This window comes from Oncorhynchus masou, chromosome 16 (genome assembly GCF_036934945.1).
Source record: "Oncorhynchus masou masou isolate Uvic2021 chromosome 16, UVic_Omas_1.1, whole genome shotgun sequence".
Lineage (NCBI taxonomy): Eukaryota > Metazoa > Chordata > Actinopteri > Salmoniformes > Salmonidae > Oncorhynchus > Oncorhynchus masou.
Window position 1 is genome coordinate 47,854,659 of NC_088227.1, and position 269,937 is coordinate 48,124,595.

Genomic DNA, 269,937 nt, shown 5'->3' on the forward strand with positions numbered 1-269,937 from the left:
CTGAGGGGGTCCAGAGAGAGACGCAGCCTCTTCATCGTTCATATTTTCTCCTTCCCTGTCTGTCTCTCCCAGCCTGTACAGGAGTGTTTTCTAATAAAATGCCTGTAAACAAATGCCTATCAGTTTGGTGATTGACTGAAAAACCTTGTTGGCATTTCTACTAACATTAAGTGAACACACATTACAGTACTGCAATACGTGCACTCCGGATGGAATTCATGGGTTTTTGCCAGCCGGGCTTCTAGACTGCAATTCCTACTAGCCTGGGTCAAAAATCGGTGCCATGGGATATTCGGGATGACAAAAAATGTATCCCGGTCTGGAAAGAGCCAGCCCCGGTCTGGAAAGAGCCAGCCCCGGTCTGGAAAGAGCCAGCCCCGGTCTGGAAAGAGCCAGCCCCGGTCTGGAAAGAGCCAGCCCCGGTCTGGAAAGAGCCAGCCCCGGGCTCTTAAATTCCATTCCATCCCTGTGTACACTATGCACACACACACACAGCTTTCTGCAAACATTCAGTAACTGATCTACTATTGAAGTCCTTCTATACAATTATTTTATGTCAGATAGCACGATGGCCATCTGTAATAATTGTTTTATGTCAGATAGCACGATGGCCATCTGTAATAATTGTTTTATGTCAGATAGCACGATGGCCATCTGTAATAATTGTTTTAGGCCAGATAGCACGATGGCCATCTGTAATAATTGTTTTATGTCAGATAGCACGATGGCCATCTGTAATAATTGTTTTATGTCAGATAGCACGATGGCCATCTGTAATAATTGTTTTAGGCCAGATAGCACGATGGCCATCTGTAATAATTGTTTTATGTCAGATAGCACGATGGCCATCTGTAATAATTGTTTTAGGCCAGATAGCACGATGGCCATCTGTAATAATTGTTGTTTAAGGGGGTAGATCAACTTTAATATTGCAGATACAGGGCATTCGGAAAGTATTCAGACCTGTTGACGTTTTCCACATTTTGTTACATTACCACCTTATTCTAAAATTAAATATCCTCGATCTACATACAATACCCCATAATGAGAAAGCAAAAACAAGTTTTCCAAATGTATTATATATATTTTTTTTTAAACATACCTTTTTATTTGCATAAGTATTCAGACCCTTTGCTATGAGACTCAAAATTGATCTCAGGTGCATCCTGTTTCCATTGATCATCCTTGATGTTTCTACAACTTGGAGTCCGCCTGTGGTAAATTCAATTGATTGTACAGGATTTGGAATACACACACCTGTCTATATAATGTCCCACAGTTGACAGCGCATGTCAGAGCAAAAACCAAGCCATGAGGTCGAAGGAATTGTCCGTCGAGCTCAGAGACAGGATTGGGTCGAGGCACAGATCTGGGGAAGGGTTCCAAAACATTTATGCAGAATTGAAGATCCCCAAGACCACAGTGGCCTCCATCATTCTTAAATGGAAGAAGTTTGGAACCATGAAGACTTCCTAGAGCTGTCCGCCCCTCCAAACTGAGCAATCGAGGGTGAAAGGCCTTGGTCAGGGAGGTGACTCTGACAGCGCTCCAGAGTTCCTCTGTGGAGATGAGAGAAACATCCAGAAGGACAACCATCTCTGCAGCACTCCGCCAATCAGGCCTTTATGGTAGAGTGGGCAGACGGAAGCCACTCCTCAGTAAAAAGGCACATGAAAGCCCGCTTGGAATTTGCCAAAAGGCACCTAAAGACTCTCAGACCATGAGAAATAAGATTCTCTGGTCTGATGAAACCAAGGTTGAACTCTGGCCTGAATGCCAAGCGTCACGTGTGGAGGAAACCTGGCACCATCCCTACGGTGAAGCATGTTGGTGGCAGCATCATGCTGTGAGGACGTTTTTCAGCATCGGACTGGGAGACTTGTCAAGGGAAATAAAAATATATATGTATTAGTCACATGTGCCGAATACAACAGGTGTAGTAGACCTCACAGTGAAATGATGAATACAACAGGTGTAGCAGACCTCACAGTGAAATTATGAATACAACAGGTGTAGTAGACCTCACAGTGAAATGCTGAATACAACCGGTCTTACATCACCTGCGGACAGCGTGATCACACAGTCTTCCGGTACAGCTGGTGCTCTCATGCATGTTTCAGTGATATTTGCCTCAAAGCGAGCATATAAGTAGTTTATCTCATCTGGTAGGCTTGTGTCACTGGGCAGCTCTCAGCTGTGCTTCCCTTCATAGTCTGTAATGGTTTGCAAGCCCTGCCACATCTGACAAGCGTCAGACCCGGTGTAGTGCAATGCGATCTGAGTCCTGTATTGACACTTTTCCTGTTTGATGGTTCGTCAAAGGGCATAGCAGGATTTCTTATAAGCTTCCGTTCCTTGAAAGCGACAGCTCCCTTCAGCTCAATGCGAATGCTGCCTGTAATCCATGTCTTCTGGTTGGGGTATGTACGTGGGGACGACGTCATCGATGCACTTATTGATTTTTACCTTTATTTTACCAGGTAGTCAAGTTGAGAACAAGTTCTCATTTACAACTGCGACCTGGCCAAGTTAAAGCAAAGCAGTGCGACAAAAACAACAACACAGAGTTTCACATGGAACAAACAAGCGTAAAGTCAATTTATTTTATTTTTGTACCTTTATTTAACCAGGCAAGTCAGTTAAGAACAAATTCTTATATAACACAAAATAAAACTGTATATACAGTGAGTGCAAATGTAGTAAGATTAGGGATGTAAGGCAATAAATAGGCCATAGAGGTGAAATAATTACAATTCAGCATTAACACTGGAGTGATAGATGTGCAGAAGATGAATGTGCAAGTAGAGATACCGGGTGCAAAATAGCAAAAATAAATAATATGGGGATGAGGTAGTTGGTTGGGCTATTTACAGATGGGCTGTGTACAGGTGCAGTGATCCGTAAGCTTCTCTAACAGCTGATGATTAAAGTTAGTAAGGGAGATTTAAGTCTCCAGCTTCAGTGATTTTAGAGAACTGGAAGGAAAGGCGGCTAAAGAGGAGTTGGCTCTGGGGATGACCAGTGAAATATACCTGCTGGAGCGTGTGCTACGGGTGGGTGTTGCTATAGTGACCAGTGAGCTGAGATAAGGCGGGGCTTTACCCGAGCAAAGACATATAGGTGACCTTGAACCAGTGGGTTTGGCGATTAATATGAAGCGAGGGCCAGCCAATGAGAGCATACAGGTCACAGTGGTGGGTAATATATGGGGCTTTGGTGACAAAACGGATGGCACTGTGATAGACTGCATCCAATTTGCTGAGTAGAGTGTTGGAGGCTAGGATCGGTAGGATAGTCAGTTTTACAAGGGTATGTTTAGTAGCATGCGTGAAGGAGGCTTTTTTGTGAAATATGAAGCCGATTCTAGGTTTAATTTTGATTGGAGATGCTTAATGTGAGTCTGGAAGGAGAGTTTACAGTCTAACCAGACACCTAGGTATTTGTAGTTGTCCACGTATTCTAAGTCAGAGCCGTCCAGAGTAGTGATGCTGGATGGGCGGGCAGGGGCGGGCAGGGATCGGTTGAAGATCATGCATTTAGTTTTACTAGCATGTAAGAGCAGTTGGAGGCCATGGAAGGAGAGTTGTATGGCATTGAAGCTTGTCTGGAGGTTAGTTAACGCAGTGTCCAAAGAAGGGCCAGATGTATACAGAAGTATAGAATGACAGATGTGCTGTACTCCTCAATGCCATTGGAGGAATCCCAGGCCATATTCCAGTCTGTGCTGCAAATCAGTCCTGTAGCTTAGCATCTGCTTCATCTGACCACTTTTTTACTGATCTAGTCACTGGTGCTTCCTGATTTAATTTGTGCTTGTAAGCAGGAATCAGGACAATGGAATTATGGTCAAATGGAGGGAGAGGGAGAGCTTGATATGCTTCTCTGTGTGTGGAGTACAGGTGGTCCAGATTTATTTTCCCTCTGGTTGCACATTTAACATGCTGATGGAAATGTGGTAAAATGAATTTTAAGTTTCCCTGCATTAAAGTCCCAGGCTACCAGGAGCGCCACCTCTGGGTGTTTGCTTATGGCGGAATACAGTTCATTCAATGCTGTCTTAGTGCCAGCCTCTGACTGTGGTGTTATGTAAACAGCTACGAAGAATACAGATACAGAGCTGCTTCCTGTGCTTGGCCCTCTATGTTGAACATAATAAACGGCTCTCTATCCACCGGATGTGTACCAAACTCACTAAAAGTGGCAGTAATAAAGCTTCTAAATAAAGCCAAACATTTGACTCAGCAAATATAAAAACTATCAGCCTATATCGAATCTCCCATTCCTCACAAAAATGTTAGAAAAAGCTGTTGCGCAGTAACTCACTACCTCCTGAAGACAAAACAATGTATCCGAAATGCTTTAGTCTGGTTTTAGAGCCCATCATATCACTGAGACTGCACTTGTGAATGTGGTAGATGACCTTTTAATGGCATCAAACCGAGACTCTGCATCTGTCCTCGTGCTCCTCTTTATTGCTGCATTTAATAGCATCGATCACCACATTCTTTTAGAGAGATTGGAAACCCAAATTGGTCTACACGGACAAGCTCTGACCTGGTTTAGGTCTTGTCTGTCGGAAAGATATCAGTTTGTCTCTGTGCATGGTTTGTCCTCTGACAAATCAAGTGTAAGTTTCGGTGTTCCTCAAGGTTCCGTTTTAGGACCACTATGGTTTTCACTATATGTTTTACCTCTTGGTGATGTCATTCGGAAACATAATGTTAACTTTCACTGCTATGCAGAGGACACACAGCTGTATATTTCATTGAAACATGGTGAAGCCCCAAAATTGCCCTCCCTGGAAGCCTGTGTTTCAGATATAAGGAAGTGGAGAGCAGCAAATGTTCTACTGTTAAACTTGGACAAAACAGAGATGCTAGTTCTAGGTCACAAGAAACAAAGAGATCTTCTGTTGGATCTGACAATTAATCTTGATGGTACAGTCGTCTCAAATAAAACTGTGCAGGTCCTCAGTGTTACCCTGGACCCTGATCTCTCTTTTGACGAACATATCAAGACTGTTTCAAGGACAGCTATTTTCCATCTACAGTTGAAGTTGGAAATGTACATACACTTAGGTTGGAGTCATTAAAACTCGTTTTTCAATCCCCCCACACATTTCTTGTTAACAAACTATAGTTTTGGCAAGTCGGTTAGGACATCTACTTTGTGCATGACACAAGTACTTTTTCCAACAATTGTTTACATACAGATTATTTCACTTGTAATTCACTGTATCACAATTCCAGTGGGTCAGAAGTTTACATACACTAAGTTGACTGTGCCTTTAAACATTTGGAAAATTCCAGAAAATGTCATGGCTTTAGAAGCTTCTGATAGGCTTATTGACATCATTTGAGTTAATTGGAGGGGTACCTGTGGATGTATTTCAAGGCCTTCCATCAAACTCAGTGCCTCTTTGCTTGACATCATGGGAAAATCAAAAGAAATCAGCCAAGACCTCAGAAAAAATTGTATACCTCCGCAAGTCTGGTTCATCCTTGGGAGCAATTTCCAAACACCTGAAGGTACTACGTTCAACTGTACAAACAATAGTACGCAAGTATAAACACCATGGGATCACGCAGCCGTCATACCGCTCAAGGAGGAGACGTGTTCTGTCTTCTAGAGATGAACATACTTTGGTGAGAAAAGTGCAAATCAATCCCAGAACAACAGCAAAGGACCTGTGAAGATTCTGGAGTTAAAACCTGTTGGGGCTAGGGGGCAGCATTTTCACTTTTGGATGAAAGGCGTGTCCAGAGGAAACTGCCTCCTACTCTTTCCCAGATGGGAATATATGCATATTATTATTACTGGTGGATAGAAAACACTGTTTGAATTATGTCTGTGAGTATAACAGAACTCATATGCCAGGCAAAAACCCGAGAAGAAATCCAAACAGGACTAGGGCTTCCACAAGATGTCACCGTCTTTAGATTCTGGTTGTATGATTCTACTATAAAGGAGGGGCTCATAATAGCTCTTTGAGTGTGTGGTCTGGCAGAAAGCCTCGGTCTCATTGCGCGCCATACATCATACACAACAGACTATACACCATATACTACAGACTATACACCATACACTACAGACTATATAACATACACTACAGACTATATAACATACACTACAGACTATATAACATACACTAGACTATATAACATACACTACAGACTATATAACATACACTAGACTATATAACATACACTACAGACTATATAACATACACTACAGACTATACACTACAGACTATACACCATACACTACAGACTATATAACATACACTACAGACTACACACTACAGATTATACACCATACACTACAGAATATACACCATACACTACAGACTACACACCATACACTAGACTATACACCATACACTACAGACTATATAACATACACTACAGACTATATACTACAGACTATACACCATACACTACAGAATATACACCATACACTACAGACTACACACCATACACTAGACTATACACCATACACTACAGACTATATAACATACACTACAGACTATATACTACAGACTATACACCATACACTACAGACCATACACTACAGATTATACACCATACACTACAGAATATACACCATACACTACAGACCATACACTACAGATTATACACCATACACTACAGAATATACACCATACACTACAGACTATACACCATACACTACAGACTATACACCATACACTACAGACCATACACCATACACTACAGACTATACACCATACACTACAGACTATACACCATACACTAGACTATATAACATACACTACAGACTATACACCATACACTACAGACTACAGACTATATAACATACACTACAGACTATGTACTACAGGCTATATAACAGACTACAGACTATACACCATACACTACAGACTATACACTACAGACTACACACTACAGACTATACACTACAGATTATATAACACGCACACAGAGAGAGAGAGAAACACTTGTATCATTACACATCACTCTTTTTTAATCAAGCATTTTGCAACACCAGCAATAACATCTGATAAATATGTGTATGTGACCAATAAAATGTGATTTGATTTTATCTCAGCATCATTGTAGCTGTTGTACATCAGTGTGGTGGACTAATGTTCGTTCCAAATGGCAAAGTATTGACTAGATAGACACCTATGGGCCCTGCTCCAAAGTAGAGCACAACATAGGGCCCTGCTCCAAAGTAGAGCACTATATAGGGCCCTGCTCCAAAGCAGTGCACTATATAGGGCCCTGCTCCAAAGTAGAGCACAACATAGGGCCCTGCTCCAAAGTAGAGCACTATATAGGGCCCTGCTCCAAAGCAGTGCACTATATAGGGCCCTGCTCCAAAGCAGTGCACTATATAGGGCCCTACTCCAAAGTAGAGCACTATATAGGGCCCTGCTCCAAAGTAGATCACAACATAGGGCCCTGCTCCAAAGTAGAGCACTATATAGGGCCCTGCTCCAAAGCAGTGCACTATATAGGGCCCTGCTCCAAAGTAGAGCACTATATAGGGCCCTGCTCCAAAGCAGTGCACTCTATAGGGCCCTGCTCCAAAGTAGAGCACTATATAGGGCCCTGCTCCAAAGCAGAGCACTATATAGGGCCCTGCTCCAAAGTAGAGCACAACATAGGGCCCTGCTCCAAAGCAGTGCACTATATAGGGCCCTACTCCAAAGTAGAGTACTATATAGGGCCCTGCTCCAAAGTAGAGTACTATATAGGGCCCTGCTTCAAATTAGAGCACTATATAGGGCCCTGCTCCAAAGTAGAGCACAACATAGGGCCCTGCTCCAAAGCAGAGCACTATATAGGGCCCTGCTCCAAAGTAGAGCACAACATAGGGCCCTGCTCCAAAGCAGTGCACTATATAGGGCCCTACTCCAAAGTAGAGTACTATATAGGGCCCTGCTCCAAAGTAGAGTACTATATAGGGCCCTGCTTCAAAGTAGAGCACTATATAGGGCCCTGCTCCAAAGTAGAGCACAATATACGGGAGCCTTTATAGGAATGCTGTGAGAGAGGGGAAGGCTTTCAATCATTAAATACATGATATATTCAGATTATTATACCTACATGTCATTATATACATGATATATTCAGATTAATATACCTACAGGTCATTAAATACATTATATATTCAGATCATTATACCTTACAGTTCACGCAGAGGAATTTACAACAGCTAACACACAAGAAGCTTTACATTACACAATATACACTGCAGTATTTCAACACACACAGACACACGTATAAGAATCACACAGTGAAAAATATTTAATAAAATAGTTCTGTCTAAAAGGTGTTGTGGTGCTAACAGGTGCCTGGTCTCTCAGAGGGAAGTGTGTGTCAGTCTGGATCCAGTCCCCACTGTCCTGGTTGGGAATGTGTAGTTATCATGCCTCTCCACACAGGGGTGCTGTTTCACACACAGACACTGCCTCAGCCTCGAACCCGGTCTTCTCCTCACAAACCTACAAAGACAGGACACACTGCTCGGTGGTGTATGTTTCGGGTGTGTTTAGTTGTGGTGAGTCTGTGGTGTGAGTCTGTAGTGTGAGTCTGTGGGGTGAGTCTGTGGTGTGAGTCTGTAGTGAGTCTGTGTAGTGAGTCTGTAGTGAGTCTATGGTATGAGTCTGTGGTGTGAGTCTGTGGTGAGTCTATGGTATGAGTCTGTGGTGTGAGTCTGTGGTGAGTCTGTGGTGTGAGTCTGTGTGTGAGTCTGTGTGTGAGTCTGTGGTGTGAGTCTGTAGTGAGTCTGTGGTGTGAGTCTGTGTGTGGTGGTTACTTGTGGCTCTGTGGTGTGAGTCTGTAGTGGTGAGTCTGTGGTGTGAGTCTGTAGTGAGTCTGTGGTGTGAGTCTGTAGTGAGTCTGTGGTGTGAGTCTGTGGTGTGAGTCTGTAGTGAGTCTGTGGTGTGAGTCTGTGTGTGGTGGTTACTTGTGGCTCTGTGGTGTCTTCAGTACTAGAATGTGTGTAGAGGGAACTCCTGTCCGTGTTCTTCAGCAGGGCTCTGGAAACAAGACGCAACGAAGGAACCTCCTTCTCCGACACACCTACACAAACACACAATATATAATCATGTATCTACAGAGAGAGAGAGGGTGTGTGTGTGTGTGTGTGTGTGTGTGTGTGTGTGTGTGTGTGTGTGTGTGTGTGTGTGTGTGTGTGTGTGTGTACCTAGGTGTCTGCGGAGGCCAGGTTTCAGGAGTCTCCAGACCCTCATGGTAGTTGACTCCTCCCAGCTGCCAGAGGCGGCGGTGTTAAGGCCAGCAGTGGGAGTGTCTGTGGTTGACTCCGCCCTCCTAATGGGAATACGGCTGGCCCTAGGCTGCAGCTCACACCTGGACAGACAGGTAGATTGACAGATGTTAGACAGGTAAGAGACAGATGGATAAGAGACAGACAAATAGACAGATGTTAGACAGGTAAGAGACAGACAGGTAAGAGACAGACAGGTAGGTAGATAAAGGTTAGACAGGTAAGAGACAGACAGGTAGGTAGATAAAGGTTAGACAGGTAAGAGACAGTCAGATAGTGTCTGTCTGTCGATCACCACATTCTTTTGGAGAGATTAGAAACCCTAATTGGTCTACACCAGGGGCATTTATTTTCCATGCAGGGCCACATTAGAATATATTTTTGCCATCGCGGACCAGAATCCTATTACAGGATTATACATCATGTGTATGACTGTGTTGACAGATACAGTGGGGCATAAAAGTATTTCGTCAGCCATCAATTGTGCAAGTTCTTCAAATATGACAGACAAAATGAGAGAAAAAATCCAGAAAATCACATTGTAGGATTTTTTATGAATTTATTTGCAACTTATGGTGGAAAATAAGTATTTGGTCACCTACAAACAAGCAAGATTTCTGGCATCCATGTCCTCCTTTTGGTAGGTATCTCAAATCAAATCAATTTTTATTTGTCACATACACATGGTTAGCAGATGTTAATGCGAGTGTAGCGAAATGCTTGTGCTTCTAGTTCCGACAATGCAGTAATAACCAACAAGTAATCTAACTAACAATTCCTAAACTACTGTCTTATACACAGTGTAAGGGGATAAAGAATATGTACATAAAGATATATGAATGAGTGACGGTACAGAGCAGCATAGGCAAGATACAGTAGATGGTATCGAGTACAGTATATACATATGAGATGAGTATGTAAACAAAGTGGCATAGTTAAAGTGGCTATGTAATGAAACCTAAGATGACCTGGGGTACTAATGTAAGAAATAACACGTAAAAAAAACAAAACACTGCATAGTTTCCTAGGAACGCGAAGCGAGGCGGCCATCTCTGTCGGCGCCGGATGTACTCACTGACAATGTCTTCATTATTAAACAATGAACTACACAGAGGGAAAAGGACACTGCGCATTCAGCACCATGGACAGAACTCTTGTTAATAACCGGTATGAACAAAAACACAAGAAAGAGGGAGAGCTCAACATTACATTTCAACAACTCAATCAGTGTGAGGAGGGAAGTCTCTGATGGGCGTTGACTAGAGCAGTGAAGTCAGGTATAGTTTCTGATGTCTTTATGCGCAAGATTGCTGTGAGGTGAGAGTCAGTAAGAGATGATCTGTGCCTTGACTTGTTATATTTCATCACTGACAATGTCTGTTCACATACATGTTTACATATATATATACATATATATGTTTGGGTTGACCCAAACAGTACACACATCTTCTGAGCATGACTCCTAATCTTTGGAAAGTTGTGTTCATTGAGAGAGCTCGTCAGTGACATTGTTTTGAATAGTTCTCCAATCACTGCATCATACTGAAGATCGATAAGCTCAAGTTGCAGGTCAGTGGGAGCGTTATCCACATTTAAGGTGAAAGGAGAGAAAACCAACAGCATGTCATTTTCCAACACTTTGAAATCCTCAAAACGATGAGAAAACTCACCGTTCAAAGCACGCAACATCGATATATACTTCTCCCGCTGGTCATCTGATAGGGAACAGACTAATAGTGTCGGAAGGAGATTGTTGACTTCTACTTGGAAGGTCAGGAGGAGTAATTTTCCCTTGAAGGCTTTGCCAAGGCTGTACATCTGATGTGCAAAAAGGTCATTCCCTTGTAGTTTTGAATTCAGTTCATTCATGAGGCCATGATGTTCACGGTGGAGGCAAAATCAGCCAACCGTTCTTTATCTTGCAGTTGAGGGAAATCCACATATTTTCCTTTCATTTGTAAAAACTCAGCAATCTCCGACTTCAGGCTTTAAAGCACCTTCCCCAAGCTCAGTCATCTCACGTTTGTGTGGCAGGGGAGATCTCCATGACCCAACGCCGTCTCTTCCAACAGTGAGACAAACTGCCTGTGGTTTAAAGATTTTGCTCTTATGAAGTTTACCAGTTTAGTGACTGTATCCAGAACATGGCTCATTTTCAGAACACATTAACAGAGCACCTCCTGATGAATAATGCAGTGCAGGAAAATAATTGTCTGATCTGGGTTCAGCTCAGCTACTTGATCTTGTATCCTTCTCAAAAGGACATCAATTTTTCCTGTCAAGTTTGGGCACCCATCAGTGGTCCAAATGCCAAACGTCCTGCACGGTGTTGGGCAGTATGCACAACCCCCACCCGTGGACGTCGGGCCCTCATACCACCCTCATGGAGTCTGTTTCTGACCGTTTGAGCAGACACATGCACATTTGTGGCCTGCTGGAGGTCATTTTGCAGGGCTCTGGCAGTGCTCCTCTTGCTCCTCCTTGCACAAAGGCAGAGGTTGCGGTCCTGCTGCTGGGTTGTTGCCCTCCTACGGCCTCCTCCACGTCTCCTGATGTACTGGCCTGTCTCATCGGTAGCGCCTCCATGCTCTGGACACTACGCTGACAGACACAGCAAACCTTCTTGCCACAGCTCGCATTGATGTGCCATCCTGGATGAGCTGCCTAGAACTAGCATCTCTGTTTTGTCTAACTTTAAAAGTTAAACATTTGCCTCCATCCACTTCCTTATATCTGAAACATAGGCTTCCAGGGTAGGCAAGCAAGTTTCATCGAAATGTACAGCTGTGTGTCGTTCACATAGCAGTGAAAGTTTACATTGTGTTTCCGAATGACATCACCAAGAGGTAGATTATACAGTATAGTGAAAGCAATAGTGGTCCTAAAACTGAACATTGAGGAACGCCAACACTTACAATTGATTTGTCAGAGGACAAACCATACACAGAAACAAACTGATATCTTTCCGACAGATAAGATCTTAACCAAGCTAGAACTTGTCCGTGTAGACCAGGACTGGGCAAAGGCCGGCCCGGGGGCCGTATGTGGCCCGCGACCTGATTCAATACGGCCTGCGGAATCATGCTCAGATCACATAAAGAATTTGCATAAAGAATTTGCGATAGTAAAGTTTTGAAAAAAGTATTTGTTTATCAAAATAAAATTCCAATGAATACTGGCCTTAGTGTAAACTCCCACCATTTATTTTGAAGGCACGTATAAATAACAACTGCAGCAGGACAGACAGTGACTGACAGGCTGACACACACGGCACAGTTACAAATAGTAGCTAGCTAGAAATTGCGCAAAAAAATGTTTTTCAAAGAAAATTAAAGTAGACAATGAATGTAGGGTGTTCCAGCAAGAGTGGACATGGAAATATGTATTTATTGAGGTATCAGGGAAAGCTGTGTGCTTAGTGTCCAAAGAGAACATCTCTGTCTTGAATATGTCTTCTGAGCAGAGGGCAAGTGCATCGAAACAGTTGCTTTCTCACTTGCAAAAGCAGCAAAGACTTTTCACAAAACTACATTCAGCATAAGACGGAATTGCGAAAGCTTGCTATGTCTCCCACCAAATCGCTAAACCTAGCAAGCCATTCGCTAAGGGCAAATGTATTAAATAATGTTTAACTGACTCTGCAGCAATACTTTGCCCCGACAAGAAAGAGCTGTTTGAAAATGTTTCCCTGTCAAGACAAACAGTGACACAGCGTGTTGAGGGCATCGCAGAGAATATGGAACAGCAGTTGAAAGACTAGGTAAAGGACCTATTTCTCCTTGGCCCTGGACGAGAGCAGTGACATGGTGCAGTGGTTGACACCAAGATCGGCAAATTCGCCACTGGTGCCCTGTGCTCTTCACAGATGAAAGCAGGTTCACACTGAGCACGTGACAGAGTCTGGAGACGCCGTGGAGAACATTCTGCTGCCTGCAACAACCTCCAGCATGACCGGTTTGGTGGTGGGTCAGTCATGGTGTGGGGTGGCATTTCTTTGGGGGGGCCGCACAGCACTCCATGTGCTCGCCAGAGGTAGCCTGACTGCCATTAGGTACCGAGATGAGATCCTCAGACCCCTTGTGACACCATATGCTGGTGCGGTTGGCCCTGGGTTCCTCCTAATGCAAGACAATGCTAGACCTCATGTGGCTAGAGTGTGTCAGCAGTTCCTGCAGGAGGAAGGCATTGATGCTATGGACTGGCCCGCCCGTTCCCCAGACCTGAATCCAATTGAGCACATCTGGGACATCATGTCTCGCTCCATCCACCAACGCCACGTTGCACCACAGACTGTCCAGGAGTTGGCAGATGCTTTAGTCCAAGTCTGGGAGGAGATCCCTCAGGAGACGATCCGCCACCTCATCAGGAGCATGCCCAGGCATTGTAGGGAGGTCATACAGGCACGTGGAGGCCACACACACTACTGACCCTCATTTTGACTTGTTTTAAGGACATTACATCAAAGTTGGATCAGCCTGTAGTGTGGTTTTCCACTTTAATTTTGAGTGACTCCAAATCCAGACCTCCATGGGTTGATAAATTTGATTTCCATTGATAATTTTTGTGTGATTTTGTTGTCAGCACATTCAACTATGTAAAGAAAAAGTATTTAATAAGAATATTTCATTCATTCAGATCTAGGATGTGTTATTTTAGTGTTCCCTTTATTTTTTTGAGTAGTGTATATATATTATTATTTATATATCTCTCTCTACCGCACCGGCTTTCTCGAAAAAAGCCAACTGACATTTACTCCTGAGGTACCGACCTGTTGCACCCTCTACAACCTCTGTAATTATTATTTGACCCTGCTGGTCATCTATGAACGTTTGAACATTTTGAAGAACAACCTGGCCTTAAATGGCCATGTACTCTTATAACCTCCACCCAGCACAGCCAGAAGAGGACTGGCCACCCCTCAGAGCCTGGTTCCTCTCCACCTGGCACAGCCAGAAGAGGACTGGCCACCCCTCAGAGCCTGGTTCCTCTCCACCCGGCACAGCCAAAAGAGGACTGGCCACCCCTCAGAGCCTGGTTCCTCTCCACCCGGCACAGCCAGAAGAGGACTGGCCACCCCTCAGAGCCTGGTTCCTCACTAGGTTTATAATCTCCACCAGGCACAGCCAGAAGAGGACTGGCCACCCCTCATAGCCTGGTTCCACTCTAGGTTTATAATCTCCACCAGGCACAGCCAAAAGAGGACTGGCCACCCCGCAGAGCCTGGTTCCTCTCTAGGTTTCTTCCTAGGTTCTGGCCTTTCGAGGGAGTTTTTCCAAGCCACTGTGCTTCGACACCTGCATTGCTTGCTGTTTGGGGTTTTAGGCTGGGTTTCTGTACAGCACTTTGAGATATCAGCTGATGTAAACAGGGCTTTATAAATACATTTGATTGCTTGATTGAGGCAAATGGACAGACAGACAGACAGACAGACAGACAGACAGACAGACAGACAGACAGACAGACAGGTAGGTAGGTAGGTAGGTACCTGACAGACAGACAGACCCATATATAATATGACAGACAGACAGGTAGGTACCTGACAGACAGACAGACCCATATATAATATGACAGACAGACAGACAGACAGACAGACAGACAGACAGACAGACAGGTACCTGGTGTACTTGATTGAGGACAGGATGTTCAGAGGTTCCTCTTTTCCAGCAGCCTGAGACACAGAAAGAGAGACAGACAGGTGAGACTACTGTTAGTGGGGTGGTGTCTGTGTGCATGAGGCATGTGTGTGTGTGTGTGTGTGGGTGTGTGTGTGTCAGTGGGGAAGTGTGTGTGTGTGTGTGTGTCAATGGGGAGGTGTGTGTGTGTGTGTGTGTGTCAGTGGGGAAGTGTGTGTGTGTTAGTGTTAGTGGGGAAGTGTGTGTGTGTGTGTGTGTGTCAGTGGGGAAGTGTGTGTGTGTGTGTGTCAGTGGGGAGGTCTGTGTGTGTCAGTGGGGAGGTGTGTGTGTGTGTATCAGTGGGGAGGTGTGTGTGTGTGTGTCAGTGGGGAGGTGTGTGTGTGTGTGTGTCAGTGGGGAGGTGTGTGTGTGTGTGTCAGTGGGGAGAGGTGTGTGTGTGTGTCAGTGGGGAAGTGTGTGAGTGTGTGTGTGTCAGTGGGGAAGTGTGTGTGTGTGTGCATGAGGCGTGTGTGTCAATGGGGAGGTGTTTGTGTGTATCAGTGGGGAGGTGTGTGTGTGTGTGTGTGTGTGTGTGTGTGTGTGTGTGTGTGTGTGTGTGTGTGTGTGTGTGTGTGTGTGTGTGTGTGTGTGTGTGTGTGTGTGTGTGTGTATCAATGGGGAGGTGTTTGTCAGTGGGGAGGTGTGTGTGTGTGTCAGTGGGGAAGTGTGTGTGTGTGTGTGTGTGTGTGTGTGTGTGTGTGTGTGTGTGTGTGTGTGTGTGTCAGTGGGGAGGTGTGTGTGTGTGTGTGTCAGTGGGGAGGTGTGTGTGTGTGTGTGTCAGTGGGGAGGTGTGTGTGTGTGTGTCAGTGGGGAGGTGTGTGTGTGTGTGTCAGTGGGGAGGTGTGTGTGTGTGTGTCAGTGGGGAGGTGTGTGTGTGTGTCAGTGGGGAAGTGTGTGTGTGTGTGTGTGTGTCAGTTGGGAAGTGTGTGTGTGTGTCAGTGGGGAAGTGTGTGTGTGTGTGTGTGTGTGTGTCAGTGGGGAGGTGTGTGTTTCAGTGGGGAAGTGTGTGTGTCAGTGGGGAGGTGTGTGTGTGTATGTCAGTGTGGAGGTGTGTGTGTGTGTGTCAGTGGGGAGGTGTGTGTGTCAATGGGGAGGTGTGTGTGTGTGTGTCAATGGGGAGGTGTGTGTGTGTTAGTGTTAGTGGGGAAGTGTGTGTGTGTGTGTGTGTGTGTGTGTGTGTGTGTGTGTGTGTGTGTGTGTGTGTGTGTCAGTGGGGAAGTGTGTGTGTGTGTGTGTGTGTGTGTGTGTCAGTGGGGAGGTCTGTGTGTGTCAGTGGGGAGGTGTGTGTGTGTGTGTCAGTGGGGAAGTGTGTGTGTGTGTGCATGAGGCGTGTGTGTCAATGGGGAGGTGTGTGTGTGTATCAGTGGGGAGGTGTGTGTGTGTGTGTGTGTGTGTGTGTGTGTGTGTGTGTCAATGGGGAGGTGTTTGTCAGTGGGGAGGTGTGTGTGTGTGTCAGTGGGGAAGTGTGTGTGTGTGTGTGTGTGTGTGTGTGTGTGTGTGTGTGTGTCAGTGGGGAGGTGTGTGTGTGTGTGTGTCAGTGGGGAGGTGTGTGTGTGTGTGTGTCAGTGGGGAGGTGTGTGTGTGTGTGTCAGTGGGGAGGTGTGTGTGTGTCAGTGGGGAGGTGTGTGTGTGTGTGTGTCAGTGGGGAAGTGTGTGTGTGTGTGTGTGTCAGTTGGGAAGTGTGTGTGTGTGTCAGTGGGGAAGTGTGTGTGTGTGTGTGTGTGTGTGTGTGTGTGTGTGTGTGTGTGTGTGTGTGTGTGTGTCAGTGGGGAGGTGTGTGTGTCAGTGGGGAAGTGTGTGTGTCAGTGGGGAGGTGTGTGTGTGTATGTCAGTGTGGAGGTGTGTGTGTGTGTGTCAGTGGGGAGGTGTGTGTGTCAATGGGGAGGTGTGTGTGTGTGTCAATGGGGAGGTGTGTGTGTGTTAGTGTTAGTGGGGAAGTGTGTGTGTGTGTGTGTGTGTGTGTGTGTGTGTGTGTGTGTGTGTGTGTGTGTGTGTGTGTGTCAGTGGGGAAGTGTGTGTGTGTGTGTGTGTGTGTGTGTCAGTGGGGAGGTCTGTGTGTGTCAGTGGGGAGGTGTGTGTGTGTGTGTCAGTGGGGAGTGGTGTGTGTGTGTGTGTGTGTCAGTGGGGAGAGGTGTGTGTGTCAGTGGGGAGGGTGTGTGTGTGTGTGTGTCAGTGGGGAGAGGTGTGTGTGTGTGTCAGTGGGGAAGTGTGTGAGTGTGTGTGTGTCAGTGGGGAAGTGTGTGTGTGTGTGCATGAGGTGTGTGTGTCAATGGGGAGGTGTGTGTGTGTGTATCAGTGGGGAGGTGTGTGTGTGTGTGTGTGTGTGTGTGTGTGTGTGTGTGTGTGTGTGTGTGTGTGTGTGTGTGTGTGTCAATGGGGAGGTGTGTGTGTGTGTCAGTGGGGAGGTGTGTGTGTGTGTGTGTGTGTGTGTGTGTGTGTGTGTGTGTGTGTGTGTGTGTGTGTGTGTGTGTGTGTGTGTGTGTGTGTGTGTGTGTGTGTGTGTCAGTGGTGAAGTGTGTGTGTATGTCGGTGGGGAGGTGTATGTGTGTGTACCTGTGTGTTTGGTCGTCCCGGCCGGATAGGGTACTCTCTCCTCCCCACCACCCCCAGCACGTCTGGACAACTGTAGCCTAGCAACCACAGGGAGGGGCTGGACGTCACACACAACCAGGAAGTGATGTATCAGGAGAATGAAGCAGGTCAATCAGCCCTTACACACACACAAATGACCATCATGCATCACTGGGCTGACTGACAGCTCTCTCACCCAATCACAGGCCGCATCCTCCCAGCCGATTGGTGAAGTCAGTTGTCCAAGATTGTCATGGCTGCAACACTGACAGTCCACTAGCTGGATTCCAGCTCGGTGTGTGTGTCTGTGTGTGTGTGTGTGTGTGTGTGTGTGTGTGTGTGTGTGTGTCTGTGTGTATTGTCAACATTTTCAGACATGTAGGTCTAAAGTTTGCACAATTCACTACACAACACATGTTATGTTCCTATCCTGTCTCCTCCTGTCTAGAGCCTAGGTTATGTTCCTATCCTGTCTCCTGTCTAGAGCCTAGGTTATGTTCCTATCCTGTCTCCTGTCTAGAGCCTAGGTTATGTTCCTATCCTGTCTCCTGTCTAGAGCCTAGGTTATGTTCCTATCCTGTCTCCTCCTGTCTAGAGCCTAGGTTATGTTCCTATCCAGTCTCCTCCTGTCTAGAGCCTAGGTTATGTTCCTATCCTGTCTCCTGTCTAGAGCCTAGGTTATGTTCCTATCCTGTCTCCTCCTGTCTAGAGCCTAGGTTATGTTCCTATCCTGTCTCCTGTCTAGAGCCTAGGTTATGTTCCTATCCTGTCTCCTGTCTAGAGCCTAGGTTATGTTCCTATCCTGTCTCCTCCTGTCTAGAGCCTAGGTTATGTTCCTATCCTGTCTCCTGTCTAGAGCCTAGGTTATGTTCCTATCCTGTCTCCTGTCTAGAGCCTAGGTTATGTTCCTATCCTGTCTCCTGTCTAGAGCCTAGGTTATGTTCCTATCCTGTCTCCTCCTGTCTAGAGCCTAGGTTATGTTCCTATCCTGTCTCCTGTCTAGAGCCTAGGTTATGTTCCTATCCTGTCTCCTCCTGTCTAGAGCCTAGGTTATGTTCCTATCCTGTCTCCTGTCTAGAGCCTAGGTTATGTTCCTATCCTGTCTCCTCCTGTCTAGAGCCTAGGTTATGTTCCTATCCTGTCTCCTGTCTAGAGCCTAGGTTATGTTCCTATCCTGTCTCCTGTCTAGAGCCTAGGTTATGTTCCTATCCTGTCTCCTCCTGTCTAGAGCCTAGGTTATGTTCCTATCCTGTCTCCTCCTGTCTAGAGCCTAGGTTATGTTCCTATCCTGTCTCCTGTCTAGAGCCTAGGTTATGTTCCTATCCTGTCTCCTCCTGTCTAGAGCCTAGGTTATGTTCCTATCCTGTCTCCTGTCTAGAGCCTAGGTTATGTTCCTATCCTGTCTCCTCCTGTCTAGAGCCTAGGTTATGTTCCTATCCTGTCTCCTGTCTAGAGCCTAGGTTATGTTCCTATCCTGTCTCCTCCTGTCTAGAGCCTAGGTTATGTTCCTATCCTGTCTCCTCCTGTCTAGAGCCTAGGTTATGTTCCTATCCTGTCTCCTCCTGTCTAGAGCCTAGGTTATGTTCCTATCCTGTCTCCTCCTGTCTAGAGCCTAGGTTATGTTCCTATCCTGTCTCCTGTCTAGAGCCTAGGTTATGTTCCTATCCTGTCTCCTGTCTAGAGCCTAGGTTATGTTCCTATCCTGTCTCCTCCTGTCTAGAGCCTAGGTTATGTTCCTATCCTGTCTCCTCCTGTCTAGAGCCTAGGTTATGTTCCTATCCTGTCTCCTGTCTAGAGCCTAGGTTATGTTCCTATCCTGTCTCCTCCTGTCTAGAGCCTAGGTTATGTTCCTATCCTGTCTCCTCCTGTCTAGAGCCTAGGTTATGTTCCTATCCTGTCTCCTGTCTAGAGCCTAGGTTATGTTCCTATCCTGTCTCCTCCTGTCTAGAGCCTAGGTTATGTTCCTATCCTGTCTCCTGTCTAGAGCCTAGGTTATGTTCCTATCCTGTCTCCTCCTGTCTAGAGCCTAGGTTATGTTCCTATCCTGTCTCCTGTCTAGAGCCTAGGTTATGTTCCTATCCTGTCTCCTGTCTAGAGCCTAGGTTATGTTCCTATCCTGTCTCCTCCTGTCTAGAGCCTAGGTTATGTTCCTATCCTGTCTCCTCCTGTCTAGAGCCTAGGTTATGTTCCTATCCTGTCTCCTGTCTAGAGCCTAGGTTATGTTCCTATCCTGTCTCCTCCTGTCTAGAGCCTAGGTTATGTTCCTATCCTGTCTCCTGTCTAGAGCCTAGGTTATGTTCCTATCCTGTCTCCTCCTGTCTAGAGCCTAGGTTATGTTCCTATCCTGTCTCCTGTCTAGAGCCTAGGTTATGTTCCTATCCTGTCTCCTCCTGTCTAGAGCCTAGGTTATGTTCCTATCCTGTCTCCTCCTGTCTAGAGCCTAGGTTATGTTCCTATCCTGTCTCCTCCTGTCTAGAGCCTAGGTTATGTTCCTATCCTGTCTCCTCCTGTCTAGAGCCTAGGTTATGTTCCTATCCTGTCTCCTCCTGTCTAGAGCCTAGGTTATGTTCCTATCCTGTCTCCTCCTGTCTAGAGCCTAGGTTATGTTCCTATCCTGTCTCCTGTCTAGAGCCTAGGTTATGTTCCTATCCTGTCTCCTCCTGTCTAGAGCCTAGGTTATGTTCCTATCCAGTCTCCTCCTGTCTAGAGCCTAGGTTATGTTCCTATCCCGTCTCCTCCTGTCTAGAGCCTAGGTTATGTTCCTATCCTGTCTCCTGTCTAGAGCCTAGGTTATGTTCCTATCCTGTCTCCTCCTGTCTAGAGCCTAGGTTATGTTCCTATCCTGTCTCCTCCTGTCTAGAGCCTAGGTTATGTTCCTATCCTGTCTCCTCCTGTCTAGAGTCTAGGTTATGTTCCTATCCTGTCTCCTGTCTAGAGCCTAGGTTATGTTCCTATCCTGTCTCCTCCTGTCTAGAGCCTAGGTTATGTTCCTATCCTGTCTCCTGTCTAGAGCCTAGGTTATGTTCCTATCCTGTCTCCTCCTGTCTAGAGCCTAGGTTATGTTCCTATCCTGTCTCCTCCTGTCTAGAGCCTAGGTTATGTTCCTATCCTGTCTCCTGTCTAGAGCCTAGGTTATGTTCCTATCCTGTCTCCTGTCTAGAGCCTAGGTTATGTTCCTATCCTGTCTCCTCCTGTCTAGAGCCTAGGTTATGTTCCTATCCTGTCTCCTCCTGTCTAGAGCCTAGGTTATGTTCCTATCCAGTCTCCTCCTGTCTAGAGCCTAGGTTATGTTCCTATCCTGTCTCCTGTCTAGAGCCTAGGTTATGTTCCTATCCTGTCTCCTCCTGTCTAGAGCCTAGGTTATGTTCCTATCCTGTCTCCTGTCTAGAGCCTAGGTTATGTTCCTATCCTGTCTCCTCCTGTCTAGAGCCTAGGTTATGTTCCTATCCTGTCTCCTCCTGTCTAGAGCCTAGGTTATGTTCCTATCCTGTCTCCTCCTGTCTAGAGCCTAGGTTATGTTCCTATCCTGTCTCCTGTCTAGAGCCTAGGTTATGTTCCTATCCTGTCTCCTCCTGTCTAGAGCCTAGGTTATGTTCCTATCCTGTCTCCTCCTGTCTAGAGCCTAGGTTATGTTCCTATCCTGTCTCCTGTCTAGAGCCTAGGTTATGTTCCTATCCTGTCTCCTCCTGTCTAGAGCCTAGGTTATGTTCCTATCCTGTCTCCTCCTGTCTAGAGCCTAGGTTATGTTCCTATCCTGTCTCCTCCTGTCTAGAGACTAGGTTATGTTCCTATCCTGTCTCCTGTCTAGAGCCTAGGTTATGTTCCTATCCTGTCTCCTCCTGTCTAGAGCCTAGGTTATGTTCCTATCCTGTCTCCTCCTGTCTAGAGCCTAGGTTATGTTCCTATCCTGTCTCCTGTCTAGAGCCTAGGTTATGTTCCTATCCTGTCTCCTGTCTAGAGCCTAGGTTATGTTCCTATCCTGTCTCCTCCTGTCTAGAGCCTAGGTTATGTTCCTATCCAGTCTCCTCCTGTCTAGAGCCTAGGTTATGTTCCTATCCTGTCTCCTCCTGTCTAGAGCCTAGGTTATGTTCCTATCCTGTCTCCTCCTGTCTAGAGCCTAGGTTATGTTCCTATCCTGTCTCCTGTCTAGAGCCTAGGTTATGTTCCTATCCAGTCTCCTGTCTAGAGCCTAGGTTATGTTCCTATCCTGTCTCCTCCTGTCTAGAGCCTAGGTTATGTTCCTATCCTGTCTCCTGTCTAGAGCCTAGGTTATGTTCCTATCCTGTCTCCTGTCTAGAGCCTAGGTTATGTTCCTATCCTGTCTCCTGTCTAGAGCCTAGGTTATGTTCCTATCCTGTCTCCTCCTGTCTAGAGCCTAGGTTATGTTCCTATCCTGTCTCCTCCTGTCTAGAGCCTAGGTTATGTTCCTATCCTGTCTCCTCCTGTCTAGAGCCTAGGTTATGTTCCTATCCTGTCTCCTCCTGTCTAGAGCCTAGGTTATGTTCCTATCCTGTCTCCTGTCTAGAGCCTAGGTTATGTTCCTATCCTGTCTCCTCCTGTCTAGAGCCTAGGTTATGTTCCTATCCTGTCTCCTCCTGTCTAGAGCCTAGGTTATGTTCCTATCCTGTCTCCTCCTGTCTAGAGCCTAGGTTATGTTCCTATCCTGTCTCCTCCTGTCTAGAGCCTAGGTTATGTTCCTATCCTGTCTCCTGTCTAGAGCCTAGGTTATGTTCCTATCCTGTCTCCTCCTGTCTAGAGCCTAGGTTATGTTCCTATCCTGTCTCCTCCTGTCTAGAGCCTAGGTTATGTTCCTATCCTGTCTCCTGTCTAGAGCCTAGGTTATGTTCCTATCCTGTCTCCTCCTGTCTAGAGCCTAGGTTATGTTCCTATCCTGTCTCCTCCTGTCTAGAGCCTAGGTTATGTTCCTATCCTGTCTCCTCCTGTCTAGAGCCTAGGTTATGTTCCTATCCTGTCTCCTCCTGTCTAGAGCCTAGGTTATGTTCCTATCCTGTCTCCTGTCTAGAGCCTAGGTTATGTTCCTATCCTGTCTCCTCCTGTCTAGAGCCTAGGTTATGTTCCTATCCTGTCTCCTCCTGTCTAGAGCCTAGGTTATGTTCCTATCCTGTCTCCTGTCTAGAGCCTAGGTTATGTTCCTATCCTGTCTCCTCCTGTCTAGAGCCTAGGCTATGTTCCTATCCAGTCTCCTCCTGTCTAGAGCCTAGGTTATGTTCCTATCCTGTCTCCTCCTGTCTAGAGCCTAGGTTATGTTCCTATCCTGTCTCCTCCTGTCTAGAGCCTAGGTTATGTTCCTATCCTGTCTCCTCCTGTCTAGAGCCTAGGTTATGTTCCTATCCTGTCTCCTCCTGTCTAGAGCCTAGGTTATGTTCCTATCCTGTCTCCTGTCTAGAGCCTAGGTTATGTTCCTATCCTGTCTCCTGTCTAGAGCCTAGGTTATGTTCCTATCCCGTCTCCTCCTGTCTAGAGCCTAGGTTATGTTCCTATCCTGTCTCCTGTCTAGAGCCTAGGTTATGTTCCTATCCTGTCTCCTCCTGTCTAGAGCCTAGGTTATGTTCCTATCCTGTCTCCTCCTGTCTAGAGCCTAGGTTATGTTCCTATCCTGTCTCCTGTCTAGAGCCTAGGTTATGTTCCTATCCTGTCTCCTGTCTAGAGCCTAGGTTATGTTCCTATCCTGTCTCCTCCTGTCTAGAGCCTAGGTTATGTTCCTATCCTGTCTCCTGTCTAGAGCCTAGGTTATGTTCCTATCCTGTCTCCTGTCTAGAGCCTAGGTTATGTTCCTATCCTGTCTCCTGTCTAGAGCCTAGGTTATGTTCCTATCCTGTCTCCTGTCTAGAGCCTAGGTTATGTTCCTATCCTGTCTCCTGTCTAGAGCCTAGGTTATGTTCCTATCCTGTCTCCTGTCTAGAGCCTAGGTTATGTTCCTATCCTGTCTCCTCCTGTCTAGAGCCTAGGTTATGTTCCTATCCTGTCTCCTGTCTAGAGCCTAGGTTATGTTCCTATCCTGTCTCCTCCTGTCTAGAGCCTAGGTTATGTTCCTATCCTGTCTCCTGTCTAGAGCCTAGGTTATGTTCCTATCCTGTCTCCTCCTGTCTAGAGCCTAGGTTATGTTCCTATCCTGTCTCCTCCTGTCTAGAGCCTAGGTTATGTTCCTATCCTGTCTCCTCCTGTCTAGAGCCTAGGTTATGTTCCTATCCTGTCTCCTCCTGTCTAGAGCCTAGGTTATGTTCCTATCCTGTCTCCTCCTGTCTAGAGCCTAGGTTATGTTCCTATCCTGTCTCCTCCTGTCTAGAGCCTAGGTTATGTTCCTATCCTGTCTCCTGTCTAGAGCCTAGGTTATGTTCCTATCCTGTCTCCTCCTGTCTAGAGCCTAGGTTATGTTCCTATCCAGTCTCCTCCTGTCTAGAGCCTAGGTTATGTTCCTATCCTGTCTCCTCCTGTCTAGAGCCTAGGTTATGTTCCTATCCTGTCTCCTCCTGTCTAGAGCCTAGGTTATGTTCCTATCCTGTCTCCTCCTGTCTAGAGCCTAGGTTATGTTCCTATCCTGTCTCCTCCTGTCTAGAGCCTAGGTTATGTTCCTATCCTGTCTCCTCCTGTCTAGAGCCTAGGTTATGTTCCTATCCTGTCTCCTGTCTAGAGCCTAGGTTATGTTCCTATCCTGTCTCCTGTCTAGAGCCTAGGTTATGTTCCTATCCTGTCTCCTGTCTAGAGCCTAGGTTATGTTCCTATCCTGTCTCCTCCTGTCTAGAGCCTAGGTTATGTTCCTATCCTGTCTCCTCCTGTCTAGAGCCTAGGTTATGTTCCTATCCTGTCTCCTCCTGTCTAGAGCCTAGGTTATGTTCCTATCCTGTCTCCTGTCTAGAGCCTAGGTTATGTTCCTATCCTGTCTCCTGTCTAGAGCCTAGGTTATGTTCCTATCCTGTCTCCTGTCTAGAGCCTAGGTTATGTTCCTATCCTGTCTCCTGTCTAGAGTCTAGGTTATGTTCCTATCCTGTCTCCTCCTGTCTAGAGCCTAGGTTATGTTCCTATCCTGTCTCCTCCTGTCTAGAGCCTAGGTTATGTTCCTATCCTGTCTCCTGTCTAGAGCCTAGGTTATGTTCCTATCCTGTCTCCTCCTGTCTAGAGCCTAGGTTATGTTCCTATCCTGTCTCCTCCTGTCTAGAGCCTAGGTTATGTTCCTATCCTGTCTCCTGTCTAGAGCCTAGGTTATGTTCCTATCCTGTCTCCTCCTGTCTAGAGCCTAGGTTATGTTCCTATCCTGTCTCCTGTCTAGAGCCTAGGTTATGTTCCTATCCTGTCTCCTCCTGTCTAGAGCCTAGGTTATGTTCCTATCCTGTCTCCTCCTGTCTAGAGCCTAGGTTATGTTCCTATCCTGTCTCCTGTCTAGAGCCTAGGTTATGTTCCTATCCTGTCTCCTCCTGTCTAGAGCCTAGGTTATGTTCCTATCCTGTCTCCTCCTGTCTAGAGCCTAGGTTATGTTCCTATCCTGTCTCCTCCTGTCTAGAGCCTAGGTTATGTTCCTATCCTGTCTCCTCCTGTCTAGAGCCTAGGTTATGTTCCTATCCTGTCTCCTGTCTAGAGCCTAGGTTATGTTCCTATCCTGTCTCCTCCTGTCTAGAGCCTAGGTTATGTTCCTATCCAGTCTCCTCCTGTCTAGAGCCTAGGTTATGTTCCTATCCTGTCTCCTCCTGTCTAGAGCCTAGGTTATGTTCCTATCCTGTCTCCTCCTGTCTAGAGCCTAGGCTATGTTCCTATCCTGTCTCCTCCTGTCTAGAGACTAGGTTATGTTCCTATCCTGTCTCCTCCTGTCTAGAGCCTAGGTTATGTTCCTATCCTGTCTCCTCCTGTCTAGAGCCTAGGTTATGTTCCTATCCTGTCTCCTCCTGTCTAGAGCCTAGGTTATGTTCCTATCCTGTCTAAACCTGTCTAGAGCCTAGGTTATGTTCCTATCCTGTCTCCTCCTGTCTAGAGCCTAGGTTATGTTCCTATCCTGTCTCCTGTCTAGAGCCTAGGTTATGTTCCTATCCTGTCTCCTGTCTAGAGCCTAGGTTATGTTCCTATCCTGTCTCCTCCTGTCTAGAGCCTAGGTTATGTTCCTATCCTGTCTCCTGTCTAGAGCCTAGGTTATGTTCCTATCCTGTCTCCTCCTGTCTAGAGCCTAGGTTATGTTCCTATCCTGTCTCCTGTCTAGAGCCTAGGTTATGTTCCTATCCTGTCTCCTCCTGTCTAGAGCCTAGGTTATGTTCCTATCCTGTCTCCTCCTGTCTAGAGCCTAGGTTATGTTCCTATCCTGTCTCCTGTCTAGAGCCTAGGTTATGTTCCTATCCTGTCTCCTCCTGTCTAGAGCCTAGGTTATGTTCCTATCCTGTCTCCTCCTGTCTAGAGCCTAGGTTATGTTCCTATCCTGTCTCCTCCTGTCTAGAGCCTAGGTTATGTTCCTATCCTGTCTCCTCCTGTCTAGAGCCTAGGTTATGTTCCTATCCTGTCTCCTGTCTAGAGCCTAGGTTATGTTCCTATCCTGTCTCCTCCTGTCTAGAGCCTAGGTTATGTTCCTATCCAGTCTCCTCCTGTCTAGAGCCTAGGTTATGTTCCTATCCTGTCTCCTCCTGTCTAGAGCCTAGGTTATGTTCCTATCCTGTCTCCTGTCTAGAGCCTAGGTTATGTTCCTATCCTGTCTCCTGTCTAGAGCCTAGGTTATGTTCCTATCCTGTCTCCTCCTGTCTAGAGCCTAGGTTATGTTCCTATCCAGTCTCTTCCTGTCTAGAGCCTAGGTTATGTTCCTATCCTGTCTCCTCCTGTCTAGAGCCTAGGTTATGTTCCTATCCTGTCTCCTGTCTAGAGCCTAGGTTATGTTCCTATCCTGTCTCCTCCTGTCTAGAGCCTAGGTTATGTTCCTATCCAGTCTCCTCCTGTCTAGAGCCTAGGTTATGTTCCTATCCTGTCTCCTGTCTAGAGCCTAGGTTGTGTTCCTATCCTGTCTCCTGTCTAGAGCCTAGGTTATGTTCCTATCCTGTCTCCTCCTGTCTAGAGCCTAGGTTATGTTCCTATCCTGTCTCCTCCTGTCTAGAGCCTAGGTTATGTTCCTATCCTGTCTCCTCCTGTCTAGAGCCTAGGTTATGTTCCTATCCAGTCTCCTCCTGTCTAGAGCCTAGGTTATGTTCCTATCCTGTCTCCTGTCTAGAGCCTAGGTTATGTTCCTATCCTGTCTCCTCCTGTCTAGAGCCTAGGTTATGTTCCTATCCAGTCTCCTCCTGTCTAGAGCCTAGGTTATGTTCCTATCCTGTCTCCTCCTGTCTAGAGCCTAGGTTATGTTTCTATCCTGTCTCCTGTCTAGAGCCTAGGTTATGTTCCTATCCTGTCTCCTCCTGTCTAGAGCCTAGGTTATGTTCCTATCCTGTCTCCTCCTGTCTAGAGCCTAGGTTATGTTCCTATCCTGTCTCCTGTCTAGAGCCTAGGTTATGTTCCTATCCTGTCTCCTCCTGTCTAGAGCCTAGGTTATGTTCCTATCCTGTCTCCTGTCTAGAGCCTAGGTTATGTTCCTATCCTGTCTCCTCCTGTCTAGAGCCTAGGTTATGTTCCTATCCTGTCTCCTGTCTAGAGCCTAGGTTATGTTCCTATCCTGTCTCCTGTCTAGAGCCTAGGTTATGTTCCTATCCTGTCTCCTGTCTAGAGCGTAGGTTATGTTCCTATCCTGTCTCCTGTCTAGAGCCTAGGTTATGTTCCTATCCTGTCTCCTCCTGTCTAGAGCCTAGGTTATGTTCCTATCCTGTCTCCTCCTGTCTAGAGCCTAGGTTATGTTCCTATCCTGTCTCCTGTCTAGAGCCTAGGTTATGTTCCTATCCTGTCTCCTCCTGTCTAGAGCCTAGGTTATGTTCCTATCCTGTCTCCTGTCTAGAGCCTAGGTTATGTTCCTATCCTGTCTCCTCCTGTCTAGAGCCTAGGTTATGTTCCTATCCTGTCTCCTGTCTAGAGCCTAGGTTATGTTCCTATCCTGTCTCCTGTCTAGAGCCTAGGTTATGTTCCTATCCTGTCTCCTGTCTAGAGCCTAGGTTATGTTCCTATCCTGTCTCCTGTCTAGAGCCTAGGTTATGTTCCTATCCTGTCTCCTGTCTAGAGCCTAGGTTATGTTCCTATCCTGTCTCCTCCTGTCTAGAGCCTAGGTTATGTTCCTATCCTGTCTCCTGTCTAGAGCCTAGGTTATGTTCCTATCCTGTCTCCTGTCTAGAGCCTAGGTTATGTTCCTATCCTGTCTCCTCCTGTCTAGAGCCTAGGTTATGTTCCTATCCTGTCTCCTGTCTAGAGCCTAGGTTATGTTCCTATCCTGTCTCCTCCTGTCTAGAGCCTAGGTTATGTTCCTATCCTGTCTCCTGTCTAGAGCCTAGGTTATGTTCCTATCCTGTCTCCTCCTGTCTAGAGCCTAGGTTATGTTCCTATCCTGTCTCCTCCTGTCTAGAGCCTAGGTTATGTTCCTATCCTGTCTCCTGTCTAGAGCCTAGGTTATGTTCCTATCCTGTCTCCTCCTGTCTAGAGCCTAGGTTATGTTCCTATCCTGTCTCCTCCTGTCTAGAGTCTAGGTTATGTTCCTATCCTGTCTCCTGTCTAGAGCCTAGGTTATGTTCCTATCCTGTCTCCTCCTGTCTAGAGCCTAGGTTATGTTCCTATCCTGTCTCCTGTCTAGAGCCTAGGTTATGTTCCTATCCTGTCTCCTCCTGTCTAGAGCCTAGGTTATGTTCCTATCCTGTCTCCTGTCTAGAGCCTAGGTTATGTTCCTATCCTGTCTCCTCCTGTCTAGAGCCTAGGTTATGTTCCTATCCTGTCTCCTCCTGTCTAGAGCCTAGGTTATGTTCCTATCCTGTCTCCTGTCTAGAGCCTAGGTTATGTTCCTATCCTGTCTCCTGTCTAGAGCCTAGGTTATGTTCCTATCCTGTCTCCTCCTGTCTAGAGCCTAGGTTATGTTCCTATCCTGTCTCCTCCTGTCTAGAGCCTAGGTTATGTTCCTATCCTGTCTCCTGTCTAGAGCCTAGGTTATGTTCCTATCCTGTCTCCTCCTGTCTAGAGCCTAGGTTATGTTCCTATCCTGTCTCCTGTCTAGAGCCTAGGTTATGTTCCTATCCTGTCTCCTGTCTAGAGCCTAGGTTATGTTCCTATCCTGTCTCCTCCTGTCTAGAGCCTAGGTTATGTTCCTATCCAGTCTCCTCCTGTCTAGAGCCTAGGTTATGTTCCTATCCTGTCTCCTCCTGTCTAGAGCCTAGGTTATGTTCCTATCCTGTCTCCTGTCTAGAGCCTAGGTTATGTTCCTATCCAGTCTCCTCCTGTCTAGAGCCTAGGTTATGTTCCTATCCTGTCTCCTCCTGTCTAGAGCCTAGGTTATGTTCCTATCCTGTCTCCTCCTGTCTAGAGCCTAGGTTATGTTCCTATCCAGTCTCCTCCTGTCTAGAGCCTAGGTTATGTTCCTATCCTGTCTCCTCCTGTCTAGAGCCTAGGTTATGTTCCTATCCTGTCTCCTCCTGTCTAGAGCCTAGGTTATGTTCCTATCCTGTCTCCTCCTGTCTAGAGCCTAGGTTATGTTCCTATCCTGTCTCCTGTCTAGAGCCTAGGTTATGTTCCTATCCTGTCTCCTCCTGTCTAGAGCCTAGGTTATGTTCCTATCCTGTCTCCTCCTGTCTAGAGCCTAGGTTATGTTCCTATCCTGTCTCCTCCTGTCTAGAGCCTAGGTTATGTTCCTATCCTGTCTCCTCCTGTCTAGAGCCTAGGTTATGTTCCTATCCTGTCTCCTGTCTAGAGCCTAGGCTATGTTCCTATCCTGTCTCCTGTCTAGAGCCTAGGTTATGTTCCTATCCTGTCTCCTGTCTAGAGACTAGGTTATGTTCCTATCCTGTCTCCTGTCTAGAGCCTAGGTTATGTTCCTATCCTGTCTCCTCCTGTCTAGAGCCTAGGTTATGTTCCTATCCAGTCTCCTCCTGTCTAGAGCCTAGGTTATGTTCCTATCCTGTCTCCTCCTGTCTAGAGCCTAGGTTATGTTCCTATCCTGTCTCCTGTCTAGAGCCTAGGTTATGTTCCTATCCTGTCTCCTGTCTAGAGCCTAGGTTATGTTCCTATCCTGTCTCCTGTCTAGAGCCTAGGTTATGTTCCTATCCTGTCTCCTCCTGTCTAGAGCCTAGGTTATGTTCCTATCCTGTCTCCTCCTGTCTAGAGCCTAGGTTATGTTCCTATCCAGTCTCCTCCTGTCTAGAGCCTAGGTTATGTTCCTATCCTGTCTCCTCCTGTCTAGAGCCTAGGTTATGTTCCTATCCTGTCTCCTGTCTAGAGCCTAGGTTATGTTCCTATCCAGTCTCCTCCTGTCTAGAGCCTAGGTTATGTTCCTATCCTGTCTCCTCCTGTCTAGAGCCTAGGTTATGTTCCTATCCTGTCTCCTCCTGTCTAGAGCCTAGGTTATGTTCCTATCCTGTCTCCTGTCTAGAGCCTAGGCTATGTTCCTATCCTGTCTCCTGTCTAGAGCCTAGGTTATGTTCCTATCCTGTCTCCTGTCTAGAGCCTAGGTTATGTTCCTATCCTGTCTCCTGTCTAGAGCCTAGGTTATGTTCCTATCCTGTCTCCTCCTGTCTTGAGCCTAGGTTATGTTCCTATCCTGTCTCCTCCTGTCTAGAGCCTAGGTTATGTTCCTATCCTGTCTCCTGTCTAGAGCCTAGGTTATGTTCCTATCCCGTCTCCTCCTGTCTAGAGCCTAGGTTATGTTCCTATCCTGTCTCCTGTCTAGAGCCTAGGTTATGTTCCTATCCTGTCTCCTGTCTAGAGCCTAGGTTATGTTCCTATCCTGTCTCCTCCTGTCTAGAGCCTAGGTTATGTTCCTATCCAGTCTCCTCCTGTCTAGAGCCTAGGTTATGTTCCTATCCAGTCTCCTCCTGTCTAGAGCCTAGGTTATGTTCCTATCCTGTCTCCTCCTGTCTAGAGCCTAGGTTATGTTCCTATCCTGTCTAAACCTGTCTAGAGCCTAGGTTATGTTCCTATCCTGTCTCCTCCTGTCTAGAGCCTAGGTTATGTTCCTATCCTGTCTCCTGTCTAGAGCCTAGGTTATGTTCCTATCCTGTCTCCTGTCTAGAGCCTAGGTTATGTTCCTATCCTGTCTCCTCCTGTCTAGAGCCTAGGTTATGTTCCTATCCTGTCTCCTGTCTAGAGCCTAGGTTATGTTCCTATCCTGTCTCCTCCTGTCTAGAGCCTAGGTTATGTTCCTATCCTGTCTCCTGTCTAGAGCCTAGGTTATGTTCCTATCCTGTCTCCTCCTGTCTAGAGCCTAGGTTATGTTCCTATCCTGTCTCCTCCTGTCTAGAGCCTAGGTTATGTTCCTATCCTGTCTCCTGTCTAGAGCCTAGGTTATGTTCCTATCCTGTCTCCTCCTGTCTAGAGCCTAGGTTATGTTCCTATCCTGTCTCCTCCTGTCTAGAGCCTAGGTTATGTTCCTATCCTGTCTCCTCCTGTCTAGAGCCTAGGTTATGTTCCTATCCTGTCTCCTCCTGTCTAGAGCCTAGGTTATGTTCCTATCCTGTCTCCTGTCTAGAGCCTAGGTTATGTTCCTATCCTGTCTCCTCCTGTCTAGAGCCTAGGTTATGTTCCTATCCAGTCTCCTCCTGTCTAGAGCCTAGGTTATGTTCCTATCCTGTCTCCTCCTGTCTAGAGCCTAGGTTATGTTCCTATCCTGTCTCCTGTCTAGAGCCTAGGTTATGTTCCTATCCTGTCTCCTGTCTAGAGCCTAGGTTATGTTCCTATCCTGTCTCCTCCTGTCTAGAGCCTAGGTTATGTTCCTATCCAGTCTCTTCCTGTCTAGAGCCTAGGTTATGTTCCTATCCTGTCTCCTCCTGTCTAGAGCCTAGGTTATGTTCCTATCCTGTCTCCTGTCTAGAGCCTAGGTTATGTTCCTATCCTGTCTCCTCCTGTCTAGAGCCTAGGTTATGTTCCTATCCAGTCTCCTCCTGTCTAGAGCCTAGGTTATGTTCCTATCCTGTCTCCTGTCTAGAGCCTAGGTTGTGTTCCTATCCTGTCTCCTGTCTAGAGCCTAGGTTATGTTCCTATCCTGTCTCCTCCTGTCTAGAGCCTAGGTTATGTTCCTATCCTGTCTCCTCCTGTCTAGAGCCTAGGTTATGTTCCTATCCTGTCTCCTCCTGTCTAGAGCCTAGGTTATGTTCCTATCCAGTCTCCTCCTGTCTAGAGCCTAGGTTATGTTCCTATCCTGTCTCCTGTCTAGAGCCTAGGTTATGTTCCTATCCTGTCTCCTCCTGTCTAGAGCCTAGGTTATGTTCCTATCCAGTCTCCTCCTGTCTAGAGCCTAGGTTATGTTCCTATCCTGTCTCCTCCTGTCTAGAGCCTAGGTTATGTTTCTATCCTGTCTCCTGTCTAGAGCCTAGGTTATGTTCCTATCCTGTCTCCTCCTGTCTAGAGCCTAGGTTATGTTCCTATCCTGTCTCCTCCTGTCTAGAGCCTAGGTTATGTTCCTATCCTGTCTCCTGTCTAGAGCCTAGGTTATGTTCCTATCCTGTCTCCTCCTGTCTAGAGCCTAGGTTATGTTCCTATCCTGTCTCCTGTCTAGAGCCTAGGTTATGTTCCTATCCTGTCTCCTCCTGTCTAGAGCCTAGGTTATGTTCCTATCCTGTCTCCTGTCTAGAGCCTAGGTTATGTTCCTATCCTGTCTCCTGTCTAGAGCCTAGGTTATGTTCCTATCCTGTCTCCTGTCTAGAGCGTAGGTTATGTTCCTATCCTGTCTCCTGTCTAGAGCCTAGGTTATGTTCCTATCCTGTCTCCTCCTGTCTAGAGCCTAGGTTATGTTCCTATCCTGTCTCCTCCTGTCTAGAGCCTAGGTTATGTTCCTATCCTGTCTCCTGTCTAGAGCCTAGGTTATGTTCCTATCCTGTCTCCTCCTGTCTAGAGCCTAGGTTATGTTCCTATCCTGTCTCCTGTCTAGAGCCTAGGTTATGTTCCTATCCTGTCTCCTCCTGTCTAGAGCCTAGGTTATGTTCCTATCCTGTCTCCTGTCTAGAGCCTAGGTTATGTTCCTATCCTGTCTCCTGTCTAGAGCCTAGGTTATGTTCCTATCCTGTCTCCTGTCTAGAGCCTAGGTTATGTTCCTATCCTGTCTCCTGTCTAGAGCCTAGGTTATGTTCCTATCCTGTCTCCTGTCTAGAGCCTAGGTTATGTTCCTATCCTGTCTCCTCCTGTCTAGAGCCTAGGTTATGTTCCTATCCTGTCTCCTGTCTAGAGCCTAGGTTATGTTCCTATCCTGTCTCCTGTCTAGAGCCTAGGTTATGTTCCTATCCTGTCTCCTCCTGTCTAGAGCCTAGGTTATGTTCCTATCCTGTCTCCTGTCTAGAGCCTAGGTTATGTTCCTATCCTGTCTCCTCCTGTCTAGAGCCTAGGTTATGTTCCTATCCTGTCTCCTGTCTAGAGCCTAGGTTATGTTCCTATCCTGTCTCCTCCTGTCTAGAGCCTAGGTTATGTTCCTATCCTGTCTCCTCCTGTCTAGAGCCTAGGTTATGTTCCTATCCTGTCTCCTGTCTAGAGCCTAGGTTATGTTCCTATCCTGTCTCCTCCTGTCTAGAGCCTAGGTTATGTTCCTATCCTGTCTCCTCCTGTCTAGAGTCTAGGTTATGTTCCTATCCTGTCTCCTGTCTAGAGCCTAGGTTATGTTCCTATCCTGTCTCCTCCTGTCTAGAGCCTAGGTTATGTTCCTATCCTGTCTCCTGTCTAGAGCCTAGGTTATGTTCCTATCCTGTCTCCTCCTGTCTAGAGCCTAGGTTATGTTCCTATCCTGTCTCCTGTCTAGAGCCTAGGTTATGTTCCTATCCTGTCTCCTCCTGTCTAGAGCCTAGGTTATGTTCCTATCCTGTCTCCTCCTGTCTAGAGCCTAGGTTATGTTCCTATCCTGTCTCCTGTCTAGAGCCTAGGTTATGTTCCTATCCTGTCTCCTGTCTAGAGCCTAGGTTATGTTCCTATCCTGTCTCCTCCTGTCTAGAGCCTAGGTTATGTTCCTATCCTGTCTCCTCCTGTCTAGAGCCTAGGTTATGTTCCTATCCTGTCTCCTGTCTAGAGCCTAGGTTATGTTCCTATCCTGTCTCCTCCTGTCTAGAGCCTAGGTTATGTTCCTATCCTGTCTCCTGTCTAGAGCCTAGGTTATGTTCCTATCCTGTCTCCTGTCTAGAGCCTAGGTTATGTTCCTATCCTGTCTCCTCCTGTCTAGAGCCTAGGTTATGTTCCTATCCAGTCTCCTCCTGTCTAGAGCCTAGGTTATGTTCCTATCCTGTCTCCTCCTGTCTAGAGCCTAGGTTATGTTCCTATCCTGTCTCCTGTCTAGAGCCTAGGTTATGTTCCTATCCAGTCTCCTCCTGTCTAGAGCCTAGGTTATGTTCCTATCCTGTCTCCTCCTGTCTAGAGCCTAGGTTATGTTCCTATCCTGTCTCCTCCTGTCTAGAGCCTAGGTTATGTTCCTATCCAGTCTCCTCCTGTCTAGAGCCTAGGTTATGTTCCTATCCTGTCTCCTCCTGTCTAGAGCCTAGGTTATGTTCCTATCCTGTCTCCTCCTGTCTAGAGCCTAGGTTATGTTCCTATCCTGTCTCCTCCTGTCTAGAGCCTAGGTTATGTTCCTATCCTGTCTCCTGTCTAGAGCCTAGGTTATGTTCCTATCCTGTCTCCTCCTGTCTAGAGCCTAGGTTATGTTCCTATCCTGTCTCCTCCTGTCTAGAGCCTAGGTTATGTTCCTATCCTGTCTCCTCCTGTCTAGAGCCTAGGTTATGTTCCTATCCTGTCTCCTCCTGTCTAGAGCCTAGGTTATGTTCCTATCCTGTCTCCTGTCTAGAGCCTAGGCTATGTTCCTATCCTGTCTCCTGTCTAGAGCCTAGGTTATGTTCCTATCCTGTCTCCTGTCTAGAGACTAGGTTATGTTCCTATCCTGTCTCCTGTCTAGAGCCTAGGTTATGTTCCTATCCTGTCTCCTCCTGTCTAGAGCCTAGGTTATGTTCCTATCCAGTCTCCTCCTGTCTAGAGCCTAGGTTATGTTCCTATCCTGTCTCCTCCTGTCTAGAGCCTAGGTTATGTTCCTATCCTGTCTCCTGTCTAGAGCCTAGGTTATGTTCCTATCCTGTCTCCTGTCTAGAGCCTAGGTTATGTTCCTATCCTGTCTCCTGTCTAGAGCCTAGGTTATGTTCCTATCCTGTCTCCTCCTGTCTAGAGCCTAGGTTATGTTCCTATCCTGTCTCCTCCTGTCTAGAGCCTAGGTTATGTTCCTATCCAGTCTCCTCCTGTCTAGAGCCTAGGTTATGTTCCTATCCTGTCTCCTCCTGTCTAGAGCCTAGGTTATGTTCCTATCCTGTCTCCTGTCTAGAGCCTAGGTTATGTTCCTATCCAGTCTCCTCCTGTCTAGAGCCTAGGTTATGTTCCTATCCTGTCTCCTCCTGTCTAGAGCCTAGGTTATGTTCCTATCCTGTCTCCTCCTGTCTAGAGCCTAGGTTATGTTCCTATCCTGTCTCCTGTCTAGAGCCTAGGCTATGTTCCTATCCTGTCTCCTGTCTAGAGCCTAGGTTATGTTCCTATCCTGTCTCCTGTCTAGAGCCTAGGTTATGTTCCTATCCTGTCTCCTGTCTAGAGCCTAGGTTATGTTCCTATCCTGTCTCCTCCTGTCTTGAGCCTAGGTTATGTTCCTATCCTGTCTCCTCCTGTCTAGAGCCTAGGTTATGTTCCTATCCTGTCTCCTGTCTAGAGCCTAGGTTATGTTCCTATCCCGTCTCCTCCTGTCTAGAGCCTAGGTTATGTTCCTATCCTGTCTCCTGTCTAGAGCCTAGGTTATGTTCCTATCCTGTCTCCTGTCTAGAGCCTAGGTTATGTTCCTATCCTGTCTCCTCCTGTCTAGAGCCTAGGTTATGTTCCTATCCAGTCTCCTCCTGTCTAGAGCCTAGGTTATGTTCCTATCCAGTCTCCTCCTGTCTAGAGCCTAGGTTATGTTCCTATCCTGTCTCCTGTCTAGAGCCTAGGTTATGTTCCTATCCAGTCTCCTCCTGTCTAGAGCCTAGGTTATGTTCCTATCCTGTCTCCTCCTGTCTAGAGCCTAGGTTATGTTCCTATCCTGTCTCCTCCTGTCTAGAGCCTAGGTTATGTTCCTATCCTGTCTCCTCCTGTCTAGAGCCTAGGTTATGTTCCTATCCTGTCTCCTGTCTAGAGCCTAGGTTATGTTCCTATCCTGTCTCCTCCTGTCTAGAGCCTAGGTTATGTTCCTATCCTGTCTCCTGTCTAGAGCCTAGGTTATGTTCCTATCCTGTCTCCTCCTGTCTAGAGCCTAGGTTATGTTCCTATCCAGTCTCCTCCTGTCTAGAGCCTAGGTTATGTTCCTATCCTGTCTCCTCCTGTCTAGAGCCTAGGTTATGTTCCTATCCTGTCTCCTCCTGTCTAGAGCCTAGGTTATGTTCCTATCCTGTCTCCTCCTGTCTAGAGCCTAGGTTATGTTCCTATCCTGTCTCCTCCTGTCTAGAGCCTAGGTTATGTTCCTATCCTGTCTCCTGTCTAGAGCCTAGGTTATGTTCCTATCCTGTCTCCTCCTGTCTAGAGCCTAGGTTATGTTCCTATCCTGTCTCCTGTCTAGAGCCTAGGTTATGTTCCTATCCTGTCTCCTCCTGTCTAGAGCCTAGGTTATGTTCCTATCCTGTCTCCTGTCTAGAGCCTAGGTTATGTTCCTATCCTGTCTCCTCCTGTCTAGAGCCTAGGTTATGTTCCTATCCTGTCTCCTCCTGTCTAGAGCCTAGGTTATGTTCCTATCCTGTCTCCTCCTGTCTAGAGCCTAGGTTATGTTCCTATCCTGTCTCCTGTCTAGAGCCTAGGTTATGTTCCTATCCTGTCTCCTGTCTAGAGCCTAGGTTATGTTCCTATCCAGTCTCCTCCTGTCTAGAGCCTAGGTTATGTTCCTATCCTGTCTCCTCTCTAGAGCCTAGGTTATGTTCCTATCCTGTATCCTCCTGTCTAGAGCCTAGGTTATGTTCCTATCCTGTCTCCTGTCTAGAGCCTAGGTTATGTTCCTATCCTGTCTCCTGTCTAGAGCCTAGGTTATGTTCCTATCCTGTCTCCTGTCTAGAGCCTAGGTTATGTTCCTATCCTGTCTCCTCCTGTCTAGAGCCTAGGTTATGTTCCTATCCTGTCTCCTGTCTAGAGCCTAGGTTATGTTCCTATCCTGTCTCCTCCTGTCTAGAGCCTAGGTTATGTTCCTATCCTGTCTCCTCCTGTCTAGAGCCTAGGTTATGTTCCTATCCTGTCTCCTCCTGTCTAGAGCCTAGGTTATGTTCCTATCCTGTCTCCTCCTGTCTAGAGCCTAGGTTATGTTCCTATCCTGTCTCCTCCTGTCTAGAGCCTAGGTTATGTTCCTATCCTGTCTCCTCCTGTCTAGAGCCTAGGTTATGTTCCTATCCTGTCTCCTGTCTAGAGCCTAGGTTATGTTCCTATCCTGTCTCCTCCTGTCTAGAGCCTAGGTTATGTTCCTATCCTGTCTCCTGTCTAGAGCCTAGGTTATGTTCCTATCCTGTCTCCTCCTGTCTAGAGCCTAGGTTATGTTCCTATCCTGTCTCCTGTCTAGAGCCTAGGTTATGTTCCTATCCTGTCTCCTCCTGTCTAGAGCCTAGGTTATGTTCCTATCCTGTCTCCTCCTGTCTAGAGCCTAGGTTATGTTCCTATCCTGTCTCCTGTCTAGAGCCTAGGTTATGTTCCTATCCTGTCTCCTGTCTAGAGCCTAGGTTATGTTCCTATCCTGTCTCCTCCTGTCTAGAGCCTAGGTTATGTTCCTATCCTGTCTCCTCCTGTCTAGAGCCTAGGTTATGTTCCTATCCTGTCTCCTGTCTAGAGCCTAGGTTATGTTCCTATCCTGTCTCCTCCTGTCTAGAGCCTAGGTTATGTTCCTATCCTGTCTCCTGTCTAGAGCCTAGGTTATGTTCCTATCCTGTCTCCTGTCTAGAGCCTAGGTTATGTTCCTATCCTGTCTCCTCCTGTCTAGAGCCTAGGTTATGTTCCTATCCTGTCTCCTCCTGTCTAGAGCCTAGGTTATGTTCCTATCCTGTCTCCTGTCTAGAGCCTAGGTTATGTTCCTATCCTGTCTCCTGTCTAGAGCCTAGGTTATGTTCCTATCCTGTCTCCTCCTGTCTAGAGCCTAGGTTATGTTCCTATCCTGTCTCCTCCTGTCTAGAGCCTAGGTTATGTTCCTATCCTGTCTCCTGTCTAGAGCCTAGGTTATGTTCCTATCCTGTCTCCTGTCTAGAGCCTAGGTTATGTTCCTATCCTGTCTCCTCCTGTCTAGAGCCTAGGTTATGTTCCTATCCTGTCTCCTCCTGTCTAGAGCCTAGGTTATGTTCCTATCCTGTCTCCTGTCTAGAGCCTAGGTTATGTTCCTATCCAGTCTCCTCCTGTCTAGAGCCTAGGTTATGTTCCTATCCTGTCTCCTCCTGTCTAGAGCCTAGGTTATGTTCCTATCCTGTCTCCTGTCTAGAGCCTAGGTTATGTTCCTATCCTGTCTCCTGTCTAGAGCCTAGGTTATGTTCCTATCCTGTCTCCTCCTGTCTAGAGCCTAGGTTATGTTCCTATCCTGTCTCCTGTCTAGAGCCTAGGTTATGTTCCTATCCTGTCTCCTGTCTAGAGCCTAGGTTATGTTCCTATCCTGTCTCCTCCTGTCTAGAGCCTAGGTTATGTTCCTATCCTGTCTCCTGTCTAGAGCCTAGGTTATGTTCCTATCCTGTCTCCTCCTGTCTAGAGACTAGGTTATGTTCCTATCCTGTCTCCTCCTGTCTAGAGCCTAGGTTATGTTCCTATCCAGTCTCCTCCTGTCTAGAGCCTAGGTTATGTTCCTATCCTGTCTCCTCCTGTCTAGAGCCTAGGTTATGTTCCTATCCTGTCTCCTCCTGTCTAGAGCCTAGGTTATGTTCCTATCCAGTCTCCTCCTGTCTAGAGCCTAGGTTATGTTCCTATCCTGTCTCCTCCTGTCTAGAGCCTAGGTTATGTTCCTATCCTGTCTCCTGTCTAGAGCCTAGGTTATGTTCCTATCCTGTCTCCTCCTGTCTAGAGCCTAGGTTATGTTCCTATCCTGTCTCCTCCTGTCTAGAGCCTAGGTTATGTTCCTATCCTGTCTCCTGTCTAGAGCCTAGGTTATGTTCCTATCCTGTCTCCTCCTGTCTAGAGCCTAGGTTATGTTCCTATCCTGTCTCCTCCTGTCTAGAGCCTAGGTTATGTTCCTATCCTGTCTCCTCCTGTCTAGAGCCTAGGTTATGTTCCTATCCTGTCTCCTCCTGTCTAGAGCCTAGGTTATGTTCCTATCCTGTCTCCTCCTGTCTAGAGCCTAGGTTATGTTCCTATCCTGTCTCCTGTCTAGAGCCTAGGTTATGTTCCTATCCTGTCTCCTGTCTAGAGCCTAGGTTATGTTCCTATCCAGTCTCCTCCTGTCTAGAGCCTAGGTTATGTTCCTATCCTGTCTCCTCCTGTCTAGAGCCTAGGTTATGTTCCTATCCTGTCTCCTCCTGTCTAGAGCCTAGGTTATGTTCCTATCCTGTCTCCTCCTGTCTAGAGCCTAGGTTATGTTCCTATCCTGTCTCCTCCTGTCTAGAGCCTAGGTTATGTTCCTATCCTGTCTCCTCCTGTCTAGAGCCTAGGTTATGTTCCTATCCTGTCTCCTCCTGTCTAGAGCCTAGGTTATGTTCCTATCCTGTCTCCTCCTGTCCATATGAGAGCTTCTCTGAGCTGTCTCCTGTTGCTGTCCATATGAGAGCTTCAGTAGAGAAAGTGTGATCAACAAACTGTTTGAGTATATATGGATATTTTCAAACAGATTTGGTCTCTGTTAAGATATTGATATTTAAACTATTTCCACATTTCATCTCCCCGTTATTCATGAGCTGATCTGCTACCTGTAAAATCAACTAATTTTGCAAAATATAGGAGATATTTTGACACTCGTTTAAGTAGGTTATTTAGCATTTATACAAATTAATGGAAAAGAGGTAGTTCTGTGCCCCCTCCCCCAAAAAGTGGCTAAATCCATTGTCATACTAAATATAAATATTTCCTGAGCTTTCTTAAATCTACTAAATACAGGACAGATACTTAAAAAACTTATTCCTCATAATTTCTTTTTTGACTATAGTAGTAAAGGTCAAAGTAAATATTTTATCAAATAATCATAGTTTTAAATATTTGTCAATACCTAAAGGAGTCCTACAACTGCAAATCAAATTTCTAAATGATCCATGGTATGACATCTTCATTTACATATTACTGTTTTGTAACTTCTTCTTTGTCAACTTGGTTGTTGATCATTGCTCGACAGCCATATCAATAATAATAATAATAATAATAATAATATCAAATCTTGCCATATATTTTCAGGACAATTTAAGTCACTGTAACGAGGCCACTCAGGAACATTCAGCGTCGTCTTGATAAGTAACTTCAGTTTATATTTGGCCTCGTGTTTCAGGTTGAACCAGGTTTTCCCGTAGGATTTTGCCTGTGCTTTGCTCTATTACGTTTCTTTGTGTGCTAAAACACTCCCTCGTCCTTGCTGATGACAAGCATACCCATAACATGATGCAGCTACCAGGTTGTGTTTTCAGAGCATGTGCATAACAGCTGGCAAGCATATTCCCAACAATTTCCAACCTTTCCTTGTCCCAGTCTGTAATGACAGGCACATCCATGGTAATGTTCAACCTCTCCTCATCCCAGTCTGTAATGACAGGCATATTCATGGTAATGTTCAACCTCTCCTCATCCCAGTCTGTAATGTACAACCTCTCCTTGTCCCAGTCTGTAATGTTCAACCTCTCCTTGTCCCAGTCTGTAATGTTCAACCTCTCCTTGTCCCAGTCTGTAATGTTCAACCTCTCCTTGTCCCAGTCTGTAATGTTCAACCTCTCCTTGTCCCAGTCTGTAATGTTCAACCTCTCCTTGTCCCAGTCTGTAATGTTCAACCTCTCCTTGTCCCAGTCTGTAATGTTCAACCTCTCCTTGTCCCAGTCTGTAATGTTCAACCTCTCCTTGTCCCAGTCTGTAATGTTCAACCTCTCCTTGTCCCAGTCTGTAATGTTCAACCTCTCCTTGTCCCAGTCTGTAATGTTCAACCTCTCCTTGTCCCAGTCTGTAATGTACAACCTCTCCTTGTCCCAGTCTGTAATGTTCAACCTCTCCTTGTCCCAGTCTGTAATGTACAACCTCTCCTTGTCCCAGTCTGTAATGTTCAACCTCTCCTTGTCCCAGTCTGTAATGTACAACCTCTCCTTGTCCCAGTCTGTAATGTTCAACCTCTCCTTGTCCCAGTCTGTAATGTTCAACCTCTCCTTGTCCCAGTCTGTAATGTTCAACCTCTCCTTGTCCCAGTCTGTAATGTACAACCTCTCCTTGTCCCAGTCTGTAATGTTCAACCTCTCCTTGTCCCAGTCTGTAATGTTCAACCTCTCCTTGTCCCAGTCTGTAATGTTCAACCTCTCCTTATCCCAGTCTGTAATGTTCAACCTCTCCTTGTCCCAGTCTGTAATGTTCAACCTCTCCTTGTCCCAGTCTGTAATGTTCAACCTCTCCTTGTCCCAGTCTGTAATGTACAACCTCTCCTTGTCCCAGTCTGTAATGTACAACCTCTCCTTGTCCCAGTCTGTAATGTACAACCTCTCCTTGTCCCAGTCTGTAATGTTCAACCTCTCCTTGTCCCAGTCTGTAATGTTCAACCTCTCCTTGTCCCAGTCTGTAATGTTCAACCTCTCCTTGTCCCAGTCTGTAATGGCAGGCATATTCATGATAATGTTCAACCTCTCCTTGTCCCAGTCTGTAATGGCAGGCATATTCATGGTAATGTTCAACCTCTCCTTGTCCCAGTCTGTAATGGCAGGCATATCCATGGTAATGTTCAACCTCTCCTTGTCCCAGTCTGTAATGACAGGCATATTCATGGTAATGTTCAACCTCTCCTTGTCCCAGTCTGTAATGGCAGGCATATCCATGGTAATGTTCAACCTCTCCTTGTCCCAGTCTGTAATGGCAGGCATATCCATGGTAATGTTCAACCTCTCCTTGTCCCAGTCTGTAATGTTCAACCTCTCCTTATCCCAGTCTGTAATGTTCAACCTCTCCTTGTCCCAGTCTGTAATGTTCAACCTCTCCTTGTCCCAGTCTGTAATGGCAGGCATATTCATGGTAATGTTCAACCTCTCCTTGTCCCAGTCTGTAATGGCAGGCATATTCATGGTAATGTTCAACCTCTCCTTGTCCCAGTCTGTAATGGCAGGCATATTCATGGTCATGTTCAACCTCTCCTTATCCCAGTCTGTAATGTACAACCTCTCCTTGTCCCAGTCTGCAATGTACAACCTCTCCTTGTCCCAGTCTGTAATGTTCAACCTCTCCTTGTCCCAGTCTGTAATGTACAACCTCTCCTTGTCCCAGTCTGTAATGTTCAACCTCTCCTTGTCCCAGTCTGTAATGTTCAACCTCTCCTTGTCCCAGTCTAATGTTCAACCTCTCCTTGTCCCAGTCTGTAATGTTCAACCTCTCCTTGTCCCAGTCTGTAATGTTCAACCTCTCCTTGTCCCAGTCTGTAATGTACAACCTCTCCTTGTCCCAGTCTGTAATGTTCAACCTCTCCTTGTCCCAGTCTGTAATGTTCAACCTCTCCTTGTCCCAGTCTGTAATGTTCATCCTCTCCTTGTCCCAGTCTGTAATGTACAACCTCTCCTTGTCCCAGTCTAATGTACAACCTCTCCTTGTCCCAGTCTGTAATGTACAACCTCTCCTTGTCCCAGTCTGTAATGTTCAACCTCTCCTTGTCCCAGTCTGTAATGTTCAACCTCTCCTTGTCCCAGTCTGTAATGTACAACCTCTCCTTGTCCCAGTCTGTAATGTACAACCTCTCCTTGTCCCAGTCTGTAATGTTCAACCTCTCCTTGTCCCAGTCTGTAATGTTCAACCTCTCCTTGTCCCAGTCTGTAATGTTCAACCTCTCCTTGTCCCAGTCTGTAATGTTCAACCTCTCCTTGTCCCAGTCTGTAATGTTCAACCTCTCCTTATCCCAGTCTGTAATGTTCAACCTCTCCTTGTCCCAGTCTGTAATGTTCAACCTCTCCTTGTCCCAGTCTGTAATGTTCAACCTCTCCTTGTCCCAGTCTGTAATGTTCAACCTCTCCTTGTCCCAGTCTGTAATGTTCAACCTCTCCTTGTCCCAGTCTGTAATGTTCAACCTCTCCTTATCCCAGTCTGTAATGTTCAACCTCTCCTTGTCCCAGTCTGTAATGTACAACCTCTCCTTGTCCCAGTCTGTAATGTACAACCTCTCCTTGTCCCAGTCTGTAATGTACAACCTCTCCTTGTCCCAGTCTGTAATGTTCAACCTCTCCTTGTCCCAGTCTGTAATGTACAACCTCTCCTTGTCCCAGTCTGTAATGGCAGGCATATTCATGGTAATGTTCAACCTCTCCTTGTCCCAGTCTGTAATGTTCAACCTCTCCTTGTCCCAGTCTGTAATGGCAGGCATATTCATGGTAATGTTCAACCTCTCCTTGTCCCAGTCTGTAATGTTCAACCTCTCCTTGTCCCAGTCTGTAATGACAGGCATATTCATGGTAATGTTCAACCTCTCCTTGTCCCAGTCTGTAATGTACAACCTCTCCTTGTCCCAGTCTGTAATGTACAACCTCTCCTTGTCCCAGTCTGTAATGTTCAACCTCTCCTTGTCCCAGTCTGTAATGTACAACCTCTCCTTGTCCCAGTCTGTAATGTTCAACCTCTCCTTGTCCCAGTCTGTAATGTACAACCTCTCCTTGTCCCAGTCTGTAATGTTCAACCTCTCCTTGTCCCAGTCTGTAATGTACAACCTCTCCTTGTCCCAGTCTGTAATGTTCAACCTCTCCTTATCCCAGTCTGTAATGTTCAACCTCTCCTTGTCCCAGTCTGTAATGTACAACCTCTCCTTGTCCCAGTCTGTAATGTTCAACCTCTCCTTGTCCCAGTCTGTAATGTACAACCTCTCCTTGTCCCAGTCTGTAATGTACAACCTCTCCTTGTCCCAGTCTGTAATGTTCAACCTCTCCTTGTCCCAGTCTGTAATGTACAACCTCTCCTTGTCCCAGTCTGTAATGTACAACCTCTCCTTGTCCCAGTCTGTAATGTTCAACCTCTCCTTGTCCCAGTCTGTAATGTTCATCCTCTCCTTATCCCAGTCTGTAATGGCAGGCATATTCATGGTCATGTTCAACCTCTCCTTATCCCAGTCTGTAATGTTCAACCTCCTTGTCCCAGTCTGTAATGACAGGCATATTCATGGTAATGTTCAACCTCTCCTTGTCCCAGTCTGTAATGTTCAACCTCTCCTTATCCCAGTCTGTAATGGCAGGCATATTCATGGTAATGTTCAACCTCTCCTTATCCCAGTCTGTAATGGCAGGCATATTCATGGTAATGTTCAACCTCTCCTTATCCCAGTCTGTAATGGCAGGCATATTCATGGTAATGTTCAACCTCTCCTTGTCCCAGTCTGTAATGACAGGCATATTCATGGTAATGTTCAACCTCTCCTTGTCCCAGTCTGTAATGGCAGGCATATTCATGGTAATGTTCAACCTCTCCTTGTCCCAGTCTAATGTTCAACCTCTCCTTGTCCCAGTCTGTAATGTTCAACCTCTCCTTGTCCCAGTCTGTAATGACAGGCATATTCATGGTAATGTTCAACCTCTCCTTGTCCCAGTCTGTAATGACAGGCATATTCATGGTAATGTTCAACCTCTCCTTGTCCCAGTCTGTAATGTACAACCTCTCCTTGTCCCAGTCTGTAATGTACAACCTCTCCTTGTCCCAGTCTGTAATGTACAACCTCTCCTTGTCCCAGTCTGTAATGTTCAACCTCTCCTTGTCCCAGTCTGTAATGTTCAACCTCTCCTTGTCCCAGTCTGTAATGTTCAACCTCTCCTTGTCCCAGTCTGTAATGACAGGCATATTCATGGTAATGTTCAACCTCTCCTTATCCCAGTCTGTAATGACAGGCATATTCATGGTCATGTTCAACCTCTCCTTATCCCAGTCTGTAATGGCAGGCATATTCATGGTAATGTTCAACCTCTCCTTGTCCCAGTCTGTAATGTTCAACCTCTCCTTGTCCCAGTCTGTAATGTTCAACCTCTCCTTGTCCCAGTCTGTAATGTACAACCTCTCCTTGTCCCAGTCTGTAATGTTCAACCTCTCCTTGTCCCAGTCTGTAATGTTCAACCTCTCCTTGTCCCAGTCTGTAATGTTCAACCTCTCCTTGTCCCAGTCTGTAATGTTCATCCTCTCCTTGTCCCAGTCTGTAATGTTCAACCTCTCCTTGTCCCAGTCTGTAATGTTCAACCTCTCCTTATCCCAGTCTGTAATGTTCAACCTCTCCTTGTCCCAGTCTGTAATGGCAGGCATATTCATGGTAATGTTCAACCTCTCCTTGTCCCAGTCTGTAATGTACAACCTCTCCTTGTCCCAGTCTGTAATGTACAACCTCTCCTTGTCCCAGTCTGTAATGTACAACCTCTCCTTGTCCCAGTCTGTAATGTACAACCTCTCCTTGTCCCAGTCTGTAATGTACAACCTCTCCTTGTCCCAGTCTGTAATGTTCAACCTCTCCTTATCCCAGTCTGTAATGTACAACCTCTCCTTATCCCAGTCTGTAATGTTCAACCTCTCCTTGTCCCAGTCTGTAATGTACAACCTCTCCTTGTCCCAGTCTGTAATGTACAACCTCTCCTTGTCCCAGTCTGTAATGTTCAACCTCTCCTTATCCCAGTCTGTAATGTACAACCTCTCCTTGTCCCAGTCTGTAATGTTCAACCTCTCCTTGTCCCAGTCTGTAATGTTCAACCTCTCCTTGTCCCAGTCTGTAATGTACAACCTCTCCTTGTCCCAGTCTGTAATGTACAACCTCTCCTTGTCCCAGTCTGTAATGTTCAACCTCTCCTTGTCCCAGTCTGTAATGTTCAACCTCTCCTTGTCCCAGTCTGTAATGTTCAACCTCTCCTTATCCCAGTCTGTAATGTTCAACCTCTCCTTGTCCCAGTCTGTAATGGCAGGCATATTCATGGTAATGTTCAACCTCTCCTTGTCCCAGTCTGTAATGTACAACCTCTCCTTGTCCCAGTCTGTAATGTTCATCCTCTCCTTGTCCCAGTCTGTAATGTTCAACCTCTCCTTGTCCCAGTCTGTAATGTACAACCTCTCCTTGTCCCAGTCTGTAATGTTCAACCTCTCCTTGTCCCAGTCTGTAATGTTCAACCTCTCCTTGTCCCAGTCTGTAATGTTCAACCTCTCCTTATCCCAGTCTGTAATGTTCAACCTCTCCTTGTCCCAGTCTGTAATGGCAGGCATATTCATGGTAATGTTCAACCTCTCCTTGTCCCAGTCTGTAATGTACAACCTCTCCTTGTCCCAGTCTGTAATGTACAACCTCTCCTTGTCCCAGTCTGTAATGTTCAACCTCTCCTTGTCCCAGTCTGTAATGTACAACCTCTCCTTGTCCCAGTCTGTAATGTACAACCTCTCCTTGTCCCAGTCTGTAATGTACAACCTCTCCTTGTCCCAGTCTGTAATGTTCAACCTCTCCTTGTCCCAGTCTGTAATGTTCAACCTCTCCTTGTCCCAGTCTGTAATGTTCAACCTCTCCTTGTCCCAGTCTGTAATGTTCAACCTCTCCTTGTCCCAGTCTGTAATGTTCAACCTCTCCTTGTCCCAGTCTGTAATGTTCAACCTCTCCTTGTCCCAGTCTGTAATGTTCAACCTCTCCTTGTCCCAGTCTGTAATGTTCAACCTCTCCTTGTCCCAGTCTGTAATGTTCAACCTCTCCTTGTCCCAGTCTGTAATGTTCAACCTCTCCTTATCCCAGTCTGTAATGTTCAACCTCTCCTTGTCCCAGTCTGTAATGTACAACCTCTCCTTGTCCCAGTCTGTAATGTACAACCTCTCCTTGTCCCAGTCTGTAATGTTCAACCTCTCCTTGTCCCAGTCTGTAATGTTCAACCTCTCCTTGTCCCAGTCTGTAATGTTCAACCTCTCCTTGTCCCAGTCTGTAATGTTCAACCTCTCCTTGTCCCAGTCTGTAATGTTCAACCTCTCCTTGTCCCAGTATGTAATGTACAACCTCTCCTTGTCCCAGTCTGTAATGTTCAACCTCTCCTTGTCCCAGTCTGTAATGTTCAACCTCTCCTTGTCCCAGTCTGTAATGTTCAACCTCTCCTTGTCCCAGTCTGTAATGACAGGCATATTCATGGTCATGTTCAACCTCTCCTTATCCCAGTCTGTAATGACAGGCATATTCATGGTAATGTTCAACCTCTCCTTGTCCCAGTCTGTAATGACAGGCATATTCATGGTAATGTTCAACCTCTCCTTGTCCCAGTCTGTAATGACAGGCATATTCATGGTAATGTTCAACCTCTCCTTGTCCCAGTCTGTAATGTTCAACCTCTCCTTATCCCAGTCTGTAATGGCAGGCATATTCATGATAATGTTCAACCTCTCCTTGTCCCAGTCTGTAATGTTCAACCTCTCCTTGTCCCAGTCTGTAATGTTCAACCTCTCCTTGTCCCAGTCTGTAATGTTCAACCTCTCCTTGTCCCAGTCTGTAATGTACAACCTCTCCTTGTCCCAGTCTGTAATGTTCAACCTCTCCTTGTCCCAGTCTGTAATGTTCAACCTCTCCTTGTCCCAGTCTGTAATGTACAACCTCTCCTTGTCCCAGTCTGTAATGTTCAACCTCTCCTTGTCCCAGTCTGTAATGTTCAACCTCTCCTTGTCCCAGTCTGTAATGTTCAACCTCTCCTTGTCCCAGTCTGTAATGTTCAACCTCTCCTTGTCCCAGTCTGTAATGTTCAACCTCTCCTTGTCCCAGTCTGTAATGTTCAACCTCTCCTTGTCCCAGTCTGTAATGTTCAACCTCTCCTTGTCCCAGTCTGTAATGTACAACCTCTCCTTGTCCCAGTCTGTAATGTTCAACCTCTCCTTGTCCCAGTCTGTAATGTTCAACCTCTCCTTGTCCCAGTCTGTAATGTACAACCTCTCCTTGTCCCAGTCTGTAATGTACAACCTCTCCTTGTCCCAGTCTGTAATGTACAACCTCTCCTTGTCCCAGTCTGTAATGTTCAACCTCTCCTTGTCCCAGTCTGTAATGTACATCCTCTCCTTGTCCCAGTCTGTAATGTTCAACCTCTCCTTGTCCCAGTCTGTAATGTTCAACCTCTCCTTGTCCCAGTCTGTAATGTTCAACCTCTCCTTGTCCCAGTCTGTAATGTACAACCTCTCCTTGTCCCAGTCTGTAATGTTCAACCTCTCCTTGTCCCAGTCTGTAATGTTCAACCTCTCCTTATCCCAGTCTGTAATGGCAGGCATATTCATGGTCATGTTCAACCTCTCCTTGTCCCAGTCTGTAATGGCAGGCATATTCATGGTAATGTTCAACCTCTCCTTGTCCCAGTCTGTAATGACAGGCATATTCATGGTAATGTTCAACCTCTCCTTGTCCCAGTCTGTAATGACAGGCATATTCATGGTAATGTTCATCCTCTCCTTATCCCAGTCTGTAATGTTCATCCTCTCCTTGTCCCAGTCTGTAATGTACAACCTCTCCTTGTCCCAGTCTGTAATGTTCAACCTCTCCTTGTCCCAGTCTGTAATGACAGGCATATTCATGGTAATGTTCAACCTCTCCTTGTCCCAGTCTGTAATGACAGGCATATTCATGGTAATGTTCAACCTCTCCTTGTCCCAGTCTGTAATGTTCAACCTCTCCTTGTCCCAGTCTGTAATGTTCAACCTCTCCTTGTCCCAGTCTGTAATGTTCAACCTCTCCTTGTCCCAGTCTGTAATGTACAACCTCTCCTTGTCCCAGTCTGTAATGTTCAACCTCTCCTTGTCCCAGTCTGTAATGACAGGCATATTCATGGTAATGTTCAACCTCTCCTTGTCCCAGTCTGTAATGACAGGCATATTCATGGTAATGTTCATCCTCTCCTTGTCCCAGTCTGTAATGACAGGCATATCCATGGTAATGTTCATCCTCTCCTTGTCCCAGTCTGTAATGTTCAACCTCTCCTTGTCCCAGTCTGTAATGTTCAACCTCTCCTTGTCCCAGTCTGTAATGACAGGCATATTCATGGTAATGTTCAACCTCTCCTTGTCCCAGTCTGTAATGTTCAACCTCTCCTTGTCCCAGTCTGTAATGTTCAACCTCTCCTTGTCCCAGTCTGTAATGTTCAACCTCTCCTTGTCCCAGTCTGTAATGTACAACCTCTCCTTATCCCAGTCTGTAATGTTCAACCTCTCCTTGTCCCAGTCTGTAATGACAGGCATATTCATGGTAATGTTCAACCTCTCCTTGTCCCAGTCTGTAATGTACAACCTCTCCTTGTCCCAGTCTGTAATGTTCAACCTCTCCTTGTCCCAGTCTGTAATGGCAGGCATATTCATGGTAATGTTCAACCTCTCCTTGTCCCAGTCTGTAATGGCAGGCATATTCATGGTAATGTTCAACCTCTCCTTATCCCAGTCTGTAATGACAGGCATATCCATGGTAATGTTCAACCTCTCCTTGTCCCAGTCTGTAATGTACAACCTCTCCTTGTCCCAGTCTGTAATGTACAACCTCTCCTTGTCCCAGTCTGTAATGTTCAACCTCTCCTTGTCCCAGTCTGTAATGTTCAACCTCTCCTTGTCCCAGTCTGTAATGTTCAACCTCTCCTTGTCCCAGTCTGTAATGTTCAACCTCTCCTTGTCCCAGTCTGTAATGTTCAACCTCTCCTTGTCCCAGTCTGTAATGTTCAACCTCTCCTTGTCCCAGTCTGTAATGTTCAACCTCTCCTTGTCCCAGTCTGTAATGTACAACCTCTCCTTGTCCCAGTCTGTAATGTTCAACCTCTCCTTGTCCCAGTCTGTAATGTACAACCTCTCCTTGTCCCAGTCTGTAATGTTCAACCTCTCCTTGTCCCAGTCTGTAATGTTCAACCTCTCCTTGTCCCAGTCTGTAATGTACAACCTCTCCCAGTCTGTAATGTTCAACCTCTCCTTGTCCCAGTCTGTAATGTACAACCTCTCCCAGTCTGTAATGTCCAACCTCTCCTTGTCCCAGTCTGTAATGTACAACCTCTCCTTGTCCCAGTCTGTAATGTACAACCTCTCCTTGTCCCAGTCTGTAATGTTCAACCTCTCCTTGTCCCAGTCTGTAATGTTCAACCTCTCCTTGTCCCAGTCTGTAATGTTCAACCTCTCCTTGTCCCAGTCTGTAATGTTCAACCTCTCCTTGTCCCAGTCTGTAATGTACAACCTCTCCTTGTCCCAGTCTGTAATGTACAACCTCTCCTTGTCCCAGTCTGTAATGTACAACCTCTCCTTGTCCCAGTCTGTAATGTACAACCTCTCCTTGTCCCAGTCTAATGTACAACCTCTCCTTGTCCCAGTCTAATGTACAACCTCTCCTTGTCCCAGTCTGTAATGTTCAACCTCTCCTTGTCCCAGTCTGTAATGTACAACCTCTCCTTGTCCCAGTCTAATGTACAACCTCTCCTTGTCCCAGTCTGTAATGTTCAACCTCTCCTTGTCCCAGTCTGTAATGTACAACCTCTCCTTGTCCCAGTCTGTAATGTACAACCTCTCCTTGTCCCAGTCTGTAATGTACAACCTCTCCTTGTCCCAGTCTGTAATGTACAACCTCTCCTTGTCCCAGTCTGTAATGTTCAACCTCTCCTTGTCCCAGTCTGTAATGTTCAACCTCTCCTTGTCCCAGTCTGTAATGTTCAACCTCTCCTTGTCCCAGTCTGTAATGTTCAACCTCTCCTTGTCCCAGTCTGTAATGTACAACCTCTCCTTGTCCCAGTCTGTAATGTACAACCTCTCCTTGTCCCAGTCTGTAATGTACAACCTCTCCTTGTCCCAGTCTGTAATGTTCAACCTCTCCTTGTCCCAGTCTGTAATGTTCAACCTCTCCTTGTCCCAGTCTGTAATGTACAACCTCTCCTTGTCCCAGTCTGTAATGTACAACCTCTCCTTGTCCCAGTCTGTAATGTTCAACCTCTCCTTGTCCCAGTCTGTAATGGCAGGCATATTCATGGTAATGTTCAACCTCTCCTTATCCCAGTCTGTAATGACAGGCATATCCATGGTAATGTTCAACCTCTCCTTATCCCAGTCTGTAATGACAGGCATATTCATGGTAATGTTCAACCTCTCCTTATCCCAGTCTGTAATGGCAGGCATATTCATGGTAATGTACAACCTCTCCTTGTCCCAGTCTGTAATGTTCAACCTCTCCTTGTCCCAGTATGTAATGTTCAACCTCTCCTTGTCCCAGTCTAATGTTCAACCTCTCCTTGTCCCAGTCTGTAATGTACAACCTCTCCTTGTCCCAGTCTGTAATGTTCAACCTCTCCTTGTCCCAGTCTGTAATGTTCAACCTCTCCTTGTCCCAGTCTGTAATGTTCAACCTCTCCTTGTCCCAGTCTGTAATGTTCAACCTCTCCTTGTCCCAGTCTGTAATGTTCAACCTCTCCTTGTCCCAGTCTGTAATGTACAACCTCTCCTTGTCCCAGTCTGTAATGTTCAACCTCTCCTTGTTCCAGTCTGTAATGTACAACCTCTCCTTGTCCCAGTCTGTAATGTTCAACCTCGCCTTGTCCCAGTCTAATGTACAACCTCTCCTTGTCCCAGTCTGTAATGTTCAACCTCTCCTTGTTCCAGGGTTAGGGTCCCAGTCTGTAATGTTCAACCTCTCCTTGTCCCAGGGTTAGGGTCCCAGTCTGTAATGATCAACCTCTCCTTGTTCCAGGGTTAGGGTCCCAGTCTGTAATGATCAACCTCTCCTTATCCCAGGGTTAGGGTCCCAGTCTGTAATGTACAACCTCTCCTTGTCCCAGTCTGTAATGTTCAACCTCTCCTTGTCCCAGTCTGTAATGTTCAACCTCTCCTTGTCCCAGTCTGTAATGTACAACCTCTCCTTGTCCCAGTCTGTAATGTTCAACCTCTCCTTGTTCCAGTCTGTAATGTACAACCTCTCCTTGTCCCAGTCTGTAATGTTCAACCTCGCCTTGTCCCAGTCTAATGTACAACCTCTCCTTGTCCCAGTCTGTAATGTTCAACCTCTCCTTGTTCCAGGGTTAGGGTCCCAGTCTGTAATGTTCAACCTCTCCTTGTCCCAGGGTTAGGGTCCCAGTCTGTAATGATCAACCTCTCCTTGTTCCAGGGTTAGGGTCCCAGTCTGTAATGATCAACCTCTCCTTATCCCAGGGTTAGGGTCCCAGTCTGTAATGATCAACCTCTCCTTGTTCCAGGGTTAGGGTCCCAGTCTGTAATGATCAACCTCTCCTTGTCCCAGGGTTAGGGTCCCAGTCTGTAATGTTCAACCTCTCCTTGTCCCAGGGTTAGGGTCCCAGTCTGTAATGTTCAACCTCTCCTTGTCCCAGGGTTAGGGTCCCAGTCTGTAATGTTCAACCTCTCCTTGTTCCAGGGTTAGGGTCCCAGTCTGTAATGTTCAACCTCTACAGACTGGGACCCTAACCCTGGGACAAGGAGAGGTTGACATTACAGACTGGGACCTAACCCTGGGACAAGGAATGTTCAACCTCTCCTTGTTCCAGGGTTAGGCTCCCAGTCTGTAATGATCAACCTCTCCTTGTTCCAGGGTTAGGCTCCCAGTCTGTAATGTTCAACCTCTCCTTGTCCCAGGGTTAGGGTCCCAGTCTGTAATGTTCAACCTCTCCTTATCCCAGGGTTAGGGTCCCAGTCTGTAATGTTCAACCTCTCCTTGTCCCAGGGTTAGGGTCCCAGTCTGTAATGTTCAACCTCTCCTTGTTCCAGGGTTAGGGTCCCAGTCTGTAATGTTCAACCTCTCCTTGTTCCAGGGTTAGGGTCCCAGTCTGTAATGTTCAAACTCTCCTTGTCCCAGGGTTAGGGTCCCAGTCTGTAATGTTCAACCTCTCCTTGTCCCAGGGTTAGGGTCCCAGTCTGTAATGTTCAACCTCTCCTTATCCCAGTCTGTAATGGCAGGCATATTCATGGTAATGTTCAACCTCTCCTTATCCCAGTCTGTAATGACAGGCATATCCATGGTAATGTTCAACCTCTCCTTGTCCCAGTCTGTAATGTACAACCTCTCCTTGTCCCAGTCTGTAATGTTCAACCTCTCCTTGTCCCAGTCTGTAATGTTCAACCTCTCCTTGTCCCAGTCTGTAATGTACAACCTCTCCTTGTCCCAGTCTGTAATGTACAACCTCTCCTTGTCCCAGTCTGTAATGTTCAACCTCTCCTTGTCCCAGTCTGTAATGGCAGGCATATTCATGGTAATGTTCAACCTCTCCTTATCCCAGTCTGTAATGACAGGCATATCCATGGTAATGTTCAACCTCTCCTTATCCCAGTCTGTAATGACAGGCATATTCATGGTAATGTTCAACCTCTCCTTATCCCAGTCTGTAATGGCAGGCATATTCATGGTAATGTACAACCTCTCCTTGTCCCAGTCTGTAATGTTCAACCTCTCCTTGTCCCAGTATGTAATGTTCAACCTCTCCTTGTCCCAGTCTAATGTTCAACCTCTCCTTGTCCCAGTCTGTAATGTACAACCTCTCCTTGTCCCAGTCTGTAATGTTCAACCTCTCCTTGTCCCAGTCTGTAATGTTCAACCTCTCCTTGTCCCAGTCTGTAATGTTCAACCTCTCCTTGTCCCAGTCTGTAATGTTCAACCTCTCCTTGTCCCAGTCTGTAATGTTCAACCTCTCCTTGTCCCAGTCTGTAATGTTCAACCTCTCCTTGTTCCAGTCTGTAATGTACAACCTCTCCTTGTCCCAGTCTGTAATGTTCAACCTCGCCTTGTCCCAGTCTAATGTACAACCTCTCCTTGTCCCAGTCTGTAATGTTCAACCTCTCCTTGTTCCAGGGTTAGGGTCCCAGTCTGTAATGTTCAACCTCTCCTTGTCCCAGGGTTAGGGTCCCAGTCTGTAATGATCAACCTCTCCTTGTTCCAGGGTTAGGGTCCCAGTCTGTAATGATCAACCTCTCCTTATCCCAGGGTTAGGGTCCCAGTCTGTAATGATCAACCTCTCCTTGTTCCAGGGTTAGGGTCCCAGTCTGTAATGATCAACCTCTCCTTGTCCCAGGGTTAGGGTCCCAGTCTGTAATGTTCAACCTCTCCTTGTTCCAGGGTTAGGCTCCCAGTCTGTAATGTTCAACCTCTCCTTGTCCCAGGGTTAGGGTCCCAGTCTGTAATGTTCAACCTCTACAGACTGGGACCCTAACCCTGGGACAAGGAGAGGTTGAACATTACAGACTGGGACCCTAACCCTGGGACAAGGAATGTTCAACCTCTCCTTGTTCCAGGGTTAGGCTCCCAGTCTGTAATGATCAACCTCTCCTTGTTCCAGGGTTAGGCTCCCAGTCTGTAATGTTCAACCTCTCCTTGTCCCAGGGTTAGGGTCCCAGTCTGTAATGTTCAACCTCTCCTTATCCCAGGGTTAGGGTCCCAGTCTGTAATGTTCAACCTCTCCTTGTCCCAGGGTTAGGGTCCCAGTCTGTAATGTTCAACCTCTCCTTGTTCCAGGGTTAGGGTCCCAGTCTGTAATGTTCAACCTCTCCTTGTTCCAGGGTTAGGGTCCCAGTCTGTAATGTTCAAACTCTCCTTGTCCCAGGGTTAGGGTCCCAGTCTGTAATGTTCAACCTCTCCTTGTCCCAGGGTTAGGGTCCCAGTCTGTAATGTTCAACCTCTCCTTATCCCAGGGTTAGGGTCCCAGTCTATAATCCCCACATGTTTTAAGATGACCACCATCATCATGTCACAATGACTACCACCCTTTAGCACCCTGTAGCACTCACTTCTAATCATGAAGTGCTTTGAGGGGCTGATTATGGATCACATCAACTCCACCATCCCAGACCCACTCCATTTTGAGGGGCTGGTTATGGATCCCATCAACTCCATCATCCCAGACCCACTCCAATTTCTATACCACCCCAACAGATCCAAAGATGACGCAATCTGAATCGCTCTGCACACTGCTGCCCTCACCCACCTAGATAAGAGGAGTACCTATGTGAGAATGCTGTTCATTGACTACAGCTCAGCGTTCAACAACATCGTCACCTCCAAGCTCATCACTAAGCTAAGGACCCCGGGTCTAAACACCTCGACAACTGGATCCTGGACTTCCAGACGGGCCGACACCAGGTGGTGAGAGTAGGTAACAACACCTCCCTCTACAACTGGATCCTGGACTTCCAGACGGGCCGACACCAGGTGGTGAGGGTAGGTAACATCACCTCTGCCACACTGACCCTTGACAAAGGGGTGTCCCCTCCTTTACTCCCTGTTCACGCTACGCACGACTCCAACACCATCATCAAGTTGGCTGACAAAAGGACGGTGGTAGGCCTGATCACCGGCAACAATGAGACAGCCGGCAGGGAGGAGGTCAGTAGCCTGGCAGTGTGGTGCCAGAGCAACAACCCTTAAAGTCAGCAAGACTAACGAGTTGATCATGGACTACAAGAAAAGGAGGGCCGAAAAGGCCCCCATTCACCGGGCTGAAGTGGAGCGGGTCGAGAGTTTCAGGTTCCTTGGTGTCCACATCACCAACAAACTATCATGGTCCAAACACACCAAGACAGTTGTGAAGAGGGCACGACAAAACCTATTCCCCCTCAGGAGACTGGAAATATTTGGCATGGGTCCCCAGATCCTCAAAAAGTTCTACAGCTACACCATCGAGAGCATCCTGACCGGTTGCATCACCGCCCGGTATGGCAACTGCTCGGCATCTGACCATAAGGCGCTACACAGGGTAGTGCGTACGGCCCAGTACATCACTAGGGCCAAGCTTCCTGACATCCAGAACCTCTATACTAGACGGTGTAAGGCCCCAAAAATGTTCAAAGGCTCCAGTCACCCAAGTTATAAGTTATAAACTGTTCTCTCTGCTACGACAAGCGGTCTATACAACTCTATATAACACTATATAACTCTATATAACTCTATATAACACTATATAACACTATATAACTCTATATAACTCTATATAACACTATATAACTCTATACAACTCTATATAACACTATATAACACTATATAACTCTATATAACACTATATAACTCTATATAACACTATATAACTCTATATAACTCCATATAACACTATATAACTCTATACAACTCTATATAACACTATATAACTCTATATAACTCTATATAACACTATATAACACTATATAACTCTATACAACTCTATATAACACTATATACCTCTATATAACACTATATAACTCTATACAACTCTATACAACTCTATAACTCTATATAACTCTATATAACTCTATACAACTCTATACAACTCTATACAACACTATATAACTCTATATAACTCTATATAACTCTATATAACTCTATATAACTCTATATAACTCTATATAACTCTATATAACTCTATATAACTCTATATAACTCTATATAACTCTATATAACTCCATATAACTCCATATAACTCCATATAACTCTATATAACTCTATATAACACAACCCTCAGCATGCGACGGAAACTCATCTAACTTTTTTAAAATTTGTTACTTGGGACTTTAAATGCAAAAGTTATTTTAATGTGCACTATGTCATCACGCACACCATTTTATCTGAAATAAGTCAGTTTGACAAAAACATCCTCTGGGTGAAAGTGAGCATATTGTTTCATACAGATTTGAGAATATTCTAAATCTGTCGCCAATTGGAAGGAGACCAGCTACACACAGTATCAGAAGTGGGTGCTGAATGGCAAGATAAAATACTTATGTCACACACACACACACACACACACACACACACACACACACACACACACACACACACACACACACACACACACACACACCTTTACTGACTTTATTAAAAATGTTCCAATACATCTGTTCACTACAGGTATACGTACAGGGCCTGCAGAAAGTATACACACCCCTGGACCTTTTACACATGTTGTTTTGTTACACCCTGAATTAAACGTTTATTAAATGGAGATGTTTTGTTACACCCTGAATTGAACGTTTATTAAATGGAGATGTTTTGTTACACCCTGAATTAAACGTTTATTAAATGGAGATGTTTTGTTACACCCTGAATTAAACGTTTATTAAATGGAGACGTTTTGTTACACCCTGAATTGAACGTTTATTAAATGGAGACGTTTTGTTACACCCTGAATTGAACGTTTATTAAATGGAGATGTTTTGTTACTGGCCTACACTCAATACCTCATAATGTCAAAGTAAACTTGTTTTTTTAACGAATTCATTCAAAACGAAAAGCTGACAATTATTCAACAACTTTGTTATGGCCTAAATAAAATCAGGATTAAACATTTGCTTAACAAGTCACATAATAAGTTGCATGGACTCACTCTGTGTGCAGTAATAGTGGTGAACATGATTGTTGAATGACTGCCTCATCTCTGTACCCCCACACATACAATTATCTGTAATGTCCCTCAGTCGAGCAGTGAATTTCAAACACAGATTCAACCACAAAGACCAGGAAGGTTTTCCAATGCCTTGTAAAGAAGGTCACATATTGGTAGATGGGTAAAAAAACAGCAGACATTGAATATCCCATTGAGCATGGTGAAGTTATTAATTACACCCAGTCACTACAAAGATACAGGCATCCTTCTTAACTCAGTTGCCGGAGAGGAAGGAAACCGCTTAGGGATTTCACCATGAGGTCAATGGTGACTTTAAAACAGTTGCAGATTTAAATGGCTGTGATAGGAGAAAACTGAGGATGGATCAACAACATTGTAGTTACTCCACAAAACTAAACCAAATGACAGAGTGAAAAGAAGGAAGCCTGTACAGACTCAAACATATTCCAAAACATGCATCCTGTTTACATAAAGGCACTAAAGTAAAACTGCAAAAAATGTGGCAAAGCAAATCACTTTTTCTCCTGAATCAAAGTGTTCTGTTTGGAGCAAATCCAATACAACACCTTACTGAATACCACTCTCCATATTTTCAAGCATAGTTGTGGCTGCATCATGTTATGGGTATGCTTGTCATCATTAAGGACTGGGGAGTTTTGAGGGATTAAAAATAAACAGAGTGGAGCTAAGTACAGGCAAAACCCTGGAGGAAAACCTGGTTCTGGGAGATGGCTTCACCTTTCAGTAGGACAATAATCTAAAACACCAGGCCAAATCTACACTGGAGTTGCTTACCAAGAAGACAGTGAATGGAGTGGCCGAGTAACAGTTTTGACTTAAATCTGCTTGAAAATCTATGGTAAGATCTGAAAATGGCTGTCTAGCAATGATCAACAACCAACTTAACAGAGCTTGAAGAGTTTGAAAAGAATAACGGGCAAATGTTGCACAATCCAGGTGTGGAAAGCTCTTAGAAAGCTCTTAGACCCAGATGTAATCTCTGCCAAAGGTGCTTCTAACATGTATTGACTCAGAAGGTTGAACACTTATATAATGAAGATATATATGCGTTTTATTTTTCATATTTGTTTTTACAAAATGTTAGAATTTTTCTTCCAATTTGACATTACAGATTATTTTGTGTAGATAATAGATTTAAAATATATATTTTAAAGCCACTTTGAAACATCAACATGTGGAATAAGTCAAGGGGTGTGAATACCTTCTGAAGGCTCTGTACCAGTCAAGGGGTGTGAATACTTTCTGAAGGCTCTGTACCAGTCAAGGGGTGTGAATACCTTCTGAAGGCTCTGTACCAGTCAAGGGGTGTGAATACCTTCTGAAGGCTCTGTACCAGTCAAGGGGTGTGAATACCTTCTGAAGGCTCTGTACCAGTCAAGGGGTATGAATACCTTCTGAAGGCTCTGTACCAGTCAAGGGGTGTGAATACCTTCTGAAGGCTCTGTACCAGTCAAGGGGTGTGAATACCTTCTGAAGGCTCTGTACCAGTCAAGGGGTGTGAATACCTTCTGAAGGCTCTGTACGTATATTTACTTGCGACTTTATGGTGAATAGGACAGACAAAGCTGAGGTCCACAAAAACCAGAGGAATTTAAAGTAGAAGTTTTAGGCTAGCACCAAACTCACTCCCTCCCTCCCTCCCTCCCTCCCTCCCTCCCTCCCTCCCTCCCTCCCTCTCTCCCTCCCTTCCTGTCTGTCTCTCAGTATGAGTCCTGGTTGTGCCCAATCTGTGCTGTAGTAGTAGTAGTGTCTGAGATGAGGGAAGCCAGCGGCGAGCCTAGGCCGGTCTGGAGCAGGGGGCTCAGTTTGGCGAGCAGCCCAGGCCGGGGCATCGAGGGCATGGCCTGCAGGGAGGGCAGCAAGGCGGACAGGCTTGGAGTCTGGAGGGAGTACAGACCTGGGAGAGGACAGGACGCCACCGAGGAGGACGAGGAGGAGGAAGAGGAGGAGGTGGGGGATGACGGGGGCCGGGCTGGGGTGGGGGGGTGGCTGTTGCTAGGAGACGACCGGAGGACGGAGCGGTGGTGCTGGGGGGGGCGTCTCTTCTCCTGAGTTTTAGCGTCTACAGAGATACACACACATACGGCTCAGACATATGCAGGAGGGATTACACACATGGTTCTAACACATGCAGGACACACACGACACCCGTGGAGCAGGGGAGCCATGCAGGGAAGCCATGCAGGGGAACCTAGAGGTCACACCCGGGGGCAGGGCATAGTAGCTGTCAGCTCAGCCAATCATAGCCAAGGTTAGATTTCCTTCTCTGACATCATCAGCCTCATTCTCTTCCAGTGTATAAACAATATCCATCTGACAGCAGAACACACCTAGATTATATTTCAATATCCATCTGACAGCAGAACACACCTAGATTATATTTCAATATCCACCTGACAGCAGAACACACCTAGATTATATTTCAATATCCATCTGACAGCAGAACACACCTAGATTATATTTCAATATCCACCTGACAGCAGAACACACCTAGATTATATTTCAATATCCATCTGACAGCAGAACACACCTCGATTATATTTCAATATTCATTTGACAGCAGAACACACCTCGATTATATTTCAATATTCATTTGACAGCAGAACACACCTAGATTATATTTCAATATCCATCTGACAGCAGAACACACCTAGATTATATTTCAATATTCATTTGACAGCAGAACACACCTAGATTATATTTCAATATTCATTTGACAGCAGAACACACCTAGATTATATTTCAATATTCATTTGACAGCAGAACACACCTAGATTATATTTCAATATCCATCTGACAGCAGAACACACCTAGATTATATTTCAATATTCATTTGACAGCAGAACACACCTAGATTATATTTCAATATTCATTTGACAGCAGAACACACCTAGATTATATTTCAATATTCATTTGACAGCAGAACACACCTAGATTATATTTCAATATTCATTTGACAGCAGAACACACCTAGATTATATTTCAATATCCATCTGACAGCAGAACACACCTAGATTATATTTCAATATCCACCTGACAGCAGAACACACCTCGATTACACCAGGGGTCATACAGCAGGGGTCACCAATCCTGTTCCTACAGGGGTCATATCTCTCCAGGAACAGGGTTGGACTTAAAACCTACATGGGGGTTCTCTCTCACGGAACAGGGTTGGAGTTAAAACCTACAGGAGGGTCTCTCTCCAGGAACAGGGTTGGAGTTAAAACCTACAGGAGGGTCTCTCTCCAGGAACAGGGTTGGAGTTCAAACCTACAGGAGGGTCTCTCTCCAGGAACAGGGTTGGAGTTAAAACCTACAGGAGGGTCTCTCTCCAGGAACAGGGTTGGAGTTCAAACCTACAGGAGGGTCTCTCTCCAGGAACAGGGTTGGAGTTAAAACCTACAGGAGGGTCTCTCTCCAGGAACAGGGTTGGAGTTAAAACCTACAGGAGGGTCTCTCTCCAGGAACAGGGTTGGAGTTAAAACCTACAGGAGGGTCTCTCTCCAGGAACAGGGTTGGAGTTAAAACCTACAGGAGGGTCTCTCTCCTGGAACAGGGTTGGAGTTAAAACCTACAGGAGGGTCTCTCTCCAGGAACAGGGTTGGAGTTCAACCTACAGGAGGTTCTCTCTCCAGGAACAGGGTTGGAGTTAAAACCTACAGCAGGGTCTCTCTCCAGGAACAGGGTTGGAGTTAAAACCTACAGGAGGGTCTCTCTCACGGAACAGGGTTGGAGTTCAAACCTACAGGAGGGTCTCTCTCCAGGAACAGGGTTGGAGTTAAAACCTACAGGAGGGTCTCTCTCCAGGAACAGGGTTGGAGTTCAACCTACAGGAGGTTCTCTCTCCAGGAACAGGGTTGGAGTTAAAACCTACAGCAGGGTCTCTCTCCTGGAACAGGGTTGGAGTTAAAACCTACAGCAGGGTCTCTCTCCTGGAACAGGGTCAGAGTTAAAACCTACAGGAGGGTCTCTCTCCAGGAACAGGGTTGGAGTTAAAACCTACAGGAGGGTCTCTCTCCAGGAACAGGGTTGGAGTTAAAACCTACAGGAGGGTCTCTCTCCAGGAACAGGGTTGGAGTTCAACCTACAGGAGGGTCTCTTCCCTTGGAACAGGGTTGGAGTTAAAACCTACATGGAGGGTCTCTTCCCTTGGAACAGGGTTGGAGAGTTCTGACCAGCCCAGCCCTGATACATCAACCCCTACTACACCCATGTCATTACCCGCAGGCATAGACCTGCATACATCATTCATAAGAGGAGAGAGAGAAACAGAGAGAACAAGCGAGAGCTAGAGTGAGAGGACAATAAAAAGAGTCTTACCTCTGACAGGTCCGAGTGCCTTGCTCCCCCCGCGTTGTGTGTGTGTGTTGTGCGTGGAACCGAAGGTGAGGCTCGGCGAGGTGTGTATCTGAGGAGACGGTGTCTGGCTGCTACTGCTGTGCCTGTTACAACGAACATGACTCAGAGACGTGTCTGATGCAGAACTGGTCAGAGACCTACACACACACACCAAAACATTAATGCTTAGTACTTCAGCGTAGTAATATGATGATAATAACAGAGCTACAGTAACAGGAAAACAGAGGTGTTCTTACGTATTGAAGCTCTTGGGTGGTGACGCCTTGTTCCCGCTGTTGTGTGTCCGTGGCTGTGCATGTGTGTTGAGGCCCTTGCTGTTGCGGACGTGTTTGAGAGTCCAGGCGCGGAGGTTGGTCAAGCTGCTGTGTTCTGAAAGGACGAGGCGTGGCCACGGGTTGCAGTCAGCCATGTCCAGGGCTGCTATGGCAACCGCACGCCCCACCTAGACACACACATTTACATTACATTTACATTACATTTAAGTCATTTGGCAGACGCTCTTATCCAGAGCGACTTACAAATTGGTGAATTCACCTTATGACACACATAGAGTTAGCTTTTCTAGGGTACGTTCCTAAACTCACTCTGGCCATCTACTCCGATTTCAGAGCACTTTCGTCTGAGTGTGCCAGAGCGCAGAATAACGGAAGACTTTACAAACGGTTGAATATGGCCGGTGTCAGTAAACGTCGGCAAAGTAGCATAATTAAACTGTTGCCGGCAGCACAGTTACAGTCACTAACCAGCTCTGCTATGGTAAGTAAAATGGTCAGATTGGGGTGTTCTCATCTGGCTAGAATGTAAACTCTCCTTCCAGACTCACATCAAACATCTCCAATCCAAAAATAAATCTAGAATTGGCTTCCTATTTTGCAACAAAGCCTCCTACACTCATGCTGCTAAACATACCTTCGTAAAACTGACTATTCTACCGATCCTCGACTTCGGGGATGTCATTTACCAGATAGCCTCGAACACTCTACTCAGCAAATTGGATGCAGTCTATCACAGTGAAATCCTTTTTGTCACCAAAGCCCCATATACTACCCACCACTGCGACCTGTATGCTCTCATGGCTGGCCCTCACTTCATATTACTCGCCAAACCCACTGGCTCCAGGTCATCTATAAGTCTTTGCTCGGTAAAGCCCCGCCTTATCTCAGCTCATTAGTCACCATAGCAACAACCACCCATAGCACGCGCTCCAGCAGGTATATCTCACTGGTCATCCCCAAAGCCAATTCCTCCTTTGGCCGCCTTTCCTTCCAGTTCTCTGCTGCCAATGACTGGAACGAATTGCAAAAATCACGTCAGAGCTGCTTACCGATCGCTGCACCTGTACATAGCCCATCCAATCTTCCTCATCCCCATACTGTATTTATTTATCTTGCTCCTTTGCACCCCAGTATCTCTACTTGCATATTAATCTTCTGCACATCTAGCATTCCAGTGTTTAATTGCTAAAATGTAATTACTTCGCCACTACGGCCTATTTATTGCCTTACCTCCCTTATCTTACCTCATTGGCACACACTGTATATATACTTTTCTATCGTGTTATTAACTATATGTGTGTCTGTCTCTGTGTACCTGTCCGTAGATCTGTCTGTGTCTGTCTGTCTGTATGTGTGTCTACATGTCTGTCTGTGTCTCTGTCTGTGTCTCTGTCTGTGTCTCTGTGTCCGTCTCTGTGTGTGTGTGTCCGTCCGTCTCTGTGTGTGTGTGTCCGTCCGTCTCTGTGTGTGCGTTCGTCCGTCTCTCTGTGTGCGTCCGTCCGTCTCTCTGTGTGTGTCCGTCCGTCTCTCTGTGTGCGTCCGTCCGTCTCTGTGTGCGTCCGTCCGTCTCTGTGTGCGTCCGTCCGTCTCTGTGTGCGTCCGTCCGTCTCTGTGTGTGTCCGTCTCTGTGTCCGTCCGTCTCTCTGTGTGCGTCCGTCCGTCTCTCTGTGTGCGTCCGTCCGTCTCTGTGTGCGTCCGTCTCTGTGTGCGTCCGTCCGTCTCTGTGTGTGTCCGTCTCTGTGTCCGTCCGTCTCTCTGTGTGCGTCCGTCCGTCTCTCTGTGTGCGTCCGTCCGTCTCTGTGTGCGTCCGTCTCTGTGCGTGTGCATGTGTACCTGTTCGAATATCTCGGGGGTATATTTGGGGGGGAATGCGGGAGGGGGAGGGGGTGTGGCTCGTCCGTTGTCATGGCAAGCAGGAGGGATGGTGTTGACTGTCCTCCCCGTGTTGTAGTTGCACTCCAACGTATAGCTGTAATAGATAACCATAATATATACAGTACCAGTCAAACGTTTTCTACATTGTAGAATAATAGTGAAAACATCAAAACTATGAAACAACACATATGGAACCATGTAGTAACCAAAAAAAGTGTTAAACACATCACAAATATATTTTATACTTGAGATTCTTCAAAGTAGCCACCCTTTGACTTGACGACAGCTTTGCACACTCTTGGCATTCTCTCAACCAGCTTCATGAGGTAGTCACCTGGAATGCATTTCAATTCACAGGTGTGCTTGTTAAAAGTTCATTCATTCGAATTTCTTTCCTTCTAAATGCATTTGAGCCAATCAGTTGTGTTGTGACAAGGTAGGGGTGATATACAGAAGATAGCCCTATTTGGTAAAAGACCAAGTCCATATTATGGCAAGAACAGCTCTAATAAGCAAAGAGAAATGACAGTCCATCATTACTTTAAGACATGAAGGTCAGTCAATTCGGATTATTATATATATTAAAATAAAATAAATATTTGTTAACACTTCTTTGGTTACATGACTCCACATGTGTTATTTCATAGTTTTTGTCTTCACTATTATTCTACAATGTAGAAATTAGTAATAAAATGTCATTAAACTTGAATGAGTAGGTGTTCTAAAATCCTTGGTAGTATACATATAATTATACAGTGCCAGTCAAAGGTTTGGACACGCCTACTCAGTCAAGGTTTTTTTACATTGTTTTTCATGGTCTTTCGTTTCCTTTTGGCAAACTCCAAGTGGGAGGTCATGAGGAGGGGCTTCCGGCTGGCCACTCGACCAAAGTTTTCAGACCCCTTGACTGTTCCACATTTTCTTACGTTACAGCCTTATTCTCAAATGGATTGAATAGTTTTTTTCCGCCCATCAGTCTACACACAATGTCCCATAATGACAAAGCAAAAAAAGGTTTTTAGACATTTTTACAAATGTATATTAACATAATAAAACTGAAATATCACATTTACATAATTATTCAGACCATTTACTCCTTTGGCATCTTTGGCAGCAATTAAAGCCTGGAGTCTTCTTGGGTTTGACGCTACAAGCTTGGCACACCTGTATTTGGGGAGTTTCTCCCGTTCTTCTATGCAGATCCACTCAAACTGTCAGGTTGGATGGGGAGCATCGCTGCACGGTTATTTTCAGGTCTCTCCAGACATGTTCGATCAGGTTCAAGTCCTGGCTCTAGCTGAGCCACTCAAGGATATTCAGAGACTTGTCCCGAAGCCACTCGTGCGTTGTCTTGGCTGTGTGCGTCGGGTCGTAGTCCTGTTGGAAGGTGACCCTTCACCCCAGTCTGGGGTCCTGAGTGCTCTCGAGCAGGTTTTCATCAAGGATCTCTCTGTACTTTGCTCTATTCATTTTGCTTCGATCCTGACTAGTCTCCCGGTCCCTGCCACTGAAAAACATCCCGACAGCATGATGCTGCCACCACCATGCTTCACCGTAGGGATGATGCAAGGATTCCTCCAGACGTGACGCTTGGCATTCAGGCCAAAGAGTTCAATCTTGGTTCAATCTTCCGTCTGGCCACTCTACCATAAAGGCCTGATTGGTGGAGTGCTGCAGAGAAGGTTGTCCTTCTGGAAGGTTCTCCCACCTTCACAGAGGAACTCTGGAGCTCTGACAGAGTGACCATCAGGTTCTTGGTCACCACCCTGACCAAGGTGAATCTCACCGATTGCTTAGTTTGGCCCGGGCAGCCAGCTCTAGGAAGAGTCTTGGTGGTTCCAAACTTCTTCCAATTAAGAATGATGGAGGCCACTGTGTTCTTGGGGACCTTCAATGGTGAACAATTTTTTTGGTACCCTTCCCCAAATCTGTGCCTCGACACCATCCTGTCTCAGAGCTCTACGGACGATTCCTTTGACCTCATTGCTTGGTTTTTGCTCTGACATGCACTATCAACTGTGGGACCTTATATAGACAGGTGTGTCTTTCCAAATCATGTCCAATCAATTGAATTTATCACAGGTGGACTCCAATCAAGTTGTAGAAACATCTCAATGATGATCAATGGAAACAGGATGTACCTGAGCTCAATTTCAACACTATACGGACTATACGGACTACTACACACATACGGACTACTACACACTATACACTATACGTTCAACACGGCATTCCTAACCTCGCCCACAATGTCTGCTATGTAGATCGAGTAGTCAACAAGTCCAGCAGTCATTTAAAGGAGTAAGATCATTTCAGCGAGACAACTCAAAGGCAAAATCCATTAACACCAAGATAATGGAATTCAATGCCCTTGATGATCAACCGTTCTCTGTTGTGGATGATGTTATCTTTCTCCGACTGGTCGAGCACCGTTACACACTACAAAGTGGGCTATTTTTCAGATGTTGGCCTACTGGAGTTACACAGTAATAGTGTCACTGCTATTAGCGTCACCACATACTATGGAACGCAGTTTGGGTCTTTGCGTGTCAAAAAATATACAGTAGAACTGTCAAAGCTGTACAAAAAAGTCTGCAGACAAGCAAACACCAGCCACGAATGATGTGTTTACAATACCGCGTTGAAGCAACATTTGTTTGACCGCAACTTCTGGGGTAGCTAGCTAGCTTTAGTTTGATACCTAGCTAGCACCAATACAACCAGCCTGAAAACAATGACCAGTAGAAAAGGCAGTCATTTTCATTATTCTTAGCAATGATTATGATTGAGGAAGCTTTGTGAGTAAGTATTAGCTAGGTTGTCACTTGTTGTTCGCCTGTTGAAATTGAACTTCAGTTCATGAAAATAAATAGCTTGCCAGCTACTTAACCCTGTTGCCCAAAGCCAATGTTATAAACAGCCAGATAGCTTAATCTGGCTAGTGAGGCTCGGCCGGATTGGGTTATGTGTTGTGAAGCTAGCCACAATAAGGATTAGGCACAATAGTGGAATTTGCAGTTTGCCTTCAAAATAAAAGTAGGCCATTGACAGTGATGCAAATGAATACAAATAGTAGAATTATGAAATACTTTTATTTTGAAGGCTAACCACAAAGTCCACTATTGTGGATAATCCTTATTGTGGCTAGCTTCACATAGATGGGTCCAACCACCATTAATCAAATAAGAACTGTCTTATAAATTAGGGTTATTTAGATGACAGCTACCTATATAGTTAGCTAGCCAACTATAGCTACTGAAACAGGTTAATAGTGTTATTTCACATGTATCTTTTTTGACACGCAAAGACCCAGACGGCGTTCCAGAGAAATCCTGGTTGAGAATGAAACAGCACAGCAAGTAAGTGGAAGAAATAGGTTTTGATGATGTTTTACTGGTAATGGGGACATAAGGAAATGCCAACAAATTTTTTGGTCTGTGTCTGTGTGTGTGTGTGTGTGTGTGTGTGTGTGTGTGTGTGTGTGTGTGTGTGTTAGTGTGTGTGTGTTAGTGTGTGTGTGTGTGTGTGTGTGTTAGTGTGTGTGTGTGTGTTAGTGTGTGTGTGTGTGTGTGTGTGTGTGTATATGTTTGTGCGCCGCCCTATGATGGGACTCCAAATCACGGCTGGATGTGATACAGCCTGGATTCGAACCAGGGACTGTAGTGACGCCACTTGCACTGAGATGTGGTGCCTTAGACCTCTGCGTCCATGTGTGCGTTAACTGTTTAACTGAACTAGAATGCTTAAAAGGCCGCTACATTTTTAATATCGGTTAAATGGTAACATTTCTTTTGGCCAAAAATGTCATATCAGTGCATCACTACCTGAAACGTACCACTACCTGAAACGTACCACTACCTGAAACGTACCACTACCTGAAACGTACCACTACCTGAAACGTACCACTACCTGAAACGTACCACTACCTGAAACGTACCACTACCTGAAACGTACCACTACCTGTAACAAAATGTGGAAAAAGTCAAGGGGTCTGATTACATTCCGAATACACTGTATATAATAATTACACTCCAACATACACTGAGTTTACAAAACATTAAGAACACCTCCCTAATATTGAGTTGTACCCTTTTTTGTCCTCAGAACAGCCTCAATCTGTCAGGGTCATGGACTCTGCAAGGTGTCTAAAGCCTTCCACAGGGATGCTGGTCCATGTTGACTCCAATGCTTCCCACAGTTGTGTCAAGTTGGCTGGATGTCCTTTGGGTGGTGGACCATTCTTGATGCACACAGGAAACTGTTGACCGTGAAAAACCCAGGAGCCTGTGAGCCTGGCACCTACTAAATATTTTGTCTTGCCCATTCACCCTCTGAATGGCACACATACACAAGCCACGCCTCATTTGTCTCAAGGCTTACAAATCCTTCTTTAACCTGTCTCCTCCCCTTCATCTACATGGACTAACGTGGATTTAACAAGTGACATCAATAAGGGATCATAGATTTCACCTGGTCAGTCTGTGCCATGGAAAGAGCAGGTGTTCTTAATGTTTTGTACACTCAGTATATAACCATAATATATATACACATACAGTCATGACCCAAATTGTCACCATCAATAAACATGAGCAAAAAAGACTGTATAAAATAAATAATTCAAATACTAAGCTATAGAAAATATATATTTTTTTAATTAAAAAGTAGTTAAGAGGTCAAAATTATTGGCACCTGTTTTCAATACTCTAGCACCTTCACCTCGAGAGGATAACGGCACTGAGCCTTTTCTACAATGTTTTATGAGATTGGAGAACACATTGGGATGAATCTTAGACCATTCCTCCATACAGAATCTGTTCAGATCCTTGAATCTGTTCTTATGGACTGTCCTCTTCAATTCAAACCACAGGTTTTCAATGGGGTTCAAGTCTGGAGACTTGGGTTTTTTGTCTTGCTGGAAGATCCACTTGCGGCCAAGTTTCAGCCTCCTGGCAGAGGCAACCAGGTCTTTGGCTAAAATGTCCTGGTACTGGGTAAAGATAATGATGCTGTTGACCTTAACAAGGCCCCCAGGACGGGTGTAAGGTAAACAGCCCAATAATGCCTGTGCCATTAAACCCCTACAACTCATCCAGAACGCCCAGGCCCTCTGGTGTTCAACCTTCCCAAGTTCTCTCACGTCACCCCGCTCCTCCGCTCTCTCCACTGGCTTCCAGTTGAAGCTCGCATCCGCTACAAGACCATGGTGCTTGCCTACGGAGCTGTGAGGGGAACGGTACCGCAGTACCTCCAGGCTCTGATCAGGCCCTACACCCAAACAAGGGCACTGCGTTCATCCACCTCTGGCCTGCTCGCCTCCCTACCACTGAGGAAGTACAGTTCCCGCTCAGCCCAGTCAAAACTGTTCGCTGCTCTGGCCCCCCAATGGTGGAACAAACTCCCTCACGACGCCAGGACAGCGGAGTCAATCACCACCTTCCGGAGACACCTGAAACCCCACCTCTTTAAGGAATACCTAGGATAGGATAAAGTAATCCTTCTCACCCCCCCCTTAAATGATTTAGATGCACTATTGTAAAGTGGCTGTTCCACTGGATGTCATAAGGTGAATTCACCAATTTGTAAGTCGCTCTGGATAAGAGCGTCTGCCAAATGACTTAAATGTAAATGTAACATGAAAGACCACCAGACTTTACAGTAGGTACGGGGTTCTGTTCTGCTTATCACATCCTTCTATCGACATAGTGTGATTTATAGCTTTGTGCGTAGTGATATTACCTGTGTAGGGGTCCTATAGCTTTGTGCGTAGTGATATTACATTTACATTTACATTTAAGTCATTTAGCAGACGCTCTTATCCAGAGCGACTTACAAATTGGATTACCTGTGTAGGGGTCCTATAGCTTTGTGCGTAGTGATATTACCTGTGTAGTAGTCCTTTAGCTTTGTGCGTAGTGATATTACCTGTGTAGTAGTCCTATAGCTTTGTGCGTAGTGATATTACCTGTGTAGTAGTCCTATAGCTTTGTGCATAGTGATATTACCTGTGTAGTAGTCCTATAGCTTTGTGCATGGCCACGCGTCCACTGCCCTCTTTGCTCTGACCGTCTCTCTTGTCGCGGGCGTACATGTTCTTCTCGGAGAAGTTACAACCATGGAAGTCAAAGTGGGCGGAGTTCACAGCTATCAGTTTAGGGTACAACATGTTCTCCACCTACACGCAGACAGACACACACACACACACGTCAGCATTAAGGTACCTAACAAGACCATGTAGGGGATTACCGGGGGCACGAATGCCGTAACACGTTTCCCAGAGCTCCGCCAAGTTGTGACAAACTTGATTTAATATAGAGCAGTTTAATATATTGTTTAATTAATGTCACTTTACTAAGTACTGTTTACATAGTTTCATATCTCTTTGCTCTTCTGAAAGTTAATAATGGCTGTGAATTGCTGAACGGAAGATTGCTAAAGTAGGCCGCAGCAAAGCCTTGGATTTTCCTGAACGAGCTACCAACTGGAGAGGCGGGCATATTTGTCTGCTCCTGACAGTTTTGGTTGCCTTGAACGACAGAATATCCGAAGCAAGGTTTTTCATCTCTTTTGTCTTTGTACAGTGAAAGAAGTGATCAAATCAAAGTTTATTTGTCACGTGCCCCGAATACAACAGGTGAAATGCTTCCTTACAGGCCCTAACCAACAGCGCCATTTGTAAATTAAAGAAAATAGGTATTAGGTGAACAATAGATAAGTAAAGAAATAAAAAACAACAGTAAAAAGACTGAATAATAACAGGATGCGCTCGATGTTGCAGCTGTAGAACCTTTTGAGGATCTGAGGACCCATGCCCATGCCAAATCTTTTCAGTTTCCTGAGGGGGAATAGGTTTTGTCGTGCCCTCTTTACGACTGTCATGGTGTGTTTGGACCATTGTAGTTTGTTGGTGATGAGGACACCAAGGAACTTGAAGCTCTCAACCTGCTCCACTACAGCCCCGTCGATGAGAATGGGGGCGTGCTCGGTCCTGACTTTCCTGATGCCCACAATCATCTCTTTAGTCTTGGATACGTTGAGGGAGAGGTTGTTATTCTAGCACCACCTGGCCAGGTCGCCGGCCTCCTCCCTAGAAGTTGTCTCGTCGTTGTCGGTTTGGTTAGGGTTAGGGGTTGACACTGTTGTGTCGTCGGCAGACTTAATGATGGTGTTGGAGTCGTGCCTGGCCACGCAGTCATGGGTGAACAGGGAGTACAGGAGGGGACTGAGCACGCACCCCTGAGGGGCTCCAGTGTTGAGAGTCAAATGTGTTGTTACCTACCCTTACCACCTGGGGGCAGCCTGTCAGGAATCCAGGATCCAGTTGCAGAGGAAGGTGTTTAGTCCCAGGGTCCTTAGCTTAGTGATGAGCTTGGAGGGCACTATGGTGTTGAACTGTGCTGTAGTCAATGAATAGAATTCTCACGTAGGTGTTCCTCTTGTCCAGGTGGGAAAGGACAGTGTGGAGTGCAATAGAGATTGCATCATCTGTGGATCTGTTTGGGCGGTATGCAAATTGGAGTGGGTCTAGGGTTTCTGGGATAATGGTGTTGATGTGAGCCATGACCAGCCTTTTAAAGCACTTCATGGCTACTGACGTGTGTACTAAGGGTCTGTAGTCATTTAGGCAGGTTGCCTTAGGGTTCTTGGGCACAGGGGCTATGGTGGTCTACTTAAAACATGTTGGTATTACAGGCTCAATCAGGGACATGTTGAAAATGTCAGTGAAGACACCTGCCAGTTGGTCAGCACATACCCAGAGCACACGTCCTGGTAATCCGTCTGGCCCCACGGCCTTGTGTATGTTGACCTGTTTAAAGGTCTTACTCATGTCGGCTACAGAGAGCGTGATCACACAGTCATCCAGAACAGCTGATGCTTTTATGCATGCCTCAGTGTTGCTTGCCTCGAAGCGAGCATAGATGTAATTTAGCTCATCTTGTAGGCTCGTGTGACTGGGCAGCTCGCGGCTGTCCTTCCCTTTGTATTCTGTAATATTTTCCAAGCCCTGCCACATAAGACGAGCGTCGGAGCCGGTGTAGTACGATTCAATCTTAGCTCTATATTGGCGCTTTGCCTGTTTGATGGTTCGTCGGAGGGCATAGCAGGATTTCTTATAAGCTTCCGTGTTAGAGTCCCGCAGCTTGAAAGCGACAGCTCTACCCTTCAGTTCTGTGCGAATGTTGCCTGTAATCCATGGCTTCTGGTTGGGGTATGTACGTACAGTCACTGTGGGGATGATGTCCTCGATGCACTTATTGATAAAGCCAGTGACTGATGTGGTGTATTCCTCAATACCATTGGAAGAATCCCGGAACATGTTCCAGTCTGTGATAGCAAAACAGTCCTGTAGTTTAGCATCTGCTACATCTGACCATTTTTTTTATAGACTGAGTCACTGGTGCTTCGTGCTTTAATCTTTGCTAGTAAGCAGGAATCAGGAGGATAGAGTTGTGGTCTGATTTACCAAATGGAGGGCGAGGGAGAGCTTTGTACGCGTCTCTGTGTGTAGATTACAGGAGATCTAGAATGTTTTTCACCTCACAACAGAGCTGGTGTAACTGGGTCAGGTTTGTAGGCCTCCTTGCTCGCACAAGCTTTTTCAGTTCTGCCTGCAATTTCTTTTTAGGATTGAGGTCAGGGCTTTGTGCTGGCCACTCTTGGATATAGGGGGCGCTATTTTAATTTTTGGATGAAAAACGTTCCCGTTTTAAACAAGATATTTTGTCACGAAAAGATGCTCGACTATGCACATAATTGACAGCTTTGGAAAGAAAACACTGACGTTTCCAAAACTGCAAAGATATTGTCTGTGAGTGCCACAGAACTGATGTTACAGAAAAAACCCAGATAAAAATCCAATCAGGAAGTGCCACATTTTTTGAAACCGCCTCATGGCAATGGACTCCTTATATGGCGGTGGAGGAGCTCGGAGTCAGCTTACGTTTTCCACGTTTTCCCCAAGGTGTCTGCAGCATTGTGACGTATTTGTAGGCATATCATTGGAAGATTGACCATAAGAGACTACATTTACCAGGTGGTCGCTTGGTGTCCTCCGTCACAATTATTGCGTAATCTCCAGCTGCAGTATTTTTCCGTTTGCTACTGATGAGAAACCAACTGCCACGAATGATTTATCATCGAATAGATATGTGAAAAACACCTTGAGGAATGATTCGAAACGACGTTTGCCATGTTTCTGTCGATATTATAGAGCAAATTTGGAAAAAAAGTTTGGAGTTGTGGTGACTGCATTTTCAGGGGGTTTTCTTAGCCAAACGTGATCTATCTAACTATCTAACGTGATCCATCTTGCTATCTAACTGAGAGTCTCGACATTGAAAACATCCGAAGTTCATCAAAGGTAAATGATTTTATTTGAATGCTTTTCTTGTTTTTGTGAAAATGTTGCTTGCTGAATGCTAGGCTTAATGCTATGCTAGGCTATCAATACTCTTACACAAATGCTTGTGTAGCTTTGGTTGAAAAGCATATTTTGAAAATCTGAGATGACAGTGTTGTTAACAAAAGGCTAAGCTTGTGTTTGAATATATTTATTTCATTTCATTTGTGATTTTCATGAATAGGAAGCGTTGCGTTATGGTAATGAGCTTGAGGCTATGATTACGCTCTCGGATACGGGATTGCCAGACGCTAGAGGTTAAACCAGTTTGCCACAACGTTGGAAGTATGCTTGGGATCATTGTCCATTTGGAAGACCTGTTTTCAACCAAGCTTTAACTTCCTGACTGATGTCTTGAGATGTTGATTCAATATATCCACGTAATTTTCCTCCCTCATGATGCCATCTAGTTTGTGAAGTGCACCAGTCCCTCCTGCAGCAAAGCACCCCCACAACATGATGCTGCCACCCCCACAACATGATGCTGCCACCCCCGTGCTTCACGGTTGGGATGGTGTTCTTCGGCTTGCAAGCGTCCCCCGTTTTCCTCCAATCATAACAATGGTCATTATGGCCAAACAGTTTCAACAGACACATGGGGACATTTCTCCGAAAAGTATGATCTTTGTCCCCATGTGCTGTTGCAAACCGTAGTCTGGCTTTTTTGTGGCGGTTTTGGAGCAGTCGCTTCTTCCTCGCTGAGCAACCTTTCATGTTTTGTCGATATAGGACTCGTTTTACTGTGAATATAGATAATTTTGTACCCGTTTCCTCCAGCATCTTCACAAGGTCGTTTGCTGTGGTTCTGGGATTGATTTGCACTTTTCGGGGGGGGGTAGTTCAACAGTTTTTTGGTTTGGTATTTCCTGTTTGTCAAGTTAAGTCTTCGACTTACATTTAAAAAGCTACACTCAATTCCTCTTTTTCCAAAGGACTCGACAAGCTAATGCAATAGGGCAGTCAACGGAGTACACTGACATTGTCTAGTTGGAACTGTAAGAGGTTTGAACCAACCAGTCAAACGCAGTAGAGTACATCATCTTCAACAAAGATTGCTTTCTGACAAGAGACCCATCTGAGAATTTCAGATCACATTAGAAAAAAACTTTATCACTCCAGTTCTCAAAATAAATTGAGGGAAGCTGCAAATTCTGATCCACAAATGGCAGCCCTTTGTTTCTTCCAAGGTTATTTCAGATGCCAGTGTCAGGTATATTACGGCCACTGGTATATTACGGCCACTGGTATATTACAGCCACTGGTATATTACGGCCACTGGTATATTACGGCCACTGGTATATTACGGCCACTGGTATATTACAGAGTTACACATGGAATAAACAAACGTACAGTACACAATAGAAAAAGTGTGCAAATAGGGGAGGATTAGGGAGGTAAGGCAATAAATAGGCCGTAGTGGAGAAATAATTCATTAGCAGCTATGAGAATCCCTCCCAAGTCCCCCTCTCCTCCCTCTCCCCCTCTCCCCAGTCTCCCCCTCCCCCCAGCCCCCCTCTCCCCAGTCTCCCCCTCTCCCCAGTCTCCCCCTCTCCCCAGTCTCCCCCTCTCCCCAGTCTCCCCAGTCCTCCCCCTCTCCCCAGTCTCCCCTTCTCCCTCTCCCCAGTCTCCCTCTCCCCAGTCTCCCCCTCTCCCCAGTCTCCCCCTCCCCCTCTCCCCAGTCTCCCTCTCCCCAGTCTCCCCCTCTCCCCAGTCTCCCCCTCCCCCTCTCCCCAGCCTCTCTCTCCCCAGTCCTCCCCCTCTCTCCCCAGTCTCCCTCTCCCCAGTCCTCCCCCTCTCCCCAGTCTCCCTCTCCCCAGTCTCCCCAGTCCTCCCCCTCTCCCCAGTCTCCCCAGTCTCCCCTTCTCCCTCTCCCCAGCCCCCCTCTCCCCAGTCTCCCCCTCTCCCCCTCCCCCAGCCCCCTCTCCCCAGTCTCCCCCCTCCCCCAGCCCCCTCTCCCCAGTCTCCCCCTCTCCCCAGTCTCCCCCTCTCCCCAGTCTCCCCCTCTCCCCCTCTCCCCAGTCTCCCCCTCTCCCCAGTCTCCCCAGTCTCCCTCTCCCCAGTCTCCCCCTCTCCCCAGCCTCCCCCTCTCCCCAGTCTCCCCCTCTCCCCTCTCCCCAGTCTCCCCCTCTCCCCAGTCTCCCCCTCTCCCCAGTCTCCCCCTCTCCCCAGCCTCCCCCTCTCCCCAGTCTCCCCCTCTCCCAGGTCTCCCCCGTCTCCCCCTCTCCCCAGTCTCCCCCTCTCCCCAGTCTCCCCCTCTCCCCCTCTCCCCAGTCTCCCCCTCTCCCCCAGTCTCCCCCTCTCCCCAGTCTCCCCCTCTCCCCCTCTCCCCAGTCCTCCCCCTCTCCCCAGTCTCCCCTTCTCCTTCTCCCTCTCCCTCTCCCCAGTCTCCCCCTCTCCCCAGTCTCCCCAGTCTCCCCCTCTCCCCAGTCTCCCCCTCTCCCCAGTCCTCCCCCTCTCCCCAGTCTCCCCCTCTCCCCCTCTCCCCAGTCTCCCCCTCTCCCCAGTCTCCCCCTCTCCCCAGTCTCCCCCTCTCCCCAGCCTCCCCCTCTCCCCAGTCTCCCCCTCTCCCCAGTCTCCCCCGTCTCCCCCTCTCCCCAGTCTCCCCCTCTCCCCAGTCTCCCCCTCTCCCCCTCTCCCCAGTCTCCCCCTCTCCCCAGTCTCCCCCTCTCCCCAGTCTCCCCCTCTCCCCCTCTCCCCAGTCCTCCCCCTCTCCCCAGTCTCCCTTCTCCTTCTCCCTCTCCCTCTCCCCAGTCTCCCCAGTCTCCCCAGTCTCCCCCTCTCCCCAGTCTCCCCCTCTCCCCAGTCCTCCCCCTCTCCCCAGTCCTCCCCCTCTCCCCCTCTCCCCAGTCTCCCCAGTCTCCCCCTCTCCCCAGCCTCCCTCTCCCCAGTCTCCCTCTCCCCAGCCTCCCCCTCTCCCCAGCCTCCCTCTCCCCAGCCTCCCTCTCCCCAGCCTCCCTCTCCCCAGCCTCCCTCTCCCCAGTCTCCCTCTCCCCAGCCTCCCTCTCCCCAGTCTCCCTCTCCCCAGTCTCCCTCTCCCCAGTCTCCCCCTCTCCCCAGCCCCCTCTCCCCAGTCTCCCCCTCTCCCCAGTCTCCCCCTCCCCCAGCCCCCTCTCCCCAGTCTCCCCCTCTCCCCAGTCTCCCCCTCCCCCAGCCCCCTCTCCCCAGTCTCCCCCTCTCCCCAGTCTCCCCCTCTCCCCAGTCTCCCCCTCTCCCCCTCTCCCCAGTCTCCCCCTCTCCCCAGTCTCCCCCTCTCCCCAGCCTCCCCCTCTCCCCAGTCTCCCCTCTCCCCAGTCTCCCCCGTCTCCCCCTCTCCCCCGTCTCCCCCTCTCCCCAGTCTCCCCCTCTCCCCAGTCTCCCCCTCTCCCCAGTCTCCCCCTCTCCCCAGTCTCTCCCTCTCCCCAGTCTCCCTCTCCCCAGTCTCCCTCTCCCCAGTCTCCCCCTCTCCCCAGTCTCCCCCTCTCCCCAGTCTCCCCAGTCCTCCCCCTCTCCCCAGTCCTCCCCCTCTCCCCCTCTCCCCAGTCTCCCCAGCCTCCCTCTCCCCAGCCTCCCTCTCCCCAGCCTCCCTCTCCCCAGTCTCCCTCTCCCCAGCCTCCCTCTCCCCAGTCTCCCTCTCCCCAGCCTCCCTCTCCCCAGTCTCCCTCTCCCCAGCCTCCCTCTCCCCAGTCTCCCTCTCCCCAGTCTCCCTCTCCCCAGCCTCCCTCTCCCCAGTCTCCCTCTCCCCAGTCTCCCCCTCTCCCCCTCTCCCAAGTCTCCCCCTCTCCCCAGTCTCCCTTCTCCCTCCCCCAGTCTCCCTCTCCCCAGTCTCCCTCTCCCCAGCCTCCCTCTCCCCAGTCTCCCTCTCCCCAGTCTCCCTCTCCCCAGCCTCCCTCTCCCCAGCCTCCCTCTCCCCAGTCTCCCCCTCTCCCCAGTCCTCCCCCTCTCCCCAGTCTCCCCTTCTCCCCAGTCTCCCTCTCCCCAGCCTCCCTCCCCCAGTCTCCCTCTCCCCAGTCTCCCTCTCCCCAGCCTCCCTCTCCCCAGCCTCCCTCCCCCAGTCTCTCTCTCCCCAGCCTCCCTCTCCCCAGTCTCCCCCTCTCCCCAGTCTCCCCCTCTCCCCAGTCTCCCCCTCTCCCCAGTCTCCCCCTCTCCCCAGTCTCCCTCTCCCCAGTCTCCCCCTCTCCCCAGCCTCCCTCCCCCAGTCTCCCCCTAGTCTCCCCCTCTCCCCCTCTCCCCAGTCTCCCCCTCTCCCCAGTCTCCCCCTCTCCCCCTCCCCCCAGTCTCCCTCTCCCCAGTCCTCCCCCTCTCCCCAGTCTCCCTCTCCCCAGCCTCCCTCCCCCAGTCTCCCCCTCTCCCCAGTCTCCCCCTCTCCCCAGCCTCCCTCCCCCAGTCTCCCCCTCTCCCCAGTCTCCCTCTCCCCAGTCTCCCTCTCCCCAGCCTCTCTCTCCCCAGTCTCTCTCTCCCCAGTCTCCCTCTCCCCAGTCTCTCTCTCCCCAGCCTCCCTCTCCCCAGTCTCTCTCTCCCCAGTCTCCCTCTCCCCAGCCTCCCTCTCCCCAGCCTCCCTCTCCCCAGCCTCCCTCCCCCCAGTCTCTCTCTCCCCAGCCTCCCACTCCCCAGCTTCCTTTCCTCTTGTATGGATTAAAAATGTTTTACACTTTATTCAATTGGAGAAGATAAAATATACCCTACGGGGTTCTTCTGTCAAATTCTACCGAATGAGGCAACCTGTCTTTACCTATGTAGAGACACTGCAATTTCCCTATACTCTACATTCTCCCAAGTCCCCCTCTCCCCAGCCTCCATGTCTCCCTCTCCCCAGCCTCCATGTCCCCCTCTCCCCAGCCTCCATGTCCCCCTCTCCCCAGCCTCCATGTCTCCCTCTCCCCAGCCTCCATGTCCCCCTCTCCCCAGCCTCCATGTCCCCCTCTCCCCAGCCTCCATGTCTCCCTCTCCCCAGCCTCCATGTCTCCCTCTCCCCAGCCCCCATGTCCCCCTCTCCCCAGCCTCCATGTCCCCCTCTCCCCAGCCTCCATGTCCCCCTCTCCCCAGCCTCCATGTCTCCCTCTCCCCAGCCTCCATGTCTCCCTCTCCCCAGCCTCCATGTCTCCCTCTCCCCAGCCTCCATGTCCCCCTCTCCCCAGCCTCCATGTCCCCCTCTCCCCAGCCTCCATGTCTCCCTCTCCCCAGCCTCCATGTCTCCCTCTCCCCAGCCTCCATGTCTCCCTCTCCCCAGCCTCCATGTCCCCCTCTCCCCAGCCTCCATGTCTCCCTCTCCCCAGCCTCCATGTCCCCCTCTCCCCAGCCTCCATGTCTCCCTCTCCCCAGCCTCCATGTCCCCCTCTCCCCAGCCTCCATGTCTCCCTCTCCCCAGCCTCCATGTCTCCCTCTCCCCAGCCTCCATGTCCCCCTCTCCCCAGCCTCCATGTCTCCCTCTCCCCAGCCTCCATGTCTCCCTCTCCCCAGCCTCCATGTCTCCCTCTCCCCAGCCTCCATGTCTCCCTCTCCCCAGCTCTCTACCTGTCCATCTCCCCAGCCTCCATGTCTCCCTCTCCCCAGCTCTCTACCTGTCCATCTCCCCAAGCCCCTCTCCCCATGTCCCCCTCTCCCCAGCCTCCATGTCCCCCTCTCCCCTCCCCCCAAGTCTCCCTCTCCCCAGCTCTCTCCCCAAGTCTCCCTCCCCAAGTCTCCCTCCCTCTCTCTCTCTCTCTCTCTCTCTCTCTCTCACCTGTTGGTTTTCGTCTGATAGGCTGTTGCCGTACATGAAGCAGCCACGTTTGGAAGCGTGGCCATGCAGGTCCACGTAATAGGCCACTCCCCCCTCCTGCGCAGGGATTGGTTCCCCGGCTTTGACTGACATCTCCAGAGGTACTGATGTGGGCGTGGACTCTGAGACGCTCTGCAAATCATTCTCGTCTTCACAGCACCTTCCATCCCCCTGCCCCTCCCTCTTCCCGGTCTCCATGGTTACCCAGGCAATCTCTTCCATAACCATGGCGATCTCTGAGGGGGCGGGGTTAGAGTCTTTATCAGCATTCCGTTGGTTGAGGCTGAGTTCCAAAGGGGTGAGGTGTGGGGCAGGGCTCTGATTGGTGGGTTTGGTGCTGAGGGGAGGTGCTTGAGGTGGATTGTAGGTGTGTGTGTTAGAGTGTGTGTTGATGTGCATGTTGGAGTGTGTGTGTGTGGTGCGGTTGTGTGTGTGGTGGTAGAGCAGCAGTGTTTTAGCAGCGTAGATGGAGGGGTGGAGATCAGGACTAGGGTTCAGATACTGTCTGTTTAGATTCACCCCTCTAGAGTCAGTCCTGGGGAGGGAGACAGTGAGAGAGGGAGACAGTGAGAGAGGGAGACAGTGAGAGAGGGAGACAGTGAGAGAGGGAGACAGTGAGGGAGACATTGAGAGGGAGACAGTGAGAGGGAGACATTGAGAGAGGGAGACAGTGAGAGAGGGAGACAGTGAGAGAGGGAGACAGTGAGAGGGGGAGACAGTGAGAGGGGGAGACAGTGAGAGAGGGGGAGACATTGAGAGAGGGAGACAGTGAGGGGGAGACAGTGAGAGAGGGAGACATTGAGAGAGGGAGACAGTGAGAGAGGGAGACAGTGAGGGAGACATTGAGAGAGGGAGACAGTGAGACAGTGAGAGAGGGAGACATTGAGAGAGGGAGACAGTGAGGGGGAGACAGTGAGAGAGGGAGACATTGAGAGAGGGAGACAGTGAGAGAGGGAGACAGTGAGGGAGACAGTGAGAGGGAGACAGTGAGAGGGAGACATTGAGAGAGGGAGACATTGAGAGAGGGAGACATTGAGAGAGGGAGACATTGAGAGAGGGAGACATTGAGAGAGGGAGACATTGAGAGAGGGAGACAGTGAGGGAGACATTGAGAGGGAGACAGTGAGAGGGAGACAGTGAGAGGGAGACATTGAGGGAGACATTGAGAGGGAGACCGTGAGAGGGAGACATTGAGAGAGGGAGACATTGAGAGAGGGAGACAGTGAGAGAGGGAGACAGTGAGAGAGGGAGACAGTGAGAGAGGGAGACAGTGAGAGAGGGAGACAGTGAGAGAGGGAGACAGTGAGAGAGGGAGACAGTGAGAGGGGGAGACATTGAGAGAGGGAGAGAGTGAGACATTGAGAGAGGGAGACATTGAGAGAGGGAGACATTGAGAGGGGGAGACATTGAGAGAGGGAGACATTGAGAGAGGGAGACATTGAGAGAGGGAGACATTGAGAGAGGGAGACATTGAGAGAGGGAGACATTGAGAGAGGGAGACATTGAGAGAGGGAGACATTGAGAGAGGGAGAGTGAGAGAGGGAGACATTGAGAGAGGGAGAGTGAGAGAGGGAGACATTGAGAGAGGGAGAGTGAGAGAGGGAGACATTGAGAGAGGGAGAGTGAGAGAGGGAGACATTGAGAGAGGGAGAGTGAGAGAGGGAGACATTGAGAGAGGGAGAGTGAGAGAGGGAGACATTGAGAGAGGGAGACATTGAGAGAGGGAGAGTGAGAGAGGGAGACATTGAGAGAGGGAGACATTGAGAGAGGGAGACATTGAGAGAGGGAGAGTGAGAGAGGGAGACATTGAGAGAGGGAGAGTGAGAGAGGGAGACATTGAGAGAGGGAGAGTGAGAGAGGGAGACATTGAGAGAGGGAGACATTGAGAGAGGGAGACATTGAGAGAGGGAGACATTGAGAGAGGGAGACATTGAGAGAGGGAGAGTGAGAGAGGGAAAAAATATAACATTTTCATCCAAACAACAGGAATGTTGAGCGTGTGCGTACCTGTAGTGTCCGCGTACCACCCCGTCCGGGTTCAGCATGGGGATGAGTTTGAAGACAAACATGTTGCGGAGTGTGTGAGCTCTGGGGTCGTCATGACGCAGGATGAAGTTTAAAAAGCCCTTAAAGACAAAGGACGACGGCGTCTCCCCCGGGTGCACACGACTACTGAGGAAAAACACCTGCACACACAGACACTATGATCAATAGACGAGTCTGATGCAGAGACCTTACTGATTAAACATCACCCTGTGGTCAGGGTGTGTGTGCATTTTGAGACTGTGTGCGTGACTGTGTGCGTGACTGTGTGCGGGTGTGTTACCTGTTTGCCAGTGAAGCGATGAGGTCGTGGGGTCTCTGCATCAGGAAACAGTTTGTCCAGGCGGTGTTCTCTCTCTTCCTGCATGCCGAGACAGCTGGTGACCGTCAGCAGATCCACTCTGTTACCATCTAGAGAGTGACACAACACCTCCCTGTGGAAGTATACACTGTCACCACACCTGGAGGGGGAGAGAGAGATGAATATACAGACTACAAATTCCAATTGGCTAAACTTAAACTCTTTAACATCATCCTTGGCTCTGGCGTCTTCCCTCATATTTGGAACCAATGACTGTGCACCTCAATCCACAAAAGTGGAGACAAATTTGACCCCAATAACTACTGTGGGAAAAGCGTCAAGATCAACCTTGGGGAAATCCTCTGCATTATCATTAACACCAAACTCGTACTTATCAATTGTCAAATTGTCTTTGTACCAAATTACCATAAGTCAGACCACATATTCACGGTGCACACACGAATTGACAAACAAACAAACCAAAACAAAGGCAAAGTCCTCATGCTTTGTTGATTTCAAAAACGCCTTCGACTCAGTTTGGCATGAGGCATTTGGCTATTAAAATTGATGGAAAGTGGTGTTGGGGGTAAAACATACGACATTATAAAATCCATGTACACAAACAACAAGTGTGCAGTTAAAATTGGCAAAAAACACACATTTCTTTCCACAGGGCCGTGTGGTGAGACAGGGATGCAGCTTAAGCCCCACCTTCTTCAACATATATATCAACGAAACATAATTAACTTCCACAAAGCTGTGAACATCAAATTCAACATACCAATTAAGATCTGGCTAAAAACACTTGAATCAGTTATAGAACCCATTGCCCTTTATGGTTATGAGGTCTGGGGTCCGCTCACCAACCAAGAATTCACAAAAAGGGACAAACACCAAATTGAGTTTCTGCACGCAGAATTCTGCAAATACATCCGTGTACAACGTAGAACACCAAATAATACATGCAGAGCAGAATTAGGCCGATACCCGCTAATGATCAAAATCCAGAAAAGAGCGGTTAAATTCTACTACCACCAAAAAGGAAGCGATTCCCAAACCTTCCATAACAAAGCCATCACCTACAGAAAGATGAACCTGGAGAAGAGTCCCCTTAGCAAGCTGGTCCTGGGGCTCTGTTCACAAACACAAACAGACCCCACAGAGCCCCAGGACAGATAAACACAGTTAGACCCAACCAAATCAGGAGAAAACAAAAACATAATTACTTGACACATCTGAAAGAATTAACAAAAAAACAGAGCAAACTAGAATGCTATTTGTCCCTAAACAGAGAGTACACAGTGGCAGAATACCTGACCACTGTGACTGACCCAAACTCAAGGAAAGCTTTGACTATGTACAGACTTAGTGAGCATAGCCTTGCTATTGAGAAAGGCCGCCGTAGGCAGACATGGATCTCAAGAGAAGACAGGCTATGTGCTCACTGCCCACAAAATGAGGTGGAAACTGAGCTGCATTTCCTAACCTCCTGCCCAATGTATGACCATATTAGAGACACATATTTCCCTCAGATTACACAGATCCACACAGAATTTCAAAACAAAACCAATTTTGACAAACTCCCATATCTACTGGGTGAAATACCAGTCTTCCATCACAGCAGCAAGATTTGTGACCTGTTGCCACAAGAAAAGGGCAACCAGTGAAGAACAAACACCTTACAACCTATATTTATGTTTATTTATTTTCCCTTTTGTACTTTAACTATTTGCACATCATTACAACAATGTACATTCATGGCCAAAAGTTTTGAGAATGACACAAATATTAATTTCCACAAAGTTTGCTGCTTCAGTGTCTTTAGATATTTTAGTCAGATGTTACTATGGATACTGAAGTATAATTACAAGCATTACATAAGTGTCAAAGGCTTTTATTGACAATTACATGAAGTTGATGCAAAGAGTCAATATTTGCAGTGTTGACCCTTCTTTTTCAAACCCTCTGCAATCCTCCCTGGCATGCTGTCAATTAACTTCTGGGCCACATCCTGACTGATGGCAGCCCATTCTTGCATAATCAATGTTTGGAGTTTGTCAGAATTTGTGGGTTTTTATTTGTCCACCCACCTCTTGAGAATTGACCACAAGTTCTCGATGGGATTAAGGCCTGGAGAGTTTCCCGGTCAAGGACCCAAAATATCGATGTTTTGTTCCCCGAGCCACTTAGTTATCACTATTGCCTTATGGCAAGGTGCTCCATCATGCTGGAAAAGGCATTGTTCATCACCAAAATGTTCCTGGATGGTTGGGAGAAGTTGCTCTTGGAGGATGTGTTGGTACCATTCTTTATTCATGACTGTGTTCTTAGGCAAAATTGTGATTGAGCCCACTCCCTTGGCTGAGAAGCAACCCCACACATGAATGGTCTCAGGATGCTTTACTGTTGGCATGAGACAGGACTGATGGTAGCGCTCACCTTGTCTTTTAGCACTCACAAGCTTTTTTCCAGATGCCCCAAACAATCGGAAAGGGGATTCATCAGAGAAAATGACTTTGCCCCAGTCCTCAGCAGTCCAATCCCTGTACCTTTTGCAGAATATCAGTCTGTCCCTGATGTTTTTCCTGGAGAGAAGAGGCTTCTTTGCTGCCCTTCTTGACACCAGGCCATCATCCAAAAGTCTTCGCCTCACTGTGCGTGCAGATGCACTCACACCTGCCTGCTGCCATTCCTAAGCAAGCTCTGTCCTGATGGTGCCCCAATCCCGCAGCTGAATCAACTTTAGGAGACGGTCCTGGCGCTTGCTGGACTTTCTTGGGCGCCCTGAAGTCTTCTTCACAACAATTGAACCACTCTTCTTGAAGTTCTTGATGATCCGATAACTGGTTGATTTAGGTGCAATCTTACTGGCAGCAATACCCTTGCCTGTGAAGCCCTTTTTGGGCAAAGTAATGAGGACGGTACGTGTTTCCTTGCAGGTCACCATGGTTGACAGAGGAAGAACAAGTATTCCAAGCACCACCCTCCTTTTGAAGCTTCCAGTCTGTTATTCAAACTCAATCAGCATGACAGAGTGATCTCTAGCCTTGTCCTCGTTAACACTCACACCTGTGTTAACGAGATAATCACTGACATGATGTCAGCTGGTCCTTTTGTGGCAGGGCTGAAATGCAGTGGACATGTTTTTTGGGGATTCAGACCATTTGCATGGCAAAGAGGGACTTTGAATTCATAGCAATTCATCTGATCACTCTTCATAACATTCTGGAGTATATGCAAATTACCATCATACAAACTGAGGCAGCAGACTGAAAAGAGAGGGCTAAAACACTGACGACAGAGGATGGGTGTGTGTGTGTGTGTGTGTGTACATCTCTGGTCCAGTTGTGTCAGTGTGTGTGTGTGTGTGTGTGTACCTGAGTGTGAGCGTGGCTGTGTCAGGGTATCTCTGGTCCAGTTGTGTCAGTGTCAGTGTGTGTGTGTGTGTGTGTGTGTGTGTGTGTGTGTGTGTGTGTGTGTGTACATCTCTGGTCCAGTTGTGTGAGTGTGTGTGTGTGTGTATCTCTGGTCCAGTTGTGTCAGTGTATGTGTGTGTGTGTGTGTGTGTGTGTGTATCTCTGGTCCAGTTGTGTCAGTGTGTGTGTGTGTGTGTGTGTGTGTGTGTATCTCTGGTCCAGTTGTGTCAGTGTGTGTGTGTGTGTGTGTGTGTGTGTGTGTGTGTGTGTGTGTGTGTGTGTGTGTGTGTGTGTGTACCTGGGTGTGAGCGTGGCTGTGTCAGGGTATCTCTGGTCCAGTCGTGTCAGTGTGTGTGTGTGTGTGTACCTGGGTGTGAGCGTGGCTGTGTCAGGGTCTCTCTGGTCCAGTTGTGTCAGTGTGTGTGTGTGTGTGTGTGTGTGTGTGTGTGTGTATCTCTGGTCCAGTTGTGTCAGTGTGTGTGTGTGTGTGTGTGTGTGTGTGTGTGTGTGTGTGTGTGTGTGTGTGTGTATCTCTGGTCCAGTTGTGTCAGTGTGTGTGTGTGTGTGTGTGTGTGTGTGTGTGTGTGTGTGTGTGTGTGTGTGTGTGTGTGTGTGTGTGTGTGTGTGTGTGTGTGTACCTGGGTGTGAGCGTGGCTGTGTCAGGGTCTCTCTGGTCCAGTTGTGTCAGTGTGTGTGTGTGTGTGTGTGTGTGTGTATCTCTGGTCCAGTTGTGTCAGTGTGTGTGTGTGTGTGTGTGTGTGTGTGTGTGTGTGTATCTCTGGTCCAGTTGTGTCAGTGTGTGTGTGTGTGTGTGTGTGTGTGTGTGTGTGTGTGTGTGTGTGTGTGTGTGTGTGTGTGTGTGTGTGTGTGTGTGTGTACCTGGGTGTGAGCGTGGCTGTGTCAGGGTATCTCTGGTCCAGTCGAGTCAGTGTGTGTGTGTGTGTGTGTGTGTGTACCTGGGTGTGAGCGTGGCTGTGTCAGGGTATCTCTGGTCCAGTCGTGTCAGTGTGTGTGTGTGTGTGTACCTGGGTGTGAGCGTGGCTGTGTCAGGGTCTCTCTGGTCCAGTTGTGTCAGTGTGTGTGTGTGTGTGTGTGTGTGTATCTCTGGTCCAGTTGTGTCAGTGTGTGTGTGTGTGTGTGTGTGTGTGTGTGTGTGTGTGTGTGTGTGTACCTGGGTGTGAGCGTGGCTGTGTCAGGGTATCTCTGGTCCAGTTGTGTCAGTGTGTGTGTGTGTGTGTGTGTGTGTGTGTGTGTGTGTGTGTGTGTGTGTGTGTGTGTGTGTGTGTACCTGGGTGTGAGCGTGGCTGTGTCAGGGTATCTCTGGTCCAGTTGTGTCAGTGTGTGTGTGTATGTGTGTGTGTGTGTGTGTACCTGGGTGTGAGCGTGGCTGTGTCAGGGTATCTCTGGTCCAGTTGTGTCAGCAGGTCTTGACTCTCGCTGTAGGAGAAGGGGAAACTAAAGGAGAAGAACGTGGTCGCTCCTTTCACTTCCAACAGACGATGGGTAAACGACAGGATGAACTGATTATCCACCATCTGAGGAGGCGGACAGGAGAAACGTTTTGTCAACCAATAACCCAGCGATTTAGTCCATGCATCTGTAAATATTGTGTGTGTAGTGGTATATAGTGGTATAACGTGTGTATATAGTGGTATAACGTGTGTATATAGTGCTATAACGTGTGTATATAGTGGTATAACGTGTGTGTGTGTATATAGTGCTATAACGTGTGTATATAGTGCTATAACGTGTGTATATAGTGGTATAACGTGTGTGTGTGTATAGTGGTATATTGTGTGTGTATAGTGCTATAACGTGTGTATATAGTGCTATAACGTGTGTATATAGTGCTATAACGTGTGTATAGTGTGTATATAGTGCTATAACGTGTGTATATAGTGGTATAACGGGTGTATATAGTGCTATAACGGGTGTATATAGTGCTATAACGTGTGTATATAGTGCTATAACGTGTGTATATAGTGCTATAACGGGTGTATATAGTGCTATAACGGGTGTATATAGTGCTATAACGTGTGTATATAGTGGTATAACGGGTGTATATAGTGCTATAACGTGTGTATATAGTGCTATAACGTGTGTATATAGTGCTATAACGGGTGTATAGTGTGTATACCTCGTATGTGGGTCTGTCCCGTACTCTCTCCCAGCGTGTCCTACCAGGTACAGTCTTGACTAGAGGAGCCATTCCCTGGTTGTACAGTTTACTCTGCTTGTTCATATTCATTACATTGACCTTCAGCAGTCGCCCCGGCAAAGCACCACGCACACTGAAGTAGAACCAGGACCTGCAACACACACAGAGGAGGCTGTATTCCTCAGAGCCCAGAGGAGGCTGTATTCCTCAGAGCCCAGAGGAGGCTGTATTCCTCAGAGCCCAGAGGAGGCTGTATTCCTCAGAGCCCAGAGGAGGCTGTATTCCTCAGAGCCCAGAGGAGGCTGTATTCCTCAGAGCCCAGAGGAGGCTCTATTCCTCAGAGCCCAGAGGAGGCTCTATTCCTCAGAGCCCAGAGGAGGCTCTATTCCTCAGAGCCCAGAGGAGGCTCTATTCCTCAGAGCCCAGAGGAGGCTCTATTCCTCAGAGCCCAGAGGAGGCTCTATTCCTCAGAGCCCAGAGGAGGCTCTATTCCTCAGAGCCCAGAGGAGGCTCTATTCCTCAGAGCCCAGAGGAGGCTCTATTCCTCAGAGCCCAGAGGAGGCTCTATTCCTCAGAGCCCAGAGGAGGCTGTATTCCTCAGAGCCCAGAGGAGGCTGTATTTCTCAGAGCCCAGAGGAGGCTGTTCTCAGAGCCCAGAGGAGGCTCTATTCCTCAGAGCCCAGAGGAGGCTCTATTCCTCAGAGCCCAGAGGAGGCTCTATTCCTCAGAGCCCAGAGGAGGCTCTATTCCTCAGAGCCCAGAGGAGGCTGTATTCCTCAGAGCCCAGAGGAGGCTGTATTCCTCAGAGCCCAGAGGAGGCTGTATTTCTCAGAGCCCAGAGGAGGCTGTATTCCTCAGAGCCCAGAGGAGGCTCTATTCCTCAGAGCCCAGAGGAGGCTCTATTCCTCAGAGCCCAGAGGAGGCTCTATTCCTCAGAGCCCAGAGGAGGCTCTATTCCTCAGAGCCCAGAGGAGGCTCTATTCCTCAGAGCCCATTGGTGTGTTGTTGGTTGGACATATTGTTCTACCTGTCCAATTGTGTGTGTGTGCGAGTTGCTAGGTTACCTGTTTCCATTCTCGTGTTCTGTCCCGGCACAGTCAGGGCGCGTCCAGACATTAAACTCGTAGTCGGGGGTGCTGCTAAGGGTTGTGGAAGTGGGACAGGTGGCGTCGGAGGGGAAGGAGTCAACCTTCTCCACGCGGCCCAGGTTTCCAGAGTCAAACCTGGAGCTGAACACCACGCTTCCAACACGAACCTCCATGACCTCTGACCTAACCTCGGGGCCGGCTGGTACTCACACAACCCTGTTGGAGAAAAACACACCACCCTGTTGGAGATAAACACACCCACCCTGTTGGAGATAAACACACCCACCCTGTTGGAGATAAACACACCCAGCCTGTTGGGGATACACACCCACCCTGTTGGGGATACCCACACCACCCTGTTGGAGATAAACACACCACCCTGTTGGAGATAAACAAACCCACCCTGTTGGGGATACACACCCACCCTGTTGGGGATACACACCCACCCTGTTGGAGATACCCACACCCACCCTGTTGGAGATACCCACACCCACCCTGTTGGAGATAAACACACCACCCTGTTGGAGATAAACACACCACCCTGTTGGAGATAAACAAACCCACCCTGTTGGAGATAAACACACCACCCTGTTGGAGATAAACACACCCACCCTGTTGGAGATAAACACACCACCCTGTTGGAGATAAACACACCACCCTGTTGGAGATAAACACACCCACACCCACCCTGTTGGAGATAAACACACCCACCCTGTTGGAGATAAACACACCCACCCTGTTGGAGATAAACACACCCACCCTGTTGGAGATAAACACACCCACCCTGTTGGAGATAAACACACCCACCCTGTTGGAGATAAACACACCCACACCCACCCTGTTGGAGATACACACACCACCCTGTTGGAGATAAACACACCACCCTGTTGGAGATAAACACACCCACACCCACCCTGTTGGAGATAAACACACCCACACCCACCCTGTTGGAGATAAACACACCACCCTGTTGGAGATACACACACCCACACCCACCCTGTTGGAGATAAACACACCACCCTGTTGGAGATACACACACCCACACCCACCCTGTTGGAGATAAACACACCCACCCTGTTGGAGATAAACACACCCACCCTGTTGGAGATACACACACCCACACCCACCCTGTTGGAGATAAACACACCCACCCTGTTGGAGATAAACACACCACCCTGTTGGAGATAAACACACCACCCTGTTGGAGATAAACACACCCACCCTGTTGGAGATAAACACACCACCTGTTGGAGATAAACACACCACCCTGTTGGAGATAAACACACCCACCCTGTTGGAGATAAACACACCACCCTGTTGGAGATAAACACACCACCCTGTTGGAGATAAACACACCCACCCTGTTGGAGATAAACACACCACCTGTTGGAGATAAACACACCACCCTGTTGGAGATAAACACACCCACCCTGTTGGAGATAAACACACCCACCCTGTTGGAGATAAACACACCCACCCTGTTGGAGATAAACACACCCACACCCACCCTGTTGGAGATAAACACACCACCCTGTTGGAGATAAACACACCACCTGTTGGAGATAAACACACCACCCTGTTGGAGATAAACACACCCACCCTGTTGGAGATAAACACACCCACACCCACCCTGTTGGAGATAAACACACCCACACCCACCCTGTTGGAGATACACACACCCACACCCACCCTGTTGGAGATAAACACACCACCCTGTTGGAGATAAACACACCCACCCTGTTGGAGATACTCACACCCACCCTGTTGGAGATAAACACACCCACCCTGTTGGAGATAAACACACCCACCCTGTTGGAGATAAACACACCACCCTGTTGGAGATAAACACACCCACCCTGTTGGAGATAAACACACCACCCTGTTGGAGATAAACACACTCACCCTGTTGGAGATAAACACACCCACCCTGTTGGAGATCACACCCACCCTGTTGGAGATAAACACACCACCCTGTTGGAGATAAACACACCACCCTGTTGGAGATACACACACCACCCTGTTGGAGATAAACACACCACCCTGTTGGAGATAAACACACACACACAAAATCAACATGCCATCTTCTAGAAACCAGACGCTGACATTCCATCACCTTGCAACTACAGACCCGGACAAGCCATCTGCTCTACCTACAGAGACCCAGTCACAGAGGAAGAAATAGTGAAACATGTCTGTCTTTCTAGCTGTCTGTGCCTGGAGGCTTGCTGCCAGGACTGAGGCTGGTTGGTGCAGCAACGTTCTATTGTTGCTGTCTGAACGGACAAAAAGCTTCGCTAGCAAAATATTAGCGGGCCAGTGGTCTGACTTTGATATCAAACGACGTTCCTTGGATAATTTAAACAAGTGTTAACGTTACAACCTAACAAAATCCCCAAGTCCGTTAGAAAGGTAGGATGTATTGACATTTTGGTTTGGATGCTCTAACGTCACGGGCTTGCTTAATTAACGTAACGTAGGGAGCAGACAGGTAAGGAAATCAAACAAAAGCACGGGAATGTACAATATCGTCACCACTCGATCGATGCAATCTCAGTAAAACGTGCACAGAAACACCAATTTAATTATTTGTAACGATAATCTTACTTATTTTTGAACGATGCTCATTTTTTGGGGCGTTCGTGTCTTTCCCGATCACCAAACAGCTCTTTAAACCCAAACAAACCCACTAGTAGCTGAGAAACAACAACACGGTGGCTGATTGGCTCAGGCAGGAAGAAGAAGACCACGTCAGAGCAAGGCGAACGCAGATTGGTTGACTCGGTTCGAGATAAATATTAAACCTGAACATGTATTCAACCCCCAATGGCGTGTTTTTGTAGGCACTAACTCCGCCATTGTTCGTTGTTGACAAAACCTAGGGAAAATGAATGGAAGATGTGTATGGTTTTTGGATAAACGCTGTAAATGAGGTATGTGGTGAACATAGGCTGAGGATATCTTATACGATTTGAGATAATCTTAATGAGATCATCTTAATCAGTTCATGTCACTATCATCACTTTTTGTTCATTTTGAAGCTTAATTAAAAAATGTAAAAAAGCACAAAGGCTTCAAAATTCATGAAGGTCATGTTAACTGACTGATATTGGATTAAAAAACGAAACATATAATATCTCCTAAGCCTGAGTTAACCAACCAAGGATGTTGCCTCATATTGTTATACAGTATATATACAAAGTATGTGGACACATCTTCAAATTAGTGGATTCGGTTATTTCAGCCACACCTTTTGCTGACAGGTATAAAAATCAAGCACAGGTCCATGCAATCTCCATAGACAAACATTGGCAGTAGAATGGCCTTACTGAAGAGCTCAGTGACTTTCAATGTGGTATCATCATAAAATGCCACCTTTCCAACAAGTCAGTTCGTCAAATTTCTGCCCTGCTAAAGCTGACCCGGTCAACTGTAAGTGCTGTTATTGTGAAGTGGAAACGTCTAAGAGCAACAATAGCAACAATGTTCACCCACGACTACGTGGCTGTGCATGACTCCAACACCATCATTACGTTTGCAGGCAACAGTGTTGGTAGGCCTGATCACTGTCAACGATGAGGCAGTCTACAGGTAGGAGGTCAGAGACCTGGCAATGTGGTGCTTGGAGAACAACCTCTCCCTCAATGTCAGCAAGACAAAGGAGCTGACCGTGGACTACAGGAAACAGAGGGCCAACACACCCTCATTCACATCGACAGGCCTGTAGTGGAGTGGGTTGAGAGCTTCAAGTTCCTCGATGTCCACATCACTAAGCACCTATCATCGTCCAAACACACCAACACCCAACACAGTCGTGAAGAGGGTATGACAATGTCTCTTCCCCATCAGGAGGCTGATTTTGCATGAGCCCTCTGATCCTCAAAATGTTCTACAACCATTGAGAGCATCTTGACTGGCTGCATCGCCTCTTGGTACGGAAACTGCATGAAATCTGACCGCAAGGCATTACCAAGGGTATGGCATACAGCCTAGTACATCACTGGGGCCAAGCTCCCTGCCATCCAGGACCTCTATACCAGGCTGTGTCAGAGGATAGTGTATACAGCCCAGTACATCACTGGGGCCAAGCTCCCTGCCATCCAGGACCTCTATACCAGGCTGTGTCAGAGGATAGTGTATACAGCCCAGTACATCACTGGGGCCAAGCTCCCTGCCATCCAGGACCTCTATACCAGGCTGTGTCAGAGGCCCTACAAATTGTCAAAGACTCTAGCCACCCAAGTCATAGGCTGTTCTCTCTGCTAATGCACGGAGTACCAAGCGCCAAAGGCTCCTGAACAGCTTCTACCGCCAAGCCATACGGCTCCTGAACAGCTTCTACCGCCAAGCCATACGGCTCCTGAACAGCTTCTACCGCCAAGCCATACGGCTCCTGAACAGTTGGCTACCTATTAGCATTGACCCCCTATGTTTTTAATTTTGCACTGACATTCTTGCACACTGACTAGACTCTACCTGTCCCTCTCCTCGCCTCTACCTGGGCTCAAACCAGGGATCCTCTGCACCCATCAACAACTGACACCCACGAAGCATCGTTACCCATCGTGCCACAAAAGCCATGGCCCTTGCAGAGCAAGGGGATCAACTACTTCAAGGCCTCAGAGCGAGTGACATCGGTAAATAGCCCACATCTACCTATACCTCATCCCCATACTGTTTTTATTTATTTACTTTTCTGCTCTTTTGCACACCAGTATCTCTACCTGCACATGACCATCTGATCATTTATCACTCCAGTGTTAATCTGCTAAATTGTAATTATTCGCCTACCTCCTCATGCCTTTTGCACACAATGTATATATACTCTTCTTTTTTCTTTTTTTCTACTGTGTTATTGACTTGTTTATTGTTTACTCCATATGTAACTCTGTGTTGTTGTCTGTTCACACTGCTATGCTTTATCTTGGCCAGGTCGCAGTTTTAAATGAGAACTTGTTCTCAACTAGCCTACCTGGTTAAATAAAGGTGAAATAAATTAAAAATGAGGATGGAACATTATATGTATATATTGAAGCAACATCTCAAGACATCAGTCAGGAAGTTAAAGCTTGGTCGCAAATGTGTCTTCCAAATGGACAATGACCCCAAGCATACTTGCAAACAAAGGTGTGGCGAAATGGCTTTAAGGACAACAAAGTCAAGGTGTTGGAGTGGCCATCACAAAGCCCTGACCTCAGTTCTATAGAACATTTATGGGCAGAACTGAAAAAGCATGTATGAGGCCTACAAACCTGACTCCGTTACACCAGCTCTGTCAGGAGGAATGGGCCAAAATTCACCCAACTTATTGTGGGAAGCTTGTGGAAGGCAAGCCGAAGCATTTGACCCAAGTTAAACAATTTAAAGGCAATGCTACAAAATACTAATTGAGTGTATGTAAACTTCTGACCCATTGGGAATGTGATGAAAGAAATATTAGCTGAAATATATCATTCCCTCTACTATTATTCTGACTATTCACATTCTTAAAATAAAGTGGTGATCCTAACTGACCTAAGACAGGACATTTTTACTAGGATTAAATGTCAGGAATTGTGAAAAACTGAGTTTAAATGTATTTAGCTAAGGTCTATGTCAACTTCAACTGTACGTGTCTGTCTCTAACCCGTCTAACCTCTATCTACCTACCTGTCTGTCTCTTACCTGTCTAACCTCTATCTACCTACCTGTCTGTCTCTTACCTGTCTAACCTCTATCTACCTACCTGTCTGTCTCTTACCTGGCTAACCTCTATCTACCTACCTGTCTGTCTCTTACCTGTCTAACCTCTATCTATCTACCTACCTGTCTGTCTCTTACCTGTCTAACCTCTATCTACCTACCTGTCTAACCTCTATCTACCTACCTGTCTGTCTCTTACCTGTCCAACCTCTATCTACCTACCCGTCTGTCTCTTACCTGTCTAACCTCTATCTACCTACCTGTCTGTCTCTTACCTGTCTAACCTCTATCTACATACCTGTCTGTCTCTTACCTGTCTAACCTCTAGCTACCTACCTGTCTGTCTCTTACCTGTCTAACCTCGATCTACCTACCTGTCTGTCTCTAACCTGTCTAACCTCTATCTACCTACCTGTCTGTCTCTTACCTGTCTAACCTCTATCTACCTACCTGTCTGTCTCTAACCTGTCTAACCTCTATCTACCTACCTGTCTGTCTCTTACCTGTCTAACCTCAGTGGGAAAGTAGGATAGTATTCAGACCCGTTGCCTTTTTCCACATGTTGTTATGTTTTCCTCATCAATCTACACACACGACCCCATAATGACAAATGAAAAACACGTTTTTATAAATGTTTATAAATGTAGAAAATAAAATAAAAACAATCAAATCAAATTTTATTGGTTACATACATAGTTACGTATTTAGCAGATGTTATTGCCGGTGTAGCGAAATGCTTGTGTTCTTAGCTCCAACTGTGTAGTAGTGTCTAACAATTCACAACAATAAACACAAGTTAAGAAATATATAAATCTTAAGACAAGTAATACTAGAGTGGCATTGACTAAATACAGTAGAATAGAATACAGTATATACACATGAGAGGGGTAAAGCAGTATGTAAACATTATTAAAGTGACTAGTGTTCCATTATTAAAGTGACCAGTGATTCCATGTCAATGTATATGGGGCAGCAGCCTCTAAGGTGCAGGGTTGAGTAGCCGGGTGGTAGCCGGCTAGTGATGGCTATTTAACAGTCTAATGGCCTTGAGACAGAAGCTGTTTTCAGTCTCTCTGTCCCAGCTTTGATGCGCCTCCCTTTCTAGATGATAGCGGGGTGAACAGGCCATGGCTGATGTCTTTGATGATCTTTTTAGGCTTTCCTGTGACATCGGGTGCTGTAGGTGTCCTGGAGGGCAGGCAGTGTGCCCCTAGTGATGCGTTGGGCAGACCACACCACCCTCTGTAGAGCCTTGCGGTTGAGGTGCAGTTGCCGTACCAGGCGGTGATACAGACTGACAGGATGCTCTCTATTGTGCATCTGTAAAAAGGTTTTTAGCATCTTAAGCCAAATTTCTTCAGCCTCCTGAGGTTGAAGAGACTCTGTTGCACCTTCTTCATCGCACTGTCTGTGTGGGTGGACCATTTCAGATTGTCAGTGATGTGTACGCCGAGGAACTTGAAGTTTTCCACCTTCTCTTTTGAAGTGCTGTCGATGTTGATACGCCCTGATGTTTCCTGAAGTCCACGATCAGCTCGTGGGTGTAGAGGGTCCCTGGTTCGAGCCCAGGTAGGGGCGAGGAGAGGAACAGGTCGAGTCTAGTCAGTGTGTTGACGTTGAGAGAGGTTGGTTTCCTGTTCCCACTCTGCCAGTGCCCTCGTATTTACATATGTATCCAGACCCTTTACTCAGTACTTTGTTTTGTTTGGCAGCGATTACAGCCTAGAGTCTTCTTGAGTGTGACGCTACAAGCTTAGCACACCTGTATTTGCGGAGTTTCTCCCATTCTTCTCTGCAGATCCTCTAAAGCTTTGTCAGGTTGGATGGGGAGCATCGCTGCACAGCTATTTTCTGATCTCTCCAGAGATTTTCGATAGGGTTCAAGTCTGAGCACTTGCTGGGCCAATCAAGGACATTCAGAGGCTTGTCCCGAAGCCACTCCTGCAGTTGGCTTGGCTGTGTGCTTAGGGTCATTGTCCTTTTAGACAGTTAACTTTCGCCGCAGTCTAATGGCCTGAGCGCTCTGGATCAAGGATCTCTGTACTTTGCTCCATTCATCTTTCCCTCGATCCTGACTAGTCTTCCAGTCCCTGCCGCTGAAAAACATCCCCACAGCATGATGCTTCCACCAACATGCTTCACCATAGCCTAGTGCCAGGTTTCCTCCAGATGTGACACTTGGCATTCAGGCTAAAGAGATCAAGTCTGGTTTCATCAGACCAGAGAAACTTGACCAGAGAAAACAATTCAAATTCCTGGTTTTTGCTCTGACATGCACTGTGTGTGTCTTTCCAAAATCATGAACAATCAATTAAATTTACAACAGGTGGACTCCAATCAAGTTGTAGAAACATCTAAAGGGTGATCAATGGAAACAGGATGTACATGAGCTCAATATCAAGTCTCATAGCAGAGGGTCTGAATACTTATGTAAATAAGGTATGTAAATAAGGTATTTCTGTTTATTATTAAACCTATTATTAAACCTGTTTTCGCTTTGTCATTATGGGGTATTGTGTGTAGATTGATGAGTTAACATTTTCACTTGATCCATTTTAGGCTGTATAATGTATTTAGCAATGAAGCCACAGATAGGAACATCGCTGTTCTCCTTGTGGATAGCCTCATTACTACCTGGTACCCCTGCACATTGACTCAGTCCTGGTACTCCTTCACATTGACTCAGTCCTGGTACTCCTGCACATTGACTCAGTCCTGGTACTCCTGCACATTGACTCAGTCCTGGTACTCCTTCACATTGACTCAGTCCTGAACTCCTTCACATTGACTCAGTCCTGGTACTCCTTCACATTGACTCAGTACTGGTACCCCTGCACATTGACTCAGTCCTGGTACTCCTTCACATTGACTCAGTCCTGGTACTCCTTCACATTGACTCAGTCCTGGTACTCCTTCACATTGACTCAGTCCTGGTACCCCTGCACATTGACTCAGTACTGGTACCCCTGCACATTGACTCAGTCCTGGTACTCCTTCACATTGACTCAGTACTGGTACTCCTGCACATTGACTCAGTACTGGTACCCCTGCACATTGACTCAGTACTGGTACCCCTGCACATTGACTCAGTACTGGTACCCCTGCACATTGACTCAGTACGGGTACTTCTACACACGGACTCAGTACTGCTACCCCTGCACACTGACTCAGTACTGGTACTCCTTCACATTGACTCAGTACTGGTGCTCATGCACATTGACTCAGTACTGGTACCACTGCACATTGACTCAGTACTGGTACCCCTGCACATTGACTCAGTACTGGTACTCCTGCACATTGACTCAGTCCTGGTACTCCTTCACATTGACTCAGTACTGGTGCTCATGCACATTGACTCAGTACTGGTACCCCTGCACATTGACTCAGTCCTGGTACTCCTGCACATTGACTCAGTACTGGTACTCCTGTACATTGACTCAGTACTGGTACCCCTGCACATTGACTCAGTACTGGTACCCCTGCACATTGACTCAGTACTGGTACTCCTGTACATTGACTCAGTACTGGTACCCCTGCACATTGACTCAGTACTGGTACCCCTGCACATTGACTCAGTCCTGGTACCCCTGCACATTGACTCAGTACTGGTAGTCCTGTACATTGACTCCTGCACTTCCTAAATAATTAGGAAGCGACATTTCAAAGTGCTGTGCCACCCCCCACCCCCCAGTGAACATGGGTTAGAACTCTTGTTCTCTGTGTTCGAAGGGAGTAAGACGTTTAAATAGGTTAACTCTCGGAAGGCTGCTTGTCCAGACGGCATCGCAATCTAAGTCCTCAGAGCATGTGCAGACCGGCTGGCTGGAGTATGTACGGACATATTCAATCAATCAAACTTAACTAAATGACTATTGCCCTGTAGCACTCACTTCTGTCATTATTTTTTATTTAACTAGGCAAGTCAGTTAAGAACAAATTCTTATTTTCAATGACAGCCTAGGAACAGTGGGTTAACTGCCTGTTCAGGGGCAGAACGACAGATGTGTACCTTGTCAGCTTGGGGGTTTGAACTTGCAACCTTCTGGTTATTAGTCCAACACTCTAACCACTAGGCTACCCTGCCGCCTCATGAAGGGCTTTGAGAAGCTAGTTAAGGATCATATCACCTCCAACTTCCCTGACACCCTCGACCCACTTCAATTTGCTTACCGCCCCAACAGATCCAAGGATTAAGTAATTTCCATCACACTGCACACTGCCCTATCCCATCTAGAGGAATATCTATGTGAGAATGCTGTTCATCGACTACAGCTCAGCATTTAACACCATAGTACCCTCCAAGCTCATCATGAAGCTCGGGGCCCTGGGTCTGAACCCCACTCTGTGGGTCCTGGACTTCCTGACGGGCGGCCCCCTCAACACTGGGGCCTCACAAGGGTGTGTGCTCAGGCCCCTCCAGTACTCCGTGTTCACCCATGAATGGGTGGCCACGTACGTCTCCAACTCAATCATCAAGTTAGTTTGCAGACGATACAACAGTGATAGGCTTGATTACCAACAATGACGAGGCGGCCTACAGGGAGGAGGTGAGGGCCGTGAGAGCGTGGTGCCAGGAAAACAACCTCTCCTTCAATGACAACAAAATGAAGGAACTGATCGTGGACTTCAGGAGACAGCAGAGAGAGCCCCCCATCCACATCGACGGGGCTGCAGTGGAGAAGGTGAAAAGCTCCTCGGTGTGCACATCACAGACAACCTGAAATGATCCATCCACACAGACAGCGTGATGAAGAAGGCAAAACACCGCCTCTTCAACCTCAGGACGCTGAATAAATTTGGCTTGGCCACTAATACCCTCACAAACTTCAACAGATGCACCATTGAGAGCATAATGTCAAGACTGTTGGTGAAGCTGGTTGAGAGAATGCCAAAAGTGTGCAGAGCTGTCATCAAGGCAAAGGGTGGATTTTTGAAGAATCTCAAATAGAAAATATATTTTGATTTGTTTAACACTTTTTTTGGTTACTACATGATTTCATATGTGTTATTTCATAGTTTTGATGTCTTCACTATTATTCTATAGTAAAAATAAAGAAAAACCCTGGAATGAGTAGGTGTTCTCAAACCTTTGACCAGTAGTGTGTATACAGTACCAGTCAATAGTTTGGACAATTGCTGGTTGTGTGTTACTTCAATCTTTTGTCCTGCCCATTCACCCTCTGAATGACATACATACATAATCCATGTCTCAAGGCTTAAACATCTTTCTTTTACCTGTCTCCTCCCCTTCATCTACACTGATTTGAAGTGGATTTAACAAGTGACATCAATAAGGGATCATAGCTTTCACCTGGATTCACCTGGTCAGTCTGCCATGGAAAGACATTTACATTACATTTAAGTCATTTAGCAGACGCTCTTATCCAGAGCGACTTACAAATTACAAAGAGCAGGTGTTCTTCATGTTTTGTACACTCAGTGTATGTACTGTATTCTAGTCAAAGCTCATCCTATATACCTTGTGTTGTACACCTTTTCCTATTCATATACTGTCTATACACACATCATATACATACTGTATACGTTTATATTCCGGATTCTGACATTGCTCGTTCGGATATTTCTTAATATCTTTATTTTTTAGATGTGTGCGTATTGTGTTGTATTGTTAGGTATTACTGCATTGTTGGACATAGAAACATAAACATTTCGCTGCTCCGGCTAAATATGTGTTCTCGACCAATACAATTTGATTTGCATTGTAATGGGGCTGTGCTAAGCAACATGCGGGATCAAACACTTTAAAAGTGTCCTGTGTTACGCATGCCATTCTCTCTATCTGATTGGAAAGTCTGCTATTTATTCTTCCTCATTATAAAGAGAACTAACTGTACTGAGATGTCAAAAAGCTATTGGCCTTGTGACGTCATACGGGCTAGGTGACGTGGCACCGGGAACATTAGTAGCTACTCCTCAGCAGCACGCTCTTTACCGGGCAGCACCGAGCCGTTCGAGACGACTTTCTTCCCCTCAGGGCTGTACGATCGAGATAATGGCGTCAAATAACAGTCAGGTTGGAAAGTGGGAAGTCGTGAAAAAAAGCAAGAAACCGGGCACCGCCGGCAGCGGAGGGAAAAATCTCGGGGAGAAGAAAACTGGACGGAAAGCTCTGAGCGAATCCAACATGACGAGGACCGACCAGTTTCGTAAGTTTACATGGCTAGCTGCTAGAGAAGGTTACGTTAGCCACCGCCGCTAACTAGCTACCGACATAACCACCACCACCACTTATAACTGTCGCTACAACTTAGCTAACGTTACAACTAAGCTGCTAATGTCATAATGTGTGTTTTGGGGTCCGGTTGTGTCTGCCACGTTGGCGGCTAACCTACCGGATGTTCGCTAAGCCACTAGCTAGCATCAGCATATGGCTTAAGATAGCTAACGTACGTTCGCTAATTAGCCAAACTGGAAGTTAGTTAGTTAAGTTGACTTGGCTAGTCAAGCTAACTGGTTTGTCAGGTAGCCCCTCCTGCCCACTGGTTTGTCAGGTAGCCCCTCCTGCCCACTGGTTTGTCAGGTAGCCCCTCCTGCCCACTGGTTTGTCAGGTAGCCCGTCCTGCCCACTGTTTTGTCAGGTAGCCCGTCCTGCCCACTGTTTTGTCAGGTAGCCCGTCCTGCCCACTGTTTTGTCAGGTAGCCCGTCCTGCCCACTGGTTTGTCAGGTAGCCCGTCCAGCCCACTGGTTTGTCAGGTAGCCCGTCCAGCCCACTGGTTTGTCAGGTAGCCCGTCCAGCCCACTGGTTTGTCAGGTAGCCCGTCCAGCCCACTGGTTTGTCAGGTAGCCCGTCCAGCCCACTGGTTTGTCAGGTAGCCCGTCCAGCCCACTGGTTTGTCAGGTAGCCCGTCCAGCCCACTGGTTTGTCAGGTAGCCCGTCCAGCCCACTGGTTTGTCAGGTAGCCCCTCCAGCCCACTGGTTTGTCAGGTAGCCCCTCCAGCCCACTGGTTTGTCAGGTCGCCCCTCCAGCCCACTGGTTTGTCAGGTCGCCCCTCCAGCCCACTGGTTTGTCAGGTCGCCCCTCCAGCCCACTGGTTTGTCAGGTCGCCCCTCCAGCCCACTGGTTTGTCAGGTAGCCCCTCAATCCTAACAGGCTAGTTGGCTAGCAGGGTTGTTGGCTTTGGCAAAGTCAGTCAATTTGAGCAGCGTAGCCTCGTCCTTGCCTGCCTTCGGGCCCCATATAGCCTTGAATTGCCATAGTTAGTAAACCGCTATGTTAGTTAGCCTGCTGCTAGACAGCAACGGAAATATCACAAAGAAAGTAGGTTCTCCGTTCTTGTCTATAAAATAGATTTTGCAGATCCATGGTGTTGCTAGCTAACGTTATTGTCGGAAGGGAAATCTAGCAGCTAACGTTATTTAGCAGCTAACGTTACCACTAGGTTAGTTAGCTAGGAATGTCCTAACAAATGAAACGTCATCACTGTGCAGGGATAAATGTTTGTCATCCTTACTTTACTCTCCGGGGTCCTTGGAACCATACTCCCTGGGGTCCTTAGACCCATACTCCCACCATACTCCCTGGGGTCCTTGAACCCATACTCCCACCATACTCCCTGGGGTCCTTGGAACCATACTCCCTGGGGTCCTTGGACCCATACTCCCACCATACTCCCTGGGGTCCTTGGACCCATACTCCCACCATACTCCCTGGGGTCCTTGGACCCATACTCCCACCATACTCCCCGGGGTCCTTGGACCCATACTCCCCAGGGTCCTTGGAACCATACTCCCTGGGGTCCTTGGACCCATACTCCCACCATACTCCCCGGGGTCCTTGGACCCATACTCCCCGGGGTCCTTGGACCCATACTCCCCGGGGTCCTTGGGACCATACTCCCTGGGGTCCTTGGGACCATACTCCCCGGGGTCCTTGGAACCATACTCCCACCATACTCCCCGGGGTCCTTGGGACCATACTCCCCGGGGTCCTTGGGACCATACTCCCTGGGGTCCTTGGAACCATACTCCCACCATACTCCCCGGGGTCCTTGGACCCATACTCCCCGGGGTCCTTGGGACCATACTCCCTGGGGTCCTTGGAACCATACTCCCACCATACTCCCCGGGGTCCTTGGAACCATACTCCCACCATACTCCCCGGGGTCCTTGGAACCATACTCCCACCATACTCCCCGGGGTCCTTGGACCCATACTCCCACCATACTCCCCGGGGTCCTTGGACCCATACTCCCACCATACACCCTGGGGTCCTTGGAACCATACTCCCACCATACTTCCTGGGGTCCTTGGAACCATACTCCCACCATACTCCCCGGGGTCCTTGGACCCATACTCCCCGGGGTCCTTGGGACCATACTCCCTGGGGTCCTTGGAACCATACTCCCACCATACTCCCCGGGGTCCTTGGGACCATACTCCCCGGGGTCCTTGGGACCATACTCCCTGGGGTCCTTGGAACCATACTCCCACCATACTCCCCGGGGTCCTTGGAACCATACTCCCACCATACTCCCCGGGATCCTTGGGACCATACTCCCACCATACTCCCTGGGGTCCTTGGAACCATACTCCCACCATACTCCCCGGGGTCCTTGGAACCATACTTCCCCATTTGAAGCTTAAATGTAAAATGTTTAAGGTAACCCAATATTATACTTAAATAGCCTAATGTTACTAATTAATACAAGGACCTACATGTTCTGTTTTTAAAGGACGAATTGGCTCCCTAAGTCATAACAGCTACATTTACATTTACATTTAAGTCATTTAGCAGACGCTCTTAGCTAAATATTACATCTAAACATGAATCGATTCTCAATAGCGGTAACTTACGGTTCAAGAAACATAAATTGATCTACTTTCATATCACCCGTCTGTCTTCGGTTTACAAACATGTGTTTGTTAACGCGGATGGCTAATTAGCACAGGTCGTTCACTATCTATCGTCTGTTTTTGTAAATGAACGCAGAAATATGGCCTTGTGGGAACCCTATAAAGGTGTGTATAAATTTGACCTTTTTTTTTATTTTTTATTTTATTTCTAGCTGATATGAAGGATACGGTCCTTATTATGCTAACATCGCAAATGTGTGTCAATGTTCAGACTTGAGGGTTGCAGCCTTTTATGGCATATTGCCGATTGATCCGCCACCTACTGTGCGGGATGGAAACAGAATTCCCAAAAAATTTAACAGAATTACCCGGGGTCACGGGAAAAACGAAATCAAACAACTTTTCTGTTAAAAAATAAAACCCATCTGATCCTTACTCGGGCTCAAGGGGAACCTGGACGAGTGGGTCTTCTGGCGCCAGTACCCCTTGCAAGTCTTCAGATGTAAAATCATTAAGTCCCAAAAGCGTTTCTGCTGCAGCCACAGTTATGTCCAGTTTGTTATATATTTTTTGGACCGTTTATAACTGTGGCAATGAACGCCACAAAATCCATGTTTTTAAAACGCTGGTTTCTTTTGACTTGCAGCAAACGTCCACTACCATATCTTCACTAGCGTCACTTGTTTTCTCAGTCCTTTTAATCACCTCTGCGTAGGAGATTAGGTTGACGGCTCTATCTTTTGCCACCTCAATCTCCTTCACCCTTACAGGGCACTCCAGGAACTCGGATCATGATCCCCACCTCAATTGCAACACCGTCTTCAACACACCGTTCTTCAATAAACACTGTCTGTCTTCACACACTTGAAACATGGCCAAATCCTTTACAGTTCTCACACTGCAATGGTTTGGGAAGGAAAAGTCTTACAGCGTATTTTACATAACCAAGCTTCACATGCGTAGGTATTTGCTCTTTATCAGAAACCTGTTAACTCCAGCATCATCACAGGGTCCTTTGCTGTGGTTCTGGGATTGATTTGCACTTTTCTCACCAAAGTACGTTCATCTCTAGGAGACAGAACGCTTCTCCTTCCTGAGCGGTATGACCAATTGACTCAAATCATGTCAATTAGCCTATCAGAAGCTTCTAAAGCCATGACATCATTTTCTGGAATTTTCCAAGCTGTTTAAAGGCACAGTCAACTTAGTGTATGTAAACGTCTGACCCACTGGAATTGTGATACAGTGAATTACAAATGATATAATCTGTCTGTAAGCAATTGTTGGAAAAATTGCTGGTCATGCACAAAGTAGATGTCCTAACTGACTTGCCAAAACTGTAGTTTTTTTAACAAGAAATTTGTGGAGTGTTTGGAACACTTAGCTTGGAGTCATTAAAACTTCAACTGTTTGTGCAGAAGATTTGCAAGTAGAAATACTGGGGTGCATTGGAGCAACAACAAAAAAACTATAGGGATGTGGTAGTTGGGTGGGCTATTTACAGATGGGCTATGTACAGGTGCATTGATCAGTAAGCTGCTCTGAAAGCTGATGCTTAAAGTTAGTGAGGGAGAAATGAGTCTCCAGCTTCAGTGATTTTTGCAATTTGTTCCAGTCATTGGCAGCAGAAAACTGGAAGGAAAGGCGGCCAAAGCAGGAATTGGTTTTGGGGGTGCCCAGTGAAATATACCTGCTGGAGCGCGTGCTATGGGTGGGTGTTGCTATGGTGACCAGTGAGCTGAGTTAAGGTGGAGCTTTACGCAGCCAAGACTTATAGATGACCTGGAGCCAGTGGGTTTGGCGACAAATATGAAGCGAGGGCCATCCAACTAGAGCATACAGATGGGTAGTGTATGGGGCTTTAGTGACAAAACAGATGGCACTGTGATAGACTGCATCCAATTTGCTGAGTAGAGTATTAGAGGCTATTTTGTCATCACGGAAGTCAAGGATCGGTGGAATAGGCAGTTTTACCAGGGTATGTTTAGCAGCATTGGTGAAGGAGGCTTTGTTGCGAAATAGGAAGCCGATTCTAGATTTAATTTTGGATTGGAGATGCTTAATGTGAGTCTGGAAAGAGAGTTTACAGTCTACCCAGACACCTAGGTATTTGTAGTTGTCCACATATTCTAAGTCCAAACCGTCCAGAGTAGTGTTGCAAGACAGGCGGGTGGGGTGTGGGCAGCGATCTGTTGATGAGCTTTAGTTTAGCATTTAGTTTTACTTGCTTTAAGAGCAGTTGGAGGCCACGGAAGGAGTGTTGTATGGCACCTAGCAAGAGCAACATCATTGATGTATACAGAGAAGAGTCGGCCTGAGGTTGAACCCTGTGGCACCCCCATAGAGACTTCCAGAGGTCCGGACAACAGGCCCTCCGATTTGACACACTGAACTCTATCAGAGAAGTAGTTGGTAAACCAGGCGAGGCCATCATTTGAGAAACCTAGGCTGTCGAGTCTGCCAATAAGAATGTGGTGATTGACAGAGTCGAAAGCCTTGGCCAGGTCAATGAAGATTGCCGCACAGTATTGTCGGTTATGATATCGTTTAGGACCTTGAGCGTGGCTGCGGTGCTCTCTTGACCAGCTCTGAAACCCGATTGCAAAGTGGTGGAGGTACGGTGGGATTCAAAAGGGCCGGTAATCTGTTTGTTGGCTTTCGAATACTTTAGGAAGGCAGGGTAGGATGGATATAGATCTATAACAGTTTGGGTCTAGTGTCTCCCCCTTTGAAGAGGGGGTTGACCATGGCAGCTTTCCAATCTTTAGGGATCTCCGATGATACGTAAGAGAGGTTGAACAGACTGGTAATAGGGGTTGCAACAATTGATGCGGATAATTTTGGAAAGAGGGGGTCCAGATTGTCTAGCCCAGCTGATTTGTAGTAGTCCAGATTTTGCAGCTCTTTCAGAGCATCAGCTATCTGGATTTGGGGGAAGGAGAAATGGCGGAGGCTTGGGAAAGTTGCTGTGGGGGGTGCAGAGCTGTTTGTAGGGGTAGCTAGGTGGAAATCATGGCCAGCTGTAGATGAATGCTTATTGAAATGTATTTCTTCCCAGGACATTACTGAGGTTAGAGAATTACACAATACCGAACACGAGGATCCACATTTGTTTGAAAAATCTAGCCTTTGCTTTCCTAACTTCCTTGAACAGTTGCATTTCACAGGGACTATTCGATGCTAATGCAGAATGCCACAGGATGTTTTTGTGCTGGTCAAGGGCAGACATGTCTGGAGTGAACCAAGGGATATATTTATTCCTGCTTCTAAAATTTTTGAATGGAGCATGCTTATTTAAGATGGTGAGGAAGGCACTTTTAAAGAATATCCAGGCATCCTCTACTGACGGAATGAGGTCTATATCCCTCCAGGACCCAGGTCGATTAGAAAGGCCTGCTCACTGAAGTGTTTTAGGGAGCGTTTGACAGTGATAAGGTGTGGTCGTTTGATCGCGGGCCCATAGCGGATGCAGGCAATGAGACGGTGATCGCTGAGATCCTGGTTGAAGACAGCAGAGGTGTATTTAGAGGGAAAGTTGGTCAGGATGATATCTGAGGGTGCCCGTGTTTACGATATTGGGTTTGTACCTGGTGGTTCCATGATAATTTGGGTGAGACTGAGGGCATCAAGCTTCGATTGTAGGATGGCCGGGGTGTTAAGCATATCCCAGTTTAGGTCACCTAACAGAACGAACTCTGACGATAAACGGGGGGCAATTAATTCCCATATGGTGTCCAGGGCACAGCTGGGGGCAGAAGGGGGTCTATATCAAGCGACAACAATGAGAGACTTATTTTTGGAAAGGTTTTTAAAAGTAGAAGTTCGAACTGTTTAGGCACAGACCTGGATAGCTTCTCAGAATGCATCACCTTTTATTGGTCACATACATGGTTAGCAGATGTTATTGCAGTGTAGCAAATTGCTTGTGCTTCTAGTTCCATCAGTGCAGTAATGGCTAACAATTCCACAACTACCTAATACTCACAAATCTAAGTGAAGAGATGGAATAAGAGTATATGGATGAGCGATGACCGAGCAGCATAGGCAAGATGCAATAGATCGTATGAAATAGTGTATTTATTTTATTTATTTAACCTTTATTTAACCAGGTAGGCAAGTTGAGAACAAGTTCTCATTTACAATTGTGACCTGGCCAGGATAAAGCAAAGCAGTTCGACACATACAGCGACACAGAGTTACACATGGAGTAAAACAAACATACAGTATAAACAAGTCTATATACGATGTGAGCAAATGAGGTTAGATAAGGGAGGTAAAGGCAAAAAAAGGCCATGGTGGCGAAGTAAATGTACTGTACTCTATCATCTACTGCATCCTTATGTAATACATGCATCACTAGCCACTAACTATGCCACTTTGTTTACATACTCATCTCATATGTATATACTGTACTCGATACCATCTACTGTATCTTGCCTATGCTGCTCTGTACCATCACTCATTCATATATCCTTATGTACATATTCTTTATCCCCTTACACTGTGTATAAGACAGTAGTTTAGGAATTGTTAGTTAGATTACTTGTTGGTTATTACTGCATTGTCGGAACTGGAAGCACAAGCATTTCAGCTACACTCGCAATAACATCTGCGAAACCATGTGTATGTTACAAATAAAATTTGATTTGATTTAAATACAATATAGCAAGTAAAACACTGGAATGGTAGATTTACAATGGAAGAATGTGCAAAGTAGAAATAAAAATAATGGGGTGCAAAGGAGCAAAATAAATAAATTAAATACAGTAGGGAAAGAGGTAGTTGTTTGGGCTAAAATATAGGTGGGCTATGTACAGGTGCAGTAATCTGTGAACTGCTCTGACAGTTGGTGCTTAAAGCTAGTGAGCGAGATAAGTGTTTCCAGTTTCAGTGATTTTTTTTTTGTAGTTCGTTCCAGTCATTGGCAGCAGAGAACTGGAAGGAGAGGCGACCAAAGAAAGAATTGGTTTTGGGGGTGACTAGAGAGATATACCTGCTGGAGCGTGTGCTACAGGTGGGAGATGCTATGGTGACCAGCGAGCTGAGATAAGGGGGGACTTTACCTAGCAGGGTCTTGTAGATGACATGGAGCCAGTGGGTTTGGCGACGAGTATGAAGCGAGGGCCAGCCAACGAGAGCGTACAGGTCGCAATGGTGGGTAGTATATGGGGCTTTGGTGACAAAACGGATTGCACTGTGATAGACTGCATCCAATTTGTTGAGTAGGGTATTGGAGGCTATTTTGTAAATGACATCGCCAAAGTCGAGGATTGGTAGGATGGTCAGTTTTACAAGGGTATGTTTGGCAGCATGAGTGAAGGATGCTTTGTTGCGAAATAGGAAGCCAATTCTAGATTTAACTTTGGATTGGAGATATTTGATATGGGTCTGGAAGGAGAGTTTACAGTCTAACCAGACACCTAAGTATTTGTAGTTGTCCACGTATTCTAAGTCAGAGCCGTCCAGAGTAGTGATGTTGGACAGGCCGTCAGGTGCAGGTAGCGATCGGTTGAAGAGCATGCATTTAGTTTTACTTGTATTTAAGAGCAATTGGAGGCCACGGAAGGAGAGTTGTATGGCATTGAAGCTTGCCTGGAGGGTTGTTAACACAGTGTCCAAAGGAGGGCCAGAAGTATACAGAATGGTGTCGTCTGCGTAGACATACACATAATTCAATCATAACTTGATTACAAATGACGTCATACAGGAAAACGTCCCAAGCGGGTGGAACAGATATGACAGCTTGTTAGAAAAGGGGCTGGGTTTGAGTGAAAGAGCGGGAAGACTGAGGAACAAAGGGAAGAAGCTGTGCTATTCAGTTTCTTATGCATTCAAAATTACCGCCCATTTGGAAAAGAAAAATGCAATAAATATTTACTCTGAGCTGCGCTTCAGTAGGTTAGATGGAAGGCCGTGTTGCCAAACCGAGTCCTTTGAAGAATGTCTTGTTGTCAATTGGAATAGTTGTCATAACGTCATTGTGTGATAGACGGGATACTCTGTCTGTTCCTTCCTAACCCTCGTTTGCAGCGGCTGTTGCTAACTCAACGGCAAGGAGGTATCACTTCTGTAGTGAATAAGAGTTCAAAGTTCATACCATTCGCAACCAAAGCTCACGATGTTGGCTTCGTTCTGTAGTTATTATCTGAACCATTCTGACATCGGACCGTCGTCCTCGGAACAGGAGGTTATGTATTTTTTTAACCTTTTTATTTAACTTTATTTTACTAGGCAAGTCAGTGAAGAACAAGTTTTTATGTTCAATGACGGCCTAGGAACAGTGGGTTAACTGCCTTGTTTAGGGGCAGAACGACAGATTTGTACCTTTTCAGCTCGGGGATTTGAACTTGCAACCCTGCCGCCTCGTCAAGGCTTTATATAGGAAGGGAGAGGAGGGCGTGTTTGAAAACTTTTATAGCCCATGTCCCTTCACAGGGGCGGGTCACTGATTGAGCAGAGCCCTGTCTTATGAAAACCCAAATCCCACATTTTAGAAGCTAAAATCACATTTCATCCCATCACAAATAATTTCATATTCAAACATTTAAATTGAACAACAATTCCATGTGAATCAGATAAACTCTACAGTGGAAAGTCTACACATCAGAGTTATCTTATCATTGATGAGAATGTCTCAGATGACAACCGAACTGACATCATATTCATTAAGTACCACCTCATATGTTCAATTGGTCGGATTACCAGAATATAGTTCATTTCCCCCCACCTTCTGATGTTCCAGAATCTCTATGTTAACCAAGGGGTTTGCAAATGTAACATCAGTAGGGTTGAGGAAAAAGGGGGGAAGAGGTATTTATTACTGTCATAAACCTACCCCCAGGTAACGTCATGATAGTAGGCTTACAGTACATTTTGGTTTATCAAGAGATTTACCATTCAAATAAATTCTTACCTTTCTGTGTTTTTACTACATAAGAGTCAAATTGTATTATTTTGTAATTGATGCAGTAATGCCTACATGACTGTTTCAGAAAAATTGACCCTAAAATATTTGAAATGTATTAATCTCGAACTCAAAAGATGCCCAACGATTGAACAGAGCAGTAGCTGAGTTTGTCTGGCTGACATCCAGACCTTCTTCTTCTTTGCCGTGTTATCGAGTGTCGTGAACCTGGTATCCAAGTCAACATTGTTTTTATTTTTGACATTTTTTATTTATTTACAAGGACTTTTAGTTGAGAAATTTAGGACCACAGCCAAAGTATTTGAAGTAGAGTACTTTTATGATAAACAACGAAGTTTATGGGTAAACATTTTGTGTTCCATGCTCAATCAATTACAATGTACCCTTAAATATGAGTCATTTAGGTGAGACAAATGGTCAGCTGCCCCTTTAAGAGGTGGGCCGTTAGCATTGTAACGGTGGGATTGGCATGTCTGTCTGTGAGGGATGAGATTCTCCGCGTCTCTTCACTAGCAGTTGAGCAAAACAACTTGGCGTGTGAAGATAATGTAAATAGCCAAGGAACATAAGGACAGTCACACTTTTTAGTAGACTTTCTGTAAAATTAGACCAACTTCTATGCCTGTGCTTCTAAAAATGTATCTTTCAGCACGTCACTCAGAGCGCACAGCTCCTCAGACACGGTTACTTTGAAGGGTGGGAGATGTGGGATTCCTTGTTTATGTGATTAGGTCGACGCACTGGAGACCTCTGCCTTGTATCTTGACAACACTAATCTATACATGGTCAAACTAAGCTTTACACTGACTGACTGGAGGGAGGCAGCCTGAAGGAGTCGAACCCTGATTTTGCTACATAACACTGGAGGTCTGAGCTATAAACCTTCTCTCCATTTCTGTCTTCCTGTCCATTTCTGTCTTCCTCTCTCTCTCTCTCCATTTCTGTCTTCCTCTCCATTTCTGTCCATTTCTGTCTTCCTCTCTCTCTCTCTCTCTCTCCATTTCTGTCTGTCTCTCCATTTCTGTCTGTCTCTCTCTCTCTCCATTTCTGTCTCTCTCTCTGACCTGTTGTTGCAGCTCCCCTGGTGACATCGGGGACATTGTTCGAGGCTTTTGAGAAGATGGGGAAGAAGCATAACAAGGAGCAGGTTCCTCCAGCCGAGCCCAGCAACAAGAAGCCTTCAGCGGGCAAACAGAAGGCCAAGCTTCCCCCTGCCTCCACACAGACACACAACACACACAAGAACCTGGAGGATGCATTCAAAGCTGTGAGCCACACACACGTACACACCAGCAACTTACACACATGTCCACAACACAAGGTACACACACACACACACACACACGGAGGAGTGACCGTATTAGACTAATCTAGGGGCGAAAGTCACATGAAATAATCTCACTGTTTTGCACCACATCATAAGCTTGTTTCCATACTGTTTCAGTGTCATGGTGCTCCAGTCCAGGGCTCAGTCTCAGGGTTGCTACTGGTAATTTACCAAAGTTACTGGAATCTTCAGGATAATTAACAGAAGCGATATGGTAATCCTATCGTAACTTTGGTCATTTATATAAATCTATTGATATTAGAGGTCTTCATGGATCCACCTGCACCCGTGACCCGGTGGGGGTCCGGATCCACCTGAACCCGAGACCCGGTGACCCGAGGGGGTCCGGATCCACCTGTATCCAGAATTCTAAATAATGTTCTGGGTTGGATCTGATATGATTTTCACGGGTCTTGGTTCTGTGTACAGATCCGAACCCGACTGCTGCAGTAGACAGAGGGAGAGATTTGTATTTATGCTGCTGCTCTTGCTTTTCACCAGAGTGGAGCGTATCAGTACGGCCCCTCCCCCGCCTTCTAGAGCTCCACCCCTCTCCCTCCTCACTGTGTCAGTACGGCCCCTCCCCCGCCTTCTAGAGCTCCACCCCTCTCCCTCCTCACTGTCAGTACGGCCCCTCCCCCGCCTTCTAGAGCGCCACCCCTCCCTCCTCACTGTGTCAGTACGGCCCCTCCCCCACCTTCTAGAGCGCCACCCCTCTCCCTCCTCACTGTGTCAGTACGGCCCCTCCCCCGCCTTCTAGAGCGCCACCCCTCTCCCTCCTCACTGTGTCAGTATGGCCCCTCCCCCACCTTCTAGAGCGCCACCCCTCTCCCTCACTGTCAGTGCCACCCCTCTCCCTCCTCACTGTCAGTACGGCCCCTCCCCCACCTTCTAGAGCGCCACCCCTCTCCCTCACTGTCAGTGCCACCCCTCTCCCACCTCACTGTCAGTACGGCCCCTCCCCCGCCTTCTAGAGCGCCACCCCTCCCTCCTCACTGTGTCAGTACGGCCCCTCCCCCACCTTCTAGAGCGCCACCCCTCTCCCTCCTCACTGTGTCAGTACGGCCCCTCCCCCGCCTTCTAGAGCGCCACCCCTCTCCCTCCTCACTGTGTCAGTACGGCCCCTCCCCCACCTTCTAGAGCGCCACCCCTCTCCCTCACTGTCAGTGCCACCCCTCTCCCTCCTCACTGTCAGTACGGCCCCTCCCCCGCCTTCTAGAGCGCCACCCCTCTCCCTCCTCACTGTCAGTACGGCCCCTCCCCCGCCTTCTAGAGCTCCACCCCTCTCCCTCCTCACTGTCAGTACGGCCCCTCCCCCGCCTTCTAGAGCGCCACCCCTCTCCCTCCTCACTGTGTCAGTACGGCCCCTCCCCCACCTTCTAGAGCGCCACCCCTCTCCCTCCTCACTGTGTCAGTATGGCCCCTCCCCGCCTTCTAGAGCGCCACCCCTCTCCCTCCTCACTGTGTCAGTACGGCCCCTCCCCCGCCTTCTAGAGCTCCACCCCTCTCCCTCCTCACTGTGTCAGTACGGCCCCTCCCCCCGCCTTCTAGAGCGCCACCCCTCTCCCTCCTCACTGTGTCAGTACGGCCCCTCCCCCGCCTTCTAGAGCACCACCCCTCCCTCCTCACATTTACATACATTTACATTTAAGTCATTTAGCAGACGCTCTTATCCAGAGCGACTTACAAATTGGTGAATTCACCTTCTGACATCCAGTGGAACAGCCACTTTACAATAGTGCATCTAAATCATTAAGGGGGGGGGGGGTGAGAAGGATTACTTATCCTATCCTAGGTATTCCTTGAAGAGGTGGGGTTTCAGGTGTCTCCGGAAGGTGGTGATTGACTCCGCTGTCCTGGCGTCGTGAGGGAGTTTGTTCCACCATTGGGGGGCCAGAGCAGCGAACAGTTTTGACTGGGCTGAGCGGGAACTGTACTTCCTCAATGGTAAGGAGGCGAGCAGGCCAGAGGTGGATGAACGCAGTGCCCTTGCTTGGGTGTAGGGCCTGATCAGAGCCTGGAGGTACTGCGGCGCCGTTCCCCTCACAGCTCCGTAGGCAAGCACCATGGTCTTGTAGCGTATGCGAGCTTCAACTGGAAGCCAGTGGAGAGAGCGGAGGAGCGGGGTGACGTGAGAGAACTTGGGAAGGTTGAACACCAGACGGGCTGCGGCGTTCTGGCGTTCTGGATGAGTTGTAGGGGTTTAATGGCACAGGCAGGGAGCCCAGCCAACAGCGAGTTGCAGTAATCCAGACGGGAGATGACAAGTGTGTCACTGTGTCAGTACGGCCCCTCCCCCGCCTTCTAGAGCGCCACCCCTCTCCCTCCTCACTGTGTCAGTACGGCCCCTCCCGGCCTTCTAGAGCGCCACCCCTCTCCCTCCTCACTGTGTCAGTACGGCCCCTCCCCCGCCTTCTAGAGCGCCACCCCTCTCCCTCCTCACTGTGTCAGTACGGCCCCTCCCCCGCCTTCTAGAGCGCCACCCCTCCCTCCTCACTGTGTCAGTACGGCCCCTCCCCCGCCTTCTAGAGCGCCACCCCTCTCCCTCCTCACTGTGTCAGTACGGCCCCTCCCCCGCCTTCTAGAGCGCCACCCCTCTCCCTCCTCACTGTGTCAGTACGGCCCCTCCCCCGCCTTCTAGAGCGCCACCCCTCTCCCTCCTCACTGTGTCAGTACGGCCCCTCCCCCGCCTTCTAGAGCGCCACCCCTCCCTCCTCACTGTGTCAGTATGGCCCCTCCCCCACCTTCTAGAGCGCCACCCCTCTCCCTCCTCTCGCACTTTCAGCTCCAGTTAATTAAGTCGATTTAAATTACATTTCTGCTGCTTCCCTCAGATCAGACCGGGTATAGATCCGACGAGGTCTATACGGAACGGGTCTAGTTGTCTTCGGGTCCATTTGGAACAGGTTTCTATATTTAACTATTTTATTTATGCAAATCGGGTGGGAAAGTCCCGGGTCCTTTTGGACCCCTGAAGACCTCTAATTCATATTAGAGACAACACCATGTCCATAAGTTTCTAGTAGATGGGCCATATGGTTTACAAGAAAATAGTCTCATTAAAAAAGCATCTAATCAACAATGACATTATTTTCAATGTAATTATTCCAACTATTGACTTTTTTCACAACTGCCTCCAGTTTGACGCCAAAACATTGATGGCAAATGCATCTTGACAAAGGCAAATGTTTTTACATAAAGGATATTTCATGTTTAAACCCTCATTTTAAACACTAATGGTACTCAATAAGTTGATGGTTGATATTTTAAGGTAATCGTTTACATCTTTGTCATTATATATATATTTTTTTATTTGAAAATCATCTTACTTAATGATTTCATATTTTCCGTGCGCTAAGGCTACAGAGAGGGCTGGAGAATTAGACGCCTGTGATATTCTGAAGTCCGAAACACGGCCACTAGATGTCTGGTTAAGTCCTTGAAAGATACCAATGTTCTGGTAGTTTATTGGTCAACTTTTCCAGTAATATTCCCTCCCTTTTGCAAACCTACTCGGGTCTGGATTTTCACCAGTCGTGACTTGACTCGGACCCCATCAGTAGTGACTGTTGCCAGAAAGTGTCTCACTTGAATCCTTCAACATGCTAGATAGAACAGCATATTTTACATGGTTATTGTGGTAGCTGCTAGCCTTACTATTTTGGTAGACTGTACATTACGAAATGTAGCTTCAGAGAACGTTAGACCTCATTCAATTGACTGCGTATTTCTTAACTGTTCCAGATGGGCGTGGGTTAGGTAATATTATCTATGGTACTTCCTGTTCTGTTCCAGATGGACGTGGGTTAGGTAATATTATCTATGGTACTTCCTGTTCTGTTCCAGATGGATGTGGGTTAGGTAATATTATCTATGGTACTTCCTGTTGTGTTCCAGATGGGTGTAGGTTAGGTTGTGGTTGTATTATCTATGGTACTTCCTGTTCTGTTCCAGATGGACGTGGGGGAGCTGAAGCAGCAGTTGGACCGGAGCCAGACTCTGTTCCCTGACAACCCGTCAGTCTGGGTCAAAGACCTGGCAGGATACCTCAACCATGCCCTGGCTGCTCCAGAGACTGATCCCACCCTCAGCAGCTACACACACGGTCAGTAACATAACCACCACCAAAACCAGGGCTCTAAATTTGAAGAAATTCATTGGAACACTAGTGGTCTGTTAGGAGCACCACATGAAATCTAAGAGCACCAGAAAATATAATTGCTTTAATCAATTGAAATGCAGCTTATATTGGGCCTATATATACATATTTTTTTAACCTTTATTTAACTAGGCAAGTCAGTTAAGGATAAATTCTTATTTACAATGATGGCCTAACCCGGATTACGCTGGGCCAATTGAACGCCGCACTATGGGACTCCCAATCACGGCCGGTTGTGATACAGCCTGGAATGGAACCAGGGTCTGTAGTGACGCCTCTCGGAAGCAGTGTCTCAGACCGCTGCGCCACTCCGGAGCTCTTGTGAAGCACATGTTGTGCCCTAGAAACTAATATGTAACACAAATACATTTGTTTATTATAAAAAGCTAAAATGTTATGAATACCTCATTAAAATGTGTCATTTTGTGGAATAGTAGGTTTCTACATTGTGTAAAAGCACTATTTTACTATTGAGATGCATTTCATAATCACTAAAATGTTTTTAGAGACTTATCTTGAATTTCATTGAATATTGTACACTGTCATTCATTGATCTCCTGAAAAGTCATCCCTTTTTTTAACGTGCCCGCTAACGGTTGGATATACTGGTGAAGTTACCATGTTGTTAGCTAGCTAGCCAATTAGGTAACATATAGGAACAAAGTGTAAAGAAATTGTCTGACGTCGATGCATGAGTAGTTTAGACTGGCCCATGACATGGTTTCTGAATGTAAAATACGGTGCCGGTGATTCGCTGTAGGAAGATTAAAAGTGCTGCTCTGGTAATATGGGTCTTTAGACCCGGGTGGGCTGTAGTAATGGGCCAACCCATGACGCTAAAGAATCTGCACTGCCGTTTTTCTCTGAAACAACGGTACAGCGAAGTCTTATCATTACTACAATCTGAGAGATTGTTTTTCCTTGTTGCACAGTTCTCCCAAAATAAAATGTATGGTCACACAGCAAAATATCTTGTTGCATATGCGACCAAATTGGCTGGGCTGGGTTCCATCCCTGAAGGGGTCTCCCCCTTCCCTGGAGAACAAAGCTGATCTCGACCTAACCAACCAGCCATGGAGGTACGTCACTCGCCGTGGAAGTTGAAGGTGTTCTCTGACAACGGGTGTCTCCATGGTGATGTTGAGCCCGGAACTGACACAGAACAGAAACAGCTTTGCCCCTCTGGATCCAGAGGTACCTGCGTCTTCGTCCTCGATTATGTCTCCCTCTCTTGTGGCTTCTACCTCGGGTTCAGATCCTCAGAGCTCCCAGCCTCATCAGACCGTGAAGCTGCCTAAGAGACCAGCCCATTCAACATCACCAGCTGTCATCATAGGCAGCTCTATGGTGAGAAACATCTCGGTCCCCAAGGCAAAAACGCTGTGCTACACAGGCGCACGAGTACAGGACATAACAAGGCTGCTTCTGACTGTTCTAACTAGAGGTCGACCGATTAATTCGGGCCGATTTCAAGTTTTCATAACAATCGGAAATCGGTATTTTTGGACTATTATTATTTCTCCACCTTTATTTAACTAGGCAAGTCAGTTAAGAACAGATTCTTATTTTCAATGACAACCCCACTGTTCCTAGGCTAACTGCCTCTTTCAGGGGCAGAACGACAGATTTTCACCTTGTCAGCTCGGGGATCCAATCTTGCAACCTTACAGTTAACTAGTCCTACGCTATAACCACCTGCCTCTCGTTGCACTCCACGAGGAGACTGCCTATTACGCAAATGCAGTAAGAAGCCAAGGTAAGTTGCTAGCTAGCATTAAACTTCCTATAAAAAAACTATCAATCATAATCACTAGTTAACTACACATGGTTGACGATATTACTAATTTATCTAGCGTGTCCTGCGTTGCATATAATCTGACTGAGCATACATGTATATGACTGAGCAGTGGTAGGCACCAGCAGGCTCGTAAGCATTCATTCAAACAGCACTTTAGTGTGCCAGCAGCTCTAGCCTATCAACTCCCGAGGTGAGGCTGGTGTAACTGATGTCAAATGGCTAGCTAGTTAGCGGGGTGTGCGCGAATAGCGTTTCAAACGTCACTCGCTCTGTGACGGAGTAGTTGTTCCCCTTGCTCGGAAGCTATACTGTTACACTGGCAATACTATATTGCCTATAAGAACATCCAATAGTCAAAGGTTAATGAAATACAAATGGTATAGAGGGAAATAGTCCTATAATTCCTATAATAACTACAACCTAAAACTTCTTACCTGGGAATATTGAAGACTCATTAAAAGGAACCACCAGCTTTCATATGTTCTCATGTTCTGAGCAAGGAACTTAAAAGTTAGCTTTCTTACATAGCACATATTGCACTTTTACTTTCTTCTCCAACACTTTGTTTTTGCATTATTTGAACCAAATTGAACGTTTCATTATTGATGTATTATATTAAGTTAAAATAAGTGTTCATTCAGTATTGTGGTAATTGTCATTATTACAAATAAGTGTAAAAAATTGGGCGACTAATCCGTATCGTCTTTTTTGGTCCTCCAATAATCGGTATCGGCGTTGAAAAATCATAGTCGGTCGACCTCTAGTTCACACAGATGCCGAGAGCTGACACTGTTGAAGTCCATGTGGGGTCAAACGACATAAGGAGGGCTAGCTCGGAACATCTGAAAATAGATTTCAAAGAACTGATTTTAGCATTAAAAGACTGCCAATAATTTCAAGTCCAGTGCCATCGTTGGGCCGCGGGTGTGAAAGATTGGATGGAATTAATTATTGGCTAAAAGACTGTAGCTCTGCTGGAGTCACTTTTATTGATAACTTTGACACCTTCTGGTAACAGAAGATACTCTACAGGAATGACGGAGTTCATCCAAATCATCTTGGCTCCTGGACTCTGTCCACGCATTTCAAGGCTGCGTTGAGTCAACTTATCAGACTAATCAATGACCCAAGATTAATCTCTACCATTGTGACAATGAGTCGTCATAATGCTGCATCAAATGTACATGTTCTTAAGGGCATTGGCAAACACAATGTAAGGAATTTATCCCTAATTGTACCGAATACATCTGTTTATCCTATAGCTACTGTAAGCAGTAATCATCAGCCTATGAACCAGAGTTACACTGTTAGCACTGAGGTGGTGTGCCTCTGATTAGCTTCCCAGTAAAGCATTATCATTTGAGCAACCCAGAGAAGTGCAAAAAATGTCACATATGAACATATGTAGCCTGGGAAACCAGGTCAATGAAGTCAATAACTTGCTTGTGACAGATGACATTCATATTCTATCTCTGAAACTCACTTAGATTATACGTTTGCTACAGTGGTAGCAATACAAGGTTATAACATTTACAGAAATGCCAATGGTGGTGTGGCTGTGTAATATATATATATATATATATATATATTCAGAACCACATTCCTGTAACGATTAGAGGGGATCTCATGTTAAATACTGTTGAAGTAATATGGCTACAGGTTCATCTGCCTCACCTAAAGCCCATTCTGGTGGGAAGCTGCTATAGACCACCAAGTGCTAACAGTCATTATCTGGATAATATGTGTAGAATGCTTGATAATGTATGTGATATCAACAGAGGTCTATTTTCTGGGTGACTTAAAGATTGACTGGCTTTCATCAAGCTGCCCACTCAAGAGAAAGCTTCAAACTGTAACCAGTGCCTTCAACCTGGTTCAGGTTGTCAGTCAACCTACCAGGGTAGTTAACTTCTTGCGTCGAGCAATCCCGTATCCGGGAGCGTAATCATAGCCTCAAGCTCATTAGCATAACGCAACGTTAACTATTCACGAAAATCGCAAATGAAATTAAATAAATAGATTGGCTCACAAGCTTAGCCTTTTGTTAACACTGTCATCTCAGTTTTTCAAAATATGCTTTTCAACCATAGCTACCCAAGCATTTGTGTAAGACTATTGATAGCAACAACAAACGCTGACACTACACATCCAAGTATATCGGACCAAATTATGAAAGACAAGAATTGTACTTTCGAATTCCGTAAAGTATTGTTGTTTATCAACAATGACAAGCCACCGGGGTCTGACATACTGGATGAAAAATTACTGCAGATAAAAGCAGACCATTTTTGACCAGATACAATGCTATTTCACAGTGAACAAATAGACAACAGACTTTCAGCATGCTTAAAGGGAAGGACATTCAACAGGCACAGCACTTACACAAATGACTGATGATTGGCTGAGAGGAATTGATGATGAAATGATTGTGGGGGCTGTCTTGTTAGACTTCAGAGCGGCTTTTGACATTATCGATCATAGTCTGCTGCTGGAATAACATATGCGTTATGGCTTTACACCTCCTGTTATAATGTGAATAAAGAGTTACCTGTCTAACAGAACACAGAGGGTGTTCTTTAATGGAAGCCTCTCAAACATAATCCAGGTAGAATCAGGAATTCCCCAGGGCAGCTGTTTAGGTCCCTTGCTTTTTTCAATCTTTACTAACGACATGCCACTAACTTTGAGTAAAGCCAGAGTGTCCATGTATGCTGATGACTCAACACTGTACACGTCAGCTACTACAGAGACTGAAATGACTGCAACACTCAACAAAGAGCTGCAGTTTCAGAGTGGGTGGCAAGGGAAAATTTGCACAGGCTGTCTATAGATTTTCTATCATTGACTATGTTTGTTTATTCCATGTGTAACTCTGTTTGTGTCGCTTTGCTTTATTTTGGTCAGATCGCAGTTGCAAATGGGAGCTTGTGCTCAGCTAGCCTACCTGGTTAAATAAAGGTGACATAAAAAAAACAAGTTAGGCCTATTTATTTCTAAAAGTAAAAGCATTGTATTTGGAACAAAACACTCACTAAAACCTAAACCTCAACTAAATCTTGTAATAAATGTGGAAATTGAGGGAGTTGAGATGACAACTTCTTGGAGTAACACTAGATTGTAAACTGTCATGGTCAAAAAGTATTAATGCAGTAGTAGCTAAGATGGGGAGAAGTCTGTCTGTCTTTCAAATAAAGCACTAGTTTCTACCTTAACAACACTATCAACAAGGCAGGTCCTACAGGCCCTAGTTTCTACCTTAACAACACTATCAACAAGGCAGGTCCTACAGGCCCTAGTTTCTACCTTCTTAACAACAATATCAACAAGGCAGGTCCTACAGGCCCTAGTTTCTACCTTCTTAACAACAATATCAACAAGGCAGGTCCTACAGGCCCTAGTTTTTACCTTCTTAACAACACTATCAACCAGGCAGGTCCTACAGGCCCTAGTTTTGTTGCCCCTGGCCTACTGTTCAGTCGTGTGGTCAGGTGACACAGAGGGATTTAGGAAAATTACAAATGGCTCAGAACAGGGCAGCACGGCTGGCCCTTGGATGTACACAGATCTAATATTAATAATATGTATGTCAATCTCTCCTGGCTCAAAGTGGAGGAGAGAATGACTTCATCGCTACTTGTATTTATGAGAAGTGTTGACATGCTGAATGCACAGTGCTGTCTGTCTAAACTACTGGCACACAGCTTGGACACCCATGCATACTCCACAAGACATGCCACCAGAGGTCTCTTCACAATCCCCAAGTCCAGAACAGACTATGGGAGGCACACAGTACTACATAGAGCCATGACTACATGGAACTCTATTCCACATCATGTAACTAATGCAAGCAGTAAAATGAGATTTAAAAAAACAGATGAACTGGAACAGCGGTGACTGTGAAGCAACACAAACTTTTGGCACAGATGCACATGTGCGCGCACACGATAACATACGCACATACACATGGATTTAGTACAGTAGAGGTGGAGTAGGGGCCTGAGGGCACACAGTGTGTTGGGATATCTGTGAATGTATTGTAATGTTTTTAAAATGGTATAAACTGACTTAATTTTGCTGGACCCCAGGAAGAGTAGCCAAATAGATCAAATCGAATTTATTTGCCACATACACATGGTTAGCAGATGTTAGCGAAATGCTTGTGCTTCTAGTTCCGACAATGCAGTAATAACCAACGAGTAATTTAACTTAAAAATACCCAAACTACTACCTTATACACACAAGTGTAAAGGGATAAAGAATATGTACATAAAGATATATGAATGAGTGATGGCACAGAACGGCATAGGCAAGATGCAGTAGATGGTATCGAGTACAGTATATACATATGAAGTGGCATAGTTTAAAGTGGCTAGTGATACATGTATTACATAAAGATGCAGTAGATGATATAGAGTACAGTATATACTGTACATATACATATGAGATGAGTATGTAAACAAAGTGGCATAGTTAAAGTGGCTAGTGATACATGTATTACATAAAGATGCAGTAGATGATAGAGTACAGTATATACAGTGGGGCAAGAGTATTTCGTCAGCCACCAATTTAAGTTCTCCCACTTAAAAAGATGAGGCCTGTAATTTTCATCATAGGTACACTTCAACTATGGACAAAATGAGAAAAAAAATCCAGAAAATTACCTTTGTAGGATTTTTAATGAATTTATTTGCAAATTATGGTGGAAAATAAGTATTCGGGTCTGGATATTGTAGCCCAGGAGTGGGCTTCGGTGGTAGCATAGGAGCCCTGGCCGCGCTAGCTTCAGGCTAATTGGTGCTTGCTCCGGGATGGACACGCTAGCCAGGAGTGGTTAGCTAGTTGCGAAGATCCAGATGAGAATGTTTAGAGTTTGCGGTAGGAATCTGGGGATATGGAGAGAAATAGGTCCGTTATGCTCTGGTTTGAGTCACGTTCTTCGAACTGGCGAGAGCTTTCCGAGCTAAAGGTTAGCTGATGACCGCTAGCAATACTTTGCTAACTGATAGCTGGTAGTTAGCTGGCAAGCTTCAGTTGAGGGATTCCAGATCCGAAGTAAATAGAAATACTTTAAAAAAAGCAGATCCACGCCACATTGGGTGAGGTGGGTTGCAGGAGAGTATTTAGAAGTTGAGGTTTAGGAAAATATTTTTAAAAGATATGTGAAGAAAAAGACGTCTTTGTCGTGTCCCTTGTATATTTTTACGTCTGACTGCTATGCCAACTTGGAAATTACATTGACTCTACTGGTACCCCCTGTGTGTGTTATTACCCCGGTACATTTACATTTACATTTAAGTCATTTAGCAGACGCTCTTATCCAGAGCGACTTACAAATTGGTGAATTCACCTTCTGACATCCAGTGGAACAGCCACTTTACAATAGTGCATCTAAATCATTTAAGGGGGGGGGGGGTGAGAAGGATTACTTTATCCTATCCTAGGTATTCCAAGATAGAGATGGAAGAGAAGGACCCCCTGTGTGTGTTATTACCCCCTGTGTGTGTTATTACCCCCTGTGTGTGTTATTACCCCCTGTGTGTGTTGTTGCCCCCTGTGTGTGTTGTTGCCCCCTGTGTGTGTTGTTGCCCCCTGTGTGTGTGTGTTACCCCCTGTGTGTGTTACACGCACGGGTGTAATTCTCTCTGGGCTTGTAAGGGCCTGTAAGTAAGCATTTCACCTGTTGTTGACGAGGCATGTGACATGCAATTTTCTTTTGATTTTACAACAACCTCAACTCAACCTCTAAGTGGTCGACAGTCCCGTTCTAACCATTTTGTCCCATTCTAACCCTTCTCACTCCTCTCTCTCTTAGATTACCCATACTGCCTTGCGGGGAAGGAGCTGAGGGGCGTGGTCAAAGCTTTGATTGGTCGCTGCAACGAGAGTCTACAGGACTTCTATGACCACTGTGTTTACACCATGCTGAGAGAACTGGACAAACAGACAGGTGAGAGAACTGGAAAAACGGACAGGTGAGAGAACTGGACAAACGGACAGGTGAGAGAACTGGACAAACGGACAGGTGAGAGAACTGGACAAACGGACAGGTGAGAGAACTGGACAAACGGACAGGTGGGCGAACTGGACAAACGGACAGGTGGGCGAACTGGACAAACGGACAGGTGGGCGAACTGGACAAACGGACAGGTGGGCGAACTGGACAAACGGACAGGTGGGCGAACTGGACAAACGGACAGGTGGGAGAACTGGACAAACGGACAGGTGGGAGAACTGGACAAACGGACAGGTGGGAGAACTGGACAAACGGACAGGTGGGAGAACTGGACAAACGGACAGGTGGGCGAACTGGACAAACGGACAGGTGGGAGAACTGGACAAACGGACAGGTGGGAGAACTGGACAAACGGACAGGTGGGAGAACTGGACAAACGGACAGGTGCACCACACCCACCTTTCGAACGGAAACGCAAAATGGGGATCCTGCATACTTGCTTGTAGTTTATTGCTAGACAATTTGTGCTACGTAACACCACAGGATCACCATCTTGTGGAGCTATATTTAGTTGTAGTGTTGCGTACTGGGTAGGGTTTAGAGGTCGACCGATAATGATTTTTCAACGCCGATACCGATTATTGGAGGACAAAAAAACGCTGATACCGATTAATCGGACGATTTTATAAAACATTTATATATATATAGATATAGATATATAGATAAAAATGTTCATTCAGTATTATTGCAATTGTCATTTACAAAAATATGTATGTATGTATGTATGTATGTATGTATGTATGTATGTATGTAGTAATAATACTCAATGAACACTTTTTTATTTTATTTTAACTTAATATAATACATAAATAAAATCAAGTTAGTCTGAAATAACATGAATGTATATGCAGGAAATCCTATTTTAATAAAGAGGATGGTAAGAATTGATGACCAAAGTGCGAGTCATAATTCACATGACACCTTCTAGCAAAATCTTAACAGCGCTTCCTTCATTCATTTATTCCATAGGATATTTTTAGATTCACTTAAAATAAGGTCTGTGTTTCTTGTAGGTTTACACCACCTTGCCAATTGTATAACTGTGTAGATATCCAAAGGACAAGGTAACTCTGATCAATATTGGCTAAATATAAGCGAAGATCATGTTTTTTTTGTAGTGGATTTATGAAAATATGTTGACAAACGTTACCTTATCCTAGTGAGATTTACACGGGTATCAAAACGCCGAGGCGGTTTAAACCTGCATCCTAACCTGCACGAAACACAGACCTTATTGGAAATAGATGAAGACATTCTGTATGGAAGACATGAACAGAGGCGGTTTAAGCACGAAACACAGACCTTATTGGAAGTAGATCAAGACATTCTCTATGGAAGACATGAACAGAGGCGGTTTAAGCACGAAACACAGATCTTTTTGGAAGTAGATCAAGACATTCTCTATGGAAGACATGAACGGTAAAATAACGAAGGAACCTCTCAAGTTCAGCCGGCAGTTATTACAGGAATTATAACACGTCGACTATTTCTCTCTAAACCAAATACCTTTGACTATTACGAGCCTGCTGCTGCCTACCACCCCTCAGTCAGACTGCTCTATCAAATCATAAACTTCACTATAATAAACACACAGAAATACGAGCCTTCGGTCAAATCCGGAAACTATCACCTCAAACAAAACGTTTATTCCGTTCCGTATTTCATCTAACAGAGGGCATCCATGAGTCTAAATATTCCTGTTGCATTGCACAACCTTCAATGTTATGTCATAATTACGTGAAATTCTGGCAAATTAGTTAGCAACGAGCAAGGCGGCCCAAACTGCTGCATATATACTGACTCTGCGTGCAATGAACGCAATAGAAGTGACACAATTTCACCTGGTTAATATTGCCTGCTAACCTGGATTTCTTTTAGCTAAATATGCAGGTTTAAAAATATATACTTGTGTATTGATTTTAAGAAAGGCATTGATGTTTATGTTTAAGTACATATTGGCGCAACGACAGTCGTTGATTGTTTTTTATAAGATAAGTTTAATGCTAGCTAGCAATTTACCTTGGCTTACTGCATTCGCGTAACAGGCCGTCTCCTCGTGGAGTGCAATGTAATCAGGTGGTTAGAGCGTTGGACTAGTGAACTGTAAGGTTGCAAGATTGGATCCCCCAAGCTGACAAGGATAAAAATCTGAGGCAGAACGTTCATAGGCCGTCATTGAAAATAAGAATGTGTTCTTAACCTCTCGTAGGGTATACAGTCAACTTAAAGCTGACTCTCCTGTCTCTGTAGGAGAGCCTCTCCATGGGTACCGGGTGTGTATCCAAGCCATCCTACAAGACAAGCCCAGAATGGCTACACAGAACCTTCCTGATGTGAGTGTCCATCCATCCCAGTGCCCTGTGTGTGTGTCTGATATTAAGAAAATATTGCATTTTGTGTGCTCTGATTAGTCTCATACTGACCAATCAAATTCCCCCCCCCCCCCCCCTCGCTCAAATACAGATTGATTTATTGGCATGAACTACAATTAGTAGATATTACCATAGAAATCCAGTTCATATCAGTGGTAGTAATATTAGTACACATAATCATGTATGGAAATACAACTGCTGTTGTATTGGGGAACCATGGATACAGGTACAACAGTACTACTGCTGTTGTATTGGGGAACCATGGATACAGGTACAACAGTACTACTGCTGTTGTATTGGGGAACCATGGATACAGGTACAACAGTACTACTGCTGTTGTATTGGGGAACCATGGATACAGGTACAACAGTACTACTGCTGTTGTATTGGGGAACCATGGATACAGGTACAACAGTACTACTGCTGTTGTATTGGGGAACCATGGATACAGGTACAACAGTACTACTGCTGTTGTATTGGGGAACCATGGATACAGGTACAACAGTACTACTGCTGTTGTATTGGGGAACCATGGATACAGGTACAACAGTACTACTGCTGCTGCTGTTTTGGAATCTTCAGTCAATGTTTAATTAAATACAATTTATTTAAAAAGTGTCTAAAACGTACATGGATGATGGTTACACTAAGTTATATACAATGTCTCTCTCTCTCACTCTTTTTCTAGTATCTGGAGTTGTTGCGGTCAGTTCAGAACCGTCCGGTCAAGTGTCTGACAATCATGTGGTCTCTGGGACAGGCTGGCTACTACGACCTCAGCCAGGGGCTACGAGGTGACATGCACACTGCACATGCACACACCCAGGCCAGGATTCAATCTAAGGTGTCTCATATCAAATGTTATTTGTCTCATGCAGCGAATACAACAGGTGGAGACCTTACTTACAAGATGATGATAATAATGGTGCCCGAGGGGGATGGCTGCCGTTTTACCAACTGTGCCATTTTGCTTGTTTTTTTTTTTTCACTCATTTTGTACATAATGTTGCTGCTACTGTCTCTTATGACCAAAAAGAGCTTCTGGATTACTCATGTCAAACTGGACTTTTCTTTAATGAGTCCGACGCAAAGGATATACTGCTTTGTCAAGAGAAGGCCCAAATCAGTGTAAAGGGGAGGAGGTCGCGGTGTAAGAATTAACCACCACTACTGTCTGTATTATTGGACAACATGTTGGAAAATAAACCGGATGATCTATGATTTAAGACTTCCATACCAACGGGATATTAAATATATGTTTAATATATGTTTAACCGAGACGTGGCTGAACGACGACACGGATAATCTAGAGCTGGCTGGCTTTTCTGTGCATCGGCAGGACAGAGCTGCTCTGTCTGGTAAGATGAGGGGCGGGGTGTATCTATTTGTCAATAACTGCTGGTGTGCGATGTCTAATATTAAAGAAGTCTCGAGGTATTGCTCGCCTGAGGTAGAGTACCTCATGATAAGCTGTAGACCACACAATCTACCAAGAGAGATCTCATCTCTATTGTTCATAGCCGTCTATTTACAACCACAAACGGATGCTGGCAATCTGACGGCACTCAACCAGCTGTATAAGGACATAAGCAAACAAGAAAATGCTCTTCCAGAAGCCAGACTTTAATACAGTCAAACTTAAATCCGTTTTACCTCATTTCTACCAACATGTCACGTGCAACCAGAGGAGACAAAAAACTCTAGACCACCTTTACTCCACACACAGAGACACACATAAAGCTCGCCTTCCATTTGGCGAATCTGAAGGTAATTCTATCCTCCTGATTACAAGCAAAAACTAAAGCAGGAAGTACCAGTGATGTGCTCAATACGGAAGCGGTCAGATAACACTAAAGCATGCATGAGAGCACCAGCTGTTCCGGATGACTGTGTGATCACGCTCTCCATAGCTGGTGTGAGCAAGACCTTTTTTAAACAGGTCAACATTCACAAAGCTGCAGGGCCCTACGGATTACCAGGACGTGCACTCAAAGCATGCGTGGACCAACTGGCAAGTGTCTTCACTGACATTTTCAACCTCTCCCTATCTGAGTCTGTAATACCAACATGTGTGATGTCTACATGTTTCAAACAGACCACTATAGTCCCTGGGCCCAAGAAAGCGAAGTTAACCAGCCTAAATGATTACAGACCTGTAGCACTCACGTCTGTAGCCATGAAATGCTTTGAAAGGCTGGTCATGGCTCACATCAACACCCTGTCGGGAACCCAAGACCCATTCCAAATTCGCATTCCGCCCCAACCAATCCACAGATGACGCAATGTCAATCGCATTTCTCACTGCCCTTTCCCACCTGGACAAAACTAACATCTATGTGAGAATGCTATTCAGAATGCTATTCATGCTATTGACTACAGCTCAGCGTTCAACACCATAGTGCCCTCAAAGCTCATCACTAAGCTAAGGATCCTGGGACTAAACGCCTCTCTCTACAACTGGATTCTGGACTTCCTGACAGGCCGCCTCAGATGGTGAGGGTAGGAACAACACATCCCCCCACAATTTTTGGAGCCTTCCTCTGAAACCGCCTTATATATAGGTCCTGGATGTTAGGAAGTTTGGCCCCAGTGACGTACGTTATACGCAGTACCCTCTGCAGGTAGCCAAGTGGTTAGCGTTGGGCCAGTAACCGTGAAAGGTTGCTGGATCGAATCCCCGAGCTGAGAAGATTAAAGTCATTCGGGGCGGCAGGGTAGCCTAGTGGTTAGAGCATTGGACTAGTAACCGAAAGGTTGCAAGTTCAAATCCCCGAGCTGACAAGGTACAAATCTGTCGTTCTGCCCCTGAACAGGCAGTTAACCCACTGTTCCTAGGCCGTCATTGAAAATAAGAATTTGTTCTTAAGTGACTTGCCTGGTTAAATAAAGGTAAAATTAAAAAAAAATAAAAAATTCTGCCCCTGAGCAGGAAGTTAACTCACTGGGTGCCGAAGACATGAATGTCGATTTAAGGCAGCCCTCCAGCTCTGGTTCAGAGGGGTTGGGTTAAACTTGCCCTAAACTTAATTCAGTTGTACAACTGACTAGTCACCCCCCCCCCCTTTCCCCTTACCCTTACTTTCAGATGCCGAAGTGTTGCCATACCTGGCAGTGATGGGGATCTCGAGTGGTGCTGCGGTCTAAGGCACTGCATCTCAATGCTATAGGCGTCACTACAGACCCTGGTTCGATTCCAGGGTGTATGACAACCGGCTGTGATTGGTAGGGTGATTGGTAGGGTGGCGCACAATTGGCCCAGCGTCGTTAGGGTTTGGCTGGGGTAGGCAGTCATTGTAAAAAATAATTTGTTCTTAACTGACTTGCCTAGTTAAATACAATAAATTATGCAACTGGTCAGGATGCTCTCGATGGTGCAGCTGTAGAACTTTTTGAGGATCCTGAGGGGGAATAGGTTTTGTCGTGCTCTCTTCACGACTGTCTTGGTATGTTTGGACCATGATAGTTTGTTTATGATGTGGACACCAAGGAACTTGAAGCTCTCATCCTGCTCCACTGCAGCCCCGTTGATGTTAACAGGGGGCCTGTTATGTCATCCTTTACCTTTTAGTCCACAATCATCTCCTTTGTCTTGCTCACATTGAGGGAGAAGTTGTTGTCCTGGCAGTGACAAACTCCCTATAGGCTGTCAAATCGTTGTCGGTGATCAGGCCTACCACTGTTGTAGGCAGCAAACTTAATGATGGTGTTGGAGTCATGTGTGGCCATGGAGTCATGAGTGAACAGGGAGTACAGAAGGGGACTGAGCAAGCACCCCTGAGGGGCCCCAGTGTTGAGGATCAGTGTGGCGGATGTGGTGTTGCCTACCCTTACCACCTGGGGGCGGCCTGTCAGGGTGTCCAGGATCCAGTTTCAGAGGGATGTGTTTAGTCCCAGAGTCCTTAGCTTAATGATGAGCTATAAGGGCACTAGGGTGTTTGTTGCCTACAGCTCAGCGTTCAATCTTCTCACCTTAAGGATTAACTGTGTGTTGCAGTATGGCTGGGTATCATGCTGCCAGTCCTGGGGGTGAAGGCCCTGTCGTCCTACGCCATCGCATACTTGGAGAGACTACTGCTGTAAGTACCTGACCTCTAACCCCTACCCTACCTGGGGAGACTACTGCTGTAAGTACCTGACCTCTAACCCCTACCCTACCTGGTGAGACTGCTGCTGTAAGTACCTGACCTCTAACCCCTACCCTACCTGGGGAGACTACTGCTGTAAGTACCTGACCTCTAACCCCTACCCTACCTGGTGAGACTGCTGCTGTAAGTACCTGACCTCTAACCCCTACCCTACCTGGGGAGACTGCTGCTGTAAGTACCTGACCTCTAACCCCTACCCTACCTGGTGAGACTGCTGCTGTAAGTACCTGACCTCTAACCCCTACCCTACCTGGAGAGACTACTGCTGTAAGTACCTGACCTCTAACCCCTACCCTACCTGGAGAGACTACTGCTGTAAGTACCTGACCTCTAACCCCTACCCTACCTGGGGAGACTGCTGCTGTAAGTACCTGACCTCTAACCCCTACCCTACCTGGGGAGACTGCTGCTGTAAGTACCTGACCTCTAACCCCTACCCTACTTGGAGAGACTACTGCTGTAAGTACGTGACCTCTAACCCCTACCCTACCTGGGGATACTGCTGCTGTAAGTACCTGACCTCTAACCCCTACCCTACCTGGAGAGACTGCTGCTGTAGTATAGACAAGGGCCCAATCCCCAATGGACCCGACACACTATGCACGTGTGGAGATCTGAGAGGATTTGATTGGCAGAGGCAATAATGGTTAAACTTACCTAGCCTATCAGAGGGCAGAGTGGAGCTGGTACCATATTGATCATCTGAGCTCAACAAATGTTTAGGGGTCATGGGGTTAAGGGGTCGATAGGGGACAGTTGGTGTGGTTGGGTTGAACTTCAATATTACACTGTACTTTGTTTTTGTAAAATGGGGTTGTGTTCTCCAGGCTCCATGTTAACCTGACGAAAGGTTTTGGGGTCATGGGACCTAAAGACTTCTTCCCTCTGCTGGACTTCGCCTACATGCCAAAGAATGCCCTGTCACCAAGGTAACGCACACAAGACGCCTGAATGTCTGAATGCCCTGTCACCCAGGTAACGCACACAAGACGTCTGAATGCCCTGTCACCCAGGTAACACACATAGATGCCTGACTGTCTGAATGCCCTGTCACCCAGATACATAGACGCCTGACTGTCTGAATGCCCTGTCACCCAGGTAACAGACACACATAGACGCCCGACTGTCTGAATGCCCTGTCACCCAGGTAACACACATAGACGCCTGACTGTCTGAATGCCCTGTCACCCAGGTAACAGACACACATAGACGCCTGACTGTCTGAATGCCCTGTCACCCAGGTAACAGACACACATAGACGCCTGACTGTCTGAATGCCCTGTCACCCAGGTAACACACATAGATGCCTGACTGTCTGAATGCCCTGTCACCCAGGTAACACACACACATAGACGCCTGACTGTCTGAATGCCCTGTCACCCAGGTAACACACATAGATGCCTGACTGTCTGAATGCCCTGTCACCCAGGTAACACACACATAGACGCCCGACTGTCTGAATGCCCTGTCACCCAGGTAACACACATAGACGCCTGACTGTCTGAATGCCCTGTCACCCAGGTAACAGACACACATAGACGCCTGACTGTCTGAATGCCCTGTCACCCAGGTAACAGACACACATAGACGCCTGACTGTCTGAATGCCCTGTCACCCAGGTAACACACACACATAGACGCCTGACTGTCTGAATGCCCTGTCACCCAGGTAACACACACACATAGACGCCTGACTGTCTGAATGCCCTGTCACCCAGGTAACACACATAGATGCCTGACTGTCTGAATGCCCTGTCACCCAGGTAACAGACACACATAGACGCCTGACTGTCTGAATGCCCTGTCACCCAGGTAACAAACACACATAGACGCCTGACTGTCTGAATGCCCTGTCACCCAGGTAACACACACACATAGACGCCTGACTGTCTGAATGCCCTGTCACCCAGGTAACAGACACACATAGACGCCTGACTGTCTGAATGCCCTGTCACCCAGGTAACAGACACACATAGACGCCTGACTGTCTGAATGCCCTGTCACCCAGGTAACAGACACACATAGACGCCTGACTGTCTGAATGCCCTGTCACCCAGGTAACAGACACACATAGACGCCTGACTGTCTGAATGCCCTGTCACCCAGGTAACACACACACATAGACGCCTGACTGTCTGAATGCCCTGTCACCCAGGTAACACACACACATAGACGCCTGACTGTCTGAATGCCCTGTCACCCAGGTAACACACACATAGACGCCCGACTGTCTGAATGCCCTGTCACCCAGGTAACACACATAGACGCCTGACTGTCTGAATGCCCTGTCACCCAGGTAACAGACACACATAGACGCCTGACTGTCTGAATGCCCTGTCACCCAGGTAACACACACACATAGACGCCTGACTGTCTGAATGCCCTGTCACCCAGGTAACACACACACATAGACGCCTGACTGTCTGAATGCCCTGTCACCCAGGTAACACACATAGACGCCTGACTGTCTGAATGCCCTGTCACCCAGGTAACAGACACACATAGACGCCTGACTGTCTGAATGCCCTGTCACCCAGGTAACACACACACATAGACGCCTGACTGTCTGAATGCCCTGTCACCCAGGTAACACACACAGATGCCTGATTGTCTGAATGCCCCATGGAGTCTAAAGCAGCAGAATAACTATGTAGATAGTCTAAAGCAGCTGTAGCATGTCTTAGAGCGCTGTGATACAGCCTGGGATGGAACCGGGTCTGTAGTACTGTAGTCTCTTAGAGCGCTGTGATACAGCCTGGGATGGAACCGGGTCTGTAGTGCTGTAGTCTCTTAGACCACTGCTCCACTTGGGAGGCCTCCAGTAGTCGTTAAGGACCAGTCTGCAGCCAGCAGTTACAGCACTAGAGGCTACTATCAATTATTTGCCATTTATTTGTTAATAGTTTGTTTTTTAATAGTGACCTTTTGAACAACATACCATAGGTCAGTAGTATTTGACCAAACATTTTGAAGAAACAGAGCAATCATGAAAAGTATGAGGAATAATAACAGTGGTCCGAGCAATGCTTTTCCTCCCCGTTGTTTGAAGTCACCATGAACATGTTTCGAGGAAACTTGTCTCTGCAGGATACATGATGGAAAGAGATGGCTGATTTGGTCTACTTGCCAAGCAGAGCTGTTTTATCAAGACACAATTGTCTGTTGTAATTGTCAATTGTAATGACAAATTTCCCAAAGGATCATGATGATTTTCTGGTAAAAAGTGGGGGCGCAAAAGTATTTGTTTTGGTGAGCAGCTGCTATGTGTGCTCCGCTACTCCGGCGCCTATGCTCACACCCGTCTCCCAGGCAACGCCATACCAATTTACCTCTTCACATTTCACTGAAATAAAACCAAATGTTTAGTGATAGTTGGGGCTCTGTAAAAAAAATAAAGTTTTATTGTGACTGTGTGTGTCTGCGTAGCCTCCAGGAGCAGCTGTGTCGTCTGTACCCTCGTCTGAAGGTGTTGGCTTTTGGGGCGAAGCCCGAGATGACCCTCCACACCTACCTGCCCTCCTTCCTGTCCCGGGCCACGCCCCACTGCCCTGAAGATATGAAGAGAGAGGTAATACACAGGGCACCTGGGAAGTATTCTGACCCCTTTTCCACATTTTGTTAAGTTACAACCTTATTCTAAAATGGATTAAATACATTTTTTCCCTCATCAATCCACACACAATACCCCATAATGACATCACAATAACCCATAATGACATCACAATGTCCCATAATGAGGAAGCAAAACCAGGTTTTTAGACATTTTCTGCAAATGTATTCAAAAATAAAGACACCGTATTTACAAAAGTATTCAGACCCTTTACTATGAGACTTGAAATTGATCTCAGGTGCATCCTGTTTCCATTGATCATCCTTGATGTTTCTACAACTTGGTTGGAGTCCACCTGTGGTAAATTCAATTGATTGGACATGATTTGGAAAGACACGCCTGTCTATATAAGGTCCCACAGTTGACAGTGCACGTCAGAACAAAAACCAAGTCATTTTGGGGCGGCAGGTAGCCTGGTTAGAGTTTTTGGCCAGTGATTGAATCCCAGAGTTGACAAGGTAAAAATCAGTTCTGCCCCTGAACAGGCAGTTAACCCACTGTTCCTAGGCCGTCATTGTAAATAAGAATTTGTTGTTAACTGACTTGCCTGGTCAAATAAATGAGGTCATAGGAATTATCCGTAGAGCTCAGAGACAGGATTGTGTCGAGGCACAGATCGGGGAAAGGGTTCCAAAACATTTCTGCAGCATTGAAGGTCCTGAAGAACACAGTGGCCTCCATCATTCTTAAAATTAGCCACCCTTTGCCTTGATGACAGCTTTGCACACTCTTGGCATTCTGTCAACCAGTTTCATGAGGAATGCTTTTCCAACAGTCTTGAAGGAGTTCCCACATATGCTGAGCACTTGTTTGCTGCTTTTCCTTCACTCTGCAGTTCAATTCATCCCAAACGATCTTGGGGTTGGCTTATTGGTCAGGGGATTGTGGATTGTGGAGACCAGGTCATCTGATGCAACACTCCATCACTCTCCTTCTTTGTCAAATAGCCCTTAAACAACCTGGAGGTGTGTTGGGTCATTGTCCTTTTGAAAAACAAATGACAGTCCCACTCAGCCCAAACCAGATGGCATGACATATCGCTGCAGAATGCTGTGGTAGCCATGCTGGTTAAGTGTGCCTTGAATTCTAAATACATCACTGGCAGTGTCACCAGCAAAGCACCATCACACCACCTCCTCCATGCTTCACAGTGGGAACCACACATGTGAAGATCATCTGTTCACCTACTCTGCATCTCAGACACAGCGGTTGGAACCAAAAATCTCAAATTTGGTCTCATTAGACTAAAGGACAGATTTCCACCGGTCTAATGTCCATTGCTTGTGTTTCTTGGCCCAAGCAAGTCTCTTATTGGTGTCCTTTGGTGTTTTCTTTGCAGCAATTCAGTCTCCTCTGAACAGTTGATGTTGAGGTGTGTCTGTTTGAACTCTGTAGCAATTATTTGGGCTGCAATTCCTGAGGCTGGCAACTCTACTGAACATATCCTCTGCAGCAGAGGTAACTCTGGGTCTTCCTTTCCTGTGGCGGTGAGAGCCAGTTTCATCAAAGCACTTGAGGATTTTTGCAACTGCACAGGAAGAAACTTTAAAAAGTTCTTAACATTTTCCAGATTGAAATTTTCCAGATTCCAGACCTTCATGTCTTAAAGTAATGATGGACTGTTTCTCTCAGCTTTTTTGATCTGTTCTTGCCAAAATATGGTCTTGGACGTCTACCAAATAGGGCAACACAATGCCACAGATGTTTTGAGGTCACTGAACGCTGTAACATATTATATATCTAGTCTGATAAGAATTAGAAGTGTCTTCAACAAATAACATACACCAAATGTTTAAAAATAATCATTCAAAGTATTTGTATGGTTAATGGATAGAGTATTGTCATGTTCAATACCTTACTCCTCTGTCTAGTTGCTGAGCTCCATGACGGAGTGTCTCTCTGTGGACCATCAGAGTCTGGGGGTGTGGAGACAGCTCTACACCAAACACTTACCACAGTCCAGGTACAACACACACACCACTCAGAGTCTGGGGGTGTGGAGACAGCTGGATACATAACACCAGTCCAGGTGAATACATGTTTTAAGCAACCAGTCTGAAGTAGTGTGCTATAATAAATCTGTCTCTCTTTCTCTAGTCTGCTGTTAAATCATCTACTGAAGTCCTGGAACACCCTGCCACCCAAGGTACAATATAACCATGGTTTCTGCCTCTGTCCCATCTCAATGATGTGTACTGGCTCAGGATTGGCTGGGAGGAAATGAAGTAAATTCTTGGGGAACAATGGCCACATTCAGTTTACTGTCGGCATCATCATATCCAGTCAGTCGTAGTTGGATGGTGGTGTCCTTTACATCAGGTCAGTTTGACTACTACTACAGACATGGTATTGTTGTGATGTCATTGTGTGGTGAAATGTCAACATTCTATCATTAATGAACTAGAGGACCCTCAGAGCTATCCTCCAATCACATTAGACTAATAGTAAAACGTAAGTTAATTTATACATTAAGATTGGAAACATTGTAACATTGGGCAGTCTTATGGAATATGTCATTATGTACCTAAACATGGTTTTATTGCATTTTTACCAGCAGCCAATGGGATCACATCACACAAGGAGCTCTCACCTTTCAAACTTCCCTCCAGGTCATTGTGAACGCTGTAGTATATTATATATCCAGTTAGAGCCAGGTGATTGTGAACGCTGTAGTATATTATATATCCAGTTAGTTAGAGCCAGGTCATTGTGAACGCTGTAGCATATTATATATCCAGTTAGAGCCAGGTCATTGTGAACGCTGTAGTATATTATATATCCAGTTAGAGCCAGGTCATTGTGAACGCTGTAGCATATTATATATCCAGTTAGAGCCAGGTCATTGTGAAGGCTGTAGTATATTATATATCCAGTTAGAGCCAGGTCATTGTGAACGCTGTAGCATATTCTATATCCAGTTAGAGCCAGGTCATTGTGAACGCTGTAGCATATTATATATCCAGCTAGTTAGAGCCAGGTCATTGTGAACGCTGTAGCATATTATATATCCAGCTAGTTAGAGCCAGTTAATTGTTAACGCTGTAGTATGTTATATATCCAGTTAGAGCCAGGTCATTGTGAACGCTGTAGCATATTATATATCCAGCTAGTTAGAGCCAGGTCATTGTGAACGCTGTAGCATATTATATATCCAGCTAGAGCCAGGTCATTGTGAACGCTGTAGCATATTATATATCCAGCTAGTTAGAGCCAGGTCATTGTGAACGCTGTAGCATATTATATATCCAGCTAGAGCCAGGTCATTGTGAACGCTGTAGTATATTATATATCCAGTTAGAGCCAGGTCATTGTGAACGCTGTAGCATATTATATATCCAGTTAGAGCCAGTTCATTGTGAACGCTGTAGTATATTATATATCCAGTTAGAGCCAGGTCATTGTGAACGCTGTAGTATATTATATATCCAGTTAGAGCCAGTTCATTGTGAACGCTGTAGCATATTATATATCCAGCTAGTTAGAGCCAGGTCATTGTGAACGCTGTAGCATATTATATATCCAGCTAGTTAGAGCCAGGTCATTGTGAACGCTGTAGTATATTATATATCCAGTTAGAGCCAGGTCATTGTGAACGCTGTAGTATATTATATATCCAGTTAGAGCCAGGTCATTGTGAACGCTGTAGCATATTATATATCCAGCTAGTTAGAGCCAGGTCATTGTGAACGCTGTAGCATATTATATATCCAGCTAGTTAGAGCCAGTTAATTGTTAACGCTGTAGTATGTTATATATCCAGTTAGAGCCAGGTCATTGTGAACGCTGTAGCATATATATCCATATAGAGCCAGGTCAGCTAGCATATTATATATTAGAGCCAGGTCATTGTGAACGCTGTAGCATATTATATATCCAGCTAGAGCCAGGTCATTGTGAACGCTGTAGCATATTATATATCAGGTCAGCTAGTTAGAGCCAGGTCATTGTGAACGCTGTAGCATATTATATATCCAGTTCTAGAGCCAGGTCATTGTGAACGCTGTAGTATATTATATATCCAGTTAGAGCCAGGTCATTGTGAACGCTGTAGCATATTATATATCCAGTTAGAGCCAGTCATTGTGAACGCTGTAGTATATTATATATCCAGTTAGAGCCAGGTCATTGTGAACGCTGTAGTATATTATATATCCAGTTAGAGCCAGGTCATTGTGAACGCTGTAGTATATTATATATCCAGTTAGAGCCAGTTCATTGTGAACGCTGTCAACGCTGTAGCATATTATATATCCAGTTAGAGCCAGGTCATTGTGAACGCTGTAGCATATTATATATCTGTAGTATATTATATATCCAGCTAGTTAGAGCCAGGTCATTGTGAACGCTGTAGTATATTATATATCCAGTTAGAGCCAGTTCATATTATATATCCAGTTAGAGCCAGTTCATTGTGAACGCTGTAGCATATTATATATCCAGTTAGAGCCAGTTCATTGTGAACGCTGTAGCATATTATATATCCAGTTAGAGCCAGTTATAGCATATTATATATCCAGCTAGTTAGAGCCAGGTCATTGTGAACGCTGTAGTATATTATATATCCAGTTAGAGCCAGGTCATTGTGAACGCTGTAGTATATTATATATCCAGCTAGTTAGAGCCAGGTCATTGTGAACGCTGTAGCATATTATATATCCAGTTAGAGCCAGGTCATTGTGAACGCTGTAGCATATTATATATCCAGTTAGAGCCAGTTCATTGTGAACGCTGTAGCATATTATATATCCAGTTAGAGCCAGTTCATTGTGAACGCTGTAGTATATTATATATCCAGCTAGAGCCAGTTCATTGTGAACGCTGTAGTATATTATATATCCAGCCTGTTAGAGCCAGGTCATGAGGCTGGGGCTGGGCTGGGGCAGGGACTGGACTGGAGAATGAGAAACAGCATTCAGGGGACCAGAGGAGAATGAGAAACAGCATTCAGGGGACCGGAGGAGAATGAGAAACAGCATTCAGGGGACCAGAGGAGAATGAGAAACAGCATTCAGGGGACCGGAGGAGAATGAGAAACAGCATTCAGGGGACCGGAGGAGAATGAGAAACAGCATTCAGGGGACCGGAGGAGAATGAGAAACAGCATTCAGGGGACCGGAGGAGAATGAGAAACAGCATTCAGGGGACCGGAGGAGAATGAGAAACAGCATTCAGGGGACCGGAGGAGAATGAGAAACAGCATTCAGGGGACCGGAGGAGAATGAGAAACAGCATTCAGGGGACCGGAGGAGAATGAGAAACAGCATTCAGGGGACCAGAGGAGAATGAGAAACAGCATTCAGGGGACCAGAGGAGAATGAGAAACAGCATTCAGGGGACCAGAGGAGAATGAGAAACAGCATTCAGGGGACCAGAGGAGAATGAGATTTCAACCATAAACCAAAATAAATATACTTTTTCATGAAGTCAAAAACACGTCATGAAGAATCTTAATCTGGATGTGATCTGGTTATATGACGTCTCGACCAAATTTCAACCAGTAAAATACGTCTTTATCAGATATTCCCACTGGGACTGGGAGTTTCATCTGGACAAACAAATGGTTGCTTAGCAACCCAACAACAATGCATTAATAACAGAATCGTATTTTTTTCAATCTTCAAATATTAAACCGTCTCTTTGGCAAATGACACCATAGGACCTTAGTCCAGGGTTAAGAAAAGGCCTGAAGTAGGCTGCAAGGAGTGGAACGTTAGCTAAACAGACTGGTACGCAGACTAGTTGAGGGCTGCTGGAAGTGGAGCGATAAGACTTGGTTTTTATTGAAATTGTGTTGTATTATAGTTTGTTAATAAAGCTTTATTGTGTTTCTGGTAGTTGCGCGGTTGGCTGCAGGAGACTGTCCAGTCATTCAGAGTGACCAATGAGGAGCTGAGAGATACTGCTAACTCTACTGACCTACAGGACTGTAACAAGCTCTGTCACGTGAGATACCACACTTAATTTACAAACAGAAATCACGAAGCAGAATGCCTTTAAGAAGGGCTAAAAGCTTTTAGGAAACATTTAAATAAGACGAGCACACCCTTTCTAATTCCTCTGCCTCGCTTCCCCCTCCCTACCTCGCTTCCCCCTCCCTACCTCGCTTCCCCCTCGCTACCCCCTACCCCCTCCTCTCCTGCCTGTAGTGTCTCCAGTTGAAGATGTCAGGACGAGGTTTCCCCTGGTCCAGACTATTTATGGCTTTACTGGTGTTTGCTGCCGGGTTCATTACACACGACATCCGATCCCATGGCTCCTTCACAGGTACCACACACACACACACACACACACACAGTTCCTATGCAACTGTTAACCAATCTGACTGTGTGTGTGTGTGTGTGTAGACTCCACCACAGCAAGCTATCTCCACAGTTCAGGGGTTATGGGAGTGTCTCAACAGGCCTGGAGCAAAGTCACCCTCTACTCACAACAGGGCTTCAGGTAACCTCTAACCCCTGACTAACCCAGAGCTGGGAAGTCATGTTTGCTCATCAGCATATCTCTGAGGACGGGCCGTATTGATAAATGACTTTAATTCATTTGTCGGTCAGTTATTTAAAAATATACGTCCATTATCATTTGTGTTCTTTAAGGCTTTAGACATTCTCTGTGTGGACTGTAGTCATTTTTGTATCCAAAATAACAATTCACTTGGAATCATTTTGTCCCGTGTGTAGCTGGCTGGATACCAACACTCCCTACTACTACTCAGAGTGTGTACGCGTGTTGAGTCCGGTACTGGAGCAGACCTGGGAGAGAACTAAAGATACTGCCATCTACATCTCACAACTCACAACACAACTCATTGACTGGATCAATCACAACACACCCCTACTAGTAGAACGGGTAAGACACACACATTGTTGTATTGTTTGTGGTGGTGATGATGCCGTGTGGTGGTGCCGGTGCCGTGTGGTGGTGCCGTGTGGTGGTGGTGGTGGTGCCGTGTGGTGGTGGTGGTGCCGGGTGGTGGTGGTGGTGCCGGGTGGTGGTGCCGGGTGGTGGTGCCGGGTGGTGGTGCCGGGTGGTGGTGCCGGGTGGTGGTGCCGGGTGGTGGTGCCGGGTGGTGGTGCCGGGTGGTGGTGCCGTGTGGTGGTGCCGTGTGGTGGTGGTGATGCCGTGGTGGTGGTGGTGATGCCGTGGTGGTGGTGGTGATGCCGTGGTGGTGGTGGTGATGCCGTGGTGGTGCCGTGGTGGTGGTGCCGTGGTGGTGGTGGTGGTGGTGCCGTGGTGGTGGTGCCGTGGTGGTGGTGGTGATGCCGTGGTGGTGGTGATGCCGTGGTGGTGGTGATGCCGTGGTGGTGGTGATGCCGTGTGGTGGTGGTGGTGATGCCGTGTGGTGGTGGTGGTGATGCCGTGTGGTGGTGGTGGTGATGCAGTTTGTGGTGAATGTGTTGATGGCCATGAGTCCCAGCTCCAAAATGTTAAAGGGATACTTCAGGATTTTGAAAATGAAGCTCTTCATATATTTCCCCAGACTCTGATTTCATAGATACCAATCTGAATGTCTCAGCATCCAGTATGAAGGACTTTGGAGGTAGTTTTGCAATCTAATGTTAACTAGTGTTAGCCAAATGACTGGTAGTCTACCAGAACATTCCATACACTTCCAGTCATTGTGCTGACCTGTTCAACTCTGCCCCCCTCTGGTGGCAATTTCTAAACTACACAGAATATTGTGTACTACCCTCACGACACAGAATGTTGCATACTACCCTCTAGAGGACGACCAATTATGATTTTTCAATCCCGATACCGATTATTGCAGGACCAAAAAATGCCGATAACGATAAATCGGACGATTAAATAATAATAATAATAAATACATGTAAATCCTTTTTTTTTTTTTACATGTATTTGTAATAATGACAATTACAACTACTGAATGAACACTTATTTTAACTTAATATAATACAGCAATAAAATCAATAATGAAACATGTTCAATTTGGTTGAAATAATGCAAAAACGAAGTGTTGGAGAATAAAGTTAAAGTGCAATATGTGCAATTCAGTTCCTTGCACAGAACATGAGAACATATGAAAGTTGGTGGTTCCTTTTAACATGAGTCTTCAATATTCCCAGGTAAGAGGTTTTAGGTTGTAGTTATTATAGGATTTATAGGACTATTTCTCTCTATACCATTTGTATTTCATACACCTTTGACTATTGGATGTTCTTATAGGCACTATAGTATTGCCAGTGTAACAGTATAGCTTCCGTCCCTCTCCTCACTCCTCCCTGGGCTAGAACCAGGAACACAACGACAACAGCCACCCTCGAAGCAGCGTTACCCATGCAGAGCAAGGGGAACAACTACTCCAAGTCTCAGAGCGAGTGACGTTTGAAACGCTATTAGCTTGACATTTCACATCGGTTACACCAGCCTCATCTCAGGAGTTGATAGGCTTGAAGACATAAACAGCTCAATGCTTGAAGCATTGTGAAGAGCTGCTGGCAAAACGCACAAAATTGCTGTTTGAATGAATGATTACAGGCCTGCTGCTGCTCAGCCAGACTGCTCTATCAAATCAGACTTAATTATAACATAACACACAGAATACGAGCCTTAGTTTCTGGATTCGACCATATTAATGACCTATCATTTCAAAAACAAAACGTTTATTATTTCAGTGAAATACGGAACCGTTGCGTATTTTATCTAACAGAGGGCATCCATGAGTCTAAATATTCCTGTTGCATTGCACAACCTTCAATGTTATGTCATAATTACGTGAAATTCTGGCAAATTAGTTAGCAACGAGCCAGGCGGCCCAAACTGCTGCATATATACTGACTCTGTATATATACTGACTCATATATACTGACTCTGAAGTGACACAATTTCACCTGGTTAATATTGCCTGCTAACCTGGATTTATATATGCAGGTTTAAAAACATATACTTCTTTGTATTGATTTTAAGAAAGGCATTGGTGTTTATGGTATGTACAGTCGTCCAACGATTGCGATTATATGCAACGCAGGACACGCTAGATAAATTAGTAATAACAAGAACCATGTGGAGTTAACTTGTGATTTATGATTGATTGTTTTTTTTATAAGAAGTTTAATGCTAACTAGCAACTTACCTTGGCTTCTTACTGCATTTGCGTAACAGGCAGGCTCCTCGAGGTGTGCAACGAGAGGCAGGTGGTTAGAGCGTAGTTAACTAGTTCTAAGGTTGCAAGATTGAATCCCCGAGCTGACAAGTTAAAAATCTGTCGTTCTGCCCCTGAACAGGCAGTTAACCCATGTGTTCTTAACTGACTTGCCTGGTTAAATAAAGGTGTAAAAATCGGTTGGCCGATACAAATCGGTGTTGAAAAATACAGATTTCCGATAGTTATATAAACTTGAAATGGACCCTAATTAATCGGTTGACCTCTACTTAACTCACACGACACAGAATCTTGTATATTTGTATACTAAGTACATTTCAGTTTAAAAACTAAGTCCTACCAACGCTGTGGGATTCTGAAACAATGTGACTAATACCAAAATTATGAAACTTCAAAAATTAAATTAAATAATCTCTGGGGACCTAGATAACAAGGAGGACATCTGACTCTGGGGACCTAGATAACAAGGAGGACATCTGACTCTGGGGACCTAGATAACAAGGAGGACATCTGACTCTGGGGACCTAGATAACAAGGAGGACATCTGACTCTGGGGACCTAGATAACAAGGAGGACATCTGACTCTGGGGACCTAGATAACAAGGAGGACATCTGACTCTGGGGACTTAGATAACAAGGAGGACATCTGACTCTGGGGACCTAGATAACAAGGAGGACATCTGACTCTGGGGACCTTGATGAAGGGCTTCATTGGTGCCAGTATGTTGCCTACAGACAGCAGGCTGGTTTAAAAAAAGGTTCCATACATGGGCAGCCTGGCTGGGTGGAGACGGGGCAGCCTGGCTGGGTGGAGACGGGGCAGCCTGGCTGGGTGGAGACGGGGCAGCCTGGCTGGGTGGAGACGGGGCAGCCTGGCTGGGTGGAGACGGGGCAGCCTGGCTGGGTGGAGACGGGGCAGCCTGGCTGGGTGGAGACGGGGCAGCCTGGCTGGGTGGAATGTTCATTGTGTTGTCTGTTCTCCAGCTGAGTTCCAGCACTCCGGACAGTGTGTTCCTGCTGATAGACTATCTGAAGCAGCTGTTACTGTTCCTCCATACCAACTACCTGCTGCCAGCTCTCTCACACGCCTCCCATCTAATAGTACAGGCCTGGACGGCACTGCAGGACTCCTGCAGGTAGGTACCCCTCCCATCTACAAGTACAGGATCAATACCCGGTCTGATCTGAGGGAAGCAGCAGAAATGTAATTTAATCGACTCAATTAACTGGAGCTGATAAAGTGCGAGAGGAGGGAGAGGGGTGGCGCTCTAGAAGGCGGGGGAGGGGCCGTACTGACACAGTGAGGAGGGAGAGGGGTGGCGCTCTAGAAGGCGGGGGAGGGGCCGTACTGACACAGTGAGGAGGGAGAGGGGTGGCGCTCTAGAAGGCGGGGGAGGGGCCGTACTGACACAGTGAGGAGGGAGAGGGGTGGCGCTCTAGAAGGCGGGGGAGGGGCCGTACTGACACAGTGAGGAGGGAGAGGGGTGGCGCTCTAGAAGGCGGGGGAGGGGCCATACTGACACAGTGAGGAGGGAGAGGGGTGGCGCTCTAGAAGGAGGGAGAGGGGTGGCGCTCTAGAAGGCGGGGGAGGGGCCGTACTGACACAGTGAGGAGGGAGAGGGGTGGCGCTCTAGAAGGCGGGGGAGGGGCCATACTGACACAGTGAGGAGGGAGAGGGGTGGCGCTCTAGAAGGAGGGGGATGGGGCAGTACTGACACAGTGAGGCGGGAGAGGGTCGGCGCTCTAGAAGGCGGGGGAGGGGCCATACTGACACAGTGAGGAGGGAGAGGGGTGGAGCTCTAGAAGGAGGGGGAGGGGCCGTACTGACACAGTGAGGAGGGAGAGGGGTGGCGCTCTAGAAGGCGGGGGAGGGGCCGTACTGACACAGTGAGGAGGGAGAGGGGTGGCGCTCTAGAAGGCGGGGGAGGGGCCGTACTGACACAGTGAGGAGGGAGAGGGGTGGAGCTCTAGAAGGTGGGGGAGGGGCCGTACTGACACAGTGAGGAGGGAGAGGGGTGGTGCTCTAGAAGGCGGGGGAGGGGCCGTACTGACACAGTGAGGAGGGAGAGGGGTGGCGCTCTAGAAGGCGGGGGAGGGGCCGTACTGACACAGTGAGGGAGAGGGGTGGTGCTCTAGAAGGCGGGGGAGGGGCCGTACTGATACGCTCCACTCTGGTGAAAAGCAAGAGCAGCAGCATAAATACAAATCTCTCCCTCTGTCTACTGCAGCAGTCGGGTTCGGATCTGTACACAGAACCAAGACCCGTGAAAATCATATCAGATCCAACCCAGAACATTATTTAGAATTCTGGATACAGGTGGATCCGGACCCCCTCGGGTCACCGGGTCTCGGGTTCAGGTGGATCCATGAAGACCTCTATCAATACATTTGTATAAATGACCAAAGTTACGATAGGATTACCATATCGCTTCTGTTAATTATTCAGGAAATGTGTTTAATAGTGGTGTGATTGTTCCTGGGTATCTGTGTATTAATTCCATCTGTCTGTGTTCCAGTGGGGAGGTGTCTGTATCATGTCTCCAGACCTACGCCCTCTCTCTGACCAACTCTACCTGGCTCCTGCTACAAGACACCAGCAACGCCATCAAGACCTGGATACAAGACCTGCTTCAGACCTGATGCACACACACACACACACACACACACACACACACACACACACACACACACACACACACACACACACACACACACACACATACATACTGATCCGCACACATACTTCATGCATATACACGCTTTAAACACAGTCTGAGACTCTTTGCTTGCGTTGCTCTGGCCTCCTCCCTTAGCCATCTCTCTCTGACTCTCATGGGCTTTATTGGCATGGGAAATGTGTTGACATTACCAAGTGAAATAACCAACAGTCTGTCACTAGCTAGGGGAAATAACCAGTCTGTCACTAGCTAGGGGAAATAACCAGTCTGTCACTAGCTAGGGGAAATAAACAACAGTCTGTCACTAGCTAGGGGAAATAAACAACAGTCTGTCACTAGCTAGGGGAAATAACCAGTCTGTCACTAGCTAGGGGAAATAACCAGTCTGTCACTAGCTAGGGGAAATAAACAACAGTCTGTCACTAGCTAGGGGAAATAAACAACAGTCTGTCACTAGCTAGGGGAAATAAACAGTCTGTCACTAGCTAGGGGAAATAACCAGTCTGTCACTAGCTAGGGGAAATAAACAACAGTCAGTCACTAGCTAGGGGAAATAAACAACAGTCTGTCACTAGCTAGGGGAAATAAACAACAGTCTGTCACTAGCTAGGGGAAATAAACAACAGTCTGTCACTAGCTAGGGGAAATAACCAGTCTGTCGCTAGCTAGGGGAAATACACAACAGTCAGTCACTAGCTAGGGGAAATCAACAGTCTGTCACTAGCTAGGGGAAATAAACAGTCTGTCACTAGCTAGGGGAAATAACCAGTCTGTCACTAGCTAGGGGAAATAAACAACAGTCAGTCACTAGCTAGGGGAAATAAACAGTCTGTCACTAGCTAGGGGAAATAACCAGTCTGTCACTAGCTAGGGGAAATAAACAACAGTCTGTCGCTAGCTAGGGGAAATAACCAGTCTGTCACTAGCTAGGGGAAATAAACAACAGTCTGTCGCTAGCTAGGGGAAATAACCAGTCTGTCACTAGCTAGGGGAAATAAACAACAGTCTGTCACTAGCTAGGGGAAATGACCAGTCTGTCACTAGCTAGGGGAAATAAACAACAGTCTGTCACTAGCTAGGGGAAATAAACAACAGTCTGTCACTAGCTAGGGGAAATGACCAGTCTGTCACTAGCTAGGGGAAATAACCAGTCTGTCACTAGCTAGGGGAAATAACCAACAGTCTGTCGCTAGCTAGGGGAAATAAACAACAGTCTGTCACTAGCTAGGGGAAATAACCAGTCTGTCACTAGCTAGGGGAAATAACCAACAGTCTGTCGCTAGCTAGGGGAAATAACCAGTCTGTCACTAGCTAGGGGAAATAACCAACAGTCTGTCGCTAGCTAGGGGAAATAACCAGTCTGTCACTAGCTAGGGGAAATAAACAACAGTCTGTCACTAGCTAGGGGAAATAACCAACAGTCTGTCACTAGCTAGGGGAAATAAACAACAGTCTGTCACTAGCTAGGGGAAATAACCAACAGTCTGTCACTAGCTAGGGGAAATAAACAACAGTCTGTCGCTAGCTAGGGGAAATAACCAGTCTGTCACTAGCTAGGGGAAATAACCAGTCTGTCACTAGCTAGGGGAAATAAACAGTCTGTCACTAGCTAGGGGAAATAACCAACAGTCTGTCGCTAGCTAGGGGAAATAACCAGTCTGTCACTAGCTAGGGGAAATAACCAACAGTCTGTCGCTAGCTAGGGGAAATAACCAGTCTGTCACTAGCTAGGGGAAATAAACAACAGTCTGTCACTAGCTAGGGGAAATAACCAACAGTCTGTCACTAGCTAGGGGAAATAACCAGTCTGTCACTAGCTAGGGGAAATAACCAGTCTGTCACTAGCTAGGGGAAATAACCAACAGTCTGTCACTAGCTAGGGGAAATAATCAACAGTCTGTCACTAGCTAGGGGAAATAAACAGTCTGTCACTAGCTAGGGGAAATAAACAGTCTGTCACTAGCTAGGGGAAATAACCAACAGTCTGTCACTAGCTAGGGGAAATAAACAACAGTCTGTCGCTAGCTAGGGGAAATAAACAAGTCTGTCACTAGCTAGGGGAAATAAACAACAGTCTGTCACTAGCTAGGGGAAATAACCAACAGTCTGTCACTAGCTAGGGGAAATAAACAACAGTCTGTCACTAGCTAGGGGAAATAAACAACAGTCTGTCACTAGCTAGGGGAAATAAACAACAGTCTGTCACTAGCTAGGGGAAATAAACAACAGTCTGTCACTAGCTAGGGGAAATAAACAACAGTCTGTCACTAGCTAGGGGAAATAACCAACAGTCTGTCACTAGCTAGGGGAAATAAACAACAGTCTGTCACTAGCTAGGGGAAATAACCAGTCTGTCACTAGCTAGGGGAAATAAACAACAGTCTGTCACTAGCTAGGGGAAATAATCAACAGTCTGTCACTAGCTAGGGGAAATAAACAACAGTCTGTCACTAGCTAGGGGAAATAAACAACAGTCTGTCGCTAGCTAGGGGAAATAAACAACAGTCTGTCACTAGCTAGGGGAAATAACCAGTCTGTCACTAGCTAGGGGAAATAATCAACAGTCTGTCACTAGCTAGGGGAAATAACCAGTCTGTCACTAGCTAGGGGAAATAAACAACAGTCTGTCACTAGCTAGGGGAAATAAACAGCAGTCTGTCACTAGCTAGGGGAAATGAACAACAGTCAGTCACTAGCTAGTGGAAATGAACAACAGTCTGTCACTAGCTAGGGGAAATAAACAGTGTCACTAGCTAGGGGAAATAAACAGTGTCACTAGCTAGGGGAAATAACCAACAGTCTGTCACTAGCTAGGGGAAATAAACAACAGTCTGTCACTAGCTAGGGGAAATAACCAGTCTGTCACTAGCTAGGGGAAATAAACAGCAGTCTGTCACTAGCTAGGGGAAATAAACAACAGTCTGTCACTAGCTAGGGGAAATAAACAACAGTCTGTCACTAGCTAGGGGAAATAAACAGCAGTCTGTCACTAGCTAGGGGAAATAACCAGTCTGTCACTAGCTAGGGGAAATAAACAACAGTCTGTCACTAGCTAGGGGAAATAAACAACAGTCTGTCACTAGCTAGGGGAAATGAACAACAGTCTGTCACTAGCTAGGGGAAATAAACAACAGTCTGTCGCTAGCTAGGGGAAATAACCAGTCTGTCACTAGCTAGGGGAAATAAACAACAGTCCGTCCACTCTGGTCTTGTCATGTGCCCTCTAGCCAACAGCTGGCAGAGAGCGCTGGTAGGCTAGTCTACACGAGGACATTATTATGGATAAGAGAGAGCGCTGGTAGGCTAGTCTACACGAGGACATTATTATGGATAAGAGAGAGCTGGTAGGCTAGTCTACACGAGGACATTATTATGGATAAGAGAGAGCTGGTAGGCTAGTCTACATGAGGACATTATGGATAAGAGAGAGAGCTGGTAGGCTAGTCTACATGAGGACATTATGGATAAGAGAGAGAGCTGGTAGGCTAGTCTACATGAGGACATTATGGATAAGAGAGAGAGCTGGTAGGCTAGTCTACACGAGGACATTATTATGGATAAGAGAGCGCTGGTAGGCTAGTCTACACGAGGACATTATTATGGATAAGAGAGCGCTGGTAGGCTAGTCTACACGAGGACATTATTATGGATAAGAGAGCGCTGGTAGGCTAGTCTACACGAGGACATTATTATGGATAAGAGAGAGCGCTGGTAGGCTAGTCTACACGAGGACATTATTATGGATAAGAGAGAGCTGGTAGGCTAGTCTACACGAGGACATTATTATGGATAAGAGAGAGCTGGTAGGCTAGTCTACACGAGGACATTATTATGGATAAGAGAGAGCTGGTAGGCTAGTCTACACGAGGACATTATTATGGATAAGAGAGAGAGCTGGTAGGCTAGTCTACATGAGGACATTATTATGGATAAGAGATGTATTCGTCAAACAACAGTCAAGCATCGATCATCATGTCACCACTTCTATTGTAAAGGAGCATCAAGATCCCAGTGCACTTTCGCCACCCTGTGAAGTTCATCGTAACTTATTTCATGTGTAGCCTCAAACGGTATGGTTTCCTGAGTGGGAGGACCACACACCATATCACGCGACTCCAACTTTACATATGATGGTTATTATATCAGTATTTGCAGTAAGTCATTTCCACCGCCATTTGTTGTGTAATACATTTTACAGACACAAACAGATCAATCTCTCTCCCAGCCGTGTCTCAGATCCTCTCCCTCTGTTCTCCTCCCCCTCATCCTCTCTCTAGCTCTCTGGGATCCCCTCCCCCTCTTCTTTCTGAGATCCCATTCCTCTCTTTTCTATAAAAACTGATTTATAAACGTGTTATTGTTTATTAGAGGGAGGGTTATTAATGCTGTATTCAGGGTCATAAACTGGTTATTCATGTTTATAAATACAGGAGCTCTGTTAGGGGAAGGGTGTCTTGCTCCTGAAATCAGTCTCTGTCTCTCTCCTCGTTGCTCTCCTGTCTCTCTCTCTTGTCTCTCTCCACTGCCTCTCCTCGGTCTCTCTCTCCTTGTCTCCCTCTCTCCTCGTTGCTCTCCTGTCTCAGTCTCTCTTGTCTCTCTCCACTGCCTCTCCTCGGTCTCTCTCTCCTTGTCTCCCTCTCTCCTCGTTGCTCTCCTGTCTCTCTCTCTTGTCTCTCCACTGCCTCTCCTCGGTCTCTCTCTCCTTGTCTCCCTCTCTCCTCGTTGCTCTCCTGTCTCTCTCTTGTCTCTCTCCACTGCCTCTCCTCGGTCTCTCTCTCTCCTTGTCTCCCTCTCTCCTCGTTGCTCTCCTGTCTCTCTCTTGTCTCTCTCCACTGCCTCTCCTCGGTCTCTCTCTCCTCGTCTCCCTCTCTCCTCGTTGCTCTCCTGTCTCAGTCTCTCTTGTCTCTCTCCACTGCCTCTCCTCGGTCTCTCTCTCCTTGTCTCCCTCTCTCCTCGTCTCTCTCCTTGTCTCCCTCCTCGTCTGTCTCTCTCCTCGTCTGTCTCTCTCCTTGTCTCCCTGTCTCTCTCCTCGTCTGTCTCCCTGTCTCTCTCCTGTCTCCTTGTGTCTCTGTCTCCCTCTCTCCTCGTCTCTCTCCTTGTCTCTCTCTCCTCGTCTGGCTCTCCTGTCTCCCTCTCCTCATCTCTGTCTCTCCTGTCTCCCTCTCTCTCCTTGTCTCTTGTCTCTTTCCTCCTCCCCTAACAGTGCTAACCCACTGAGCTAATAAACACTGAGACTGGACTACTGCTGCTTCGTTCTGTTTACTTGAAGGCTGGTGATGTTCTGTGCGTTGTGGTGATGTTCTGTGCGTTGGGGTGATGATTGACCTCTGTCCTAATCCCCCTCCCCTTTCTCCCTGTTACGACTGATTTATGTCAGGGTTTTTGTTGTTAATTTGTTACTTTATACATATGTAAATGATTTCTAATAAAGACTCCAGCCCCATTCTGTGTCAGTGTGTGAGTAATGAAGAACGATCGTGTATAATTACCCTTGTTAAAATGCTCATATAAGATGAGGACAATTTGTAGTGGTCTTTATAATGTTTTGACATGCTTGGTTATGATTGGCGGGCAACTGATTGCTCCAGCCAAACTCTACGCAACGCCCACAGACGTCAGTTGATTCTCTGCAATGAGTCTGGGGTTTTGTTAGGTTCTCTTGTACTGAATGAAACATTAATCTCAAAACCTTCTTTAACAGACTTTGAGGTACGTTCGGATGTTGTATTTGTATTTATTATGGATCCCCATTGGTTCCTGCCAAGGCAGCAGCTACTCTTCCTGGAGTTTATTTTGGATCCCCATTAGTTCCTGCCAAGGCAGCAGCTACTCTTCCTGGGGTTTATTATGGATCCCCATTAGTTCCTGCCAAGGCAGCAGCTACTCTTCCTGGGGTTTATTATGGATCCCCATTTAGTTCCTGCCAAGGCAGCAGCTACTCTTCCTGGGGTTTATTATGGATCCCCATTAGTTCCTGCCAAGGCAGCAGCTACTCTTCCTGGGGTTTATTATGGATCCCCATTTAGTTCCTGCCAAGGCAGCAGCTACTTTTCCTGGGGTTTATTATGGATCCCCATTAGTTCCTGCCAAGGCAGCAGCTACTTTTCCTGGGGTTTATTATGGATCCCCATTAGTTCCTGCCAAGGCAGCAGCTACTCTTCCTGAGGTTTGTTATGGAACTCCATTAGGTCCTGCCAAGGCAGCAGTTATATACAATATAAAAATGACTTGACATTACTTTAAATAACACTTTCCCGAATACATGTGTGTTCCCTCAGGCCACTACTCCACTATCACACATTTACAATACAACATCCATGTGTACGTGCCTGTTTGTGTTGCTTCACAGTCCCTGCTGTTCCATAAGGTGTATTTTTGTCTTTCATCAGTTACCTGATGTGGAAGAGGGTTCCATGTAGTACTGTGCCTCCCATAATCTGTTCTGGACTTGGGGATTGTGAAGAGACCTCTGGTGGCATGTCTTGTGGAGTATGCATGGGTGTCCAAGCGGTGTGCCAGTAGTTTAGACCGACAGCACTGTGCATTCAGCATGTCAACACTTCTCATAAATACAAGTAGCGATGAAGTCATTCTCTCCTCCACTTTGAGCCAGGAGAGATTGACATGCATATTATTAATATTAGCTCTCTGTGTACATCCAAGGGCCAGCCGTGCTGCCCTGTTCTGAGCCATTTATAATTTTCTGAGCCACTTAACTTTTTGAGGCACCTGACCACACGACTGAACAGTAGTCCAGGTGAGACAAAACTAGGGCCTCCAGGACCTGCCTTGTTGATAGTGTTGTTAAGAAGGTAGAAACTAGGGTCTGTAGGACCTGCCTTGTTGATAGTGCTGTTAAGAAGGTAGAAACTAGGGCCTCTAGGACCTGCCTTGTTGATAGTGTTGTTAAGAAGGTAGAAACTAGGGCCTCTAGGACCTGCCTTGTTGATAGTGTTGTTAAGAAGGTAGAAACTAGGGCCTCTAGGACCTGCCTTGTTGATAGTGTTGTTAAGAAGGTAGAAACTAGGGCCTGTAGGACCTGCCTTGTTGATAGTGTTGTTAAGAAGGTAGAAACTAGGGCCTGTAGGACCTGCCTTGTTGATAGTGTTGTTAAGAAGGTAGAAACTAGGGCCTGTAGGATCTGCCTTGTTGATAGTGTTGTTAAGAAGGTAGAAACTAGGGCCTCTAGGACCTGCCTTGTTGATAGTGCTGTTAAGGTAGAAACTAGGGCCACTAGGACCTGCCTTGTTGACAGACAAGACTAGTGAGGTGTGGCTAGAAGCAATGAGTGTATTTCATATTTAAAGGGCCGTGGCCATGCTGACAGCGTTCCCCAACCTCTCTGTTTAAAGGGCCATGCTGACAGCGTTCCCCAACCTCTCTGTTTAAAGGGCCATGCTGACAGCGTTCCCCAACCTCTCTGTTTAAAGGGCCATGCTGACAGCGTTCCCCAACCCCTCTGTTTAAAGGGCCATGCTGACAGCGTTCCCCAACCTCTCTGTTTAAAGGGCCGTGGCCATGCTGACAGCGTTCCCCAACCTCTCTGTTTAAAGGGCCATGCTGACAGCGTTCCCCAACTTCTCTGTTTAAAGGGCCATGCTGACAGCATTCCCCAACCCCTCTGTTTAAAGGGCCATGCTGACAGCGTTCCCCAACCTCTCTGTTTAAAGGGCCGTGGCCATGCTGACAGCGTTCCCCAACCTCTCTGTTTAAAGGGCCATGCTGACAGCGTTCCCCAACCCCTCTGTTTAAAGGGCCATGCTGACAGCGTTCCCCAACCCCTCTGTTTAAAGGGCAGAGGTTATACTGATGTAAGGTGTGTGTGTGTGTGTGTGCACTCCTACAGTAAGAGTCGACCAGTCGTGTTCCTTCTGGTTTTGAATCCACTGTTTATTCAGCCTCTGTAATAAAACTCTTAACGATGCATGTCAGTCACAGGTCTGCCATGACAACCGGAGGCTGACCCTGATAGCCATTTAAGCCCCGCCTCTAACAAGAAGAAAGTCCATCATAAACAGCTGCTAAAAAAACCCCACTTCAAATAAATAAATTAATATTCACCCATTTTGTGTATATACAGTGTAGTGTTGTTCATATACATTTTCTTAAACTTTCTCAGGGTAATAGATTCACGCTAACCTGTTAGCCACTCCAAGCTAACGTTAAATAACTAATTCAAAACAAAAATGGAAATTGAGGTTAAAACCTGCAGAATGTATGGTTCTATCTGAATGTCCTGGGATGTTGCTCCCTGCTGAACAGACCTGAACAGAAGCAGTTCTCTGCTTCCTACTGGTCTCAGCTAATCACACTGCATTGTTGGCTTCTGGATCATTCTGATTGTTGTTTTTGCTCCAGAATGGACTCAGATGGTTCTGGTCAACTGGTCCATATTGTTAATGCAGGGACTGATATGTCATATGCAACAAGCTCTGTCTCACTGCAGAACTAGTCATTCATCTACGTTTATCCAAATTTCAGTGTTTCTGACACTGCTGTGGTGTCCCATTGCTCCACACGTCAACATGTTTAAATGAAGGGTTACACTTAGTTATTTAACCACCCCTGTCCTCAAGGTAAAACCAAGTCTACTGGATGGTAATAGCTCTCACTGTTGCCCCAGTGGACGGTTCTGAAGGCATTTCCCAACATCCAATTCCGCAGTGATTCTTCAACGATCTCCCTGGTCATATGTACATGGTAGGTACTGAACTGGACCAGTGAGTCTGTGGAGGGAGTTGACTCCCCTCATCCGAGACAATCATGACAGAATTTTATGGGTTCAGAGATTAGTGAGTTTGTGTTACCTGCCTATCTGTAGAGGGCGCTATAGATTCTTGCTCTGTGCTACCCTGTTATCTAGTTTACATTAGCCATTAGCCTAGCATCCTGCTAACACCAACCATACCGATTCAGTGTACAGCGTTAGCCTGACATGTCTGGGGGGTTGGAGGGGAGCGAGGAGGAAGAGGGAAGAGGCTGAGAGTAATAAAATAGAGGTAGGATCTTGAAGCGCTGATCCGGGGAGAGAGCGGAGGAATGTTCCACGTGGCGCCTCCTCATCCGCTGCCGCCACAAAGCGATATAACGCCTCCTAAAACAGAGGTCAGACAGAGGTCAGGGGATAGCTAGGGATGTAGAAGTGTGACTGGTGTGTGTGTAGTTATTCATTCTATTCACCTTTATTTATCAGGTAAGTTGGCTGAGAAGGTCAACCTCGCCCTGGGGAAGAGTTACAGGTAGAGGAGAGGGGGAGAGGAGATTTGGAAAGTGAGCCATGGTTTGGGCTGTGATTACCAACACCGGTGGACAGTCAGATTCCACCATTCAGTCACAGTTATTAGGCTCCTCCAAGCTCTGCTGGTCATTAATAGTCTACCAACCTTGCTACGTGCCTGGTACTCAGCACACTATTGTCCATCTAATCACACACTTCATGAGCTCCTGTTGCACAACATTTCTATATGCAATTGTGTGAGAGAACCAAGTGATGGCCTCTATTAAAAAGAGGAGGATCCCATCAGCTTTCTATAGGCTAGGCCTACTATATTTATTTCTCAACTTTCCTAATATTAAGCATATTGCTTATCTTTACAACAGGAGAATAGCCTACCTGGCTGGCATGAAAATGAACCAGGGGAAAAGTGTCCTCCATTTAAGTGCATAGATGACATGATGTATTTTTTCCCTGTTTCGATACAGGTGCATGATAATGCTCCATTCTAAATCAAAACTAATATTACATTATTTAGTATATGTAAAGACAAGATTAAATCAAGTATATATATAATATACATATATATACTTAATTAGTAGTTTTGGCTTTCAGTCACATCCGTTGCATAAAATCGAGCACACCTACATGCAATCTCCACAGACAAACATTGACAGTAGAATGGCCTTTCTGAAGAGCTCAGTGACTTTCAATGTGGCACCTAAATTAGGATGCCACCTTTGCAACAAGTCAGTTTGTCAAATGTCTGCCCTGCTTTAGCTGCCCTTGTCAACTGTAAGTCATGTTATTGTGGAGTGGAAACGTCTAGGAGCAACAACGGCTCAGCCACGAAGTGGTAAGCCACACAAATTCACAGAACGTGACTGCTGAGTGTTGAAGCGCGTAGCTATTCAAAATCATCTGTTCTCGGTTGTAACACTCACTACCAAGTTCCAAACTGCCTCTGGAAGCAACGTCAGAACAAGAACTGTGTGAAATGCCACGGCTGGAGTGGTGTAAAGTTCGTCGCCATTGGACTCTGGAGCAGTGGAAATGCTTTCTCTGGAGTGATAATCACGCTTCACCACCTGGCAGTCCAATGGACGAATCTGGGTTTGGCAGATGCCAGGAGAAAGCTACCTGCCCCAATGGAGAGTGCCAACTAAAGTTTGGTGGAGGAGGAATAATTGTCTGGGGCTGTTTTTCATGGTTCGGACTAGGCCCCTTAGTTCCAGTGAAGGGACATCTTAATGCTGCAGCATACGATGACAGACAATTCTGTGCTTCCAACAGTTTGGGGAAGGCCCTTTCCTGTTTCAGTATGATAATGCCCCCGTGCACTAAGCGAGGTCCAACAGAAATAGTTTGTTGAAATCGGCGTGGAAGACCTTGACTGGCTTGCACAGAGCCCTGTCCTCAACCCCACTGAACACCTTTGGGTTGAATTAGAATGTCAACTGCGAGCCAGACCTAATCGCCCAACATCAGTGCTCATTTTAGTAATTTAGCAGATGCTCTTATCCAGAAGGTGGGAAGAAGAGGGTTAAGTGCCTTACTCGACCTCACTAATGCTTGTGGCTGGATGAAAGCAAGTGGGTCCTGTGTGGCTCAGTCGGTAGAGCATGGCGCTTGCAACGCCAAGCGTCGTGGGTTCGATTCCCGCTGGGGCCACCCATATGTAAAAAAAAAAAAAAAAAAAAAAAAAAAAAAAAAAAAAAAAGTAGTGGCCCCAGCCGACTTGTAAGTCGCTTTGGACAAAAGCGTCTGCTAAATGGGATATATTTTATATTTATTTATTTAAGTCCCAGCAGCAATGTTCCAACATCTAGTGGAAAGCCTTCCCAGAGGAGTGGGGGCTGTTATAGCAGCAATGTTCCAACATCTAGTAGAAAGCCTTCCCAGAGGAGTGGGGGCTGTTATAGCAGCAATGTTCCAACATCTAGTGGAAAGCCTTCCCAGAGGAGTGGGGGCTGTTATAGCAGCAATGTTCCAACATCTAGTGGAAAGCCTTCCCAGAGGAGTGGGGGCTGTTATAGCAGCAATGTTCCAACATCTAGTAGAAAGCCTTCCCAGAGGAGTGGGGGCTGTTATAGCAGCAATGTTCCTACATGTAGTGGAAAGCCTTCCCAGGAGAGTGGAGGCTGTTATAGCAGCAATGTTCCAACATCTAGTAGAAAGCCTTCCCAGAAGAGTGGAGGCAGTTATAGCAGTAATGTTCCAACATCTAGAGGAAAGCCTTCCCAGAGAAGTGGGGGCTGTTATAGCAGCAATGTTCCTACATCTAGTGGAAAGCCTTCCCAGAAGAGAGGAGACTGTTATAGCAGCAATGTTCCTACATCTAGGGGAAAGCCTTCCCAGGAGAGTGGAGGCTGTTATAGCAGCAATGTTCCAACATCTAGTGGAAAGCCTTCCCAGGAGAGTGGAGGCTGTTATAGCAGCAATGTTCCTACATCTAGGGGAAAGCCTTCCCAGAAGAGTGGAGGCTGTTATAGCAGCAATGTTCCTACATCTAGTGGAAAGCCTTCCCAGAAGAGTGGAGGCTGTTATTGCAGCAATGTACCAACATCTAGTGGAAAGCCTTCCCAGAAGAGTGGAGGCTGTTATAGCAGTAATGTTCCAACATCTAGAGGAAAGCCTTCCCAGAGAAGTGGGGGCATAATAACGACCATGGTTTTGGATTGAGATGTACCAGAGCAGGTGTCCACATACTTTTGGTCATGTAGTGTATATTATCACTTGTCCAGAAACAGCTCATGACTTTTTTTTCCTCCAACTTTTTCAAATCATCGTCGCACACCTCATGTAGCCTGGCCTATTTGTTTTAATAAGGTTTGTATCACAACTAAATCATAGTCACACACCTCATGTAGCCTGGCCTATTTGTTTTAATAAGGTTTGTATCACAACTAAATCATAGTCACACACCTCATGTAGCCTGGCCTATTTGTTTTAATAAGGTTTGTATCACAACTAAATCATAGTCACACACCTCATGTAGCCTGGCCTATTTGTTTTAATAGGGTTTTGTGCATTGCTGCTCGTATATGAAGAAATTGTGATGGTGTAAACTAAATTACATGGATTTACTGTGATGGTGTAGGTAGACTATATTACATGGATTTATTGTGATGGTGTAGGTAGACTATATTACATGGATTTATTGTGGAGGTGTAGACTATATTACATGGATGTATTGTGATGGTGTAGGTAGAATATATTACATGGATTTATTGTGATGGTGTAGGTAGACTATATTACATGGATTTATTGTGATGGTGTAGGTAGACTATATTACATGGATTTATTGTGATGGTGTAGGTAGAATATATTACATGGATTTATTGTGATGGTGTAGGTAGAATATATTACATGGATTTACTGTGATGGTGTAGGTAGACTATATTACATGGATTTATTGTGGAGGTGTAGACTATTACATGGATGTATTGTGATGGTGTAGACTATATTACATGGATTTATTGTGATGGTGTAGGTAGAATATATTACATGGATTTATTGTGATGGTGTAGGTAGAATATATTACATGGATGTATTGTGATGGTGTAGGTAGACTATATTACATGGATGTATTGTGATGGTGTAGGTAGAATATATTACATGGATTTATTGTGATGGTGTAGGTAGACTATATTACATGGATTTATTGTGATGGTGTAGGTAGACTATATTACATGGATGTATTGTGATGGTGTAGGTAGACTATATTACATGGATTTACTGTGATGGTGTAGGTAGACTATATTACATGGATTTATTGTGATGGTGTAGGTAGACTATATTACATGGATTTATTGTGATGGTGTAGACTATATTACATGGATTTATTGTGATGGTGTAGGTAGACTATATTACATGGATTTATTGTGATTGTGTAGACTATATTACATGGATTTATTGTGATGGTGTAGACTATATTACATGGATTTATTGTGATGGTGTAGACTATATTACATGGATTTATTGTGATGGTGTAGGTAGACTATATTACATGGATTTATTGTGGAGGTGTAGACTATTACATGGATTTATTGTGGGGGTGTAGACTATATTACATGGATTTTTTGGAGGTGTAGGTAGACTATATTACATAGATTTATTGTGGGGGTGTAGGCTATATTACATGGATTTATTGTGATGGTGTAGGTAGACTATATTACATGGATTTATTGTGATGGTGTAGACTATATTACATGGATTTATTGTGATGGTGTTGGTAGACTATATTACATGGATTTATTGTGGAGGTGTAGACTATATTACATGGATTTATTGTGGGGGTGTAGGCTATATTACATGGATTTATTGTGGAGGTGTAGACTATATTACATGGATTTATTGTGTGGGTGTAGACTATATTACATGGATTTATTGTGATGGTGTAGACTATATTACATGGATTTATTGTGATGGTGTAGACTATATTACATGGATTTATTGTGTGGGTGTAGACTATATTACATGGTTTATTGTGGGGGTGTAGACTATATTACATGGATTTATTGTGGGGGTGTAGACTATATTACATGGATTTATTGTGGGGGTGTAGACTATATTACATGGATTTATTGTGGAGGTGTAGGTAGACTATATTACATGGATTTATTGTGGAGGTGTAGACTATTACATGGATTTATTGTGGGGGTGTAGGCTATATTACATGGATTTATTGTGGGGGTGTAGGCTATATTACATGGATTTATTGTGGAGGTGTAGGCTATTACATGGATTTATTGTGATGGTGTAGACTATATTACATGGATTTATTGTGGGGGTGTAGGCTATATTACATGGATTTATTGTGGGGGTGTAGGCTATATTACATGGATTTATTGTGGGGATGTAGACTATATTACATGGATTTATTGTGGGGGTGTAGGCTATATAACATGGATTTATTGTGGAGGTGTAGACTAGAGCGTCTGCTAAATGACTTAAATGTAAATGTAAATATTACATGGATTTATTGTGGGGGTGTAGGTAGACTATAATACATGTATTTGTTAGACTTTTTAAAGTGTAGATGTTCCAAAGGTCTGCATCAGTGTCTTGTAGGATATGTGGAAGCCAGGAGATGCTGAATGTGTTTGTTAATTAACGGTCAATTACCATGAAGACCGCCAGTTACTTGCTTGTCAATCACCGGTTTACCAAATGTCATGGTTGTAATGGTTTGGGGTGGGAGTTTAGCCATAGCCCCAGGGTTAAATGTCCTGACCACCACAGCCCTGGCCATGGTTGTAATGTTTTGGGATGGGAGTTTAGCCATAGCCCCAGGGTCAAGACCTAGTCGATGCCCTGGGATGTCTGGTGACCATGGGAAGTCTCAGCTGAAGGACAGCTGGTACCGAGCTGGTAACCTAGCAAGCATCATACACTTAAAGGGGAAGTTCATTATTTTGCAACTCGATGTCCGATGGTTCCTAATATACTGATCTTCCCCTTTAATAACAAACAATCGCTATTAAAGTTAATAAATTATGATTAATTCTACTTCTATTGATTAGAAGATTAATAATAGTTGTGTGATGGAACAGGACAGACTGCAATCACAGGTACACTGCCCTCTACTGGCCCTCCAATGCCACTACCACCAGCATATAGTCTGTATGCGTCTGTCCTACCTCAGTAGCGTACAGTATATCCATGATCTTGGAGAGTGTTGGGCTGGTGTTGGTCTCATTCTCCTGACAGATCAGCTCGATGTCTCTCAGCTTACTGAAGTAGAAATCTCTCTCCTTCTCAAGACCATCCACTGTCAGTTTGAGGTCCAACATCTATACACACACACACATATGATGAGGAAAAGGGAGAGGCAGGTAGGTGGAGGGAGGGAGAGGCAGGTAGGTGGAGGGAGGGAGAGGCAGGTAGGTGGAGGGAGGGAGAGGCAGGTAGGTGGAGGGAGGGAGGGAGAGGCAGGTAGGTGGAGGGAGGGAGAGGCAGGTAGGTGGAGGGAGGGAGAGGCAGGTAGGTGGAGAGAGGGAGAGGCAGGTAGGTGGAGAGAGGGAGAGGCAGGTAGGTGGAGGGAGGGAGAGGCAGGTAGGTGGAGGGAGGGAGAGGCAGGTAGGTGGAGGGAGGGAGAGGCAGGTAGGTGGAGGGAGGGAGAGGCAGGTAGGTGGAGAGAGGGAGAGGCGGAGAGAGGGGTAGGTAGGTGGAGAGAGGGGTAGGAGAGATAGAGAGGGGTTGGAGGTAGGTAGGTGGAGAGAGGGGTAGGAGGTAAGTAGGTGGAGAGAGGGGTCGGAGGTAGGTAGGTGGAGAGAGGGGTCGGAGGTAGGTAGGTGGAGAGAGGGGTCGGATGTAGGTAGGTGGAGAGAGGGGTCGGATGTAGGTAGGTGGAGAGAGGGGTAGGAGGTAGGTAGGTGGAGAGAGGGGTCGGAGGTAGGTAGGTGGAGAGAGGGGTCGGAGGTAGGTAGGTGGAGAGAGGGGTCGCAGGTAGGTAGGTGGAGAGAGGGGTTGCAGGTAGGTAGGTGGAGAGAGGGGTCGGAGGTAGGTAGGTGGAGAGAGGGGTCGGCGGTAGGTAGGTGGAGAGAGGGGTCGGAGGTAGGTAGGTAGGTGGAGAGAGGGGTAGGAGGTAGGTAGGTAGGTGGAGAGAGGGGTAGGAGGTAGGTAGGTAGGTGGAGAGAGGGGTAGGAGGTAGGTAGGTGGAGAGAGGGGTAGGAGGTAGGTAGGTAGGTGGAGAGAGGGGTAGGAGGTAGGTAGGTAGGTGGAGAGAGGGGTAGGAGGTAGGTAGGTAGGTGGAGAGAGGGGTAGGAGGTAGGTAGGTAGGTGGAGAGAGGGGGAGGAGGTAGGTAGGTAGGTGGAGAGAGGGGTAGGAGGTAGGTAGGTAGGTGGAGAGAGGGGTAGGAGGTAGGTAGGTGGAGAGTAAATATCACAGTTACATAAGTATTCAGACCCTTTACTCAGCAATTTGTTGAAGCACCTTAGACAGCGATTACAGAATCGAGTCTTCTTGGGTATGATGCTACAAGTTTGGCACACCTGTATTTGGGGAGTTTCTCCCATTCTTCTCTGCAGATCCTCTCAAACTGTCAGGTTGGATGGGGAACTTTGCTGCACAGCTATTTTCAGGTCTCTCCAGAGAGGTTCGATTGGGTTCAACTCCGGGCTCTGGCTGGGCCACTCAAGGACATTCAGAGACTTGTCACGAAGCCACTCCTGCGTTGTCTTGGCTGTGTGCTGAGGGTCGTTGTCCTGTTGGAAGGTGAACCGTCGCCCCAGTCTGAGGTCCTCTGGAGCAGGTTGTCATCAAGGATCGCTCTGTTCATCTTTCCCTCGATCCTGACTAGTCTCCCAGTCCCTGCCACTGAACATTTACATTTAAGTCATTTAGCAGACGCTCTTATCCAGAGCGACTTACAAATTGGACAACATCCCCACAACAGAGATAGAGATGGTTCCTGGTTTACTCCAGATGTGACACTTGGCATTCAGCACAGAGTTCAATCTTGGTTTCATCAGACCAGAGAATCTTGTTTCTGAGAGTCGTTTAGGTGCCTTTTGGAAAACTCCAAGCGGGCTGTCATGTGCCTTTTACTGAGGAGCGGCTTTAGTCTGGCCACTCTACCATAAAGGCCTGATTGGTGGAGTGCTGTAGGACCTCCCCGACCAAGGCCCTTCTCCCCCGATTGCTCAGTTGCTCAGCTCTAAGAAGAGTCTTGGTGTTTCCAAACCTCTTCCATTTAAGACAGGTCTGTGCCTTTCCAAATCATGTCCAATCAATTGAATTTACCACAGGTGGACTCCAACCAAGTTGTAGAAACCTCTCAAGGATGATCAATGGAAACAGGATGCACCTGAGATCAATTTCAAGTCTCATAGTAAAGGCTCTGAATACTTATGTAAATAAGGTATTTTTAATACATTTTCTAAAAAACAGTTTCGCTTTGTCATTATGGAGTATTGTGTGTAGATTGAGGATTTTTTTAAATTTTTTGAAATACATTTTAGAATAAGGATGTAACAACACTTTCCAGAAGGCACTGTATATCAAACATTTAGAAATAAAAATATATAGAGAATAAATTAGGTACTTCTTTGATAAGAATTCTTATTTTCATGTTTGTATTTCTGTATGTGTGTGTGTACCTGCTGGTTCAGTTCTAGTATCTCAGCATCTGACGCTCTGGTGGGCGTCGCCCTGCGGATGGGGGCGGACTGTATCTGCCTCGGGGGGGCGTGGAATGTCTTGGTCGCCGTGGGAGACGTCCTCTGGGGGCCTGGACACACAACCAATCTTAACCACTCTCACTAGCACCCAATCAACAGCTACCTACATCAGTTCTACTATAATAACCTGAAAAAAGACTTGCCAAAAGTTCAACCCAAACACAGTAAAACAAAGCACCTGATTTATACCGTAGAGGGAGAAAACAAAGTCAAAGCAAAGCACATGAACACAGGCAGGATGGATCACTTTTACATGGGGTAGAGGAGGGTCATTTGGGTTTGTGGAAATGAGATGACCTGGTGAGGAGCGGTGATGATGTAGTAGAGGAGGTGTGTACCTGGGTTGGGTGAGGACATGATGGTGTTGCAGAGGAGGTGTGTACCTGGGTTGGGTGAGGATATGATGATGTAGTAGAGGAGGTGTGTACCTGGGTTGGGTGAGGACATGATGATGTAGTAGAGGAGGTGTGTACCTGGGTTGGGTGAGGACATGATGATGTAGCAGAGGAGGTGTGTACCTGGGTTGGGTGAGGATATGATGATGTAGTAGAGGAGGTGTGTACCTGGGGTGGGTGAGGACATGATGATGTAGTAGAGGAGGTGTGTACCTGGGGTGGGTGAGGACATGATGATGTAGCAGAGGAGGTGTGTACCTGGGTTGGGTGAGGAGCGGTGATGATGTAGTAGAGGAGGTGTGTACCTGGGTTGGGTGAGGACATGATGATGTAGCAGAGGAGGTGTGTACCTGGGTTGGGTGAGGATATGATGATGTAGTAGAGGAGGTGTGTACCTGGGTTGGGTGAGGATATGATGATGTAGTAGAGGAGGTGTGTACCTGGGGTGGGTGAGGACATGATGATGTAGTAGAGGAGGTGTGTACCTGGGGTGGGTGAGGACATGATGATGTAGCAGAGGAGGTGTGTACCTGGGTTGGGTGAGGAGCGGTGATGATGTAGTAGAGGAGGTGTGTACCTGGGTTGGGTGAGGACATGATGATGTAGCAGAGGAGGTGTGTACCTGGGTTGGGTGAGGACATGATGATGTACCTGGTTTGGGTGAGGACATGATGGTGTTGTAGAGGAGGTGTGTACCTGGGCTGGGTGAGGACATGATGATGTAGTAGAGGAGGTGTGTACCTGGGTTGGGTGAGGACATGATGATGTAGCAGAGGAGGTGTGTACCTGGGTTGGGTGAGGACATGATGATGTAGTAGAGGAGGTGTGTACCTGGGTGGGTGAGGACATGATGATGTAGCAGAGGAGGTGTGTACCTGGGTTGGGTGAGGACATGATGATGTAGTAGAGGAGGTGTGTACCTGGGTGGGTGAGGGGATGATGATGTAGTAGAGGAGGTGTGTACCTGGGGTGGGGGAGGACATGATGATGTAGTAGAGGAGGTGTGTACCTGGGTTGGGTGAGGACATGATGGTGTTGTAGAGGAGGTGTGTACCTGGGCTGGGTGAGGACATGATGATGTAGTAGAGGAGGTGTGTACCTGGGTGGGTGAGGACATGATGATGTAGTAGAGGAGGTGTGTACCTGGGTTGGGTGAGGACATGATGATGTACCTGGTTTGGGTGAGGACATGATGGTGTTGTAGAGGAGGTGTGCACCTGGGTTGGGTGAGGACATGATGATGTACCTGGTTTGGGTGAGGACATGATGGTGTTGTAGAGGAGGTGTGCACCTGGGTTGGGTGAGGACATGATGATGTAGTAGAGGAGGTGTGTATCTGGGTTGGGTGAGGACATGATGATGTACCTGGTTTGGGTGAGGACATGATGGTGTTGTAGAGGAGGTGTGCACCTGGGTTGGGTGAGGACATGATGATGTACCTGGTTTGGGTGAGGACATGATGGTGTTGTAGAGGAGGTGTGCACCTGGGTTGGGTGAGGACATGATGATGTAGTAGAGGAGGTGTGTATCTGGGTTGGGTGAGGACATGATGATGATGTAGTAGAGGAGGTGTGTACATGGGTTGGGTGAGGACATGATGTAGCAGAGGAGGTGTGTACCTGGGTTGGGTGAGGACATGATGATGTAGCAGAGGAGGTGTGTACCTGGGCTGGGTGAGGACATGATGATGTAGCAGAGGAGGTGTGTACCTGGGCTGGGTGAGGACATGATGTAGCAGAGGAGGTGTGTACCTGGGTTGGGTGAGGACATGATGGTGTTGTAGAGGAGGTGTGTACCTGGGTTGGGTGAGGACATGATGATGTAGTAGAGGAGGTGTGTACCTGGGTTGGGTGAGGACATGATGATGATGTAGTAGAGGAGATGTGTACCTGGGTTGGGTGAGGACATGATGTAGCAGAGGAGGTGTATACCTGGGTTGGGTGAGGACATGATGATGTAGCAGAGGAGGTGTGTACCTGGGCTGGGTGAGGACATGATGTAGCAGAGGAGGTGTGTACCTGGGTTGGGTGAGGACATGATGGTGTTGTAGAGGAGGTGTGTACCTGGGTTGGGTGAGGACATGATGATGTAGTAGAGGAGGTGTGTATCTGGGTTGGGTGAGGACATGATGATGTAGTAGAGGAGGTGTGTACCTGGGTTGGGTGAGGACATGATGTAGCAGAGGAGGTGTGTACCTGGGTTGGGTGAGGACATGATGATGTAGCAGAGGAGGTGTGTACCTGGGCTGGGTGAGGACATGATGTAGCAGAGGAGGTGTGTACCTGGGTTGGGTGAGGACATGATGGTGTTGTAGAGGAGGTGTGTACCTGGGTTGGGTGAGGACATGATGATGTAGTAGAGGAGGTGTGTATCTGGGTTGGGTGAGGACATGATGATGTAGTAGAGGAGGTGTACCTGGGTTGGGTGAGGACATGATGTAGCAGAGGAGGTGTGTACCTGGGTTGGGTGAGGACATGATGATGTAGCAGAGGAGGTGTGTACCTGGGCTGGGTGAGGACATGATGTAGCAGAGGAGGTGTGTACCTGGGTTGGGTGAGGACATGATGATGTAGCAGAGGAGGTGTGTACCTGGGCTGGGTGAGGACATGATGTAGCAGAGGAGGTGTGTACCTGGGTTGGGTGAGGACATGATGGTGTTGTAGAGGAGGTGTGTACCTGGGTTGGGTGAGGACATGATGATGTAGTAGAGGAGGTGTGTATCTGGGTTGGGTGAGGACATGATGATGTAGTAGAGGAGGTGTACCTGGGTTGGGTGAGGACATGATGTAGCAGAGGAGGTGTGTACCTGGGTTGGGTGAGGACATGATGATGTAGCAGAGGAGGTGTGAAGCTGGGCTGGGTGAGGACATGATGTAGCAGAGGAGGTGTGTACCTGGGTTGGGTGAGGACATGATGTAGCAGAGGAGGTGTGTACCTGGGTTGGGTGAGGACATGATGATGATGTAGTAGAGGAGGTGTGTACCTGGGTTGGGTGAGGACATGATGTAGCAGAGGAGGTGTGTACCTGGGTTGGGTGAGGACATGATGATGTAGCAGAGGAGGTGTGTACCTGGGTTGGGTGAGGACATGATGATGTAGCAGAGGAGGTGTGTACCTGGGCTGGGTGAGGACATGATGATGTAGTAGAGGAGGTGTGTACCTGGGTTGGGTGAGGACATGATGATGTAGCAGAGGAGGTGTGTACCTGGGTTGGGTGAGGACATGATGATGATGTAGTAGAGGAGGTGTGTACCTGGGTTGGGTGAGGACATGATGATGTAGTAGAGGAGGTGTGTATCTGGGCTGGGTGAGGACATGATGATGATGTAGTAGAGGAGGTGTGTACCTGGGTTGGGTGAGGACATGTAGCAGAGGAGGTGTGTACCTGGGTTGGGTGAGGACATGATGATGTAGCAGAGGAGGTGTGTACCTGGGCTGGGTGAGGACATGATGTAGCAGAGGAGGTGTGTACCTGGGTTGGGTGAGGACATGATGATGTAGCAGAGGAGGTGTGTACCTGGGTTGGGTGAGGACATGATGGTGTTGTAGAGGAGGTGTGCACCTGGGTTGGGTGAGGACATGATGATGTAGTAGAGGAGGTGTGTATCTGGGTTGGGTGAGGACATGATGATGATGTAGTAGAGGAGGTGTGTACATGGGTTGGGTGAGGACATGATGATGTAGCAGAGGAGGTGTGTACCTGGGCTGGGTGAGGACATGATGATGTAGCAGAGGAGGTGTGTACCTGGGCTGGGTGAGGACATGATGTAGCAGAGGAGGTGTGTACCTGGGTTGGGTGAGGACATGATGGTGTTGTAGAGGAGGTGTGCACCTGGGCTGGGTGAGGACATGATGATGTAGCAGAGGAGGTGTATACCTGGGTTGGGTGAGGACATGATGATGTAGCAGAGGAGGTGTGTACCTGGGTTGGGTGAGGACATGATGTAGCAGAGGAGGTGTGTACCTGGGCTGGGTGAGGACATGATGATGTAGTAGAGGAGGTGTGTACCTGGGTTGGGTGAGGACATGATGATGTAGTAGAGGAGGTGTGTACCTGGGTTGGGTGAGGACATGATGTAGCAGAGGAGGTGTGTACCTGGGTTGGGTGAGGACATGATGGTGTTGTAGAGGAGGTGTGTACCTGGGTTGGGTGAGGACATGATGGTGTTGTAGAGGAGGTGTGTACCTGGGTTGGGTGAGGACATGATGGTGTTGTAGAGGAGGTGTGTACCTGGGTTGGGTGAGGACATGATGTAGCAGAGGAGGTGTGTACCTGGGTTGGGTGAGGACATGATGATGATGTAGTAGAGGAGGTGTGTACCTGGGCTGGGTGAGGACATGATGAGTAGCAGAGGAGGTGTGTACCTGGGTTGGGTGAGGACATGATGATGTACCTGGGTTGGGTGAGGACATGATGATGTAGCAGAGGAGGTGTGTACCTGGGCTGGGTGAGGACATGATGATGTAGTAGAGGAGGTGTGTACCTGGGTTGGGTGAGGACATGATGATGTAGCAGAGAAGGTGTGTACCTGGGCTGGGTGAGGACATGATGATGTAGTAGAGGAGGTGTGTACCTGGGTTGGGTGAGGACATGATGATGTAGCAGAGGAGGTGTGTACCTGGGTTGGGTGAGGACATGATGATGTAGCAGAGGAGGTGTGTACCTGGGTTGGGTGAGGACATGATGATGTAGCAGAGGAGGTGTGTACCTGGGTTGGGTGAGGACATGATGATGTAGCAGAGGAGGTGTGTACCTGGGTTGGGTGAGGACATGATGATGTAGCAGAGGAGGTGTGTACCTGGGCTGGGTGAGGGGATGATGATGTAGCAGAGGAGGTGTGTACCTGGGTTGGGTGAGGACATGATGATGTAGCAGAGGAGGTGTGTACCTGGGTTGGGTGAGGACATGATGATGTAGCAGAGGAGGTGTGTACCTGGGCTGGGTGAGGGGATGATGATGATGTAGCAGAGGAGGTGATATGATAAGAGGGTGTGTTTGTACCTGGGTTGGGTGAGGGGGCGCCCTCCTGCCCCTGGCGTGTGGCCACAGGGTCATACTCCTTCCCATCGTAGTTGGCATCAAAAAACTTCTTAAACCACTGGATGAACTCAAAGTTATCCTGAAACCTCCCCTTCACCAGCCTCTCTACTGGGATGATCTGAGACAGAGAGATACTTTATTAACCTTCACCAGCCTCTACTGGGATGATCTGAGACAGAGAGACAGAGAGATACTTAATTAACCCTTCACCAGCCTCTACTGGGATGGTCTGAGACAGAGAGATACTTTATTAACCCTTCACTTGTCTCTCTACTGGGATGATCTGAGACAGACAGGAACTTTAACCCTTCACTCTACTGGGAGAGAGGGGTGGGAGATCTTGGATTCAAACCAAAACAAAGTAAAACAAGCTTATGTGTATACCTACATGTGTATACCTACAAACCATCTTGATCTTGTGAGCTTAGTGCATTCGGAAAGTATTCAGACCCTTTGACTTTTTCCACATTGTGTTAAGTTACAGCCTCAATTTTCCCCCCTCAATCTACACACAATATGACATCACAATACCCCATAATGACATCACAATACCCCATAATGACATCACAATACCCCATAATGACAAAGCAAAAACGTTTTTTAGAATTTTTTACTCACAAAACAAACAAAAAATATATACGCTTTACTCAGTACTTCGTTGAAGCACCTTTGGCAGCGATTACAGCCTCAAGTCTTGGGTATGACGCTACAAGCTTGGCACACCTGTATTTGGGGAGTTTCTCTCATTCTTCTCTGCAGAGCCTTTCAATCTGTCAGGTTGAATGGGGAGCGTCGCTGCACAGATATTTTCAGGTCTCTCCAGAGATGTTTGATCAAGTTCAAGTCCGGACATTCAGAGACTTGTCCCGAAGCCACTCCTGTGTTGTCTTGGCTGTGTGCTTAGGGTCGTTGTACTGTTGGAAGGTAAACCTTCACCTCCAGTCTGAGATCCTGAGCACTCTGGAGCAGGTTTTCATCAAGGATCTCTGTACTATGCTCTCCCAGTCCCTGCAGCTGAACAACATCCCCACAGCATGATGCTGCCACCACCATGCTTCACTAGTTCACTAGAACAGGGCTCCGGGCAGCCGAGCGGAAATGGAGGAAAACTCGCCTCCCTGCGGACCTGGCATCCTTTCACTCCCTCCTCTCTACATTTTCCTCCTCTGTCTCTGCTGCTAAAGTCACTTTCTACCACTCTAAATTCCAAGCATCTGCCTCTAACCCTAGGAAGCTCTTTGCCCCCTCCCCCTCCTCCCTCTCTGCAGATGACTTCGTCAACCATTTTGAAAAGAAGGTCGACGACATCCGATCCTCGTTTGCTAAGTCAAACGACACCGCTGGTTCTGCTCACACTGCCCTACCCTGTGCTCTGACCTCTTTCTCCCCTCTCTCTCCAGATGAAATCTCGCTTCTTGTGACGGCCGGCCGCCCAACAACCTGCCCGCTTGACCCTATCCCCTCCTCTCTTCTCCAGACCATTTCCGGAGACCTTCTCCCTTATCTCACCTCGCTCATCAACTCATCCCTGACCGCTGGCTACGTCCCTTCCGTCTTCAAGAGAGCGAGAGTTGCACCCCTTCTGAAAAAACCTACACTCGATCCCTCCGATGTCAACAACTACAGACCAGTATCCCTTCTTTCTTTTCTCTCCAAAACTCTTGAACGTGCCGTCCTTGGCCAGCTCTCCCGCTATCTCTCTCAGAATGACCTTCTTGATCCAAATCAGTCAGGTTTCAAGACTAGTCATTCAACTGAGACTGCTCTTCTCTGTATCACGGAGGCGCTCCGCACTGCTAAAGCTAACTCTCTCTCCTCTGCTCTCATCCTTCTAGACCTATCGGCTGCCTTCGATACTGTGAACCATCAGATCCTCCTCTCCACCCTCTCCGAGTTGGGCATCTCCGGCGCGGTCCACGCTTGGATTGCGTCCTACCTGACAGGTCGCTCCTACCAGGTGGCGTGGCGAGAATCTGTCTCCTCGCCACGCGCTCTCACCACTGGTGTCCCCCAGGGCTCTGTTCTAGGCCCTCTCCTATTCTCGCTATACACCAAGTCACTTGGCTCTGTCATAACCTCACATGGTCTCTCCTATCATTGCTATGCAGACGACACACAATTAATCTTCTCCTTTCCCCCTTCTGATGACCAGGTGGCGAATCGCATCTCTGCATGTCTGGCAGACATATCAGTGTGGATGACGGATCACCACCTCAAGCTGAACCTCGGCAAGACGGAGCTGCTCTTCCTCCCGGGGAAGGACTGCCCGTTCCATGATCTCGCCATCACGGTTGACAACTCCATTGTGTCCTCCTCCCAGAGCGCTAAGAACCTTGGCGTGATCCTGGACAACACCCTGTCGTTCTCAACTAACATCAAGGCGGTGGCCCGTTCCTGTAGGTTCATGCTCTACAACATCCGCAGAGTACGACCCTGCCTCACACAGGAAGCGGCGCAGGTCCTAATCCAGGCACGTGTCATCTCCCGTCTGGATTACTGCAACTCGCTGTTGGCTGGGCTCCCTGCCTGTGCCATTAAACCCCTACAACTCATCCAGAACGCCGCAGCCCGTCTGGTGTTCAACCTTCCCAAGTTCTCTCACGTCACCCCGCTCCTCCGCTCTCTCCACTGGCTTCCAGTTGAAGCTCGCATCCGCTACAAGACCATGGTGCTTGCCTACGGAGCTGTGAGGGGAACGGCACCGCAGTACCTCCAGGCTCTGATCAGGCCCTACACCCAAACAAGGGCACTGCGTTCATCCACCTCTGGCCTGCTCGCCTCCCTACCACTGAGGAAGTACAGTTCCCGCTCAGCCCAGTCAAAACTGTTCGCTGCTCTGGCCCCCCAATGGTGGAACAAACTCCCTCACGACGCCAGGACAGCGGAGTCAATCACCACCTTCCGGAGACACCTGAAACCCCACCTCTTTAAGGAATACCTAGGATAGGATAAAGTAATCCTTCTCACCCCCCTTAAATGATTTAGATGCACTATTGTAAAGTGGCTGTTCCACTGGATGTCATAAGGTGAATTCACCAATTTGTAAGTCGCTCTGGATAAGAGCGTCTGCCAAATGACTTAAATGTCAATGTAAATGAACTACTCTCCCAGTCCCTGAACAACATCCCCACAGCATGATGCTGCCACCACCATGCTTCACTAGTCTCCCAGTCCCTGAACAACATCCCCACAGCATTATGCTGCCACCACCATGCTTCACTAGTCTCCCAGTCCCTGAACAACATCCATACAGCATGATGCTGCCACCACCATGCTTCACTAGTCTCCCAGTCCCTGCCGCTGAACAACATCCCCACAGCATGATGCTGCCACCACCATGCTTCACTAGTCTCCCAGTCCCTGAACAACATCCCCACAGCATGATGCTGCCACCACCATGCTTCACTAGTCTCCCGGACCCTGCTGCTGAACAACGTCCATACAGCAATGCTGCCACCACCATGCTTCACTAGTCTCCCAGTCCCTGAACAACATCCATACAGCATGATGCTGCTTCACCGTAGGGATGGTGCCAGGTTTCCTCCAGACATGACGCTTGGCATTCAGGCCAAATAGTTCAATCTTGTTTCTGAGAGTCGTTTAGGTGCCTTTAGGCAAACTCCAAGCGGGCTGTCATGTGCCTTTTCCTGAGGAGTGGATTCCGTCTGGCCACTCTACCTTAAAGGCCTGATTGGTGGAGTGCTGCAGAGATGGTTGTCCTTCTGGAAGGTTCTCCCATCTCCACAGAGGAACTTTAGGACTCTGTCAGTGTCCATCGGGTTCTTCGTCAGGGAGGTCCCCAAGCCCTTCTCCCCCGATTGCTCAGTGTGGCTGGGCGGCCAGCTCTATGAAGAGTCTTGGTGGTTCCAAACTTCTTCCATTTAAGAATGATGGAGGCCACTGTGTTCTTGGGGACCTTCAACGCTGCAGAAATTTTTAAGTACCATTCCCCAGATCTGTGCCTCAACACAATCCTGTCTCGGAGCTCTACGGACAATTCCTTCGACCTCAAGGCTTGGTTTTTGCTCTGACATGCACTGTCAACTGTGGGACCTAATATTGACAGGTTTGTGCCTGAGCTCAATTTCGAGTCTCATAGGAAAGGGTCTGAATACTTACATAAATAAGTTTTTTTTTTTTTTTTGCAAACATTTCTAAAACGTGTTTTTGCTCTGTCATTCTGGGGTATTGTGTGTAGATTGAGGAGATTTTTTTTTAATCCATTTTAGAAAAAGGTTGTAACGTAACAAAATGTGGAAAATGGAAAGGGGTCTGAAAACATTCCAAACTGTACATTGTGTTTTGGCTACACGGATACAGTCTGGCCACGATTCAAACTGTTTAAGCCCCTCCCTCTCCCTCCACCATATGGCCGCACCAATCAGCATCCTCTGATAATCTGTGGGGGTAGTTGAGTTGATGACGACAACGAGAAGCGCCTATACTTGGCGCTGAAGTTGAAAATCATAACAACAATGGCTGCTGGACTTCCTGACGGGCCGCCCACCAGTGGTAAGGGTAGGTAACAACACATCCGCCCGCCATGACACGACAGTGGTAGGCCTGATCAACGACAAGACAGCCTATAGGGAGGAGGTCAGAGACCTGGCCATGTGGTGCCAGAACAAGAACCTCTCCCTCAACGTGATCAAGACAAAGGAGATGATTGTGGACTACAGATTTTCTTTTACATACAAACATAGTCCCTATTCATTTGAGCCGGAATACAATGAAGAGGAGTTGAGACAATCAGAGATGATTGTGGACTACAGGAAAAAGAGGACAGAGCATGACCCCATTCTCATCGACAGGGCAGCAGCGGAGCAGGTTCAGAGCTTCAAGTTCCTTGGTGTCCACATCACCAACAAACTAACATGGTCCAAGTACACCAAGACAGTTGTGAAGAGGGCACAACCACACCTATTCCCCCTCAGGAGACTGAAAAGATTTGGCATGGGTTTTCAGATCCTCACAAGGTTCTACAGCTGCACCATCGAGAGCATCCTGATGGGTTGCATCACTGCCTGGTATGGCAACTGCTCGGTCTCCGTCTGCAAGGCACTACAGAGGGTAGCGCGTACGGCCCAGTACATCACTGTGGCCAAGCTTCCTGCCATCCAGGAGCTCTATACCAGGCAGTGTCAGAGGAAGGCCCTAACAATGGTCAGTCTCCAGCCACCCCAGTCATAGACTGTTCTCTCTACTACCGCACGGCAAGCAGTGCCGGAGTACCAAGACGAGGTCCACGAGGCTTCTTAACAGCTTGTTATCCCCCAAGCCATAAGACTCCTGAACACCTAAACAAATGGCTACCCAGACTATGTAATGAAGTTCTGCCGTCCAGTTCTGATATAACTGCTGCCAACCTCCTCGAGCAGCCATTGTTGTTATGATTAGACTTCAGGGCCTAGTACAAGCGCTTCTCGTTATCGTTTATCAACTAAACCAGCCCACAGACTATCAGAGGATGCTGATTGGTCCGGCCATACGGTGGAAGGAGTGGCTCAAACGTGCAGCCAAACACAATGTAAGGATGGATCAGGATGGTTCATAAGAGGCTTGTCCAAATCATCTTAAAGATACAGTCTGCATTAGAGTGGCACTTCTGGCCTCAGCAGCTTTGTTAGTGTTGAACAAAGCGGAGGTGAGGAGCTCAAACAAAGGACAGTTTCACCATTAAGGATTCTCAGTTTCAAAGTGGCTTCATTGAGCTACACAATCAACTAGACACACTTAGGGATGATGTACCTTGTCTATGCCATTCCTCTTCATTTGAAAGAGGCCTGGTAGGCACAGGAGGTTGGTGGCACCTTAATGAAGGAGGACAGACTAGTGGTGATTGGCTGGGTAGAATGGAGGAGGACAGACTAGTGGTGATTGGCTGGGGTAGAATGGAGGACAGACTAGTGGTGATTGGCTGGGATAGAATGGAGGAGGACAGACTAGTGGTGATTGGCTGGGTAGAATGGAGGAGGACAGACTAGTGGTGATTGGCTGGGTAGAATGGAGGAGGACAGACGAGTGGTGATTGGCTGGGATAGAATGGAGGAGGACAGACGAGTGGTGATTGGCTGGGTAGAATGGAGGAGGACAGACTAGTGGTGATTGGCTAGGTAGAATGGAGGAGGACAGACTAGTGGTGATTGGCTGGGGTAGAATGGAGGAGGACAGACTAGTGGTGATTGGCTGGGTAGAATGGAGGAGGACAGACGAGTGGTGATTGGCTGGGATAGAATGGTATCAAACACGAGTTCCATTCTATTAACTCCTATCCAGACATTATTATAAGCTGTCGTCCCCTCAGTAGCACCCTGGGGGGGGTTAGTGTACCTTGTCTACACCCATTCTCTTGAAGGAGGCCTGTAGGACCTTGAAGTTTTTGATGAACTCATGTTCCAGCATTGCTGAGAACTTCACCTTCTTCAGCAGGACACAGCCAGGGAACAACATGTCCATGAACTGACAATACGCTGCACCTACACACACAGCATTTACAAGTTAGCATATCAATTATTAGGACTAGGTTGTTGATACAACTGTATAAATTAATCACATGAGGCATTTATAAGTTAGCATATCAATTATTAGGACTAGGTTGTTGATACAACTGTATAAATTAATCACATGAGGCATTTACAAGTTAGCATATCAATTATTAGGACTAGGTTGTTGATACAACTGTATAAATTAATCACATGAGGCATTTATAAGTTGGCATATATTGTTAATGAATATATGAAATTAAATGTATGTGCGTGTTACCTGAACACAGTTGTTCTACCTTGGTGTAGGTGAGCCGTAGAGAGTCGTTGACCCAGGACAGCATCTCATGACGACTCAGGTTCTCCAGAGCCGAAGAGATGGAGAATACATTCACCGCCATCAACCTGCAACACACACGTTTTACATTATATAATTACAACGTATACGCCTCTGGTCAGTCTATAGAGGTAGATCAGTGATACCTCTAGTCAGTCTATAGAGAGGTAGATCAGTGATACCTCTAGTCAGTCTATAGAGAGGTAGATCAGTGATACCTCTAGTCAGTTTATAGAGAGGTAGATCAGTGATACCTCTAGTCAGTCTATAGAGAGGTAGATCAGTGATACCTCTAGTCAGTTTATAGAGAGGTAGATCAGTGATACCTCTAGTCAGTCTATAGAGGTAGATCCGTGATACCTCTAGTCAGTCTATAGAGAGGTAGATCAGTGATACCTCTAGTCAGTTTATAGAGAGGTAGATCAGTGATACCTCTAGTCAGTCTATAGAGAGGTAGATCAGTGATACCTCTAGTCAGTCTATAGAGAGGTAGATCAGTGATACCTCTAGTCAGTCTATAGAGAGGTAGATCAGTGATACCTCTAGTCAGTCTATAGAGAGGTAGATCAGTGATACCTCTAGTCAGTCTATAGGGAGGTAGATCAGTGATACCTCTAGTCAGTCTATAGAGAGGTAGATCAGTGATACCTCTAGTCAGTTTATAGAGAGGTAGATCAGTGATACCTCTAGTCAGTCTATAGAGAGGTAGATCAGTGATACCTCTAGTCAGTTTATAGAGAGGTAGATCAGTGATACCTCTAGTCAGTCTATAGAGAGGTAGATCAGTGATACCTCTAGTCAGTCTATAGGGAGGTAGATCAGTGATACCTCTAGTCAGTCTATAGAGAGGTAGATCAGTGATACCTCTAGTCAGTTTATAGGGAGGTAAATCAGTGATACCTCTAAAATGAACCATGCATTAGAGCACCAGCTGTTCCGGACAACTGTGTGATCCGTAGCCAATGTGAGTAAACCCTTTAAACAGGTTAACAGGCCACACACACAAGGCCACAGGGCCAGATGGATTACCAGGACGCATATGCATGCGCTGACCAGCTGGCAAGTGTCTTCACTGACATTTTCAATCTCTCTTGGAGCCAGTCTGTAATACCTACATGTTTCAAGCATACCACCATAGTCGCTGTGCCCAAGAAAGCCAAGGTAACCTGCTTAAATTACTATCTCCCCGTATCGCTCACTAGAGGTTGACCGATTAATCAGAGCCAATTTCAAGTTTTCATAACAATCGGAAATCTGTATTTTTTCATATTTTTAGACCTTTATTTAACCAGGCAAGTCAGTTAAGAACACATTCTTATTTTCAATGACTGCCTAGGAACGGCTGTTTAACTGCGTTGTTCAGGGGCAGAACGACAGATTTTTACCTTGTCATCTCAGGGGATCCAATCTTGCAACCGTACCAGTCCAAAGCTCTAACCATTGCACCTCACGAGTGGCCTGCCTGTTACGCGAATGCAGTAGAAGCCAAGGTAAATTGCTAGCTAGCATTAAACTTGTAAAAAAACAATCAATCATAATCACTAGCTATAACTAGAGGTCGACCGATTATTCAGAATGGCCAATTTAATTAGGGCCGATTTTAACAATCGGAAATCGGTATTTTGGGCGCCTTTTTTTTTTTACACCTTTATTTAACTAGGCAAGTCAGTTAAGAACACATTCTTATTTTCAATGACTGCCTAGGAACAGTGGGTTAACTGCCTCTTTCAGGGGCAGAGAGACAGATTTTCACCTTGTCAGCTCAGGGGATCCAATCTTGCAACCATACAGTTAACAAGTCCAACGCAATAACTGACTGACTGCCTGTTACGCAAATGCAGTAAGCCAAGGTAAGTTGCTAGCTAGCATTAAACTTGTCTTATAAAAAACAATCAATCATATTCACTAGTTAAGGGTAGCCTAGTGGTTAGAGTGTTGGACTAGTAACTGAAAGGTTGCAAGTTCAAATCACCGAGCTCACAAGGTACATATCTGTCGTTCTGCCCCTGAACAAGGCAGTTAACCCACTGTTCCTAGGCCGTCATTGAAAATAAGAATTTTTTCTTAACTGACTTGTCTAGTTAAATAAAGGTAAAAAAATAAAAACTATACATGGTTGATGATATTATCAAATCAAATTTTATTTGTCACATACACATGGTTAGCAGATGTTAATGCGAGTGTAGCGAAATGCTTGTGCTTCTAGTTCCGACAATGCAGTAATAACCAACAAATAATCTAGCTAACAATTCCCAAAACTACTACCTTATACACATAAGTGTAAAGGGATAAAGAATATGTACATAAAGATATATGAATGAGTGATGGTACAGAGCAGCATAGGCAAGATGCAGTAGGTGGTAGGCAGAAGCAGGCGCGTAAACATTCATTCAAACAGCACTTTCGTGAGTTTTGCCAGCAGCTCTTCGTTGTGCGTCAAGCATTGCTCTGTTTATGACTTCAAGCCTATCAACTCCCGAGATGAGGCTGGTGTAACCGAAGTGAATTGGCTGGCTGTTAGCGCGCCCTAATAGCGTTTCAAACTTCACTCGCCCTGAGCCTTGGGATGGTTGTTTCCCTTGCTCTGCATGGGTAACGCTGCTTCGAGGGTGCCTGTTGTCGTTGTGTTCCTGGTTCGAGCCCAGGGAGGAGCGAGGGGAGGGTTGGAAGTTATACTGTTACACTGGCAATACTAAAGTGCCTATAAGAACATCCAATAGTCAAAGGTTAATGAAATACAAATGGTATAGAGGGAACTAGTCCTATAATAACTACAACCTAAAACTTCTTACCCGGGAATATTGAAGATTCGTTAAAAGGAACCACCAGCTTTCATATGTTCTGAGCAAGGAACTGAAACGTTAGCTTTCTTACATGGCACATATTGCACTTTTACGTCCTTCTCCAACACTTTGTTTTTGCATTATTTCAACCAAATTGAACATGTTTCATTATTTATTTGAGGCTAAATTGATTTTATTGATGTATTATATGAAGTTAAAATAAGTGTTCATTCAGTATTGTTGTAATTGTCATTATTACAAATAAATAAATCAATTGGCCGATTAATCGGTATCAGCTTTTTTGGTCCTCCAATAATCGGTATCGGTGTTGAAAAGTCATAATCGGTCGACCTCTATCGCTCACATCTGTAGCCATGAAATGCTTTAAAAGGCTGGTCAAGGTTCACATCAACGCCATCATCCCAGAGACCCTGGACCCAGTCCAATACAAAACCGTCCCAACAGATGACACAACCTCTATTGCACTGCACACTGCACTCTCCCACCTGGACAAAAGGAACACATGAGAATGATGTTTTTCTGACTACAGCTCAGCGTTCAACACCATAGTGCCCTCAAAGATCATCACTAAGCTGAGGACCCAGGGACTGAACACCTCCCTCCCTGCGACTGGATCCTGAATTTCCTGACGGGGGCTCCTAAGGGGGTGCATGCTTGGTCCCCTCCTGTACTCCCTGTTCACCCATGATTGTGTGGCCAGGCACGACTCCAACACCATCAAGTTTGCTGATGACAGTATGGTGGTAGACCTGATCACCGATTAGACAGCCTCGAGGGAGGAAGGAATTTTGCACGCCCAATTTTTCAGTTTTTGATTTGTTAAAAAAGTTTGAAATATCCAATAAATGTCGTTCCACTTCATGATTGTGTCCCAATTGTTGTTGATTCTTCACAAAAAAATACAGTTTATATCTTTATGTTTGAAGCCTGAAATGTGGCAAAAGGTCGCAAAGTTCAAGGGGGCCGAATACTTTCGCAAGGCACTGTATTTATTTAATCACTCATCACTCCAGTATCCCTGTCTCCTTACCCCTATACATATCTACCTCCATCACTCCAGTATCCCTGTCCCCTTACCCTTATACATATCTACCTCCATCACTCCAGTATCCCTGTCCCCTTCCCCCTATACATATCTACCTCCATCACTCCAGTATCCCTTACCCTTATAAAAATCTACCTCCATCACTCCAGTATCCCTGTCCCCTTCCCCCTATACATATCTACCTCCATCACTCCAGTATCCCTGTCTCCTTCCCCCTATACATATCTACCTCCATCACTCCAGTATCCCTTACCCTTATACATATCTACCTCCATCACTCTAGTATCCCTGTCCCCTTCCCCCCTATACATATCTACCTCCATCACTCCAGTATCCCTGTCTCCTTACCCTTATACATATCTACCTCCATCACTCCAGTATCCCTGTCCCCTTCCCCCCTATACATATCTACCTCTATCACTCCAGTATCCCTGTCTCCTTACCCCTATATATATCTACCTCCATCACTCCAGCATCCCTGTCACCTTACCCCTATATATATCTACCTCCATCATTCCAGTATCCCTGTACATTGTTAATATGGCACTGAACCTGTATATAGTCACCTTCCCCCTATACATATCTACCTCCATCACTCCAGTATCCCTGTCCCCTTCCCCCTATACATATCTACCTCCATCACTCCAGTATCCCTGTCCCCTTCCCCCTATACATATCTACCTCCATCACTCCAGTATCCCTGTCTCCTTCCCCCTATACATATCTACCTCCATCACTCCAGTAGCCCTGTCCCCTTCCCCTTATACATATCTACCTCCATCACTCCAATATCCCTGTCTCCTATACATACAGTGCCATGCGAAAGTATTCGGCCCCCTTGAACTTTGCGTCCTTTTGCCACATTTCAGGCTTCAAACATAAAGATATAAACTGTATTTTTGTTGTGAAGAATCAACAACAAGTGGGACACAATCATGAAGTGGAACGACATTTATTGGATATTTCAAACTTTTTTAACAAATCAAAAACTGAAAAATTGGGCGAGCAAAATTATTCAGCCCCTTTACTTTCAGTGCAGCAAACTCTCTCCAGAAGTTCAGTGAGGATCTCTGAATGATCCAATGTTGACCTAAATGACTAATGATGATAAATACAATCCACCTGTGTGTAATCAAGTCTCCGTATAAATGCACCTGCACTGTGATAGTCTCAGAGGTCCGGTAAAAGCGCAGAGAGCATCATGAAGAACAAGGAACCCACCAGGCAGGTCCGAGATACTGTTGTGAAGAAGTTTAAAGCCGGATTTGGATACAAAAAGATTTCCCAAGCTTTAAACATCCCAAGGAGCACTGTGCAAGCGATAATATTGAAATGGAAGGAGTATCAGACCACTGCAAATCTACCAAGACCTGGCCGTCCCTCTAAACTTTCAGCTCATCCAAGGAGAAGACTGATCAGAGATGCAGCCAAGAGGCCCATGATCACTCTAAATGAACTGCAGAGATCTACAGCTGAGGTGGGAGACTCTGTCCATAGGACAACAATCAGTCGTATATTACACAAATCTGGCCTTTATGGAAGAGTGGCAAGAAGAAAGCCATTTCTTAAAGATATCCATAAAAAGTGTTGTTTAAAGTTTGCCACAAGCCACCTGGGAGACACACCAAACATGTGGAAGAAGGTGCTCTGGTCAGATGAAACCAAAATTGAACTTTTTGGCAACAATGCAAAACGTTATGTTTGGCGTAAAAGCAACACAGCGCATCACCCTGAACACACCATACCCACTGTCAAACATGGTGGTGGCAGCATCATGGTTTGGGCCTGCTTTTCTTCAGCAGGGACAGGGAAGATGGTTAAAATTGATGGGAAGATGGATGGAGCCAAATACAGGACCATTCTGGAAGAAAACCTGATGGAGTCTGCAAAAGACCTGAGACTGGGATGGAGATTTGTCTTCCAACAAGACAATGATCCAAAACATAAAGCAAAATCTACAATGGAATGGTTCAAAAATAAACATATTCAGGTGTTAGAATGGCCAAGTCAAAGTCCAGACCTAAATCCAATCGAGAATCTGTGGAAAGAACTGAAAACTGCTGTTCACAAATGCTCTCCATCCAACCTCACTGAGCTCGAGCTGTTTTGCAAGGAGGAATGGGAAAAAATTTCAGTCTCTCGATGTGCAAAACTGATAGAGACATACACCAAGCGACTTACAGCTGTAATCGCAGCAAAGTTCAAGGGGGCCGAATACTTTCGCAAGGCACTGTATCTACCTCCATCACTCCAGTATCCCTGTCCCCTTCCCCCTATACATATCTACCTCCATCACTCCAGTAGCCCTGTCCCCTTCCCCCTATACATATCTACCTCCATCACTCCAGTAGCCCTGTCCCCTTCCCCCTATACATATCTACCTCCATCACTCCAGTATCCCTGTCCCCTTCCCCCTATACATATCTACCTCCATCACTCCAGTAGCCCTGTCCCCTTCCCCCTATACATATCTACCTCCATCACTCCAGTATCCCTGTCCCCTTCACCCTATACATATCTACCTCCATCACTCCAGTATCCCTGTCTCATATACATATCTACCTCCATCACTCCAGTATCCCTGTCCCCTTCACCCTATACATATCTACCTCCATCACTCCAGTATCCCTATCTCATATACATATCTACCTCCATCACTCCAATATGGTACTGACCCTGTATATAGTCTCCTTGCTTAGTGTTCTTATCTACCTTGTTTTTTCTAGTATTACATTGTTTGTGATTACTGCATTGTTGGGGTTGCAATATATGGATACATATATATAGCTGCCCAAAAAAAATCGAATTTGATCAGGATAAATTAATAATTTGTTTGAAACATTTTTTATGTTGACATAATCAATGACCACATTTAAATGCAAAACTCCAGTTTGCATTTTCAAGTTGACAGTTCTTGTTCAATGGCCTTCCAGAGAACAATGCCATATTTAGAAAGACAATTGTTAAAAGAATAAATCAAAGTTCACATTTGTATTTGACCTACATTATTGTGATCACATTATTTATTTTTTATCTTTATTTAACTTGGCAAGTCAGGTATGAACAAATTCTTATTTTCAATGACAGCTTAGGAACAATGGGTTACCTGCCTGTTCAGGGGCAGAATGACAGATTTGTACCTTGTCAGATTTGTACCTTGTTTGAACTTGCATCCTTCTGGTTACTAGTCCAATGCTCTAACCACTAGGCTACCCTGCCGCCCCGATCATGTGAGACAAAAATATGAAAATATAATGTGCAATTTGAAAAAGATTTTTATTAATCTACCAAGTATAAAATTTAAATCCTTATTGGCTAAAACAATATTATTCCTCAAATTGTTTTACATTTTATTTCCTCATTATCATGCAGTAGGTAGCCTAGTGGTTAGAGCTTTGGACTAGAAACCAGCAGGTAGCCTAGTGGTTAGAGCGTTGGACTTGTTACCGAAAGTTTGCAAGATCGAATCCCCGAGCTGACAAGGTAAAAATCTGTTGTTCTGCCCCTGAACAAGGCAATTAACCCACCGTTCCTAGGTAGTCATTGTAAATAAGAATGTGTTCTTAACTGACTTGCCTGGTAAAATAAATACAAATATGAAATCCTTGATCACTGTGGGTCAATCATTCACTGTGGGAGGGATTATCAGGGAATGGGTCGGGAAGTTTGAGACTCATAGTTGGTACGGTTTCAAACCTGTCAATTAATTATTGGGGGATGGATTTTCAGGGATTAGTGATCTCGTCATTAAAAAAGTTATATAATTCATTGTGGCAAAACAAAACAAATATCCATTCTCCCTGTTAGGAAACAGTGTAGAGTTGCAGGATATATTTGTTTATACTAACATTTCAGGCGCCCATGGTGATATGTGTGTGTCACTGATAAACGCCTCTCGATCAGAAGCCCCTAGGCCGGATAATGTGTTGGCATATCACTGATGACAGACCGCTACTGCCTGCTTGTTGTTGACGGGGTAAAGTTGACTACTTGAGAATAACATCGTAACGTCTAAATCAGTAAAGGACTTGCTCATCATACAAGGACAACAGTCAAACACTATCTAGTTACAACGAAAACAACGTAACTACCTAGTAGTCAGTGGCTGTTTTAGCACAAATGTGAGTTGCTGCGTAGGGCTTGATTTAAGCTGCTAAAGACTTGCTGCAGAGCCAATGAATGAGCTGAGCTAACTGAGCTAAGCTAACTGAACCAACTGAGCTAAGCTAACTGAGCTGACGGAGTTAAGCTAACTGAGATAAGCTAACTGAACCAACTGAGCTAAGCTAACTGAGCTGACGGAGCTAAGCTAACTGAGATAAGCTAACTGAACCATCTGAGCTAAACTGACGGAGCTAAGCTAACTGAGCTAAGCTAACTGAACCAACTGAGCTAAGCTAACTGAGCTGACGGAGCTAAGCTAACTGAGATAAGCTAACTGAACCATCTGAGCTAAACTGACGGAGCTAAGCTAACTGAGCTAAGCTAACTGAACCAACTGAGCTAACTGAACTGAACCAACTGAGCTAAGCTAACTGAACTAGCCTACAGTACGTAGATGCAAGCTAACGGTAGCTATACATAACGGTCGGTCTCGCCCGGTCTGGCCAGCCGGTCCAGCACAATTCAACTATACTGTTTTCATCCAACCCCGTCTGGAGGCCTCCAGAAATATCCCCCTCTCTCTCTCACACACACACACACACTCTGAACCGCGCCGAATGGGACTCGAATGTGATGGCATTCGGGAATGTCTACCTGACTAGCTAACTATAAGAACTAAACTAACGTTAGTTGTCAAAGTCCGCTTTTAAATAGTATACATCGTAGCGATAATAGTTAGTGACAGTCACTCACGCTCTAGTTTTGAAGAATCGTGCTGTTCTGAACCTGTCCGGTCGATACTACTGCGTTGCTACAGCTTGTTCGTAGCAACGAGCTGCTGCCCCAACCGACCAACCACAGCTCAGCCGTCCGCCCAGCGCGTCCCACAGCGGCAGGTTTTCACCTGCGTCATAACGCAACTGCATCACCTCGGATCCCGGGACGCCATGATGGATCTACATCACCTGGCTCGTCTGAGGTTTGGCTGCCTGTCGACATACGGATAATATCTGTCACTTTACTTTCGCCCTTTCAAATAGAACATAGTGACACATTGTTGTTGTTGTAATGGGGTTTACTCTGCAGAATTCATTAATATCAAAATTATAATTTAAACAATGTTTTGAGGCTATATAGTGATTGTTTAAATTTAAAACAAAGCTTATATTTTAGATTCTGATGGGATACAACAGTTGAATAGTTATATTCTTCAAGAATCAATGGTTGCATATCAATTTATAAGTAAACACATTATATAGAAAAAGCAGATTTCCCCTTTAAAGGTTAAAGGGTGACTCTACCGGGTCAGAAGACACATTCTGCTCTTCCTTGTAGCCTTGGAAGTTGTAGCTGTGATGGCTAATACTGGACCTGGTAGGAGTCACCGCAGCTCACCAACCATTCCACACCACTTCAATACAGGAACTGGACCTGGTAGGAGGGACCCCCAACTTACCAACCATTTCACACCACTTTAATACAGGAAATGGACCTGGTAGGAGGGACCCCCAACTTACCAACCATTTCACACCACTTTAATACAGGAAATGGACCTGGTAGGAGTGACCCCAGCTCACCATCCATTCCACACCACTAGAGGGGACAGACCTTAGTCCACTAGAGAGGACAGACCTTAGTCCACTAGAGAGGACAGACCTTAGTCCACTAGAGAGGACAGACCTTAGTCCACTAGAGAGGACGGACCTTAGTCCACTAGAGAGGACGGACCTTAGTCCACTAGAGAGGACGGACCTTTGTCCACTAGAGAGGACAGAACATAGTCCACTAGAGAGGACAAACCTTTATCCACTAGAGAGGATAGAACGTAGTCCACTAGAGAGGACAGACCTTAATCCACTAGAGAGGACAGACCTTAATCCACTAGAGAGGACAGAACGTAGTCCACTAGAGAGGACAGAATGTAGTCCACTAGAGGACAGAACGTAGTACACTAGAGAGGACAGACCTTAATCCACTAGAGAGGACAGAACGTAGTCCACTAGAGAGGACAGACCTTAGTACACTAGAGAGGACAGACCTTAGTCCACTAGAGAGGACAGACCTTAGTCCACTAGAGAGGACAGACCTTAGTCCACTTGAGAGGACAGACCTTAGTCCACTTGAGAGGACAGAACGTAGTCCACTAGAGAGGACAGACCTTAATCCACTAGAGAGGACAGAATGTAGTCCACTAGAGAGGACAAACCTTAGTCCACTAGAGAGGACAGACCTTAATCCACTAGAGAGGACAGAACGTAGTCCACTAGAGAGGACAGAACGTAGTCCACTAGAGAGGACAGACCTTAGTCCACTAGAGAGGACAGACCTTAGTCCACTAGAGAGGATAGATCTTAGTCCACTAGAGAGGACAGAACGTAGTCCACTAGAGAGGACAGAACGTAGTCCACTAGAGAGGACAGAACGTAGTCCACTAGAGAGGACAGACCTTAGTCCACTAGAGAGGACAGACCTTAGTCCACTAGAGAGGACAGATCTTAGTCCACTAAAGAGGACAGAACGTAGTCCACTACTTTAACCCTATCTGATACTTCCTCAGGCCAACGACCTGAAAGGACGGGACACTACCACTCAACACACTTCTTCTGAAGTCAAATCTACTACCCCCAAGTACTTCTCTGCAGCTGCCACCACAACATCTATTTTCTGGGACCTATGTTCCATCTCTGCGGTACAGTTGATAGCCATTGATATTAATGCTAAGAAGCCAACCTTACTGAAGCATGCAGTACCAGTCAAAAGTTTGGACACACCTACTCATTCAAGGCCTTTTCTACATTGTAGAATAATATTATTGGACGCAATAATTGGCCAACGTGCAATCATTGGAAAACAAACTGGAGATCTACCATTTAGACTATCTTACCAACTGGACATTAAAAACAGTAATATTTTATGTTGCACCAAGACGTGGCTGAACGACGACACGGATAATATAGAGCTGGCTGGCTTCGATAGGACAGAGCAGCTACGTCTGGTAAGATGAGGGGCAGGGTGTATCTATTTGTCAACTGCTGGTGTGCGATGTCTAATATTAAAGAAGTCTCGAGGTATTGCTTGCCTGAGGTAGAATACCTCATGATAAGCTGTAGACCACACAATCTACCAAGAGAGTTCTTATTATTCGTAGCCATCTATTTACCACCACAAACCGATCCTGGCACTAAGACCGCACTCAACCTGCTGTATAAGGCCATAAGCAAACAAGAAAATGCTCAGAAGCGGTGCTCCTAGTGGCCGGGGACTTTAATGCAGGCAAACTGAAATCAGTTTTACCTCATTACAAAGGGGTTTCCCTTTGTAGTCCGGAATATTTTTCAAGCCCCAACCGACGAGCACCAGAGCCGGTGTAGTAGGATTGAAACCCTTTGCCTGTTTGATGGCTCATCTGAGGGCATAGCAGGATTTCTAATAAGTGCTCAGTGTCCCACTCCTTGAAAGCTGCAGATCTAGCCTTTAGCTTCGTGCGGATGTTGCCTGTAATCCATGGCTTCTGGTTGGGAAGTATACGTAGGGTCACTGTGGGGACGACGTCGTCGATGCACTTATTGATGAAGCCGGTGATTGAGGTGGTGTACTCCTCAATGTCATTGGATGAACCCCGGAACATTCCAGTCTGTGCCAGCAAAACACTCCTGTAGTGTAGCATCCACTTCATCCGACCTCTTCTGTGTTGAGGGAGTCACTGGTACTTCCTGCTTTAATTTTTGCTCGTAAGCAGGAATCAGGAGGATAGAATTATGGTCAGATTTACCAAATGGAGGGTGAGGGAGAGCTTTGTACGCGTCTCTGTGTGTGGAGTAAAGGTGGTCCAGATTTATTTTCTCTCTGGTTGCACATTTAACATGCTGATGGGAATTTGGTAAAATGAATTTAAGTTTCCCTGCATTAAAGTCCCAGGCTACAAGGAGCGCTGCCTCTGGGTGAGCCTTTTCTTGTTTGTTTATGGCGGAATACAGCTCATTCAATGCTGTCTTAGTGCCAGCCTCTGACTGTGGTGGTATGTAAACAGCTACGAAAAATACAGATAAACTCTTTCGGTAGGTTGTGTGGTCTACAGTTTATCATGAGATACTCTACCTCAGGCGTGTCATCTGATGAAGATCATCATAGGTTAGTGGTTAATTTTATCTATATTTGGCTGGAAAAATGGCTGTGTTATTCTGTGAATAGGCACTCACCTAACATAATCGTTTGGTTTGCTTTTGTCGTAAAGCCTTTTTGAAATCGGACACTGTGGCTGGATTTACAACAAGTTTATCTTTAAAATGGTGTAAAATACATGTATGTTTGAGGAATTTTAATTATGGGATTTCTGTTTTGAATTTGGCGCCCTGCAGTTTCACTGGCTGTTGAAGAGGTGGGACGCTTCCGTCTCACGTGCCCTAGAAAGGTTCAAGGGAAAAAGGCCAGTACTCTGCCAGTCCGTGGTGAGTACTCTGCCAGTCCGTGGTGAGTAATCGCAGTCCTGATGTCCAGAAGTTATTTTCGGACATAAGAGATGGTAGCGGCAACATTACGTACAAAATAAGTTACAAACAACGCAAATAAACACATTTTAAAAAACAATCGGTTTGCACGTAAAATGTCTGCCTTCTTCTCCAAGCCATCTTACTAATGTCCCTCCTTTTTTACATTTTTTTTATTTTACCTTTATTTAACTAGGCAAGTCAGTTAAGAACAAATTCTTATTTTCAATGACGGCCTAGGAACAGTGGGTTAGGGGCAGAACGACAGATTCGTACCTTGTCAGCTCGGGGGTTCGAACTTGCAACCTTCCGGTTACTAATCCAACGCTCTAACCACTAGGCTACCCTGCCGCCTCCTACATACATACTGCTGCTACATGCCCATAAACGTGACACCTATAACACTACAGTGTATTTGGCACAAAAAAAGCATAACGCATATATTCTTACATGACTTTGTCAGGTAATGAAACAAAGCTCAAAAGAACAGACTGTCACCTCTGTTTCACCACGCTCCCCACCGGATCTGCACCGCAGAGCTCCTCACAACACCTTCCATTCCACCTCCAGAACTCAAACTGCCATCACTCTGTTTGAACTTGACACCAATCTTCCTCGACATACTCTCTCCCTTGTTATTGCTAGACTCAAACCCATCCTCTGCCTCAGTCTTTTCAACCTCCTCTCTCTTTCTCTCCAATCCTCCTCCCTTAACCAATTACCTGACTCCTTCTGAAAATGTTAAACTTTTCCAAGCCAAAATCTATTTTTAGCCTCCTGGAGAGACATGCTAAGCCCTGTACTCCCTCCACTTCAAACTCGAGCCATCCAACATGTCAGGTCATGCTGTGAGAGCTCTTGATAGGTTGGAGGAGGTCCTCTGCAAGTTGTCATAATTATTGTGTAAGTCTATGGAAGGGGGTGAGAACCTTGAGCTTCCTAGGTGTTGTATTGTAGTCAATGTACCCAGAGGAGGATGGAAGCTAGCTGTCCTCCGGCTACACCATGGTGCTAGCCAAGAAGGTGCTGTTGAAGCAACTGTAGATCTTCATGGTAAAACAGTGTGATTTAATAAATGATTTGGTGACGTGAATATATTTAGTACAGTTTTATCTAAAAAGAAATACACTGCTCAAAAAAATTAAGGGAACACTAAAATAACACATCCAAGATTTTCTTTACATAGTTGAATGTGCTGACAACAAAATCACACTGAAATTATCAATGGAAATCAAATTTATCAACCCATGGAGGTCTGGATTTGGAGTCACACTCAAACTTAAAGTGGAAAACCACACTACAGGCTGATCCAACTTTGATGTTATGTCCTTAAAACAAGTCAACTCAGTAGTGTGTGTGGCCTCCACGTGCCTGTATGACCTCCCTACAATGCCTGGGCATGCTCCTGATGAGGTGGCGGATCGTCTCCTGAGGGATCTCCTCCCAGACCTGGACTAAAGCATCCTCCAACTCCTGGACAGTCTGTGGTGCAACGTGGCGTTAGTGGATGGAGCGAGACATGATGTCCCAGATGTGCTCAATTGGATTCAGGTCTGGGGAACGGGCAGGCCAGTCCATAGCATCAATGCCTTCCTCTTGCAGGAACTGCTGACACACTCCAGCCACATGAGGTCAAGCATTGTCTTGCATTAGGAGGAACCTAGGGCCAACCGCACCAGCATATGGTCTCACAAGGGGTCTGAGGATCTCATCTCTGTACCTAATGGCAGTCAGGCTACCTCTGGCGAGCACATGGATGGCTGTGCGGCCCCCCAAAGAAATGCCACCTCACACCATGACTGACCCACCACGTCTGTTACGTGCTCAGTGTGAACCTGCTTTGATCTGTGAAGAGCACAGGGCGCCAGTGGCGAATTTGACAATCTTGGTGTTCTCTGGCAAATGCCAAACGTCCTGCACGGTGTTGGGCTGTAAGCACAACCCCCACTTGTGGACGTCGGGCCCTCATACCACCCTCATGGAGTCTGTTTCTGACCGTTTGAGCAGACACATGCACATTTGTGGCCTGCTGGAGGTCATTTTGCAGGGCTCTGGCAGTGCTCCTCCTGCTCCTCCTTGCACAAAGGCAGAGGTAGCGGTTCTGCTGCTGTGTTGTTGCCCTCCTACGGCCTCCTCCACGTCTCCTGATGTACTGGCCTCTCTCCTGGTAGCGCCTCCATGCTCTGGACACTACGCTGACAGGCACAGCAAACCTTCTTGTCACAGCTCGCAGTGATGTGCCATCCTGGATGAGCTGCACTACCTGAGCCACTTGTGTGGGTTGTAGACTCCGTCTCATGCTACCACTAGAGTGAAAGCACCACCAGCATTCAAAAGTGACCAAAACATCAGCCAGGAAGCATAGGAACTGAGAAGTGGTCTGTGGTCCCCACCTGCAGAACCACTCCTTTATTGGGGGTGTCTTGCTAATTGCCTATTATTTCCACCTGTTGTCTTCCATTTGCACAACAGCATTTGACATTTATTGTCAATCAGTGTTGCTTCCTAAGTGGACAGCTTGATTTCACAGAAGTGTGATTGACTTGGAGATACATAAAGTGTTCCCTTTATTTTTTTGTACTTATATACATTTATATATATATATGAAATTCACTGAGGAGGATGGTCCTCCCCCTCCTCTGATGAGCCTCCACTGACATACACATATGCCAATAAAAACACATGCCATGCCCCCCACATAGCTGCAACCATATCCACCCCACTTCTCCCTCTTTCCCTACATTGCCGTACCTCCACCCCCCCCCCCTTCTCACCCGATCTCTCAGTTTTAGTCAACTTAGCTGAAAAGATGCTCAGAACACATTGTAGTTCCACAACAACAACTGACTAGTGAACCATGTTGTGGACCTCATCAATATCCATTCCACATCAATAACTTACCACTGAACCATGTTCCAATGTGATGCTCGCGGAACAGTGAAGTTTGAAGTAGGCATCAGCATTTCTCTGAGCCAAGACAAGTTTCAGGAGTTCCTCCATCTCACTTTGATCCGGTATGCGGCAGCGAGTTGAGAGTTCAGAACACGAACCTGATCTTTGATTATTGAAATCAGAGGGGAAACTACTAGTACCATCGATCATCTCGTTTCTTTAGTTCAGTGTTCATAGCCTGTAGGTAGACGGGCCGTAACATCTCGTTTCTTTAGTTCAGTGTTCATAGCCTGTAGGTAGACGGGCCGTAACGTCTTGTTTCTTTAGTTCAGTGTTCATAGCCTGTAGGTAGACGGGCCGTAACGTCTTGTTTCTTTAGTTCAGTGTTCATAGCCTGTAGGTAGACGGGCCGTAACGTCTCGTTTCTTTAGTTCAGTGTTCATAGCCTGTAGGTAGACGGGCCGTAACATCTCGTTTCTTTAGTTCAGTGTTCATAGCCTGTAGGTAGACGGGCCGTAACATCTCGTTTCTTTAGTTCAGTGTTCATAGCCTGAAGGTAGACGGGCCATAACGTCTCGTTTCTTTAGTTCAGTGTTCATAGCCTGTAGGTAGACGGGCCATAACGTCTCGTTTCTTTAGTTCAGTGTTCATAGCCTGTAGGTAGACGGGCCATAACATCTTGTTTCTTTAGTTCAGTGTTCATAGCCTGTAGGTAGACGGGCCATAACGTCTCGTTTCTTTAGTTCAGTGTTCATAGCCTGTAGGTAGACGGGCCATAACGTCTCATTTCTTTAGTTCAGTGTTCATAGCCTGTAGGTAGACGGGCCATAACGTCTTGTTCCTTTTGTTCAGTGTTCATAGCCTGTAGGTAGACGGGCCGTAACGTCTCTTTTCTTTAGTTCAGTGTTCATAGCCTGTAGGTAGACAGGCCATAACGTCTCATTTCTTTAGTTCAGTGTTCATAACCTGTAGGGAGGGAAGGACATGTGTAGAAGTACGAAGGGAAAGGGAGAGATATAGAAGGGAGAAGGAGAGATATGGAAGGGAGATGGAGAGATATGGAAGGGAGAGGGAGAGATGGAAGGGAGAGGGAGAGATATGGAATGGAGAGGGAGAGATATGGAATGGAGAGGGAGAGATATGGAAGGGAGAGGGAGAGATATGGTGAGGGAGAGGGAGAGATATGGAAGGGAGATGGAGAGATATGGAAGGGAGAGGGAGAGATATGGAAGGCAGAGGGAGAGATATGGAAGGGAGAGGGAGATATGGAGAGGGAGATATGGAGAGGGAGAGATATGGAAGGTAGTGGGAGATATGGAGAGCGAGAGATATGGAAGGGAGAGAGAAATGGGAGATATGGAGAGGGAGAGATATGGAAGGGATAGGTAGTGAGGTAGGCTGCTCTTCACTGGGCGGCAGTGGCTGTAGAATGGGTTGCCAGGGAAACGGTGGAGGTGGAGGAAGTGATGGCTCGCGGGGTCTGACACCTGGAACAGGAAGAAGATATGACATCACACAGGGATATGACATCACACAAGGACAGGTTAAGAGACACGTGAATCTGGCGGAGGTGTGTGTGTCTCACCAGGATCGTGACATGCGGACACGTGCAGCTCGCTCCCTGTGGGGAACTTTGTCTGTTGGGTAGGGGCTATAATTAGGCCCCCCCTCTGATGGCCGGTGGTCCAATGAGACAGTGGTGGGATGAGTCATGTCCAGCTCCAGGAACATGATGTTCTCAGCCTACACACACACACACACACACACACACACACACACACACACACACACACACACACACACACACACACACACACACACACACACACACACACAAACACACACACACACACACACACACACACACACACACACACACACACACACACACACACACACACACACACACACACACACACACACACACACAGAGGCATAGAGGAGGAAACAAAGCTTTTTTTAAAGAATTGGGTTACATAACTACAGAGCAGATTCACTCTCCCTATCACACACACACTTACCCGGTATCTGGAGTGAGCTCCCATCGCTAAGGAGACCCGTGCGTACTGGCTGATTGGTCGTTTGTATCCGACTGCAGAAGCCGGCCTCTTCTTCATCTGGCTGAACTGACTGAAAGAGGGAGAGCGACAGAGAGAAAATAATGTGGAAACCTTTATTTAATTCCACATATCACATTAAAGTCTAGAAAGAGTTAAACATTTCACAAATAGAAGGACAGATACAGAAAGCACCTTGTTCTCCATACAGCTAGACTGATCATACCAGCTGAAACAGAGCAGTACCTTCTCCAAACAGCGAGACTGACCATAACAGCTGAAACAGAGCAGTACCTTCTCCAGACAGCTAGACTGACCATACCAGCTGAAACAGAGCAGAACCTTCTCCATACAGCTAGACTGACCATACCAGCTGAAACAGAGTAGTACCTTCTCCATACAGCTAGACTGACCATACCAGCTGAAACAGAGCAGTACCTTCTCCATACAGCTAGACTGACCATACCAGCTGAAACAGAGCAGTACCTTCTCCTCCATACAGCTAGACTGACCATAACAGCTGAAACAGAGCAGTACCTTATCCTCCAGACAGCTAGACTGACCATAACAGCTGAAACAGAGCAGTACCTTCTCCATACAGCAAGACTGACCATACCAGCTGAAACAGAGCAGTACCTTCTCCATACAGCTAGACTGACCATACCAGCTGAAACAGAGCAGTACCTTCTCCTCCATACAGCTGAAACAGAGCAGTACCTTCTCCTCCATACAGCTGAAACAGAGCAGTACCTTCTCCTCCAAACAGCGAGACTGACCATAACAGCTGAAACAGAGCAGTACCTTCTCCTCCAGACAGCTAGACTGACCATACCAGCTGAAACAGAGCAGAACCTTCTCCTCCAGACAGCTAGACTGACCATACCAGCTGAAACAGAGCAGTACCTTCTCCAGACAGCTAGACTGACCATACCAGCTGAAACAGAGCAGTACCTTCTCCTCCATACAGCTAGACTGACCATACCAGCTGAAACAGAGCAGTACCTTCTCCTCCATACAGCTAGACTGACCATACCAGCTGAAACAGAGCAGTACCTTCTCCATACAGCTAGACTGACCATACCAGCTGAAACAGAGCAGTACCTTCTCCTCCATACAGCTAGACTGACCATACCAGCTGAAACAGAGCAGTACCTTCTCCTCCATACAGCTGAAACAGAGCAGTACCTTCTCCTCCATACAGCTGAAACAGAGCAGTACCTTCTCCTCCAGACAGCTAGACTGACCATACCAGCTGAAACAGAGCAGTATCTTCTCCATACAGCTAGACTGACCATAACAGCTGAAACAGAGCAGAACCTTCTCCTCCATACAGCTAGACTGACCATACCTGCTGAAACAGAGCAGTACCTTCTCCTCCATACAGCTAGACTGACCATACCAGCTGAAACAGAGCAGAACCTTCTCCTCCAGACAGCTAGACTGACCATACCAGCTGAAACAGAGCAGTACCTTCTCCATACAGCTAGACTGACCATAACAGCTGAAACAGAGCAGTACCTTCTCCTCCATACAGCAAGACTGACCATACCAGCTGAAACAGAGCAGTACCTTCTCCTCCATACAGCTGAAACAGAGCAGTACCTTCTCCTCCATACACCTAGACTGACCATAACAGCTGAAACAGAGCAGTACCTTCTCCTCCAGACAGCTAGACTGACCATACCAGCTGAAACAGAGCAGTACCTTCTCCATACAGCTAGACTGACCATAACAGCTGAAACAGAGCAGTACCTTCTCCTCCATACAGCAAGACTGACCATACCAGCTGAAACAGAGCAGTACCTTCTCCTCCATACAGCTGAAACAGAGCAGTACCTTCTCCTCCATACAGCTAGACTGACCATAACAGCTGAAACAGAGCAGTACCTTCTCCTCCAGACAGCTAGACTGACCATACCAGCTGAAACAGAGCAGTACCTTCTCCTCCATACAGCTGAAACAGAGCAGTACCTTCTCCTCCATACAGCGAGACTGACCATAACAGCTGAAACAAAGCAGTACCTTCTCCTCCAGACAGCTAGACTGACCATACCAGCTGAAACAGAGCAGTATCTTCTCCATACAGCTAGACTGACCATACCAGCTGAAACAGAGCAGTACCTTCTCCTCCATACAGCTGAAACAGAGCAGTACCTTCTCCTCCATACACCTAGACTGACCATAACAGCTGAAACAGAGCAGTACCCTCTCCTTCATACAGCTAGACTGACCATAACAGCTGAAACAGAGCAGTACCTTCTCCTCCATACAGCGAGACTGACCATAACAGCTGAAACAGAGCAGTACCTTCTCCTCCAGACAGCTAGACTGACCATACCAGCTGAAACAGAGCAGTACCTTCTCCTCCAGACAGCTAGACTGACCATACCAGCTGAAACAGAGCAGTACCTTCTTCTCCATACAGCTAGACTGACCATACCAGCTGAAACAGAGCAGTATCTTCTCCATACAGCTAGACTGACCATACCAGCTGAAACAGAGCAGTACCTTCTCCTCCAGACAGCTAGACTGACCATACCAGCTGAAACAGAGCAGAACCTTCTCCTCCAGACAGCTAGACTGACCATACCAGCTGAAACAGAGCAGTACCTTCTCCAGACAGCTAGACTGACCATACCAGCTGAAACAGAGCAGTACCTTCTCCATACAGCAAGACTGACCATACCAGCTGAAACAGAGCAGTACCTTCTCCTCCATACAGCTAGACTGACCATAACAGCTGAAACAGAGCAGTACCTTCTCCTTCATACAGCTAGACTGACCATACCAGCTGAAACAGAGCAGTACCTTCTCCTCCATACAGCTAGACTGACCATACCAGCTGAAACAGAGCAGTACCTTCTCCTCCATACAGCTAGACTGACCATACCAGCTGAAACAGAGCAGTACCTTCTCCTCCATACAGCTAGACTGACCATACCAGCTGAAACAGAGCAGTACCTTCTCCTCCATACAGCTGAAACAGAGCAGTACCTTCTCCTCCATACAGCTGAAACAGAGCAGTACCTTCTCCAAACAGCGAGACTGACCATAACAGCTGAAACAGAGCAGTACCTTCTCCTCCAGACAGCTAGACTGACCATACCAGCTGAAACAGAGCAGTATCTTCTCCATACAGCTAGACTGACCATAACAGCTGAAACAGAGCAGAACCTTCTCCTCCATACAGCTAGACTGACCATACCAGCTGAAACAGAGCAGAACCTTCTCCTCCAGACAGCTAGACTGACTATACCAGCTGAAACAGAGCAGTACCTTCTCCATACAGCTAGACTGACCATAACAGCTGAAACAGAGCAGTACCTTCTCCATACAGCTAGACTGACCATAACAGCTGAAACAGAGCAGTACCTTCTCCTCCATACAGCAAGACTGACCATACCAGCTGAAACAGAGCAGTACCTTCTCCTCCATAAAGCTGAAACAGAGCAGTACCTTCTCCTCCATACAGCTAGACTGACCATAACAGCTGAAACAGAGCAGTACCTTCTCCTCCAGACAGCTAGACTGACCATACCAGCTGAAACAGAGCAGTACCTTCTCCTCCATACAGCTGAAACAGAGCAGTACCTTCTCCTCCATACAGCTAGACTGACCATACCAGCTGAAACAGAGCAGTACCTTCTCCTCCACACAGCTAGACTGACCATAACAGCTGAAACAGAGCAGTACCTTCTCCTCCATACAGCGAGACTGACCATAACAGCTGAAACAGAGCAGTACCTTCTCCTCCAGACAGCTAGACTGACCATACCAGCTGAAACAGAGCAGTATCTTCTCCATACAGCTAGACTGACCATACCAGCTGAAACAGAGCAGTACCTTCTCCTCCATACAGCTGAAACAGAGCAGTACCTTCTCCAAACAGCGAGACTGATCATAACAGCTGAAACAGAGCAGTACCTTCTCCTTCATACAGCTAGACTGACCATAACAGCTGAAACAGAGCAGTACCTTCTCCTCCATACAGCGAGACTGACCATAACAGCTGAAACAGAGCAGTACCTTCTCCTCCAGACAGCTGAAACAGAGCAGTACCTTCTCCTCCATACAGCTAGACTGACCATACCAGCTGAAACAGAGCAGTACCTTCTCCTCCACACAGCTAGACTGACCATAACAGCTGAAACAGAGCAGTACCTTCTCCTCCATACAGCGAGACTGACCATAACAGCTGAAACAGAGCAGTACCTTCTCCTCCAGACAGCTAGACTGACCATACCAGCTGAAACAGAGCAGTATCTTCTCCATACAGCTAGACTGACCATACCAGCTGAAACAGAGCAGTACCTTCTCCTCCATACAGCTGAAACAGAGCAGTACCTTCTCCAAACAGCGAGACTGATCATAACAGCTGAAACAGAGCAGTACCTTCTCCTTCATACAGCTAGACTGACCATAACAGCTGAAACAGAGCAGTACCTTCTCCTCCATACAGCTGAAACAGAGCAGTACCTTCTCCAAACAGCGAGACTGATCATAACAGCTGAAACAGAGCAGTACCTTCTCCTTCATACAGCTAGACTGACCATAACAGCTGAAACAGAGCAGTACCTTCTCCTCCATACAGCGAGACTGACCATAACAGCTGAAACAGAGCAGTACCTTCTCCTCCAGACAGCTAGACTGACCATACCAGCTGAAACAGAGCAGTACCTTCTTCTCCATACAGCTAGACTGACCATACCAGCTGAAACAGAGCAGTATCTTCTCCATACAGCTAGACTGACCATACCAGCTGAAACAGAGCAGAACCTTCTCCTCCAGACAGCTAGACTGACCATACCAGCTGAAACAGAGCAGTACCTTCTCCTCCATACAGCTGAAACAGAGCAATACCTTCTCCTCCATAACAGCTGAAACAGAGCAGTACCTTCTCCAGACAGCTAGACTGACCATACCAGCTGAAACAGAGTAGTACCTTCTCCAGACAGCTAGATTGACCATCACAGCTGAAACAGAGCAGTACCTTCTCCATACAGCTAGACTGACCATACCAGCTGAAACAGAGCAGTACCTTCTCCTCCATACAGCTGAAACAGAGCAGTACCTTCTCCTCCATACAGCAAGACTGACCATACCAGCTGAAACAGAGCAGTACCTTCTCCTCCATACAGCAAGACTGACCATACCAGCTGAAACAGAGCAGTACCTCCTCCAGACAGCTAGACTGACCATACCAGCTGAAACAGAGCAGTACCTTCTCCATACAGCTAGACTGACCATAACAGCTGAAACAGAGCAGTACCTTCTCCTTCATACAGCTAGACTGACCATACCAGCTGAAACAGAGCAGTACCTCGCTAGCTGGTTTTGGACAGGCCAGCAACCTGAAGGCCACCTGTGTGCCGGTAGCCTGTGTGCCAGTAGCCTGTGTACCGGTAGCCTGTGTGCCAGTAGCCTGTGTGCCGGTAGCCTGTGTACCGGTAGCCTGTGTACCGGTAGCCTGTGTGCCGGTAGCCTGTGTGCCAGTAGCCTGTGTGCCGGTAGCCTGTGTGCCGGTAGCCTGTGTGCCGGTAGCCTGTGTGCCGGTAGCCTGTGTGCCGGTAGCCTGTGTGCCGGTAGCCTGTGTGCCGGTAGCCTGTGTACCGGTAGCCTGTGTGCCGGTAGCCTGTGTGCCAGTAGCCTGTGTGCCGGTAGCCTGTGTGCATGCCTGAGATCTATCAGTGCACTCGCTTACTCTCATCACCAAGGCTTTTCAAGCGTGAGACAGAGATAAACACAGACAGACAGATAGACACAGATACACACAGACAGACAGACACAGATACACACATACTACAGATACAGACACTACAGATACAGACACTACAGATACAGACACTACAGATACAGACACTACAGATACAGATACTACAGATACAGATACTACAGATACAGACACTACAGATACAGACACAACAGATACAGATACAGACACTACAGATACAGACACTACAGATACAGACACTACAGATACAGATACAGACACTACAGATACAGACACTACAGATACAGACACTACAGATACAGACACTACAGATACAGATACAGACACTACAGATACAGACACAACAGATACAGATACAGACACTACAGATACAGACACTACAGATACAGACACTACAGATACAGACACTACAGATACAGACACTACAGATACAGACACTACAGATACAGATACAGACACTACAGATACAGACACTACAGATACAGACACTACAGATACAGACACTACAGACACTACAGATACAGACACTACAGATACAGACACTACAGATACAGATACAGACACTACAGACACAGACACTACAGATACAGACACTACAGATACAGATACAGACACTACAGATACAGATACAGACACTACAGATACAGATACAGACACTACAGATACAGACACTACAGATACAGATACAGACACTACAGATACAGACACTACAGATACAGACACTACAGATACAGATACTACAGATACAGATACAGACACTACAGATACAGATACAGACACTACAGACACAGACACTACAGATACAGACACTACAGATACAGACACTACAGACACAGACACTACAGATACAGATACAGACACTACAGATACAGACACTACAGATACAGACACTACAGATACAGATACAGACACTACAGATACAGATACAGACACTACAGATACAGATACAGACACTACAGACACAGACACTACAGATACAGACACTACAGATACAGACACTACAGATACAGACACTACAGATACAGATACAGACACTACAGATACAGACACTACAGATACAGACACTACAGATACAGATACTACAGATACAGATACAGACACTACAGATACAGATACAGACACTACAGACACAGACACTACAGATACAGACACTACAGATACAGACACTACAGATACAGACACTACAGATACAGACACTACAGATACAGATACAGACACTACAGATACAGACACTACAGATACAGATACAGACACTACAGATACAGACACTACAGATACAGACACTACAGATACAGATACTACAGATACAGATACAGACACTACAGATACAGATACAGACACTACAGACACAGACACTACAGATACAGACACTACAGATACAGACACTACAGATACAGACACTACAGATACAGACACTACAGATACAGATACAGACACTACAGATACAGACTACAGATACAGACACTACAGATACAGACACTACAGATACAGATACAGACACTACAGATACAGACACTACAGATACAGATACAGACACTACAGATACAGACACTACAGATACAGACACTACAGATACAGATACAGACACTACAGATACAGACACTACAGATACAGATACAGACACTACAGATACAGACACTACAGATACAGACACTACAGATACAGACACTACAGATACAGACTACAGATACAGACACTACAGATACAGATACAGACACTACAGATACAGATACAGACACTACAGATACAGACACTACAGATACAGATACTACAGATACAGACTACAGATACAGACACTACAGATACAGACTACAGATACAGACACTACAGATACAGACACTACAGATACAGACACTACAGATACAGACACTACAGATACAGACACTACAGATACAGATACAGACACTACAGATACAGACACTACAGATACAGACTACAGATACAGACACTACAGATACAGACACAGATACTACAGATACAGACACTACAGATACAGACACTACAGATACAGACACTACAGATACAGACACTACAGATACAGACACTACAAAAACAGATAATACAGAAACAGATACTAAAGTGAACCAAACTCACTAAAAGTGGCAGTAATAAAGCCTCTCTTGAAAAAGCCAAAACTTGACCCAGAAAATATAAAAAACTATCGGCCTATATCGAATCTTCCATTCCTCCCAAAAATCTTAGAAAAGGCTTTTGCGCAGCAACTCACTGCCTTCCTGAAGACAAACAATGTATATGAAATGCTTCAGTCTGGTTTTAGACCCCATCATAGCACTGAGACTGTCCCAAGAAACAAAGAGATCTTCTGTTGAATCTGACTATTAATCTTAATGGTTGTACAGTCGTCTCAAATAAAACTGTGAAGGACCTCGGCGTTACTCTGGACCCTGATCTCTCTTTTGAAGAACATATCAAGACCATTTCAAGGACAGCTTTTTCCATCTACGTAACATTGCAAAAATCAGAAACTTTCTGTCCAAAAATGATGCATAAAAATTAATCCATGCTTTTGTCACTTCTAGGTTAGACTACTGCAATGCTCTACTTTCCGGCTACCCGGATAAAGCACTAAATAAACTTCAGTTAGTGCTAAATATGGATGCTAGAATCCTGACTAGAACCAAACAATGTGATCATAATACTCCAGTGCTAGCCTCCCGACACTGGCTTCCTGTCAAAGCAAGGGCTGATTTCAAGGTTTTACTGCTAACCTACAAAGCATTACATGGGCTTGCTCCTACCTATCTTTCTGATTTGGTCCTGCCGTACATACCTACACGTACGCTACGGTCACAAGACGCAGGCCTCCTAATTGTCCCTAGAATTTCTAAACAAACAGCTGGAGGCAGGGCTTTCTCCTATATAGCTCCATTTTTATGGAACAATCTGCCTACCCATGTCAGAGACGCAAACTCGGTCTCAACCTTTACGTCTTTACTGAAGACTCATCTCTTCAGTGGGTCATATGATTGAGTGTAGTCTGACCCTATTACAGGGGCTGAGTCACTAACTTACTGGGGCTCTCTCATACCGTCCCTGGGAGGGGTGCATCACCTGGGTGGGTTGAGTCACTGATGTGATATTCCTGTCTGGGTTGGCCCCCCCCCCCCCCCCCTTGGGTTGTGCCGTGGCGGAGATCTTTGTGGGCTATACTCAGCCTTGTCTCAGGATGGTAAGTTGGTGGATGAAGATATCCCTCTAGTGCTGTGGGGACTGTGCTTTGGCAAAGTGGGTGGGGTTATATCCTTCCTGTTTGGCCCTGTCCGGGGCTGTCCTCGGATGGGGCCACAGTGTCTCCTGACCCCTCCTGTCTCATCCTCCAGTATTTATGCTGCAGTAGTTTATGTGTCGGGGGGCTAGGGTCAGTTTGTTATATCTGGAGTACTTCTCCTGTCCAATTCGGTGTCCTGTGTGAATTTAAGTATGCTCTCTCTAATTCTCTCTTTCTTTCTCTCTCTCGGAGGACCTGAGCCCTAGGACCATGCCTCAGGACTACCTGACATGATGACTCCTTGCTGTCCCCAGTCCACCTGGCTGTGCTGCTGCTCCAGTTTCAACTGTTCTGCCTTATTATTATTGGACCATGCTGGTCATTTATGAACATTTGAACATCTTGGCCATGTTCTGTTATAATCGCCACCCGGCACAGCCAGAAGAGGACTGGCCACCCCACATAGCCTGGTTCCTCTCTAGGTTTCTAGGGAGTTTTTCCTAGCCACCGTGCTTCTACACCTGCATTGCTTGCTGTTTGGGGTTTTAGGCTGGGTTTCTGTACAGCACTTTGAGATATCAGCTGATGTACGAAGGGCTATACAAATAAATGTGATTTGATTTAAAGATACAGACACTACAGATACTACAGATAGAGACACTACTGATAGAGACACTACAGATAGAGACACTACAGATACTAAAGATACAGATAGAGACACAGACACACACCCACCCTGACCTCTCTGCAGGGACGAGGGGTGTGAACTTCCACTGGTCCTCCTCAGGGTCAAAGGTCAGTCTGTTCATGATCTTATTCTTCTCCTCCAGAGGAATGAAGTTCTCTATGATCAGATACCTACACACACACACACACACACACACACACACACACACACACACACACACACACACACACACACACACACACACACACACACACACACACACACACACACACACATTAATATACACACATACACAAGCACACACACACACATTAATACACACACACACATTAATATACTCACATACACAAGCACACACACACATTAATACACAAACACACGAAAGATAATATAATATACTGAATATGTGGCTCAATTGCTGACTGTACTCACATCACATGTGCGTGTGTGTGTGTATATTAATGTGTGTGTGAGAGCGTGCATGTGTGTGTGTGTGTGTGTGTGTGTGTGTGTGTGTGTTGGACTTACTTGAACTTGAGTTCTCTGGTGAGTTGGTTCTGCGTCTGCTCCAGCTCCTGTCGACTCCTGACGTGCTCATCATTAACATCCTGGATCTCAGCCTTCACACACTGCAGCTTAGCATAGAGCTACAACCAGTAGAACAGACACACTGCAGCTTAGCATAGAGCTACAACCAGTAGAACAGACACACTGCAGCTTAGCATAGAGCTACAACCAGTAGAACAGACACACTGCAGCTTAGCATAGAGCAACAACCAGTAGAACAGACATACTGCAGCTTAGCATAGAGCTACAACCAGTAGAACAGACACACTGTAGCTTAGCATATAGTTACAACCAGTAGAACAGACACACTGCAGCTTAGCATAGAGCTACAACACAGTAGAACAGACACACTGCAGCTTAGCATAGAGCTACAACCAGTAGAACAGACACACTGCATCTTAGCATAGAGCAACAACCAGTAGAACAGACACACTGCAGCTTAGCATAGAGCTACAACACAGTAGAACAGACACACTGCAGCTTAGCATAGAGCTACAACCAGTAGAACAGACACACTGCAGCTTGGCATAGAGCTACAACACAGTAGAACAGACACACTGCAACTTAGCATAGAGCTACAACACAGTAGAACAGACACACTGCAGCTTAGCATAGACCTACAACACAGTAGAACAGACACACTGCAGCTTAGCATAGAGCTACAACCAGTAGAACAGACATACTGCAGCTTAGCATAGAGCTACAACCAGCAGAACAGACGCACTGCAGCTTAGCATAGAGCTACAACCAGTAGAACAGACACACTGCAGCTTAGCATAGAGCTACAACCAGTAGAACAGACACACTGCAGCTTAGCATAGAGCTACAACCAGTAGAACAGACACACTGCAGCTTAGCATAGAGCTACAACCAGTAGAACAGACACACTGCAGCTTAGTATAGAGCTACAACACAGTAGAACAGACACACTGCAGCTTAGCATAGAGCTACAGCCAGTAGAACAGACACACTGCAGCTTAGCATAGAGCTACAACCAGTAGAACAGACACACTGCAGCTTAGCATAGAGCTACAACACAGTAGAACAGACACACTGCAGCTTAGCATAGAGCTACAACACAGTAGAACAGACACATTGCAGCTTAGCATAGAGCTACAACACAGTAGAACAGACACACTGCAGCTTAGCATAGAGCTACAACACAGTAGAACTCTGTCCATTCCCCCAGCAGTCTCCCACCCTCTCATTGGTCCAGTAGAGAGGTCGTAGGTCATCATGCGGTGTCGGAACACGGGCCACCCTTAGCGTAAGGGTTCATGGATGAATGTTTATCTCAAGTTCAGTAGTCATTGTGACCTGCAGTCAGGATGTGTGATGTCATATCTGGGATGTGATTTCCTTTAACCAGCATGCTAACAGCTAACTGATGTAATCCCACAGAGATGGATAGAGTCCTTTAGCGGCCAAAAGCCAGTTTTAGCATGGGCAGCACCATTGAGGACTTTCACCATTTTGAAGTAGTCAACTGGGTGGGACTTTCTATGGGTTAAGGAAGGATCACATGAATCCGTCATGGTATGATCAGCCAATGAATTCAACTCCCGTGTGGCACAGCGGTCTAAGGCACTGCATCGCAGTGTGGCCTGGGGTTTGATCCAAGGCTGTGTCACAACCAGTCGTGACCGGGAGTGCCATAGGGCGGCACACAATTGGCCCAGTGTTGTCCGGGTTAAGGGAGAGTTTGGCCGGCGGGGCTTTACTTGGCATAAGGTATCTTAGTCACTTAATAATGTTAACATATATTGCATTACTCATCTCATATGTATATACTGTATTTTATACTATTCTACTGTATCTTAGTCCGTTCCGCTCTGACATCGCTCGTCTATACGTACAGTTGAAGTCAGATGTTTACAATTCCTGACATTTAATCCTTGTAATAATTCCCTGTCTTAGGTCAGTTAGCATCACCACTTTATTTTAAGAATGTGAAATGTCAGAATAATAGTAGAGATAATGATTTATTTAAGCTTTTATTTCTTTCATCACATTCCCAGTGGGTCAGAAGTTAACATACACTCAATTAGTATTTGGTAGCATTGCCTTTAAATTGTTTAACTGAGGTCAAACGTTTCGGGTAGCCTTCCACAAGCTTCCCACAATAAGTTGGGTGAATTTTGGCCCATTCCTCCTGACAGAGCTGGTGTAACTGAGTCAGGTTTGTAGGCCTCCTTGCTCGCACACGCTTTTTCAGTTCTGCCCACAAATGTTCTATAGGATTGAGGTCAGGGCTTTGTGATGGCCACTCCAACACCTTGACTTTGTTGTCCTTAGGTCATTTTGCCACAACTTTGGAAGTATGCTTGGGGTCATTGTCCATTTGGAAGACCCATTTGCTACCAAGCTTTAACTTCCTGACTGATGTCTTGAGATTTTAATTTTCCTCCCTCATGAAGCCATCTATTTTGTGAAGTGCACCAGTCCCTCCTGCAGCAAAGCACCCCCACAACATGATGCCGTGCTTCACGGTTGGGATGGTGTTCTTCGGCTTGCAAGCCTCCCCCTTTTCCCTCCAAACATAACGATCATCATTATGGCCAAACAGTTACATTTTTGTTTCATCAGACCAGAGGACATTTCTCCAAAAAGTACAATCTTTGTCCCCATGTGCAGTTGCAAACCGTAGTCTGGCTTTTTTATGGCGGTTTTGGAGCAGTGGCTTCTTCTTTTACTGAGCGGCCTTTCAGGCTATGTTGATGTAGGACTCGTTTTACTGTGGATAAAGATACTTTTCTACCTGTTTTCTCCAGCATCTTCACAAGGTCCTTTGCTGTTGTTCTGGGATTGATTTGCACTTTTCGCACCAAAGTACGTTCATCTCTAGGAGGCAGAACGCGTCTCCTTCCTGAGCGGTATGACGGCTGCGTGGTCCCATGGTGTTTATACAATTATTTTTCTGAGGTCTTGGCTGATTTCTTTTGATTTTCCCATGATGTCAAGCAAAGAGGCACTGAGTTTGAAGGTAGGCCTTGAAATACATCCACAGGTACACCTCCAATTGACTCAAATTATGTCAATTAGCCTATTCGAAGCTTCTAAAGCCATGACATCATTTTCTAGAATTTTCCAAGCTGTTTAAAGGCATAGTGAATTTAGTGTATGTAAACTTCTGACCCACTGGAATTGTGATACAGTGAATTATAAGTGAAATAATCGGTCTGTTAATAATTGTTGGAAAAATGACTTGTGTCATGTACAAAGTAGATGTCCTAACCGACTTGCCAAAACTATAGTTTGTTAACAAGACATTTATGGAGTGGTTGAAAGACAAGTTTATGACAACATAAGTGTATGTAAACCTCCAACTTCAACTGTATGTAGTCTTAATTCATTCCTACTTAGATTTGGGTGTATTGGGTATATGTTTTGCAATTTGTTAGATATTACTTGTTAGATATTACTGCACTGTCGGAGCTATAAGTACTTCGCTACACCCTCAATAACACCTGCTAATCACGTGTAAATGACCAATAACATTTGATTTGATGTTGATTTGATTAGTGACGTGCACATGGGTGCGTGTGACGTGTGTATGTCACTTTTCTTTGCTTTTATTGAGACACTTCAACAACAATACAGTTAATGAGAAACAATACCTTTAAGTGTGTCTCACCTTCGTGTGTGTGTTTTACCTTTTTTAGTTTCTTGGTCTTGGCCTCCACTTCCTGTTGCAGGGAGGAGAATGTTTCTTTGAGTTCTAGAGTCTCTTCATCCTGAACCATCACCTGCTGCTGAATCTCCCTCTCTCTACGACTCTACAATACAAACACAACTTTATTAACACTACAATACAAACACAACTTTATTTAGATGTCATTCTCTCTAGAACTGTAGACCATAAACATAATATGTAATAACATGTCTGTAAAGAGAACTGCAGTGGTACCGAACCCTGCGTGACACCTCAACACAGCAGTGGTACCAGCACTAAACCCTGGGTGACACATGTAGGTATTACAGACTCTGTCAGGGAGAGGTTGAAAATGTCAGTGAAGACATTTGCCAGTTGGTCTGTGCATGCTCTGAGTGCACGTCCTGGTAACCTATCTGGCCTTGTGAATGTTGACCTGTTTAAAGGTCTTGCTCACATTGGCTACGGAGAGTGTGATCACACAGTCGTCCAGAACAGCTGGTGCACTCATGCATGCTTCAGTGTTGCTTGCCTCGAAGCGAAGGCATTTAGCTCATCTGGTAGGCTCGTATCACGGTGCAGCTCGCGTCTGGGTTTCCCTTCATAGTCCGTAATAGTTTTCAAGCCCTGCCACATCCGACGAACGTCAGAGCTAGTGTAGTAGGATTCAATCTTAATCCTGTATTGACGCTTTGCCTGTTTGATGGTCCGTCTGAGGGCATAGCGGGATTTTTTTCAAGCCTCCTTGAAAGTGGCAGCTCTAGCCTTTAGCTTGGTGCGGATGTTGTCTGTAATTCATGGCTTCTGTTTGGGAAATGTACGTAGGGTCACTGTGGGGACGTCGTCGTCGATGCACTTAGTGATTAAGCTAATGCCTGAGGTGCTGTACTCTTCAATGCCATTGGATGAATCCCAGAACATATTCCAGTCTGTGCTAGTAAAACAGTCCTGTAGCTTAGCATCAGCTTCATCTGACCACTTCTGTATTGATTATTATTATTATTATGTATTGATATTAGCGAGTCACTGGTACTTCCTGCTTTAGTTTTTTATTTGTATTTGCCAAATGGAGGGCAAGGGAGCTTTCTATGAGTCTCTGTGTGGAGTAAAGATGGTCTAGAGTTTATTTCCTCTGGTTGCACGTGACATGCTGGTAGAAATGAGGTCAAACGGATTTAAGTTTGCCTGCATTAAAGTCCCCGGCCACTAGGAGTGCCGCCTCTGGATGAAACCTGGGTGACACCTCAACACAGGCTCAGACAGCATACACATGTTGTGAAAAGTGTTATTTAATGTAATGTCATGTAATGATTTTATTGTTTTTATCTGCCTTAATGTTGTTGGACCCCAGGAAGAGTAGCTGCTGCCTTGGCAGGAACTAATGGGGATCCATAATAAACCCCAGGAAGAGTAGCTGCTGCCTTGGCAGGAACTAATGGGGATCCATAATAAACACCAGGAAGAGTAGCTGCTGCCTTGGCAGGAACTAATGGGGATCCATAATAAACCCCAGGAAGAGTAGCTGCTGCCTTGGCAGGAACTAATGGGGATCCATAATAAACACCAAGAAGAGTAGCTGCTGCCTTGATAGAAACTAATGGGGATCCATAATAAACCCCAGGAAGAGTAGCTGCTGCCTTGGCAGGAACTAATGGGGATCCATAATAAACACCAAGAAGAGTAGCTGCTGCCTTGGCAGGAACTAATGGGGATCCATAATAAACACCAGGAAGAGTAGCTGCTGCCTTGGCAGGAACTAATGGGGATCCATAATAAACACCAGGAAGAGTAGCTGCTGCCTTGGCAGGAACTAATGGGGATCCATAATAAACCCCAGGAAGAGTAGCTGCTGCCTTGGCAGGAACTAATGGGGATCCATAATGAACCCCAGGAAGCGTAGCTAATACATACAAATAGACAAAGAAGATAAGGTTGACAAACCACAAGAATAAAAGGCAATTATTTGTGTTTGTGTGTGTGTATATTAATGTGTGTGTGTATGTGTGTATATTAATGTGTGTGTGTGTGTGTGTATGTGTGTATATTAATGTGTGTGTGTGTGTATATTAATGTGTGTGTGTGTGTGTGTGTATATTAATGTGTGTGTGTGTGTGTGTGTGTATGTGTGTATATTAATGTGTGTGTGTGTATATTAATGTGTGTATGTGTGTATATTAATGTGTGTGTGTGTGTATATTAATGTGTGTGTGTGTGTGTGTATGCGTGTATATTAATGTGTGTGTGTGTGTGTGTATATTAATGTGTGTGTATGTGTGTATATTAATGTGTGTGTATGTGTGTATATTAATGTGTGTGTGTGTATATGTGTATATTAATGTGTGTGTGTGTGTGTGTATATTAATGTGTGTATGTGTGTATATTAATGTGTGTGTGTGTGTGTATGTGTGTGTATGTGTGTATATTAATGTGTGTGTGTGTGTGTGTGTGTGTGTGTGTGTGTGTGTGTGTGTGTGTGTGTGTGTGTGTGTGTGTGTGTGTGTGTGTGTATATTAATGTGTGTGTATGTGTATGTGTGTATATTAATGTGTGTGTGTGTGTGTATGTGTGTATATTGATGTGTGTGTGTGTGTGTGTGTGTGTGTGTGTGTGTGTGTGTGTGTGTATTAATGTGTGTGTGTATATTAATGTGTGTGTGTGTGTGTGTGTGTGTGTGTATGTGTGTATATTCATGTGTGTGTGTGTGTATATTAATGTGTGTGTGTGTGTGTATATTAATGTGTGTGTGTGTATATTAATGTGTGTATGTGTGTATATTCATGTGTGTGTGTGTGTGTGTGTGTGTGTGTATATTCATGTGTGTGTGTGTGTGTGTTTATATTAATGTGTGTGTGTGTGTGTATGTGTGTATATTCATGTGTGTGTGTGTGTGTGTGTGTGTATATATTAATGTGTGTGTGTGTATATTAATGTGTGTGTGTGTGTGTATGTGTGTATATTCATGTGTGTGTATGTACCTGCTCAGCGATCTCTTGTCTGTGTATCTCCAGGGTCTTCTGCTGTTCGTTGGTGTGATCCATGATATTCTTCCCTCCAACCAGCAGCTTGCTCTCCATCGCCTAGCAACCACAACACACACACACACACACACACACACACACACACACACACACACACACACACACACACACACACACAGAGAGATACTGTACAGAGCAGTTGTTATGAAAGGGGATGGTACTGGAAAACGTGTCAGTCTTTACTGAAACGCTCTTTGTTTTGTGTTGCAATTTATATGTGTGTGTGTGTGTGTGTGTGTGTGTGTGTTCCAGTTTTCTTAGTTCATTCCTGAGAGTGAGAGGAAAAAAGAGAGAGGGAGGGAAAAGAGAGAGGGAGGGAAAAGAGAGAGGGAGGGAACGTGAGAGAGGGGGGAACGTGAGAGAGAGGGAGGGAAAAGAGAGAGGGAGGGGATGGAGAGAAGGAGGGAAAAAGAGAGAGGGAGGGGAAGAGAGATGGAGGGGGTTAAGGGTTATACCTACCAAGACAGGTTAAGGGTTGAGGGTTATACCTACCCAGACAGGTTACCTCCCATCTACTGTATCTTGCCTATGCTGCTCTGCACCATCACTCATTCATATCTTTATGTACGTATTCTTTATCCCCTTACACTGTGTATAAGAAATTAGTTTTGGAATTGTTAGTTAGATTACATTTTGGTTATTACTGCATTGTCGGAACTGGAAGCACAAGCATTTCGCTACACTCGCATTAACATCTGCTAACCATGTGTATGTGACAAATAAAATTTGATTTGATTTGATTTAAGGGTTATATCTATCCAGACAGGTTAAGGGTTATAGCTATCCAGACAGGTTAAGGGTTATACCTACTCAGACAGGTTAAGGGTTATACCTACTCAGACAGGTTAAGGGTTATATCTATCCAGTCAGGTTAAGGGTTAAGGGTTATACCTATCCAGGCAGGTTAAGGGTTATATCTATCCAGTCAGGTTAAGGGTTATACCTATCTAGACAGGTTAAGGGTTATATCTATCCAGTCAGGTTAAGGGTTAAGGGTTATACCTATCCAGACAGGTTAAGGGTTAAGGGTTATATCTATCCAGTCAGGTTAAGGGTTAAGGGTTATACCTATCCAGACAGGTTAAGGGTTCTACCTACCCAGACAGGTTAAGGGTTAAGGGTTATACCTATCCAGACAGGTCAAGGGTTAAGGGTTATACCTATCCAGACAGGTCAAAGGTTAAGGGTTATACCTATCCAGACAGGTTAAGGGTTATACCTATCCAGACAGGTTAAGGGTTATACCTATCCAGACAGGTTAAGGGTTATACCTATCCAGACAGGTTAAGGGTTAAGGGTTATATCTATCCAGACAGGTTAAGGGTTATACCTATCCAGACAGGTTAAGGGTTATACCTATCTAGACAGGTTAAGGGTTATAGCTATCCAGACAGGTTAAGGGTTATACCTATCCAGACAGGTTAAGGGTTATACCTATCCAGACAGGTTAAGGGTTATACCTATCCAGACAGGTTAAGGGTTAAGGGTTATAGCTATCCAGTCAGGTTAAGGGTTCTACCTACCCAGACAGGTTAAGGGTTATATCTATCCAGACAGGTTAAGGGTTATACCTACTCAGACAGGTAAAGGGTTATATCTACCCAGACAGGTTAAGGGTTATATCTATCCAGACAGGTTAAGGGTTATACCTATCCAGACAGGTTAAGGGTTATACCTATCCAGACAGGTAAAGGGTTATACCTATCCAGACAGGTAAAGGGTTATACCTATCCAGACAGGTTAAGGGTTATACCTATCCAGACAGGTTAAGGGTTATACCTATCCAGACAGGTTAAGGGTTATATCTATCCAGTCAGGTTAAGGGTTAAGGGTTATAGCTATCCAGTCAGGTTAAGGGTTCTACCTACCCAGACAGGTTAAGGGTTATATCTATCCAGACAGGTTAAGGGTTATACCTACTCAGACAGGTTAAGGGTTATACCTATCCAGACAGGTTAAGGGTTATACCTATCCAGACAGGTAAAGGGTTATACCTATCCAGACAGGTTAAGGGTTATACCTACTCAGACAGGTTAAGGGTTAAGGGTTATATCTATCCAGGCAGGTTAAGGGTTCTACCTACCCAGACAGGTTAAGGGTTATATCTATCCAGTCAGGTTAAGGGTTAAGGGTTATACCTATCTAGACAGGTTAAGGGTTATACCTATCCAGACAGGTTAAGGGTTAAGGGTTATATCTATCCAGGCAGGTTAAGGGTTGTACCTATCCAAACAGTTTAAGGGTTATATCTATCCAGACAGGTTAAAGGTTATACCTACCCAGACAGGTTAAGGGTTATACCTATCCAGACAGGTTAAGGGTTAAGGGTTATATCTATCCAGGCAGGTTAAGGGTTAAATCTATCCAGACAGGTTAAGGGTTAAGGGTTATACCCATCCAGACAGGTAAAGGGTTATACCTATCCAGACAGGTTAAAGGTTAAGGGTTATAGCTATCCAGACAGGTTAAGGGTTAAATCTATCCAGACAGGTTAAAGGTTAAGGGTTATACCTATCCAGACAGGTTAAGGGTTAAGGGTTATATCTATCCAGACAGGTTAAGGGTTATACCTATCCAGACAGGTTAAGGGTTATACCTATCCAGACAGGTTAAAGGTTAAGGGTTATAGCTATCCAGACAGGTTAAGGGTTAAATCTATCCAGACAGGTTAAGGGTTAAGGGTTATATCTATCCAGGCAGGTTAAGGGTTAAATCTATCCAGACAGGTTAAGGGTTAAGGGTTATACCCATCCAGACAGGTAAAGGGTTATACCTATCCAGACAGGTTAAAGGTTAAGGGTTATACCTATCCAGACAGGTTAAGGGTTAAGGGTTATACCTATCCAGACAGGTTAAGGGTTAAGGGTTATACCTATCCAGACAGGTTAAGGGTTATACCTATCCAGACAGGTCAAGGGTTAAGGGTTATACCTATCCAGACAGGTTAAGGGTTAAGGGTTATATCTATCCAGACAGGTTAAGGGTTAAGGGTTATACCTATCCAGACAGGTTAAGGGTTAAGGGTTATACCTATCCAGACAGGTTAAGGGTTAAGGGTTATACCTATCCAGACAGGTTAAGGGTTAAGGGTTAAATCTATCCAGACAGGTTAAGGGTTAAGGGTTATACCCATCCAGACAGGTAAAGGGTTATACCTATCCAGACAGGTTAAAGGTTAAGGGTTATAGCTATCCAGACAGGTTAAGGGTTAAATCTATCCAGACAGGTTAAGGGTTATACCTATCCAGACAGGTTAAAGGTTAAGGGTTATACCTATCCAGACAGGTTAAGGGTTAAGGGTTATACCTATCCAGACAGGTTAAGGGTTAAGGGTTATATCTATCCAGACAGGTTAAGGGTTAAGGGTTATACCTATCCAGACAGGTTAAGGGTTAAGGGTTATACCTATCCAGACAGGTTAAGGGTTATACCTATCCAGACAGGTTAAGGGTTATACCTATCCAGACAGGTTAAAGGTTAAGGGTTATACCTATCCAGACAGTTTAAGGGTTATACCTATCCAGACAGGTTAAGGGTTAAGGGTTATACCTATCAGGACAGGTTAAGGGTTAAGGGTTATACCTTTCCAGACAGGTTAAGGGTTATACCTATCCAGACAGGTTAAGGGTTAAGGGTTATACCTATCCAGACAGGTTAAGGGTTAAGGGTTATACCTATCTAGACAGGTTAAGGGTTATATCTATCCAGACCTCATCCCGTCAGTAGATGATGCCTGGTCTTTCTTTAAAAGTGCCTTCCTAACCATCTAAATAAGCATGCCCCATTCAAAAAAAATAGAACTCGGGAATAGATATAGTCCTTGGGTCACTCCAGGCCTGACTTGACCAGCACAAAAACATCCTGTGGCGTTCTGCATTAGCATCGAATAGTCCTCGCGATATGCAACTTTTCAGGACAAATATACACAGTCAATTAGGAAAGCTAAGGCTAGCTTTTTCAAACAGAAATTTGCATCCTGTAGCACTAATTCCTAAAGGTTTTGGGACACTGTAAAGTCCATGGAGAATAAGAGCACCTCCTGCCCACTGCACTCGGATACATAAATCTACGATAATCGATCATCTCAAAAAGCATCTTTCTACAGCTGGCCATGCTTTCCACCTGGCTACCCCTACCCCAGCCAACAGCTCTGTACCCCCGACAGAAACTTGCTCATTCCCCCCTCTTCTCCTTCACCCATATCTAGACAGCTGATGTTCTGAAAGAGTTGCAAAATCTGTACACCTACAAATCAGTCGGGCTAGACAATCTGGACCCTCTCTTTCTAAAATGATCTGCCGAAATTGTTGCAACCCCTATTACTAGCTTGTTCAACCTCTCTTTCGTATCGTCTGAGATCCGCAAAGATTGGAAAGCTGGCGCGATCATCCCCATCATCAAAGGGGGAGACACTCTAGCCCCAAACTGTTACAGACCTATATTTATCCTGCCCTGCCTTTCAGATTCCCGACCATTTCAAATCACACTTTACCTTATCCACTCTGCAATCTGGTTTCCAAGCTGGTCATAGGTGCACCTCAGCCACGCTCAAGGTCCTAAACTATATCATAACCGCCATCGATAAAAGACATTACTGTGCAGCCGTCTTCATCGACCTGGCCAAGGCTTTCGACTCTGGCAATCACCACATCCTTATCGGCAGACTCAATAGCCTTGGTTTCTCAAATGACTGCCTCGCCTGGTTCACCAACTACTTCTCTGATAGAGTTCAGTGTGTCAAATCGGAGGGCCTGTTGTCCAGACCTCTAGCAGTCTCTATGGGGGTGCCACAAGGTTCAATTCTCGGGCTGACTCTTTTCTCTGTATATATCAATGATGTCACTCCTGCTGCTAGTGATTCTCTGATCCACCTCTACGCAGACGACACTATTCTGTATACTTCCGGCCCTTCTTTGGACACTGTGTTAACAAACCTCCAAACGAGCTTCAATGCCATACAACACTCCTTCCGTGGCCTCCAACTGCTTTTAAATGCTCGTAAAACTAAATACATGCTCTTTAACCGATCGCTGCTCGCACCCACCCGCCCGTTTAGTATCACTTTTCTGGACGGCTCTGACTTAGAATATGTGGACAACTACAAATACCTAGGTGTCTGGATAGACTGTAAACTCTCCTTCCAGACTCACATTAACTAGGTTGCTTCTAATGGGGGTTCTGGTTCTGAAGTCTAAAAATAGCAGATCCGTACCACATTGGGTGAGGCGGGATGCAGGAGAGTATATTCAGTCCATAGATGGAAATTGGGATTAAAATATATATGACATATATATGGGGAAAAAATGAGGAAAACAATTACTGACACGGGACACGCCATCTTGGATCTAATTAGGGTTAGGTTCAAAACAAAGACTGTGTAGTAATTAGGGTTAGGTTCAGAACAAAGACTGTGTAGTAATTAGGTTCAGAACAAACAGTGTAGTAATTGGGGTGTGATGGGGAGTGTTGAAGTGACCTAATCTCCAGATCATCAGATTAACCACCAGCCTTAAATCTGACACACTGGGATTACGCTGACACAACACCGTGTGTGTGTGTGTGTGTGTGAGCGTGTGTGTGTGTGTGTGTGTGTGTGTGTGTGTGCGTGCATGCGTGCGTGTGTGTGTGTACGGTACCTTGTACTTGGCAGTGAGCTGCTCGGTGGCGTCCCACTCCTTCTTCAGATCTCCCATCATCCTCTCCTTCTCTCCCAAAAGCCTCTGCTTCTCCTCAGCCAATAGTGATCCGTTTTCTCTGATGGCCTCCTTCTCCTCTTCAAGCCTCCCCTCCTGCAGCGTCCTCTCCTTCTCCACCTCCTCTTCTCCCTCCTCATCCCCTTCTCCGTCCCAGCCCTCCTCCCCTTCCTCCTTCCTGTGTTTGCCCCTCCCTTCCCTGTGGCTGAGCTGTGCGCGGAGCCATGCGATCTCCTTCTGGAACTCTCTGAGCAGGGCGTCTTTAGGGTCTTCGTTAACTCTTGGCTGGTTCTGGATGTTTTTAGCTCTGTTAGCGTAGCGAAGCGTCGTGAGGGTCTCCTCGTAGTGTTGGGGGGCGGGGCCTAGCGTAGCCACCATCACCGTCTTGGCGTTGCCCCCCAAGGAGTCCTGTAATAACCGTGTCAATTTGGAGTCCCGGTACGGAACGTGGCCGCTACGCCCGTCTGCCAGTGCTGAGATCACGTTGCCTAGCGCTGACAGAGACAGGTTGATCTTAGCGGCTTCCTTCAGGCGTTCTCCGTGGACGCCCGTCTTTGCCTGCCGCTCGCTGCCCGCCAGGTCAACCAGGTTGAGCCGGCCCACCCTGATGTGCTGCCGTCCATCCGGCCCCGTCTGGGAACACTCCACCGTGATGAGGAACAGGGTGTGGGAACGGGAAGAGTGTTCGTTCATGTCTGTCGCTCCCACCGAGCGCACCTGGTTCCCTAAGTTCATCAGCTCCTCTATCTCCTTCACGCTCCTACACACGCACGACGTCAGGTCACGCACATACACCCCGCTCTCCGGGCTCTCTCTCAGCTCCAGGGTGTGGGGGGGCTGGGTGTGCACGTTGGGGACATGAGGGGCGTGCATGTTGGGATCCAATAGATCCCTGATCTCCTCTCGGTAGATCTCCAGGTAAGAGGCTCTGACCAGGTACTGGCGGTCGGCGGAGGAGCGGGAGATCTGGGTGAAGACGTGTTCGAAGGCGTTGGGGATGACGCCCCGCCTCTCTGGCTCTAGCCACACCCCCTGCATGGTGTAGGTCTTCCCGGTACCCGTTTGGCCGTAGGCGAAGATGGTTCCGTTAAACCCGTCTAGGACAGAATCGATCAGCGGCCGCACCGTCTCATCATAAAGATCACGCTGTTTAGACGAGGGGTCGTACACAGAGTCGAATGTAAACGTCTTACGCGGCTCGCCGGGCGGACCATGAGGGTTCCATAAGACCACCTGACCCAGACTTATGTCCATTTCTACGATCCCGCCCACTCCTCCCGGTGTCCGGGTAACACCAGCCGTGGCTGCCTCCTCTTTCCGGTTTAACGGGCGACAGCGGATTACTACCTTTACCGTCTCACTACTCTTCACCTTAGACATCAGGACTAAGAGTTATTATCTATTACTGTCAGGACTATGAGTTATTATCTATTACTGTCAGGACTATGAGTTATTATCTATTACTGTCAGGACTATGAGATATTATCTATTACTGTCAGGACTATGAGTTATTAACTATTACTGTCAGGACTATGAGTTATTATCTATTACTGTCAGGACTATGAGTTATTATCTATTACTGTCAGGACTATGAGTTATTATCTATTACTGTCAGGACTATGAGTTATTATCTATTACTGTCAGGACTATGAGTTATTATCTATTACTGTCAGGACTATGAGTTATTATCTATTACTGTCAGGACTATGAGTTATTATCTATTACTGTCAGGACTATGAGTTATTATCTATTACTGTCAGGACTACGAGTTATTATCTATTACTGTCAGGACTATGAGTTATTAACTATTACTGTCAGGACTATGAGTTATTATCTACTACTGTCAGGACTATGAGTTATTATCTATTACTGTCAGGACTATGAGTTATTATCTATTACTGTCAGGACTATGAGATATTATCTATTACTGTCAGGACTATGAGTTATTAACTATTACTGTCAGGACTATGAGTTATTATCTATTACTGTCAGGACTATGAGTTATTATCTATTACTGTCAGGACTATGAGTTATTATCTATTACTGTCAGGACTATGAGTTATTATCTATTACTGTCAGGACTATGAGTTATTATCTATTACTGTCAGGACTATGAGTTATTATCTATTACTGTCAGGACTATGAGTTATTATCTATTACTGTCAGGACTATTATGAGTTGAGTTATTATCTATTACTGTCAGGACTATGAGTTATTATCTATTACTGTCAGGACTATGAGTTATTATCTATTACTGTCAGCACTATGAGTTATTATCTATTACTGTCAGGACTATGAGTTATTATCTATTACTGTCAGGACTATGAGTTATTATCTATTACTGTCAGGACTATGAGTTATTATCTATTACTGTCAGGACTATGAGTTATTATCTATTACTGTCAGGACTATGAGTTATTATCTATTACTGTCAGGACTATGAGTTATTATCTATTACTGTCAGGACTATGAGTTATTATCTATTACTGTCAGGACTATGAGTTATTATCTATTACTGTCAGGACTATGAGTTATTATCTATTACTGTCAGGACTATGAGTTATTATCTATTACTGTCAGGACTATGAGTTATTATCTATTACTGTCAGGACTATGAGTTATTATCTATTACTGTCAGGACTATGAGTTATTATCTATTACTGTCAGGACTATGAGTTATTATCTATTACTGTCAGGACTATGAGTTATTATCTATTACTGTCAGGACTATGAGTTATTATCTATTACTGTCAGGACTATGAGTTATTATCTATTACTGTCAGGACTATGAGTTATTATCTATTACTGTCAGGACTATGAGTTATTATCTATTACTGTCAGGACTATGAGTTATTATCTATTACTGTCAGGACTATGAGTTATTATCTATTACTGTCAGGACTAAGAGTTATTATCTATTACTGTCAGGACTATGAGTTATTATCTATTACTGTCAGGACTATGAGTTATTATCTATTACTGTCAGGACTATGAGTTATTAACTATTACTGTCAGGACTATGAGTTATTATCTATTACTGTCAGGACTATGAGTTATTATCTATTACTGTCAGGACTATGAGTTATTATCTATTACTGTCAGGACTATGAGTTATTATCTATTACTGTCAGGACTATGAGTTATTATCTATTACTGTCAGGACTATGAGTTATTATCTATTACTGTCAGGACTATGAGTTATTATCTATTACTGTCAGGACTATGAGTTATTATCTATTACTGTCAGGACTATGAGTTACTATTACTGTCAGTTGAGTTATTATCTATTACTGTCAGGACTATGAGTTATTAACTATTACTGTCAGGACTATGAGTTATTATCTACTACTGTCAGGACTATGAGTTATTATCTATTACTGTCAGGACTATGAGTTATTATCTATTACTGTCAGGACTATGAGTTATTATCTATTACTGTCAGGACTATGAGTTATTATCTATTACTGTCAGGACTATGAGTTATTATCTACTACTGTCAGGACTATGAGTTATTATCTATTACTGTCAGGACTATGAGTTATTATCTATTACTGTCAGGACTATGAGTTATTATCTATTACTGTCAGGACTATGAGTTATTATCTATTACTGTCAGGACTATGAGTTATTATCTATTACTGTCAGGACTATGAGTTATTATCTATTACTGTCAGGACTATGAGTTATTATCTATTACTGTCAGGACTATGAGTTATTAACTATTACTGTCAGGACTATGAGTTATTAACTATTACTGTCAGGACTATGAGTTATTATCTATTACTGTCAGGACTATGAGTTATTATCTATTACTGTCAGGACTATGAGATATTATCAACTACTAATCTACTAATCCACCATTAGTCATGCTACAGTAATTCAGTCTAACCCTAACCCTATATGACTACAGTAATTCAGTCTAACCCTAACCCTATATGACTACAGTAATTCAGTCTAACCCTAACCCTATATGACTACAGTAATTCAGTCTAACCCTAACCCTATATGACTACAGTAATTCAGTCTAACCCTAACCCTATATGACTACAGTAATTCAGTCTAACCCTAACCCTATATGACTACAGTAATTCAGTCTAACCCTAACCCTATATGACTACAGTAATTCAGTCTAACCCTAACCCTATATGACTACAGTAACGGGCAGGCTATAATGTTACAACAGGCCTTATTCAAGTCCTTCCTTGTTACAGACCTAGTGGGGTAAATTAACCTGTATACCAAAAAAGCCTAACCTTAATTTAGCCTGTTTACATTAGCCCGTTAATTAATCATATTAGTAATATTAATAATCATAACCTGTCGCTGGTCTCTCAGTTAAAACACATTTATGTATGTCTGTTTTCAACTAGAATCTCTCTGGCACCCAGGCCTTCTCATGTCGATTATTATATGATATTTCTTACTCTCATTTTTAATCCAATCCATCCGTGTTTCTCACCGGCAACAGTAATGATTTAATCCACAGAATGGATCGCGTTAACCGGTGGTATTAGCTCCGTAATCAGCATAGCTGACGCTCAGTAACAGAGATAAATAGCCTAATCACGAGCTCTCACCGCGCCTGGGTGACGGTTCCGTTGCCGGTGCATTCTGTCAGTCGGTAGGGGGTTCAATCCGTAACAAAGCAAGCTCCGCCTTCACACGTCCCGGTAAATCAAAATACTCTTCAACGGTTTTACCATAATCCTTGTTCCTCATGTCTGGAGCTGCAGAGCGGAGATACTATGTGTGCTACTGAGAGCTAGCTCTGGGATGGACGAGAACACTCGCACACACACACACACACACACACACACACACACAAAAAAACACACACACACACACACACACACACACACACACACACACACTAATTACCTCATTCAACCACACCCCACATCACTGCAGAAGGCAACAAGGGGACCATGGGAAATTGAGTTCTACACTATAATAGTCTGTTAACATTATTATCATAGATCCATGTTACACCCATTCATGTAAAGATCAATAATAATTTTGTACAGTAGCTAAGTCCCACACCTCTAATACCCTATTGTACAGTAGCTAAGCCCCACACCTCCAATACCCTATTGTACAGTAGCTAAGCCCCACCCCTCCAATACCCTATTGTACAGTAGCTAAGCCCCACCCCTCCAATACCCTATTGTACAGTAGCTAAGCCCCACCCCTCCAATACCCTATTGTACAGGAGCTAAGCCCCACCCCTCCAATACCCTATTGTACAGTAGCTAAGCCCCACCCCTCCAATACCCTATTGTACAGTAGCTAAGCCCCCCCCTCCAATACCTTATTGTACAGTAGCTAAGCCCCACCCCTCCAATACCCTATTGTACAGTAGCTAAGCCCCACCCCTCTAATACCCTATTGTACAGTAGCTAAGCCCCACCCCTCCAATACCCTATTGTACAGTAGCTAAGCCCCACCCCTCCAATACCCTATTGTACAGTAGCTAAGCCCCACCCCTCCAATACCCTATTGTACAGTAGCTAAGCTCCACACCTCTAATACCCTATTGTACAGTAGCTAAGCCCCACCCCTCCAATACCCTGTTGTACAGTAGCTAAACCCCACCCCTCTAATACCCTATTGTACAGTAGCTAAGCCCCACCCCTCCAATACCCTATTGTACAGTAGCTAAGCCCCACCCCTCTAATACCCTATTGTACAGTAGCTAAGCCCCACACCTCCAATACCCTATTGTACAGTAGCTAAGCTCCACACCTTTAATACCCTATTGTACAGTAGCTAAGCCCCACCCCTCTAATACCCTATTGTACAGTAGCTAAGCCCCACCCCTCTAATACCCTATTGTACAGTAGCTAAGCCCCACCCCTTCAATACCCTATTGTACAGTAGCTAAGCCCCACCCCTCTAATACCCTATTGTACAGTAGCTAAGCCCCACCCCTTCAATACCCTATTGTACAGTAGCTAAGCCCCACCCCTCTAATACCTTATTGTACAGTAGCTAAGCTCCACACCTCCCACTCCTCCAAAGATCCAAAATAACTATACTGAACAAAAATATGAAGTCAACATGTAAAGTTTTGTTCCCATGTTTAATGAGCAGAAAATAACGATCCCAGAAGTGTTTCATACACTCAAAAAGCTGATCTCTCTCAAATGTTGTGCAAAAATGTGTTTACATCCCTATTAGTGAGCATTTTTCCTTTGCCAAGGTAATCCATCCACCTGACAGGTGTAGCATATCAACAAGCTGATTTGGTATTTTATTAGGATCCCAATTGTCACGAGGCGCACTGTAGGCCTGGTGCCGGTATTGGTGGTACTGAGCCGAGGACACGCACCTCAGGGCGAGTGCGGGGAGGAGGAACAAGGCGTACTGGACTGCCGAGGCGCACTCTAGGCCTGGTACATAAACCTCAGGGCGAGTGCGAGTAGCTGGAATATAGCGCACCGGGATAGAAATGCGCACTGGAGATACCGTGCGCATCTCTGCATAACACGGTGCCTGACCAGTTACACGCTCCCCACGGTAAGCACGAGGAGTTGGCTCAGGTCTCCTACCTGATTTAGCCCATCTCCTCGTGTGCCGCCCACCAATTGTTTTTATTGGGGCTGCCTTCGGGCTTCCGTGCTAGCCTCCATTTTCCTGTATCCCTCCTCGCACGGTTCCATAGAATCCCAGGCGGGCACTGGCACTCCCTCTGGATCGATCGACCACCTCTCTATCTCCTCCCAGGTTGTTACCCACTCATCTTTCTCCCGGGTCCATTCTTCCACAAAGCGCTGTTCCTCCTTATCACGCTGCTTGGTCCTTTACGGTGGGTTATTCTGTCACTTTCGTTGAATGGGGGAGAACAAGGCGCAGCGTGAGATGAATACATCTTATTTTAATGACTACGAAGAAACACTACACAAACTACAAAAACAATAAAACAAACGTGGAGCTATAAATATAGTGCTGACCAGGCAACTAACACATAGATAATAACCCACGAAATACCCAAAGAAGATGGCTGCCTAAATATGGTTCCCAATCAGAGACAACGATAAACAGCTGCCTCTAATTGAGGACCAATCTAGGCAGCCATAGACATACATAAACACAGAGATAGTAAACAACCCCATAAACATACAAAACCCCTAGACAGTACAAAAACACATACATCACCCATGTCACACCCTGACCTAACCAAAATAATAAAGAAAACAAAGAATACTAAGGTCAGGGCGTGACACCAATTAGCTTTTGGGAAAGCAGCAGCTACTCTTCCTGGGGTCCACACAAAACTTGAAACATGACATAATACAGAACATTAATATTAAACATTAATGTCCGGACCTCTTGCAGTCTCTATGGGGGTGCCACAGGGTTCAATTCTCGGGCCAACTCTCTTCTCTGTATACATCAATGATGTCGCTCTTGCTGCTGGTGATTTTCTGATCCACCTCTACGCAGACGACACCATTCTGTATACATCTGGCCCTTCTTTGAACACTGTGTTAACTAACCTCCAGACGAGCTTCAATGCCATACAACTCTCCTTCCGTGGCCTCCAACTGCTCTTAAATACAAGTAAAACTAAGTGCATGCTCTTCAACCAATCGCTACCAGCACCTGCCCGCCCGTCCAGCATCACTACTCTGGACGGGGTCTGACGGGGTTAGACTGTAAAATCTCCTTCTAGACTCACATTAAACATCTCCAATCCAAAATTAAATCTAGAATCGGCTTCCTATTTCACAACAAAACCTCCCTCACTCATGCTGCCAAACATACCCTCGGAAAACTGACCATCCTACCGATCCTCGACTTCGGCAATGTCATCTATAAAATAGCCTCCAACACTACTCAACGATTTGGATGCAGTCTATCACAGTGCCATCTGTTTTGTCACCAAAGCCCCATATATTACCCACCACTGCGACCTGTACACTGTCGTTGGCTGGCCCTCGCTTCATTCTCGTCGCCAAACCCACTGGCTCCAGGTCATCTACAAGTCTTTGCTAGGTAAAGCCCCGCCTTATCTCAGCTCACTGGTCACCATAGCAGCACCCACCCGTAGCACGTGCTCCAGCAGATATATTTCACTGGTCATCCCCAAAGTCAATTCCTCCTCTGGCCGCCTTTCCTTCCAGTTCTCTGCTGCCAATGACTGGAACGAACTGCAAAAATCAATGAAGCTGGAGACCCATATCTCCATCACTAGCTTTAAGCACCAGCTGTCAGAGCAGCTCACAGATCACTACACCTGTACATAGCCCATCTGTAAACAGCCCATCCAACTACCTCATCCCATACTGTATTTATTTATTTATCTTGCTCCTTTGCACCCCAGTGCTTGCACATTAATCTTCTGTGCATCTACCATTCCAGTGTCTAATTGCTATATTGTAATTACTTTGCCTATGTATTGCCTTACCTCCCTTATCTTACCTCATTTGCACACACTGTAAATAGATTTTTATTTTTTCTACTTTATTATTGACTGTATGTTTTGTTTATTCCATGTGTAACTCTGTGTTACTGTATGTGGCAAACTGCTGTGCTTTATCTTGGCCAGGTCGCAGTTGTAAATGAGAACTTGTTCTCAACTAGCCTACCTTGTTAAATAAAGGTGAAATATATATTTTTGAAATAAATAGACAACAGCTCAAGGACAGAACTACTGAATGTTTCTTATAAAAAGAAGAAGTGATGCAGTCAGTCTCTCCTCAACTCTGAGCCAAGAGAGACTGGCAGCATAGTATTTATATCAGCTCTCTGATTACAATGAGAGAAAAACTTGTCGCTCTGTTCTGGGCTGTAGCTTAACTAGGTCTTTCTTTGCTGCACTTGACCTCTCGACAATAATCAAGATAAGACAAAAACTAAAGGTGTGTGGTGTCCAAAGAGCATATAGTCTCTTTATTATGACAGACATCTCCCCATCTCTTTATTACAGACAGACCTCTCCCCATCTCTTTATTACAGACAGAACTCTCCCCATCTCTTTATTACAGACAGACCTCTCCCCATCTCTTTATTACAGACAGACCTCTCCCCATCTCTCTATTACAGACATACCTCTCCCCATCTCTTTACTACAGACAGACCTCTCCCCATCTCTTTATTACAGACAGACCTCTCCCCATCTCTTTATTACAGACCTCTCCCCATCTCTTTATTATGACAGACCTCTCCCCATCTCTTTATTATGACAGACCTCTCCCCATCTCTTTACTACAGACAGACCTCTCCCCATCTCTTTATTACAGACAGACCTCTCCCCATCTCTTTATTACAGACAGACCTCTCCCCATCTTTTTACTACAGACAGACCTCTCCCCATCTCTTTATTACAGACAGACCTCTCCCCATCTCTTTATTACAGACAGACCTCTCCCCATCTCTTCATTACAGACAGACCTCTCCACATCTTTATTACAGACAGACCTCTCCCCATCACTTTATTATGACAGTCTTCTCCACATCTCTTTATTACAGACAGACCTCTCCCCATCTCTTTACAGACAGACCTCTCCCCATCTCTTTATTACAGACAGACCTCTCCCCATCTCTTTATTACAGACAGACCTCTCCCAATCTCTTTACTACAGACAGACCTCTCCCCATCTCTTTATTACAGCCAGACCACTCCCCTTCTCTTTATTACAGACAGACCTCTCCCCATCTCTTTATTATGACAGACCTCTCCTCATCTCTTTATTATGACAGACCTCTCCTCATCTCTTTATTACAGACAGACCTCTCCCCATCTCTTTATTACAGACCTCTCCCCATCTCTTTATTACAGACAGACCTCTCCCCATCTCTTTATTATGACAGACCTCTCCCCATCTCTTTATTATGACAGACCTCTCCCCATCTCTTTATTATGACAGACCTCTCCTCATCTCTTTACTAAGGACAGACCTCTCCCCATCTCTTTATTACGGACAGACCTCTCCCCATCTCTTTATTACAGACAGACCTCTCCCCATCTCTTTATTATGACAGACCTCTCCCCATCTCTTTATTATGACAGACCTCTCCCCATCTCTTTATTATGACAGACCTCTCCCCATCTCTTTATTATGACAGACCTCTCCCCATCTCTTTATTATGACAGACCTCTCCCCATCTCTTTATTACAGACAGACCTCTCCCCATCTCTTTATTATGACAGACCTCTCCCCATCTCTTTATTATGACAGACCTCTCCCCATCTCTTTATTATGACAGACCTCTCCCCATCTCTTTATTATGACAGACCTCTCCCCATCTCTTTATTACAGACAGACCTCTCCCCATCTCTTTATTACAGACAGACCTCTCCCCATCTCTTTATTATGACAGACCTCTCCCCATCTCTTTATTATGACAGACCTCTCCCCATCTCTTTATCACAGACAGACCTCTCCCCATCTCTTTATTATGACAGACCTCTCCCCATCTCTTTATTATGACAGACCTCTCCCCATCTCTTTATTACAGACAGACCTCTCCCCATCTCTTTATTATGACAGACCTCTCCCCATCTCTTTATTATGACAGACCTCTCCCCATCTCTTTATTATGACAGACCTCTCCCCATCTCTTTATTACAGACAGACCTCTCCCCATCTCTTTATTATGACAGACCTCTCCCCATCTCTTTATTACAGACAGACCTCTCCCCATCTCTTTATTATGACAGACCTCTCCCCATCTCTTTATTATGACAGACCTCTCCTCATCTCTTTATTATAGACAGACCTCTCCCCATCTCTTTATTATGACAGACCTCTCCCCATCTCTTTATTACAGACCTCTCCCCATCTCTTTATTATGACAGACCTCTCCCCATCTCTTTATTATGACAGACCTCTCCCCATCTCTTATGACAGACCTCTCCCCATCTCTTTATTACAGAGAGACCTCTCCCCATCTCTTTATTACAGACAGACCTCTCCCCATCTCTTTATTATGACAGACCTCTCCCATCTCTTTATTATGACAGACCTCTCCCCATCTCTTTATTACAGACAGACCTCTCCCCATCTCTTTATTACAGACAGACCTCTCCCCATCTCTTTATTATGACAGACCTCTCCCCATCTCTTTATTATGACAGACCTCTCCCCATCTCTTTATTACAGACAGACCTCTCCCCATCTCTTTATTATGACAGACCTCTCCCATCTCTTTATTATGACAGACCTCTCCCCATCTCTTTATTACAGACAGACCTCTCCCCATCTCTTTATTATGACAGACCTCTCCCCATCTCTTTATTATGACAGACCTCTCCCCATCTCTTTATTATGACAGACCTCTCCTCATCTCTTTATTATGACAGACCTCTCCTCATCTCTTTATTATGACAGACCTCTCCCCATCTCTTTATTACAGACAGACCTCTCCCCATCTCTTTATTATGACAGACCTCTCCCCATCTCTTTATTATGACAGACCTCTCCCCATCTCTTTACTACAGACAGACCTCTCCCCATCTCTTTATTATGACAGACCTCTCCCCATCTCTTTATTACAGACAGACCTCTCCCCATCTCTTTATTATGACAGACCTCTCCCCATCTCTTTATTATGACAGACCTCTCCCCATCTCTTTATTATGACAGACCTCTCCCCATCTCTTTATTACAGACCTCTCCCCATCTCTTTATTATGACAGACCTCTCCCCATCTCTTTATTACAGACAGACCTCTCCCCATCTCTTTATTATGACAGACCTCTCCCCATCTCTTTATTACAGACAGACCTCTCCCCATCTCTTTATTATGACAGACCTCTCCCCATCTCTTTATTATGACAGACCTCTCCTCATCTCTTTATTATGACAGACCTCTCCTCATCTCTTTATTACAGACAGACCTCTCCCCATCTCTTTATTACAGACCTCTCCCCATCTCTTTATTACAGACAGACCTCTCCCCATCTCTTTATTATGACAGACCTCTCCCCATCTCTTTATTATGACAGACCTCTCCCCATCTCTTTATTATGACAGACCTCTCCTCATCTCTTTACTAAGGACAGACCTCTCCCCATCTCTTTATTACGGACAGACCTCTCCCCATCTCTTTATTACAGACAGACATCTCCCCATCTCTTTATTATGACAGACCTCTCCCCATCTCTTTATTATGACAGACCTCTCCCCATCTCTTTATTATGACAGACCTCTCCCCATCTCTTTATTATGACAGACCTCTCCCCATCTCTTTATTATGACAGACCTCTCCCCATCTCTTTATTACAGACAGACCTCTCCCCATCTCTTTATTATGACAGACCTCTCCCCATCTCTTTATTATGACAGACCTCTCCCCATCTCTTTATTATGACAGACCTCTCCCCATCTCTTTATTATGACAGACCTCTCCCCATCTCTTTATTACAGACAGACCTCTCCCCATCTCTTTATTACAGACAGACCTCTCCCCATCTCTTTATTATGACAGACCTCTCCCCATCTCTTTATTATGACAGACCTCTCCCCATCTCTTTATCACAGACAGACCTCTCCCCATCTCTTTATTATGACAGACCTCTCCCCATCTCTTTATTATGACAGACCTCTCCCCATCTCTTTATTATGACAGACCTCTCCCCATCTCTTTATTACAGACAGACCTCTCCCCATCTCTTTATTATGACAGACCTCTCCCCATCTCTTTATTATGACAGACCTCTCCCCATCTCTTTATTATGACAGACCTCTCCCCATCTCTTTATTACAGACAGACCTCTCCCCATCTCTTTATTATGACAGACCTCTCCCCATCTCTTTATTACAGACAGACCTCTCCCCATCTCTTATGACAGACCTCTCCCCATCTCTTTATTATGACAGACCTCTCCCCATCTCTTTATTATGACATACCTCTCCCCATCTCTTTATTATGACAGACCTCTCCCCATCTCTTTATTATGACAGACCTCTCCCCATCTCTTTATTATGACAGACCTCTCCTCATCTCTTTATTATAGACAGACCTCTCCCCATCTCTTTATTATGACAGACCTCTCCCCATCTCTTTATTACAGACCTCTCCCCATCTCTTTATTATGACAGACCTCTCCCCATCTCTTTATTATGACAGACCTCTCCCCATCTCTTATGACAGACCTCTCCCCATCTCTTTATTACAGAGAGACCTCTCCCCATCTCTTTATTACAGACAGACCTCTCCCCATCTCTTTATTATGACAGACCTCTCCCATCTCTTTATTATGACAGACCTCTCCCCATCTCTTTATTACAGACAGACCTCTCCCCATCTCTTTATTACAGACAGACCTCTCCCCATCTCTTTATTATGACAGACCTCTCCCCATCTCTTTATTATGACAGACCTCTCCCCATCTCTTTATTACAGACAGACCTCTCCCCATCTCTTTATTATGACAGACCTCTCCCATCTCTTTATTATGACAGACCTCTCCCCATCTCTTTATTACAGACAGACCTCTCCCCATCTCTTTATTATGACAGACCTCTCCCCATCTCTTTATTATGACAGACCTCTCCCCATCTCTTTATTATGACAGACCTCTCCTCATCTCTTTATTATGACAGACCTCTCCTCATCTCTTTATTATGACAGACCTCTCCCCATCTCTTTATTACAGACAGACCTCTCCCCATCTCTTTATTATGACAGACCTCTCCCCATCTCTTTATTATGACAGACCTCTCCCCATCTCTTTACTACAGACAGACCTCTCCCCATCTCTTTATTATGACAGACCTCTCCCCATCTCTTTATTACAGACAGACCTCTCCCCATCTCTTTATTATGACAGACCTCTCCCCATCTCTTTATTATGACAGACCTCTCCCCATCTCTTTATTATGACAGACCTCTCCCCATCTCTTTATTACAGACCTCTCCCCATCTCTTTATTATGACAGACCTCTCCCCATCTCTTTATTACAGACAGACCTCTCCCCATCTCTTTATTATGACAGACCTCTCCCCATCTCTTTATTATGACAGACCTCTCCCCATCTCTTTATTATGACAGACCTCTCCCCATCTCTTTATTATGACAGACCTCTCCCCATCTCTTTATTATGACAGACCTCTCCCCATCTTTTACAACCATTGAATCTACAGTATATGTATTGACCATGACAGTTTACAGTCTAAGGTAACACCGAGTCAGTTAGTCTCCTCAACTTGTTCAACAGAAAACACCATTCCAGATTCAGAACATAGGGTCTGATTTGTATCAAATGCAATGCTCTTAGTTTTAGAGATGTTCAGGACGTTGTTCTGGACCAGTTTATTACTGGCCACCCATTCTGAAGCTGACTGCATGTCATTGTTAAGGGTTTCAATGACTTCATTAGCTGTAGTTGCTGACACATACACTATTGTTCAAAAGCATGTGGTCACTTAGAAATGTCTGTTTTTGTCCATTAAAATACCATCACATTTATCAGAAATACAGTGTAGACATTGTTAATGTTGTCAATCACTATTGTAGCTGGAAACGGCAGATAGATTTTTATGGAATATTTCAGCAACCATCACTCCTGTGTTCCAATGGCACGTTGTGTTAGCTAATCCAAGTTTATAATTTTAAAGGCTAATTGATCATTAGAAAACCCTTTTGCAATTATGTTAGCACAGCTGAAAACTGTTGTGCTGATTAAAGAAACAATAAAACTGGCCTTCTTTAGACTAGTTGAGTATCTGGAGCATCAGCATTTGTAGGTTCGATTACAGGCTCAAAATGGCCAGAAACAAAGGACTTTCTTCTGAAACTCGTCAGTCTATTCTTGATTTGAGAAACGGTGGCTATTCCATGCAAGAAGTAGCCAAGAAACTGAAGATCTTGTACAACGCTGTGCACTACTCCCTTCACAGAACAGCGCAAACTGGCCCTAACCAGAATAGAAAGAGGAGTGGGAAGCCCCGGTGCACAACTGAGCAAGAGGACAAGTATATTAGAGTGTCTAGTTTGAGAAGGCCAGCATCCCGGAGTCGCTTCTTCACTGTTGACGATGTTTTGCGGGTACTATTTAATGAAGCTGACAGTTGAGGACTTATGAGGTTTCTGTTTCTCAAACGAGACAGGTATACGTCTGCAACTTTTGGACACGGAACCAGATGATTTGAGACCTTTCCTTTGCAACGATGGTGGCAGAAAAAAAACTGTTGGTTTTGTCTTTGTATTTTTTTCTACCAGATCTATGGTGTTATTTTCTCCTACATTCAATTCACATTTCCACAAACTTCAGTGTTTCCTTTTAAATGGTACCAAGAATATCAACTCCTTAGACTTGCTTTCAATGAGAATGACAGATCTATAACTCACATTTCTGTTATGATTGCATATCCTTGCTTCAGGGCCTGAGCTAAAGGCAGTTAGATTTGGATATGTCATTTTAGATGAAAATTGAAGAAGAAAAAAGGGCTGTCCCTGAGAAGTTTTTAAGCAATGCTTTTTTCTGACCAATCTTCGGTAAAGCCCAGCCCTGTGGAGTGTACGGCTTAAAGTGGTCCTATGGACAGATACTCCAATCTTCGCTGTGGAGCTTTGCAGCTTCTTCAGGGTTATCTTTGGTCTCTTTGTTGCCTCTCTGATGAAATGCCCTCCTTGCCTGGTCCGTGAGTTTTGGTGCGTCTCTTGGCAGGTTTGTTGTTGGTTTGTTGTTGTGCCATATTCTTTCAATTCTTTTTATAATGGATTTAATGGTGCTCCGTGGGATGTTCAAAGTTTCTGATCTTTTTTATAACCCAACCCTGATCTGTACTTCTCCACTACTTTGTCCCTGACTTGCTTGGAGAGCTCCTTGGTCTTCATGGTGCCGCTTGCTTGGTGCTGCCCCGTGCTTAGTGGTGTTGCAGACTCTGTGGCCTTTCAGAACAGGTGTATATATATATACTGAGATCATGTGGCAGATCATGTGACACTTAAATGTTTGCTATCTAACTAATGATGTGACTTCTGAAGGTAATTGGTTGCACCAGTTCTTATTTAGGGGCTTCATAGCAAAGGGGGTGAATACACATACACTCACCACTTTTCACTTTTTTATTTTTGGGGATTTTTTTGAAACAAGTTATTTTTTTCATTTCACTTCACCTGTTTGGACTATTTTGTGTCCATTACATGAAATCCAAATAAAAATCTATTTAAATATCAGGATGTAATTCAACAAAATCGGAAAAATGCCAAGGGGGATGAATACTTTTGCAAGGCACTGTAAGCTTGCCCACTTTGTCAATGAAGTAATCATTAAAATAGTTGTGTCACGAATATTACCGAAGGTGACTCCCCTTCTTGTTAGGGTGGCGCTCGTCGGTCGTCGTCGCCGGTCTACTAGCTATCACCGATCCGTTGTTCTGTGTTCCTTTGGTTTTGTCTGATTGGTATCACCTGTTTCTTGTTTGGTTGTTAGGGTAGGGTTATATATAGTTTGTTCAGCCCGCTTCTGTTTCGTGCGGGCTTGTTCGTCTGTTCTATGTTGGAGTGTATTTTGTTTGTATTTTGGGTTTCACGCTGTCCGTTAATATTTCTGATCATTTTGTTTTCCTACTTTTGTTCATGTTATTTTTCCGGGACAGCGACCACTCCTCTTCCCACTATGGAGGAGAGAGTCCTTCATCACACGTCCATCCTCCATCGCCTAGGATCAGCGATGGATCAAATGATGGAGAGGATGGATCGTTGGGAGAGGAATGGTCTCCCTACTACCCCACCGACCCTCCCACCAGCAACTCTACCATCTCCCCCATCTGGATCCGGTTCCAGCGTTCTGCGCATTGCGCCTCCGAGGGAGTACGATGGAGCAGCGACGGGGTGCCAGGGATTCCTGCTTCAACTAGACCTCTACCTGGCCACCGTTCGGCCGGCTCCCTCGGACGAGGAGAGAGTGTGGGTCCTCATCACATGCCTTACGGGTAGAGCCCTGGAGTGGGCTAATGCGGTCTGGAACGGCCCGACTCAGCGAAGGACAATTACCCGGAGTTCACCCGCCGTTTCAGGGCCGTGTTCGGCCCGTTCTGTTCAGCCCGCTTCTGTTTCGTGCGGGCTTGTTCGTCTGTTCTATGTTGGAGTGTATTTTGTTTGTATTTTGGGTTTCGCGCTGTCCGTTAATAGTTCTGATTATTTTGTTTTCCTACTTTTGTTCATGTTATTTTTCCGGGACATTAAAGCGTGTTTTTTCCCACATCTTTTGCTCTCTGCGCCCGACTCCACACCTCCTCACTCATTTGTCGTAACAAGTTGTCAACATCAAATGGTTTTGTGATAAATAAGCCGTCTGATTCAATGAAAGACGGAGTTGAATGTTTTTCTGCCCATCATTTCATTTAAAAAACTCCAAAATGTTTCTCCATCATTCTTTATATCATTGATCTTGGCTTCCTAATACAGGTTCTTCTTCTTGAGTTTAGTCTCATCATTGTTCAGTTTGCAGTCAGTCAGCCAGTCAGATGTGCAGCCAGATGTATCAGCCACTCCTGTTGCCCCATCTCTTTCAACCATACAGTTTTTACATTCTTCATCAATCCATGGAGCCTTAACAGTTTAACAGTCAATTTCTTAATAACAGGTGCATGTTTATCAATAATTGGAAGAAGCAATTTCATAAATTCATCAAGTGCAGCGTCTGGATGCTCCTCATTAATCACATCAGACCAACAAATATTTTTAACATCATCCACATAAGAGTCACAGCAAAATATTTTGTATGATCTCTTCCATGATTGCGATGGCGCTGGAGGTGAGGACTGCCATCTTATCTGCTCTTAACAAAACATGCTATTTTGTTTGTTTTTTCACATTGTTTGTAACTTGTTTTGTACATAATGTTGCTGCTACTGCTGCTCTTTAATTATTTGTTATTCTTATCTCTTTAAAAAAAAAAACATTTTTCTTAAAACTGCATTGTTGTTAAGAGCTTGTAAGTAAGCATTTCACTGTAAGGTTCTCAACAGGGGGCATGTGACAAAAACTATTTTATTTTATACTACTTTAGGCCAAGCTTTTGGAACTTTGTCTTTCCTGGATATAGCCACTATATTGTGATCACTGCATCAAATGGGTACTGAACAAAGTTCTCCAGTATTAGAAAACATGTGATTGTAAACACCCTAGTAGGTTGATTAATAATCTGAACCAGATTACAGGCACTGGTAACAGTGAGAAGCTTCCTCAAGAGCAGACAGTTTGAATAATAGTCAATATTCAGGTTCCCAAGAAAGTAGACTTTTCTGTTTGTATTGCATACACTATCACGCATTTCACACATTATGTAGATACTGACTGTTTGTACTTGGTGGCCTATAGCAACACTCAAAAAGAATAGGCAGGTGAACCTGCAACCACAACACTTCAATAACAATTGACATAAGATCTTCTCTAAGCATCACAGGGATACGGCTCTGAATATATACAACAACACCTCCCCTATAAACATTACAGGGATATGGCTCTGAATATATACAACACCTCCCCTATAAACATTACAGGGATATGGCTCTGAATATATACAACACCTCCCCTATAAACATTACAGGGATATGTCTCTGAATATATACAGCATCTCCCCTATAAACATTACAGGGATATGGCTCTGAATATATACAACAACACCTCCCCTATAAACATTACAGGGATATGGCTCTGAATATATACAACACCTCCCCTATAAACATTACAGGGATATGGCTCTGAATATATACAGCAACACCTCCCCTATAAACATTACAGGGATATGGCTCTGAATATATATAGCATCACCTCCCCTATAAACATTACAGGGATATGGCTCTGAATATATACAGCATCACCTCCCTGCTTTGATGCACCTGTACTGACTTCGCCTTCTGGATGATAGAGGGGTGAACAGGCAGTGGCTCGGGTGGTTGATGTCCTTGATGATCTTTATGGCCTTCTTGTGACATCGGGTGGTGTAGGTGTCCTGGAGGGCAGGTAGTTTGCCCCCGGTGATGCGTTGTGCAGACCTCACTACCCTCTGGAGAGCCTTACGGTTATGGGTGGAGCAGTTGCCGTACCAGGAGGTGATACAGCCTGACAGGATGCTCTCGATTGTGCGTCTGTAAAGGTTTGTGAGGGTTTTAGGTGACAAGCTGAATTTCTTCAGCCTCCTGAGGTTGAAGAGGCGCTTTCTGCTGTTCCCACATGCTTCAAGAGGGCCACCATTGTTCCTGTTCCCAGAAAGCTAAGGGAACTGAGCTAAACGACTACAGCCCCGTAGCACTCACTTCCGTCATCATGAAGTGCTTTGAGAGACTAGTCAAGGACCATATCACCTCCACCCTACCTGACACCCTAGACCCACTCCAATTAGCTTACCGCCCAAATAGGTCCACAGACGATGCAATCTCAACCACACTGCACACTGCCCTAACCCATCTGGACAAGAGGAATACCTATGTGAGAATGCTGTTCATCGACTACAGCTCGGCATTCAACACCATAGTACCCTCCAAGCTCGTCATCAAGCTCGAGACCCTGGGTCTCGACCCCGCCCTGTGCAACTGGGTACTGGACTTCCTGACGGGCCGCCCCCAGGTGGTGAGGGTAGGCAACATCTCCACCCCGCTGATCCTCAACACTTGGGCCCCACATTGGTGCGTTCTGTGGCACAGTGGTGCCACACACGCCTCCAACTCAATCATCAAGTTTGCGGACGACACAACAGTGGAAGACTTGATTACCAACAACGACGAGACGTCCTACAGGGAGGAGGTGAGGGCCCTCGGAGTGTGGTGTCAGGAAAATAACCTCACACTCAACGTCAACAAAACTAAGGAGATGATTGTGGACTTCAGGAAACAGCAGAGGGAACACCCCCCTATCCACATTGATGGAACAGTAGTGGAGAGGGTAGTAAGTTTTAAGTTCCTCGGCATACACATCACAGACAAACTGAATTGGTCCACCCACACAGACAGCATCGTGAAGAAGGCGCAGCAGCGCCTCTTCAACCTCAGGAGGCTGAAGAAATTCGGCTTGTCACCAAAAGCACTCACAAACGTCTACAGATGCACAATCGAGAGCATCCTGGCGGGCTGTATCACCGCCTGGTACGGCAACTGCTCCGCCCACAACCGTAAGGCTATCCAGAGGGTAGTGAGGTCTGCACAACGCATCACCGGGGGCAAACTACCTGCCCTCCAGGACACCTACACCACCCGATGTTACAGGAAGGCCATAAAGATCATCAAGGACAACATCCACCCGAGCCACTGCCTGTTCACCCCGCTATCATCCAGAAGGCGAGGTCAGTACAGGTGCATCAAAGCTGGGACCGAGAGACTGAAAAACAGCTTCTATCTCAAGGCCATCAGACTGTTAAACAGCCACCACTAACATTGAGTGGCTGCTGCCAACACACTGACTCAACTCCAGCCACTTTAATAATTGGAATTGATTGGAAATGATGTAAAATATATCACTAGCCACTTTAAACAATGTTACCTAATATAATGTTTACATACCCTACATTATTCATCTCATATGTATACGTATATACTGTACTTTATATCATCTACTGCATCTTTATGTAATACATGTATCACTAGCCACTATAACTATGCCACTCTGTTTACATACTCATCTCATATGTATATACTGTACTCAATACCATCGACTGTATCTTGCCTGTGCTGCTCTGTACCATCACTCATTCATATATCTTTATGTACATATTCTTTATCCCCTTACACTTGTGTGTATAAGACAGTAGTTTTGGAATTTTTAGTTAGATTACTTATTGGTTATTACTGCATTGTCGGAACTAGAAGCACAAGCATTTCGCTACACTCGCATTAACATCTGCTAACCATGTGTATGTGACAAATAAAATTTGATTTGATTTGATTTATTTGCTTGAGATCACTTCCCTCAATTTGTCCTCAGACTCGGACTCATGTGGAGATTCCATCCACAACCATGTTGTTCAAATCAAATCAAATTTATTTGTCACATACACATGGTTAGCAGATGTTAATGCGAGTGTAGCGAAATGCTTGTGCTTCCAGTGGTGGAGTGGGAGGTTCCTGGTAAAAAAAGCCAGATGCGATCCCATGGGTGGAACACAGGGGTCGCACTGCGGTGGCGGTCTGCCGGCTCCTTTTGACGGTGGACGGTGCGCTGGAGACTGACGTGAGCTCGACACTTCTTCGGTGCGCCGGAACCATTCAGTCTGACCCCGGGTCCATGAGGCCATGGCCGGCTGAAAACCCAGAACACACTGGAAGGGGTCAGCCCAGTGGAGGAGTGACGTAACAAGTTCTGGGCGTACTCTGCCCATGGAAGGAATTGAGCCTTCACTAACAAAAAAAAATACAGTTTTATATCTTTATGTTTGAAGCCTGAAATGTGGCAAAATGTGGCAAAGTTCAAGGGGGCCGAATACTTTCGCAAGGCACTGTATGTATAGTCACTGTTAGCGATTATGTGCATCAAGGCATTATTCCACGGGGACTCAGGTGGCAAAAATAACCATCGTTGGGACAGCGCACAGATAATTACTGTGAGCGCTGGTGTGCCTTCCTGAACAAATGCTCTACTGATTTCATGACATTAATTGTTGACCAGTTGAAAAAGGATTTATTGAAATGGATAGCACGATTAAAGACAAACGCACAGCTCTAAAAACAGCTGTTAATGATGATGGCATATTCAATGAACTGATGAAAACTAACCAAGCGCTCCAGGACAAGTTGCCTACAGAAATATAGGAACTTAAAAATCAAGAAATTCAACCAAGACAAAAAAGACAAGGCCGAGGACAAAGTCTACTTCTGGAGAAACCCTGACAAAAGAGGTCCTGCTCCTCCTCTCCATGGCAGACGCAGGAGGGATGGCACTTACTTCTCTCCCCACTTCACTTCATTCAATTCACGCCTCATCCGCGTCCAGTGGCTGTTTTTTATCCAATGAGAGACTGGGCCGACTGAAGGGCGGAGGTGGCCGCGGGCACTCGCACCGACGAGATGCTACACCCGACGGGGTAAGAAGAAACTACCACCAGAGGCAGAGGAGACCGTTCACACGGTCCCAGAACCCACGGGGCTGAGTGTTTTTAATTTATCAAGTAAGATATTGAGCCTTGCCCATGTCTCCTTGCTTTGTAAAGGACACCAGCAGTATGGTCACAGAACAGCTCCCCTCCTTTGTAAAGGACACCAGCAGTATGGTCTCAGAACAGCTCCCCTCCTAAAGGACACCAGCAGTATGGTCTCAGAACAGCTCCTCTCCTTTATAAAGGACACCAGGAGTATGGTCTCAGAACAGCTCCTCTCCCAAAGGACACCAGGAGTCTGGTCTCAGAACAGCTCCTCTCCCAAAGGACACCAGGAGTATGGTCTCAGAACAGCTCTCCTCCTAAAGGACACCAGCAGTATGGTCTCAGAACAGCTCCCCTCCTAAAGGACACCAGCAGTCTGGTCTCAGAACAGCTCCCCTCCTAAAGGACACCAGCAGTATGGTCTCAGAACAGCTCCTCTCCCAAAGGACACCAGCAGTATGGTCTCAGAACAGCTCCCCTCCCAAAGGACACCAGGAGAATGGTCTCAGAACAGCTCCCCTCCTAAAGGACACCAGGAGAATGGTCTCAGAACAGCTCCCCTCCTTTGTAAAGGACACCAGCAGTATGGTCTCAGAACAGCTCCACTCCTAAAGGACACCAGCAGTATGATCTCAGAACAGCTCCCCTCCTAAAGGACACCAGGAGTATGGTCTCAGAACAGCTCCCCTCCTAAAGGACACCAGCAGTATGGTCTCAGAACAGCTCCCCTCCTAAAGGACACCAGGAGTATGGTCTCAGAACAGCTCCCCTCCTTTGTAAAGGACACCAGCAGTATGGTCTCAGAACAGCTCCCCTCCTTTGTAAAGGACACCAGCAGTATGGTCTCAGAACAGCTCCTCTCCCAAAGGACACCAGGAGAATGGTCTCAGAACAGCTCCCCTCCTTTGTAAAGGACACCAGCAGTATGGTCTCAGAACAGCTCCCCTCCTTTGTAAAGGACACCAGCAGTCTGGTCTCAGAACAGCTCCCCTCCTTTGTAAAGGACACCAGCAGTCTGGTCTCAGAACAGCTCCCCTCCTAAAGGACACCAGGAGTATGGTCTCAGAACAGCTCCTCTCCTAAAGGACACCAGCAGTATGGTCTCAGAACAGCTCCCCTCCTAAAGGACACCAGGAGTATGGTCTCAGAACAGCTCCTCTCCCAAAGGACACCATTAGTCTGGTCTCAGAACAGCTCCCCTCCTTTGTAAAGGACACCAGCAGTCTGGTCTCAGAACAGTTCCCCTCCTTTGTAAAGGACACCAGGAGTATGGTCTCAGAACAGCTCCTCTCCTAAAGGACACCAGCAGTATGGTCTCAGAACAGCTCCTCTCCCAAAGGACACCAGCAGTATGGTCTCAGAACAGCTCCTCTCCCAAAGGACACCAGGAGTCTGGTCTCAGAACAGCTCCCCTCCTAAAGGACACCAGCAGTATGGTCTCAGAACAGCTCCCCTCCTTTGTAAAGGACACCAGCAGTCTGGTCTCAGAACAGCTCCCCTCCTTTGTAAAGGACACCAGCAGTATGGTCTCAGAACAGCTCCCCTCCTAAAGGACAACAGGAGAATGGTGTCAGAACAGCTCCCCTCCTTTGTAAAGGACACCAGGAGTCTGGTCTCAGAACAGCTCCCCTCCTGAAGGACACCAGCAGTATGGTCTCAGAACAGCTCCCCTCCTTTGTAAAGGACACCAGCAGTCTGGTCTCAGAACAGCTCCCCTCCTTTGTAAAGGACACCAGCAGTATGGTCTCAGAACAGCTCCCCTCCTAAAGGACACCAGCAGTATGGTCTCAGAACAGCTCCCCTCCTTTGTAAAGGACACCAGCAGTATGGTCTCAGAACAGCTCCCCTCCTAAAGGACACCAGCAGTATGGTCTCAGAACAGCTCCTCTCCTAAAGGACACCAGGAGTCTGGTCTCAGAACAGCTCCTCTCCTTTGTAAAGGACACCAGCAGTATGGTCTCAGAACAGCTCCCCTCCTAAAGGACACCAGCAGTATGGTCTCAAAACAGCTCCCCTCCTGAAGGACACCAGCAGTATGGTCTCAGAACAGCTCCCCTCCTTTGTAAAGGACACCAGCAGTATGGTCTCAGAACAGCTCCCCTCCTAAAGGACACCAGCAGTATGGTCTCAGAACAGCTCCCCTCCTTTGTAAAGGACACCAGCAGTCTGGTCTCAGAACAGCTCCCCTCCTTTGTAAAGGACACCAGCAGTCTGGTCTCAGAACAGCTCCTCTCCTAAAGGACACCAGGAGTCTGGTCTCAGAACAGCTCCCCTCCTTTGTAAAGGACACCAGCAGTATGATCTCTATTATTGAACCACTTGATACTTTGTTAGCTACGTTTGATGTTGAGTTGTTATACACTAATATTCCACACGAGGGCGGTATTGAAGCTATGGAACATTTTCTTTTGCAACGTGACCCTAATGAACTACCTTCCAGTGCTGCATTATAACATTGGTAGAAATAGTACTCAAAAACAACTACTTCATGTTTCTAAATGATTTCTTTATTCAGACGAAGGATACTGCTATGGGATCCCCCATGGCTCCTAACTTTTCTCATTTGTATGTGGGTCACATGGAGAAACAGTCTATTTTCAATCCTCTCCAAAATGTTTTCTTGCCTCAAATCATTATTTGGAAATGGTATATTGATGATATTTGTGTTCTGTGGAGGGGTGATGCAAAACAGCTCCAGGCGTTCCATGCTTTTCTTAACTCCTGTTCTGAGCATCTGAGATTTACTATGCAATCTGACACACTTCAAATCAGTTTTCTCTATCTTCTGATCTTGTGTGAAGATAATGTTCTATACACTGATCTTTACAGGAAACCTACTGATCGGAACAGTTTGTTGAGGGCTGATAGTTGTCACCCACTTCCCTTGAAAAACAGTTTGCCCTACAGCCAATTCTGTCGAATCAAAAGAATTTGGAAAAAACAAATCAGATTTCGACAGCAATATGGCTGAGACGCAAAGAAAATTCAAGGAGACAAGAATGATCAGATTAATACTGCCGTTGAGAAAATTCAAAACCAAATGAGACATGACCTTTTTCAAGGTCAGTCTCGCAAAAATAAGCATTCTTGCATTCTAACTGCCCACTATTCAAAGTGCTCTGAACAAATTAAGAGAATCTTTCACAAACATGGGCACATCCTAAAATCCGATGATCTCGGTAATGTGTTTTCGGACCCTCCCTTGGTCATTTTCTCGCGGTGCAGAAACCTCAGAGATCAACTGGTAAACTCTGATTTACCACCAAGATATTCCTGAACAATATCTATTTGCGCCCCTACTGGATGGAAATTACAAATGTAATGGCTGTGCTCAATGCAATGGCACGTATAAATGTAGGTCCTTCAAACACCCCCAAACAGAGAAACAGATCCCAATAAAAGGTGTTATCACGTGCTCCACTAAGGCAGTTATTTATCTTATAACTTGTCCTTGTGGTAAACTTTGACTTGATTTGAATGATGTGGGTAAAACAAAGTGTAAATGAAAAGTACGTATCTCAGAGCATCGTAGCACCATGAGGTGCAAAAACTGGACTTACCCAGTTGCGGCCCACTTTTTGGAAGAAAACCCTTCAATTTCGTCTCTGCGTTATATTGGCATCGAACATGTCACCCTCTGTAGGAGACGGGGTGACCTCGAGAATTTATTGTTAAAATGAGAGGCTGCCTGGATCTTTAATTTAAAGACCCTTGCTCCCTTCGGTCTCAACATAGACTTTGATCTGAGGCCATTCTTGTGATTGTTGTGTTTTTGCTATTGTAAATGTTTGTAGGCTTATGGAGCCAAATTGTATACGCTATCCATTTATGTATTTTGTATACTATTTTAATATGATAATTAACCAATGATATCAGGCCACACCCAGCCATGATTACAGACACCTGTGTGTGTCTTTTGACACTATATAAATGGGTCACCCTGCAGTGTTTGTGATTATACCCTGCAGAAGACAGCTGGTCTGTTATTAACCAATCTTATCAGGCCATGTGATTAACCAATGATATCAGGCCACACCATGATTACAGACACCTGTGTGTGTCTTTTGACACTATATAAATGGGTCACCCTGCAGTGTTTGTCATTATACCCTGCAGAAGGTGTTCCACTCCGCTAGCCAGCACCTCTCCTAAATAGGTGTTCTTTTCTGCCAGCCAGCACCTCTCCTAAATAGGTGTTCCACTCCGCTAGCCGGCACCTCTCCTAAATAGGTGTGCGTTTCCTTCGCCTCTAGATGATGTCTTCTGTGCCCATATGAATAACCCCTGTGATGTAACTGCAATGATGAGATAGATGTTCTTCTTCTCTGTTTTGGTTTGACTATTTCACTGCCATACTGTGTTTAACTGTGTTGGATCTTGTCCAGCCATCTTGTCTCAAGAGGACCACGATGGAAATAAGTCCCAGACTTTGTGTTATCCTCCATGATTTCATTAATGTGCATGTATGGCTTTTTCAAGTTGTATGTGTGCTTGTTTTTTTAAATGGTCACATTAATAAACTAAACTAAATCAACGACCTGGAGAGCAGTAGGGAGACCAGAAAGAGGGATTAAACGACATGGTGGTGAAACCATTCAGAGGGGGGAGATCAGTAACAAAGTCAATGGATAGATAAGACCAGGGACACTGAGGCACGGGAAGGGGAGGAAAGATAAGACCAGGGACACTGAGGCACGGGAAGGGGAGGATAGATAAGACCAGGGACACTGAGGCACGGGAAGGGGAGGATAGATAAGACCAGGGACACTGAGGCACGGGAAGGGGAGGATAGATAAGACCAGGGACACTGAGGCACAGGAAGGGGAGGATAGATAAGACCAGGGACACTGAGGCACAGGAAGGGGAGGATAGATAAGACCAGGGACACTGAGGCACGGGAAGGGGAGGATAGATAAGACCAGGGACACTGAGGCACAGGAAGGGGAGGATAGATAAGACCAGGGACACTGAGGCACGGGAAGGGGAGGATAGATAAGACCAGGGACACTGAGGCACGGGAAGGGGAGGATAGATAAGACCAGGGACACTGAGGCACGGGAAGGGGAGGATAGATAAGACCAGGGACACTGAGGCACGGGAAGGGGAGGATAGATAAGACCAGGGACACTGAGGCACGGGAAGGGGAGGATAGATAAGACCAGGGACACTGAGGCACAGGAAGGGGAGGAAAGATAAGACCAGGGACACTAAGGCACGGGAAGGGGAGGATAGATAAGACCAGGGACACTGAGGCACGGGAAGGGGAGGATAGATAAGACCAGGGACACTGAGGCACGGGAAGGGGAGGATAGATAAGACCAGGGACACTGAGGCACAGGAAGGGGAGGATAGATAAGACCAGGGACACTGAGGCACAGGAAGGGGAGGATAGATAAGACCAGGGACACTGAGGCACAGGAAGGGGAGGATAGATAAGACCAGGGACACTGAGGCACGGGAAGGGGAGGATAGATAAGACCAGGGACACTGAGGCACGGGAAGGGGAGGATAGATAAGACCAGGGACACTGAGGCACGGGAAGGGGAGGATAGATAAGACCAGGGACACTGAGGCACAGGAAGGGGAGGATAGATAAGACCAGGGACACTGAGGCACAGGAAGGGGAGGATAGATAAGACCAGGGACACTGAGGGAAGGGAAGGAGTTTCCCTGCTTGAGCGTTCCGAGGGGAATTGGTTTGGGCACATACGGAACAGGAGTTGACATAGCAAGTGACATCCTGAGCCAGGGTGGGCCACCAGTATTTCTCAGAGATGGATTGGGTAGTGCGAGAAATACCTGATGTCCAGCGATGAGAGCTGTGTGCCCAGGTCAGTAGCTGGTCCCTTATCCCTGTAGGAACGTAGATACGCTCGGGAGGACATTTAGTGGGTGTGGGCTCCCTCTCCAGAGTCTGGCGATTGTCCACATCTACGTCCCACAGGGGCACACTATACAGCTGTGGTGTGGATGACTGTAGACCTACACAGCTGTGGAGTGGATGACTGTAGACCTACACAGCTGTGGAGTGGATGACTTTTCTATCAAACCCACATCCAAACCAATTTCAGGCTGTATAGGCTGGATATAAGCCTAAAGGATTATATGTAGAACAAACTATATCAGGCAATTATAATGGGTTAGACCTGAGTTATAGACATTGTCTACCAAAATATATCTAACACACAGCACTCGCTTACTATTTAGTATTTTTTTTAACCTTTATTTAACCAGGCAAGTCAGTTAAGAACAAATTCTTATTTTCAATGACAGCCTGGGAACAGTGGGTTAACTGCCTGTTCAGGGGCAGAACGACAGATTTGTCAGCTCGGGGGTTTGAACTCAGAACCTTCCGGTTACTAGTCCAACGCTCTAACCACTAGGCTACCCTGCCGCATCCTGAAATCACCACATAAAAATCCTCTAATCTCAAAGATGTGGTCAACAGAAATAAAACAAACAGATCCATGAAAACCTCCAAATATTCTCCATCCCATTATGGTGTTGTCATAGCAGCAATACTAACCTACACATCACAATGTTTGGAAATGACACGGGAATGCAGATGGGAGACTCCATCCTTCCCTAGTCTACTCACATTTGATTTTGAATTTAGCCTAAATCAATGTATAGAAAAAACAGTTAAATAGTCTATTGAAATGTTGCTCCTTAAAATAATAAACATACAGAATATTAGGTTACAGAGAAAAGTGAACTATTTGCTGCTCTCAGTCCGGCACGTGATGATCGTCACATAAAAAATCCTCCTACTCAAATATTTGGTCAACAGAAATAAGGAAAACATATTTGAAAACCTCATAATGTTCTCCATCTAACTATAGGGCCAGGGTTATGAAAATACTAAGCTGTAGACCACAAATAAACTATTTTAGATACAACTGAAAATGCACTTTAAAGTTCACTGACAGGCAAGTAAACCTCACCCAATTCCCCCTAAAGTATTTCTAATTTACCTCCGAACTGGATTGCCTCAACTGAAGCTAGTCAGCTAACTAGCTACCAGCTATCAGTCAGCGAACCACTGCTAGCGGTCATCAGCTAACCTTTAGCTCGGAAAGCTCTTGCCAGTTCGTACAACGCGTTTCAAACCGGAGCATACCGGGCCTATTTTTATCTCCATATCCCCAGATTCCTACCGCAAAACTCTGACCCTTTTCATCTGGATCATCGCAGCTAGCTAACAGCAACCCAGGTTGACCACTCCTGGCCACTTTCCATCCCAGGTGCAAGCACCAACTAGCCTGGGGCTGGCCCATGCTAGATCCATCTCCCGGTGAGGGCTCCTGGGCTACTGCTGAAGTCCACTCCTCGGCTACAATATCCGGACCCCTTCTACTGCCTGTATGGGGCACGGAACCCCGCCGATCATTCACGACTGAAGGCCCATTCTGCTTACCGCGGCCTGCTGGCTATCTATAGCATATTGGACTGTTAGCTGATCCACCGGCCAGTTTCTTGGACCACTTTACCCATTTTGCCAATTGGACTTGGACCGCTCTGCTACTTGGAACCCTACTTATTCCATGACTGGTCTATCAATGTCACCGCACGAGGAGGCAAAAACAGACTTACCCCCATCGTGACCCCCATCGTGACGAACTGCAAAAATCTCTGAAGCTGGAGACTCATATCTCCCTCACTAGCTTTAAGCACCAGCTGTCAGTGCAGCTCACAGATCACTGCACCTGTACATAGCTCATCTGTAAATAGCCCATCCAATCTTCCTCATCCCCATACTGTATTTATTTATTTATCTTGCTCCTTTGCACCCCAGTATCTCAACTTGCACATTAATCTTCTGCACACCTACCACTCCAGTGTTTAATTGCTATATTGTACTTCTCCACCATGGCCTATTTATTGCCTTTACCTCTCTTATCCTACCTCACTTGCACATGCTGTATATAGACTTTTCTACTGTATTATTGATTGTATGTTTGTTTATTCCATGTGTAACTCTGTGTTGTTGTTTGTGTCAAACTGCTTTGCTTTATCTTGGCCAGGTTGCAGTTGTAAATGAGAACTTGTTCTCAACTAGCCTACCTGGTTAAATGTGCTGCACAGCAATAAAGCTGCATTTTTAATCCTTTGGATCCATTCGGGTAGGATATAGACCCGACCCAATTTTGGATCTGATTCTCTCTCAAATCTGTCAAGTTTTGGGTTGGATCTCGTCCACCTCGTATCCGTATCGGATATTGATAAAAAAAAAAACTGGACCCTGTTGGGATCAGGTAGGAATTTCAAAGGCAGAGCCATTGTGTGCTTCTACCATCTGAATATAGTCAACTGGGTGGGACTTCCAACTTCTTTGGCTGATCCCTCCTGTTGACCCTGTTGGAGTCGTGTCCAACCCAGACATCAGGAGGGATCAGCCAATTGTGACTACTTCAAAATGGAGACTGCCTCACTGGCACTGCCCATGCCGTCACAGATACAAAGATGATTCCTCTATATGTCTCTATGGATGGGAGACAAGTTCAGGACATGTTGTTGTGGGATGTCCTGTTTTTACTGTGAGTGTTTGTGTGTGTTTGTACTTGGCTGAATGGCCACAGAGCATACCCTGCATGCCAGTGTAACAGATGTATATGTACTCTCCATGCGTTGTGTTTTCTCTAAATAAATCACTTCGGCCAGTGGTCCCAGTTGAGCATAATTTATTTCTGTTGTTAAATAGGAAACAGCACGTTAGTTGTGCAGGGCTTAACGGTATTGTTAAATAGGAAACAGCACGTTAGTTGTGCAGGGCTTAACGGTATTGTTAAATGGGTAACAGCACGTTAGTTGTGCAGGGCTTAACGGTATTGTTAAACAGGAAACAGCATGTTAGTTGTGTAGGGCTTAACGGTATTGTTAAATAGGAAACAGCACGTTAGTTGTGCAGGGCTTAACGGTATTGTTAAACAGGAAACAGCATGTTAGTTGTGTAGGGCTTAATGGTATTGTTAAACAGGAAACAGCACGTTAGTTGTGTAGGGCTTAACGGTATTGTTAAATAGGAAACAGCACGTTAGTTGTGCAGGGCTTAACGGTATTGTTAAATAGGAAACAGCACGTTAGTTGTGCAGGGCTTAACGGTATTGTTAAATAGGAAACAGCACGTTAGTTGTGCAGAGCTTAACGTTATTGTTAAATAGGAAACAGCACGTTAGTTGTGCAGGGCTTAACGGTATTGTTAAATGGGAAACAGCACGTTAGTTGTGCAGGGCTTAACGGTATTGTTAAATAGGAAACAGCACATTAGTTGTGCAGGGCTTAACGGTATTCTTAAATAGGAAACAGCACATTAGTTGCGCAGGGCTTAACGGTATTGTTAAATAGGAAACAGCACATTAGTTGCGCAGGGCTTAACGGTATTGTTAAACAGGAAACAGCATGTTAGTTGCGCAGGGCTTAACGGTATTGTTAAACAGGAAACAGCATGTTAGTTGTGCAGGGCTTAACGGTATTGTTAAACAGGAAACAGCATGTTAGTTGCGCAGGGCTTAACGGTATTGTTAAACAGGAAACAGCACGTTAGTTGTGCAGGGCTTAACGGTATTGTTAAACAGGAAACAGCACGTTAGTTGTGTAGGGCTTAACGGTATTGTTAAACAGGAAACAGCACGTTAGTTGTGTAGGGCTTAACGGTATTGTTAAACAGGAAACAGCACGTTAGTTGTGCAGGGCTTAACGGTATCGATGGCAAAATCTGTAGCATGAAGACAACTGTGTTAGCAGTGGCTTATGTGACCATTACATCGGTGTATGCTAACACACTTATTTACAGCAATCATATGCCAAAGCACATCCCAGAAAGCCCCTCAATCCCTAACAGGTACCATATACCCACACATGTATAAATCAGTAACGTACAGCAAATTTATACACATTGTAAAATAGAAAACAGTATTCAGAACCTGACATACCCCTTGCAGCACATTTTCATACTGGGAAGACCTGATGTTCGCGATCTCCCCCTATCTGCAAGCGGGGCCAATCACAACACACCTTATTGTCATCAGAGTTGAACTAACCAATAAGAATGCTTGAACATTAAATACACATTTCTTTAGAGGCAAGTGGAAACATAACCAACCCTGTTACACCAGGAGGAGTGTAAGAGTGTGTCGGAGCAAGACTGACAGACATGTTTCTCTCTCTGATTAGTGACTGATTGATTAATTGACCAAATTATTGATTGATTGCTCAATGAACAGTCTTGTACACAGGGCAGGACAGGGACAGGACCTATTATCTACACACACGGTTGGTCAGTGAACGACTGACGTTAATCCTATGCTTCCTGTTGTCAGACTGATGAGTTGTGCATGTTTGGACAAACCCAGAAAGACACTTCTGTTTTTTTAACAGGACACCCCAGAAAAGATGGAAATGAAAAATATCCCTGTTATGTTTGATGTGTTATTATTGGTCTGAATAATAAAAGACTGTGCCCTGTGGAAAGTACTGAAACTGTACTATGGTAGCAGAATTTAGAGTTACGGAAAATGACTGTGCCATTTACAGGATAATTTATGACGTCACTCAGTTTGACTAGCAGATGGGATGTCAAACCTCTGGCCCAACCTCAACCTCAATGTCTGGCCAGCCACCAAACAGCCAACACACCCTGCCTAGAGAGGAAGAGGCAAAGCGAGAGGTTTCACTCTGGCCAGAATCGGTCTAAAATAAGTCCAAGGTGTTTCTATGGGCTTATTTTGGACCTAAGCTTGTCGCATGCCAACCCGCCATTGGACAACAACTCCCATTGTTAGGATGGAGACATTGGCATCTCGTCATTACATACAGATTACTGCCACGGCCAGCCAAGACGAAAATCCGCGGCCATTTTGGATCAAACAGTTACGTTCCACCAGTCAAATGAACTGAGAGTCTGAGTCTGGAAAAGGTCCGGAATGGCCATGCAAAAACTTTTGACATCCCTACATGTCAACCACCCCTTGACAGTTGACAATCTGACCAATCGGGTTCAGCTGTATATTTGACAAGCAGTTCCCAGAGCCAATCGCCGAGCGTAATTTTTTGACAATAGTGTCAGAGAGTAGGCGTGTATGTAAACTAGGGTGTCGCCGAGGTGGCTGTATTCGAAGGCGACAGTCTATTCGGCTAATAATTTGACAAAACAAATAATGTGATAAGATCGGTAATTTGACCTCCAAAAATTTATAATTCTTCTTGATCGAGAGTCCCAAAATGTTTGGAATAACGGGGTATGCCGACCAGTTTAATGAGCTCGGTGGTAGTTTGAAGAAAGAGTAAGTCGGGGAGCCATTTTGTCTCGGCAGGGTGAGAGAAAGAAAAGGGGAATCACACGGGAGAATATATTTTTTTATTCACATGCTGTAAGAGAAACGGTTCTGTTTTTGGAAATAACATTGGTTACACATCGGATACGGTTGCGACACTCTACCCTCTGCGAACTATCAAACTAACTTGGACATCAACAATATCATAATCACACGCTGATATTCCACCTCTCTGCTCGTAACTCGCGCTGGCTCTCTAGACCTGCGGGAGATAGTTTATCGTCTGTCCGGTGAATACATCTGGTTTATCGATGGCGAAGAAGACCTACGACCTGCTCTTCAAGCTCCTGCTGATCGGGGACTCGGGCGTGGGGAAGACCTGCGTGCTGTTCCGCTTCTCAGACGACGCCTTCAACACCACCTTCATCTCCACCATAGGTGAGGTACCGGGCCCGGGGGGGTGTCGACCCTCCCGGGGCCACAGCTGTTAACTAAACTTTGAGTGTACGAAATGGTTAGTTAAACGTTATAATGACACAATGCCAGTCAAGTTAGCCCGTTTGTTTCAGGTGCATTATCCCTGAATTAAAGTCAGTTATTGCTAAAGTTTCACTTAAGCCATTTGTGTGTCTACATACTTGGTCTAGCCATGATAACGACTGCCAACGAACAAGTCTAGATTTAAAGACATTTAGCTGCCTTTTGACTATTGTAAACCGCCTTGTTTTTCATACCATGTAGCTAAACTGGTGTAACTATGTATCTAGAAATGCCGGCATCAGGGTTGGCACTAATTACCACAGCCACAAAGTCAAATGTCGTAAAAATTCATGCAAACATTTATTTTTGGAATTAATTTAAGGTTGGGGTTCGGCATAATGTTAACCGTGTGGTTTAGATTATGGTTAGGTTTAAAATCAGATTTTAAGAAGCGAAATTGCAGAGATGGGCAGGGTTTAGCCGAGGGGATTCGATTAATCTGGCCTGTGCTCCCGGGTAGACGTGTTTTGCAGCGGGTGAACGTTTTGGGGGTTGCCAACCGGACAGTGAGCCAGGTGCCCGTTAGAAGCCCACAACAATGTCAACTCAAAACAAAACTGATGTAATTAAGCACGTGGAGTAATGAGTAGGATTCTGTGTTTTTGCATGCAAAAGTGACTGCCTTCCCAATGAAAACTAGTTTGAAAATTCAAACATATACACTAAACATATACACTACAAATGTATGTGGACACCCCTGTTGCTGATGGGTGTATAAAATTGAGTACGCAGGCATGCAATCTCCATGGAAAACAGCAGTAGAATGGCCGGTACTGAGAAGCTCAGTGACTTTCAGTGTGGAACGGTCGTTAAGACACTAACAGCTTACAGACGGTAGGCAATTAAGGTCACAGTTACGAAAACGTAGGACACTGAAGAGGCCTTTCTACTGACTCTGAAAAACACAAAAAGAAAGATGCCCAGGGTCCCTGCTCCTCTGCGTGAACGTGCCTTAGGCATGCTGCAAGGAGGCATGAGGACTACAGATGTGGCCAGGGCAATAAATTACAATGTCTGTACTGTGAGACGCCTAAGACGGTGCTACAGGGAGACAGGACGGACAGCTGATCATCCTCGCAGTGTAACAACACCTGCACAGGATCGGTACATCTGAACATCACACCTGCGGGACAGGTACAGGATGGCAACAACAACTGCCCGAGTTACACCAGGAACACACAATCCCTCCAACAGTGCTCAGACTGTCCACAATAAGCTGAGAGAGGATGGACTGAGGGCTTGTAGGCCTGTTGTAAGGCAGGTCCTCACCAGACATCACCGGCAACAACATTGCCTATGGGCACAAACCCACCGTCGCTGGACCAGACAAGACTGGCAAAAAGTGCTCTTCACTGACGAGTCGCGGTCTTGTTTCACTAGGGGTGATGGTCGGATTCAAATCAGATTTTATTGGTCACATACACATGGTTAGCAGATGTTAATACGAGTGTAGCGAAATGCTTGTGCTTCTAGTTCCGACCATGCAGTAATGTCTAACAAGTAATCTAACAATTTCACAACCACTACCTTATACACAGAAGTTTAAAGGAATGAATAAGAATATATAAATATATGGACGAGCGATGGCCGAACGGCATAGGCAAGATGCAGTAGATGGTATCGAGTACAGAATATACATATGAGATGAGTAATGTAAGGTATGTAAACATTATGTAAAGTGGCATTGTTTAAAGTAACTAGTGATACATTTATTACATCCAATTTCCATTATTAAAGTGGCTAGAGTTGAGTCAGTATGTTGGCAGCAGCCACTCAATGTTAGTGGTGGCTGTTTAACAGTCTGATGGCCTTGAGATAGAAGCTGTTTTTCAGTCTCTCGGTCCCAGCTTTGATGCACCTGTACTGACATCGCCTTCTGGATGATAGCGGGGTGAACAGGCAGTGGCTCGGGTGGGTGTTGTCCTTGATGATCTTTTTGGCATTTTCACATAGGTGTTCCTCTTGTCCAGATGGGTTAGGGCAGTGTTATTGCGATTGCAACATCTGTGGACATGTTGGGGCGGTAAGCACATTGGAGTGAGTCTAGGGTGTCAGGTAGGGTGGAGGTGATATGGTCCTTGACTAGTCTCTCAAAGCACTTCATGATGACAGAAGTGAGTGCTATGGGGCGGTAGTCATTTAGCTCAGTTCCCTTCACTTTCTTTGGAACAGGAACAATGGTGGCCCTCTTGAGGCATGTGGGGGACAGCAGACTGAGATAAGGATTGATTGAATATGTCCGTAAACACACCAATCTGCGAATGCTCTGAGGACGCGGCTAGGGATGCCGTCTTGGACGGAAGTTTTGCGAGGGTTAACACGTTCAAATGTTTTACTCACGTTGGCTGCGGTGAAGGAGAGTCCGCAGGTTTTGGTAGCGGGCTGTGTCAGGGGCACTATACTGTCCTCAAAGCGAGCAAAGAAGTTGTTTAGTTTGTCTGGGAGCAAGACATCCTGGTCCGCGGCGTGGCTGGTTTTCTTTTTGTAGTCTGTGATTGACTGTAGACCCTGCCAAATACATCTCGTGTCTGAGCTGTTGAATTACGACTCTACTTTGTCTCTATACTGACGCTTAGCTTGTTTGATTGCCTTGCGGAGGGAATAGCTGCACTGTTTTTATTCGGTCGTGTTTCCGGTCACCTTGTTTCTGGGCGCTGATGCTATCTGGAACACATCCCAGTCCACGTGATCGAAGCAATCTGGAAGCGTGGAATGAGATTGGTCGGACCAGCGTTGAACAGACCTGAGCACGGGCGTATCCTGTTTAAGTTTCTGTCTATAGGCTGGGAGCAACAGAATGGAGTCGGGGTCAGATTTGCCAAAAGGAGGGTGAGGGAGGGCTTTGTATGCGTTGCTGAAGTTAGTGTAACAATGATCTAGAATTTTTCCAACCCGGGTATTTGATATGCAGATAAAGTTTAGGGAGCATTGTTTTGAGATTAGTTAATCTGGGGGGGATATACACGGCTGTGATTATAATCGAAGAGAATTCTCTTGGCAGTCGGCATTTGATTGTAAGGAATTCTACGTCAGGTGAACAAAAAGACTTGAGTTCCTGTATGTTGTTATGATCACACCACAACTTGTTAATCATAAGGCATATAGGCCCGTCCTTCTTACCAGAGAAATGTTTGTTTCTGTCTGTGCGATGCGTGAAGAAACCAGGTGGCCGTACCGACTCTGATAGCGTGTCTCGAGTGAGCCATGTTTATCGTATCAACGCTGTGCATTACATGGAAGACATCCTGTGGTACCCTTCCTGCAGGCTCATCCTGACATGACCCTCCAGCATGACAATGCCACCAGCCATACTGCTCATCCTGACATGACCCTCCAGCATGACAATGCCACCAGCCATACTGCTCATCCTGACATGACCCTCCAGCATGACAATGCCACCAGCCATACTGCTCATCCTGACATGACCCTCCAGCATGACAATGCCACCACACACAGAACGAGCAGTATGGCTGATTTCCTGCAAGACAGGGATGTCAGTGTTCTGCCATGGCCAGTGAGGAGCCCGGATCGTTTGGGACCTGTTGGATCGGAGGGTAAGCCCCCCCCCCCCAGAAATGTCTGGGGAACTTGCAGGTGCCTTGGTGGAAGAGTGAGAGTCAAGTGTCTACACTGATATTTTCAACCTCTCCCTGACTGAGTCTGTAATGCCTACATGTTTCAAGCAGACCACCGTAGTCCCTGTGCCCAAGAATGTGAAGGTAACCTGCCTAAAGGACTACATCAACACCATCATCCCGGAAACCTTTATACCCAATCCGCCCCAACAGATCCACATGTGATTTATACCACATTTATTTACATCTGAATATGTTTGCAGGCTGCAATGTTTTTATTTGTTTGTTTTATGTAGGCTGTTTTTACAGAGTTGGCGATATAAGTTTTATATTTGTTTAATTCTCATTTAGAATATTAACCACATAATGTCTTTGAATCTCAAGATCATTGTTATAAATGAAACTGTTCTATGAAAACATGCCCTAACTGGCAGATCAGTAGAAATGGTTGGCGCTCAGCTGAAACAGTTTGCTGTCGCCTGGTTGTACTGTATTACTGGCACCTTCAGGAGTGGTCGGGTCGGTAGCAGGTCTCTTTGAGTCATTTGTGTCTGAATGATTTTGTCAAACAGTGTGCTTAAAGCATCTGACAATCTCTATAGGTGATTTTAATTCAAACACATAGGTGTATATATGAAAAATACACTTAAACATTTTGCGCTTGCTCAAAAGACTTGGGTTGGACAGCCCGACTGTTGACATTCCTGCTTTTAAAGGATGCATATATTAAATACCTAATTTCCTGGTTTCTAAAATTGTTACAATTTTTCACATGATGTACAAAACTGAAAGTAAAAAGAAACCAAAATGAAACTTCTGAAGGGGAAGCATAGAAAAATGGCACATAGAATGGATAATGCTTATCAGACAGATCTTATATTTTTCTTTCTTTCTGAAATGAGTTGGGTCTGTAACAGACCTTTTAAGGGGCTCTGCTCTATATTAATGTGTGTTTCTTTGTTTCTGTGTGTTTTCCAGGAATAGACTTCAAGATCAAAACTGTTGAACTCCAAGGAAAGAAGATCAAACTACAGATATGGTGAGTGGAGGAGGTGTAACAGTGACGCATCGGAGCGGTTCAACGCCATCACCACCTGCTACACCGAGTGCATAAAACATTAGGAACACCTGCTCTTTCCATGAGACTAACCAGGTGAATCCAGGTGAAATCTATGATCCCTTATTGACGTCACTTGTTAAATCCACTTCAATCAGTGTCGATGAAGGGGAGGAGACAGGTTAAAGAAGGCTTTTAAACCTTGAGACATGGATTGTGTATGTGTGTCATTCAGAGGGTGAATGGGCAAGACAAGATTTAGGTGCCTTTGAATGGGGTATGGTAGTAGGTGCCAGGCGCACCAGTTTGTGTCGAGAGCTGCAACGCTGCTGGGTTTTCCGTGCTCAAGAATGGTCCACCACCCAAAGGACATCCAACCAACTTGACACAGCTGTGGGAAGCAATGGAGTCAACATGGGCCAGCATCTCTGTGGAACGCTTTCAACACCTTGTTGAGTCCATGCCCTGATGAATTGAGGTTGTTCTGGGGGCAAAAATAAATAAAAATGAAATAATACGTTTACATAAGTATTCAGACCTTTTACTCAGTACTTTAACCTTTGGCAGCGATTACAGCTTCGAGTCTTTTTATGTATGATGCTACAAGCTTGGCACACCTGTATTTGTGGAGTTTCTCCCATTCTTCTCTGGAGATCCTCTCAAGCTCTGTCAGGTTGGATGGGGAGCGTCACTACACAGCTATTTTCAGGTCTCTCCAGAGTTGTTAGATCGGGTTCAAGTCTAGGCTCTGGCTGGGCCACTCAAGGACATTCAGAGACTTGTCCCGAAGCCACTCATGCGTTGTCTTGGCTGTGTGCTTAGGGTCGTAGTCCTGTTGGAAGGTGAACCTTCGCCCCAGTCAGGTCCTGAGCGCTCTGGAGCAGGTTTTCATCAAGGATCTCTCTTTGCTCCGTTCATCTTTCCCTTAATCCTGCCTAGTCTCTCAGTCCCTGCCGCTGAAAAACATCCCCACAGCATGATGCTGCCACCACCATGCTTCACCGTAGGGATGGTGCCAGGTTTCCTCCAGATGTGATGCTTGGCATTCAGGCCAAAGAGTTGAATCTTGGTTTCATCAGTTCAGAGAATCTTGTTTTTTTTAGGTACCTTTTGGCTTCCGTCTGGCCTCTCTACCATAAAGGCCTGATTGGTAGAGTGCTGCAGAGATGGTTGTCCTTCTTGAAGGTTCTCCACAGAGGAACTCTGGAGCCCTGTCCTCGTGACAAACACACCCACTATACACAGTGCATTCAGAAAGCATTTAGGCCTCTTGTCCTTTTTCTCATTAACACACAAGTAATGTGTATTTAGTTATTTTTATATATTCAGTAACAGTCAAACGTTTGGACACCTACTAGTTCAAGGGTTTCTTTATTTTTTACTATTTTCTACATTGTAGAATAATCGTGAAGACATCGAAACTATGAAATAACACATATGAAATCATGTTACCACAAAAGGGACAAATCAAAATATATTTTAGTAGCCACCCTTTGCCTCGATGACAGCTTTGCACTCTTGGGATTCTCTCAACCAGATTCATGAGGTAGTCACCTGGAATGCATTTCAATTAACAGGTGTGCTTGTTAAAAGTTAATTTGTGGAATTTCTTTCCTTATTGTGTTTGAGCCAATCAGTTGTGTTGTGACAAGGTAGGGGTGGTATACAGAAGATGGCCCGATTTTGGTAAAATACCAAGTCCATATTATGTCAAGAACAGCTCAAATAAGCAAAGAGAAATGGCAGTCCATCATTACTTTAAGACATGAAGGTCAGTCAATACGGAACATTTCAGGAACTTTGAAATTTCTTCAAGTGCAGTCGCAAAAACCATCAAGCACTATGATGAAACTGTCTCTCATGAGGACCGCCACAGGAAAGACCCTGAGTTACCTCTGCTGCAGAGGATAAGTTCATTAGATTTACTCGCCTCAGATTGCAGCCCAAATAAATGCTTCACAAAGTTAAGGTAAGACACATCTCAACATCAACTGTTCAGAGGAGACTTCGTGAATCATTCCTTCATGGTCGAAGTTGCTTCAAAACAAAAACACTACTAAAGAACACCAATAAGAAGAGACTTGCTTGGGCCAAGAAACACAAGCAACGGACATTGGACAGGTGGAAATCTGTTCTTTAGTCTGATAAGTCCAAATTTGAGATTTTTGGTTCCAAGCACTGTCTATGTGAGACACAGAGTAGGTGAATGGATGAGCTCCACATGTGTGGTTCCCACCATGAAGCATGGAGGAGGTGGTGTGATGGTGCTTTGCTGGTGACAGTCAGTGATTCATTTAGAATTCATGGCACACTTAACCAGCATGGCTACCACAGCATTCTGCAGCGATATGTCATGCCATCTGGTTTGGGCTGAGTGGGACTGTCATTTGTTTTTCAACAGGACAATGACTCAAAACACCTCCAGGTTGTTTAAGGGCTATTTGACCAAGAAGGAGAGTGATGGAGTGCTACATCAGATGACTTGGCCTCCACAATCACCCGACCTCGAATCAATTTGGATGAGTTGGACCGCAGAGTGAAGGAAAGGCAGCCAACAAGTGCTCAGCATATGTGGGAATTCCTTCAAGACTGTTGGAAAAGCATTCCTCATGAAGATGCTTAACAGAATGCCAGGAGTTTAAAAAGTGTGCAAAGCTGTCAAGGCAAAGGGTGGCTACTTTGAATAATCTTTTTTGGTTACAACATGATTACATATGTGTTATTTCATAGTTTTGATGTCTTCACTATTATTCTACAATGTAGAAAATAGTCAAATTAAAAAACCTTGAATGAGTAGGTTGTCAAACGTGTGTATCTGTATATACAGTTGAAGTCAGAAGTTCACATACACCTTAGCCAAATGCATTTAAAAAACAATCCCTGTCTTAGGTCAGTTAGGATCACCACTTTATTTTAAGAATGTGAAATGTCAGAATAATAGTAGTGATTTATTTCAGCTTATTTATTAATTGTAGACTTCCAAGTCTGGTTCATCCTCGGGAGAAATTTCCAAACACCTGAAGGTACCATGTTCGTCTGTACAAACAATAGTATGCAAGTATAAACACCATGGGACCACGCAGCCGTCATACGGCTCAGGAAGGAGACGCATTCTGTCTTCTAGAAATGAACATACTTTGGTTTGAAAAGTGCAAATCAATCCCAGAACAACAGCAAAGGACCTTGTGAAGATGCTGGAGGAAACGGGTACAAAAGTATCTATATCCACAGTAAAACGAGTCCTATATCGACATAGCCTGAAAGGCCGCTCAGCAAGGAAGAAGCCTCTGTTCCAAAACCACCATAAAAAATCCAGACTACGGTTTGCAACTACACCATCCCAATGGTGAAGCACAGGGGTGGCAGCATTGTGTTGTGGGGGTGCTTTGCTGCAGGAGGGACTGGTGCACTTCACAAAATAGATGGCATCATGAGGAGGAAAATTATCTGGATATATTGACGCAACATCTCAAGACATCAGTCAGGAACTTAATGCTTTGTCGCAAATGGATCTTCCAAATAGACAATGATCCCAAGCATACTTCCAAAGTTGTGGAAAAATGGCTTAAAGACAACAAAGTCAAGGTATTGGAGTGGCCATCACAAAGCCCTGACCTCAATCCTAAAGAAAATTTGTTGGCAGAACTGAAAATTGCGTATGCGAGCAAGGTGGCCTACAAACCTGACTCAGTTACACCAGCTCTGTCAGGAGGAATGGGCCAAAATTCACCCAACTTATTGTGGGAAGCTTGTGGAAGGCTACCCAAAATATTTGACCCAACTTAAACAATTTAAAGGCAATGCTACCAAATACTATTTGAGCGTATGTAAACTTCTGACCCACTGGGAATGTGATGGAAGAAATAAAAGCTGAAATAAATAATTATCTCTACTATTATTCTGACTTTTCACATTCTTAAAATGAAGTGGTGATCCTAACTGACCTAAGACAGGGAATTATTACAAGAATTAAATGTCAAGAATTGTGAAAAACTGAGTTTAATTGTATTTGGCTAAGGTGTATGTAAACTTCTGACTTCAACTGTATATAATGTGTTTAACCTCTAGCGTCGAGCAATCCCGTATCCGGGAGCGTAATCATAGCATCAAGCTCATTAGCATAACGCAACATTAACTATTCATGAAAATCGCAAATGGAATAAATATTGGCTCACAAGCTTAACCTTTTGTTAACAACACTGTCATCTCAGATTTTCAAAATATGCTTTTCAACCATAGCTACACAAGTATTTGTGTAAGACTATTGATAGCTAGCATAGCATTAAGCATAGCATTCAGCAGGCAACATTTTCACAAAAACAAGAAAAGCATTCATTCAAATAAAATAATTGACCTTTTGAAGAACTTTGGATGTTTTCAATGAGGAGACTCTCAGTTAGATAGCAAATGTTCAGTTTTTCCCAAAATATTATTTGTGTAGGAGAAATCGCGTTTGGCTAAGAAAAAAAAAAACGAAAAGTCAGTCATTACAACGGCAAACTTTTTTCCAAATTAACTCCATAATATCGACAGAAACATGGCAAATGTTGTTTAGAATCAACCTCAAGGTGTTTTTCACATATCTATTCGATGATAAATCATTCGTGGCAGTTGCCTTTCTCCTCTGAACCAAATGGAAAAGTGGACACAGCTGGAGATTGCGCAATAATTTCGATGGAGGACACCAAGCGGACACCTGGTAAATGTAGTCTCTTGTGGTCAATCTTCCAATGATATGCCTTCCTTCCTTCTTGTTCCTTTCAGCAGCGTATTTCTTTTAAGACTTTTTGTTTGTCCATTTTTCCCCTGGTGGCATTCATATTTTGTTTGTGCCCAGAACTTGAAAAGAACACAATTTGTAAGTCGCTCTGGATAAGAGCGTCTGCTAAATGACTTAAATGTAAATGTAAATGTAATATGCCTATAAATACGTCACAATGCTGCAGACACCTTGGGGAAACGACAAAGTGTAGGCTCATTCCTGGTGCATTCACAGCCATATAAGGAGACATTGGAACACAGCGCATTCAAAATCTGGGGCATTTCCTGTATGAAATTTCATCTTGGTTTCGCCTGTAGCATTAGTTCTGGGGCACTCACAGACAATATCTTTGCAGTTTTGAGTGTTTTCTTTCCAAAGCTGTCAATTATATGCATAGTCGAGCATCTTTTTGTGACAAAATATCTTGTTTTAAAACGGGAACGTTTTTTTTATCAAATTAAAAGCGCGCCCCCTATATCGAAGAAGTTAACAGGGACACAGCTGGTCAGGAGAGGTTTATATATAATGTGTTCAACAGGGACACAGCTGGTCAGGAGAGGTTTATATATAATGTGTTTAACAGGGACACAGCTGGTCAGGAGAGGTTTATATATAATGTGTTTAACAGGGACACAGCTGGTCAGGAGAGGTTTATATATAATGTGTTTAACAGGGACACAGCTGGTCAGGAGAGGTTTATATATAATGTGTTTAACACGGACACAGCTGGTCAGGAGAGGTTTATATATAATGTGTTTAACACGGACACAGCTGGTCAGGAGAGGTTTATATATAATGTGTTTAACACGGACACAGCTGGTCAGGAGAGGTTTATATATACTGTGTTTAACACGGACACAGCTGGTCAGGAGAGGTTTATATATACTGTGTTTAACACGGACACAGCTGGTCAGGAGAGGTTTATATATACTGTGTTTAACAGGGACACAGCTGGTCAGGAGAGGTTTATATATAATGTGTTTAACACGGAGACAGCTGGTCAGGAGAGGTTTATATATAATGTGTTTAACAAGGGACACAGCTGGTCAGGAGAGGTTTATATATAATGTGTTTAACACGGAGACAGCTGGTCAGGAGAGGTTTATATATAATGTGTTTAACAAGGGACACAGCTGGTCAGGAGAGGTTTATATATAATGTGTTTAACAGGGACACAGCTGGTCAGGAGAGGTTTATATATAATGTGTTTAACAGGGACACAGCTGGTCAGGAGAGGTTTATATATAATGTGTTTAACACGGACACAGCTGGTCAGGAGAGGTTTATATATACTGTGTTTAACAGGGACACCGCTGGTCAGGAGAGGTTTATATATACTGTGTTTAACAGGGACACCGCTGGTCAGGAGAGGTTTATATATAATGTGTTTAACACGGACACAGCTGGTCAGGAGAGGTTTATATATAATGTGTTTAACAGGGACACCGCTGGTCAGGAGCGGTTCCACACCATCACCACGTCCTACTACCGAGGCGCCATGGGCATCATGCTGGTCTATGACATCACCAACGCCAAGAGCTTCGAGAACATCAGCAAGTGGCTCCGCAACATCGACGAGGTACAGACACGGACATTATACACACGCACACATTCCCACACACATATAGGTAGAGATACAGTTAAGAATGTGAAATGTCAGAATAATAGAAGAGAGAATTAATTTTTTCAGCTTGTATTTCTTTCATCACATTCCCAGTGCGTCAGAAGTTTACATACACTCAACTAGTATTTGGTAGCATTGCCTTTAAATTGTTTAACTTGGGTCAAATGTTTTGGGTAGCCTTCCACAAGCTTCCCACAATAAGTTTTTGGGAATTTTGGCCCATTCCTCCTGACAGAGCTGGTGTAACTGAGTCAGGTTTGTAGGCCACCTTGCTCGCACACACATTTTCAGTTCTGCCCACAAATTTTCTATAGGATTGAGGTCAGGGCTTTGTGATGGCCACTCCAATATCTTGACTTTGTTGTCCTTATGCCATTTTTCCACAACTTTGGAAGTATGCTTGGGGTCATTGTCCATTTGGAAGACCCATTTGTGACCAAGATTTAACTTTGACTGTCTTTTTACAGTTGTTTTATTTCTTTACCTACCTATTGTTCACCTAACACCTTTTTTGCACTATTGGTTAGAGCCTGTATGTTAGCATTTCACTGTAAGGTCTACTACACCTGTTGTATTCAGCATTTCACTGTAAGGTCTACTACACCTGTTGTATTCAGCATTTCACTGTAAGGTCTACTACACCTGTTGTATTCAGCATTTCACTGTAAGGTCTACTACACCTGTTGTATTCAGCATTTCACTGTAAGGTCTACTACACCTGTTGTATTCAGCATTTCACTGAAAGGTCTACTTCACCTGTTGTATTCGGTGCACATGACAAATAAACTTTCATTTGATGTCTTGAGTTGTTGCTTCAATATATCCACATAATTGTCATCCTCATGAAGCCATCTATTTTGTGAAGTGCACCAGTCCCTCCTGCTGCAAAGCACCCCCACAACATGATGCTGCCACCCACGTGCTTCACGGTTGGGATGGTGTTCTTCGGCTTGCAAGCCTCCCCTTTTTCCTCCAAACATAAGATGGCCATTATGGCCAAACAGTTCTATTTTTGGTTCATCAGACCAGAGGACATTTATCCAAAAAGTACAATCTTTGTCCCATGTGCAGTTGTAAACCGTAGTCTGGCTTTTTATGGCGGTTTTGGAGCAGTGGTTTCTTCCTTGCTGAGCGCCTTTCAGATTATATCGATACAGGACACGTTTTACTGTGGATATAGATACTTTTGTACCTGTTTTCTCCAGCATCTTCACAAGGTCCTTTGCTATTGTTCTGGGATTGATTTGCACTTTTCACAACAAAGTATGTTCATCTCTAGGAGACAGAACGCGTCTCCTTCCTGAGCGGTATGACGCCTGCGTGGTCCCATGGTGTTTATACTTGCGTACTATTGTTTGTACAGATGAACGTGGTACCTTCAGGTGTTGGAAATTGCTCCCAAGGATGACCCAGACTTGTGGTTTACAATTTATTTTTCTGGCTGATTTCTTTTGATTTTCCCATGATTTCAGAGGCACTGAGTTTGAAGGTAGGCCTTGAAGTACATCAACAGGTACACCTCCAATCGACTCAAATTATGTCAATTAGCCTATCAGAAGCTTCTAAAGCCATGACATCATTTTCTGGAATTTTCCAAGCTGTTTAAAGGCACAGTCAACTTAGTGTATGTAAACTTCTGACCCACTGGAATTGTGATACAGTGAATTACAAGTTAAATAATCTGTCTGTACACAATTGTTGTAAAAATGACTTGTGTCATGCACTAAGTAGATGTCCTAACCGAGTAGATGTCCTAAGGCATTTGTGGAGTGTTTGAAAAACGAGATTTAGTTACTCCAACCTAAGTGTATGTAAACTTCTGACTTCAAGTGTGGTGTGTGTGTACAAAATATAAAACATCAGCAGTTTCCAGCTACAATAGTAATTTACAACATTAACAATGTCTACACTGTTTCTGATCAATTTGATTTAATGGGAAAAAAATGCTTTTCTTTCAATAACAAGGACATTTCTAAGTGATTCCAAACTGTTGAATGGTAGTGTGTACACACACTAATATCTCTCTCTCTATATATATATGTGTGTGTGTGTGTATGTATATATGTGTGTGTATATGTGTGTGTGTGTGTGTGTGTGTGTGTGTGTGTGTGTGTGTGTGTATATATGTGTGTGTATGTATATGTGTGTGTATGTATATGTGTGTGTATGTATATGTGTGTGTATGTATATGTGTGTGTATGTATATGTGTGTGTGTGTATATGTGTGTGTGTGTATATGTGTGTGTGTGTATATGTGTGTGTGTGTATATGTGTGTGTATGTATGTATGTATGTATGTATGTATGTGTGTGTGTGTGTATGTATGTATGTATGTATGTATGTGTGTGTGTGTGTGTGTGTGTGTGTGTGTGTGTGTATATGTATATATAGGTATATATATATAGGTATATATATATAGGTATATGTGTTACCATGCTTCGGGGTGTTATGTGATGTGTTGGGGTTCGAGTTTGTCTGTAATATGATGTGTTTCAGCATGCCAACGAGGACGTGGAGAGAATGCTGCTAGGCAACAAGTGTGACATGGAGGACAAGAGGGTGGTACCAAAAGCCAAGGGAGAGCAGGTGAGACTCATCTCAATAGGCTCCATGTTGTATTAACAGCAGCCTTTCAGCCTGTCAGGACGTTGTGGCTTTAGCATCAATGTCAACCTGCAATGTGCAGCAAACGCTGATATATAGATATGATAAATGGTGCAGTAACTATTATCTAGGATTCATTGCTTGAAGAAATATTTGTGGAAATATATACATTTAAACAAAATAACAACAGTAGTTATATGTTTAGATAATCAATGATATGTTTTGTATAATTCTATCAATCGAATGTATTTATAAAGCCCTTATATCTCAAAGTGCTGTACAGAAATCAAGCCTAAAACCCCAAACAGCAAGCAATGTAGGTTTAGAAGCACGTTGGCTAGGAAAAACTCCCGAGAAAGGCCAGAACCTAGGAAAAAACCTAGAGTAACCAGGCTCTGAGGGGTGGCCAGTCCTCTTCTGGCTGTGCCGGGTGGAGATTATAACAGAACATGGCCAAGATGTTCAAATGTTCATAGATGACCAGCAGGGTCAGATAATAATAATCACAGTAGTTGTCGAGGGTGCAACAGGTCAGCACCTCAGGAGTACATGTCAGTTGGCTTTTCATAGCCGATCATTCAGAGTATCTCTACCACTCCTGCTGTCTCTAGAGAGTTGAAAACAGCAGGTCTGGGACAGGTAGCACGTCCGGTGAACAGGTCAGGGATCCATAGCCGCAGGCAGAACAGTTGAAACTGGAGCAGCAGCACGGCCAGGTGGACTGGGGACAGCAAGGAGTCATCATGTCAGGTAGTCCTGAGGCATGGTCCTAGAGCTCAGGTCCTCCGAGAGAGAGAAAGAGAGAATTCGAGAGAGCCGTCTTAAATTCACACAGGACACCGGATAAGACAGGAGAAATACTCCAGATATAACAAACTGACCCGAGCCCCCCGACACAAACTATTGTAGCATAAATACTGGAGGCTGAGACAGGAGGGATCAGGAAACACTGTGGCCCCGTCTGACGATACCGCCAGACAGGGACAAGCAGTCAGGATATAACCTCACCCACTTTGCAAAAACAAAGCCCCCCACACCACTAGAGGGATATCTTCAACCACCAACTAACTATCTTGAGACCAGGCTGAATATAGGCCACAAAGATCTCCGCCACGCCACAAACCCGAGGGGAGGGGGGTGGGCAACCCAGACAGGAAGACTACGTCAGTGACTCAACCCACTCAAGTGACGCAACCCTTCTAGGGACAGCTTGGAAGAGTGCCAGTGACTCAGCCCCTGTAATAGCGAATCCCAGTGGAGAGAGGGAAACCGGCCAGGCAGAGACAGCAAGGGAGGTTCGTCGCTCCAGTGTCTTTCCGTTTACCTTCACACTTCTAGGCCAGACTACACTCAATCATAGGACCTACTGAAAAGATGAGTCTTAAATAAAGACTTAAAGGTTGAGACAGAGTCTCACTCACTAATATGTTTTGGTTCTAGTCAGGATTCTAGCAGCCGTATTTAGCACTAACTGAAGTTTATTTAGTGCTTTATCCGGGTAGCCGGAAAGTAGAGCATTGCAGTAGTCTAACCTAGAAGTGACAAAAGTATGGATACATTTTTTCGGCATCATTTTTGGACAAAGTTTCAGATTTTTGCAATGTTACGTAGATGGAAAAAAGCTGTCCTTGAAACAGTCTTGATATGTTCTTCAAAAGAGAGATCAGGGTCCAGAGTAACGCCGAGGTCCTTCAGTTTTATTTCAGACGACTGTACAACCTTCAAGATTAATTGTCAGATTCAACAGAAGATCTCTTTATTTCTTGGGACCTTGAACAAGCATCTCTGTTTTGTCCAAGTTTAAAAGTCGAACATTTGCTGCTCTCCACTTCCTTATATCTGAAACACAGGCTTCCAGGGAGGGCAATTTTGGGGCTTCACCATGTTTCATCTAAATATACAGCTGTGTGTCGTCCGCATAGCACTGAAAGTTAACATTATATTTCCGAATGACATCACCAAGAGGTAAAATATATAGTGAAAACAATAGTGGTCCTAAATCGGAGCCTTGAGGAACACTGAAATTTACAGTTGATTTGTCAGAGGACAAACTGATATTTTTCTGACAGATAAGATCTAAACCAGACCAGAACTTGTCTGTGTAGACCAATTAGGGTTTACAATCTCTCCAAAAGAATGTGGTGATCGATGGTATCAAAAGCAGCACTAAGGTCTATGAGCACGAGGACAGATGCAGAGCCTCGGTCTGATGTCATTACAAGGTCATTTACCACCTTCACAAGTGCAGTCTCAGCGCTATGATGGGGTCATAAACCAGACTGAAGAGTATCGTATACATTGTTGGAAGGCAGTGAGTTGCTGCAGAAACAGCTTTTTCAAAAAAAATGAGAGGAATGGGAGATTCGATATAGGCCGAGTCTTTGGGTTGTCAGAGAATTTATACACAGCTTTTGATGCTCCTTGGTTGGGGTCTGAGCAGATTATTTGTTACGATTGCAAATGTGATAAAATGGTGGTCCGATAGTCCAGGATTATGAGGAAAAACATTAAGATCCACAACATTTATTCCATAGGACAAAACTAGGTCCAGAGTATGACTGTGACAGTGAGTAGGTCCAGAGACATGTTGGACAAAACCCACTGAGTTGATGATGGCTCCGAAAGCCTTTTGGAGTGGGTCTGTGGACTTTTCCATGTGAATATTAAAGTCACCAAAAATTTTAATATAATCTGCCATGACTACAAGATACCATAGGATTTCAGGGAACTACTTTTGTTTGACAAAGTAGAAATGAAAAAGATTATAGTATAACCGTCCAGGTTGGTGAAATGTTTTGCTGAATTCCTAAACAAAAGCACCATTGCATGAACTGTAAAGAATTAATTGCATGAAGAAATAGCATATTTTACGTTTATTATGTAAAAAAAAAAAAGCTTATGTTTATATATGTTATTATGTTACAAATGTTTGCTTAGTAGCCAAAGCAATGCCTCTGTGGGAGTGGTAATGTGCCGAATGCAGGGATATTCTAGGAAAAAGTGACATTTGGAAATAGAGCTGCACCTATTGAATTATGAGTTATTTGACAAAGGTACGTGTTTTAAAGACTCTTTCAGATTCTATATAGAAATCACAATGTTTTATCTGCATGTGACTTTGAAGGAGAATTTGACTCTGTGTTGCTCCTTTCTCTGCATCTATTATACGATGCATCCATCTCTTCATCTACAATTTGACAACTGATAATATTGTCACTCATCAGATGATTGTCCATTTAATCTTGTCTATAGGTTCTTTTTATGTGTGATTGTTTTCGGTGTAGTTTTGATTGGCTGACTGGCATCGTTTCAACTTGGATAAAGTCAAGGATATGTTTTGCATTATTCTAAAGGGCTTCTGCAACAAGTAGCCTGTTTTTATTTCCCTTACAATAAATTAGATTAGTAGAGGAATTACAGTAAACCAAGCAGCAAAGAACGGCTTCTTTTTACCAAGTAAAACCTAAAAGATATTATCATTCTGCAAGGCGAGCTGTCAAACCTCATTACACTATTGTTGTTCTAAATTAAATCAACCTTATCATTCAGTTCGGCCTAATTTTAAATTAGATTGTGAATCAAACTTGCACAATTATCGCCCATTCCGTCCATTTGTCATTCATTCAGTGGGCATCGTTTACTTCGCTGGATAGTCAAGGATATGTTTTGCATTATTCTATTTTTCTGAAGGTCTACTGCAACACGTAGCATGTGTTTGTTTCCCTTTTAGTACATTTGTTATAGAGTTATAGTAAATAATCAGTCATGTCTTCCTCTTTCACTCTCTCTCAGATTGCCAGAGAACATGGTATTAGATTTTTTGAGACGAGTGCCAAGGCCAACATCAGCATCGAGAAGGCTTTCCTCACGCTAGCAGAAGACATCCTCAGAAAGGTTGGTGATGTTAGTATCTGTAGCATGTGTGTATGTACACTACCAGTCAAAAGTCTGGACACACCTACTCATTCCAGGGTTTTTCTTTATTTTGCTTTTTTCTACATTGTAGAATAATAGTGAAGACATCAAAACTATAAAGTAACACATGGAATCATGTAGGAACCAAAAAAGTATTAAACAAATCCTAATTATATTTGAGATTCTTTAAAGTAGCCACCCTTTGCCTTGATGACAGCTTGGCACACTCTTGGCATTCTCTCAACCAGCTTCAGGAGGTAGTCACCTGGAATAGGTGCACCTTGTTAAAAGTTAATTTGTGGATTTGCAGTCCAAATAAATGCTTCACAGAGTTCAAGTTCAAGGAGACTGCATGAATCAGGCCTTCATGGTTGAATTGCTGCAAAGAAACCACTACTAAAGGACACCAATAATAAGAAGAGACTTGCTTGGGCCAAGAAACACGAGCATTGGACATTAGACCCGTGGAAGTCTGTCCTTTTGGTCTGTTGAGTCCAAATGTGCTATTTTTGGTTCCAATCGACGTGTTTGTGAGACGTCGAGTAGGTGAACGGATGATAGGCGAACGGATGATCTCCACATGTGTGGTTCCCACCTTGAAGCATGGAGAAGGAGGTGTGGGGGTGCTTTGCTGTTGACACTGTCGTGATTTATTTAAGAGGGAAGGCACACTTAACCAGCATAGCCACCACAGCATTCTGCAGCGATACGCTAAACCATCTGGTTTGGCCTTAGTTCCACTATTATTTGTTTTTCAACAGGACAATGACCCAACCAACACACCTGCAGGTTGTGTAAGGGCTATTTTACCAAGAAGGAGAGTGATGGAGTGCTGCATCAGTTGACCTGTCCTCCACAATCACCCAACATCGACTCAATTTGGATGGTTTGGGATGAGTTGGACCTCGGATTGAAGAAAACGCAGCGAACAAGTGCTCAGCATATGTGGGAACTCCTTCAAGACTGTTGGAAAAGCATTCCTCATGAAGCTGGTTGAGAGAATTCAAGAGTGTGCAAAGCTATCAAGGCAAAGGGTGGCTACTTTGAAGAATCTCAAATTTAAAATATATTTTGATTTGTTTAACACATTTGTGGTTACTACATGATTCCATATGTGTTTCATAGTTTTGATGTCTTAACTATTATTCTACAATGTAGAAAATAGTCCAAATGAATGAGTAGGTCCAAACCTTTGACTGGTAGTGTATATGTGATGATGGTGGTGTAAGCAATGTTTGTATGTATAATGTGTGTGTAACGTGGGTGTGTGTTGCAGACGCCCGTCAAAGAGCCCAACAGTGAAAACGTGGACATCAGCGGTGGGAGTGGAGTCACAGGATGGAAGAGCAAGTGCTGCAGTTAGAACAGCCCTCTGTCCCTCCCTCACACACACTGACATGCACACTCTTTATCTCTAGTAGCTAACTCTCTAACACTCATCCCCTCGATATTTTGTCATCAATTCTCTTGACCAATTCCCTCTTCTCCCCTGTCCCCTCTCTCTCTTCTCCCCTGTCCCCTCTCTCTCTCCTCCCCTGTCCCCTCTCTCTCTCTCCTCCCCTGTCCCCTCTCTCTCTCCTCCCCTGTCCCCTCTCTCTCTCCTCCCCTGTCCCCTCTCTCTCTCCTCCCCTGTCCCCTCTCTCTCTCCTCCCATCTCCATCTTCCTCTGGAAATATACCACTTGTCTGGTCCCCCCCATCTTCTTAGCTTTCTAAAGATCAGTTTGTTTCTGATAAAAAGATAAATCATGTTTCCTGTTTATTTGCAAAATGAGAGTGAAAGTCAGTAAACTTTTTAATCTTTCCTTTGGCTGAGGCCTCCTGGTCCCCTCACCATTGGTCAAAGAAAAAAACAAATAAGAAAAAAAATGTAGGATTAACATTTTGTACACTAGTGGGTTATATTATCAAGGTGCCGTATTTTGACATTTTTGACATTTGTAAACGAGTAACGGAGATGGGGTTTATTTAGTCTTGTGCCTTATATGGAAGACGGGTGGAACCTCACCCACCCAATTAAATTAAAAGTTTGGTATTCTGGCTCCTCCCACGACGGAGCGAAGCAGAAAGGTTTGAATTTCCCCACCAACCAGATCTTGTTTGGATGTCTGCTTAACGATGGGGGTTTGTTTGGGTTGGGAGCATTTGTGATGCCATGTTTCTGTACCGTTGAAACTTTCACTCTGTTTTCATTTAGCAGACGCTCTTATCCAGAGTGACTTATAGGAGCAATTAGGGTTAAGTGCCTTGCTCAATGGCACATTGACAGATTTTTCACCTTGTCAGCTCGGGGATTTGAACCAGCGACCGTTCGGTTACTGGCCCAACACTGTTAACCGCTAGGCTACCTGCCACCCCTGTATGTAAGAGAACGTTCTCAAGGAAATTCAAACAGTTTTGCAGCTCCATTAAAAATAAGCTTGTTTAAGTCATATCCCCGTTGTCTTCTGTTCTTTACCATGCTCCTTAGTGTATGGCCAGCAGAGGGAGGCCCTTACCATGCTTCTTAGTGTGTGGCCAGCAGAGGGAGCCCTTTACCATGCTCCTTAGTGTGTGGCCAGCAGAGGGAGCCCTTTACCATGCTTCTTAGTGTGTGGCCAGCAGAGGGAGCCCTTTACCATGCTTCTTAGTGTGTGGTCAGCAGAGGGAGCCCTTGATGTATATAGTTCATATAAGGAAATCAGTCAATAGAAATCAATTCAATAGACTAATTACTGGGCAGGGGTGCAGCCATAGGCCCACTCAATCAGAATTAGGTTTTCCCCACAATGGCTTTAACAGACAAATCCTGGGATTTTGAATTTCAGCTCATGGGACCAACACTTTGCATGTTGCCTTGATATTTTTTGTTCAGTATCCATGTCGTCATTTTTCTCCTCCCTGCAACCTGATGAATGTTCATACCAAGCCATCACTTTGTCTTGAGACAAAAATGAAGATGTCTTGGAAATTCTGTTTTCAGAGTGTCTTTGTTTATGTTTTATTCATTAGTCATACTAATCATTGACTAGAACTCGTGCACAGCCATAGCACAAAGTACTGCACACACAAAGTCAACAAGATTTATTGACCAAAATAACTTGTAGTAAAGGCAGTAGAGCACCAAACCACCGTCTTCATCTCTTTAGAGGCAGTCAGAGACGGTCATCTCTTGTTGGGATCTCCGAGGTGTTCCACTTTCTACTGGATAATAAAATGTCACTATCATATATACAGCAATAACATATATATATACAGCAATAACATATCATATATACAGCAATAACATGTATACTAAGAATTTGTTCTCAACTGACTTGCCTGGTAAAATAAGGGTTACATTTTTAAAAGAAACACACCTTGCCATTTTCATGTCCTTTAATTCTGAATAGCTCAGCTGAAGTAGATATCCCAACCGCCCATGAGGCCTTACTGTTTGGCACCAGATAGGACCCATCTGTATTCTATGTTGAAGTAGATATCCCAACCACCCATGAGGGCTTACTGTTTGGCACCAGATAGGACCCATCTGTATTCTATGTTGAAGTAGATATCCCAACCGCCCATGAGGGCTTACTGTTTGGCACCAGATAGGACCCAGCTTTATTCTATGTTGAAGTAGAGATCCCAACCACCCATGAGGGCTTACTGTTTGGCACCAGATAGGACCCAGCTTTATTCTATGTTGAAGTAGATATCCCAACCACCCATGAGGGCTTACTGTTTGGCACCAGATAGGACCCAGCTTTATTCTATGTTGAAGTAGATATCCCAACCGCCCATGAGGGCTTACTGTTTGGCACCAGATAGGACCCAGCTTTATTCTATGTTGAAGTAGATATCCCAACCGCCCATGAGGGCTTACTGTTTGGCACCAGATAGGACCCAGCTTTATTCTATGTTGAAGTAGATATCCCAACTGCCCATGAGGGCTTACTGTTTGGCACCAGATAGGACCCAGCTTTATTCTATGTTGAGTCTGAAAATACAATGAATCAGTCTGTTCTCATGGGAAGAAAGGAACTTGGCAGGTGTTATGTTCTTTTTAACAATGCCCTAAGTTACTTTGAGTTGCTAACATGTCTTCCATTCTCTTATCCTGACAAAAGGGAGCAATAGCACATGTAAAAACAAACAGCTATTATCATGCAGTCAACTTCCCTCATCAGACTACCATAAAGGCCAGATTGGGAGAGGGCTGCAGAGATGGCTGTCCTTCTGGAAGTTTCTCCCATCTCCACAGAGGAACTCCAGAGCTCTGTTAGAGTGACCGTCTGGTTCTTGGTCACCTCCCTGACCAAGGACCTTCTCCCCCGTTGCTCAGTTTGACTGGGCGGACAGCTCTAGGAAAAGTCTTGGTGGTTCCAAACTTCTTCCATTTAAGAATGATGGAGGCCACTGTGTTCTTGGGGACCTTCAATGCTGCAGAAATGTTTTGGTACCCTTCCCCAGATCTGTGCTTCAACACAATCCTGTCTCTGAGCTCTACGGACAATTCCTTCGACCTCAAGGCTTGATTTTTGCTCTGACATGCACTGTCAACTGTGGGACCTTATATAGACAGGTGAGTGCCTTTCCAAATCATGTCCAATCAGTTGAATTTATCACAGTTGGACTCCAATCAAGTTGTAGAAACATCTCAAGGATGATCAATGGAAACAG

At 45.8% G+C, this 269,937-nt stretch overlaps 6 protein-coding genes across 15 annotated transcripts in view; 3 read left to right on the forward strand and 3 right to left on the reverse strand.

Moving 5' to 3' along the window:
* The window catches only part of ost4 (oligosaccharyltransferase complex subunit 4 (non-catalytic)), a 1,280-nt gene extending 1,167 nt beyond the window's left edge, over positions 1–113 (forward strand). For both annotated transcript variants that reach the window (XM_064991794.1, XM_064991795.1), the window contains exon 2: positions 1–113. This exon is cut by the window's left edge. The gene's annotated coding sequence lies outside the window, so the exon portion shown is untranslated.
* A 6,871-nt stretch (positions 114–6,984) lies between these two features.
* agbl5 (AGBL carboxypeptidase 5) lies at positions 6,985–90,328 on the reverse strand. Of its 4 annotated transcripts, none has more exons than XM_064991797.1 (17): positions 90,243–90,328; positions 87,615–87,854; positions 86,530–86,701; positions 85,764–85,927; positions 80,959–81,136; positions 80,640–80,818; positions 78,594–79,167; positions 69,501–69,670; positions 63,457–63,592; positions 61,585–61,790; positions 61,310–61,431; positions 58,887–59,051; positions 17,499–17,575; positions 14,889–14,941; positions 9,193–9,356; positions 8,953–9,068; positions 6,985–8,488 (listed from the first exon to the last, which is right to left on the reverse strand). In XM_064991797.1, exons 2-17 carry the CDS (start codon positions 87,809–87,811, stop codon positions 8,411–8,413), a joined length of 2,751 nt encoding a protein of 916 aa, XP_064847869.1. In that variant the 5' UTR covers positions 87,812–87,854; positions 90,243–90,328; the 3' UTR covers positions 6,985–8,410. The 4 variants fall into 4 exon arrangements, with proteins under 4 accessions (XP_064847869.1, XP_064847868.1, XP_064847870.1 ...); XM_064991796.1 differs by having other exon boundaries at positions 61,310–61,485; XM_064991798.1 differs by lacking the exon at positions 58,887–59,051 and having other exon boundaries at positions 61,310–61,485.
* An 8,893-nt stretch (positions 90,329–99,221) lies between these two features.
* tmem214 (transmembrane protein 214) lies at positions 99,222–149,723 on the forward strand. The gene is made up of 17 exons (XM_064991800.1): positions 99,222–99,484; positions 110,135–110,325; positions 114,340–114,490; positions 122,155–122,289; positions 124,606–124,688; positions 125,416–125,521; positions 128,722–128,803; positions 129,700–129,801; positions 132,298–132,439; positions 134,353–134,444; positions 134,579–134,627; positions 138,317–138,424; positions 138,628–138,745; positions 138,826–138,922; positions 139,159–139,327; positions 142,587–142,738; positions 144,119–149,723. Exons 1-17 carry the CDS (start codon positions 99,331–99,333, stop codon positions 144,240–144,242), a joined length of 2,055 nt encoding a protein of 684 aa, XP_064847872.1. The 5' UTR covers positions 99,222–99,330; the 3' UTR covers positions 144,243–149,723.
* Positions 149,724–152,145: 2,422 nt separating this feature from the next.
* mapre3b (microtubule-associated protein, RP/EB family, member 3b) lies at positions 152,146–190,631 on the reverse strand. Of its 4 annotated transcripts, XM_064991807.1 has the most exons (9): positions 189,275–190,621; positions 182,640–182,875; positions 173,877–174,001; positions 173,445–173,590; positions 167,076–167,232; positions 161,598–161,728; positions 159,137–159,289; positions 153,461–153,502; positions 152,146–153,374 (listed from the first exon to the last, which is right to left on the reverse strand). In XM_064991807.1, the coding sequence occupies exons 3-8, from the start codon at positions 173,995–173,997 to the stop codon at positions 153,470–153,472; spliced, it is 741 nt and encodes a 246-aa protein (XP_064847879.1). In that variant the 5' UTR covers positions 173,998–174,001; positions 182,640–182,875; positions 189,275–190,621; the 3' UTR covers positions 152,146–153,374; positions 153,461–153,469. The 4 variants fall into 4 exon arrangements, with proteins under 4 accessions (XP_064847879.1, XP_064847877.1, XP_064847878.1 ...); XM_064991805.1 differs by lacking the exon at positions 182,640–182,875 and having other exon boundaries at positions 189,275–190,624; XM_064991806.1 differs by lacking the exons at positions 182,640–182,875; positions 189,275–190,621 and adding an exon at positions 175,319–175,395.
* On the reverse strand, positions 190,332–215,509 carry LOC135558026 (kinesin-like protein KIF3B). Of its 3 annotated transcripts, none has more exons than XM_064991803.1 (8): positions 213,864–215,509; positions 208,165–208,266; positions 205,191–205,313; positions 201,499–201,617; positions 201,024–201,140; positions 191,287–191,395; positions 190,851–191,008; positions 190,332–190,752 (listed from the first exon to the last, which is right to left on the reverse strand). In XM_064991803.1, exons 1-8 carry the CDS (start codon positions 215,298–215,300, stop codon positions 190,671–190,673), a joined length of 2,247 nt encoding a protein of 748 aa, XP_064847875.1. In that variant the 5' UTR covers positions 215,301–215,509; the 3' UTR covers positions 190,332–190,670. The 3 variants fall into 3 exon arrangements, with proteins under 3 accessions (XP_064847875.1, XP_064847874.1, XP_064847876.1); XM_064991802.1 differs by having other exon boundaries at positions 201,018–201,140; XM_064991804.1 differs by lacking the exon at positions 190,332–190,752 and having other exon boundaries at positions 190,919–191,008; positions 201,014–201,140.
* A 31,503-nt stretch (positions 215,510–247,012) lies between these two features.
* On the forward strand, positions 247,013–267,730 carry rab10 (RAB10, member RAS oncogene family). Its single transcript, XM_064991809.1, has 6 exons — positions 247,013–247,659; positions 252,315–252,375; positions 258,596–258,734; positions 261,275–261,364; positions 265,175–265,276; positions 266,574–267,730. Exons 1-6 carry the CDS (start codon positions 247,533–247,535, stop codon positions 266,658–266,660), a joined length of 606 nt encoding a protein of 201 aa, XP_064847881.1. The 5' UTR covers positions 247,013–247,532; the 3' UTR covers positions 266,661–267,730.
* Positions 267,731–269,937: the final 2,207 nt, after the last annotated feature.

Excerpts from the sequence above, each read along its gene's own strand:
- rab10 (XM_064991809.1), top strand. The coding sequence starts at position 247,533 with ATGGCGAAGAAGACCTACGACCTGCTCTTCAAGCTCCTGCTGATCGGG. Across the intron at positions 247,660-252,314 it reads CACCTTCATCTCCACCATAG|GAATAGACTTCAAGATCAAA; the intron begins GTGAGGTACCGG and ends TGTGTTTTCCAG. Across the intron at positions 258,735-261,274 it reads GGCTCCGCAACATCGACGAG|CATGCCAACGAGGACGTGGA; the intron begins GTACAGACACGG and ends GATGTGTTTCAG.
- LOC135558026 (XM_064991802.1), bottom strand. The coding sequence starts at position 215,300 with ATGTCTAAGGTGAAGAGTAGTGAGACGGTAAAGGTAGTAATCCGCTGT. Across the intron at positions 201,618-205,190 it reads AGACCAAGAAACTAAAAAAG|CTCTATGCTAAGCTGCAGTG; the intron begins GTAAAACACACA and ends TACTGGTTGTAG. Across the intron at positions 191,009-191,286 it reads GAGCTCACTCCAGATACCGG|GCTGAGAACATCATGTTCCT; the intron begins GTAAGTGTGTGT and ends GTGTGTGTGTAG.
- mapre3b (XM_064991805.1), bottom strand. The coding sequence starts at position 189,336 with ATGCTGATGCCTACTTCAAACTTCACTGTTCCGCGAGCATCACATTGG. Across the intron at positions 173,591-173,876 it reads GGTAGAACAACTGTGTTCAG|GTGCAGCGTATTGTCAGTTC; the intron begins GTAACACGCACA and ends CTGTGTGTGTAG. Across the intron at positions 167,233-173,444 it reads AGAGAATGGGTGTAGACAAG|ATCATCCCAGTAGAGAGGCT; the intron begins GTACACTAACCC and ends TCTCTGTCTCAG.
- tmem214 (XM_064991800.1), top strand. The coding sequence starts at position 99,331 with ATGGCGTCAAATAACAGTCAGGTTGGAAAGTGGGAAGTCGTGAAAAAA. Across the intron at positions 114,491-122,154 it reads CCTCAGCAGCTACACACACG|ATTACCCATACTGCCTTGCG; the intron begins GTCAGTAACATA and ends TCTCTCTCTTAG. Across the intron at positions 128,804-129,699 it reads TACTTGGAGAGACTACTGCT|GCTCCATGTTAACCTGACGA; the intron begins GTAAGTACCTGA and ends TGTGTTCTCCAG.
- agbl5 (XM_064991796.1), bottom strand. The coding sequence starts at position 87,811 with ATGGAGGTTCGTGTTGGAAGCGTGGTGTTCAGCTCCAGGTTTGACTCT. Across the intron at positions 85,928-86,529 it reads GGGACAGACCCACATACGAG|ATGGTGGATAATCAGTTCAT; the intron begins GTATACACACTA and ends CCGCCTCCTCAG. Across the intron at positions 79,168-80,639 it reads GTGGTACGCGGACACTACAG|GACTGACTCTAGAGGGGTGA; the intron begins GTACGCACACGC and ends CTCCCTCCCCAG.